Source organism: Perognathus longimembris, chromosome 1 (genome assembly GCF_023159225.1).
Source record: "Perognathus longimembris pacificus isolate PPM17 chromosome 1, ASM2315922v1, whole genome shotgun sequence".
NCBI classification, from domain to species: domain Eukaryota; kingdom Metazoa; phylum Chordata; class Mammalia; order Rodentia; family Heteromyidae; genus Perognathus; species Perognathus longimembris.
Window position 1 is genome coordinate 129454883 of NC_063161.1, and position 217755 is coordinate 129672637.

Consider the following 217755-nt stretch of genomic DNA (forward strand, 5'->3'; position numbering starts at 1 on the left):
CACCTTATAAAGAGCAGTGAAGATCTACAGTTCCAACTGCAAAAATTTAGCATCTGCTTCCCAGGGCACAGCACAGCCACTTTTGGTCATTCTCAGTGGTATATCCATTAAAGTAGGCAGGCCCTCTGATTTGTCAGAGGAACTGGTTGTCTGGCACAAATGCATAGACAGAGCAATGAATGGCATCTTCTCTTTCCATCTTTAGCCAATGGATTTTTTTTTTCTTTCCAAGCACTATACTACTTCCCCTGGACATGTTCATTTTCAACCAGACCCCCCAGAGCAACCAATCTGGAGCCATGAATAGGGAACAGGGGAGCAAGCTGGTCTTATTTGTATTCCTGTTTCTAACCTTGTGCAATCCTTCAACCAGCCATGTGGGGTCTTTTCCTTGAAGCCTCATGACTGACTACACATACTCACTTAAGCCATTCTGCACCGGAATAATATTTATTTATTTTTTTCCTTGGCAAAAAATTGCTACATTTTTAAAAACAGAAAATCTCAAACAATCAAACGCATTACCCATCATAGAAGAGGGTCTGGCAACAGTACAAAACATTCTACTTAAAGACTTTTTTTGTTTTAAATATACAAGTCAGTTTAAAACAATAGAAGTTCTGTGAGAACTAAGAAATCTACAGGCTGTAGTTTAATAATAGAAAAAAATTAAGACAAAAAGATTTATAGCAACCAGCATTTTGCTTAATTCCCTGTTTATAGCACCTATTTTTCTAGGTTAGAAGATGAGAATTCCAGAACCTGTGGTATATGCTGTGTGCCCTCAAGTTGGGTAGGCTGTTTGCACCCCTCCCCCCAGCAGGAACCCTCCTCATACACTCAGAAGAGGTGTAACTGAGAGAGCAACTAAGAATCTGGGGTGCAGGAATATGACTGCGTTTCCCCAGGAGGATATCGACAGAAGCATTGTATGTACCTAGAGGAAGACTGTGGAAATAGCTGTTACCTTCAACATGATGCATAAAAAGCAGGGAACAACTGGACATCACAGTCAGTGTCCTGCGAGTTTAAAAACCTCAGACTAAACAGACAGTTCAAGGGAGGAACAGGAAAATCACTAATCTGTTACATGCACATCAATGCAGGCTCCAGGCTACTCTATCACCATCCCAGGCTGGGCCAACATAGTAGGAGAGGTGGCTGCAACCCTAAGCCCCACTGCATTGAGAAAACAAATACTCCACACATGAAGCACTCACTACACACAGATAAATCCCCTGCTCCCTCCCACCCTCCTGGCCTGAACCCAATTTAGCAAACAACAGCAAAATGCATGGGGAGATCAGGAGAATGGTAAAGGAAAAGTTGTTCCTTCAAGCCAAGGGTTTCACAATGCCAGACCAGGTCTTGCTTGAGGGGAGAGGAATATTAGGAAGAGGATTCTCTTCACCAAATCCTATGAAGCTTCTGTAGCCTGTGCAGCCAAACCCATGTTTTAGACAAGTGGCCACTGGCTAGGCAGATGGGTGCTTGGGAAATGGAAGGGACACACCCACTAAATTCTCACATGGGGAGTACCCTGATATGATGACAGCAGGGCTGGACTGGGGTCCTGGCATGGAAGGCCCTAAGTAGCCTGTGAGCTAACTCAAAGGTGTTACCAGTGATTTGTTTCTTTTTCTGATTTCACTTCCTACAATCATGTTGTTAAAACTTAAAAAAAAAAAAATGAGATACAGGCCAAACCCAAAGCTGGACTCTGTGAATAAGTTGTTTCTTTTATAAATATTTTAATTACAAGTAATCCTCACTCCAGATAATTTCAGTGACACACAGTACCAACAGGTACACAGGTTCACACGCATACACGCGCATACTCACATGGCTCCCAAACTTTCACAGAAAGTCTGACAGATACCACATAATTATAAAGAAGCCCTACCTCTCAAGAATGAAGTAAGGATGAGAATGACTATGTTATTTCAGCCTCAAGAAGCCAGGGGAGTATGTGTCACTTAAAGAAATAATACAAATAGGAATTTGCAACAATGTTTGGTTGAGAAGCCAGAAAGAAAAGAAAAAAGGAAAAAGAAAATTCCGATTATAGGAGAAAAAAGCAATACAACAACAACAAAAACACCCTTTGGATTTCTTTTCAGAGCTTCTTCCTATGAAGTGCCTAGACCACAGGTAAACTGGTGTTCCCACTAAAATAGGAGAGCTTCCACAATTGGAAAAATAAATTGAAAGAACCAAAGAAACAGAAGGTGGAAGTTAGTGTAACTGCATTTTGGGAGAAAGTTAGCTGTCATTAACTCCAGAGTCCAGCATAGTTTCCATGGAGCCCTGAAGGGAGGGGGCCTCCTGCCACAAAGAGTTTCGTTCCAGACGAGTCGTAGCAGTGGGTGTAAACAGCATTGGGGAAGAAATCAATATCTGAGAAGTAATTCCTCCAGGTTTCATCATGATTCTAGGAAGAAGAAGAGAGCGTTAGTACCTGTAGGCTATGGACAGAAAAGAAGGGACAAGTAAGCTTTCTGGTCTTAGTAAGAACCCTATAAAAAGTTGGATGAAGGAAGAGATAATACTGACCAAGAAGCACTGTACTCATAATCTGACTTAATGAAATTGTAACCTCTGTGTATAAATTACAAAAAAAAACTGGTTCTCATGGAATATGAGATTCACCACCCCCGCCCCCCCTCCCCCCCACCCCCGCCAATTTATGCTGGTCCTGGGGCTTGAACTCAGGGCCTAGACATTGTCCCTGAGCTTCATTTTGCTCAAGCCCAGCACTCTACCACTTGAGCCATGGTATCACTTTCAGTTTTGGTAGATGTAGTGGTAAGTCTCACAGATTTTCCTGTTCCAGCTGGCTTCAAACCAATATCTTCAGATCTCAGCCTCTTGAGTAGCTAAGATTACAGGTGTGAGCCTGGCTGGGCCTCTTCCTAAGTAAACATTAAGAAGAACTGAGTAGGCTCAAGATTTATTACAAAAAGCACATGTCTTCACAAGACAGTTGGAAATAAACTCCATAATTACTCACTGGCAGCCATGGCATAAGGTTCCTCCTTATCCTTCCTGTTCTATCACCATTTGGGGGAATTCTAAGTCAACTAGTACGCTTTAACTAGGCCTTGTAATTCTCAGGTGTAATAAGGAACATTCAAGGGAACAAGACTTCTCTGTTCCAGACAGTGCCTCTTACCATTGAAAAAGTGTGGGCAGGTAGGTAGTGTGTCAGCACAAGCACAGGTGAATGGGTAGAGGGAAGACAATTTTTGTCACTGCCCAGCAACCATCTCAGGTGGAGGCTTACTCACCAGCCAACCCTTGCCAGTGGTTAGTTTCAGATTTTCCCCTGCTAGTCTGGGCTTGGATCCATAACATGCTGAGAACCTCTCTTCCAGAAACCTCTGAGCTCGGATGTCATAGAAGAGCAGGGAGCCCTGCCCTGTGCCCACAGTGATGATGTGCTCGTAGAAGCTCACTGACCGGATCCCTGAGAGACAAAAATAAGGGTGAAGAAGACAAAGAATATGGACTTGGTAGCCTGCTAGCTTGCGTTTCTCCATCACTGAGTTTGCACTGCACCTCCAAAAATCACACCAGGAACTGGGTGCCAGTGGCTCATGCCTATAATCCTAGTTACTCAGGAGGCTGAGATCTGAGGATCGTGGTTCCCTGGCAGGAAAGTCCATGAGACTCTTCTTCTTCTTATTTATTTATTTATTTTTCTTGATAGTCCTGGGGCTTGGACTCAGGGCCTGAGCACTTTCCCTGGCTTCTTTTTGCTCAAGGCTAGTACTCTACCCCTTGAGCCACTTCCAGCCTTTTCTGTTTATGTGGTGCAAAAGAATCAAACCCAGGGCTTCCTGCATGCTAGGCAAGCACTCTACCACTAAGCCACATTCCCATCCATAGCCATTCTTCTCAGTTCTAAAAAGTGAGTATCTTAAACATACCAAACCAGCCCCAAACAAAAGCCTCTTTTACAATATCAACATAGGAGTAAATATTAATTGAAAGAAAGAAAAGACTAAATTGTAATCCGTAAGCCTTTTTTTTTTCATAAGAAAAAGACCAAAATGAGATAACCAAGAAAATACTTTGTTAAATTGGAAACTTGGATTCTGGTCCCTGAAAGTTTCCCCATCAAGCTGTGTAATGTCGGGCAAGTTATTTCACCACTCTGTGCCTTAGTCTTGCCTGTACAATAGGATCAACACTATGTTTTCCTCTCTGCTTCCCAAAGGATTCTTGGTAGGATAAAATGAGATATGAAGGGCTGGGAATATGGCCTAGTGGTAAAGTGCTCGCCTCATAAAATGAGAAGTGAAAAGGATATTCTGAAACCTAAGTAAACACTATAAGTACAAGTCTCCTTTTCCCTTCCAATATAGCTCTTAGAATATGGTATAAGAGTGGAGGCTGGGAACTAGAGTCAAGCTTGGTGGTCAAGCACTTGCTAATAAGCATGTGCAAAGGCCTGAGGTCAATCCAAAGTCCACAGCACAGCTAACCTAAAAAAGGAGGCCAGAGTCAGAATGAACTTGAAATCAGTATCTTCCTCAGCTTGAGTGTAATTGCCACATAATACACAGCTTCCTCATGCCCCTTCGTAAATTCCTTATCACTCCATCATGCCAATTCCTTTCGGTATAAACAGAACTTTAATTCAGAAAGATACCCAGAAGGGCTGGGAATATGGCCTTGTGGTAAAGTGTTTGCCTTGCATACATGAAGCCCTGGGTTCGATTCCTCAGCACCATGTATATAGAAAAATCCAGAAGTGGCGCCGTGTCTCAAGTGGCAGAGTGCTAGCCTTGGACAAAAAGAAGCCAGGGACAGTGCTCAGGCCCTGAGTTCAAGCCCAGGATTGGCAAAAAAAAAAAAAAAAAAAAAAAATCTTAGAAGAAAGATACCCAGCAAAAAGTTACCACAGATTAGAACACAAAGAAAGCTCTATGAAAGAACACACACGTTTCTAACAAAGACTTTTATGGCCATGTATTAGTGCTGCCATATTTGGATATCCAAACTTCTTTGTCATCAATGCTCTCATATTTTACATACAGATCGCTGTATTTGCTTGGAAAACAACACAGAAAGTGAGCATCAAAACTCTTTTACAGGGGCTGGGAATATGGCCCAGTGGCAAGAGTGCTCGCCTTGTATATAGCAAGCCCTGCGTTCAATTCCTCAGCACCACATATATAGAAAACGGCCAGAAGTGGCGCTGTGGCTCAAGTGGCAGAGTGCTAGCCTTGAGCAAAAAGAAGCCAGGGACAGTGCTCAGGCCCTGAGTTCAAGGCCCATGACTGGCAAAAAAAACCCCAAAAAACAAAACAAAACAACAAAAAACCTCTTTTACAATGTAACTTTAAATTGGAAGGGCACCTGGGGACTTACCACTGCCTCGCTCCCTGGAACAGACAGACTTGACACTGTATGATGGCTGCCGTGGATCCAAGAAGGAGACATGAGCTTGAGAGCCCACTGCATACACTGACCATTCACTACCATAGGCCAGACACACATTCTCACGGCAATATGGAAGTTTGGTGGATAGGAGCTGAAAACGAGAAGAAATATAGATGTGACATCAAACCAGTAATCCTACACACCAGAGGCTCAGGTGGGAAGATCCTAAGTTTCAGGTCAGCCTTGTCTACAAAGTAAGATCCTGTCCTGAGAATTTACACAAAAAAAGGGAGAGGTGTTGCTCCATACCTTTGTAGGGTTTCCTCACACACAAGCAATATAAAGTCAAAGACCAACTCAGGGAAAAAAACCCCAACTTCCTACTGGTGTTGGTGGCTCTTGCCTGTAATCCTATCAACTCAGGAGGTTGAGACTTAGAGGTGGTGGCTTGAAGCCAGCCCAGGCAGAAATTTCCTCAAAATTCAGTACATTCATTGCCACAGTCACAGTCATTGTCAACCAACAAAAAGTCTAGCTGGAGGCATGGCTCAAGTGGTACAGCACCAACCAAAGGCAAACAATGAAAACAAAAGGTTATAAGTTCAAGTCCCAAGTGTGGTGACAAGAATAAAAATCTCCCCAATTGGAGATAAAGATAAATCTGAAATTAAATACTCAGAATGACAGGAAAGGCTTAGAATTACAGGTTGTTTCCAGGAAAAACCCCACAGCAAAAAAGCCAAAGTCCACAACCTGTTCTGTTTGTAGGAAGGGCCACCACCTTCTTTACTACTCTTTAGATAAAGGAGCTAATTTCTAGCTACCTTCAGTTTTATCTCCCCAGTTGAAAGGGAACTGTATACTACAGAAAGCACACTTAGTACTGGCTTCATGTGGCTTAGTGGTAGAATGCTTGTTTAGCATGAATCAAGTGGTAAGAGTGCCAGCTTTCAGTAGGGCCTAACTTTTAGGCTTTTCTGCTCATACAACACACTAAGTAATCAATAATCTAAGTACAATGCTTAAATACACTGTGGACTGGATGAAATGTCAAGGAGCTTCTCAGTAAGCCCCTGTAATCACTTTCCCCATTTCCATCCTCAGATCTTTTTTCTTTGGCCAGTCCTGGGCCTTGAACTCTGAGCCTGAGCACCATCCCTAAGCTCCTTTTGTACAAGGCCAGCACTCTACTACTTGAGCTGCAGGGCCACTTTTGGCTTTTTCTGTGATTAACTGGAGCCAGGAGTCTCATAGACATTCCCTCCCCAGGCTGGCTTTGAATGGCAATCCTTAATCTCAATCTCAGCCTCCTGAGTAGCTAGGATTATAGGTGTTAGCTACTGGTGTTTTACTCAGATCTTTTTTTTTTTTTTTCATTAAAGAGTTTGCTTTCCCTTCAAGAAAAGCAGGCCAATAAAGGAAATGCAAATCAAAACAACCCTGAGATACCATCTTACCCCAGTTAGATTGGCCAACATTTTGAATTCTAACAACCACAAATGCTGGCAGGGATGTGGGGAAAAAGGAACCCTACTGCACTGCTGATGGGAATGTAAACTAGTACAACAGCTATGGAAAGCAGACTGGAGGTTCCTCAAAAAACTAAACCACACCTTGGCATCTACCCTAAGCATCATGAGCCAAGATATGTGATAAGGACACCTGTACATCCATATTCACTGCTGCACTGTTCACAATAGCCAAGATGTCGAAACTACCCAGATGTCCCACAATAGATGAGTAGATCCAAAAAATGTTGTACTGGTACCTATACACACTGGCATTTTACACAGCCAATAGAAAGAATAAAATAATGTCATTTGCAGGGAAATAGATGGAACTAGAACAAATCATGTTAAGTGAGATAAGCCAAGATTAGAGAGACAAACACCACATGTTCTCCCTGATATGTAGAAATTAGATCTAAAAGGCACTGGGATATGACAAAAAATACATAGAATTCTAGATGCCCACACAACAGTAGGACCAAAAGAGGATAGTCTTAGGAGAGAATCACAAAGGTGCAATACCCAAGCACTTCCTCATATGTATATAAAATAATATATATATACTGAAACAAACTCCAAAGATATGGAAACAAAGGGCTTTTTTCTTGTGTTTTTTTTTTGTTGTTGTTGACTCTGTATTCTTTACCTTATGTATGATGTATTCACATCCACATCTGAGGGAGGGTGGGGGGAGGACACAGAATCAGAGAAAAAAGGGTGAAAAAGTACAGCAGTGGAATCCACTGGCTACACTAGACATTGATGAAAGTGAACTATGCAACTCATGAGTGGAGATGGAAGAGATGGAATGGGAAAGAATGAGGGAACAGATGACACCATGTGAAAGGAAATGTACTTATTTCCAGATGTATGTAAAGGTAACTCTGCTGCATATCACCTCTAAAAGAATAATAAAATAAACTGGAAAAAAAAGAAAAGAAAAGCAGGCCAGATTCAGAATTTCATGTACTGTACAATAACATGCCCAACCCTTTAGAAAACAGGTGTTTTAACTAACAATAACCTATAAACAACTATATGGGGAATTATTAAGTAAAATATAAAATTATATTATCAAACCTTAGACAATGTATTTTCAGCCTTCCAGAGATGAAAGTAGCCATCCAGAGATACTGCTCCTAGTTCCTACAAGAACAATAAAAAACAGGTTATAGTTCAATCTGTACCATAGTAAGCAGGGGAAGACTTTGAAGTATGGGGTCCTCCTGCCTTCTCTTATCCCATGATATTCCCCCATTGAAGGTACTAGTAATAATCAGCCTACCTCCTCCCCCTTTGGACTGCAGCCAGACAGTGTATTACTCTAGCAATAATACAGGGACTCATGGCTCAAAAAGACCCTACTCTGCCACCTTGTTGTACTATTAGAGTAGAGCATACAAGTGAAGCCCAGTTTTCTTTTTTTTTTTTTTTTCTAGGCTATATCCCCAGCCCCTCCCAGTTTTCTTAATCCTCAGTGTGACAGCTGATAAGTAGAAAGAAATGTGGATGGGAGCAGGAGGCTGAGGTAACAATCTCTTTCTCTCTCTCTTTTTTTTCTTGCCAGTCCTGGGGCTTGAACTCAGGGCCTGAGCACTGTCCCTGGCTTCTTCTTGCTCAAGCACTCTGCCACTTGAGCCACAGCGCCACTTCTGACCGTTTTCTGTATATGTGGTGCTGGGGAATCGAACCCAGGGCCTCATGTATACAAGGCAAGCACTCTTGCCACTAGGCCATATCCCCAGCCCCATGCCCCCTAGCTTCTTTTTGCTCAAGGCTAGCACTCTCGAACCATAGCACCACTTCGGCCTTTTCTGTTTATGTGGTGCAGAGGAATCGAACTCAGGGCTTCATGCGTGCAAGGTGAGCACTCTTACCGCTACGCCATATTCCCAGCCCCACAATCTCTCAAACTGTGGCCTCATTCAGTCTTTTCTTTTCCTAGCTCTGGGGTCTACGTTCTTACATTCTACCTAAGACTTTGGGGGCTGGAAATATGGCCCAGAGTGTTCGCCTCATGTACATGAAGCCCTGGGTCTGATTCCTCAGCACCACATAGATAGAAAAAGCTGGAAGTGGTGCTGTGGCTCAAGTGGTAGAGTACTAGCCTTGAGCAAAAAGAAGCCAGGGACAGTGCTCAGGCCCTGAGTTCAAGCCCCAGGACTGACAAAAAACAAAACAAGCAAAAAAAAAAAAAAAAAGACTTTGGCATCAGATCTGATATAATAATTAGGTAAGACCTGGTAGCAATGAAAGGGAAAGGAAGCAGTAAAGAATGAAAAGAAACTTAATATTTAAGAGGGAAAAAAAGCAGGGTTGGGGTGAGAGAGAACTGGGCACTGGTGGATCACACCTATTATCCTAGCTATGCAGGAAGCTGAGACCTGAGGATTTGGTTTGAAGCTAGTCTGAGCAGGAAAGTTTGTACAATTCTCATCTCCAATAATGACAAAAACAAAAAACAAAACAAAAAAATGGAGGTAGAGCAATGTCTCAAGTGGTAAAGTGCTAGTAGCTATGAGCACAAAAAGCTCAGGGACAGTGCCCAGGCCCTAAATTCAAGCCCTAGGACCACCACACACAGGCAAAAGAGTGTTTTCATAGGCAAGTATGAAAATCACACCCCAAATAGAGTGGCTCTGGGGAAACTATGAGGTTACCCCACAAATATGGTTCACTAAAGAGCAATACAAGAGATCAATCCAAGTGAGGTTGGCCTCAGTTACAATTCTTCCCCAGCACTGAGAGCCAGGCACCTGTGGCTCATGCCTAAAATCCTAGCTACTCAGGAGGATGAGATATGAGGATTATAGTTCAAAGCCATCCTGGGCAGGAAAGTCCATGAGACTCTTTGATTCCCAATTAACCACCAGAAAACCTGAAGTGGCTCAAGTGGTAGAGTCCTAGCCTTGAGCTGAATAGTTCAGCAATCGTGCCCAGGTCCAGAGTTCAAGCATTTTTTGCTTGAGGTGCTCAGAAGCCAGGTACCAGTGGTTCATGCCTGTAATCCTAGCTACTCAGGAGGCTGAGATCTGAGGTTTCAAGCCAGCCCGAGCAGGAAAGACTATGGAACTCTTATGTACAATTAACCACCAAAAAAAGCAAGTAGAGCTGTGGCTCAAGTGGTAGAATACTAGCCTTGGGCAAAAAAAGCTCAGTGACACTGACTAGGCCTTGAGCTCAAGCCTCAGAACTGGCAAAAAAGAAAAGAAAAGAAAAGAAAAAAAACGTTCTTTGAACCAAGCAATGCAGCAAGTACTCGATCCATGGGCAAATGAGAAGTGATTGCATTTCCCAAGCCATCATTCAAGAAAACAGAGTCCAGGGATCACTTGGTGAGTTCATACCTTGTTCTTGCTGTTAAAGGCCAAAGCCCGAACTTTGCAGTTGTCAGGGTTTGTGTTCTCTTTAGGGATGTCCTTTAAGACCTTGTGAGTAATATGGGCATACACAGGGACCCGTGACATATTGTGCCTTGCATCACTTTTGGTCAATACATCATCTGTCACTTCCCAGAGTCCCATAGAACCATCACGTGAACCTGCGGGGCAGACAACACAGATGTCAAACCTCCATAGGACAATCTCACAGAAACCAAAGTGTGTTTTTCTTAGTTCTTAGCATCATTTTCATATGCCAGGTAGTCCACCCCTAACACAGAGCAGGAAGCATTTTAATAGCTATGCTGACAATTTGACTAAGGTCTAAGAGTTAAAATATGGTCTTTAAGTTTACACTGTTAAAGAGAATTCTATACAGCTTGATAAAGTCAAATAATTTCCCAAGCTAAATGCTTAAGTCACATGGCATATATTAATATCTGACTTCCAATGGACAGTAGGGTTTTGGAGGCCTGTCATCTAGATCAGAGGAATTTAAATCACTTTTTTTGTATGTGTGCCAGTCCTGGGGCTTGAACTCAGGGTCTGAGCACTGTCCTGCGCTTCTGTGCTCAAGGCTAGCACTCTACCACTTGAAACACAGCACTATTTCCAGCTCTGTGGTAGTTAATCGGAGATCAGTTTCATGGACTTTCCTGCCGGTACTGGCTTCAAACAACAATCCTCAGATCTTAGCCTTCTGAGTAGGTAGGATTACAGGTGTGAGTCACTAGGGCATGGCCTAACTTACTTTTAGGCCTTGACTCTAGGAAATATTATTTCTCTTTCCTTTCTTCTCTTTTCCTTCCTTTCTTCTCTCCCCCTATTCCTTCCTTCTCTCCCCCCCCCCCCTTTTTTTTTGCCAGTCTTGGGGCTTGAACTCAGGGCCTGGGTGCCATCCCTGAGCTGCTTTTGCTCAAAGCTAGTAAGTGCTCTACCACTTGAGCCACAGTGCCACTTCTGGCTTTTTCTGTTTATGTGGTACTGAGGAATCAAACTCAGGGCTTCATGCATGCCAGGCAAGCACTCTACCACTAAGCCATATTCCCAGCCCTTCTCTCTCCCTTTCTTGCTACTCAGTCAAGGCTGGAATGGAACTTACAAATCTCTTGCTTCAGTGTCCCTCATGTTGTGATTATAGATGTTCACTACCAAACCCTGCTTAGACATCTTTCTCTAGGAATATAATATTCAATTCCAGGGAAGCTCAGAGATCTACAGTGGCCACAATCCCCTTAAGAAAGACTTAAGTCAGGAACTGGTGGCTCATGCCTGTAATCCTAACTACTCAGGAGGCTAAATTCTGAGGATCACAGCTGGAATCTAGCCCAGATAGGAAAGTCTGAGGCTCATCTCTAACCACCAAAAAGCCAGAAGTAGAGGTGTGTCTCAAATGGTAGAGTGCCAATATTGAACAAAAGAAATTAATGGAAAGTACCCTGGCCCAGCCAGGGCCCAGCACGCATAGGTGCATGCCCCCCCCACCAAAAAAAAAAAAGGTAAACTGCTGGTAGCAAGCTCTGACTGTGCTTTCTGGCACATAGCTGGCTTATCTTTCCAGGGTACAACTAAGCAATCTACAACAAAATCCTCAATATTTATATTCTGATCTAAGAATGGTCCCATAAACAAAGGTGTTTATTGGAGCAATCTTTATGCCCAACAATAGGGCAAGCTCATAGCCATAAAACAGAGTACAGCTGGACATGATTCTCATCTGTAATCCTAGCATGCAAGAGGCTAAAGCAGAAATGTGATTTTGAGGTTAATGAGATTTTGTCTCAAAAACATAAACAACAAAATCTAAGCCCAAGAACCACTCAAAAATTTCTTTCCCAGTATAATTATTTGTTAAATCTCTTTTGCAACCAGAAAGTAACCTCCTGATAATCTAGGTTACAGGCATAAGCCACAGGTGCCTGTGTGTAGCTTTTTAAGACTTGGTTTCCTCATCTATAACATAGAACGTAGTTGTCTGTACCTAACATAGGGGGTCAATGGGGAGATAACATAACAATGAATAGTACTGTCGCAGTACAGTCACACCATATATCTGTCAACGATGGACCACATATATGATGGTCAACTCATAGGTAGTAGTGCCTAGTGATATTATAGCCATTTTAGTTTGTTCAGAAATATTCTGTGAAGTTTTCACAACAATAAAGTTGACTAACAACCCAGTTGTCTCTTTCGTATGTTTTTTATGGTGCTGAGGATTAGATCCAGCACTTTTCCTGGGCTGGGCAAATGCTGTGTACTGTTGAGCTATATTCCCAGTTGAACCCATTTCTCACAATGTATCCCCACTGTTAAAGTGATGCCTGGTGTACTTGTTAGGCAGTACTGACACTGGTGTCAACACTTGAGTATTCTACCTCAGAATCAGAAGACTCAAATTCATCATCTCCCCTTCAGAATACATGCCTCTTTGTCATTGAGCTTTATTAGTAAATACTTGCTCTACAACTGTCTTTTTCACTCAAGGCTAGTGTTCTACCACTTGAGCCACAGCTCACTTCTGGCTTTTTGGTGATTAACTGGAGATGACAGTATCATGCATGGGCTTTCCTGCTTGGGCTGACTTCAAATCAGTATCCCCAGATCTTAGGCTCCTGAATAGCTAGGATTACAGTGCTCTACTACTTGAGCCATCAGCACCTGGCTTAACACTCCCATCTTCTACTCAGGTGCATAGCCAGGGAACTAAAATTGCTTTTAGGCTTTTCAGTCTCCTAGATTACCAAGCCCTGAGTTCAAGCCACAGAACTGGGGAGAGGGAAGCTATAAAGTCGTTAAAAAAAATTCTAATACTTTGGGGAGTATATTAACCTTTCTTTTTTTTTTTGTTTTTGTTTTTGTTGTCAGTCCTGGGGCGTGGACTCAGGGCCTGAGCACTGTCCCTGGCTTCTTTTTGCTCAAGGCTAGCACTCTACCTCTTGAGCCACAGCTCCACTTCTGGCTTTTTTCTATATATGTGGTGCTGAGTAATCGAACCCAGGGCTTCATATATACGAGGCGAGCACTTTACCACTAGGCCATATTCCCAGCCCTATATTAACCTTTCTAAAATACTTTCTTTTTTTTTTTTTTTGTCGGTCATGGGGCTTGAACTCTGGCCTATGTGCTGTCTCTGAGCTCTTCAGCTCAAGGCTAGCACTCTACCACTTGAGCCACAGCACCACTTCTGGTTTTTCTGGTGGTTATTTGGAGATAAAAGAGTCTCATGGACTTTCCTACCCAAGCTGGTTTTGAATTATGATCCTTAGATCTCAACCTCCTGAGTTGCTAAGCTAGGATTACCAGCATGAGCCACTAGCACCCAGCTCCAAAATATCCACAATCATCTCAATAAAGTTCTAAAAATATGTTGTGACCAACATGCTTTTTAGGCTGAGGAAGAATATAAATAATAACAGATGAATGTACCAAGGGACACATTGTAAATATTCATGTAAATTTAATAATAAAACTCCCGAGTAATATTAGCAACTAGCTTACGAATCTAAGATAATTAACTAACTAAATAAAAAAGAATATGCCTAAAAATGATTTATTGAAAGTTAACTAGTTAAGTTAGAAAGAGAAAGAACCAATACTAGAAACAAGATCTCTTGGCCTCTAGCCAATGCATATTGTTTACTGAATTGCTATTACGTTACTATGGCTTTTCAACCTTTTGACCATGCCAAAACCTCTTAAAAAATATAACTTTACCAGACACTGCCATGGTATCATTGATCCATGCGATAGAAAAGATCCAATCCTTGTGTCCATCCTGGAAGCAGAGCAAAGAAAGTAACACGTAGAGGGAAGAAAACAAAGACAGATCAGCAAAATAAGGACTATACTCAACTCTCCTGAAAAAGCATACAAAAGCTTGATAGACACTGCTCCAACATCATGCTGACATTTGTTGTGAACATCAATGTATCCTGCACCTCTCTACTAAAGAAGCTCCTCTATGAGCTTACTTATTAGCAGTTGACAGGGGCCACAGTTAAGCGGGTCTCTACTATGTCACAGAACAGATGGTCTCCAACCTGCTCATGGCTTTCTTGAGCCCCTACACCCTCTGAAGCCTATCCAGTATGGCCAAGAATCTGTGCATCAGCCAACTACTAAGACATGAACTGAGCCAGTTAGGCAGAGATGGCTCTACATTCACCTGACGGCTGCAGTACCCTGATTGATCTATACAGTCTTTTTTTTTGGTGGGTCGTGGGGCTTGAACTCTGGGCCTGGGCGCTGTTCCTGAACTCTTCAAGCTCAAGGGCAGCAGTTTAAGACTTGAGCCACAGTGCCACTTCCAGTTTTCTGGTGGTTAACTGGAGATAAGAGGTCTTATGAACTTTCTTGCCTGAGTTGTCTTGAACTGTGATCCTCAGATCTCAGCCTTTGATTAGCTAGGATTACAGGCATGAGCCACCAGTGCCCAGCTCATCTGTACAGTTTTGCCTGGGGCCATCCCACATGCAGTGTTATATGCTCCTCCAACCCCAAAGCTCCCCTACCTCCAGGTCAGAAGAAATAAGTGGTTTATAAACAAAACAAATAAAAATAATAATAACTGTGAGCAGGGCACAGTGGCAAATCCTCATCAACCAGGGGTAAAGGCAGGATGATTACAAATCCAAGGCCAGCCTGATATACGTAGTGAGACCCTGTCTCAAAACACAAGCCAGACATTGGTGGTTCATGCCTGTAATCCTAGCTACTCAGGAGGCTGAGGATCATAGTTCAAAGCCACACCAGACAGAAAAATCTGTGAGGCTCTTATATCCAATAAACTATTCAGCCAAAAGTGGTGCTGTAGCTCAAGTGGTAGAGCACTAGCCTTGAGCAAAAGACACTCTAAAGGACAGCACCCCAGGCCCTGAGTTCAAGCCCCACAATCATCACATAAACACACACATACAAAAAGCTGGGTACTTAAAGCTGGGTGCTGGTGGCTCACACCTGTAATCCTAGCTATTCATCAGGTTGAGATCTGAGGACTGTGGTTCAAAGCCAGACCAGGCAGGAAAATGTGTGAGACTCGTATCTCCAAGTAACCACAGAGGAGTAAAGGGGTAGGGGAATGGAGTGGAGCTATGACTCAAAGTGGTAGAGCACTAGCTTTGAGCAAAAAAGCTCAGGAACAGCACCTAGGACCTGAGTTCAAACCCAGTGGCCAACAAACAAGACAAAACAAAACAAAAACCCAACCAACATTTATCTCTGATTATTTAAACCCAGAGGCCAGTTTGGATTATATACCCACACCTTGCCTCAAGAAAACAAAACAAGGCTTTGTTTCTTATTCACAGCTATGTCCTCATAGCTTAAAACAATGGCCATAGAAGACTCAATAAACAGTTGGTGACCAAATGGCTTAATAAGCTTGGTTTCTGACTGGGAAATGGGAAACAGGTGGACTCGGGATTCAAAAGTAACCCCATGTTATTGCGTCCCCCTCTCCCCCAGTGCACAGGAGTGGTTTGCTGCTCACCCAGTTATCAAACATGCCCTGGGCTGGGGGTGTGGCTCAAGTGGTAGAGAAACTGTGAAGCCCTGAGTTCAAACCCCAGTACCACTAATTAATTAAAAAACAAATATACGTTCACACTCCAGTATTCCCAAAAACAAAAAAATAAAAACATGTCTATGGAGCTTAGTCCCTCTTCTGCTACCTATACCCCTTTCACCCTCATATTTAGAGTTAAGAGAAATCTAGAGAACATCAGTCCTTTCCAGAAGGAAAAGGGTTCATACCAGGCAATGTTTAAAAACTACAACCAATGGGAAAACTTACATCACCCACACAAACAGGATCTAGTGTAGGCAGTCGATAGATGGCAAGACTGTTAGGGTTGTCTCCTCCAGTGGCTAGCAATGTCCTTGAAGGATTCAGCTCAATTGCATGGATACCACAGCCCTGCTGGGTCACACCTCCAGGTTCCCGGTCTTTCAGAATGGGGATCTTGGTGATCTGGCTTGTCTGAACATCTACTACAAATAGCTACAAGAAAAGAAGGATGCACAAAATAAATAGTTTCTATTTCATGTGGCTGACTAGATGCAAACATTCACTTGTCAATTAGTCACCAAATGTACATGTCAAATGAAACAAAGATAAATAAAACGTCATGCTAGACAAAAGTATAACATGCTACCATGACATGAACAGATATAGTAAGTAGTAAATTCTGCCCAGATTGGGTGTGTTAGTATATGCTTATAAATTCTAGCTACAGGAAGCTAAGGCAGGAGGAAAACTAGATGCCACTGTAGACTTACAAAGTGAGCCCCTGTCTCAAAAATCCGAAGAAAAACAAAACAAATCTACTCAGGACCATACAAGGCTTCAAAGAGGTCTTCTAATAGTCTATGAACAAAAGAGCCAGATCAAAACAAAGTTTCTTGTCAGCTTGGGCATTGAATTCTCCTTCTACACAAGGAATCTTGTAAATAAAATGTCTCAGACTATCTCATAATCTCTATTAAACATACATATTAATTCTACTAGGACTTCTAAAATGACTCCAGACCTATCAATCACACATACTGTTCTGCCTTTGCTCATCTTGCTGTCTTCACTTGACATGCTTTCTTCAATTTATCATTCTCACCTTTGTTCACTCTCCTAGACACAGCTCATGTTTTATGAGATATTTTATGGAAAAAGATCAGTATTAGAGAAGGAACATCTTCCCTAATGGTCAATTACTAAACTGTGATTTAATGGTTCAATCGTTCATTCATTCACTCAGCCATTTGCAGGTACTGTTGTTCCACAGGCTAAAAATGTGACTATGAAAAGGATATAAAAGTTTCCTCAATGCCAGATTCAATGACTATTGCCAGTAGTCTTGCTACTCAAGAGGCTGAGGCAGCAGAATTATTTAAGCCCAGGAGTTCAAGCCCAGTCTGAGCAACATATCAAGTACTTCTGCTTGCACAGGATGTCTATGAAAGGAGAAACTCAGGTTTCTCTCAGTTGACTCAACTTTAAAATATAAAAGTGCAGGGACTGGGAGGCCTAGTGGTAGAGTGCTTGCCTCGTATACATGAAGCCCTGGGTTCGATTCCTCAGCACCATATATATAGGAAAAGCCAGAAGTGGTGCTGTGGCTCAAGTGGCAGAGTGCTAACCTTGAACAAAAAAGAAGCCAGGGACAGTGCTCAGGCCCTGAGTTCAAGCCCTAGGACTGGTGAAAAAATAAAATATAAAGGTGCACTGATGGCTCAAGCTTATAATCCTACCCAAAAGGCTGCAATCAGAGGATCAAGGTTTGAGGCCAGCCTGGGCAGAAAGCTCATGAGACTCCACCTTTAAAATAACCAGCAAAAAGTGGGAGAGGTAGAAGCATGGTTCATATGTTAGAATACAAGCAAGCAAACAAGCTAGAAACCCTAAGTTCAAACTTTGGTACCGCCAAATAATAATAATTACAAGAAATACTACACATAAATTACATATGCATACATATGTACATACACACAAATACATATACATACATAAAAAGAGGAGTAACCAAAACAAGAGTGTCAGAGACTGAGGGGGAAAAGAAAGAGACAAGGGAGAGAAACCACTCACAAATCCATAATATCAGGTCTGGCAATTACATAATTTATCTGTCTAACTAGATATGCTGCTGATGCAGATATTTTATTTGAACTCAGGGCCTGTGTGCTGGTCCCTTAGCTTTTTCACTCAAGGATGGCACTCTACCACTAGGGTTTTTTTATTTTGCCAGTGCTGGGGCTTGAACTCACCTGAGCCACAGTGCTATCTCTGGCCTTTTCTATTTATGTGGTACTGAGGAATCAAACCCAGGGCTTCATGCATGCTAGGCAAGTACTCTACCACTAAGCCTCATTTCCAGCCCTCACTAGGCTTTTTATTAGCTAATTGGAAGTAAAAGTCTCTTGAGTTAGTCTGCCTAAGCTGGCTTTGAACAGTAATCCTCAGCTCTAATTCTCCTCAGTAGCCAGGATTAACAGTAATGAGTCACTAGCACCCTGCTACATCTCACAGGCTTTTTTTTGGCCAGTCCTGGGGCTTGAACTCGGGGCCTGATCTCTGTTCCTGGCTTCTTTTTGCTCAAAACTAGCACTCTACCACTTGAACCATAGCGCCATTTCTGGCTTTTCTATATGTTGTACTAAGGAATTGAACCAAGGGCTTCATGCATATGAGGCAAGTACTCTACCACTAGGCCATATTCCCAGCCCCCTCACAGGCATTTTAAATTATCTTCCTTCTTAAACTGTCCAGTCACTAATGCTACCACTATCTGCCTAATCACCTAAGCCTTGGTTTTATCCTAGACAATACTATGACTTGAACTCACAGCCCTTTGCTTGCTAGGTAAGCACTCATCACTTAAGCTACATCTCCTGCCCTCCGTTTTCATCATCTAATCAATTAACTAATCCTAATAAATTACCTCCTATACAGAGAGAATCTTTGCTTCCACATCCCTATCCCTTAGATAACTGCTACTGGTCTTGGTATTTTCTGGCATAACCATCACTAAAATTATTCTATTATAAGCACAGTGGAAACTCCATGTCAATCTCTAGTTAGAAATACTCAGTGGAAGCTGGGTACCTGTGGCTCACATCTCTAATCTTAGCTATTCAGGAGGCTGAGATCTGAGGATCCTGGTTTAAAGCCAGCCCAGGCAGATCTATAAAACTCATCTCCAATTAATCACAAAAAGCTAGAAGTACCTTTTTGGTTCAAAGTGGTAGAGCATTAGCCTTGAGCACAAAAGCTCAGAGGCACCCAGACCCTGATTTTAAGCCCCACGACTGGCAGAAAAAAAAATTGGGTAAAATATAAAAGCATGGGCTGAGAATGTGGCTCAGTGGTGGAGTGCTTGCCTAACATGCATGAAATCCTGGGTTTGAGCAAAAGAAGGTTGGGGACAGTGCTCAGGCCCTGAGTTCAAGTCCAAGGACTGGCAGAAATTTTTTTAAAAAAAATATATAAAAGCTTGCCTAAAATAAACGCTTTACCAAATGATTGCTAAATTTTTTATGGTGTGAAAAGCTTCCTACATTTCTTCTTCTTCTTCTTATTTTGCCAGTCTGGGAGCTTGATCTCAGAATATGGGCTCTGTCCCTGAGCCTCTCTGTGCTCAAGGCTAGCTAGCATTCTACCACTTGAACCACAGTGCCACTTCCAGCCTTTTCTGTTTATGTGGTACTGAGGAGTTGAACCCAAGGCTTTGTGCAATATAGGCAAGCACTCTACCACTAAGCCACATTCCCAGCCTAACTGTCTACATTTCTTAAAAAACAAGCCACGTTCTAGTGGCTCACACCTGTGATCCTAGCTACTTAGGAGGCTGAGATCAGAGGATTGTGGTTGGAAGCCGGCGTGAGCAGAAATGTCTGTGAGATTCTTAGCTCCAATTAACAACTCAAAAACCAAAAATGGAGTCTGGGGATTTAGCTCAGTGGAAGAGCATTTGCCTGGCAAGTGCAAGACCCTGAGTTCGGTCATCAGCTCTAGAAAAAAAAAAACCCAAAAACTATAAAAAAACAGAAGTGGTTTTTTGAGCTGTGGCTCAAGTGGTAGAGCACTAGCCTTGAGCACAAAGAGACTCTGAGACAGTGCCCAGGCCCTGAGTTCAAGCCCTACAACTGTCAAAAACAAAAAACAAACACAATTGATACTAGGAGATGGAAAAACAGAAGAATTGGGTCTGTAGAAAGTTAAAAAAAAAAAAACAAAACAAGACTTCATCCTAACCCTCAAATTCTTGCAGAGAAATGACAAGGATGTGCTTCTTCAAGGGAAGTGACAGGGATAAGGATGACCTGCCAAAGAATTACTCTCCATGCTCTCTGACAAGGGGCCAAGGCTTCATGCAGCACATCTCAGAAGCGGCTGTTCCACATTAACCTACTGGGATCCCTGCCAGGAACTGGCAGTAGGGCAAGGTGAGCCTAAGACTCTAGCTTCCTGCATCTCACATTGCAGGGCAGAGGAAGAAAGGCAGGCAAAAACTGGTGCTCAGAAAGGTGTAAGATTAGGGGCTGGGAATGTGGCTTAGTGGTAGAGTGCTTGCCTGGCATGCATGAAGCCCTGGGTTCGATGCCTCAGTACCACATACACAGAAAAAGCTGGAAGTGGTGCTGTGGCTCAATTGGTAGAGTGCTAGCCTTAAGCAAAAAGAAGCCAGGGTCATTGCTCAGGCCCTGAGTCTAAGCGCCAGGACTGGCAAAAAAAAAAAAAAAAAGGTGTAAGATTAGCAGGCACCACGCCACACACTATGAGTATGTACATATGTAAACAGTGTGCTCAAAAGATCGCTGGGTGTGGTCCTAGCACTCAGGAAGCAGAGGCTTGAGGATTTCAAGTTTGAAGCCACCTAGGAATACACAAGACTTGACTTAAACAAACAAACATAGCTTTGTAAAAGGACAGGAAGTCAGGCACTGGTGGCTTAAGTCTGTAATCATAGCTACTCAGGAGGCTGATATCTGAGGATCAAAATTCAAAGCCAGCCCAGCCAGGAAACTGGTGAGACTCTCATCTCTAACTACTCAAAAAAAGCCAGAAATGGCAATGTTGCTCAAGTGGTAGAGCTTTCACCTTGAGGAAAAGAAGCTCAGGGACAACATAGAGGCCCAGAGTTTAAGCCTAGGACCAGCCAAAAAAAAAAAAAAAGGGGACAGAAATCTGGGCACTGGTGGCTCATGAGTATAATTCTCCCTTCTCTGGAGCTTGAGATCTGATGATCTTGGTCTAAAGACAGCTGGAACAGGAAAGCCCATGAGATTCTTAACTCTATTTAACCAACAGAAAACTAGAAGTGGAACTATGGCTCAAAGTGATAGAATGCTAGCCTTACACAATGCAGAGGTAGCACCCAGGCCCCGAATTCAAGCCCTATGACCAACAAATATATTAAAAAAAATTCAATACAAACAGGAAGCCTCACAAATTTTTTAAATTTCAAGATGCTTCAAAAAATGCAGCCTAGTGAAGAAAACAAAGTAAATCCATATAGCTTCCCCACCTCATACCAAGATAAATTATAGTCAGACAGTAAAAGGGCAGGTGGGCAGTTTAAATCTGTTGAAAGGGAAAGAAGCTATTCCAAAGGCTCAAGTAGATAAATCATTTCAAGCGAGTCCAAGCAAAATCAGTTATAATCCTTTCAATTTAAGGGGCTGGGAATATGACCTACTGGTAAAGTGCTTGCCTTGCATACATGAAGCCCTGGGTTTGATTCCTCAGCACTACATATATAGAAAAAGCCAGAAGTGGCACTATGGCTCAAGTGGTAGAGTGCTAGTTATGAGCAAAATGAAGCCAGGGACAGTGCTTGGGCCCTGAGTTCAAGCTCCAGGAATGGCAAAAAAAAAAGGGGGGGGGAGGGGCGGCCTGGGATTGTGGTTTAGTGGTAGAGTGCTTGCCTAGCATGTATGAAGACCTAGGTTCAATTCCCTACCACCACATAAAGCGAAAAAGCCAGAAGTAGTGCTGTGGCTCAAGAAGTAGAGTGCTAGCCTAGAGCAAAAAGAAGCCAGGGACAGTGCTCAGGACCTGAGTCCAAGCCCTAGGACTGGGGGGGAGGAAGGGGGGAAAAGGAGGAAACAAAAGAGGAACTAGGGCAGATAGGGAAGAAAGGAGACAGAAATCAAGAGTTGATATTTTAAATCAATATTTTAAATCAAGAGTAAGAACAAAGAGAGTCAAGACCAAGAAACAAGACAGAATATGGGGCTGGGAATATGGCCTAGTGGCAAGAGTGCTTGCCTTGTATACATGAAGCCCTAGGTTCAATTCCTCAGCACCATATACATAGAAAAATGGCCAGAAGTGGAGCTGTGGCTCAAGTGGCAGAGTGCTAGCCTTGAGCAAAAAGAAGCCAGGGACAGTGCTCAGGCCCTGAGTGCAAGGCCCAGGACTGGAAAAAAAAAAAAAGACAGAAAATGGTCAATCTGTCAAAAATGAAAAACATGGGGTATGGCTCATATGGTAGAGTGCATGCCTAGCAAGTGCAAGGCCCTGAATTCCAACTCTAACACTACCAGACAACAAAAACCAGATTTATCTTGCAATTCTGATTTTAGGATTATTTTAAGCCAAAGAAATGAGTAAACAGATTTTTCTTTTCTTCTTCTTTTTTTTTTTTTTTTTTACTTTTCAGGTTGGTCTCAAACCCATAGCTCAAGACCATGTTGCCTCAGCCTCTCAAGTAGGTGGGACTACAGATGTATGGGATCTATATGGGACTACAGATGTATTTGGATCTATATCCTTTTATATGTAGTGCTCCAAATTAATCATTCTTCTACATAATTTTTTAGGAGGAGTAGTGGGTAGGGATTAACCCAGGGCCTCATAGCATTACCAGGTATTGTGTTTTGTGCCAGTCCTGGGACACGAACTCAGGGCCTGGAAGCTGTCCTTGAGCTTTTTTAGCCTTAAGGCTAGTGGCTCTACCACTTGAGCCACCACTCCACTTCTGGTTTTTGGTGGTTAACTGAAGATAAGAGTTTCACAGACTTTCCTGCCTGGACTGGCTTCAAACCACAAGATCTCAGCCTCCAGAATAGTTAAGATTACAGGTGTGAGTCACTGGTGCCTGACACATTTTTTGTGTGTGTGTGCTTGAATTTTGGGGGTTTGAACTCAGGGCCTGGGCACTGTCCCTGAGCTTTAGTTGCTAAAGGTTGGCACTCTACCACTTGAACCACAGCTCCACTTCTGGCTTTTTTTCTGTAGTTAAGTGGAGTGAAGAATCCCATAGGAGCTGGGTGCCAGTGGCTCATGCAATCCTAGCTACTCAGTAGACTGAGATCAGAGGATTACAGTTCAAAGCCAGGCCAGCAGGAAAGTCCATAAGACTCTTTTATCTCCAATTAACCACCAGAAAACTGGAAGTGGTGCTGTGGCTCAAAGTGGTGGAGCACTAGCCTAGAGCTGGAGAGCTTTGGGGCGGCACCCAGGCCCAGAGTTTAAGCCCCATGTCAGACCAACAAAACAAAAAAATCTCAAAGGGCTGGGAATGTGCCTTAGTGGTAGAGTGCTTGCCTAGCATGCATGAAGCCCTGGGTTCTATTCCTCAGTACCACATAAACAGAAAAAGCAAGAAGTGGCTATGTGGATCAAATGACAGAGTGCTAGCCTTGAACAAAAGATCAGGGACAGTGCCCAGGTCCTGAGTTTAAGCCCCAGCACTGGCAAAAAGAAGAATTTCAGAGATATTCCTGCCCAGTGTACCTTCAAACTGTGGTCTTCAGCTCTCAGCCTCCTGAGTGTCTAGGATTAGGTGTGAGCCAACACCACCCAGATGTAAGTTCTCCTTAAATGGAGTAAGCAGTTATATCAAACTTGTTTGTTTGTTTGTTTGTTTATTTTATTGCCAGTAGTGGGCCTTGGACTCAGGGCCTGAGCACTGTCCCTGGTCTTTTTGCTCAAGGCTAGCACTCTGCCACTTGAGCCACAGCGCCACTTCTGGCTGTTTTCTATATATATGGTGCTGGGAAATCGAACCCAGGGCTTCATGTATACGAGGCAAGCACTCTTGCCACTAGACCATATTCCCAGTCCTAAACTTGTTTTTTTTAAAGGTAGGTCCCTCTAGTCTTTGGCTGGTGGGTATTGCTGATGGAAAATTAATTTACAGATAGTTTAGTATCACAAACTAGGGCTGTGTATGTGTGTCTGTGTACAGAGACTCAAGTGATAGAACACTTAAAAATACAGCACTCCCTTTGAAAATCTAATGAAAATTAAGGACCACCTCTACAATCTTGCCCAGAAAATATATGTGCAGTACACATTCAACAATTTTAGGAAAGGTTCGAAGGACTCAGCCCAGAATGCTTTCTCCTGAATAGTAATATAACAATCTCAATAATCCCTAATGTATGAATGATGCCTAAAACTGAACAAGTCAATCTTTACTTTTCCCCAAATGTCAACTGACAGAAAACAAAACAGAATTCATTTTCTTTCAATCTGCTCCTTAATATTCACTTTACCAACTTTCCAGTCACCTAGGCTCAAGATATCATTATCAATTTTGACAATACTACTCCAACAGATGAAATCTGAGCATGTCATCATCATCTATAGATTCTACCTCTAAGATAAGACGTCTTGTATGTCTCTCCTCCTCACCCTCTCCCTGCCACTGTCCTGGTTCAGTCTTTCATTACCTCTTATGATATACTATGGCACTAGCCTCCTCTAATTGCTTGCCATGGATCATTACTCCAACAATATCTCTCCCTACTGATCCTTGGGTTATTGTTTTCCAACCATCCAGTGTACAAAGCTAGACATTCAGGGGCTTTTACAACCTGATCCATTTCAAGTCTCTAGACACCATAGCTTGTTGTAATCTCAGTATCTCTAGAAATGGTCAGACCTTTCATTAGACACACTATTTTACAGACACCAAAACAAAGGCACAAATAGAGAACTATTTGCCAAATGTCACAAAGCTGGGAGGAAAGCACTGTTCCTGGTACCCTGCTTTGGTGGGAAGCTAGACAAAGACAAACAAATATTATTATAAAGTAAAAACAGAAACACTACCCTGCCTCTAAACACTTCAGGTCAAGAGAGTGTTGAAAGAGAAAGAAGCAGAGAGTAAAAGTTAAATTATTATTTAACATGTTCACCTTCAAAATAGTGCAATTAATTAAAACACAGGATATTGATGAGTAAATTCAGGTTACAATTCACCAATATTTGCTGGACAAAAACTACTGTGCACATATGGAGAGTGGAATGAAAATTTCCAGATGTTTCTCTACTCCAAGTGACAATGATAGTTCTTTCAAATCATGAATGTTCAGGATGAGACTACGAGAAAGGAAATTTTATGAAGTCTTGTTCTTCCTTAGTTGTTTTTTTTTTTTTTGCCAGTCCTGAGGCTTGAACTCAGGGCCTAAACACTGTCCCTGACTTCTTTTTGCTCAAGTCTAGCACTCTACCACTTGAGCCACAGCTACTCTGGATTTTTCTATAAATGTGGTGCTGAGGAATCAAACCCAGGGCTTCATGTGCAAGCATTCTACCACTAAGCCATATCCCCAGCCAGCCCTTCCCCCGCCCCAACTTAGTTTTGAAAAGCTTAGGTATTAAGACAAACAATCTTAGCAGAAGAGGAAGTGAAAACTTGGGCAAAACCACCACTTTATTTCCTACCTCAAAACTGTTTAAATTTTTGCCTGTGTCCTTTATAAATATATTCAAATTTGTTTTCTTATTTGAGACAAGGTCTAAGTAGCCATGCTGGCCTCAGTTTCATAATCCTCTTGCCTCAGTATCTTGAGTGCTAAGATGACAGGTATGTATCATCATCACTCCTGGCTATGATTTTCCTGATACAATCTTTCAATTCATTCCAGATGTGTTTGGGTCCAGGGTCAAATTACCCAGCCATTAGGACATTATCCTTTCATACAAAGTGAAATCTTGCCTTTTTTCACTTGCCACTCCTGTGACATCAGACTATTTGTGTATTTCTGTTCCAATCACATCCACTATTTGACTTATTTTATCCCTGCATATAACTGTGATAGCTATTGGACAAAGTTTTCCCCTCATTACATATATAACTTATTTTCTTTAAAATTATTCCTAACTTGCATGTCATACATATTTCTCCTCTCTTCTGAATCCTTTTCATAAGGAGCTACAAGGAGCAAATAGTAACACCCTGAAATATGTCACCAAATATTTCCTGCCTTCCTCATGCGAAATAACAGTTCATTTCCTATACATTTTTAGATTCCATTAAGGAGAAAAAGAATATTTTCAGCCAAGTGCTAAATACTTTTTCTTTTTTTTTTTGCCAGTCCTAGGCCGTGAACTCAGGGCCTGAGCACTGTCCCTGGCTTCTTCCTGCTCAAGGCTAGCACTCTGCCACCTGAGCCACAGCGCCCCTTCTGGCCGTTTTCCATATATGTGGTGCTGGGGAACTGAGCTTCATGTGTAGGAGGCAAGCACTCTTGCCACTAGGCCATATTCCCAGCCCCCCTAAATACTTTTTCTTTGAAGCCTCTTACTTTAAAAGTAGCATTAAAAAATATACACACACACACTATATACATACATATATACACACATATATATAAGAGGCCAGAGCTGAGGGTGTGGTTCAAGTAATAGAATACCTACCTAGCAAGTGCAAAGCCCTGAGTTCAAACCCCTAGTAAACACACACACACACACACACACACACACACACACACACAGACCAAAAAAAAAAAAAAAAAACCCTCAAGTAGCAGCAGCATATACAAAAAATTAGGGACCTAAAGAAATATACTCCTCAGCAGAAGGGAATGGAAAGAATAAGGCAACTCCTTCACAAAAATAAACTGAAGAGGGAAGAGAAAAAAAAGCAATGAAAGGCATTACAGCATGAAGAGCCATTAGACTCAAGACCCAAGATGTTCTAAAAAATCCCAAACACTTACCGTATTGCATTTTGTGCCACACACCACTTGCCTATGATTCAACCACTGAGAAGCAAACACTTTATTAAGGGTCCCAAGATGAAACTCTCTCTCCTTCAGTAGACTGGGAAGCTGCTGTGCTGCATAACCATGCAACACTCGAGAATAGTTGGTTTCATTCTGTAGCCTGACTTCCCGGTTCTTCAAGTAGTATACTAAGGATCTCTTCACTGGGGGGAGTCTTTTCCTTTTGTGAAGGGAGTGATCCCAGCCAAACTGTGAAAACAAACATTAGAAATCAGGGCTTTGGCTATCTTTCTTCAGAACAAAAGATTCTACTGTACCACACAGAAGTAACCAAGAACTCATCTGGTAGGATTTACAGGCAACAGAAATAGAATACAATCCAGAAAGTCCAGTTTAACTCTTCCTGCATTGAAATAACTTTGCTCATAGTTAAACCTACATACGGAAAGATTTTATTAAAGTGAAGAACACAGACACCCTGTACCTATCCTTGACAGGAAGGGAATCACTTGGGCTGCACTGGAGCCCCCTTCTCCTGTTCAGTCTGTCTTCCCTGAAGAGCACAGAGGGTATAGCTCAAGAAGCCAGACTGTGGTCCTAGGTCTTACAAGGAAGGAAAACATCAATAGGCTGCCTCTCACTCATCATGCAATTAGAATCAGGAAAAACACCCATGGGGCTAGAGCAGCACTGGAAATCAGTGCTATTCCAAGAAGGCCTTCCTCTCCAAAGGGTAAAGCACAGGAATAACATCCTGTAATCGTTTTAATGGTCCAAGTCCACCCCTGCCTTGTCCAAGGCCCAGCTGATGGCTTGGGTGCCCACAAGTAGGTAGACATGCTCCCCGCTGGTTGCTGCTCCTTTCCTCTCCTTAGGAGTCACTTTTGGGAGGTTGCTTTCACTCCAGATTGTCCTTCGATTTCTATTCCCCTTCCTCCACAATAAAGACCCTGGTTTGCTCTCTATTCCACGGGCCTCTCGAGGAAGGGCCCAATTTCTGAGTTCCTCTTTGGCTCCTCCGGCCTATTTGAACTCCAATGAACTCGATGACCAGCCCCACGACGTTGCAGGCAAGGAGCCCTGGTTTTGTCCCACCAAGCACTTCAGAGTCCCAGTTACCCAAGGAGCCTAAACCCTAGGCAAGTTCCACGCCTTATCACCCGGACCTCGGCCTCCAAGCCCTCACCTGCGGACCCTGAGCGTCGCTCCCAGCTCCTGGAGAGGCAGGCGCTTTCCGTTTCCTGCTAACTGCTTTCCGGGCCATAGTGGGCAGCGCCGCCGCGACCCCGCAGCCACATGGGGCGGGAGATGTAAGGGGTAGCCGGACGGCGGGTCATGCACTGGGCCCCGGGGCCGCGCGCTTGAAGGCGCCCGGCCCGGAAAATGATCCGGATCCGGAGGTGTCGGTAAAAGAACGAAAGGCAGATGGAAGGGAAGGAAGGAGGGAGGGAGGATCGGGGTCGGGGGAGGGAAGGGGAAAGGGAAAGGGGAAGGTAGGAAGCAGGAGGTTTCCGACGGAGATGTCGGTCCGGGGAAGACGGCGAGCGGCAAGAACCAAAACACCCCCTCCCCCTCGCCCGCGCTCCGTCACCTCTGCGCAGCCGCATTTCGCAGCGCGTCGCTACGGGAGACCCCGCCTAGACGAGAGGGGCGGGATTGAGGACGGGGAGGCGAAATGGAGTCTGTTTGCCTCGCGGTCCACAGTCGGCTTCGAACCGCCCGTTGGCGGCCGGCCGCTGAGGGCTGCCGGGGGCCGCCGAGCTTCCACCTAAGGAATCTCGCTTTTGACCGCTGACCTTCGACCCCCTTGACCCCAGCTCGTCCATCCGCCGGCACCCGGAAGTGGAAATCAGCTGCGCCGCCGAGCGAGGGCGGCCCTCGCCAGCACCCTTTTCCCCCTTTCTCGGGTTTTCTCTCCTTGAACTCCGCCGGTTGCCATCTCAGTTGGTTGTCCTGGCTCCGAAAACTGGACGCTCTGGGAGGCAGGACCTCCGTCCCCGCCTCAAGGTGAAATCTAGCTCCGAAGCACGGCGGCACGGCCAGATCTTCCCATCGGTCGGGTCACCACCTGCTCAGGCCACCCCAGGGGCCCTGTGGCCGCCCTCCCTTCATCCCTAGGTGTCCCTCAGACTCCACCTCCGCCTCACTCGACCCCAGGACTCCGGACACTTTCCCTTTACCAAGTCACCTCGCTCCCTTTTAATTCCCAGGAAGTGCTATCAAAGCCATTTTTCTGTTTTTTTTTTTTTTTTTTTTAATGTTTTAGGAAGTTAAGCCTCAGGCTGTAAATTGTCAGTGCCCCCTCCACCCCCCCCCAGCCCCCCGTCCTCGTTATGTCTCATTGTGGAAGGATGACATTCCAAACCACAGGAAAGAGAGACCACTTTGGGCTTGTTAGTCCAACTTGGACTGGCATTGGTCACCAAACGAGGTTTGCAGGATCACCCCTGTCTCCATTTTCTGAAGATCCTTAAAGAATAGGAGTGCCAGCCTCCAATTTCCTCTGACAGAATTCTTGGAAAAAGCTTGCTTGAGACCTTCGCCTCAGGCTGAGGTATACCCAGTTACCTGCTGGTCCCTTCAGGCTTCAGGCCTCATACCTCCATGGAGCTGTGTTGGCCCATCTGAAGTTCTGCCCACAAGAAGATTTGGTTTTGTTTTCCAAGCTGAACCAAATACCAGGTTGACACAGGGTCCGCCACCATCCCAAGTCATCACTGCCACTAATCCCTAATACCATCTTGGGAGAGGCATCCCTGCCCTTCTTGGTCAGGCCTATCCCTTCAGAGACATACATACAGTGAATGGGTCAGGAGTGGACCAGTTTCATTTTTCAATTCTATTCTGGTTCTGTCTTGCCTCACAATGCTCTGGATATCCCAGGAGTCCATTGGACAAGAGTCTGGAATTCTTTGAGAATCTTTAGGTTCCCCTCAGCCCCTGCCAGAGGAGCAGGCACACTAGACACTGATGTATACCCTTTCTTAAAAGTTTTTACACTTCATTTTGACACCCCAGGAACCATCCCCAAATCTGCCTCACAGCATAGCTCACTATATCTGTGGAGATAGAGTAAACTTTGGACGTTTAAAAGTTCATAATTGCTTAAAATGCATTGTACACAAAAACTGACATTGGATTAAAATCTTTTTGTACAACTACTTAAAAATAATTTTACAAATTTAAGCTTGCCAGGCATCGGTGACTTATGCCAGTAATCCTAGCTAGTTAGGAGGCTGAGATCTGAGAATTGCAGTTTGAAGTCAGCCCAAAGCCTGTGAGATTCTTTTTTTTTTTTTGCCAGTCCTGGGCCTTGAGCTCAGGACCTGAGCACTGTCCTGGCTTCTCTTTGCTCAAGGCTAGCACTCTACCACTTGAGCCACAGCACAGCGCCCCTTCTGGCTGTTTTCTATATATGTGGTACTGGGGAATCGAACCCAGGGCTTCATGTATACGAGGCAAGCACTCTTGCCACTAGGCCATATTTCCAGCCCGTCTGTGAGATTCTTTATCTCCAGTAAACCACTCAGAAAAAGCTGGAAGTAGCACTGTAATTCAAATGGTAGAGCACCAGCCCTGACCACAAAGAGGCTTGGAGATAGTGCCCAGGCTCTGAATTCAAGCCCCAGGACTAGCAAAAAAAAAAAAAAAAATCAAGTTTATGGTTTGTTTGGGGTTTTTTTGAGGTGAGGTATCAAACTCAGGGCCTTACCCATCACCCCTTAGCTATGCCCCCACCTCCAAAATTGTTTTCATTTTCTTTTTCTTTTTTACTTTTCTAACTGATCTGACTATATGGCCTAGAGTGGCCTTAAACTTTCAATCATCCTGCCTCAGCATCTTGAGTAGCTGGGACTACAGCCACCATGCCCAGCTTAACACAAGTGTGTGTGTGTATATGTGCGTGCGTGCACACACACGCCTTAAACTCAGGGCTTACTTGGCTTTCTTGCTAACAAACTCGGAGCTTGCTTGGCTTTCTTCCTAACAGCTGGCCCTCTAACACTTGAACCTCCAGTCTGGTTTTTAGCTGGTTAATTGGAGTTTTGCAAACTTTACTGACTGTGGTTGGCTTTGAACCATTATCCTCCAAGTGTCAACTTCCTGAGTAGCTAGAATTACAGACATGAGCCACTTTTACCTGTTGTAGGGAGTAGAGCTGACTCCATCTTGATTAGGGAAACATGGCAGCAATTGTTAAAATGAAGTTAAATGTTACATCAACCTGACCACAAAATTCTGCTTCTGAAAATGGCTTGCTTAACTTGTTTGTTGCTTGCTCTATCCCCTGCTCAACCCCCTACTTCTGTACTATGCTTTTACCATAATAAACCCCAGTTTGAGGACTGTTAGGGGTCGCAGTTTCAGCTCCCGAGTCCGTGCTGTGTCCCTGGCTGGTCAGTTTGCTTTTTACTTCCCCAATAAATCCATCTTTGCTTGAGACTGTCTCTGTATGGTGGACTCTGGAGGGACATGGGTTTGAGTCCTACTTGGGGTACCTCCGTACCCCGTGACACACCTAGCCCACAATTAGTTTGTCTTTTGGTGCTGTTACTAGGGCTTGAACTCAGAGCCTCATGTTTTTTGCTTGGCTTTTTCACTCAAGGCTGGTACTGTACCAGTTCAGTCATAGCTCCACTTCTCCATAATTGTTTTTGAAAGACTGATAATGCTAAGTATAAAATACTTGTTTTTTTTTTTTTTTTTTTTTTTGCCAGTCCTGGGGCTTGAATTAAGGGCCTGAGCACTGTCCCTGGCTGCTTTTTGCTCAAGGTTAGCACTCTACCACTTGAGCCATTGTGCCGCTTCCGGCTTTTTTTGTTTATGTGGTGCTGAGGAATCAAACCCAGGGCTTCATGCATGCTAGGCAAGTAAGTACTCTACCACTAAGCCACATTCCCAGTCCCCAAATACTTGTTTATATAAATATGTATATTTGTTTTTCAAAAGACCAGTAATAAGTTCTAGTTGAGACTAGAACTCTTAACTTTGTGAGTGGGTATACAACTGGTATAACTAATTGGAAAAAATCTGTGGTAGTAGGCTGGGAAAATGGCCTAGTGGTAGAGTACTTGCCTTGCACACATGAAGCCCTGGGTTCTATTCCTCAGCACCACATACATAGAAAAAGACAAAAGTGGTGCTGTGGTTCAAGTGGTAGAGTACTAGCCTTGAGCAAAAAAAGCCAAGGACAGTGCTCAGGCCCTGAGTTCAAGGCTCAGGACTGGTAAAAAAAAATGTGGTAGTTACCTACTAAAACAATATATAATGTTTCCCTTTTTTTTCTTTTTTCAGTATTTGGGATTTAATCTAGGGCCACACATATGCTAGGTAAGTGCTCTACCAATGAATGTACCCCATCCCTAAGTGTTTATCCTTTGATCTATCAGTTCTACTTCTGGGTTACAAACCCAACAAAAATACATTGAGTATACCAAAAAGCATGAGAAGAATGGTCATAGCAGCTCTATACATAATAAAATATGGATACTGGATCTAAATAACACCATCTTGTCATCTTAATAGAAGATGGGGGACTTTCTGAGAATTCTAGAGGTAACAGAGGACATTCTCTGGATTGCAGATGTGTCCTGAGTTATTAAATTTCAGGAAAGTCACGCTTCCCTTAGATAATTGGGGTCCTGATGAAGTAAAGAGACTGCACCATCTTGGCCACATGGTGGATGATAGGGAATTGGGTTTAACTGGCACCATCTTGTCTTCATGGAAGTTCCACCCCTAGGTAATAGGCATGCCTGAATTCCTAGAGGTAGGGGTGGGGACTTGGACCAATAGGTTATTGGACCTGCCATTCCTGTGCCTCCAACTCAAAAGAGTCTCCTGTTTCCTTTGACCCTGACCCCTGACCTTGATGCTATTTAGGCCTGGACTAGCTCAGGTGCCATTACGCCATGCCTTGTGTCCTGTGGCTTCTGGCTGTCCTCCTGTCACCATGGTGTCCCATTTTAGCTTTCCTTTGGAGTTGATCTGGTTTGTTGGCATTGATTTTCCACTCTTTTCTTTACTCCTGTCATAGCTCAGTTTTCTAATAGTGTTAAGTGTATTTGAGGGGCTGCTGGTCTTTGAGACAAAAGTCCACCTGCAGCCACCAGCTCTCCAGTAATGACTCCCAATTTGACCTCTCAAAATGTGGCTTCTCTGTTTTCTTATGACCAAGTGCTGGTACATCACTGATTGCCTCTTGTTCCCTGAATAGTTTGTTTTCCTTATGTGTAACACTTTTGTTAGATTTAAGTTCATCTAGTTTGTTCTGCCTATGTATAACACTTTTGTTAGGTTTAATTTCTCATATAGGTTATATGGTTTTTGCCTTTAAAAGCTTTGTACAAGAGACATTGTGGGCTGTAGGTCTTTGAGACAGGATTCCATCTGCAGTCACCAGCTTTCTAATAAAGACTCCCAATTCAGCCTCTCAAAAGGTGGCTTCTCTGTTTTCTCATAACTGAATTCCCATACAACAATAACAGCCCAAAATTTGAATAGTTGATGTTACTTACCCAAGTATTATGTAGCAGTGCTACTTACCAATACTATATGGATGCATTTTACAGTATTGAAAAAAATACAGCAGGTTGGGAATGTGGCTTAATGGTAGAGTGCTTGCCTAGCATGCAGGAAGCACTAGGTTCAATTCCTCAGCACCACACAAACAGAAAAAGCCAAAAGTGGCCCTGTGGCTCAAGGGGTAGAGTCCTAGCCTTGAACAAAAAAGAAGCTCAGGGATAGTGCCCAGGTCCTGAGTTCAAGCCCTAGGACTGGCAAAAAAGAAAAAGAAAAAAAACCAGCAGTAATTCCTAAGTGTCATTAATAAATGTAGGTAGGTGGCTGAAGTAATATAGCTGGGCCATAGAGTGCTTAGATAGCATTTGCAAGATTCCATACCCAGTACTGAAAACAACTATATCTGACATATATTCTCTGGCTCCCATTTTGACTCCAGTCACATCTCATACCATCCTCCCTTCTCAATTTCAGCTGGCTATCTCTCAGTCCTTCCTAACAAAAATTCCCTCATATTCTGTAGGCCCTGAGCACAGATTTACCTCTCTTTTCTTGTCTTTTTCTTTTTTTTTGGTCAGTCCTGGGTCTTTAACTCAGAGCCTGGGCACTGTCCCTGAGCTGCTTTTGATCAAGGCTAGTGCTCTACCACTTGAGACACAGAGCCACTTCCTGCTTTTTCTGTTTATGTGGTACTGAAGAATTGAGCTCCCAGGGCTTCTTGCATGCTAGGCAAGCACTCTAACACTCTACCATGTTCCAAGCCCTTACCTCTATTTTCGATACTGTAACACTATACACACACACACACACACACACACACACACACACACACACACACACACACTTTGCAGGAATCTGAACTCAGTCTCAGCTTTCTAGGTGGGGACTCTTCCACTTGAGCCAGCCTCTAGCCCTTTTTATGTTGGATATTTTAGAGATAGGGTCTCACTTTATGCTTGGAGTAGCTTGGACCTCAGTCTTCCTGTTTGTGTTTCTCTGCATAGCTAATATGACAAACATGTATCACTTTGACCAGACATTGGTTGAGAAGGAGTCTCCAACATTTTTTGCCTGGTTGGCCTCAAATTGTGGTCCTCCAAATCTTCACCTCCCAAGTTGCTAGGATTGCAGGCCTGAGCCACTGGGCCTGGCCTATTTCTACCTTTTGTCCCTCTTTTCTGCGGTGATAAGTAATTATCCTCAGATTTCAGCTAAACTACTACTTATTCACAAAAGTATATCCTGGCCTGGCTGATTTTAATTCCTCTTTATTATTAGGTTTCACAGCACCATATGCTTCTCTTTCACAGAGCTTATCACAATTAGAGTTTTGCATTTATTTGTATGGTCATCTGAACCTTTCTTTTTCCAGCCTAAAACTAGTAATCATCCTAACCAAGCCTCCCAAATGCTGGGGTTACAAGTGTGCTACCAGGGGCTGGGAATATGGCCTAGAGGTAGAGTGCTTGCCTCATGTACATGAAGCCCTAGGTTCAATTCCTCAGCACCACATATATAGAAAAAGATAGAAGTGGCACTGTGGCTTAAGTGATAGAGTGCTAGCCTTGAGCAAAAAAAAAAAAAAAAAAGCCAGGGACAGTGCTCAGACCCTGAATTCAAGCCCCAGGACTGGCAAGAAACAAAATAAGCAAACAAGTGTGCTACCAACATGTCTGATGTTGATGATCTGATTTATTTGTGTGTAATTTAGGAAACACTGATAGAATTTGTAAGTACGACAACTTCTAATCATTCAGGAATTGATTATAGAGTTTGTAGCATTTTTTTTCTTTTGTAATTCTGGGGATCTTTTACAAAGAGTAAGTACTAGAGGTTTGAACCAGGGCTTCTCAGATTTTAGGGTATTCTGTTCTACACCCTCTGCCTGAAATTATATTGAAATTATATTGAAATTATATATATATATATATATATATATATATATAGAGAGAGAGAGAGAGAGAGAGAGGTGGGGGTGGTTATGTGTACAGGTTGGCCTCAATGTTACAGTCCTCCTGTCTCAGCTTCCTAAGTAGCTAGGATTGCAGGTGTAAGCCACTGGTACCCAACCAGGTGACAGTCTTTTTTTTTTTTTTTTTTTGCCAGTCCTGGGCCTTGGACTCAGGGCCTGAGCACTGTCTCTGGCTTCTTTTTGCTCAAGACTAGCACTCTGCCACTTGAGCCACAGTGCCACTTCTGGCTGTTTTCTATATATGTGGTGCTGGGGAATTGAACCCAGGGCTTCATGTATACAAGACAAGCCCTCTTGCCACTAGGTCATATCCCCAGCCCCTCAGGTGACAGTCTTAACTTCCAGTTCAATGTAATCTCTATTGTCTTTAATAAGGGTACTAAGATGTCTAGACAAACAGAGCAGAGACAGAAAGCAACACATTTGCTATCAGATGGTTAATGGATCATACTTGTTTCTACCTTTTGATTCTTGTACCCTTCTATTGAAGAGACAGGATCATATACTTGATGCTGATTTAGAGCAAACAAAGCTTCTTGAAGATATTTTTATGAGTATTTCTGACTTCATGAGATTAATTCTTCTTCCAGAAGAATTCTGAGGCTGAGATTTAGAGAATCAAGATTCAAAGACAGCCAAGGCAGAAAAGCCTATATGACTCCATCTTCAAAAAAGTAGCCAGCAAGCCAGGTGCCGGGGGCTCATGCATGTAGACCTAGCTACTCAGAAAGCTGAGATCTGAGGATCATAGTTCAAGGCAGCACAGGCAGCAAAGTCCATGAGACTCTTAGCCATCCAAAAAAGCTAGACATGGAAGTGTGGCTCAAATGGTCAAGTACCAGCCTTGAGTTAAAACTCTAAGGGACATCAATCACCCAGGCCCTGAGTTTAAGTCTCAGTTTAAGTACCAGCATAAAAAATAAAAATAAAGCTGGGCAATGGTGGCTCATGCCTCTAATCAAGCAAAAGAAGCTCAGGGACAGTGCCCAGGCCCCAAGTTCAAGCCCCAGTGGCTAAATAATAAAATCCCTATACTTCCTTTGTTCAAGGAGGTGTTCATTGCTTTGGAAATAACTTCTGTATTTTTACCTACTGCAAGTAATAAATCTCCAATCTTTTTTTTTCTTAACCTTTGTTAGTTGTACAAGGTAGTTACATTTTGACAGGTTCACATACACTTACAATACATCGTGATCAGACTTAACACTTCCATCACTCTCCCTCATCTCTTCCTTCTTCCTTCCATCCTTCCATCCAATCTCACCACTCTTCTTTTATATCTTAGTCATGCTTATTTGGGACCCTTAACAAGATGTGAACTCACTATTTGGTTACAACAAAACCTGGTTCAGGGCTGGGAATATGGCCTAGTGGCAAGAGTGCTTGCCTCGTATACATGAGGCCCTAGGTTCGATTCCTCAGCACCACATATACAGAAAATGGCCAGAAGTGGCACTATGGCTCAAGTGGCAGAGTGCTAGCCTTGAGCAAAAAAGAAGCCAGGGACAATGCTCAGCCCCTGAGTTCACAGCCTAGGACTGGCAAAAAACAAAAACAAAAACAAAAACCTGGTCCATTTGACTCTCAAAGTTGTACCTCTGGCTTAGGACTCTAGTAACACTACGAAGTCAATGGGCATAAACATTTTAAAAGTTCTTGAGAGAGTGTCCCATTGCTCACCAGAAAGATCATGTTTATGGTCACATCTTTTAGCAGCATATTGCTGAATATTTGAACACACTGTTATCAGTATAACCCTGTGTATTATCATTGTCAGCTACCTTGAATAAACTTTCCTCAGAAAGGTTTCTTTTTTCTTTCTTTCTTTCTTTTTTTTGCCAGCATAGGCCTTGAACTCAGGGCCTGAGCCCTGTCCCTGGCTTTTTGCTCAAGGCTAGCACTCTGCCACTTGAGCCACAGCACCACTTCTGGCCATTTTCTATATATGTGCGTACTGAGGAATCGAACCTAGGGCGTCATGTATACGAGGCAAGCACTCTTGCCACTAGGCCATATTCCAGCCCTTTATTCCTTTTTCTTTTTGGTCAGTTGTGAGGATCGAACTCAGGGCCTGGGCACTGTCCCTGAACTTTTTTGCTCAAGGCTAGTGCTCTATCACTTTGAGCCACAGTGCCACTTCCAGTTTTCATGTGGTTAATTGGAGATGAGTCTCGTGGACTTTCCTGTTCCGGTTGGCTTTGAACCATGATCCTCAGACCTCAGCCTCCTGAGTAGCTAGGATTACAGGTGTTATGATGAGGAAAAATTGAGGATAAAATATAGTATCTGATTTAGATTGTATATTATGCTCCAGCATGCTAAAAATTAAGAGTCCCTGTTTATTATTTTAAAATGTGATTACACCTGTTTATTATAATTATAAAACTGACCTGTAACCCTCACCTGGAACTTCTGCCTTTGCCTCTGAAAAAGACTTGTTTGAGGGGCTGGGAATATGGCCTAGTGGCAAGAGTGCTTGCCTTGTATACATGAGGCCCTGGGTTCGATTCCTCAGCACCACATATACAGACAATGGCCAGAAGTGGCGCTGTGGCTCAAGTGGCAGAGTGCTAGCCTTGAGCAAAAAAGAAGCCAGGGACAGTGCTCAGGCCCTGAGTTCACGGCCTAGGACTGGCCAAAAAAAAAAAAAAAGACTTGTTTGATAACTAACAAGCTGTTTTAGTTTCTGTAACTCTGCTCCTGCTCTTTCCTGATTAACTTAGACAAACATCTAAAACAACCATTGGCTAAAACAAACAAGAGCCTTAGGGCCATTGCCCCCTTCTCCTGGCCCCAGCAGGAATGCTTAAAAGTCAACGCTGATGCTCACCCAAGGCCTTTCCCTGAGATGACAGGAGCAGTCCTGCCAACACCTTCTTGCTCAATAAAATCTTTTTAAAGTTTGTCTAATCTGAATGTCTCATTGCCTGTTGATTTCTGGACCCCATAAGACAGGTATGAGCCTTCAGATCCCAGCTTGAGGATGAATTTTTAAGTCTACCAAACAAGCCATCAGAAAACATGTACAGAGAGAGAGAGAGAGAGAGAGAGAGAGAGAGAGAGAGAGAGAGAGAGAGAGAGAGAGAGAGAGGGAGAGAAGAGAGAGAGAGAAACAGAAAAAGAGAAGGGAGAGCAGCAGCAGCTGTTTTTCTTCTCCTGTGTCACTAGCTGATTTATTACTCAGCAACATAGTTAGATAACACAGTTGGCCAGAGGCCTTTACAAGCTATTACAGCAACAGAAAAGGGCACCTCCCTTTTGCCTAATTTGCCATGTGAATGAACACATGCCCTCAATGAACCTGTGGTTCAGTAATCTGTATCCCTTTAAATTCATTTCTGTCTAGGCTTCATTCTATGTCTTCTGAAACCATTGCATAATCCTGTTCAACTTACTTCTCCTGGGAGTAAGAATCTAGGGTCAGGGCAGAGAATGAATGTGGCTTAGGGGTAGAATGCTTGCCTGGAATGTACAAAGCCCTGGGTTCGATTCCTCAGCACCACATACACAGAAAAAACCAGAAGTGGCACTGTGGCTCAAGAGGTAGAGTGCTAGCCTGAGCAAAAAGAAGCCAGGGATAGTGCCTAGGCCTTGAGTCCAAGCCCCAGGACTGGGGGAAAAAAAAGAATCTAAGGTCAAGGAACTATCCATGCATTTAAAAGGGGCAATGATGAGAAGAGAAAATTGGTAAAAATCACATTAAGTACATTTTGTAATCTTAAAACACTGTCACAGCAATATACTGCTCAAAAATTCTTAACATCATTCACCGTGCTCTAGAATAGTCTTCTAACTGAAGTAGTGGGAGAAAAGCATCTTTTCTATCAAAGTAATTTGCTTCCTTGCTTTAATCTTGTGAGAATTGTTTTCCTAAAAAGTTCCTTCTTGGGCTGGGAATATGGCCTAGTGGCAAGAGTGCTTGCCTCATATACATGAAGCCCTGGGTTCGATTCCCCAACACCACATATACAGAAAATAGCCAGAAGCTCAAGTGGCAGAGTGCTAGCCTTGAGCAAAAAGAAGCCAGGGACAGTGCTCAGGCCCTGAGTCCAAGGCCCGGGACTGGCAAAAAAAAAAAAGTTCCTTCTTGGGTCAGGTGGCTTGACTCTTGTTAATTATTATGTTTTAGTTACATCCCTTTTCTATTGCACTTTAATGAAGATATCCTATTAGAAGATTCTTGAGTTCTTGTTACTTAAGCCACATCCTTTTGAAGATGGTGAACCTGAGCTCAGCCACTGTGAGAAGAGAGGCAGGGCCTGCTATGTTAGGGATAAAAAGGAAGCATCCTGCCTGCTCTATGTGTGTGTTCTCAGATTTTTGGCTGATGATGCACCTTTCTGCAGAAGTAAACTTTGCCCTGCTGGGTTCCTTTTGAGTTGGTGTCCTTATTCCTATGAGACATCCCAATGTCCCAAGTTATTTCTAACAGTAATCAGCAAGCATTCATAAGAGAAAAATTTATAGCCTAGCCAAGATATCTTACTTTAGTAAAGTCTCCTTAATATATGAGCTTACTGAGAGAAAATGAGGAGGGGAGTCATGGGATGATGTGACAGGCAAAAGATGATTCTGGAAATTAAAAGAGGGAAATAGAAGATTGTAATAATTCTGGGAAGGAATGTCAAGCTGTAGCATTTTGCCCAAGAACAAGAGGCCTAGAGAGAGATTCAAAAGATCTTTTATACCATTGTGTATTTTTGTTTCCTTTCCTCTCTTTCCTCCTTCCCTTCCTTCTTTTCATCCTTCCTTCCTGACTTTTTGTCCTTCCTTCCTTCCTTTCTGACTTGGGCTGCATAAGGATTAACATATACCACAGATTTAATTTCTCTAATGACTTGTAAGACCATCTGTGCCCTGTTTTGATGTGCCCTGCTTTGTATAGGCAACCCAGTGCTGATCTGTTTGGCCTCTTTCTTGAGCATTCTCTGTTCCCCCATCCCCTACCATCTGGCTATAGGATCATTTTTGTCAGAGAATAGAAATGAGAGGTTCTCTCTACCCATTGTGTCCCTGATACTTTAGAGACCAACAATCATCAGAGAACCATTTGACACTGGCCAGTAACCAATATCTATTTGTGAATGGAAACTTACTAAGGTTGAAGGAGTAAAAGTGTCTTTTTCCTCATGGAGATGTTTGTAGTTTTATCTCCCCTTAGCAGACTTCACTTAAGTTCAAGGCTGAGTCATTATGGTGAGTATGGGAATATTTTGCTATGCTTAAATATAAGTTAAGATATTATAATAGAGTTCTGGTAAAGATGGCATGTTGATTTAGTTAAAAGTACTTTATATAATGAAAAGTCATGAGCAAAAATGGATTTTTGAGATTCCTATGAGACAGATTTATACGCTGTTTGGGAAGAGGAGCAAGATTTTTGTTTTTTGTTTTTTGTTTTTTGTTTTGCTATTCCTGGGGCTTAAACTCCGGGCCAAGGTTCTATTCTTGAGCCTCTTTGTGTTCAAGGATAGCACTTTACCACTTGAGCTACATGACTATTTCTGGATTTTTCTGAGTAGTTTATTGGAGATAAGAGTCTCACTGACTTTCCTGCCCAACCTGGCTTTGAATTTGATCCTCACATCTCAGCCTCCTAAGTAGCTAGGATTATAGGTGTGAGCCACTGGTGCCAGGCTAATCTGTCCTTTTTGGAAGTACTGGGGTTTGAAGTCAGAACCTTATACTTGCTAAGCAGGCATTCTACCACTTGAGCCATGCTCTTAACCTTTTTGTTTTTTAAACTATAAACAGCAATTTCCCTTCAATATCATCTATTCTTTTTCACTTTCCCAAAAATATGAGAAAGAGGAACTGGTTTTCAGTGCCTCGTGCTTGTAATTCTGTTGTGCCAAGTTTCAAGACCACCCCCAAGAAGACCACCGAGATTCAGACACTCCGAAATGCAAAAGCAAGGCAAGACTTTATTTAACGAGCTGCCAACTCGGGCCTCGTCCTACCCACCGACACAGCGGAGGTTAGGAGGAAGCCCCGAGCTGTGATTACACAGGGCTTATAAAGGCAAAGAACAAGGTTACAACAATCAGCTGTGCAAGCAAGATTAGAACACAGGTACAAATCCGATTGGCTCGGGGTTCGATTCTAAAATGGGGTTCACGTGGTGGGGCCTGACTTCAAAGTCTGGCACCTCATTTCCCCCTTTTTCTTTTTGGTACCTTGGGAGCCAATCATGGCTCCATTCTGTCCATTTCAATGGCTTGCATGTCTAGGGGATGATATAGAGGTAAGGCATGGGCCAGTAGGACCCAATGTAGTAACCAAAGGGCCTGTCACCATTTCTTACAAGAATATTCTCTGTACCTCTGTTCTGCATGTCTCTAGTTTATCCTGCCTCATCTTCCCAAAAACAACTCTGGTCCCTTGATTTTAAAGGGGGGCTGATGGGTGAAGATCATCCATCTTCTGTAATTTCTTCAGGCTGACTCAGGGGCGTTGACCTTACCTAGCCAGGAACCTATAACCTTAGTCTACTTTTCCAAGGGACTGCAGGATTACTGCAAACTGAAAATTAACTTTCAGCTATACAGACTTACCATTAGCTCTATAGTGTTTAGTATCCAAATGTAAGCAACAAAATAATACATAAACTTCTCAACTGTGCTCTAAGGGTCGGGTGGCTATAGCCGTATTCCTGAGCAAGCCCAAAACTACCTAAAATAAGGGGGTCACCTCACTTTGGAGTGAGCTGCCAAAATGACATCAACACTATCCAGGGTAGTAAGGAAAGAAGGCAAAAAGAAAATTATAACAATATTCAGTCTAACTTTCTTTTCTTGAGGCGAAGGCGAAGCGGCTGAGTTGGGTGCTTGGAGACCTCCCATGTTCCATCACGGTAGTTGTCATCCAGGGCAAAGGGGTCAGCTGGCCTGGCGTGGAAGCAATGAACCCAAGTGGCGATGCCGTCTAGGGTCCCTTCCACCGTGGTTCTAAGGAGTTTAGTCTCCTGGGTAGGATTTCTTTCAGGATCTTCTTAGCCACTACATTCGCAGTCTCATGCTTTGTTGGATAGACTTCAACCCATCCTGAAAAGGTGTCTACAAAAACTAGCAAATATTTGTAATTTCTGTGAAATCTACTTCCCAATACACGCCTGGCCTATTCCCACAGAGGCGAGCTCCTTTAGTAATCTGTTGATTGGGGGCATTGGTAAGCTGACAGATCTTGCAATTTTTAACAATATACCTTTGCAGGCCTTTAACAGATCTCAATAAGGACACAATACAATCTCAGGTCTACAAGCTTTCTTTCCTAAACACAGATGTATGAGCTTAAAATTCTCACTGCCAGTCAGGGCTTTGAGTAAATGCGGGGGGTGAGATTTTAATCTATCCTCTCATTTGACAAACTTACCCTTACTAACCACTATCACAGATGACTGGCAAATTCCTGCCCAGTAGACAGACATGGGCATTGGAAAGGCATGCTTATGAACTATTCTTCTAGGACTTCCCGGCTTTAACTTTTGAAAGGCCAACAGTAGTGACTCTAGGATCTGACACCATCTCTGCCATCCAAGCAGTGGCTTACTGCCTCTGGATGCTCCATCACTTTTGTCCCAGGAGGAGTGACTTTCGACTTGGACTCAGGGCCTGAGTGCTGTCCCTCAGCTCTCCAGCTCAAGACTAGCACCGTACCACTTTTGAGCTCCACACTACTCCATTCCCAGCACTCTGCTGGCTGATTAGAGACAAGCCTCTCACAGGGACCTTTCTTTGCCCGGGCTGGCTTCGAACCGCAGATTCAGATCAATGAGTCTTATAAGGGGCCACTTTACTCCAATTATAAGCAACAAGGTGGTCCACACAGAAGTAGTTTTTAAGCATGCTCTCTTACCTAGAACTTATTAAGGGTCAGTATTAGATCTTGACAAACTTGTAGAAATCACCTGTGCTTCTCTGTGGGCCTGCTGGAAACTGTTACAAAAAAACCTACAAAGAAGCTGGAATGGCAATTAAACATTTTGGTAGCCATAATTCTCCTTTTCTCACTTTGCAATAATTATTTAGGACAATTTTACTTCCAAATTTCTTCCAAAAGGCTACAAAAACAAAACAATTAATACAAAAGGAGGAAAACACACAGGCCTAAGAAAAGTTACGAGTTGGAGATCTCCCAAGCTGGCCCACAACCTCCTACAAGGGTGCAGAAGGAATGGACCCGAGTTGGCCCACAACCTCCTGCAAGGGTGCAGAAGGAGTGGACCCGAGTTACGAGTTGGAGATCTCCCAAGTTGGCCCACAACCTCCTGCCAGGGTACGGGAGGAGTGGACCCAAGTTGGCCCACAACCTCCTGCCAGATAAGCAGAAGGAGCAGACCCAAGTACAAGGTGGGCGGGTTGAGTCTCGTTTAGGAGGTCCTCCTGGTCAGTTCCGGCCCAAAACCAAACTGACTCGCGCCCTACAAGCAAAAGCAAAACAGACAAATTACAGGACAAGACAAATGAACAGTGCTGTTTTCTTACCTTCGGAGTCTGGGATCTCGGGGTCTCTGGGGCTATCCCGGACGAAACCCCAAATGTTGTGCCAAGTTGCAAGACCACCCCCAAGAAGACCACCGAGATTCAGACACTCCGAAATGCAAAAGCAAGGCAAGACTTTATTTAACGAGCTGCCAACTCGGGCCTCGTCCTACCCACCGACACAGCGGAGGTTAGGAGGAAGCCCCGAGCTGTGATTACACAGGGCTTATAAAGGCAAAGAACAAGGTTACAACAATCAGCTGTGCAAGCAAGATTAGAACACAGGTACAAATCCGATTGGCTCGGGGTTCGATTCTAAAATGGGGTTCACGTGGTGGGGCCTGACTTCAAAGTCTGGCACCTCAATTCTAGCTACTCAAGAGACTGAGATGTGGGGATCTTGGTTCAAAGCCAGTGCGGACAGGAAAGTCTTTTAGACTTATCTCCAATTAACCACTCAAAAGCTAGAAATAGAAAGGTGGGTCAAGTGGTTGAGCACTAGCTTTGAGCAAAGAAGTTCAGGGACAGTGCCCAGGCACTGAGTTTAAACCCCAGGACAGGCACGAAAAAAGACAGACAGAAAGAGAGAGAGAGAGAGAGAGAGAGAGAGAGAGAGAGAGAGAGAGAGAGAGAGAGAGAGAGAGAGAGAGAGAGAGAGCTAAAGTATAGCAAGAAGAGAATGAAGATTACTTGAAAGGATGGCCTATTTTTCATGTCAGTTTTTCTTTCATGTAAAATGCTGTTCATTCCAACCAGCCATTCTACCTCCCCACCTCCAGATACTCAGACCTCTTCTTCCTTGATTAAGTCACACATAGTTTGGAAACCTGGCTGATTGGAGAAGCAGAAACTCTAATAGGAGAGATATCATTCCTTTCTTTGACCCATATCTCTTCACCTTGACAGCAGAAGGAGAAAGCACAGTTCAAAGGGCTTGAAAAATAGGCCCTTTTGATTCATTATATAAGTGGGGAGGCTGATGAGGCTACCTTTTATCCCAAGAGGGGAAGGCAAGGTGATTGCCCTGTAGCCTCAGTGGCAAACAAGGAAAGCTTCGGATGAGCATTCTGGAGGCATAGTTAATAGGATACTTGCTTTTAGACTTAGCTCAGCTCGGATTTGAAAGTCAGTAATGCTGAGTGAAATGACACTGCACTGTTGAAACCTGTTTCCTTCACTGAAAATTGAGAATAATAATTTGCTTACTTTGTGGTACTATTAAAACAACCAAATGCAAAGATGAATATAAAAGACAATGCTTAAAAGAACAACAAAAACAACAACAAAAAAAGACAATGCTTGCTGGGCACAGGGGGCTCACATCTGTAATCCTAGTTACAGGAGGCTAAGATCTGAGGATCACTATTCAAAGTCATCCTGGGCAAGAAAGTCTGTGAGACTCTTATCTCCAATTAACCACAAGAAAATTGGAGGGCTGGGGATATGGCCTAGTGGCAAGAGTGCCTGCTTCATATACATGAAGCCCTGGGTTCGATTTCCCAGCACCACATATACAGAAAATGGCCAGAAGTGGCGCTGTGACTCAAGTGGCAGAGTGCTAGCCTTGAGCAAAAAGAAGCCAGGGACAGTGCTCAGGCCCTGAGTCCAAGCCCCAGGACTGGCCAAAAAAAAAAAAAAAAAAAAAAAAGAAAAAAGAAAACTGGAAGTGGTGCTGTGGCTCAAGTGGTAGACAGCTAGCCTTGAGCTGAAGGTCCCAGACACTCAGGAAGCTGAGGCAGGAGGATTCCCTTGGGCATAGTAATTCCAGATTAGTATGGCCCACATAGTGAGACTGCTTCTAAAAAGAATAAGAAAGGAAAGAAAAAGTTTGGAGCACAGTTAATTTTAAAAATTATCATTTTGGTGCTTGCTGTGCATGCTTGCTTGGCTAGCATCTTACCATTTGAGTACCCTTAGCCCAGCTTTTTGCTGGTTATTTTTATTTTGTTTTATTTATTTATCTTTTGCCAGTCCTGGGGTTTGAACTCAGGGTCTAAGCACTGCCCCTGGCTTCCTTTAGCTCAAGGCTAGCACTCTGCCACTTGAGCCAGAGCGCCATTTCCTTCTTTTTCTGTTTATGTGATGCTGAGGGATCGAACCCAGAGCTTCATCCATGCTAGGCAAGCACTGTACCCCTACGCCCATCCCATCCACATTTGCTGGTAATTTTTAGAGACACAATATCAAACACTTTTCTGCCCAGGCTTGCTTTGAACCTCGATCCTGTATAGCTCAGCTTCCTGAGTATTTAGGATTACAGGCATAAGCCACCAGCCACAGTTCCTTTTTGTTTTGTTTTTGAAACAGGGTATTGATATGTAGCTCATGCTGACATTGCTTCTTCTGCCTCTCCACCAGGACTGGGAATATGGTCTAGTGGCAAGAGTGCTTGCCTCGTATACATGAATCCCTGGGTTCGATTCCCCAGCACCACATATATAGAAAACAGCCAGAAGTGGCGCTATGGCTCAAGTGGCAGAGTGCTAGCCTTGAGCAAAAAGAAGCTAGGGACAGTGCTCAGGCCCTGAGTCCAAGGCCCAGGACTGGCCAAAAAAAAAAAAGAAACATTGTGCCTCTCTACCACAAGTGCTGGGATTATAGACATATTAATATATGCCACACCCAGTTATTTCTCCCCCTCTTGCTCCCACCCTCCCTTCCTCCTGTCTTCCTCCCACTCTGTCTTTTTGTCTCTGTTGCCCAAGTTAGCCTCATACTCTTAGGCTTAAACATTCTCCCCACCTTGGCCTCCAAATAATTGGGATTACAGATATGCTACTTCACTGGGAAAAAAACTATTAACATTATGTGTTTCATTGTACCATTTTTTCTTCATCTAATCAATGACAGAAGTAAAGGAAATAGGAAGTTACTCGCTAGCAGCTCTGCAAATTTGAATCATTTGGGTAAAATATCTGAACTATTTAGGAGACCCAGAGCAAATCAGTATTTTTCCTATTGCTGGGGAAATGGAGGAATAGTAGAAATTTAATCTTCTTCCCTGTGTAATAGCATGTTATAAATTAAGAAATACAAAGCCAAGCACTGGTGGCTCATGCGTATAATCCTAGCTATTCAGAAGGCTGAGATGTAAGGATCTTGTTTTGAAGCCAGCCTGGGCAGGAAAGTCCATAAGACTTTTATCTTCAATTCATCACCAAAAAAACAGAAACAAAAAACCCAAACAGACAAGTGGTAGAACACTAGCCCTGAGCAAAAACATATATAGATGCTTCTTGATTTATGACAGAGTTGTACCCAGTTAATGTATCATAAATTGAAAGTATAGTTGAATCAAAGATGCATTTAGGCCAAGCAAGTATGAGACTGAGTCATATCCCTGTACCACCAACACAGCAAAAAATGTATTCAAGGGCTGGGAATATGGCCTAGTGGCAAGAGTGCTTGGCTTGTATACATGAAGCCCTGGGTTCTATTCCTCGGCATCACATATATACAAAAGGCCAGAAGTGGCACTGTGGCTCAAGTGGCAGAGTGCTAGCCTTGAGCAAAAAGAAGCCAGGGACAGTGCTCAGGCCCTGAGTTCAAAGCCCAAGACTGGCAAAAAAAAAAAAAAAAATCCCAACACCCTGAAGAACAAGACTGGAGAATTATAAGTTCTAGGCCAAATTGGGCTACATAGTGAAATCCTATCTTAAAAATAAAACCAACATACATTTAATACACATAACTTCCAAAATAGCATAGGTTTAGGCCAGGTGCCAGTGGCTTACGCTTGTAATTCTAGCTACTCAGGCAACTGAGATCAGAGACTCTAGTTTTAAAGCCAGCCTGAGCAGGAATGTTCGTGGGCCTCCTAGCTCCAATTAACCATCAGAAAACTGGAAGTGGTGCTGTAGCTTAAGTGGTAGAGTGCTAGCCTTGAGCTGAAGAACTCAGGAACAGCGCTCAGGCCTAGAGTTCAAGCCCCATGATTGACAAAAATAAAATCAAAGTTTAGCAACATAGTAATCTATGGAATATCAGTTGTTTACCCTTTTGTGGCTGATTGAGAGATGCAGCTTGCTACTACTCCCCATCTCAAGGCTAGCGCTCTACCACTTTAAGCCATAGCACCACTTCCAGTTTGAGCCTCACAGCTCAGCCTCCTGAGTAACTATGATTATAGTTGTGATCCACCAACGCTGGCTCTTTTTTAAAAAAAAAAATTTCACAGTTTACTATAATAAATCTTATGGTTTGTGAACCACTAGTGATTGTGATCTGCCTTATTTTTCCATTTGGCTTTAAAACACTTTACATTATTTAAAAATAAATTGAAATTGCTATGATTGCACATATCACACATAATGTTTTTCCTGACCCTTAGCATATTAGTTTCAAATAACCTGAAAAAAAAGTTGCAGACTAAATGTACCTGTGGAACATATTTAATTACCACAGTCATTAAATAGTCTTGATCTTGACTTCTTCAGATTAAACGTTATGAGCAGAAATGGTGCAGGAGTCTCTGCGATGATTTCTCTGTTGTCCACCAAAAGGGTCTGGACAATGCCCTCTCTCTGTTTCCAGCTGCTCACCACCTCTATGTAACAGTTCAAGGCTGAAGTATGTCTGTCCCATCATCCACAAACTCGCCTGCTGTTTCCATTTGCTTTCCATTGCATCAAACGTCCACAGTGTCTTTTTTCCAGAACAACTCTGAAGTCTTGACCATACAAGTGCATAGGCTGGTGGTCTTTGATTTGGTCTCCATGTACTTCTTGAGGCTCTTCCCACTAAATTCTAGAGTATAGTCATAAGCAAAGCCAGTGACAGCATCAATGTTTATGGTGGCTTTGGTCTTTGCAGCTCTGACACTCAATGTTTCTTTGCCCTCCAACTTAAACATCCATTCTTTTCTTACCTTTTTCTTCCCGTCTAAGTACACTACTCATTTTCCTGACATGATTTCATGTTTGAATTCCATCTTGTGGATTCTATTGCTTAAAGCCACATTCCAGTCAGCTACAAGATCTGTCATTTTTTTCATGCTATATGGAGAGCATTTCCTGATAATGCTTAGCCTATGGCTTCTTGAGTGTCTTATCTAGAACTACATGTGGCATCTGCAGCATTTTTGCAATCTTATAAATGGGCCTAATATTTTGTAGATGAAGGACTTACTTCTTCCCTCCTGGCCCAATCTTCTTATTTATCTAGAGATGGAATATAAAGGATTTACCCTTGCCTTATTCCCCCAGGCCAAGCAAAGCAGCAAGTCCGTGCTTATGTGCTTGACTATAGGCAAGCCATTGGCTTAGCTGAACGTTCTCTCTCCCCAGGTGGAGCATTCCATTCTGGGCCTGGCCAAGGACATCAACCCTTAGCCCCCAAGAGACCATAGCTTGTTTTTAATTTTTCTGCTTCCTTGGTAAGATCCATATAAGCCCGACCTCAAATCTAGCCCCTTGCACACCCTCCATTCCCATGGGAAGGTTGCTGTGCTTTGCTGCTGTACCTCAGTAAGCAGTCCTTGCCTGTCCAGATGGAAAGTCTGGCCTATTTCTTTCTCCTACATCTTCCTAACAGTGGACATTTGAAAAAAGCTGGCTGGGAGGGGCTGGGGATATAGCCTAGTGGCAAGAGTGCCTGCCTCGGATACACGAGGCCCTAGGTTCGATTCCCCAGCACCACATATACAGAAAACGGCCAGAAGCGGCGCTGTGGCTCAAGTGGCAGAGTGCTAGCCTTGAGCGGGAAGAAGCCAGGGACAGTGCTCAGGCCCTGAGTCCAAGGCCCAGGACTGGCCAAAAAAAAAAAAAAAAAAAAAAAAGCTGGCTGGGAGAATGAAAGGTTATCCACACACATTTATATATTACAGTTCCTGCAAATGCCAGCTGATCCAGTGCATAGCCCATGTCTGGGAAGTCAAGGACATGCTGGCCGGTTCCCTACATAAAGGACTTCACAGTCCTGCCACTAAAGGAGAAGCAGAGAGACACACAAGCAGCTCAGCTCTCACTTTCGCCTGCAGCCATAAAAACCCACTTACAGTGCCGCCTCAGCAATTTTTTTTTTTTTTTTTTTTTTTTTTTTTTTTTTTTTTTTGTGGGTCGTGGGGCTTGAACTCTGGGCCTGGGTACTGTCTCTGAATTCTTCAGCTCAAGGCTAGTGCTCTGTTACTATGAGCCACAGTGCCACTTCCGGTTTTCTGGTAGTTAATTAGAGATAAGAGTCCTGGACTTGGGCCAGGCCCAGCTCTTTTTTTTTTTTTTTTTTTTTAAACAAGGTCTTACTTTGGAGCCTATGCTTGCTTTGAATTTATAATCATCCTGTCTCCTCTTCTCAAAGGCTGGGATTTTAGGCCTATACTACCACACCCAGCTCAAAGTTCAGTTTAAATTGAATGCATTGCTTCCACACAGTCATAAAGTTGAAAAATTGTAAGCCAAACAATCAATAGATAGAGAGCATCTGTATTGGTCCTTGATCTTGCTTCCTAACACAGGAATCTCAGCACTCAGGAGACAGAGGTAAGAAAATCTCAAGTTCAATGCCCTAGAATACATATCAAGGGGCTGGGAATGTGGCTTAGTAGTAAGAGTGCTTGCCTAGCATGCATGAAGCCCTGGGTTTAATTGGTCAGTACCACATACACAAAAAAAGCCAGAAGTGATGTTGTGGCTCAAGTGGTAGAGTGCTAGCCTTGAATAAAAAGAAGTTCAGAAATAGTGCTTAGGCCCTGAGTTCAAGCCCCAGGACTGGCAAAACAAACCAAAAGAATACATATCAAGATCCTGTCTCAAAAAAAAGAAAAAAAGAAAAACCACCATGAATTGAACCAATCATATCTATCTATCTATCTATCTATCTATCTATCTATCTATCTATCTATCTATCATTTACTTCTTCATTTTTTCCAGTCCTGGGCTTGAATTCAGGGCCTGAGCACTGTTCCTGGCTGGCTTCTTTTTGCTCAAGGCTAGTTGTGGCCCTACTTCCGACTTTTTCTGTATATGTGGTGCTAAGGAATCGAACCCTGGGCTTCATGCATGCTAGGCACGCACACTATCACTAGGCCACATTCCCAGCCCCTGTCCCCCCTAATTTTGTTTGGTTTTGTTTTTCTGCCAGTCCTGGGGCTTGAACTCAGAGCCTGAGCACTGTCCCTGGCTTCTTTTTGCTCAAGGCTAGCACTCTACCACTTGAGCCACACCGCCACTTCGGGCTTTTTCTATATACATGGTGCTGAGGAATAGAACCCAGGGCTTCATGTATACAAGACAAGCACTTTACCACTAGGCCCTATTCCCAGCCCCCCCCCCCTGTTCCATACTTTTGAGACAGGTTTACATTATGCAGCCCAGGCTGACCTTTAAACTCAAGATCCTCTTGCTTCCTCAGTGCTGGCATCACTATATTGGACTTTCTGAGTATTTTGATTTATACATTCACCATTTTTCATAACAGTTCTGACATTTCTCCTTTATTTATTGAGGCCCATCATGTTCTCTAAGTTCTGAAAACCAATCTTAGGAATGTGTTAGCATCACTTCCCAGGGTTCTTGTCTAAGTGTTAAATCCTATGTTCCAGGAAAGGTTTTATATTGGTCATTTCTCCCTACTTTGATGGAAACATATTCTACCATCCCTTTAGTTTATCATCCTATTTTCCTGACATTTTTGTCAGTTCTGGCTATTCATATTGTTATTTGATCTTAGATATTGATCTAATGGCCATGTTGGGACTTAGAGGCAGATCCTGGGGGTTGGGGGGTAGGCACATATCCAGTAAGCCAGATATTTCTGCATCATCTTAAAGCATATAGGTAAGCTGATCAGTAACAGGAGAAATGAGTAACATATAAGGGCCCAGAGGTACAAAGTATATTTGGGGTTCACATATCAGAAAGCAAACAATGCTGACCTGGCCAAGGATTCACTAGCCCATGTGTGCACATTTAACTGTGTATTGACAGTTTGCTATTTGGGTAAAGGAGTCTTTTAGATCTTAGAAAGCAGAAGGAAACATCTGGCACTCACTGTGATAGGAGACTCAAAGCAAAGCTGTAAACACCATCTGTCAAGTTTAACTTCCAAAAAGGCCTTTCTAAATTACTGGGGGGTTTCTTTGCCAACTCCTTATTACAGTGTCACCAGAAGCAAATGAAACAATTGAAGTCTCTTGTGCTGTTGTGGGGTAAGGAGGTGGGCTCCCAGAGGTTCCTGATGTTCAAGTGCACATCTTCATAGGATGTGTCTGTCTACTTTCCTTTATTTGCCAGACTTTTTCTCCATAATCAAGCAGCCATGACCACCTAGTCAGTTGAAGGTTCAGAGAAAACAAGTAAAGAAGGTGAAAAATTGTATCTCTGTTCTCTTTGCCAACATCTTTTGCATTGGCTGTCATCTCTTGCATTTGATGTCAAAACTCAAGGTGTGTTGGCTGTGTTAGTTTTTCATCATGGTGACAAATATCTTAGGGAACTAGTTTAAAGTTTGGGAGGGTTTATTTTGGTTCATGGTTTCTGAAGTTAGAGTCCCAGAGACAATGGAGCCATTTACCTACAGACTGTAACTTTTTTTTGCCAGTCCTGGGGCTTGAACTCAGGCCCTGATCACTGTCCCTGGCTTCTTTTTACTCAAGGCTAGCACTCTACCACTTGAGCCACAGTGCCACTTCCAACTTTTTTCCTGTATATGTGGTGCTGAGGAATTGAACCCAGGGCTTCATGGATGCTAGGCAAGCACTCTACCACTAGGCCACATTCCCAGCCCCTAGACTAACTTTTGAAATAATGAACCAAAGTCCTGTGGATAGTGCTGTCCACATTCAGGACAGATTTTCTCCCCTTAGTTAATTATCTATGGAAACAACCTCACAGATATATCCAGAGAAGTGCTACTAATCTTCTAGACATCTCTCAATCCAGTCAAATTGACCATTATGATTGACCATCACACTCTTAGGAGAGGAATAAAAAGGCACAATACCTATGTGCAGCTGATCATATAAAATAATATTTACAGAAATCAACTCCAGGAAATGAAAACGAGTTTTTTGGGTTTTTTTTTTTTTTTTTGCTGTTTTTGTTTTCTTTCTTTTTTGTTCTGTATGTTTGTTTATATGTCTTTGGGAGTGTAAGGAGAGGCAAAGAAATGGAGGGACAAAGGCTAAAGAATGGAGCAACTCACTAGACACTATGTTAAAAATCAACTATACAGTTTGTGGATGGTGATACATGGGAAAAACTAGGAGAGGAAAGAGTGTGGGAAGAGGTGGCATCGCCCAAAAAATGTAGTCACTCTATAACTTTTGTTACTGTAACCCTCTGTACATCACCTTTATAGTAACAATTAAAAAATTAAAGATTGACCATCACCATAGCCTTTGGACCCCAGGACCACCTTCTTTGGATATTTAGGCTTTCAGCCTCAGCTTCCTGGGATCCGAGGTCTTCAGACTTGGACTAAGCCACACTACTGGTACTCCAAGGTCTGTAGCCTGCAAATGGCTTATGGTGGGACTTCTCAGCTACTATAACTGTGTGAACTGATTTCTCTAGTAAATCCATTTTCATGTCTGTCTGTCTGTCTTTTTCTCTCTCTTCTGTTCTGTCTTTGTAGTTCTGTCTCCCTAGAGAACAATAATAAACTCCATGACTTAAGACAATCCTACATATTCTCTTTCAGTTGTTATCAAGAACTGGATTTACTATTACTTGAGCTATGCCCCAGCCTTATATTCTTTTTGTCGTTGTTATTAGTCCTGGGGTTTGAACTCTGGACCTAGGTGCTGTCTCTGAGCTCTTCAGCTCAAGGCTAGTGCTCTACCACTTTTGAGCCACAGTGCCACTTCTGGTTTTCTGGTGGCTAGTTGGAGATAAGAGTCTCATGGACTTTCCTGCCCTGGCTGGCTTTGAACCACAATCCTCAGATCTCAGCCTCCTGAGTAGCTAGGATTATAGACATGAGCCACCGGCACCTGGCATAATATTCTTTTAATATTTTAGAGCTACTTTTTTGTGTTGATATCTTCATTCTTTTGGAATGTGAAATCATCTTTAGTCAGGATAATTGCATCTTTACATGCTAATTATTATATAGGTATTAAAACTAGAAGGAACTTCAGAGGTCACAAGAGATCTGAGTCCTTCAGTGTAACTGAACTTCAGGGGAATAGTTCAAGGTTTGAGCCTGACTTTCAATGACTCATTTAGCTTTTCTCTTAATTTTCCCATAAACAACAACAACAACAAAAATGATGCTCTTGTCAGGGATGCTAGTTGCTTTATTTACAGCCTTGGAACTGTTAAAACTAAGCCAAATCCTGCTTTCATTTTTGTCCTGGTTATTCCAGCTGTATCTTCCTCTGCTCTTCTACAGTTATCCTTTCATCTACTTATGGATTCTGAATTTTCCTTTTCTGTATCTATGCCTTTGTTTAGACTACTTTGGTGACTCTTCATTATACCTGTCCTTTGTGATTATTTTGGTGCCAGTCCTGGGATTTGAACTCAAGGCTATCAATCTACCCTTTGAGCCACAGCCACACTTTGGCTTTTTAGTAGTTTATTGGAGATAAGTATCTCACAGACTTTCCTGCCTAGGCTCCCTTCATACCACAATCCTCAGATCTTAGCCTCTGGAGTAGCTAGTATTACAGTCATGAGCCAACAGTGCCCAGTTTTTTGTTTTTGCTTTTTTTTTTCCCCCCTCAAGGCTAGTGCTCTGCCACTTGACCTATAGCACCATTTCTGGCTTTTTCTGTTTATGTGGTACTGAGGAATCAAACCTAGGGCTTTATGCATGCTAGGTAAGCACTCTACCACTAAGCCATATTCCCAGCCCTCCTTTACATTCTTAAGGATGGGTAACCTAGTTGGAGGATGAGAGACATGGAATGTTTGATTAGAAATAGGTGCTCAAAAATCAGGTCCTCACTTAATGCAAGAAGGCAGAGAATTTTGGTAAAGGGGGAAGAAGGAAGAGTTTAGGAGCGAGATTAACTGGAATGTATTATAAATATGTAACAAAGAATCTCCTTCCTCTGTATAATTAAAATAAGATAATAAAATAAAAAAGAAGAGATGGAAAATCTAGGAGATTGAGGCAGATAACAAATCTCAGGAAGTCTTTGTATAATTGGGGAGGCTTGTCCTTGTTTCTCTCTTTTGGTAGTGCGAATATTTGAACTCTTGCTTTGTCTCTCTTTAATTTATATGCAGTACAGTGACTAGAATGAAACTTACAAGGTTAGATCAGAAGTAGGGCAAGATGGTAAATTAGAAACATTTACAATTTTTACTCTGTGAATGAGAAGACTCTGATGACACAAAAGAGACTAGATTTTGAAGAAAGAGAGTAAGATAACCAGAAACCATGAAAGAGATGATGAGGAAGCAGAACATTACATAGAAACAAACCCAACAGAAGTAAAACAGCAAGGAGTTCTGAGCTGGCCCCCATCTCCTCCAGTTGGGGAAGGAGACAGTGGAGACTCCAGTATAGGGTAAAACAGAGAGTCCTGCCCATGCTGCCAATTCTAGCTCTGGGTAAAGGCCACATAACTAACAAGATTTAATCCTAATATAGAGATTTGTGAGGCTGGGACTAAGTCTGGTGTGGAAGACTAGTCTTGGTGAAGAAAGGCATTTTGCCACTCCCCTTACCTTACAGCATGATAGTGAGTCACCATCTCGAGTGAGTGCCTATTGTCTGAATTAAGTTACTCTGGGAGCCTGAGGATAAGAAGCAATCACAGCTCAATGACTCACAGGATACTTTGCCATGGAATTTGGGTGTATAAGTCAGTCATAAGAAATGAATGAGAAGAGGGAAGTGCCCAACAGGACCTCCCAGGGAAGCTTATACAGTGAGAAGGTACGCTGTTAACTCTGATGCCAGAGATGGGGGAGTAAGAAGCCTGGCAGTGCTGGGTGTACATTTGAGTCACATGGTAGCCCTGGTGTAATGGATATTACATTCACCCATTCCACTGTGAAGGAGTGCTGCTGCAATTTTAAATCCCGAGAGTGGTTTCTTTAAAGGAAGCTGAGCTGCCAAAGGCATCTGGGTCCAGATACTTGTAGTGAAAGAGCCTTGAGACTTGCTGTTAAGCAATGTGGTGCAGGCACCCTTCGAGATAACTGGGACTCTGAAGGTGTGGTGTGGTGGTTGGCCATGGTTCTACTCTTTCCTGCCAGGAGAGATTCTCATTACTTTGAGGCCAGGGAAGCAGTGAACCTTGGAGCCTGAAGCTATCAAAGAACTCAGAGCCAAGGGTCTACCCCTGGGCTCCATGTGTTGCTTGCTGAGTGGGATCCTCCCACCAACTGAGCCATAAAGCAGAAGAAAAAAATAAAAGGGACTGAAAGAGGAAAGGAAAATTATCCCTGTTTTCTGATTATATTATCCTAGGCTTAACAGACCCTACAGATAGCCTCATAGAAACTTCTAGGTCTAATAAACAACTTTGGAAATATAGCATGATATAAAGTCAACACTCAAGCTGGGTGCTAGTGGGTTCCACTTCTAATCCTAGCTACTCAGGAGGTCCAGATTTTAGGATTGAGGCTCAAATTCAGACTGGGAAGGTAAGTCCATAAGTTTCTCTTTCTTTCTTTCTTTCTTTCTTTCTTTCTTTCTTTCTTTCTTTCTTTCTTTCTTTCTTTCTTTCCTTTCTTTCTCTCTCTCTCTCTCTCTCTCTCTCTCTCTCTCTCTCTCTCTCTCTCTCTTTCTTTCTTTTTTTTGCCAGTCCTAGGGCTTGAACTCAGGGCCTGGACACTGTCCCTGAGCTTCTTTTGCTCAAGGCTAGCGCTCTACCACTTGAACCACAGTACCACTTCTGGCCTTTTCTGTTTATGTGGTACTGATTGAATTGAACCCAGGGCTTCACGCATACTAGGGAAGCACTCCACTAAGTCACACTTCCAGCCCATCCATGAGATTTTTATCTCCAGTTAACCAGCAAAAGGTGTAGAATAGAAGCACATATGGGTTAATATACACAAGAAGAATGTGGTTTTTTTTTCCAAATTTTTATTATCAAACTGATGTACAGAGAGGTTACAGTTTCATACGTTAGGCAATGGATACATTTCTTGTACTGTTTGTTACCCTGTCCCTCATACCCTCCTCCCTCCTCCCCCTTTCCCTTCCGCCCCCCCCCCCAGGTGTTCAGTTCACTTACACCAAACAGTTTTGCAAGTATTGCTTTTGTAGTTGTTTGTCTTTTTTTTTACCCTGTGTCTCTCAAATTTGGTATTGCCTTTCAATTTCCTAGTTCCAGTACCAGTATACACGGTTTCCAATATACTCAGATAACATTACAGCGATAGTGTAGGTACAACCACAGGAAGGTGATACAAGAACATCATCAATAATAGAAGCTACAGATACACATAGGACATTGAAAGTAGTTACAACTGTGATATAACAATCATTTCCATAACATGGAGTTCATTTCACTTAGCATCATCTTATGTGTTCATAAGGGTATAGCTATTGGGCCTTGTGAAGAAGAATGTTTAACATCCTTAGCCATAAAGGAAAGGCAAATCAAATTTACATCAAGATTCCATCTCACCTAAGTCAAAATGGCAATCATCATGAGAACAAGCAACCACAAATTCTGGCAAAGATTCAAGGAGAAAGGAACTTTCACACACACAGTTATAGGAATGTAAGTTAGTACAACCACTATGGAAATCAGTATGTGTGCTCTTAACATTAAAAATAGACATCCCTTATGACCTTTCTATTGTTTTTTGGGTTTTTTTTTTTGGCCAGTCCTGGGCCTTGGACTCAGGGCCTGAGCACTGTCCCTGGCTTCTTCCCGCTCAAGGCTAGCACTCCGCCACTTGAGCCACAGCGCTGCTTCTGGCCGTTTTCTGTATATGTGGTGCTGGGGAATCGAACCTAGGGCCTCGTGTATCCGAGGCAGGCACTATTGCCACTAGGCTATATCCCCAGCCCCCTGACCTTTCTATTGAACATATATTGGAAGGCGAGAGGACCAATGTACAAGAAGGATATCTGCTAGCCTATCATTGGTGGCTCATGCCTGTAAACCTAGCTACTCAGGAGGCTGAGATTTGAGGATTGTGGTTCAAAGCCAGCCCAGGCAGGAAAGTCCATAAGATTTTTATCTCCAATCAGCCACCAAAAAAGCCAGAAGTGGAGCTGAGTCTCACATAGTAGAGCGCATTCCTTGAGTGAAAAGCTTAGGGACAGTACCCAGGCCCTGAATTCAAGCCCCAGTATGGGCACCAAGAAAAAAAACCCAACAACCAAACCACGGGGGGCTGCTGGCTCAAACCTATAATCCTAGCTAAACAGGAGGCTAAGTTGTGAGAATTTCAACTGGAAACTTGTTCAGGAAGACACATTCTCTCTCCCTCTCCTTCTCCGTCTCCCTCTCCTCCCTCTCTCTCTCCCTCTCCTTCTCTCTCTTTGTCTTTCTTCTTTTTCTTTGCTGTTTGTTTTTCGGTACCAGTCCTGGTACCAGCTTGAATTCAGGGTCCAGACACTGTTCCTGAGATTTTGTGATCAAGGTTGGTGGTCTATCTCAGCACCATTTCTGAATCTTTTGGTGGTTAACTGGAACTAAGAGTCTCACACACTTCCTGTTCAGGCTGGCTTTGAACCATGATCCTCAGATCTCAAAGTCATGAGTAGTTAGAATTACAGGGGTAAGCCAGGAGGTCCAGCTGAACCTCTTTCTGATTTCCAGTTAACTATCAAAAGCCTAGAAGTGAATGTGCGGCCTAATGGGTAGAATGCCAGACTTGAGAGCTGAAGAGCCAAGCAGGACACAAGGCTCTGAGTTTGAGCCCTAGTACCAGTATAAAGAAAATATAAACTAAACTCTTAGAGCTGGAGATATAAGATCAGTGGTATATGGCTTGCTTACTTAGCCTGAAAGAATCAGATCTCTGGGCTTAGTCTGTTGTGCCAAGTTGCAAGACCACCCCCAAGAAGACCACCGAGATTCAGACACTCCGAAATGCAAAAGCAAGGCAAGGCTTTATTTAACGAGCTGCCAACTCGGGCCTCGTCCTACCCACCGACACAGCGGAGGTTAGGAGGAAGCCCCGAGCTGTGATTACACAGGGCTTATAAAGGCAAAGAACAAGGTTACAACAATCAGCTGTGCAAGCAAGATTAGAACACAGGTACAAATCTAATTGGCTCAGGGTTCGATTCTAAAATGGGGTTCACGTGGTGGGGCCTGACTTCAAAGTCTGGCACCTCATTTCCCCCTTTTTCTTTTTGGTACCTTGGGAGCCAATCATGGCTCCATTCTGTCCATTTCAATGGCTTGCATGTCTAGGGGATGATATAGAGGTAAGGCATGGGCCAGTAGGGCCAAAAGTAGTATCCGAAAATAACTCTGGTCCCTCGGTTTTAAAGGGGGGCTGATGGGTGAAGATCATCAATCTTCTGTAATTTCTTCAGGCTGACTCAGGGACGTTGACCTTACCTAGCCAGGAACCTATAACCTTAGTCTACTTTTCCAAGGGACTGCAGGATTACTGCAAACTGAAAATTAACTTTCAGCTATACAGACTTACCATTAGCTGTATAGTGTTTAGTATCCAAATGTAAGCAACAAAATAATACATAAACTTCTCAACTGTGCTCTAAGGGTCGGGTGGCTATACCCGTATTCCTGAGCAAGCTCAAAACTACCTAAAATAAGGGGGTCACCTCACTTTGGAGTGAGCTGCCAAAATAACATTAACACTAGCCAGGGTAGTAAGGAAAGAAGGCAAAAAGAAAATTATAACAATATTCAGTCTAACTTTCTTTTCTTGAGGCGAAGGCGAAGCGGCTGAGTTGGGTGCTTGGAGACCTCCCATGTTCCATCACGGTAGTTGTCATCCAGGGCAAAGGGGTCAGCTGGCCTGGCGTGGGAGCAATGGACCCAAGTGGTGACGCCATCTACTTTAAGGGCCGTGGGAGTAGTCAGTAGCACCACGTAGGGTCCCTTCCATCGTGGTTCTAAGGATTTGGAGTTATGCCTCCGGACGAACACCCAATCTCCTGGCCTGAATAAATGGGGGGTAGGGACAGAAGCAGAATCATATAATGCCTTGAGTTGGGGCCACATTTTCTTGTGCACGAGCTGCAAATAATCAAGTTTACACAAAAATTCAGTATCATCCAAATCAGCAAGCAATTCAGTCTGAAGGCTAGGGATAATGGGCGGGGGGTACCCGTACATTATTTCAAAAGGAGTAAAGCCAAGCTGATAGGGAGAATTTCTTACTCTAAGCAGAGCAAAAGGAAGGAGTGACACCCAGTCTGCGCCAGTCTCTAAGGCCAATTTAGTTAAGGTCTCTTTTAGAGTCCGATTCATTCTCTCTACCTGTCCTGAACTCTGGGGTCTACAAGCACAATGCAATTTCCAATCTGTCCCCAGTGCAGCGGCTATTCCCTGACTTACTTTTGAAACGAAAGCCGGTCCGTTGTCCGACCCAATCGTGGATGGGAAGCCATACCTGGGTAGGATTTCTTCCAGGATCTTCTTAGCCACTATATTCGCAGTTTCATGCTTTGTTGGATAGGCTTCCACCCATCCTGAAAAGGTGTCTACAAAAACTAGCAAATATTTGTATCCAAATTTTCCAGGTTTGATTTTTGTGAAATCTACTTCCCAATACACGCCTGGCCTATCCCCACGGAAGCGAGCTCCTTTAGTAACTTGTTGATTGGGGGCATTGGTAAGCTGACAGGCCTTGCAATTTTTAACAATATTTTCAATAAGTTGATCTCCTTGTCTAATTTTTACTTTGGAATGTCGGAGCAAGTCCTGCATTCTTCGGGTTCCCATGTGAGAAGCTCGGTGGATTCTTTTAAGGATCCCCTTACCTAGCCTTTGTGGCAAGATAAGTTTCCCTTCACCAGTTTTCCACCAGTCATCGTTTCCTTCTCTGTCCAGGGTTTTGTGGGTCATGGGAATTTTTTTTATCCACTCCAAGTCTTCCTGGGAATACTGGGGTACAGGAGGCAAAGCTCGTGGTCCTGGGTCTACTACAGTCAATACTTCTGCTCTGGGATGGAGGGCTGCTTCCTTAGCTGCCTGGTCAGCCAGATTATTCCCTCTAGTCACCGAATCAACTCCCTTTTGATGACTCGGGCAATGCATAATGGCAATCTTTGCTGGTTCCCATAGGGCCCGGATGAGGCTTAAAATCTCCTGTCTGTTTTTAATGGCCTTTCCTTCAGCTGTCAGTAGCCCCCTTTCTTGGTAAATGGCTCCATGGATGTGTACAGTGGCAAAAGCGTACCGGCTGTCCGTATAGATATTTAGTCTCATTCCTTTTCCCATCTGTAAAGCTTTTGTTAGTGCCACTAGTTCTGCTCTTTGTGCAGAAGTCCCCTGAGGGAGTGCCTCTGCCCACAATATCTCAGTGTCCGTAGTAACCGCCGCACCCGCATACCTTTTTCCATCTCGAATGAAGCTGCTGCCATCGGTGAACCAGGTGTGCTCGGCATGTGATAGCGGCAAATCCAGCAAGTCTGGCCGGAGGCTATGTGTTTGGGCCAGGATCTGGTCACAATCATGCAGGGGCGCTTCCAGATCCGGATCCGGCAGCAGAGTTGCTGGGTTTAATGCTGTTGGTACACAGAAGCTGATACGTGCCGGGTTAAGTAACAACGTTTGGTAATGGACCATGCGGGCATTGCTCATCCATCGGTCAGGTGGTTGTTTTAGCACCCCCTCTAGAGCATGTGGAGTGGCTACAGTCAGATTCTGTCCCAGAGTCAACTTATCTGCATCTTTTACCAAGAGGGCTACTGCAGCTATTATTCTTAAGCACGGAGGCCACCCAGCGGCGACAGGATCCAATTTCTTTGACAAATAGGCGACCGGTCGTCTCCAGGGCCCAATTGGCTGGGTGAGCACCCCTTTTGCTATTCCTTTCTTTTCGGCCACAAACAATGTGAATGGTTTATTCACGTCAGGTAGGCCTAAGGCTGGGGCTTCTAGAAGGCTTTTCTTGATTGCCTCAAAGGCTTTTTGCATCTGCTCAGTCCAATGAAATTCTGGGAGGTTTTTGGTGGCTTCATATAAAGGCTTGGCCATCTCAGCGAACCCAGGTATCCACAGCCGGCAAAAACCCGCTGTTCCCAGGAATTCTCTGACTTGTCTCGCTGACTTAGGCACAGGAATTTTTAGCACAGTCTCTTTACGTGCATCTGACAGCCAACGCTTGCCCTCTTTTAATATGAAGCCCAGATAGGTGACTTCAGGTTTACAAATTTGTGCCTTTTTAGTGGAGGCCCTATAGCCCAAATTGCCAAGAGTCTTTAAGAGCCTAGCTGTTCCCTTTAAACAACTATCCTTGTCTGGAGCAGCTATTAACAAATCATCTACATATTGCAATAGACTTATTTCAGTATTTTGGGAGCGGTACTCACTTAGGTCTTCATGTAACGCCTCATCAAAGATTGTAGGCGAATTCTTAAATCCTTGAGGCAGCCTGGTCCAGGTCAATTGACCGCTTATCCCGATTTCAGGATCGTGCCAAGTAAATGCAAAGTAGCTTTGGCTCTGTGAGGCTAAGGGCAGGCTAAAGAAAGCATCCTTTAGATCCAACACAGTATACCACACATGGCTCGGTGACAGGGAGCTCAGCAGGGTATATGGGTTTGGGACTGTTGGATGAATGTCCATTACTCTCTTGTTAACTTCTCTCAAGTCTTGCACTGGTCTATAATCATTGGAATTAGACTTTTTTATAGGCAATAATGGAGTATTCCAGGCTGACTGGGTGGGCTTCAGAACTCCTAAATCTAATAATTTTCTGATGTGAGGAGTGATCCCTTTCTTTGCTTCTAGTGACATAGGGTACTGGCAAACTCTTACTGGGTCAGCTCCGGCTTTAAGTTCCACAAAAATTGGAGGACGATGTTTTGCCAGTCCCATTCCCCCAGTTTCTGCCCATGCTTGGGGAAACGCCCGTAGCCACTCATTTTCTGGAGACTCGGGCTTGAGATGCTGGTATAGCCTATACTCTTCTTCTAACTTGCTAGTTATTAGTATACTAACAGGCTTTTCTCTTGAGTTCGTCACAGAAATCCCACTGTCTGTGAACTGTATCTGAGCTTTCATTTTCGTTAAGAGATCACGTCCAAGCAATGGATAGGGGCAGTCAGGGATGACTAAAAACGAGTGGGTTACCTGGCCCGCTCCCAAGTCCACTGTTCTTTGAGTAGTCCATTTATAGGGTTTAGTGCCCGTTGCACCTTGGACCCATGTTGTTTTAGTGGACATCGGCCCTCTCGGGGCTAGTAATACTGAATTTTCTGCTCCCGTATCTACCATGAACATGACTGGATTCCCCTCCACTTTTAATGTTATCCTGGGCTCAGGGAGGGGATCTGAACCCCGACTCCCTCAGTCACTGTCCTCAGCCATCTCTAAGGTTGACAACACTCTTGATCCTACTTTATGTTTTTCCTCCTTTTTCTGGGCTAGCTCTGGGCAGTTTCTGATCCAATGCCCCTCCTTCTTGCAATAAGCACATTGATTCTTCCCCATCCTTGGTTGGGGTTTGGGCTTTTGCTCCTTACTTGGAGAGGAGGACTGTCTAAAGTTTCCTGCCTGCATAGAGGTCAGGATTTCCCTGAGTTCCTTCTGTTGTTGTTCCAAAATCCTAGCCAGACTCCTTTCCTGTCTTCGTTCTCCTGTTTCTCTCTTATTATAAACCTTTTCCGCCACTGCTACTAGATCCCTAATAGATTTTTCCCCAAGCCTGTCTAGAGCCTGCAATTTCCGCTTTATATCCGGTGCGGCTTGATTTACGTAGGCAAACATAATCATCTGAGCAGATTCCTGGGTCTCAAGATCATATGGGGTGTATTGACTAAAGGCTTCCATAAGACGCTCAAGGTATGCTGCCGGACTTTCACTTTCTCCCTGTCTGATATCATAAACTTTGGCCATATTTGTAGGTCGGCGAGCCGCCGCCTTGAGACCTGCCAGCAGAGCCTGGCGATAGACAAGGAGTCGCTCCCTACCTTCAGCCGTATTGTAGTCCCATGCTGGTCGGGTCTGGGGAAAATAGGTATCAATCAAGGCAGGATCCGTGATGGGTGCTCCGTTGGGGCCAGGGATAAGTCTCTGGGCCGCTTCTTGAATACGACCTCTCTCCTCATTGGTGAAAAGTACCTGTAAAAGCTGGCTACAATCATCCCAAGTGGGCTGGTGAGTGAAAAGTATAGTTTCAAACAAGCGAATTAAGTCCCGAGGTTTCTCAGAAAAGGGGGCATTTTGGGCACGCCAATTGTAAAGATCACTAGTAGCAAATGGCCAGTATTGGAATTGTTGTCGACCGTCCGCATCCACAGGACTTATAGGGCGTAGGGGAAGGGTAGTAGATTTGTGAAGAGATGTAATTCTTTGGCGCCGGCGAGTTGATTGAGCGGGGCCCTCCGGGGCGGAGGGCACAGCTGAAACATCTTCCTCAGAGTCCTCCTCTTGGAGAGTTAACTGGGGTGGGGCGTATGGAGGGGGAAGCATTTCCTCCTCTGTGCTTCCTCCCTGGAGGACAGGTGGATATAATTTCTTTTCTCCCCTCTTAGGTTCTCTCTTGGCACCCCGTGTTTTTTGAGTGAATATTGGGGTAGGGGAAGGAGTGGAGGAGGGAGTTGGTAAGAAAGGCCGAACCCAAGCTGGAGTGTCCCTGTCAACTAGTTCTTTCCAGGTGTCTATATAAGGAATCTGGTCTATATAGCCTGAACGAGGGGCTTCGATTAGGCTTTGTAAGGTACTGATCTTAATGATGTCAAAGCTTCCCTCAGGTGGCCAATTAACTCTCTCAAGGGTGGGCCATTCTGACTTGCACAGGGTAATCCACTTTTCCTTCTTAAGGGCCACACCTCGGTTCTGAGCTATCTCCTTGATCTCCTTCCAGTGAACTAGAGTCAAATCTAGGGGGCTAGATGGAGGACCCCAAGATAGAACGTTACCCATAGCTCTGATCAGATGTTTAGTCCAAAAGGCTACAAAAGAAAAGAAACCAAAACAATTAATACAGAAGGAAAAAAACATAGGCAAGATCAAGAACAAGAAAAACTGGAGATTTCCCAAGTTGGCCCACACATCCCCCTGCAAGGATGCAGAAAGAGTGAATTCAAGTTGAAAGCGGGGCTCCAGAGATCCCCCTTTAAGGGTGAAGAGTCTGGGACATCCCCCGGTCTCACCAGGATTGTCAAGTAAGTACATCTGCTTCGACAACCCCTTCAAGAAATAAGCAAAAGCAAGACAAACAAACAGGCACATTACAGGACAAGACAAATGAACAGGGCTGTTTTCTTACCTTCGGAGTCTGGGATCTCGGGGTCTCTGGGGCTATCCCGGACGAAACCCCAAATGTTGTGCCAAGTTGCAAGACCACCCCCAAGAAGACCACCGAGATTCAGACACTCCGAAATGCAAAAGCAAGGCAAGGCTTTATTTAACGAGCTGCCAACTCGGGCCTCGTCCTACCCACCGACACAGCGGAGGTTAGGAGGAAGCCCCGAGCTGTGATTACACAGGGCTTATAAAGGCAAAGAACAAGGTTACAACAATCAGCTGTGCAAGCAAGATTAGAACACAGGTACAAATCTAATTGGCTCAGGGTTCGATTCTAAAATGGGGTTCACGTGGTGGGGCCTGACTTCAAAGTCTGGCACCTCAGTCTCTAGTACAAAAAAAAAAGTATTTTTTATAATATCAGGATCTGAAGTCAATGGATCAATGGGTATAATGGTTCACATTAGGAAAAAAAATAGCTTTAGACTTAGGGTAGGATTTAGGGCAAACTGCAACTTTTTTCAATAACTTTTACTCACCTTGCAGTTCCAAAATTTATTTTCATTTGCCCCTATGGGTTAGATTTTCCCAAGCCTTATCAGGGCCAGAAAATTAAACCTAACCCTGATCCTAATGATGGGCCAACCCTAATATTAACAGCAACAAAAAAATCCTTGCGTTTTGATTCATATTAATATTCTACTTGTATTTCTGGAAATATGTTGTGGCTTGCCTTTAATCCTATGGATTTCCTTGTCCTAATTCTAAAGCTACCTTTCCCCTAAATTAAATTAATTTCCCATTAAATCCACTGACCTTCAATCTTGATGAAAAACAATATAGTTTCAATTGATGCTAAATTTACCTGAATGCCTAGAACTTAAAATGTTTCAGATTTACTTAACATGTAATCCTTTTCCTAACCATAACACTATTCCTAACTGGAAACCTAATTTTAAACTTAATCCTAATTAAACCTGAATATTAAATGTAAGGAAAATACTATACTTTCTATTAAATTTCACATGTATTTTACTCCTAATTGTTAGTAGAAAACTTGTTTTTACCCTAAAGCTTACGCTTTCATAATCCTAACCTTAACCTGAACTAGAAAACTAAACCTAAGCCTCAAATGCTTAATGTAACACAAATACTCCAATTTTCTTTCATATCAACTGATACTTGTTAAAATATGTTGCTATTTTACCCAATGTTTACTCTTCCTAAATCTAATCCTAACCCCCAGCTGGAGCACTCAGGTTAACCCTAACCCTAATTGTACCCCAATCCTAATCTTAACAGCAATACTGTATCACAGATCTCTTTTTACTCAACTTGTAGTTCCAAAATTTATTTTCCATTTGACCTTAAGGGTTCCATTTCCCTAACCCTAACTAACCCCAGCTGGCAACCTAATCCTAACCCTGATCCTAATGGTGGCCCAATTAAAATTAACAAAAGATACATGAGTTCTTATTAATCCTGATAGTCACTCATACTTCTTTTTTTTTTTTTTTGGCCAATCCTGGGCCTTGGACTCCGGGCCTGAGCACTGTCCCTGGCTTCTTCCCGCTCAAGGCTAGCACTCCGCCACTTGAGCCACAGCGCCGCTTCTGGCCGTTTTCTGTATATGTGGTGCTGGGGAATCGAACCTAGGGCCTCGTGTATCCGAGGCAGGCACTCTTGCCACTAGGCTATATCCCCAGCCCACTCATACTTCTTAAATTGCAGTTCGCCCTAATCCTACAGATTTATGTCCCAAAATCTAAAGCTATCTTTCCCCCTAATATGAACTATTATGTCCATTGACCTCCAATCCAGATGTTCTGAAAAACGCTGTAATGTCTATTGATGTTAACTTTCCCTTAAGTCCTAGAATGTAAAGTAATTTTCAGATTTGCTTAGCATTTAATCTACTTCCTAACTGTAATATTATTTCTAAAACTAAGGGGAAATTATTCTAAATTTAAGAGCAATTAATCTTGAATAGTAAATGTAAGAAAAGCACTGCATTTTTGGATTAAATTTCACATTTATTTTACTTCTAATTGTCAGTAGAAAACTTGGTTTCCACCAAAGCATCTCCTTTTATAACCCTAACACTAACCTCAACTAGAAATCTACACCTAACACTCACACTAATTACTCTCTAATGCTAAAGGAACAAAAATATCCAGATATTTTTCATTTGGACAAGGTTGGGGTTAGGAATAGGTTTCTGGAAGGGGTTAGAGTTAGGATTGGGGAAATGGAACCCTTAGGTAGAGTCAAAATGAAAATAAAATTTGGAACTACAAGCCTACTAAAAGGTAGCATGAATGTGAAATAGACTATTGATGCTAATATCTGATTTGGGGGATAAGCAGGGTTAGGGTTAGCCTGAGTGCTCCAGTTGGGGATAGGGTTAGAACTAGGGAAATAATAAATACTGGGCAAAACTGCAACCTATTTTAACAAGTACCAGTTGATTCCAGGTCAGGATGAGAGAAAACTACTATATTAGTTTTTTGCATATGAGGGTCATTAGGTTTAGGGGTAGGGTTAGTTTCCTAGTAGAGGCTAGGCTAGGTTAGGGAAAGGTAATTTTTAGGGTAAAACTGAGGGTTTATACAAACAATTAGAAGTAAAGCACATGTGAAATTTAAAGGAAATGTCATTATTTTCTTTACTTTTACTCATCATTAAGATTAGGTTTCCAATTAGGTTTAAGGGTAGGGGCAGGGTTAGAAAAAGAGAAAGATATTAAGTAAAACTGCAACCTATGTAACAAGTAGCAGCTGATTCCACAGTCAACATGAAAGAAAATGAGTGTATTCCTGTTTCTTTTAGCCTTTGAGGATCATCAGGGTTAGGGTTAATTTTCTGGTTGGTGCTGGGGTTAGGGTTAGGGAAGTGTAAGCTGTACGGTAAAACTACGGTTTTCTTTGAATAACTAGAAGTAAAATACATGTGAAATTTAAAAGTAATTAAATTATTATCCTTACTTTAACTCTTCAGGATCATTAGGGTAAAGTTTCTGACTAGGTTTAAGGGTAGAGTTATTCATAGAAAAGGGTAAGATATTGTGCTAAACTGCAACCATTTTATCAAGTAACAGTTGGTTCCAGATCAGGATGAAAGAAAATTAGTGTATTTTTGTTCCTTTTAGCCTTCTAGGGCCATTAGGGTTTCTAGTTCAGGGTAGGGTTAGTGTTAGGGATGCTTAAGCTTTCAGGTAATACTGAGTTTTCTACTAACAAATAGAAGTAAAATATATGTGAAATTTCAAAGAAATGACAATATTTTCCTTACTTTTACCCTTCAGGACAATTAGGGTTAGGTTTTTTATTAGGTTCAGGGCTAAGCTTAGGGTAAGATAATGGGTAAAACTGCAACCTATTTTAACAAGTACCACAATTCCAGGTCAGAATGAAAGAAAACTAATGTATTTCTGTTCCTTTTAGCATTTGAGGCTCATTAGGGTTAGTTTTTTTTTTTTTTTCTAGTTCAGACTAGGGCTAGGGTTAAGGAAGGATATGCTTTTGGGTAACACTGGGTTTTCTATGAACAACTAGAAATAAAATACATAGAGTTAGGATGCCAGTCAGGTATAGGGATACGGTAAGGGTGAATTACCTATTAACAATTAAAATTAAAGTAAATGTGTATTTTTCTTACATTTACTATTAGGGGTTTATTAAGGTTAATTTTAGAGTTATGATTCTGGGTAGTTGTAGGGATAGGGTAATGTTTGTTAAAGGTGATAGAAGTTAAAGAAACTTGAGTCATTAGTATGAATAGAAACTACAGCATTTTTTATGACATCAGGATTTGATGTCAATGGATGTACTGGTTCACATTAGTTAAAAGGATGCTTAAGGCATACAGTCAGGAGACGTAGGCTTTAGGGCATACTGCAACTTCTTTCAAGAAGTAGTAGTGGAGTAGCAGGATGAATCAGAACTTGAGTACTTTTTCTTAAGTTGAGGATTGTGCACCCCCATTTGGACCAACATTTAGGTTAGGTTTCGGCCAGGGTTAGGGTTAGGCTTAGGGAAATGGAACCCTTAGGGTCAAACTGAAAAAAAATTGTTTGGGACACTGTTGAGCAAAATGTAGTATGAATGTGAAATACAGTATTGCTGTTAATATTTAGATTCAGGGACAATTAGAGTTAGGTTTAGCCTTAATGCTCCAGTTGGATTTGGGGTTAAAATTAGGAAAAGGGTAAGTATTGGGTAATACGGCAACCTATTTCATCAAGTATCAGTTAACTCTAAGGTATGGTGAATGAAAACTGGTGTATTTGTCTTCCTTTTAGCATTGGAGGGTGATTAGGGTTAGAGTTAGGTTTAGTTTTCCAGTTCAGGTTAGGCTTAGGATTATTGAAGTGTAAGCTTTAGGGATGGTTTAATTTAGAGTTAGGATTTTAGTTAGGAATAGGGATAGGGTTATGGTTCAGAACTTAGGTAAATTTCTAACTAGGTTCTAGGAATTCAGTTAAAGTTGGAATGATTAGAAAGTTCAGTATTTTTCATAATATCAGGATTGGGGGTGTTGGATGTAATGGTTCACATTAAGTGTATGGTTCAGAAATCTGTAGGATTTAGGGAAAACAAGCTTATTTTAAAAATTATGAGTGAAGTATCAGGGTGAATCAAAACTCGAAAAAATTTTGTTAATTTTATGGTTGAGTCACCATTTGGATCAGGGTTAGGGTTAGGGTTAGGTTTCTGTCTAGAGTTAGGGTTAGGGAAATGGAACCCTTAGGGTCAAACTGAAAATAAATTTTGAAACTAAAAGGTGAGTAAAAGTTAGGATGAATGTGAAATTCAGTATTGCTATTAATATGAGGGTTCAGTATAATTAGGGTTAGGGTTAGCATGAGTACTCTTGTTGGGGATAGGGTTAGAATTAGGAAAAGGGTAAATATTAGTTAAAAGGACAACTATTTTATCAAGTATCTGTTGATTCAAAGATAGGATGAAAGATAATTGGCGTATTTGTGTTTCTCTTAACATGGGAGGCTAATTAATTTTAATGAACTGGCTCACACAAAAGAGATGTCTGCATACTTATGTTTATTAAAGCATTGCTCCTAAGAGCCAAATTGTAGAACCATCTGAGCTGCTCAATAACACCTGAATAAAGAAAATGTGGTACCATGGGAAATGTGTACCAACAGAAACATGGAGGGCTAATGAAGAAGGATGAAGAGGGTGAATATGATCTGGTGGAAGTAGTTTGTCTGCATGTTTGGAAATAGGAAAATAAACCCTGTTGAAATTATTTTAGTTAGGACTGCCGTAAGAGAGTGTGATATCATGTTATACTGTATACATGTCACAAAGAAACTCTCCTTCTACAACTAATATATCCTAATTTTGAAAAAAGATCATGTTCCTTCTCTTGTGACAACTCTTGCATGGCTTTCGGCTTATTCAAAGTAAAAATCAAAATCCTTAAAACAATTGAGTTCTGAAAATAATTCCAGAGAAAAGATAAGTCTTGAGAATAGATATGGCAGTGTATACATCCTTTATCTAGATATGTAATTCTTTCCTAATTCCTCTAGTAAATTTAGGATTACTTACTTTTTTCTTTCTTTTTTGCCAGTCCTGGGCCTTGGACTCAGGGCCTGAGCCTGTCTCTGGCTTCTTTTTGTGCCATAGGGTCACTTCTGGCCATTTTCTACATATATGGTGCTGGGGAATCGAACCCAGGGCTTCATATATACAAGGCAAGCACTCTTGCCACTAGGCCACATCCCCAGACCCAGGGTTACTTACTTATTTTTGCTAGTACTAGGCTTGATCTTCAGATCTCAGCCTGTTGAGTACCTAAGATTACAGGCCTAAACTGCCAGAGCTTGGTTTAGGACGTTTACCAAACACTAGATGTGAGGTGAATATGAGCCGTTCAGTGGTAAAAGAGCTTTGTCTAGCAAGCCTGAGTTACTGAATTTGATCTCCAGCGCCTGTTACACCACGATCACCATTTGGCTTTTTCTACAGTTGAAGATTCATGCTTCGAATTCCCCCACTGAGTACGAACTTTTGAGAACAAATATTCATCTAATTCAGTTACAAATCTTCCATGTACCTAATTCCAGCAGAAATCTCAAATAACACGGAGGGTTTGGGTTTGGATTACCTGGTTTCAACATGTTGAATGTCGAAACTGAAGAGACATTTTAGAGATCCTCTTTCAATATCCTCATCTATATAGGACAAAATGAGTCCTAGAGAGGGTGTGATTTTTATCACTTTGCTGACCTGGGAACAGAAGTCAGGCATCCTAATTTCCAAACATGACACGCTGCTCAGTCTCTGTGTGTCCCTTTGCAGTTCAAAGCTTTGGGTGTCGCTCCTATACCTGAATCCTTAACGTCGAGTGCCACCCTCTTCGGAACCCTCGCAGAGATCCTAGGTTTAGCGAGGTTCCCATTTTAATGGCAAGGCTGCAGGTGGTAGGAGTTGTTCAGCTGTGGGAGAGGAATTAGTTACGTCACCGTCAGCTCCTCCCATTGGTCCCGGCGGGTGGGGCGCAGCGTCTTGACGTCAGACGCCCAAAGGGGCGGGGCGGCGAGGAGAGGAGGAGGGAAGTAGGGCCTCAACATGGCGGCTGTGGTACTGGCGGTGGCTGCGGTGACGGCCTGGCCCGGGGCTGGTAGAATTGGAAGAGTGGGCGTTCGCTCTCCCTAGGGTCTTCTGGAACTCAGCGGGAACAGGACCTCGGAGGCTTTCCCGCGCCAGTACCTTTCAGCTTTTGGGACGGCAACGGCGTTTAGGTGAGGGGGGCCTCTCGGGGGCTGGAGGGGGAAGAGGGGCGGAGTTGGGAAAGGGGACGGTACCGGGTCGCCGTGAGAGAGGCCTTGGGGTAGGAATGAGGCTCAAGGCCCCGCGGGATGGCTGGAGCCGGGAGGTGGGAGGGAGAAAGGGGGCCTGACTGACTTGGGGAGGATTCTGGGAAAAGGGTCAGCGTGACGGGACGGAGTTCAAGGGGCGGAGGGCAGAAGGGAGGAGGGAAGATGAGTTCGGCTTAAGAGAAGTAAGAGCGCTGTCAGACGACCGACCGGCGCCGGGGACACCTATCTCGTGGGAGCGAGCGAGACGTCGGTGGGAACTAGCGGCTTTCGGGGTCCGCCGCCCAGGGCTCTGTCATGAAGCCGAGTGCTGGGAGTTGAGGGTGAGCTTGGTTGTGCTGGGTAGATTGAGTTCTCCCTGAGGCAGTGAGATACGGCAGAGAGGTCGGAGAATGGACCAGGGTGGGGTGAGTTCTCTTTGGGCTCTTCGGCTTTGTGAGACTTTCTCTGGGTAAATCGTTCCTTTTGTTGTTGTTGTTGTTGTTGTTTGTTTGCTTCCTGGGTGGAGACTTGCCTGGACTGTCCACCTGAGCCTCAGATACAGCCCCCAAGTCTTTCTTGAGAAAGCACTTGCAGATCATTTATTTGATTTTTTTATATCAGTGATTTCTGACCTTTCTGTTGTTGGCTCATTGTTTCCAGACTACACAAAAACAGATTTTATCTGAAACTAGAATAAAAATGTAAGACATTTGAGACATTTTTAGTTCTCCAAGGAGGGGGTGTTGCAAAACCAGATTTGGTAATTTTCTGATTAAATATATCGTTCTGATCTCACAGACTAGAGTTTTATCTTTTTTACTCACTTCTTAGTGTTTGAGAATTTTGGATTCATATGATGGGTGCTTCCTGTTGAATATTGTCAGATTTGGTGGTGGGAAGGCATTTAGTTTTTAATGATAGTACTTTCTGGTTAACGTCCCAAGTATTAAACTGAAAGTTTTTGTATATCATTATAGCATATAGTATTTTTGTATACTGTTACAGCAAAGAACATGAAGCGTACAGAGTTTAAAAGATACATGCTGTATATAGTAACTTAAGTGGATGTTTTTGTTCACTGCTCATCTGCTCATTTTGTTATTCATTTTGTTATTTATTAAATACCTACTGTGTGTTCCACTGAATCATTTTAATTATGGAAATGGAGAAATTAATGTTTCTCTGGTGAGTGTATCTATCATTACACAGCAGATAACTCATTAACTTTCCTTAGGAAAAAAAGTTAGAAATGAAGGCAGAGGAAGAAAATTAAAGTATGTGATATATAAAAACTTCAGTGGTGCTGTGGCTGAAAGTGGTACCGAGCTAGGCTTGAGCAAAAAGAGCTCAGGGACAGCTCCCATGCCCTGAGTTCAAGCCCCAGGACTGGCAAAAAAAAAAAAAAAGATGATGATGAAGGAGGAGGAGGAGGGGGAGGGGGAGGGGGGAAGAAGAGGAAGAGGAGGAGGAGGAGGAGGAGGAGGGGGAGGAGGAGGAAGAGGAGAAGAAGAAGAAGAAGAAAAAGGAGAAGGAGAAGAATGGAATGTGTCTTAGTGGTAGAGTGCTTATGTAGCATTTACCACATAAACAGAAAAAGCCAGAAGTGGTGCTGTGGCTGAAGTGGTAAAGGGCTGGCCTTGAGCAAAAAGCAGCTCAGGGACCGTACCCAGGTTCTGAGTTCAAGCCCAAGAACTAGAATAAAACCAAAACAAAACCTTATCTTCCTCCCTCCCTCCCTCCCTCCCTCCCTCCCTCCCTCCCTCCCTCCCTCCCCCCCCCCTTCCCCCCTCCCCCCCTCCCCCCCTCCCTCTCTCTATGTAGGTCATGGAGCATGAACTCAGGACCAGGGTGCTGTTCCTGAGCTTTTTTTGCTCAAGGCTAGGGCTCTAGGAGCCACAGTTTCACCTCTGGTTTTCTAGTAGTTAATTGGAGATAATTCTCATGGATATTACTGCCTGGACTGGCTTCAAACCTTGATCTTCAGTTCTCAGCCTCTTGAGTAGTTAGGATTACAGGCTTGAGAGACCTTTATTCTTATTTTTTTTTTTTGGCCAGTCCTGGGCCTTGGACTCCGGGCCTGAGCACTGTCCCTGGCTTCTTCCCGCTCAAGGCTAGCACTCCGCCACTTGAGCCACAGCGCCGCTTCTGGCCGTTTTTCTGTATATGTGGTGCTGGGGAATCGAACCTAGGGCCTCGTGTATCCGAGGCAGGCACTCTTGCCACTAGGCTATATCCCCAGCCCCGACCTTTATTCTTTTAATATTTAAGACTCCCTACCTCATCTTGGTGTATTTTATCTATGTGTCTGATATCTGATTTTTTTCCCATTTTATTTTGAAGAAAACTAACAACCTGATAAGATAAAGTAAGTCTGTAGACAGATGTCATCATTGGCTGTCAGTGCACAGATCTTTGGTTGGCAAATGTCTATTCTATGATTCTTTTATCCTTTTTTTTTTTTTTTTTTCAATTGTGGGGCTTGAACTCAGGGCCTGGGCTCTATTCCTGAGGTCTTTTGCTCAAGGCTAGTGTTCTACCACTTTGAGCCACAGTGCCACTTCTGGTTTTCTGGTGGTTAATTGGAGATAAGGGTCTGGTTTCAATCCTCTTGCTTATGTTATTTAAAATGAGGAACAGGGCTGGGGATATGGCCTAGTGGCAAGAGTGCTTGCCTTGTATACTTGGGTTCAATTCCCCAGCACCACATATACAGAAAATGGCCAGAAGTGGCGCTGTGGCTCAAGTGGCAGAGTGCTATCCTTGAGCAAAAAATAAGCCAGGGACAGTGCTCAGGCCCTGAGTCCAAGGCCCAGGACTGGCCCCCCCCAAAAAAAATAAAATAAAAAAAATAAGATAAAATAAAATGAGGAACAGTGGTGTTTAATTTGGTGACTGAATTTTAAAAATATTTTCATAGCATTTTAATCAATCAGAACTTTTTCTGTTATATTGTTGAATGTATCAAGATTATTCAAGTGTAGATTTTTATTTTTTATTTTTTTTGTCGGTTTTGGGGCTTAAACTCTGGGGCTCAGCACTGTTCCTGGGCTCTTCTGCTCAAGGCTAGTGCTCTACCACTTGAGCCACAATGCCACTTCTGATCTTCTGGTGGTTAATTGGAGAGAAGAGTCCATGGACTTTCCTGCCTGGGCTGGCTTTGAACTGTGATCCTCAGATCTCCACTTCCTTAGTAGCCAGGATTACAGGTGATGCCTGGCAACTGTAGATCCTTTTAAGCATAAACTTTTTCCCTCCAATAGTGAAAGCATCAGGAACCAAGTTCTAGTTAAGTCTCTGACCTGAATAAAGAAGCTTAGAAAACATCTGGGTTTTATTTCTCATATAGTATATAAATTCCTACTCTACTGTAAAAACAAACAAAGATACTTGACTGTGAGAATCTTTTTTTTTTTGCCAGTCCTGGGCCTTGGACTCAGGGCCTGAGCACTGTCCCTGGCTTCTCTTTGCTAAAGTCTAGCACTCTGCCACTTGAGTCACAGCGCCACTTTTGGCCATTTTCTGTATATATGGTGCTGGGGAATCGAACCCAGGGCTTCAAGTATAAGAGGCAAGCGCTCTTGCCACTAGGCCATATCCCTAGCCCCAACTTTGAGAATTTCTTATAGGAAAAGTTTTGTGTTATAGAAAGCAAATTGTGCATTTTTTCGAACCACTACTGTGCAGTTTTCGTGCTATTGGGAAACAATTTGAATGTAAGTAATATTTTGTGATTCAGGAGTTAAATTTTGGGCTGTAGAATCTTTTGTTGTTGTTGTTGGTCGTGGGTCTTGAACTCAGAGCCTGGGTGCTGTCTTGAGCTCTGTCACTCAAGGCTAGCATTTTACCACTTGGAGCCACAGCACCACTTCCAGTTTTTGAGTAGTTATTTGGAAATAAGAGTCTCAGGAGATTTTTCTGCTCAGGCTGGCTTCGAACTACAATCCTCAGATCTCAGCCTCCTTGCTAGGATTACAGGCGTGAGCCACCAGGGCCCAGCTAGGTTTTAGAAATTTTAAGTGAAAATTTCAGCTCATAGTAGAGTGCTTGCTAGCATGCAGTAGATCCTGTTTAGAATTGCTAGCTCCTGAAAAAGGTGAATGGAACAAGATTTATTAAAAGTACTAACACTGGGTGTGTACTAGTGAGCCAGGAATATTACATGCTATTTTATCTTACTCCTTACAATTTGCTACAAAGCTTGTGTGTTGGGGGTAAGGTTGGGAGGTAGGTCTGGGGGTTTGAACTTTTTTGCTCAAGCTTAACTCTTTGCCACTTGAGTCACACTGTCGTTACTGACTTTTCGGTGGTTAGTTGGAGATAAGATAGTTTCATGCACTTACCTGGGCTGGCTTCAAACCCTGATCTTCAGTTTTCAGCCTTCTGAATAGTTAGGATTACAGGCCACAGTATGCCTCAATAGATATGCATGCTTTTTTTTTGGCCAGTCCTGGCGCTTGGACTCAGGGCCTGAGCACTGTCCCTGGCTTCTTTTTGCTCAAGGCTAGCACTCTACCACTTGAGCCACAGCACCACTTCTGACTTTTTTTTTTCTTCTATATACGTGGTGCTGGGGAATCGAACCCAGGGCTTCATGTATGTGAGGCAAGCACTCTACCACTAGGCCATATCCCCAGCCCATGAATACTTTTTTATATATTGAGGAACAGGATTAGAGAGGTGAAGTAATTAAGATTATACCTTTCAAATGGCAGACTTTGAATTCAGATATGTCAGATGTAAATGTTCATGTCCCTTTTAGATTTTGTCCCTTTTAGATAGGTAGTCACAGGGCTGTTCCAATTTCTTTTTTTCTTTTCTTTTTTTTTTTTTTTTCCAGTCCTGGGGCTTGGACTCAGGGCCAGAGCACAGTCCCTGGCTTTTTTTTTTTTGTTCTCAAGGCTAGCACTTTGCCACTTGAGCCACAGTGCCACTTCTGGCCATTTTCTATATATGTGGTGCTCAGGAATCGAACCTAGGGCTTCATGTATACCAGGCAACCACTCTTGCCACTAGGCCATATTCCCAGCCCGGCTGTTCCAATTTCTATGAAGTATAAATTACTACTTTCAAAATAATGACATTTAAAACTACTTGTTTTTGCAGGGCACTGGTGGCTCACGCCTGTAATCCTAGCTACTCAGGAGGCTGAGATATGAGGACTGAGGTTCAGGTTCAACGCCACTCCAAGCAGGAGCAGGAAAGTCCATGAGACTCTTATCCCCAATTAACCACCAGAAAACCAAAAGTGGCTCTGTGGCTTAAGTGGTAGAGCATTAGCCTTGAGTTGAGCTGTCAGGGACAGCACCCAGGCCCAGAGTTCAAGCCCTATGACCGATGAAAACAAAAACAAAACTACTTGTTTTCAATGAAGTAGGAGTATAACTGGGATGAAAATTACTTATTTGAGGGCTGGGAATATGGCCTAGTGGCAAGAGTGCTTGCCTGGTATACATGAGGCCCTGGGTTCGATTCCCCAGCACCACATATATGGAAAACAGAAGGGGCGCTGTGGCTCAGGTGGCAGAGTGCTAGCCTTGAGCGGGAAGAAGCCAGGGATGGTGCTCAGGCCCTGAGTCCAAGGCCCAGGACTGGCCAAAAAAAAGAAAATTACTTATTGAAATTTATTTATTTTAATAAAAAGTTTAGTTAAATATGGTATTATCTATTTTAGGAGGAAATAAATATCTAAATTTTTTTTTTTTTTGGGCCAGTCCTGGGGCTTGGACTCAGGGCCTGAGCACCGTACCGTCCCTGGCTTCTTTTTGCTCAAGGCTAGCACTCTGCCACCTGAGCCACAGCGCCACCTCTGGCCGTTTTCTGTATATGTGGTGCTGGGGAATTGAACCCAGGGCCTCATGTATACCAGGCAAGCACTCTTGCCACTAGGCCATATTCCCAGCCCCAAATATCTAAATATTTTGTACTTCACAAAATGAACAAGATATTTGTGTAAAAACAGGATAAACTTGATAGACTAAGGTTTTTTTTTGTTTTGTTTTGTATTGCTGAGTCAAATTGGACTTGCTCTCTAAGGACCAAAATTTGTTTTTGGCAGTAATTTACTGTGTACTCAGAACTGGCTTGGTCATTGTCAGTTTTTTATTCTTACCAAACGCTTCAATGCTTGAGTCATTGGCTCTTGGTAAATATAAATCATGTGGTTACTGAGTCAAGAGCCAGCAGTGTCTGTTTTGCCTGCTATACTTCCTCCCCAACACTTGATATTATGAGCCTTCCCCCCTTAATTTGGTGAATTTAAAATGGTATCTGCTATGTTTTTCTTAGTATTTCTTGAAGTTGAGTGAATTTTCCTCTGTTTATTGACATTGTGTACTTCGGTGAATTGTGTGCTCATTTTTTGCCTACCTTTATTTGAATTGCCTGTCCTCATTAAAAATTCCATGCATATATATATATACACACACACACATATACACTTTATTTTAAAATTAGAATAGCATGAGGGAGGCTTCAGGTGATATTTTCACATAGCACTTTGAAAAAATTCACCTAAGAATTTATATATATATATATATTTTTTTTTTTTTGGTCAGTCCTGGGGCTTGAACTCAGGGCCTGAGCACTGTCCCTGTCTTCTTTTTGCTCAAGGCTAGCACTCTCTACCACTTGAGCTACAGCACCACTTCTGTCTTTTTCTATATATGTGGTGCTGAGGAATTGAACCCAGGGCTTCATGTATGCAAGAAGAACTCTACCACCAGGCCTTATTCCTGGCCCTGTTTATAAAATTTTAATATCAATTTTTATTTTATGGGTCACAAATAGCCTCTTTCAACTTATGATTTTTTAAAAATTTATGCCTTTTGGTTAGATAAGTTCCTAATTATAATTAGTTTTTTCAGTCTTTTGTAGCTTATCTTTTTATGTATCATATTTTAGAAGTTCTTTGCTTCTAGGCATAATATTTCATGTTCTCCCTTCCTCCTTTCTGTGTGTTAGGGATTGAACCCAGGGCTTTGAGCATACTTGGTAAGCACTCTTCCATTGAGCTCATCATCCATCTATATGCTGTTCTAACAAACTCAGTGTATTTTTTTATAATGTGGTATTCCCAAATCTGCTATTTTTGTAGTTATAAAACTAGAGTGTTGGGGCTGGGAATATGGCCTAGTGGCAAGAGCGCTTGCCTCGTATACATGTAGCTCTGGGTTTGATTCCCCAGCACCACATATATAGAAAATGGCCAGAAGTGGCGCTGTGGCTCAAGTGGTAGAGTGCTAGCCTTGAGCAAAAGGAAGCCAGGGACAGTACTCAGGCCCTGAGTTCAAGGCCCAGGACTGGCCACAAAAAAAAAAAAAGAAAGAAATGTACTCATTGCCTTACATGTGAAACTGTAACCCCTCTGTACATCACTTTGACAGTAAAGAAAATAAAAGAATTAAAAAAAAAAACTAGAGTGTTGTTGCTTTTTATATAGTCCTGGGGCTTGAATTGAGGGTCTCCTGCTCTTGCTTGGCATTTTTTTGCTCAAGGTTGGCATTCTTCCACTGAGCCACACAACTTTTGGCTTTTTCCTGGACAGAATAAGAATCTCTCAGATTTGTCTACCTTGGTTGGCTGTGAACATTGGTCCTTGAATTGCATATGGCCTCCTAAGGATCTAGGTTTACAGGCATGAGCCACTAGTACTTGGTTTAACATCTTAAATTTTTGATAATCTAGTTTGAACTGTTACTGATTTAACTGTTACTGTCAAAATCAGTTTTTATATAATCCTTCCCCATTTTAGCAGTTATAAATTAGATCTTTACATACTGTGTACACATTAAAATAGATATATAATTATTTTTATGCATTTATTTTTTTGCCAGTACTGTGGCTTGAATTCAGGGCCTAGGCATTGTCCTTGAGTATCTTTTTGCTCAAGGCTAGCTAGCACACTACCATTTGAGCCACAGCACCACTTCCAACTTTTTCTATATATGTGGTGTTGAGGAATTGAACCCAGGGCTTCATGTGTACTGAGGCAAGCACTCTACCACTAGGCCATATTCCCAGCCCCCCCCTTCTAACTTTTTTGATGGTTAATTGGAGATAAGTATCTCATAGGCTTTTCTGCCCAGACTAGCATTAAACCTCAATCCTCAGTCTCAGCCTCCTGAACAGCTAGGATTATAGGGATGAGCCATTTGCAGCTTAATTCCTTTTTTGTTGTTGTGCCAGCCCTGGGCCTTGAACTGGGCCTGCGCACTGCCCCTGGCTTCTTTTTTCTCAAGGCTAGTACTCTGCCACTTGAGCCACAGCACTACTTCTGGCCGTTTTTTATATATGTGGTGCTGAGGAATTGAACCCAGGGCTTCATGTATACAAAGCAAGCACTCTTGCCACTAGGCCATATTCCCAGCCCTAATTACAATTTTTAACTGTTGATAATTATTCCCTTCCCCTTTCCCTCCCTTCGGATGCTGGGATTTGAACTCAATGCCTCATGCTTGCTCGGCAGGTATTCTACCATTTGAGTTGCTCTTATCTCACCATCATTTATTACTGCTTTATGGTGAAACATTCAAAATCATTTCTAGTTTTTTGAAATAATACATTTGTGTTTCTTTTTTCTTTTGATGATGATGATTACTGGTACTGGGGCTTGAACTCAGGGACTGGGCGCTGACTTAGCTTTTTTGGCTCTGGTTAGCACTCTCCCATGTGAGCCATGGGGGACTGGGGATATGGCATAGTGGCAAGAGAGTTTGCCTTGTATACATGAAGCCCTGGGTTCGATTCTCCAGCACCACATTATATAGAAAACGGCCAGAAGTGGCGCCATGGCTCAAGTGGCAGAGTGCTAGCCGCTAGCCTTGAGCAAAAGGCAGCCAGGGACAGTGCTCAGGCCCTGAGTTCAAGGCCCAGGACTGGCAAAAAAAAAAAAAATTCCATTTGAGCCATGGTTCCATTTTGATTTCTCTTCTGTGTAAAGAAAGTTTGGAGCTTCACTAGTTTCTTTCTTTCTTTCTTTCTTTCTTTTTTTTTTTTTTTTTTTTTGCCCATACTGGGGCTTGAACTTAGGGTCTGGGCACTCTCTGTGAGCTGCTTTTGCTCAAGGCTAGCTAGCACTCTGCCACTTGAGCCAGTGCCACTTCTGGCTTTTTCTGTTTATGTGGTACCGATGAATAGAACCTAGGGCTTCATGCATGCTAGGCAAGTACTCTGCCATTAAGCCACAGCTTACTAGTTTCCTTTGATGGTGCATGCTTCCCTGCTTTATGATTATTTCTCCTGGCATTGGTTTCTGTGCATTTGTGGAAATGAAATTGATAATTCTTTTTTTTTTTTTTTTTTGCCAGTTCTGGGGCTTGGACTCAGGGCCTGAGCACTGTCCCTGGCTTCTTTTTGCTCAAGGCTAGCACTCTGCCACTTGAGCCACAGCGCCTCTTCTGGTCATTTTCTATATATGTGGTGCTGGGGAATTGAACCCAGGGCTTCATGTATAGGAGGCGAGCACTCTTGCCACTAGGCCACATTCCCAGCCTGAAATTGATAATTCTGTTTGTCTTTCTTCTTCTTCTTCTTCTTTTTTGTAGGTACTGGGGTTTGAACTCAGGGCTTTGTTCTTTCTAGACAGGCACTCTACTGCTAAGCCATGCTTTTAGCTGTGCCTCTTTAGTCTTTACAGATTCATTTTGCTAGGGAAATAACTTTCACAGTTATCTTAGCTTGGGTTCTAGACAGCTTAACTATTAGTGTCTGTGGGCTGGTAGTGTTAGCTGTTGGAATCTGGTTGAAACCAGCTCTGATCTGTACTTCGAGGTTGGGTGGAGTGCTTAGCTGGATTCTAAAGTGAGGTAGGTCTACTTGACTGGGCTTCACACTCAGGCAGGACTACTGGCTGCATTCTGTAATTGGGGAGGGTGAAAGCTGGGCTCTCCAATCATGTGAGGTACATATTGTGCCCTATACTTGGGTGGAGTCAGTAGCTGCAGTTTCTGCCTGGGTGGGACTGCTGGCAGTCTTCAGATTGGGTGGGGTTGCTTGCTGGCTACCTGTTCTGGTGGGCCTGAACTTGGGCAGAGTGATTGGTTGGGGTTACAGATTATACTCTGTGATCTCACATGACTACACGATGCTCAAAAGTTGTGAATTTTGGAGGATTTTGGATCTTTCAATTAGGAATGTTCAGCTGGTAAAGTTTGTCCAAATAACCCCAAATCCAAAAAGTTCAGAAATCTGAAACACTTATGATCCCAAGAATTTCAGGAAGGAATATTCAACCTGTACTGTGATCCACTTGTTAAAGCTAAGCAATATTGGTGTACTAGTATTGACTAAACTCTAGACTTGGATTTCTTGGAGGCAAGCATTCTTGCCACTAGGCCATATTCCCAGCCCTAGACTTGGATTTCTTCTTGTTTCTATACTAATGCTCTTTCTTTTCTGTTTCAGAAGTGAATTTTGGAAAATTGTGTTTCCCTCTAACATTGCTTTACTGTCTACTGGTTTCTCAGGCTTAGTTTTCAAAATTTGAAGCTTTTGTGGAAGACTGTTCAGCCATTTTGTTGAATGGGCTTCAATTTTTAAAAAAAATTCCTACTTAGACTGAAGTTTTGAATTGTGGGGAAAAATACCCAGAGGCCATCATATCATGTTAATTATTTCATATTATTAATATGTGTTTATGTATGTTTATTTTTATTTCTGCCAGTTCTGGGGCTTAAACTCAGGGCCTTGGCACTGTCCCTGAGCCTCATTTGCTCAAGGCTAGCACTCTACCACTTGAGCCACTGTGCCACTTCTGGCTTTTTCTGTTCCTGTGGTACTGAGGAATTGAACCCAGGGCTTCATGCATGCTAGGCAGGCACTCTGCCACCGAGCCACATTCCCAGCCTTTGTTTGTGAGGTAGAGTTTTGACAACTTTTCCTGGGCTGGTCTTCAACTCTTGATCCTCCTGCCTTCTGAGTGCTTTTGAGCTACCTGGTTAGGGAGATTAAAAAAATTTTTTTTTCTTTATTGTCAAAGTGAAGTACAGAGGGGTTGCAGTTTCATATGTAAGGCAGTGAGTACATTTGTTGTTCAACTTGTTACCTCCTCTGTCATTCCCCCCCCTTCCCCCCCAGATTTTTTTTTTTTAACCTGTCCTTTTCAGGGCTTGAACTCAGGGAGTCTCTCTCGCCCTCTTCCCCCCACTCCTTTCAAATAGTTGTATAAAGGGGTTTCAATTCAACAAGAACCTCTTGAGCTCTTGATTGGCTTTATTGTTCATGGGTGGTATTATACCTCCAATCTGGTATTTTGTCGATTAATTGAAGTAATTGGATTTAGAGTCTCTTGTACTTTCCCTGTTTTAGCTAGCTTATAACTACGATCTTCAGATGTCAGCCTCCTGAGTAGCTAGGGTTCTAGATCTGAGCTATATAACTTTCTGGCTAATTCCTGTTACATATAGTTGTAGTTCATTCATCTCTACTTGATAATTCATTGTATGAAAAAAATCATGATTTGCTTCTTCTTTGGTTTATGGACAGTAAGATTGTATCAAATTTTTTAAACTAAGGGAGAGTGCATAGTCTCATACATATATACACACATGCACATGATCTATATATGTGTGTATACCTATTATTGGAGATTGTGTTTATATATGTTTGATACCTATTATGTGTGTATATGTATATGTATGTATTATTTGGGATTGGTAAATAAACACTCTACTACTTGAACCTTGTCTCCAGTTTTTTTGTTTTTAGTTTTAGGTAGAATCTTGGAGAACTTTCGCCTGGATTGGCTTCAAACTTCAATCTTCCTAATTCCTTCTATCTTTTTGTCACCAGATCCAGCCACAGTTTTATATTTATTTATTTATTTATTTATTTTTTGCCAGTCCTAGGCTTTGGACTAAGGGCCAGAGCACTGTCCCTGGCTTCTTTTTGCTCAAGGCTAGCACTCTGCCACTTGAGCTACAGCGCCATTTCTGGCCGTTTTCTATATATGTGGTGCTGGAGAATCGAACCCAGGGCTTCATGTATTCAAGGCACGCATTCTTGCCACTAGGCCATATTCCCAGCCCACAGTTTTATATTTATTCTGGGTTCAACATGAGATTGAGTTAAGATTATTAAAAATGTAGAGTCTATCAGGCAAGATGGATAGGTAAGAATATCAAAACTTGTGAAACAGGGGCTGGGAATATGGCTTAGTGGTAAAGTGCTTGCCTTGCATGCATGAAGCCCTGGATTTGACCCGGAAGTGGCACTGTGGCTCAAGTGGTAGAGTATTAGCCTGGAGCAAAAAGAAGCCAGGGACAGTGCTCAGGACCTGAGTCCAAGCCCCAGGACTGGCAAAAAACAAAAACAAAAAACAAACCCCAAAACCAAAAAACGTGTGAGTCACACCCAAAGAAACATGGACTCTATGGTTTCTCTCATAGGGAATAACTAGCACAGGTTTAAGCTAGTCACAGGAGGATCACAAGAGCCCAATAGCTATGCCCTTATGAACATATAAGATGATGTTAAGTGAAATGAACTCCATGATATGGAAACGACTGTTATATCACTGTTGTAATTACTCTCAACATACCATCTGAAACCGTAGCTTTTTTTGTTGATGATCCTCTTGTATCCCCTTCCTGTGGTTGTCTCCGCGCTATTACTGAATCTCATCTGAGTACCATGGATACTGTATATACTGGTATTAGAACTAGGGAAGGGATGGGCTGGGGATATGGCCTAGTGGCAAGAGTGCTTGCCCCGTATACATGAGGCCCTGGGTTCAATTCCCCAGCACCACATATATAGAAAATGTCCAGAAGTGGCGCTGTGACTCAAGTGGCAGAGTGCTAGACTTTAGCAAAAAGAAGCCAGGGACAGTGCTCAGGCCCTGAGTCCAAGTCCCAGGACTGGCCCCCCCCCCCCCCCAAAAAAAAAAAAAAGAACTAGGGAAGGGAAAGGGAATATCAAAATTGAGAGACAAAGGATAAAAAGAAAACGACTCCAAAAGCAATACTTACAAAACCATCAGTTGTAAACCAACTGAACAACTCATGGGGGGGAGAGGTAAAGGGGGAGGGGGGAAGGGGAAATGAGGGAGGAGGTAACAAATTGTACAAGAAATGTACCCACTGCATTATGTATGAAACTGTAACCCCTCTGTACATCGCTTTGACAATAAATAAGAATTAAAAAAAAAAAAACCAACTTTTTTTTTTAATTTGGGGCTTGAACTCAGGGCCTGAATGTAGTCCCTTAGTTTTTTTCTCTTAAAGCTGAGATCTGAGGATTGTAGCATGAAGCCAGCCCAAGCAGAAGAGTTCATGGTTAATCTCTGATTAACCAACAAAAATCCAGCAATGGAGGTGTGGCTCAAGTGATAGAGCACCAACCTTGAATGGAAAAAGCCTAGTAAAAGTGTGAGTTTCTGAATTTGAGCCCCACTATCCATAGATACTTTTCTCTCTCTGCCTCTGTCTCTGTCTGTCTGTCTTGCTCTGTCTCTCTTCCCCTTCTTCCCTCTCTCCCTCTCCCTTCTCCTTCCCACCCTCCCTCCCTCTCCCTTCTCCTTCCCACCCTCCCTCCTTATTTGGTGAACAAGGCTCTTGTGGTAAAAATAAATCATGCAGGTTTCACATGACTGGAATAGTCAGAATGATTTAATCCACTAAGTTTGAAGAGTTCTGGAGAAATACAAAATATGTTGAGAATTATATTTTTCAGGCCATTTTAGCCTCTAGGTCTGAGAGTTAACTTCTTTGTATTTTTATAGTTAATCAGTTACAGAATCTCAGCTGGCTATATTGTATATCCATTATGTTTTTCTTTCTTTTTTTTTTAACCAACATACAAAGGGGGGGGGTGTTCATTGTTATATTTCCACACGTGTACAATGTATCTTATCAACCTCATCTCCCTATTACTCTGTCCCTTTTCCTTCTGCTCTCTTTTCTTTTTAATTTATTATTTATTGTTATTATTTCATTGTTTTATTGTTATTATTAGGGTTATATTACAGTTACATAAGTCAGGGAAAGAGTACATTTCTTGCTGGGTGTTGGTGGTTCACACCTGTAATCTTAGCTACTCAGGAGACTGAGATCTGAGGATTGGGGTTTAGAGTCATCCCAGGCAGGAAAGTCTGTGAGACTCTTGTCTCTAATTAACCACCAGAAAACTGGAAGTGGTACCGTGGCTTAAAGTGGTAGCATACTAGCCTTGAGCAAAAGAGTTCAAAAATTGTTCCCAGGCCCTGTGACCAACCAAAAAACTTAAAAAAAAATTTTTTTTTTGGACAGTGGCACCCTTCTCTCTTTAATCTCCCATTTTTTCCCCTCACATTTCCACCCACAAATTGTATAATTCATTTTCAACATAGTTCCCAGTGAGTACTGTCACATTTGTTTACCCTTTGTTCTGTGCCCCCTTACTCTCACAAAGAGGGATAAACAAGCAAGACAAAAAGAAAAGGAAAAGGGGCTGGGAAATATGGCCTAGTAGTAAAGTGCATTGCCTGGCTCTGTGTGTGTGTGTGTGTGTGTGTGTGTGTGTGTGTGTGTGTGTGTGTGTGTGTGTGTGTGTGTGTGTGTGTGTGTGTGTCTATGTCTGTCTATCTGGTAGGACTTGAACTTAGGTCCTTGTGCTTTCTCTTGGCTTTCTCACTCAAGGCTGATGCTCTATTATTTGAGCCATATTTCAACCCCAGCTTTTTGCTGGCTAATTTGGAGATAATCACATAGACTTTTCTGCCCACGCTGGCTTTGAACCATGATCCTCAGATGTCAGCTTCCTGAGTAGCTAGGATTACTGGAGTGCCCGTGTTTAGCATATAGTCTTTACCATTCATCTGTTGTTGAGTATCTTGGTTGATTCCAGTTTGGCTGTTATGAACAGACAGTTCACAAAAACACTAAACATGGACATGTAGTTGTCTTTCTTGTGTATTGACTTAGACTCCTTTAGATATGTGCCCAATAGTGGTATAGTGAAGTTATAAAGTAGATCTGTTTTTATTTAGCTTTTTGAGGAACCCCTGTACTGATTTCCATAGTGGGTACATATAGATGCTAGGTGACTTCTGTTTTACAGCCCAGGTAAGTTCTGCAAGAAGAATATTCCTGGTAGAAGCTTCCATAAGGACCATGTGTGCCCTTTGCTGATGGCCTGCTAGGGCAGGAGATGTAGGCTTCATTATAGGCAAAGTATTTTGGGAACTAGAACACAGATTTTTTTATTTTGGTAGTTTGTGGAGGGCTGTTAATGTCTTCTCTTCATTATCAGAGCATTGTGTAGAGCTTGTAGACATTCTCTACAAAGGATTCAAAATATGTACTATAGATGAAGAAGTTCAGCAGACTGTGTCTTCTGTTCTCAGCACTCACTTTTTCTCTTTGTGCCTTCAGTCTAGAGCTCCTCCTGGGTGCTGAAGGCAGCCTGGCTCTTCAAAGCTCTACTTTACCCCACCTTACCGTCTTAGAGTACTTTTGACATAATACAAATTAGAGCTGTCTTATTCATTTGTATTTCTTCCTAATTCTTCTGTTTTTGTTCTGTTTTTTGCCAGTCCTGGGGCTTGAACTCAGGGCCTGAGCACTATCCCTGGCTTCTTTTCACTCAAGGCTAGCTAGCACTCTACCACTTGAGCCGAAGTGCCATTTCAGGCTTTTTCTGTGTATGTGGTGCTGAGGAATTGAACCCAGAGCTTCATGTTTATGGAGGCGAGCACTTTTCCACTAGGCCATATTCTCAGCCCCTTCCTAATTCTTCTGTTCCTATACTTTTTACTTTTTGGGGGGGCAGTATTGCTGGGGATCAAACCTTGGAAATGCTAGTCAGGTGGTCTACCACTGAACTATATCCTCAGCCTTAGCTTTATTTATTCTGATGCTGTGTACTTGGGACCAATTCATAACTTTTTTTTTGTTATCAGGGATTATAAGTAAAATGTATAGTATACTTCCATGATCAGTAACTTAGAACCATCTATGTGTTTGTATTCTTTTTTTTTTTTGGCCAGTCCTGGGCCTTGGACTCAGGGCCTGAGTACTGTCCCTGGCTTCTTCCCGCTCAAGGCTAGCACTCTGCCACTTGAGCCACAGCGCCGCTTCTGGCCGTTTTCTGTATATGTGGTGCTGGGGAATCGAACCTAGGGCCTCGTGTATCCGAGGCAGGCACTCTTGCCACTAGACTATATCCCCAGCCCCGTATTCTTAATAGTCTAGAAACTACTGATTTAATTTTTTTCTTCTTTTTGCTGTCTGTGAACCTACAAGACTTTGTTATACTTTTTGTTTGGTGCTAGTCCTAGGGCTTGAACTCAAGGCCTGGGTGCTGCCCCTGAACTTTTCTGCTAAGCGCTAGTGCTCTACCACTTGAGCCACAGCTCCACTTCTGGCTTTTTGGTGGTGGCTAATTAGAGAGGTAAGAGTCTCACAGACTATCTTGCTCAGGATAACTTTGATCCACAGTCCTCAGATTTCAACATCCTTAGTAGCTCGGATTACATGTGTAAGCCAGTGGTATTTGGGAGTTGGCAGTACTTTTTGGATTTTTAAAAAAGAAATCCCTTATAGGGATCTATTTTGCTGTCATTTCGCTCCTGGCTTTCCCCCTCACAAATGTTTTTGTACACTAAAAATTGATAGATGTAGAGATGTTTTCTTTTTTTATTTTTTGCCAGTCCTGAGGCTTGAACTCAGGGCCTGAGCACTGTCCCTGGCTTCTTTTTGCTCAAGGCTAGCACTCTACTACTTGAGCTACAGTGCCACTTCTGGCTTTTTCTATATGTGATGCTGAGGAATTGAACCCAGGGCTTCATGCAAGGCAAGCACTCTACCACTAGGCCATAATCCCATCCCTCTAGAGATATTTTATTTTGTTCTTTGCCAATCCTGGGGCTTGGGACTCAGGGCTTGAGCACTGTCCTTGGCTTCTTATTGCTCAAGGCTAGCACACTACCACTTGAGCCACAGCACCACATCGGCCTTTTCTTTTCTTTTTTTTTTTGCCAGTCCTGGGCCTTGGACTCAGGGCCTGAGCACTGTCCCTGGCTTCTTCCCGCTCAAGGCTAGCACTCTGCCGCTTGAGCCACAGCGCCGCTTCCGGCCGTTTTCTGTATATGTGGTGCTGGGGAATCGAACCTAGGGCCTCGTGTATCCGAGGCAGGCACTCTTGCCACTAAGCCATATCCCCAGCCCCCGGCCTTTTCTCTTTATGTAGAATTGAGCCCAGGGCTTCATGCATGCTAGGCAAGTACTCTACTGCTAGACCACATTCCCAGCCCCTAGAGATCTTTTCAATATAGAAAATTTAGAAAACATAGCACAAGAGGGAAAAATCAGAATATCAATTTATAATGTCATAACTCCAATATTGTAAGAATTTGTCTTAATCCTAACTGTGTGGGAGATGGAGATGGGGAGATTTCAGTTTGATGTCAGCTGGAGCACAAGTTAGTCAGACCCTTCTTAACAATTGAGTTGGAGCCAGGCACTGGTGGCTCATGCCTGTAGTCCTAGCTACTCATGAAGCTGAGATCTGAGGATCATAGTTCAAAGCCAGCCCAGGGAGCACAGTCTGTGAGACTCTTTATCTTCAATTACTACCAAAAAAGCCAGAGGTGGAGCCATGGCTCAAGTAGCAGAGCCTTGACCACAAAAGCTCAGGGACAGCACCTAGGCCCTGAGTTCAAGCTTCAAGACAAGCACACATGTGCACATACACACATAACATCCATACACAAAAATTGCATTGGGTATGCTGGTGTGTGTTTGTGGTCCCAGCTAACAAAAGATAGAGAGAGGTTGGCCAGTGCCAAAAGGACAAATCTTAAAATATTTTATTTTGTTGTCATAACCATTGGTGCAGTGTAACATTTTATTCATTTATTTAGCTTATATATTAGTTATACAGGGGCAGATTTTTTTATTGTTACATTTCCACGCATACTTACAGTATTTTCCCAACAGTCTTACCCCTCTAACACACTTTTCTTCCGTTCTCAAAACAATTTTGGCCACGCATTGGTACATCATACCTATAATCCTAACTACTAGGAGGCTGGGATCTAAGGATGGTGATTTAAAACCAGCTTGGGCAGGGAAGTCCCAGACTCTTTATTTCCAATTAACCAGCAAACTTATCTCTGGAAGTGGTTCCAGTAGTAGAATGAAACCTTGTGTAAGAAGCCAGGGGACAGTACCCAGGCCCTGAGTTCTAAGCCCTAGTCGTGGCACCAAAACAAAAACAATTTAAACAAGCTTCTGTTTTCATAGTTGCAAACAATCTTTTTTGATCATATTGATCTTCTTTCATCTTGCTTGTTAGCCTGACTCCCTCCTGCTAGTTCCCCTCTATATAGAGTTTATTTTTCTTTGTCTGTTCCTCCATTCTTTTATTTATCAACCAACAGTTTTCATTTTAGCTCTCCAGAACACAATAGTGTCAGGAAAGATCTGAACAAGCAGTATTTTGGATGATTGCAAGCAGAAATTAATACATAAAGTAAAGCTTACTGTAGCCATTAAAATGCTCCTCAGCATGTCAGGACATTGTTGACCTCTTTTATTGGCCTGCCATCTTTAGCAAATATGCTGATGTACAATAGCCTATAATAAAAGCATTTTGGTTTGTAAATAGAGTTTGTAGCCAGTGAAAGATTACAAAAATAGTGTTCAGCTAATGATGAAACTTGAGTAGATTGAAATTAAGATCTCATAAACTCAATTTAGTCTTCACAGCCATGTTCTAAGACTGTCAAGCTAAAATAAAAATTTACATTGTGAGCCAGGTACTGGTGATTCATGCATATAATCCTAGCTAATGAGGAGGTTGAGATCTGAAGATTGAGGTTCTTAGCCAGCCTGGGCAGACATATTAGTAGATACTTGGACATTCTGATTTATTATTATCATTAGCCAATCCTGGGGCTTGCATGCAGGGCCCTGTCCCTAAGCTTCTTTTGCTCAAGGCTAGTGCTCTTCCACTTGAGCCACAGCACCACTTCCAGCTTTTTCTGAGTAGTGTATTGGAGATAAAAGTCTCATGGGGACTTTTCTCTCCTGGCTGGCTTCAAACCACCACTATGTCAGTATTGAAACTTTGGTCTTCATTTTTATTTTGTATTGTCTCTATTTTCTTATTTGTTTTTAGTCCTTCAGACTATGTGCTTAAGAAATATTTTCTTGTTTTTCAGGTTCTAAATGGCTTCTAAGAAGTTGGGTGCAGATTTCCATGGTAAGTGGACTATTGAATATCACAATTTAAGTTACGATTTGATCAGAGAATTTGAAATCACTTGGCATAGTTTTCAGTGTCCTTGTCTTTTTATATGAAAAAGTTAAGCTGTACAATATGTAGCCTATACATCAGGAACTTTTGATAACTTTAAAGTATTTCTTTAAATGGACAGTTAAAATTTCTGGTTATTGTACTTGAAGCTACGTAAGGGATAGATATGGGTCAGCCAGTTTTGCTGTTATTCAGTACTGTTTTCAGGAAATTATCATCCTCATTCTTGTTTTTTTGGTCATAGGGCTTCTCCATTTGTATGTTTAAAACATTCTAATCCTTTAAAGCTTTATGTTTTACTTGTCTTTCCTTAGCCCTCAAAATGAAGTAATTTACTAAGAATCAATGTATTAGAGATATGAGTGATAGTAATTACAGTTTTGAACTTGAAACCAAATAGTTTATTATCTTAAGATATGATATTACAAATGGAACATAACATTGTTTATTGGCTCTGTTGCCAATGGCTCATGCCTGTAATCCTAGCTACTCAGGAGGCTGAGTTCTAAGGATTGTGGTTTGAAACTAGCTCAGGTAGGAAAAGCCTGTGATACTCTTGTCTCCAATTACCACCAAAAAGCCAGACGTAGAGCTGTGGCTCAAGTGGTGGAGCTTTAGTCTTGAGCATAAAAGCTCTGGGACAGCACCCAGGCTCTGAGTTTAAGCCCCCAGGAGGGCAATAATAATAATAATAATAATAATAATAATAATAATAATAATAATAATGTTTATTATCTGTTCTGGGCATGGCAATGTATACATGTAATCTTTTACTTGAGTAGTTGAGGCAAGAGGATCTTCAGTTCAAGACCAGGCCAGGCTAATAGCAAGAACCTGCCTGACCAAAACAAACACTTTTTCTTCTTCCCACTAATGACTCCACAAAAAACCCAAGAAAATTAATTCTTACCTGCACTTAGGGGAAATTAAGCTGCTTAAGAAGTTAAAATTAGGCCATATTTTCCTGCAGTAAAAGGTAAGAGTTATGTACCATAAATATCCAAACAATAAAAGCTCCTTTAGAGATGATCTTCTGTTTTAAAAGTTGAATCACATCATTGTAAGAATGAGTTACTAGACTATCCAGCAACTTATGTGAGTGCTTTTCTAAACTACAAACGGTACTTTATGGTATTATTCCGCTGAGTTATAGAGTGGTACAATAGTCTTAATGGTTTTAGCTTGCTTATATATTTTTTGTTTTGAAAATTTGAATTTCTCTTATACATATACCTACGTGTACATAACTTACATAAACTTTGTTAAATCTTTTTGGAGTCAAGTCCCTCCAACTCTGGAATTGGTATTCTACAGGTCAGACAATCCATCTCCTGTTGTTTGAGGATCATTATAGAATTGTTTCACAATATCAAGTGATGGTCGAAATGAGAGGTACATCTGAAGTTGTCTCTGGTCACTCCTTTCCTTTTTCTTTTTCTTTACTTGTAGTGCTGGTAAGGAAATGCTTTACCATTTAGCTTCATCTCCCAGAGTGCTCTGGACCTCTTTTTCAAGGGAAAAAGACTGAACCAAGACAGAGGAAAGGCCTAGGGAGAAAATAGCAGAAATAAAATCATAAGCTTATCCTATTTTAAAGACACACTTTCTAGTTTTGGAAACTTTCATTTATTTCCCTTTCAACTGCCCTTTTTCCCTGGAAACTTTCTTTTTTGTTACTATTGGAGTTTGAACTCAGGGTCTGGGCACTTTTTGTTAATTACAGTGATGCGTCACCTATCAGAGTTTTGTTCCAGAATGACAACCCCCCCGCCCCCCCCCCACAATAGGTTGAAAATCCTCAAAGTAGCAGCATTATTAGCCATCCCTCACTATATGGCCATTCACTTATTGCTACTTTGTGGATTTTCAACTATCACCAAGTCTTAATAAGTCAACTGTGATATAGGAAGGGACGACTATAATTGGAGATAAGGACTTTCCTAAGTGATTTTGAGCCTTGATCCTCAGATCTCAGCCTTCTTAGTAGCTAGGATTACAGGCATGAGCCACTGGCACCTGACTTTAATTTTTTTCAATTGTCATCAGTTCAAGGGAATTTCATTTTAATATGTCCATTTATGCATGCAACCAATGAATGTTGATCAGTTACTCACTCTGTCCCTCTCCCTCTTCTTCCTCTTCTCCATTTCTCAGCTAATCTCAGCAAGTTTCATTGTTTTATTTTCTCACATGTACATAAAATAATTTGTCCATATTTATCCTCCTTAACCCTCACTGTTTGCTTCCCTCCCAGTAGTACCTATACTCCAGATAGTATGCTTCAGTTTCCTGATCACTTTTTATTAAAGCACATGTTAATTATTCAGAGATGTCACCATTCTCACTGTCTCTGTCTCTCTCTTGCACACACACACTAATCTTGTGTTTACATAAATATTTATCTTTTAAATCTAGCATCCACATTTGAGAGAAAATATGATCTTTGTCCTGAACTCAGCTTACTTCATTTGATATTTTTGTCTCCAGATCCATACATTACTCTGTAAACAACATAATTTAATTTTTCTTTATGGATGAATAGTAATTCATTGTGTATATATACATATAACAATTATCTATTTAAAAAAGTTTTAGCAAGTATTTATTTTAGTATAGCAGTAAAGTAGGGAGAAATAGAAGAAAAAAATAAATATACCGTGTTCCTCATTCAGGAAATGAGAGTTAAGAGTCAAAAGAACAGTTCTTACCTATAGCTTTTGTACTTTCTTTGTAGGTGTTTGTGTGTATGAATATGCACATGTGCGCATGTATGTGTGCTGGTAGTGGGGTTTGAACTCAGAGCCTTGGGCTTTCTCTTGGCTTTTTTGCTCAAGGCAGTACTCAATCATTTGAGCCACTTCCAGCTTTTTGGGGGTCAGTTGGAGATTAACCACCTTGGTAGGCTTGAAACTGCTGTTGTCAATTTTCAGTCTTCTAAGTAGCTAGGATTACAGGTGTGAGCCACCAATTCCCAGTCAGCTTTTATGCTTTCTGATAGGGTCATATCATCTAGCAACTCCTAATCCTTAGACAATTATACAACACCTTTTCTTAGCCCATTCATCAGTTGTTTCCGTAGCTCAACTATTGTGAATGGTGCTGCAATGAATATGGGTGTACTAGTGCCTCTATTATGTCCTGACTTACATTTGTTTTGAATGCCTTTAAGAGTGCTATTGCCGGTTTATAGGGTATTCTATTTTTAGTTTTTGATTTCTATAATGGGTACACTAGTTTATATAATCTACAACAGTGTATAAGGCTCCTTTCCCCCCACATCTTTACCGTCATTTGTTATCAGACTCTTATTTCTTTTTTCTTTTTTTTTTTGCCAGTCCTGGGCCTTGGACTCAGGGCCTGAGCACTGTCCCTGGCTTCTTCCCGCTCAAGGCTAGCACTCTGCCACTTGAGCCACAGCGCCGCTTCTGGCCGTTTTCTGTATATGTGGTGCTGGGGAATCGAACCTAGGGCCTCGTGTATCCGAGGCAGGCACTCTTGCCACTAGGCTATATCCCCAGCCCAGACTCTTATTTCTAATTAACTACCAAAAAAAGCTGTAAGTGGAGCTATGGCTCAAATGGTAGAATGCTAGCTTTGAGAGAGAAAAAAAGCTCAGGAATAGCACCCTGACCTTGAGTTCAAGCCCCAGGACAGCTATGGACAGGCAGGCCCCTCCCCCCCCAACCAAGGAGATAGAAGACCTCTGCAATGACAACTATAAAACATTGGGGGTGGGAAAAACACCAAAGGATGGAAAGACTTTTCATGCTCATAGATTGACAGAACTAATACTGTGAAAATGACCATACTGCCAAAAGTAAAGATTCAATAATACTCATCAAAATCCCAATGTCATTCTTCAGAGATAGAAAAATCAATCCTAAAATTCATATGTTAGAACAAAAGATCTCAAATATCCGAAGCGATCTTTTTTTTTTTTTTTTTTTTTTTGGCCAGTCCTGGGGCTTGAACTCAGGGCCTGAGCACTGTCCCTGGCTTCTTGTTGCTCAAGGCTAGCACTCTGCCACTTGAGCCACAGCGCCCCTTCTGGCTTTTTCTATGTATGTGGTGCTGAGGAATCGAACCCAGGGCTTCATGTATATGAGGCAAGCACTCTACCACTAGGCCATATTCCCAGCCCCAAAGCAATCTTGGGGGGGTGGGGGGAGTCTGAAAAAAAAAGCTGCTGGAAATTTCACAATTCCAGACTTCAAATTATACAGAGGCATAGTAACAAAACCAGTATAACTAGCACAAAATAAACATAAAGACCAGTGGAACGGTTCAAAAGACCCCAGAACACAATCCACATACCTCCAGCCATCTGATTTTTGACAAGGGAGTCCAAAACCTAAGTTGGAGAAATGTGATGAGAAAACTAGTATATCTACATGTGAGAAGCCTAAAACTAGACTTGTATCCTTCACCCTATACACATATCAGTTCAAAGTAGATCAAGGATGTGAATGCAATACCTGAAACACTGAAGCTACTACAGGAAAGTGAAGTGAAAGCAATAGAACTTACTGAAGAGACATAGTAACTCAGCAAATAGGAGCAAAGACTGACAAATAGGATTGTTTCAAGCTAAAAAGGTTGTGCATAGCAAAATTGGTCACTAGGCTGAAAAGATCAACTACGGAATGGGAGAAAATACTTTGTCATCTGTACATTTGACAAAGGTCCAATAACCATAATATATAGGAAGCTTTAAAATCTAAACTCTCTTAGAATCAACTCCCTCTTAGAAGCCTACCCTCCCTTTCTTCTCTTTCTACTTCCTTCCTTCTTTCTTCTTTTCCCTCCCATCCCATTACTTTCCTTCCCATCTCCCCCCCCCCCCTTTTTGGTCTTTTTTTGGTACTAGGGATTGAACCCAGGACATTGCACTTGCTAGTCAAGACCCCATCTTCCTTCTTTCCTTCCTTTTTTCCTTCCTTTCTTTTGAGGCTATTGTGAATGGAATTCTCCTACAGTCCCTTTTAGCCTATTCATTGTTGATTTACAGAGCCACAGCATCACTACCAGCCTTTTCTGTTTATGGGAAGCCCAGGGCTTCATACATGCTAGGCAAGCACTCTACCACTAAGCCACATTCCCAGCCCCAAGCTACTGGTGTTTATGTGTTGATTTCCTATCCTGCTACATTGCTAAAGGCATTTACCAGATCTAAGAATTTGGGAGTGGAATCTTTAGGGTCTTTTAGGTATATCATCTGCAAATAGGGATGATTTGGCTTTTTCCTTCTCTGTATCCCTCCTTCCCTCCCTCCCTTCTTCCCTTTCTCCCTCCCTCCTTCCCTCCTTCCCTCCCTCCCTTTCTTCCTCCTTCCTTTCCTTGCCTTCCTTTAACTCAGGAGTTAGATGCTGTCCCTGAGCTGTTTTTGCTCAAGGCTAGTGCTGTACCACTTGAGCTATAGTGCCACTGCTGGCTTTTTGCTGGTTAATTGGAAATATGAGTCTCATTGGACTTTTCTGCCATGGCTGGCTTTGAACGATGAGATCCTAAGATCTCATCCTCTTGAGTAGCTAGGATTACAGGCATGGACTACTGGTGTCTGACCTTTTCTTGTCTTATTACTCTGGCACGGAATTTTAGGAATATATTGAATAGGGAGAATGAACACTGTCATGTTCCTGACTTTAGGTAAAGGATATGATTTCAGCTTTTCCCCATTTAGTGTGATGTTGACTATAGATTTGTTTTATATAATCTTTATTGTGTTGAGATAAATCCCTTCTGTTCCTATTTTCTTCAGAGCTTTTATCATAAAAAGACAATGAATTTTATCAAAGCATCAAGTGAGATGGATCATACGATTCTTGTTCTTGATCCTGTTTATGTGCTATGTTACATTTATGTGTGCTAATTTGTATTTGTTGAACCAGCTTTGCATGCCTGGAATGAAACCAACTTAATCATGGTTTTGGATCTTTTTGATGTGTTGTTGAATTCAGTTAGCAAGCTTTTTTTTTTTGGCCAGTCCTGGAGTTTGAGCTTAAGGCCTGAGCACTGTCCCTGGCTTCTTTTTGCTCAAGGCTAGCACTCTGCCAACTTGAGCCACAGCGTGACTTCTGGCCTTTTCTATATATGTGGTGCTGAGGAATTTAACCTAGGGCTTCATGTATACGAGGCAAGCACTCTTGCCAGTAGGCCATATTCCCAGCCCCTTAGCAAGCTTTTTAATTGAGAATATTTGTGTTAAGAAATTGATCTGTTGTGTATGTGTATGTGTATGTGTGTCCCTGTCTAGTTTTGAAATGAATTTAATATTAGATTTATAGGATGAGGTTGGTTTCTATTTCCTGGGAAAGTTTGATGAGTATTGGTATTAGTTCCTCTTTAAAAGTCTAGTAGAACTTAGCTAAGGATTCTTGGATACTGAACTTTTCCTTTTTGGAGATTAAAAAAAAATTACTACTTCAGTCTAATTTCTTATTTTAGATTTAAGTGACATATTTTTTTTTTTTTTGGCCAGTCCTGGGCCTTGGACTCAGGGCCTGAGCACTGTCCCTGGCTTCTTGTTGCTCAAGGCTAGCACTCTGCCACTTGAGCCACAGCGCCGCTTCTGGCCGTTTTCTGTATATGTGGTGCTGGGGAATCGAACCTAGGGCCTCGTGTATCCGAGGCAGGCACTCTTGCCACTAGGCTATATCCCCAGCCCCTAAGTGACATATTTTTGGTTCAATTTTGGATAGGTCAAGTTGATCTAGAAATTCATTTCTTCTAGAATTTTCTAGTTTATTTGAGTGTAAGTGTTCAAAATATTTGTTTATGATCTTCTGGATTTCACTTGTATTTGTTGTGATATACCCTTTTTCATCTCTAATTTTATTTATTTGGACCATTTTTTCTTTCTTTCTTTCTTTTTTTTAATCTGTGGTGAGGTTTGAACTATGGATCTGGGAGCAGTCTCAGAGCTCTTCAGCTTAAGGCTAGCGATCTGCCACTTGAGTCACAGCACCACTTCTGGTTTTCTGGTGGTTAATTGGAATACTTTTATCTTTATTTTTTTGCCAGTCCTGGGCCGTGAACTCAGGGCCTGAGCACTGTCCCTGGTTTCTCTCTGCTCAAGGCTAGCACTCTGCCACTTGAGCCACAGCGCCACTTCTGGCCTTTTCTATATATCTGGTGCTGAGGAATCGAACCCAGGGCTTCATGTATATGAGGCAAGCACTCTACCACTAGGCCATATACCTAGCCTCTGGTGGTTAATTGGAAATAAGAGTCTTGCAGACTTTCCTGCCTGGGCTGGCTTTTAACTATGATCCTCCGATCTTAGCCTCCTGAGTAGCTAGAATTACAGGTGTGAGCCACTGGCTCCTGGCTCATTTCCCTTCTTTTTAGTCAGATTGGTTAAGGGTTTATAAATGTTTTCAAAGAAACAATTTTTAAATTTTTACTTATTTATTTCTTTTGTCAGTCATGAGGCTTGAACTTAAGACCTGGGCACTGTCTCTGAGATTTTTTTGGGTAATGCTTTACCACTTTGAGCCACAGGTCTACTTTATATTTTGGGTGATTAATTGGAGATAAGAATCTCATGGACTTTTCCTGCCCTTGCTGGCTTCAAACTGAGATCCTCAGATCTCTACCTCCTGAGTAGATAAGATTATAGGCAGGACAGTAGTACTCAAGCAGTTTTTTGATTCTTTGTATAGTCTGTCTCTGTATAGCCTTGTCTCTTTGTCTCTGTTTTTCTTTCTGTCCCTCTCCCCTTCCTTTCCCTTCTCTTCCATCTTCCCCGCTTTATTAGAATTTGAACTCAGAGCTTTGTACTTGTGATTGCCTGGCACTATCACTTGAGCCATGCCTTCAATCCTGCTTTTTTCCTGGTTATTTTGAAGATGGAGTCTAGTAAACTTTTCTGCTTGGGCTTACTTCAAATCTCAGTCTCCTTAGTAGGTAGTAGGTAGGATTACAAGTGTGTGACTGACACCTGACCTTTTTAAAAAATATTTATTTATTTATTTATTTTTGGCCAGTCCTGGGCCTTGAACTCAGGGCCTGAGCACTGTCTCTGGCGGCTTCTGCTTCTTCTTCTTCTTCTTCTTCTTCTTCTTCTTCTTCTTCTTCTTCTTCTTTTTTCTCTCAAAGCTAGCACTCTGCCACTTGAGCCACAGTGCCACTTCTGGCCGTTTTCTATATATGTGGTGCTGAGGAATCGAACCCAGGGCTTCATGTATACAAGGCAAGCACTCTTGACACTAGGCCATATTCCTAGCCCTTTTTAGTTTTTTTTAATAGGTGTTTCATAGTTCTAAACCTTCTTAGAACGACCTTTACTATATCCCAAAGGTTCTGGTACAGAGATTGTGTTTTCATTTTTATTAGATTCTAGGAGTTTGCTTAAAAAATAAACTTTATGTGATGTGATCTTTAAGTAGATAGTGTGATATTGTGAATAAAAATGGACAGTTCTTAGTATTTTCTATAATCCTCATAGCATCATCATTAATATTTATGGTATTCTCTATTATTCAAAATGTTTCTATGTCTTTCAATACATTTTTGCCATTTATTCCTACTTCTGCCTTCTACTAGTAACACGACTGCTTCTCACTCCATGTTAACATAAGTGGAAGGACGAAGACCCTGAAAGATTAGGGGATTATTCCTCTTGATGGAGATACAGATAAAATCTTTGGAAGGTGAAGTTATTGACTTCGTTGGTGGAAGGAATCTGGTTTTTAAAGCAGTCACCTATAATTAGTGCTTATGAAGGAAAGCAGATGTTTAGAGGGGTTTTACCTTATTTTATCTGTTTCTGGACCTGAACTGGGTTCCATTTATAGAATATGAATCTGTTTCAGTTTCCTAATTGAAAGGCAGATAAAAAAAACCAAACATCTTTCCAATTCTTTTTTTTTTCTTCTTGCCAGTCCTGGGGCTTGAATTCAGGGCCTGGGCACTCTTCCTGAGCTTCTTTTGCTCAAGGTAGTGCTCTACCACTTGAGCCACAGCACCACTTCTAGCCTTTCCTGTTTATGTGATACTAAGGAATTGAACCCAGGGCTTCATGCATGTTAGGCAAGCACTCTACCACTAGCCACATTCCCAGCCCACCTTTCCAATTCTTACTGGCTCAGATATCTTTAGCATAGCATCCCCTCCCTTTTTCTTTTTATAAGGTTTTTGTTATTTTGAGACAGGTTTTTGTTGTGTATCCCTATCTGACTTTGTATTGGAGATCCTTTGGCCTCAGCCTTCTTACCACTAAGATTTTAGGTGTTGTCACCAGACTTGGTCAGCGTTGTGCCTTTCTGATAGTAGCCCACTCCAGTGCCACCAATAGTCATTGTTCATGCAAGAAATTTAGTTAATATAATGCAGATACATTTCCTAGGGCTTATATATCATTTCACTTACTAGTGTTTTTTTTGTTTTTTGTTTTTTGTTTTTTTTTTTGCTAGTCCTGGTGCTTGGATTCAGGGCCTGAGCACTGTCCCTGGCTTCTTTTTGCTCAAGGCTAGTACTCTACCCCTTGAACCACAGCACCACTTCCAGCCTTTTCTGTTATTGTGGTGCTGAGGAATTGAACCCAAGGCTTCATGCATGCTAGCTAGGCAAGCATTCTACCACTAAGCCACATTCCCAGTTAAATACATGTATTTTAAGTAGAATAATCACAGCTTTTGCTCTCCTCAATTCTCCAACTTCGTTGTTCCACAGCTTTGTTATACAGTCTCATACTTAGACATGGTGTATTTTTATATTCTTCTTCAGTCATTCTCTTTTCTTTGTCCCCAGCCTCTCCTTTCTCCAGATAGTCTCAAGTTACAATCTAGTTCTGTATGTGTGTATGCACATGTATGTATGTTCTATACATACATAAATACATTTAAAGTCTAAATTCAACAAATGAGTAAAGTATGCAGCATTTGCCCTATCTTCTTCAACATGATCTCCAGTTCTATCTACTCTCTCGCAAATGATAAATTTTCATTCTTTTTTACACCTGAGTAATTAGTATTCAGTAGTACACATGTACCACATCTTTACCCATTCATCTATGTTGGGCACCTTTGCCAATTACATAGTTTGGCTGTTGTGAACTAAGTTGGAGAAAAATGGGTATGTAGATGTCTTTCTTGTATGTTGATTTAGACATCTTCCGACACATACTTTGTGGGATCATAGAGCAGGTTTATTTTTAGTTTTTTGAGGAGCTTCCATATTGATTTCCATAGTGGTTGCACTAATTCACATTCTCACCAGCTGTATATAAGGGTTCCTTTTCCCCCGAATTCTCAGTAGTGTTTGTTGTAAGTAGGACAAGATTTGGAAAATTTCTATGTGTATTCATAATTAGGAACATGCCCAAGAAAAATGATTCAATTGGCCACAGTAGATGTAACTTGTTAGCTGTGTAGGAGTTAGATGTTATTTTCAGTGCTGGGGTTTGGCCCGTTTAACCTGCCTTTATGAACAGAGTTCACTATAACTTGGTGTGGTGGTTCAAAAGATGACTACTAGGAGATGAGGGCAGGGAGGTCATGGGTCATGGGGGGAAAAGGCTGTTGTAAGAACTCAGGCTTTTACACTTAAGTATGATTGAAAACCAACTCTTAATAAGATTAAGTAGATTGAAGTAAGATTTTATTCTTTAGTGATCTAGGGTTAGGAAAAGGTAAGCAGTAAAGTCTTAGAATATAACAAAATATGTATCCACTAAACATAATATTAAAAAAATAACAAAGTTCTTTGCTGATATTTTCTACTTTATTTTTGATTATAGGGACTTTCAGTTACCTTGATGATGTCCCATTTAAGATAGGAGACAAATTCAAAACACCAGCTAAAGTTGGTCTACCTATTGGCTTCTCCTTGCCTGATTGTTTGCAGGTTGTCAGAGAAGTGCAGGTAAGTGGTGATTTTTAGTTAAAGTTTAGTGCATTTAAAATTTAAAGAATAAGGATTTGATGTACAGTACAATAGAAAAAGCTATTCTTACATCTCTAATTTGTATTTTTTCTTTTCTTTTTTGCCAGTCCTGGGGCTTGAACTCAGGGCCTAGGCACTGTCCTTGAGCTGCTTTTGCACAAGGTTAGCACTCTACCACTTGAGTCACAGTGCCACTTCCGGCTTTTTTCTGTTGTGGTACTGAAGAATCAAACCCAGGGCTTCCTGCATGCTTAGGAAAGCACTCTACCACTAAGTCACATTCCCAGACCCTAGTTTACACTTTTCATGGCTCCTGTTATGGCTTCATGGCTCACACTGTTACATATTCCCACATTCCTATTTATATTTTCATATAAAGTATGTATTTATGCAGATTGTGTTTAGGAGTCTATTGGATTAATACATTTTTTGCCACTCTATGTGTAGTATAAAATAAATCCCCATTGCCCAGCTAACTTATTCACCCTATTTCTTTCTCTGCTCATGTCTTCATTGTCTTCTTAGTCACTAAGTTAGATAATGTATTTCTTTTGCTGTTTCTACTTCAGTACAACCTTATTTTTTACCTGGTCTATTTCAGTAGCCTCCTTAATTGGCCCTTTGTTTGTGATATTTTTTTCCCTTTCCCACATTGTTTCTAGAATAATATTTTTTAAGTTTTTTTAAAAAATTGTTGTTATAGGGGGGCTGGGGATATGGCCTAGTGGCAAGAGTGCTTGCCTAGTATACATGAGGCCCTGGGTTCGATTCCCCAGCACCACATATATAGAAAACGGCCAAAAGTGGCACTGTGGCTCAAGTGGTAGAGTGCTAGCCTTGAGCAAAAAGAAGCCAGGGACAGTGCTCAGGCCCTGAGTCCAAGCCCCAGGACTGGCAAAAAACAAATAAACAGATGTAAAATTGTTGTTATAAAGGCAATATACAGAAGGGCTACGTTACATAAATCAGGTAATAGTACATTTCTTTCTGGACAATGTCACCCCTTCCCTTGTTCTCTCCTAATTTTTCCCTCCCATCTCCACCCATATAGAATAATATTCTTAAAGTTTTAAATTGTTACCTCACTATCCAGAACTATTAAAAAATATTTAGTGACCCATTGATCACTATTGAATGAAGTGTAGAGACAATGTTATGGCAGTGAATGTTAGCTTGTTGCCTCCATGTTTCCCCAAAATAGGTTACTAGTGATTTATGGAACAGACCTTATATATTACTTGCCTGCACCCTGCTTTTCTCATATGCTGGTATATTTACCTGGAATATTCTTCTTTTTTTCACTGTAAAAAGCTGCTTGTCTGCTAAAACATATTTAGTCTTTTAGATTATGCTCGGATGCCATCTCCTCAAGGGCTTCTTAACTCTCTCATCTTTAAAGCTCAGTACAGTCCTTGAAAGCAGCAAATAGCCACTCATTTTATTATTGTTTTGGACACATTTATTGAATGCCTTATTTGGAGAGGTACTCTGGGGGTACTGAGGAGAGATACATGCCTTAATAACTGGTTTTACAGTTTAGAGGAGTTACATAGAAAATGTGTAGTACTGAAGCATTTCTTCCTGTCACATCAGAAGATATATTTTTTAAAAATACAATTTTCTGGAAAAGTTTTATTTCTGGTTTATGTTAGTTTGATCTCTTTCTGTTTACAGTGAGTAATCGCAGTTTGAATTTCTTTTTTTTTTTTTGGCCAGTCCTGGGGCTTGGACTCAGGGCCTGAGCACTGTCCCTGGCTTCTTCCCGCTCAAGGCTAGCACTCTGCCACTTGAGCCACAGCGCTGCTTCTGGCCGTTTTCTGTATATGTGGTGCTGGGGAATCGAACTTAGGGCCTCGTGTATCCGAGGCAGGCACTCTTGCCACTAGGCTATATCCCCAGCCTGAATTTCTTTTATATTAATTAATTAATTAATTAATTATTGCTAGTCCTGGGGCTTGGACTCAGGGCCTGAGCACCCTCCCTGGCTTCTCTTTGCTCAAGGCTAGCACTCTGCCACTTGAGCCACAGCGCCACTTCTGGCCATTTTCTATATATCTGGTGCTGGGGAATCGAACCCAGGGCTTCATGTATATGAGGCAAGCGCTCTTGCCACTAGGCCATATTCCCAGCTCCGAGAGTTTTGATGATGATGATGATGATGATGATGATGATGATGATGATGATGATGATTGCCAGTTCTGGGCCTTCAACTCTGGGCCAGTGGGTGCTGTTTCTGAGACTCTTTATGCTTAAGGCTTGTGCTCGACCATTTGAACCACAGCGCCACTCCTGTCCTTTTCTTTTTTAAAAAAATTTATTTATTAATTAAAATTTTTTGACAAGGTGTTGTACAAAAGGGGTACAGTTACGTAATAGGGCAGTGTGTACATTTCCTGTGATATCTTCCACCCTGTTTTTCTTTTCCTTCCCTAGATCAGGTAGACATATATACAATTCACAGGGTACCAAAAACATATGTTTTATGTTAGTTTGATCTCATTCTGTTTATAGTGAGTAATCGCAGTTTGAATTTTTAAAAATTGTTTTTTATGTATATGTGCACTAGTCCTGGTGTTTGAACTTAGGTCCTGGGCACTAACCCTGAGGTTTTTTTTTGCGTGCTTTAAGATCTTTTTTTTTTTTTTTTTTTGGCCAGTCCTGGGGCTTGGACTCAGGGCCTGAGCACTGTCCCTGGCTTCTTTTTGCTCAAGGCTAGCACTCTACCACTTGAGCCACAGCGCCACTTCAGGCCATTTTCTGTATATATGGTGCTAGGGAATTGAACCCAGGGCCTCATGGCCATATCCCCAGCCCCCCTGAGGTGTTTTTTTTTTTTTACTCAAGGCTAACACGCTACCACCTGAACCACTTCTGGCTTTTTTGTGGTTAATTGGACTTACGGTCTCATGGACTTTTCCTGCCCAGGCTGCCTTTGAACCTTGATTCTTAGACCTCACCTTCTCTGAGTAGCTAGGATTCAAGTGTGAGTCACCTGAAAATTTTAATTAAAAATTTTTTATTGAGATATAATTCACATACCATGAAGCTTACCTTTTAAAACTATACAGCAGTTATATTCAAAGTGTTGTGTAAACCTTGCAGAACATTTTTATTTCCTTAAAACAAACCCAATACCTGTTAGCATCCATCCCTCCTCTACCACTCACCTCCCCCTGCCCCCAGCCTTTGATAAACACTAGTCCACTTTTACTTATCTTCTGGATGTACCATATAAATGAAATCCAAAAATATGTAATATAGCCTTTGTGACTTAGCTTATTTCACTTAGCATAATGTTTTTGTTACCAAACTAGGCTCTAAGGTCTGACTTGTGCCACTGAGCCAAATCTAAGCACTTGTCCCACAAGGCAAGTTGAAGGTAAGAATGGTGATAAAGACAGGAAAACACTTTGCTTTCTGTATGGACAGGACACACCCAAAGGAAGAAAGCAGTTAGTGACTGAAAGTCTGCCTAGGGGAGCTAACCACACTCTTGGAGCTAGGCATTTGCATAGCTGGAGAGCTTGCTTAATGAGTCTTGGACTGCTGGTCATTAACTCAGAATTGGGCCTTATCAGTGATGAGAAAGTTGCTGCTGCCTGGGGGAATAGTTTCAGTTCTTATCGTGGAGGAAGGTGTTAGGTTTAAATGGTAGGTTAGAGTTCAAACCTCAGTATTGAAAAACAAAAACCAATCAAAACAAAACGAAAAGCAAAAATCATTTCAAGTCTTGTCATAGATGTTTATTCATCAAACATCTTGTTCCTTAGTTCAAAATGAATGCAAGAAAATGACATAGAAAAGGACAAAACCAGGCCTTTATCCTGGTTACCCCATTGGACATCTTCAGGCCCAAGTACTTTTTATCAAAATCAGCCTCTTAAGTCCCTATTACATTTTTAATGTAATATTTATTTGCATGAATGATTAGTATCTTGTTAATTTTTATGGTCTGAATAATATTGCATTGTATGGATATACCACATTTTGTTAGAACCATCAGTTGATATTTTGATAATTTCTATTTTTTCACTTATGAATAATGCTATTATAAATACTTGTATGTGAGTTTCTTTATGTGTGTGTTTCTTAAGTATGTTTTCAGTTCTTTTTGGAATTGTTGGGTCCTAAGATAACTATACTTAACAATATGAGAAACTTACAGACTATATTCCAAAGTGGCTAGCTGTATCATTTTGCATTCCCATCAGCACTGCAAGAGTAATTTTTCCACATCCTTGCCAACTCTTTAAATTATTATTTTCAATTTTCTTGCCAACTCTCTTTTTCATTTTTTTGGTTGTGAAGTTGTCCATTGTGTTTTATTTCTATTTTCCTCATGATGATGAGCATCTTATGTGTTTTTTAATATTGAATTGGTACTCCTGGAGACGTCATTGGACTAGAAAAGGCAGATTTACCTTAGAAACTTCTTGTTTTGTTTGCTTGATGCTTTTTAAAAAAAATGATATCTACATATAATCATTAAAATGTTTATCTGTGCATATAGTACTATTAGCAGTATGATTGAAAACATTCATAGGGCTGGGGAATGTAGCTCAGTGCTTTGCATGCATAAGGTTCTGAGTTTAATATCTAGTACCACACACACACACACACACACACACACAAAATTAAAATAGTAAGAACACACATAGGCACACACAGAAAGTTAAAATAAAACAAAAACTAAGATGATAACTTCTGTGGGTAGGTTTGTAGATGTAGCTGCTTGGTAGGCTGATCACTTGAATTGAGGCGAACTTGGCAACAAAGAGATCCCATCGCAAAACAAAAACCTGTCTCTTCTCATATTATTCATTGCTTCATTTATATATTCAGAAAACTTACTTTGAATTCCAGATTGTTGCCACTTCAGGTTTTGTGGGTGTTTCTTATTGAGTTATATGTGTAGCACTGATAAAGGTGTATTATAGATGCCTAAAGCATCCACTCAGGACAAAAGAGTTGAAGGCTCTCAAACCTCCATTCCTGTGTGGGCCAGGTAGAGGTAATTGTACAAAGCAACTTTAAACTTTGTTTGCCTGGAGAATTTGGCTGTGGAATTGATGTTGATCCCTTCCTTAGCCAACATTTGTCCTTGCATGATAATATTGACTCTGGTTTATTTTAGCTAAAATTCCTTCGTGGTTCACTAGTAAGATAATGTAGCCCTTGCATCTGAAGTCCAGAAAATTTCTATTGGATATAGTGGTGATGGCATGTAGTGTCATAACAGTGTTTATAACAGATTCTACTATCACTCTTATACAGATTAGAATTGTAATATAATAGCTTTGTAATCCTATAAGTTTCTTAAACTCTTTAAAGCACCATTTTCTCTTCTGCGAAATGGGAATAGTTTTTAAGTATATAACAAGGATTAAATAAAATACTTAGCCCCCTGTTTTTGTTTTTGGCCAGTCCTAGGGCTTGAACTCAGGGCCTGAGCACTGTCCCTGGCTTCTTTTTGCTCAAGGCTAGCACTCTACCACTCAAGCCATAGTGCCACTTCTGGCTTTTTCTGTGTATGTGGTACTGAGGAATCGAATCCAGGGCTTCATGCATGCTAGGTGAGCACTGGACTGTGAAGCCACATTCTCAGCCCATCCCAGCCCCGTTTTAATCTATTTTGTGTTTGTATAACAAAGGAGGCTGGGTTCTTTGTATAGAAAATGTTTATTTGCTTACAGTGTTGTAGGCTGAAAGTTCAAGATGGGGTGGCTCCATCTCTTCAGCCCCTGTTGGTCTTCTGGCTTAGATCACACCATACTTGCAAAGTGGAAAGGGAACAGGTGCATGCAGAAGGATCACATTGCAAGAAAGGGGAGATCACAGGATTCACCAGGAAATGAGTGATTCAGAATAGGTGCCAGAGTCCCTCCCTCCCTCCCTTCCCTCCCTCCCTCCCTCCCTCCCTCCCTCCCTCCCTTCCCTCTCCCCTCCCCCTTACTTCCCCTCTCATTCCCTCCCCTTTCCCTCTCTTCCCTTCCCCTATGTGGTGCTGAGGAATCCAACCCAGGGCTTCATGCATGGGAAGCAAGCACTCTACCACTAAGCCACATTCCTAGCGCACCCCACCCCCCTCACCTGCGTTTTTTAAAATGTCGCTTGTGGGGCTTGAACTTAGGGCCTGGGCATTGCCCCTGAGCCTTTTCTGCTCAAGTCTAGCACTCTGTGGCTTTGAGTTACAGGGCCACTTCCAGTTTTCTGGTGGTTATCTGGAGATAAGTCTCACAGACCTTTTCTGACTAGGAAGGCTCTGAACTGTAATCCTCAGATCTCAGCTTCCAGATTCACTAGGGTTACAGGCATGCACAGCTTCTTCCCCTGTTTTAGTTTAACATTTTGTTTGAATAAAAAATGATCATAACCAAGCATTACATATAACTAAAATACTACTGGAAAGTCAGTGCTGCTAATTAACCCTCATCCTTGAATTGGGCAGTAGAATTCATGTAAGATGCAAGAGTATAAAGTTGGTAGAAAGTTTATTAGGAAAGAAATAAACTTTCAATAGATTGAAAGTGGGTTATTGGGCTGGGAATATAGCCTAGTGGCAAGAGTGCTTGCCTTGTATACATGAGGCCCTGGGTTTGATTCCTCAGCACCACATATATAGAAAAGACCAGAAGTGGCATTGTGGCTCAAGTGGCAGAGTGCTAGCTAGCCTTGAGCAAAAAGCAGCCAAGGACGATGCTCAGGCCCTGAGTCCAAGCCCCAGGACTAGCCAAAAAAAAAAAAAAAAGAAAGTGGGTTATCATCTTGAGCAAGAGTGGTCAGGCCTAAGCTCTTTTTTTTTTTTTTTTTTTTTGGCCAGTCCTGGGGCTTGGACTCAGGGCCTGAGTACTGTCCCTGGCTTCTTTTTGCTCAAGGCTAGCACTCTGCCACTGAGCCACAGCGTCACTTCTGGCCATTTTCTGTATATGTGGTGCTGGGGAATTGAACCCAGGGCCTCATGTATATGAGGCAAACACTCTTGCCACTAGGCCATATCCCCAGCCCCAGGCCTAAGCTCTTAATGATTGTACTACTTTGACATCGCAGCCATGGAGATCAAGCCTCTAACACATGGGTCCCTAGAGCCTAACTACATCCAAACTATAGCATCCTTTTTTATCCTTTGTGTTCCAGACCTCCTTGTGGATGCCTAAAACCTTACATAGTGTCCAACTATAAATACAAGCATTGTAATACCACAACAGTAGAGCTGATTACCAAGATAATGACTAAGTGATTTAAATGGTGTATATCTATATAGCACAGATGTGATGGATAAATGAGATGATTCATGTCTTTGGCAGAACTGAAAGTATTAAACCATATAACATTAATCAAAAACTTAGATTTTCTCCATTATTTCCATTTATTTATCTCTGTATTTATATGAACTTAGGGCTTGAGTCCTATCCTTGAACTTTTTTTCTCAAGGTGTGTTCTGGGGCTGGGAATATGGCCTACTGGCAAGAGCGCTTGCCGCATATACATAAAGCCCTGGGTTCGATTCCTCAGCACCACATATATAGAAAAGATCAGAAGAGGCGCTTTGGCTCAAGTGGCAGAGTGCTAGCCTGGAGCAAAAAGAAGCCAGGGACAATGTTCAGGCCCTGAGTCCAAGTACCAGGACTGGCAAAACAAAAAACAAAAACTCAAGGTGTGTTCTGTGTTCTGTTTGAGCCACTGTTCCATTTTCAGCTTTTTGGAAGTTAATTGGAGCTAAGTCTCATGGACTTTCCTTCCTGTGCTGGCTTCGAACCTTGATCCTCAGATTGCAGTCTTTCAGATTTGAGCCACCAGCACTTGGTCCATTTAATATTTTTGAACTGTGGTTGACTGTAGACAACTGAAACTGGAAAAGGAAACTATAATACATTAATGCTGATGTAGGCTCATGGTATTCTAGAAATGCTAGATGCTATTACTATTTATTTTACTAGTAAAGCTCATTCTTTTTTAAACTTTAATATTTCTTTTTTCTCCCTAGTATGTTTTTCCCTATGGTCCATGTATTTTATAATTACTTTGGTAATTTAAAAAATCTTGGAAATCTCTTGCTAGAAAAGGAAAGATATTTCCAGTTGTTTTTGAGTAAACACTTTATAGAGTCCTTAGGTCTTAAGTAATAGAAACTGACTAGTGCTTCTGTTTTCATTTGAGAAAACTGGTTCTAAAGTTGGGTTGCCTCCAGTTAGAAGCTCTAGAGTTATACCTAGTTCTTCCTCCTTTTCCTCCTCCCTCCTCCTTTTTTGTGCTGTTTCTGAGTCTTGAACTCAGGACCTAAGTGCTGTCCCTGTTTTTTTGTGCTCAAGGTTAGTACTGTACCACTTGAGCTACAGCTCCAATTCTGACTTTTTGCTGGCTAATTGAAGATAAGACTCTCATGACTTTGCTAGCTGGGCTGTCTTCAAACTTACCCTCTGATCTCAACCTCCTGAGTAGCTAGGATTAGAGTCTTGAGCCACTGGTACCAGGCTTAGTACTCTATTCTTAATATTCTGTTAAGAGTAGACAGGAAGCACAGTGGTCCTGTGTCTTTCTGGGGCACAACAACAGTATTGCTTATTTGTTTGAAACTGAAAGGCTTGTCTATGATCAGAGTTTTTACTAGGTATCTCCACTCTGAAATACTTGTCTTAGCATATTAGACTTATTTCCTCTGTTCTTCCTCTTCTCTGCTTTTAAAGTATTTCCATTTCAACAGGCCCTCTCTCCCTCCCTTCTTAATTTCCCCTCTTTACCTTCCTTCCTTTTTTTTCCTTTTTGCCAGTCCTGGGCTTGGACTCAGGGCCTGAGCACTGTCCCTGGCTTCTTTTTTGCTCAAGGCTAGCACTCTGCCACTTGAGCCACAGTGCCTCTTCTGGCCGTTTTCTATATATGTGGTGCTGGGGAATCTAACCCAGGGCTTCATGTATAGGAACTAGGACATGTTCCCAGCCTCCTTCCTTCCTTTTCTAATGTTAGTAATGAAGCTTGACTTCACATCCTCACTTGGCTTTTTGGCTCATGGTTAGTATTGTACTGCTTGAGCCACACTTGCAGTTCCAGCCTTTTTTTTTTTTTTCTTTCTGCCAGTCCTGGGGCTTGAACTCAGGGCCTGAGCACTGTCTGTGGCTTCTTTTTGCTAAAGGCTAGCTTGCACTGTACCACCTGAGCCACAGCGGCACTTTCAGCCTTTTCTGTTTATATGGTGCTGAGGAATGGAACCCAGGGCTTCATGTATGCTAGTCAAGCACTCTACCACTAAGCCACATTCCCAGCCCCTAGTTCCAGATTTTTGATGGTTAGTTGACAATAAGTCTTACAGACTTGTCTGTCAGGCTGTCTTCAAACCATACTCTTCAGATCTCAGCCTCCTGAGGATTATAGGCATGAGTCACTTGTGCCCAGCCTACCAATGCATTTTTATTTCTGGTGCTTAGAATGAACACCAAAGATTTCCTTTTCAGTCCTATGTGAATTTTGCTTTATATAAAAGGTATATATATATTTTTTTTTAATGTGAAAATGTAATTTTTCTAAGTTGAGCTGTGCTTTAATATATTTGTTGCCCTTTAATATATGTTTGCTCTGTAAAGACTTTATTTTTAATTTTGGTGCTAGGGATCAAACCCAGGTCATTGCACTTGCTAGGCAAGCACTTTGCCACTGAGCTACATCCCAGCCCTGTACTTTTTTTTTGCCAGTCCTGGGCCTTGAACTCAGGGCCTGGGCACTGTCCCTGCTTTTTTGCTTAAGGCTAGCACTCTACCACTTGAGCAACAGCACCACTTCCGGCTTTTTCTGTGGATGTGGTACTGAGGAATCAAATCCAGGGCTTCATGCATTCTAGGCAAGCACTCTGCCACTAAGCCACATCCCCAACCCTGCTTTGTAAAGTCTTAATCTGTGTTTAGATTTTTATTAACAGTGTTGGCCATGGAATCTATGGCCTTGTATATGCTCTGCCATTGAGCTGCATCCCCAGTCCCATTCCTATTTTTTTCCCCCAATCAACTCTCTTCTAGTCTTTTCCCCTTCCCTTCTCTTTTCCTTTTCTCCCCCTCCCTCTCTTCTCTTCTAATTTGGATTTTAACTTAGGCAGACTGGCCTTGAACTTGCTGTGTTCCTGCCTCAGCCTACTAGACTACACACTATGCTTGGCTTCTAGACTTTTTTTCCCCTGTTGTGGGGCTTGGGACTCAGGGTCTGAACACTGTTCTTTTTGCTTAATGCTAGCGCTCTACCTCTTAAGCCACAGAGTCATTTCCGGCTTTTTCTGTGTATGTGGTGCTGAGGAATCGAACCCACGGCTTTGTGCATGGTAGGCAAACACTCTACCATTAAGTCACATCCCCAGCCCTTGGCTTCTAGATTTCTTAGTAAGGAGTTTCCCTGCATTTTGAGTACAACCTACTCATTATAACCTAATCATATGTGTATAGAATCTAGTGAGACTGCCTACATTCAAATCCAGGCTCTAGTACTTTACACACACACACACACACACACACACACACACACACACACACACGCAAACTATGCTAACAGTCATGTATGGCACCTAGTGTTTCTTTTAAATGTTAGAGGCTGTTATTGCTGAGTATAGGATCTATTTAGGACATTACATTAGATAATAAAAACCTAAAGAGGATCTAGCTGGATTGTTATTTAAAGTGGCTTGTGATGTTGGGAAAATGCTAGAGAGTACAGGTTAAAGCTACATGTGAATACATGTGTCCTCTCTCAGATGACTGGCAGAGAGAAGATTTTGGAAAGACTTCATAGAATAATAGGTGACTAAGGCCCTCTGTTTGAGTCAGGAGTAATTCTGAGGAGGAATATGGCCCAAGGGAAGAGAAGAAAAGGAAGTTGCAAGGTTCCTTTGGCCTACTCTGTAGGATTAGAATTGGTGGGACCTGTTTCTAGTAGATTTCTACAAGTAATCTGAGAGCATAGTTTGGTTAATCTGTAGAGTCCGTTGGAGGCCTCGTTCTTCTGGAGGATCATCCCATGTGCCTTAAGTGCTGCCTGGCCTGCCTCTCGTGTAGGAGTGAGGAAGGAGTGAATTAGGTGGGCAAAGGGCAGCCACCCCAGTTCACACCTTTCTCTGCTATATCTTTGCAGTATGACTTCTCCTTGGAAAAGAAAACCATTGAATGGGCTGAAGATATTAAGAAAATCCAAGAAGCCCAGCAAGAAGCAGAGCGTAAGGCCGAGGAAGCAGAAGCTAAAGTGAATTCTAAGAGTGGCCCAGAGGGCGACAGCAAAATGAGCTTCCCCAAGACTCACAGTGTAGCCACAAAGCCACCACCTATTAACCCCATCCTTGCCAGCTTGCAGCACAACAGCATCCTCACTCCTACTCGAGTCAGCAGTAGTGCCACAAAACAGAAAGTTCTCAGCCCACCCCACACCAAGGCAGATTTCAATCCTGCTGACTTCGAGTGTGAAGAGGACCCATTTGAAAATCTGGAGTTAAAAACTATTGATGAGAAGGAAGAGCTGAGAAACATTCTGGTAGGAACCACTGGACCTATAATGGCCCAGTTATTGGACAATAACTTGCCTAGAGGAGGCTCTGGGTCTGTGTTACAGGATGAGGAGGTTTTGGCATCCTTGGAGCGGGCAACCTTAGATTTCAAGCCTCTTCATAAACCCAATGGCTTTATAACCTTACCACAGTTGGGCAACTGTGAAAAGATATCGCTGTCTTCCAAAGTGTCCCTACCCCCCATCCCTGCAGTAAGCAATATCAAATCTCTGTCCTTCCCCAAACTTGACTCTGATGACAGCAGTCAGACAACAGTCAAACTGGCCAGCACTTTCCATAGCACATCCTGCCTCCGCAGTGGCACATCCCGGAATTCCCTAAAGCCTTCTACCCAAAGCAGTGCCAGTGAGCTCAATGGGGACCATACTCTTGGGCTTTCAGCTTTGAACTTGGACAGTGGCACAGAAGTGCCAACCATGACATCCTCCCAGATGCCTTCCCTGTCTGTCTTATCTATGTACACAGAAGAATCATCACCTCCAAATACTGGTTCCACAGTAAGTTTTTGAAATTACTCCTCTGAGTTACAGTACTGAAGATTTCTTTCCTTGAGGATCAGGATTAATAGTTTTAAACAGAGCCTAGTTAGAATGAATGTACTTACTTATTGTGTGCTAGGGATTGAACGCCTTTAGTATGTTAGGCAAGTCCTCTTAACACCAAACTACACATACCTCTAGCCTAGGTTTGGTCATCCCTGAATGTTTTGGGGGAATAATGGGAATTCTTTGAATGGCATTTGTAGTCCTTATTATTTTTTTATGTGCTGCCATGTCCTAGGGCTTTTTTTCTTTTTAATTTTGTGTGTATGTATATGCATGCCTGTCGCAAGGCTTGAGCTCCTCAGGGGTTGGGCACTGTCCTTGAGCTTTTTTCTTTTTTGTTGGTTATAGGACTTAAACTCAGGGCCTGGGCACTGTCTCTGAGCTCTTTTGCTCAAGGCTACCACTATACCACTTGAGCCACAGCTCCACTTCTGGCTTTTTGATCATTGGAGATAAGAGTATCATGGACTTTTCCTGCTCAGGCTGGTTTTGAACTCTGATCCTTAGATCTCTACCTCCAGAGTAGCTAGGATTACAAGTGTGAGTCACTAGTGCCTGGCTTTTAGAATTTTGTCTGATAACAAGGTCTACGTAGATAACCTGGTCTCCTGACTACCTCCCAAGTGCTGGGATTATAGGTTTAAGCCACTATGCATGGCTGTATTTAAATATTTTTTTCCTATTATCCTTTTCTTTCTTTTTTTTTTTTTTGAACCTGCATGGTGCTCCTCATTATAAATTCTTCCAGCTTTCTTATCTTCATGTTGTTGAGCATTGAGTATAGTTTTTAACTTGGGGTTACATTTCTTCAGACTGGGTGGTTCCTTAGTGACTGGTAGATAATTTGTGTTTGAAGTTGAAGGGTGAAATAGAAACCTGTCATTTAAAAATCTGCACGTTAGCCAGGCATATTGGCTCAAGTCTGTAATCCTAGATACTTGTGAGGTAGAGATTAGGGGATCACACAATTCAGTGTACCCCCAGGCTCAAAAACTGATGACTCCATTTCAACCAATGGCTGGGCGGCACTGGTCATATCTGTTATCCCAGCTATGGGGGAAGCACAGTGGCTGAGTACAGTGTCTTGTGCCTGTCATCCCCAGTGACACTGAGAATCACAAGTAGGAAGGGATCACAGCCCAGACTAATCCAGGCATAAATTGAGACTCTCTATTAAAAATAACCAATGCAAAAAGGGCCTGGACATGTGGTGGTGGAGGGTCTATTAGCAAGTACAGCCCTGCTTTCAATTCCCAGCACCACAAAAACATTAATATTTTTTACATTTTAGTCATACAATTATTTTTTTAATCCTGTCACCATGAACATTTGTTAAGATTTGTAAAATCTTCTTCCAAGGAAAAGAAGTAGGATGGTTGTCCTTGAAGATTTAGATTTAATGTAGAAAGATGGGTTGATAGAAAACTTGCAGCTTTCTTGAAGAAAATCTGATTTTAGCACACCAAAACCTTGAGATTCCTCTTTTTGTCAGAGTAGGCTTGGCTATTGATGTGGTTATTTCTTTTGCTTTCTTTTTTGCCAGTCCTGGGGCTTGAACTCAGAGCTTGAGCACTATCCCTGGCTTCTTTTTTGCTCAAGGCTTGCACTCTACCACTTGAGCCACAGCACCACTTCCGGCTTTTTCTGTTTATGTGGTACTGAGGAATCGAACCCAGGGCTTCGTGTATACGAGGCACGCGCTCTTGCCACTAGGCCATATTCCCAGCCCCCTGATGTGGTTATTTCTGAAGAACAAAACATTAATGCTAGAATAGTAAACATAGAAGCCCAAGAACCTTTTAACATACCAGCTCATAGATTTGGGTGGGTTTTTATTTGTTTTTTTTTTTTTTTTTTTTTTGCCAGTCCTGGGGCTTGGGACTAAGGGCCTGAGCACTGTCCCTGGCTTCTTTTTGCTCAAGGCTAGCACTCTACCACTTGAGCCACAGCACCACTTCTGGTCATTTTCTATATATGTGGTGCTGAGGAATTGAACCCAGGGCTTCATGTATAGGAGGCAAGCACTCTACCACTAGGCCATATTCCAGCCCACTGTTTTTTTTTTTTTTTTTAAACTAAACACATCAAGAGACTGTTTAGAGCCAGAGAGGAGCTTAATTATATTGGTACTATGTCTATCAGAAATCATAACAAGGCTGATATTAGCCAGCTGAAAGATGAAACTTTGGTCTGCTTTACAAGTGCAAGGTCCCTGAAGTAGCCTCTTGGTAAATGATTGTGTGAGTGCTTACATTGTTGGAGAGCTCCTTGCTTCTTGTAAATGTCCTGGACCTCTTTCCAGATAAACTTGATGGAGTGCAGAATATCATTACTATCTCCTTAGTGTAGGTTTCATCCTAATTTCTTTTGGTCAGTTGTTAAGGTCAGTACTATACTCCTGGTTTAGATTAAAGCATCCTAGAAAGATAGGGATCTTCAACCAATACTTCTCATCCCCATTTAAATTTAGATTAACCAGTTAGAGACCAAAGCCAATGAATAACTCTTTCCAAATTAAGACATTTGTGATTAAAAAATATATATATATTGGGGATTGAGCCCAAGGTCTCACATATACTAGGCTAATGCGATACAGCTGCAGCTGTGCTTCTAAAGACCTCTTTTGTTTGCTTTTTTTTGGGGGGGGGCTAGGCCTGGGGCTTGGGACTCAGAGCCTGAGCTTGGGGGGGCTTCCCCCCCCAAGGCTAGCACTCTACCTCTTGAGCCACAGCACCACTTCCGGCTTTTTTTTCTGTTTATGTGGTGCTGCTGAGGAATCCAGGGCTTCACGCATGCTAGGCAAGCACTCTTACCACTAAGCCACATTCCCAGCCCTGTTTTGTTTTTTTAACACAGGGGACACACTGTTGGACAGCCTGCTAACTCATGATCCTTCTTTTCTGCTTTAGCCTACACTTGGCTTCTCTATTTCTGAATAAAATGTTTATACCATCTTTTACCAAAGATACCATATTTAGACCGTTTATTCTTCCTGTTAATATATATCCAGCTCTTCTTATGGCCTCTCGTCTTCCTTCTTTTATCTTCTACCACATTGATAAACATGATTTGTATACATTTACATAATAATGTAAATGATTATTTACAGTATTCATTACAGGATTTATTTATTGCAGAATTCAGAAAGCATATGTCAACTTCTTTCTTTCTTCTTTTCCTTTCCAGGCAGAGTATTGCTATGTAGCTCAGGCTGGCCTTTAACTCACTAGTTCATCCAGGTTGGCCTCCACGTAATGATCCTCTTGCCTTTACCTCCAGAGTGCTAAGATTATAGTTGTGTGCCAGTCATACCTGCCACTTTTCCTTCTTTTTTCATTTGTTGATTTGAAGCACATTAAAAAAAAAAAACAAACCTAAACTTTCTGCCTTCTATAGTATGTGAGGGTATGGTGGGGGGGTATCTTGTCTGATGCTTTTCTTTTATCCCAGTAATACCTGGTGCTTCCAATGTCTGGCTCCAGCTTAGGCATCTGAGTGCTTTAAGACTCTTTCCTCTTGATTTTGACAGTTAACATTCCTCTATGCACTTTCCACATTTTAAGATTTCAAAATTCACCGCCTTTGCTTTTCCTTTTTGTTCTTAGACACTAAAGGTAAATATAATTTTAGTTCTCAACTGTTACTTTAGTGGCTTTTGGGAGAGACACTAAACATCTCTCAATTTGCTGTACTAAATGAAATCCCACTAATAGGCTTCCACTTACATGATTGCTCTGTTGATCAGGTCAAGTGCTAAGCCCAAAGCCAAGCTCTAGGGAATCAGAACTGTACAGGACATGGTAAGTATCTCCTAGGCACTTACATTAATACTATGCTAGCAATGTGACCAGAATGCTTCAGTAAGGTAGTAATGCAGGTGGGAATATGTCTGTGGTATTCACGTATACACGGAGATCAGTGCGGTAGGGTAGAGCAAAGGCATCTGGGAAGAGTTGGCAAAGAGCTGTCTTGATTCAAGGAGGGCTTGAAGACTGCATAGGTATACCAAGACTGTGACCTCTGAAGCTTAGTAGTGCCCAAGCTCTTTAGAAGCTTTGAAAGTTTGGTATATCCTCCTAAAAACTTTGCTATCCCTCAAACACTAATATTGGGGGATTCCGTAATAGTCATCTTCTACTCTGTTTTGTTCTTTTTTTTTTTTTTTTTTTTGCCAGTCCTGGGGCTTGAACTCAGGGCCTGAGCACTGTCCCTGGCTTCTTTTTGCTTAAGGCTGGCACTCTACCACTTGAGCCACAGTGCCCCTTCTGGCTTTTTCTATATATGTGGTGCTGGGGAATCGAACCCAGGGCCTCATGTATACGAGGCAAGCACTCTTGCCACTAGGCCATATCCCCAGCCCCAAAAAATCCATTTTATACTGGAGTTAATTCTTGCCCATCCAAGAATTGTTTTACCTTTCTATTAAAAATTAAATAGGCTAGGAATGTGGCTTAGCAGTAGAGTGCTTGCCTAACATGCTTGAAGAGCCCTGGGTTCAATTCCTCAGTACCACATAAACAGAAAAATCCAAAAGGGGTTCTGTAGCTCAAGAGGTAAGAGTGCTAGCCCTGAGCAAAAAGAAGCCAGGGACAGTGCTCAGGCCCTGTGTCCAAGCCCCAGGACTGGCAAGCAATAAACAAACAAACAAACAAATAAATGCAAAGAGCTTTACTGAATGCAGTAGTGGTACTGAAAAAGTTGTATCTGGGACTTGCGCTCAATGGTATTGTGTGTTTAGCATGCATATGGTCCTGGAATGGATTCCTAGCACCAGACACAAATAATTGCATCTGTATTAACTATAAGTGCATTATATATTTGAAAATAGTGCCCTCAACCTTCATTAATGTCATGTATTTACCTTTTTTTTTTTTTGGCGAGTCCTGGGCCTTGGACTCAGGGCCTGAGCACTGTCCCTGGCTTCTTTTTGCTCAAGGCTAGCGCTCTGCTACTTGAGCCACAGCGCTGCTTCTGGCTGTTTTCTATATATGTGGTGCTGGGGAATCGAAACCAGGACTTCATGTATACTATGCAAATACTCTTGCCACTAGGCCATATTCCCAGCCCATATATTTACTTTTTGAGACATGGTTTTACTAGAAAGCCTCGGCTAGCCTTGAACTTGGCATCTTCCTGCCTTAACCCCCAGAGTGCTGGGATTACAAGTGTAAACCCTCGTGTAATTTTAAATGACTATCCAGTAGTTGTACCTAATGTTGAATATTTAGGTTATCTCTAATTTTACTGACAGTGATACTGGGATCTGTCAATCTATATGCCATCTATGAACACACACATCTGTATATTCATAATTTGTAATGATTCATTCTGAGATGAATATACAGATGTGTGTGTCAGAAATCTCTGGTGGTACGATACGTGTTTTGAATGCAGGGCCCCAGGCAAGTGTACTACCACTTCAGTAATATTCCTAGACCATTTTGCTTTAGTTATTTTGGGAGTAGAGCCTTATTTACACTGTACCACATAGCTAGGATGACAGGTGAACACCACTGTGCCTAGCTATTCATTGAGATGAGGTTTGCACTAACTTTGTGCCTACCCTTACCTTGAACAACAATCTTCCTGATTTCTATTTCCCATGTAGTTGGGATTACAGGAATAAGCCACCAGTACCTAAGGTGGTGTGTGTGTGTGTGTGTGTTCATGCATATAGCTACTATTAGATGTGAAACGTTAGTCACACTTGTTTTTGCCAGTCCTGGGGCTTGAATTCAGGGCCTGAGCACTGTCCCTGGCTTCTTTTTGCTCAAGGCTAGCATTCTACCACTTGGGCCACAGCACCACTTTTGGCTCTTTTTCTGTTTATGTGATGCTGAGGAATTGAACCCAGAGCTTCATGCATGCAAGGCAAGCACTGTACTGCTAAGCCATATTCCCAGCACTTGGCAGTTATTTTTGAGATGGACACTTGGACTTTTCAGCCTAGGCCAACCTCAAATCATGATCTTAGCCTCCTGAGCAGCTATGATTATGGGCATGAGCCGCTGACACCCAGCCTGAGATAAATACTTAGTAGCATACATTAGTTGTCAAAGGAGGTTGAATCAACATTCCTTTATGTATAAACAATTGATTTACTATCTTCCTCCCCTGTATCACTCTTTCCTAATCTGTTCCCCCTTCTTAAAATAATTTCAGTAGGTTTAATTATTCAATTTCCATACATGAAAATAAACCTGTTCATCCCTTCACCTTCCCATTGCCCCACTCCCTGTCAGACAGAGCCTATTTTACTTGACTTTTATTCTTTTTTTTTTTTTGATGTACCAAAAAACCAAGGAGTTTTTCGCTTCTGTATTTTTAGAATAACCTCTAAATTGCCTTCTTTTCTGTTGTAACAGGAATCCACTTTTAACCAACAGTTTTTGAGGTTCCTTATGCAACTTTGTACATAGTTGTAACATAGTTTGAAATTTCTTACCTTTCATCTTCCCTTTTCCCTTCTCTCCTTCCCCTCACCCTCTAGTCTCATAGTTAGAATCATGTTCTCTATGTGTATAAATTTAGAGATGAATATTCTTTACATAAATTCTGATTTTCATTTTATCATTTCCTAGGAGTGGGACCCTAGAAGTATACAATTATATATTTTTAAAAGGAACATTTTCAGGTTCTATATATGGCTAAGTTTACATAGAGAGTACCAGATAGCATTTCTAACAGTGAGGTACATACATATTTTAAAAACGTAGTAATAACTATTACATTTTTGTCACTTGTGGGGCTTGAATTCAGGGCCTAGACACTCACTGTCTTTGAGCTTGTTTGCTCAAGGCTAACACTGTACTACTTTGAGCCACAGGGCCACATCTTGTTTCATCTAGTGGTTCATTGGGGATAACAGTTTCCTGGACTTTCCTGCCTGGGCTGGCTTTGAACCATGATCCTCAGATCTCAGCCTCCTGAGTAGCTAGGATTACAGGTGTGAGCCATTGGCGCATAGTTTAAAGTCTGTTTTTCAACATGGAATTTTTTTAGAAGTGCTCACATTCCAATTACATTCCACCAGACATTCAAGTATTCAAGCAGTTTATGAGAAAAGCAGCTTCAGTCATAACTTCTGTCTGGCTGGCTGGGCTTGTCATATGAGAGCTGGCATTCTCTTTTGCTATTGAGGTGTTAAGCTCAGGTTGAGCCAGTCTCTGAAGATGGAGACATAGTTTTAGAGCTTGCAGAGTGGCTAGATTGGTTTGATAGTATTCATGCTCTGTCACAACCTGTAACTTATTAGCAGCCCCATAATTGGACTACCCAGTGTCTTGTAGGTAAGATGATTAAACAGAAGCTGAATGGGTCTGAAGTCCTGCAGTCTTCTTGGCTTTCCTTGCAGAGTTTGAGGAGAGCAGCAGGTTATAGAAATATAATTTTTTTTTTTTTTTTTTTTTGGCCAGTCCTGGGCCTTGGACTCAGGGCCTGAGCACTGTCCCTGGCTTCTTTTTTGCTCAAGGCTAGCACTCTGCCACTTGAGCCACAGTGCCGCTTCTGGCCGTTTTCTGTATATGTGGTGCTGGGGAATCGAACCTAGGGCCTCGTGTATCCGAGGCAGGTACTCTTGCCACTAGGCTATATCCCCAGCCCTAGAAATATAATTTTGAAGCCAGGCACTGGTGGCTCATGCCTGTAATCTTAGCTATGCAGGAAGCTGAGATTGGATCACAACTCAAAGCCAGCCCAGGCAGGGCTGAGTCCCTGAGACTCTTATCACCAATACACTACTCAGAAAAAGCTGGAAATTGTGCTGTGGGTCAAGTGGCAGAATGTTAGCCTTGAGCACAGAGAGGCTCAGGGACAGAGCCCAGGTCCTGAGTTCAAGCCCCAGGACTGTCCCCCCTCCCCCCCCCAAAAAAATTCTGAATGTGCTTTAGGACAGAATGCTCCCTATTGCTTCATTCCCTCCCTGCCCCCAATAAAGAAAATTTTGAAATTTTTTTTTCTTCCCCTTGAGAATTGAGCCAAGCTGTAGAACAGCCTGTGACCTTGTTCACATAGTAGATGGGACCTTTATTCTCAAACTGAGCTGCCTTTGTGCCTTGGGCTTGATTCATTATCCATGGTGTTAGGAGGAGCTAAACATAGGAATCTGTATACCAGTCAGATGAGGTTAAGGTCCAGTGGCATGGAGCAAGTTGCTTGTAGCCAGTGCAGTAGACTGTGGCAGGGTCCTGGAGTCCACATTCCAGTTCAGCACAGTGTGGGTGCACGAGGGAGGGGGTGGTACACAAAAACCCTGAGGCCCTGAGCTGGCCATGTAGGAAACTGCACTCATAGCCTCTGCCTGAGCTAGTGGGAGACAGGAGACTTCCTGGGGATAAAGTCAGCTCCAGGGGGAGTATTAAGTGAATGACCTCTGGACTCAGATACAGCAGCCTAGGAAAGGGATAATGGAACCTGGAGAGAAACTGACAAAAGGTTTATGTGGCTGCTGTGTGCTTCCTTCTGCAAGAGGGGGTTGGGGTGGGGGGAGGGGAGGAGTTGAGGTAGCTACAATTGCAGGTGTCTCTCCAGCTTTCCTCTCCATTGACTGGTACCCCATGTCCTTCATGTCTGTTAGGGATGTTTGGCCATCCATCCAGCACAGGTGTCAGAAATGGGAAACTCTGGAATTAGGCTTCCTCTGTGACATGTTTTCTGGGGCCTAGGTCTTCTTGCCTTGATTCTTTCGTTTCTCTACAACTAGGTCACCCCTCCAAATTTCTCAGTGTCACAAGTGCCCAACATGCCCAGCTGTCCCCAGGCCTATTCTGAATTGCAGACACTGTCCCCCAGTGAGCGGCAGTGTGTGGAGACAGTGGTCAACATGGGCTACTCATATGAGTGTGTTCTGAGAGCCATGAAGAAGAAAGGAGAAAACATCGAACAGGTGAGCAGTTGGTGTACAGGGGAAGAGCAATGAGCTAGATGAGCATTCTGACCTCAGGCTGGGATAGTTACCTGCCCTCAACATAAAGCCCTTTGGGGGCTGCTCTGGGAGTGAAGCTGAGGGGCAAGCCTTAGGACTAGAGGTGGTGTTGGAATGTTTTCCAGCTACCCCTTGTCTGCCAGTCTAGAGAGGGCAAAATTATGCAGTCAGACGTTTATCTTGTCATGGCTGCCCAGGGAATGCTGAATAGGGTACTGTAGTCCAATGCTTTATTTTCTGACTTGGGCTGTTTTAGAGGACTGTTCTGCCCCGCCTGTGGAATTGACATTCTGGCAGATGTGAGTCAGCTGGAGCAGCACCTCCTTTGGGGAGTGGTCACTCATGTTTAGAAGGGTGTGTCTGTATGTTCAGCAAGTAGTTACTGAGCTCATGCTGTGCTGGACACAGTTCAAGGCACAAAGTCAAGGCCTGTCCAGGATCTGATGACTAGGGTGGGGTAGAGAACAAATATCAGTTTTGTTTGTTTGACACTCTCAGGAAGCACACAGGAGTTGGTATTTAAATCACTCAATTTGTTTCTTAGATTCTCGACTATCTCTTCGCACATGGACAGCTTTGTGAAAAGGGCTTTGACCCTCTTTTAGTGGAAGAGGCTCTGGAAATGCACCAGTGTTCAGAAGAAAAGGTAGGAACCTTTGTGCTTCTACAGGCAGAAGTAGTTGAAGGGCAGTCACCTTGTCCAGACAGGATATGTTGAAGCCTGTGAGCTTGGATGAAACATTGAATTAAAGGCTACTGAAATTCCAATGAAAGAAAGGGAAAACGGACTTGTCTGGAAGCCAAAAGGACTTGGATGACCATTGCTAGGTCTTTGTTAACCCTATTCTGTAGAGAGCAACCTTTTTGGGTTCAGTATTTTGCTTTGGTGGGGTCGTAGATGTGAGTAATGGGACTGGATGAGTGAAGTGGGACTGGGGCATGGCTCCGGAAGGATAGTGGGTAGTGGCATTAAACCTGTTTGCCACTATGGCATCCTCCACAGTCCCCCTCAGCTATGTTAGGGAACCTACCCCTAGGACACATCTACACCTTTTCCATGTGGCTGGACCATTTAATTAATTAGTTAATTTTTGGTTGCTTGTTCTGGGGCTTACAATCAGGGCCTGGGTGTTGTCCTGAGCTTTTTTGCTCAAGGCTCACATCCTACCACATAAGCTACAGCTCCACACTTTTTTCTTCTTCTTTTTTTCTTGGTGCTTTGGTGATAAGAGTCTCATACTTTCCTGCCCAAGCTAGGTATACAAATGTGAGCCATTGGTGCCTGGTGTGAACCCTTTTCTTTAATCTGCATTTTCTTCTGTCTCTTAGATGATGGAGTTTCTTCAATTAATGAGCAAATTTAAGGAAATGGGCTTTGAACTAAAAGACATTAAGGAAGTTTTGCTATTACACAACAATGACCAGGACAATGCTTTGGAAGACCTCATGGCCCGTGCTGGAGCCAGCTGAGACCAAGCCCTGCCTAGGCCCTGCCACGGAATCACCATCCCTCAGGAGGCCCTGCAGAGCCCGTCTGTGGGAAGGAAAGGGGGCTCGCTTCCAGATTTTCTTTTGGGGGTTAGGTCAAATGTAGAGACTGTGCTTGCCAGTCTCTGAGCCTAGACCTTGATCTGGGGAGAAATTGGGAGAGATTTGGGCCTGTGAGCCCCAGACCTGTCCACATTAAATGCGTTTGTATTTTGAAAGTGTCCTTCCCACCTTGGCCTTGCAGAAAGAATACTTGGGTCTTTCTGGGGTCTCTGTGTCCTCAGCCAAAACCTGGCCTGGTTGCTGGGAGGAGTGGGGAGAGGGGGGAGGACCAGATTTAGTGCTGCTCTGGGGCTAGATGCTTCCCGCTCTTACCTTCACCGGTAGGTTGAACTCTTAATTCAAGTTGAATGCAAGTGAAAGGTTCTTCCAGGGTTTTATCTTTTCCCCCTTCTAACAGTCACTTAGTGTTACACTGGTTCTGCAATGTCTCTGAGGTGCAAAGAATGCACTTGGGGCCAATTTGCCTCTTCTGTTAGGCAGTCCCCATGCTTCCTAAGCCAATCTGTTTCCTTCATCTTGATTTGGACGACAGTTCTTTGCTGCCCAGGGCTCTAGGGCCCCAGTTCTACCTGTCTGTCTAAATCATCACTGGCCCTTTCCCAGGACATTGAACGGGTGAGAAAATAGGCCACAACATAGTTGCCCAGCACTAACCCCACTGTTCTCTTTGAACAGCCTCCTTCAGCCCTGCTTTAGGATGACACAATGAGTAACACCTAGGCATAGAAATCTGTCTCTTCGGTTTGTTTTGTATTATGTTGTACATCATTAAAGATCTAAATACAAAGGATATAAAGTCTTGATGAATCTAAAATAATTTGCTAACTATTTTGATTCTTCAGAGAGAACTACTAATAAAAACTTAAAAGGTATGTCCTGTTGTGATAACTTCTTTATTGCAAAGAACTCTTGGGAGGGTGGGCAGGAAGGAGGCAAAGTGATTTTCTAGGCTAGAACAGAATCTACCCTTTTTTTTTTTTTTTTTGGCCAGTCCTGGGACTTGGACTCAGGGCCTGAGCACTGTCCCTGGCTTCTTTTTGCTCAAGGCTAGCACTCTGCCACTTGAGCCACAGTGCCACTTCTGGCCATTTTCTGCATATGTGGTGCTGGGGAATTGAACCCAGGGCCTCATGTATACAAGGCAAGCCCTCTTGCCACTAGCCATATCCCCAGCCCTGAACCTACCCTTTTTGTCATGTCAATACTTTCTTCCTACTGAAGAATCTGTGGGACCTAAGAGCTGGCCCCCCCCCCCTTTTTTTTTGGTTTACAAAGGTAGGCACAAAAAAGGATCTGTCTAAACCAGTCAATCTCTGGGCCAGAGACCTAAGCTTTCCTGACAATTGTGTGGGAGTCCTTTAGGAGGTGAGCAAGTTCCCTTTCTTGTAAGGTTAAAACTAAAGTGCTTTCCTAGTATGAGTGGTACCACTGTGACAATTCATCCCTAAGGTTTCTTGCTTTTACCCTTAATGCTGTTCTGCTATTATCCCTTTGTGGATTTTGGCTGGGAGTGGATATTTTTTTCATTGATTCTGACAAAGGGTGTGAGAGCCTTAAACTGGATGCAGGATGCCCTCTGGTGGTTATAATTCACATTACCCAAGACTGACAGACCTTCCTTGGCTTGCTTTATTATCTTATTTTATCCTATATCCTGTCCATTTATTATCTATCTATGGCTGTATTCTCACTTGACTTTTTTTTTTTTGCTGGCACTTAAACTACTTTCAATTCTGGCTTTTTGCTGGTTAACTGGAGATACAAATCTCTCAGATTTGTTTGACTAGGCTGGATTTGAACCTTAATCCTCAGATCTCAGCCTACTGGGGAGTTAGGACTAAAAACCTAAACCACTGGCTCCAGGTTGTTTATTTATTTTTGAGACAAGGGATTACTCCGTTGCACAAGCTGGCTTCAAACTCATGACCCTCTTATCAGCTGGAATTACAGGCAAGTGCCACCACACCTAACTTCTGTTGGCCTTTTAATTAGGCACCCCCCTTAAAACCTTAAAAAGTTATGTTTTACTTGAAAAAAAAATAGTTAACATGACTGAGTTTTTTGGGACAAGTCTGTGACACAAGAATATCAGTTTGACTTAAGGCAACTTCCATAAGTGAGCTTGAGCTTATTTCTGCCCAAAAGATAATGAAGCAAGCAGAGCTTGGATGAGAACACACATGCATGAAGAATGTTGTGTCAATCCTTAGATTAGCATTTGATACCAAGATACTGTACATGACACCCAGAGTGGCTGGGCAGGATTTCCTGGAGGACACACGCCTAAGGTATGTACTTGCCTGCAGTTCTCCAGTTCTTAAATCGTTCAGTTAGCGGTGGGGAGAGTGAGGAATCAGGAGCCAGGAACTGACTGTCACAGAAGCACAAGGTACTGGTGGGCATTGCTGATAGGCCTGTCACCTCAGCAAAGATGGGAGAAGAAAAATGCACCCTCTTCTGTCTCAAAACTGGATTGCGGGAAGGGTCAGTATTGTAAGCATAAAACCTGCTTCAATCTTGTTAAAGACACATTAAAGTTTATTCATTTTACACTTCCTAAAATGTAATCTATCCCCATGGGCTTGGTGATGCATCTGCGCATCCTACCATACCACTGTACTACTAGCATCCAGTTTAGTTTGGTGCTGATGTTTTAGTCTTTGAAGACAGAAAGGCACAGAATTCAGCTGATAAAGCCCCTGGGCTCAGCATATTGTCTTCCCTGGTTTGTGACCTCTGACCTCCAGGTTACCAACTTGCTCTCTCTGATCCTCAAGCTTGGGCTTAGAGACATGTCTTCCCATAGACATAGGGTGAGTGAATGCAAATGTTGTGAGCCCCCAAGTAAAGGAATGGGCATTAAAGGACTAACCGGCCCTTCCTTCCTTACAGATGCTCTGAGCTTGAAACTGAGGGAGGAGCTAGTCCCATACAAGACCATGCATGTGTGGGTAAGGCTAGTCCAGGTAGAACCTAGGAGTGGGTATGTGCAGGGAGGAACTGGCAGGGGTCTTGCCCCTGAACACGCCTACAGTGCCCCACCATCTGCTGGAAGGTCTTGTTCTACGATACCGCTGTTCTCTCAGGGGCTGCTGCAGCAGGCTTGTGGCAGGTGAGGTACAGCTGCAGCTGGCTTCTCAAACTCTGAATACACTTGGATTTCAGAGCCATGATTTCATCCAGCTGGGTCACAAAATCTTCAAAATCCTGAGAAAGGAAACAGGACAAGGGGAGCTTTTGCTCTTATTGGTTTTCTGCCACCTCATCTTTTTCTAGCCCTGCTCTTGTAAGAAATTTTTAGAAACCAGCTTCTTCCAGGTGGAGTCACCTGAAGGAGTTCCTCTGGCATTAGATGAGACCCACTTCTCTGCACTTTGTAGGCAGAGGGAGATGAGTGGAAATGCCCCTCTGACTGCATGTCGTAGGCAGCAAGCTGGTCACTGCTACAGTCACAGTGGAGAGTGGCTAAGAGAAAGACTGGGCAATATTCAGCCCCTCTAAAGCTGTCTCGAGTGGTAAGAGAAGAGCCTCAACAGTGTTAGTGTGACAGCAGAACCCACAGGAACCTCTGTAAACGTGGACTGCCATCCAACTAGCCACACCCCTGAGTATCCAGCCAATACTACTTACGTTAGAAGCTAGCTGGTTCATCAGGGTCTCCTCCTTGAATCCCAGCTCAGCCATTTCATCCATTTGCTCCTGGTGTGCACGGATGACCACCTGCCTGGGAATACCAGAGAAGAAGATGTGGTCCTCCTTGCTGCCCACCCTCTTGGGCAGCTTTCTAAAATTGAGCCTCAATTGCAGGCTAGGAACTGACCACCCAAGGCTTGGACCAGGGCTGTTTCACTAGCTCCCTCCCCCTTTCTTTTCTCAGGACCAGTTGAGAGTTTGGAGAGCACCAAGAAGATAGAACAAAGCAGACGGGGCTTTTCAAGCCGCCCTTTCCTCTCCAGATACTGAGGAATAGGGTGGGTGCTGCTTCTGTTCCCCGTGGCTTTCCTGAGAAGAGAAAGGCTGTCAAGGCTGTGGTCACTGAAGCTGATATACTGAGCTAGAAGGGGAAACTCTCCTGTCAGATTCTAGGGACACACAGTGGAGTGGCAGGACTGCCCACCCAGACCGGCAAGTTGTTTTCTATGCATCCCTGCATGGCTGCCTTTGTGACAAAACTTTAAGCAGGAGAGGGAGTGGGTGTCAAAGGGGAGAAAGTCCAACTTACTGTGCTTGCTTCAGGGTGGGCTGACCAAGTAACCCTGCTGTCTTGGCAGAGCAGCGGAGTACCAGAGGAGAGTCTAGAGTTGCTAAGCACCTTGATTCTGGCCTGCTTTTGAGCCATGCGCTGTCCTCATTGTAGCAAGACAACCTGATGGGGTCTGTGGACAAGCCCAGCTCCTGCCAACTATGCTCTGAACGATGCTTTATCTTCTGTACCCATGGCTGACGAGTGATACCACTACTTCCTGTATGTGGGGTGAGTACAGGTCCAGGGTGGGATACCCCAGTATGGATATTAGAGAAGGGTTTTCCTAGGAAACCCCAGGGGCCACCCAACTCTGTTTCCTCAGCATCAGCATCATACTGCTCATTACCCACATGTTCTTGGGTGTAGAGTGCAGGCTCTGTGCCCTGGCAGACCTCTCCCAGCTCAGCATCCCTGTTGGGCAACTTGTCCTGTGGGTATTGGTGGATGGGTGATGGGGACAGAGCTGGGAGATCACCCCCAGGCTTGTTGTCAGGTGGAGATGAGGACAGCCACAGGCGCCCCGTGGCTGAAGATAATGATAAGGCCGTCTCTCGATCACCAGAGGATACCACGTGGCCCATAGCCGGCCCCCCTGTGAGCTCTGCCCCATCCTGGATCAGCTGCTCCAAGGGAGAAGGGCCCTTATCAGCTGGGGTCTCCAGGAGGGACACTGTGAGAGGAGTCATTAGTCCAGAAGCATGTTCAGAACAGGTGCCTAATGGCTGTTTGGAGTCTTCCTGGAAAGGCTGAGATGGGCTGCCTTCACCCACTTCTCGTTGCACTGTGAGGACTGTGTCTCTTTCGTCTGGGGATCCGGGAACTGCAATATGAGATAGCGAAGAAAACCCATCTTCTAGGGATGGTGAACTGCCCTCAGCCGGCCCAGGAGCCCCACTTGTGAAGGTGTCTTGTCCTATGTCAAAGATGGGGGCTCCACCTTGTTTCTGGTGGTATATAAAGTCTACCTGTGAGCAGGAAGGCTTTTCTGCCAAGTTGTCTCTGGGAGAAGGCCCTGAGGAGGAAGAGTCCTCCTCTCCACTCCAGTCTAAGCACACCTTCCTTGCACTGTGGCTAGGATTGAATGCTGCTCTTTTGTGACTTCTTATGAGGTCCCTAGAATACACCCATCTCTCAGTTAGATCCTTTTCATCACCATCCATCTTGGAGCTAAAAAGCAGACACTGCCGCCTTTCTGCCGCCTGCTTCTCAGGATCCTGCTCCCCACTCTGATGCAGGAAAAATGAGTTTTCACTCTGGGGTATGTTCTTTTGCTTTGTGGTCCTCTGACTTGAAATGTGTGAAAAAGAATCTTCACTGAAGTCACTGTCATCGAGGTCCTCGGCTGGGGCTCCATCGTGGCTGTCCGGGTGGGAAACAGAGGAAGCCTCACTCTGGAGCTCACCTTCCGAGGGCCTCTTTGGGCATAAAAACCTTTCCAGTGGCTGGTATTTTAACTTCTGCTGGAGGAGAGGTGGTTGCTGGAACTGTTGGTGATAGAAGCGCAAATGTTCCTCCCTTTCCTTCTGATGTGGAGGGATATTTGTCCAAGCTTCAGAATTAAGCCTGGCAGGCATGCCTGTCTTGCCATCTTGACTTTGCTCTGCTAAATGGTGGTTGTTGCTAGAGCAGAAATCCACTCGTGGTACAAGCTGTTTCTGTACTGGCCGCACAGTTTGTACTTTCTTGCACCTGGTAGGTAGCTTGCCATGCGCCAGGCCTTCTCCAGGGCCTGGGCCCCTGCCTGCCCACCCAGGGGCCGTCTTATGGCCAGTTACGTTTTTCTCAGAGAATAATGGTGCTGACTCTTCTGCTCCTTTTTTGGCACAATGTCCAGACAGTGTGGTTCCTTTGGCAAGGCTGGTCTTCACGACCCACTCTTGGGGAGGACTCCCTCTGGAGCCACCCCTTTTACCAGGGCCTTTAGGTACAGAGACAAAAGGGACATTTGGAGGGTGGCTCACCAGGGGATAGGCTTTCCCTCTCGTGGAGCCTGCTGCCCCTGGGAGTGACAGCTGAAGCCCCAGCTTGACTTTTTTTGGAGAACACTTGTCCCCTGGCAGGACTACAGGGGAACTCTGAATTCGTTTTGGAGAGGAGTTTTCAGATGACCGGTTTCGACTGGTACCTGAAGCACAACACTTAATGCCTTTCTTTAGTTCTTTGACCCTGCAAATGACGATTTAATGTTAAACATGCATTCCTATATGTCTGTGATTTATTTTCTATAACCTTCAAGAAAAACTAAGAAAAATACAACAAGTATTGGCACTTACTAATCTGGAAAGAATAAGAAGGAAAAGGACCCATTCTATTTTGGCATGAGATAGTCTTAGAACGATACTGTGTCCATGCAGAGTCCATGCCCTGCTTCCTGAAGCATGCTTCCTGAAGGTGGTCCAGCCCAGGTGTCCATGTCTCCCACGTACCCACCATACTACAAAGAGTCTTCTTTTCTTACAAAAAATGCAGGCTTTTCTGGGAAAATGAGTTACCCCAAACACACTGGGCATTTTGGGAATCAAAATCTCCAGAAATAGGATTGTGCTACTTCTATTAAGAGAAAAGTGACTGATCTAGTCCTGAGACTCCTCAAACTTAGCACCATTAGCATTTTATGTTGTTTTTGTTTTTCCAGTCCTGGGGCTTGAACTCAGGGCCTGAGCACTGTCCCTGGCTTCTTCTTGCTCAAGGCTAGCACTCTACCACTTGAGCCACAGCGCCACTTCCGGCTTTTTCTATATATGTGGTGCTGAGAATTGAACCCAGGGCTTCACGTATATGAGGCGAGCACTTTACCACTAGGTCATATTCCCAGCCCCAAGCACCATTAACATTTTGTACCAGATAGAATTTTTTATTGTAAGGAGATGTTCTGTATATATAGTAGTGGCCTCTACCCTCAGATTCCAATAGCACTTTCTCCAAGTCATGACTATAAAAAATATCCTTGGGGGCTGGGGTATGACCTAGTGGTAGAGTACTTGCTTTGCATACATAAAGCCTGGGTTCGATTCCTCAGCAGAAAGCCAGAAGTAGCACTGTGGTTCAAGTGGTAGAGTGCTACCCTTGAGCAAAAAAAAAAATAGAAGCCAGGGACAGTGCTCAGGCCCTGAGTTCAAGCCCTAGGACTGGCAAAAAAATCCTTGGGCTGTAGGTGTGGTTCAAGTGGTAGAGTGCTTGCTTAGCAAGTATAAGGTGCTGAGTTCAAAGCCCAGTATTGAAAAAAAAATTCCCACTGTAAGAGACACATGTGGCCCCAAGGGTAGAGATGGTAGAAATGCCAGCAGATATCAAAGACACTTCACACAGAGGCTGGACTAGACACCAAATGCTGATGAATTTTTGGAAAGTTCCCCCTTCTCTGGCCACAGTTTATCCTACTAACATATGTCTAGGTTGATCCCTCTGTACCTACATAACTCCAAGTATAATATATATTCTCTCTGTGTGTGTTTGTGTGCACGTGTGTGTGCATGCACTAGTCTTGGCGCTTGAACTCAGGGCCTAGGTGCTGACCCTGAGCTTTTTTGTTCATGGCTAGCACTCTACCAATTGAGCCACAACTCTACTTCCAGGTTCTTGATAGTTAATTGGAGACAAAGAGTCTCATAGACTTTCCTGCCTGGGCTGGCTTTGAACCACAATCCTCAGATCTCAGCCTTCTGAGCAGCTAGGATCAGGGGTGTGAACCACTAGCATCTGGCTAATATATATTCTATTCTGTCCTTACAATTCAGGGAGAAAAGCTTATTGAGCCTACCATGCTAGATTAATATTTCACTTTCTAATGGCCACTAAAATGACTCTTGAGAATGTGCCATCTTCCTCCTGTCCCATTTACAAAAGCAGAACCTATTAGGTCACATTCTTCCAATTACCAGTTGCCCCAGGAAGAGTTGTGGAGCTCAATGTCATATCCCTATGTGTGTGTGAGACATGCACAAATACATGTCACACACACACCCCTGCCTTTTGGGATCGAACTTACCGGTCAGCATAGCGCAAAGTATTCAGAGTGTGTTCAGTAGCCACATGGCTTGGTGAGATGTTGGCAATCATACAAGTTTTGGCATTGCCAATGAAAGAGTCTTTCAGGACCTGTTGAAATCAAAAGGCAGGTCAATGAGTGGCAGAGATATACTATTATGTGCAGGATGTTAGGTCATAGCACCCCTCTGTTCACAAAAAAGGCACCTCACAAAACAGGAAATATAAATGAATAGACAAAGAAAAAGGTACTCACATCACTATTAATCAAAGAAATACAAACCACAAAAAAATGTGTTTGTCTGTTTTTTTAAATCCATAAGTTAAAAAGACTGGTGACCTGATGACACGCTGCCCTGGTGAGGTTGAGAAGGTGCACTTCCCTACACTAGTACATACACCTCCCTTCTCTTCCCCCGCGGGGCCTCACACCATGCTTTTTGGCATGGATATTCCCTGAATGAACAAAGGGATATAGGAACAATGAAAGACCCAGAATAAACTCAAGGCTCATGTTTCACGTTACCTGGGTTAATTTGCTCTGCCTGAATGGAGTGTGGGTGTGCTCCTGGTCCAGTGCTCGGATACATTCCTTCAGCTGCAAGGTGGGGGATACCACATGAAAAGTGGGTAACAGATCAGATACTATATCCATAGGAACTCAGCCAGTTCTCACAAAAGTAAAAATGCCCTGGTGTTTTTGGTTCAACAAGTAACACCATATAAGACTTCCCTAAGGCTCTCCCAACTTTAGAGTGAGACTAATCCTGTGATCATAGCATTGGCCTTGGGTAGGGGACTTATTACCTTCAGGTCCTGGAGTCCAAGTTCATGTGGAGGTGTCCTAGCTTACCGGCTCCCCTTCACTCATCACAATCTTCCTAACTACTGATGTACAGAGATATGAGAATAACTATAGGCACTTCCTTCCTTACTTCTACACACACCTACAGGTGCTGATTTCAATATACATTGAAGTCAGAGGAGGAATGGCACCGAGAAACCAGCTCACTACCCACCCTCAGAGCTAAAAAGCAGACAATGACAGCATTTGCTCCTGGCCATGGCCCCTCGGTGAGAAGGGCTCACTGGACATCACTAGAAGGGCAGGGGTAGGGAAGTCAAGGTGATCAGTATTTCAGAATCATGCATCTAGGCTAAAAGATAGTAAATGGAAAGGAACGGGGAGAAGATGAAGGAAGCAATCCCGTGGGAGCAGCAATGTAGCTAGGTGTACCAAGAATAGAAAAATGAGTCCTGAGAGTTTGCTGGGGCTAAGTTTAGCTGCAGTCACAGAGGCCTATCACTGTCTCACCTCTAGCCAAAAAAGAAAGAGGGTCAGGGTATTGCTATGTAGCCCAGGCTGTCCTTAAACTCCACCATGCATGGCAATATCTTCCGTTAGTAAAAATCAATCTGATATCCCCCAAAGAGAGGAATAAAGAGACTCAGCTGCCCTTGAATTACACCTGCTTCTCACATAATCAAATACCTGTTAATCTCTTGGGTCCATTTTATCTCTGCTATATTAAAATGGAATGGCCAACAGACTTCACTAATGGATGGATGTGCTTAGTGTTTTTCCTTTTCTTTTTCTCATAGTACTAGGGATTGAAATCTGGGCCTTGAGCATGCTAGGAAATTGCTCTGCCAATTGAGTATCCCTTTTGTTTTGTATTTTGCTTTTGAGATAGTCTCACTGAATTTTTCTTGGGCTGGCCTTGAATTTGAGATCCTCTACCTCCACTTCCTGAGTAGCTGGGATCACAGGTGTATGTCCTTATGCCAGGCTAGGCTTTTCAACAGTAGATAAGTACTGGAGCTAGCTGACAGGTATATGAGAGATCACTACGTTCTATGTGCTGCTTTAATATGCTTGAGAAATGAATACAGTTTTTAAAAGATCTTTCTTAAGACATTAGCATGTATTAGTTGTACAAAGGAGGTTTCATTGTGATACTTCCATACATGCACACAATATGTGCTGATCCCAATCTCTCTCCCCCATCTCCCCTCCCCTCCTTTTTTGATTTTTTTGGGACAGGGTCTCACTGCTGGCCTGTAATTCACTATGTAACCCAGGCTGGTCTTCTCAATCTTCTTTCCTCAATTAAAACAATTTTGAAATAAGGGGAAAAGCTTACTAAGTGAACCAGTTAGCAGTTGCAGAAATATATGTTCCTGGCAGGGATTGACCAGAGAAAGAGAAGGCAGAGAGAGAAAGGAAGAGCAGCTTAGCATTGCCAAGAATCTAACAGGGCAGCCTCTCTTCAGCCCTGGAATCCCGCTGTCAGCTGACAGCATGCTAGCTGTTCTGCTGATTCCACTCTTACCCACCATGCTCAAGAAGGATTTTTAAATCTGGAGCAACTTACAGCCAGGAGACTCTGGTTTATTTCTGCGCCCTCCATCTTGGTCTGTTTATCTGAGTCCCTGGCATCTGCGGCTCTTTCACTGCCCGCCAAGTCAATAAAGGAGATCCTAGAGAAAAGACACAGCAGGAACGACTTCTGTGGGTCTTTGGTTTATTTTTACATTTTGTGACCACAGAGGAAAAAAAAAATCAACACTGGCTCTACCTCAGGAAAGAAAAGATATTACTGTCAGCTTTCCAGAAAACATCACACATTTTCTGACCTGTCAGCTGCTGCTGGCAGAGATGACTTGGAGACTTTGGGTGGTTCTAACCATTGTGAGGAATAACTGAAATTAGTAAAGCATTCTTCCCATAATGCCAAATGACCATAATGAAAATCACTTAGATGACCACTTAGATAATTAAGTAGAAACTTTTGTGGGCTACTTTCCAGAAGAAAAAGAAAAGAAAGACTCATTACTCAGAGGTGAGATAGGCTCATCCATCAGCATGGCAGGGTTTGCTAAGATAGCACCACAGAAGCAATGAATGTATCCAATTGTCTTATGGCTTCTTTCAAGAAGAATGGATTAATCTCTCCTTCCCATTTATGGACTGCAAACTCTCTGAGATGCATTCTCTGCTGTTTCTCTGCTGATACCGTGTTTCGCGTTAGAAGCAATCAATGTCCCTTTTAATAACTTAGGGTTGACCAACAATGGGTCATTACTTCATGGTTAATCAACTGATGGCACTTTAGTACAATGATTTATTTCAGGCCTAACAACTCTACTCTTATGTCCCTGAAATGAAGGCTCCATGGAAGCAGAGTGTCCTGTTGTTGGTAACACATATTTCAAAGTCACATTAAGGAAGGCAGACAATGCAATTCTTTGCCTATTTCCAGCTTACCTGCCAAATGTCCTCTTGGCTGAATCTTTGATCTGAATTTGGATGATAGCATGGGAGCGGGAGGAGTCTGCATTAACCCCAGTGGCCCCGGTGCTGCGCTCCTTGCTGCCTTTTAAGATCACCTAAAAATAAAATCCATAGGATGACTTCCCCTAGGAGTAAGCAAAGCCCTCTAGCTCCAAAGAGTTGGCTAAGTAAGAAGTAGAGACCAGACAGAATTTTTGTCAGTACACTGCAGCTTTTTTCTGTCCAAGTGGAAAGCTGCCCAGACACTAAATCATACCTAGTAAGTACCCAATGGCAAGGAAAACAACGAGAATACTAATCTTGTGGGAGAACATTCAATAGTTCAAGAGCTAATTTACTTCTTGATCTCATATACTTTTTTTAATATCCTTGATGGATTTAGTCTTACTACTCCCCAGGGCAAAACTTGGCTCCAAAGCAAGGTCTCAGAGTACTCATCCATCTTAGTAACTGAAGCGCAGGAGGCATGTGCATCATGGAACGACTGATCACATCCACCTGTTCCACCAGGATGCAGGCACGAAGGCGGCCAGGCCTCCCATGTAGGAACAAGGAAGCAGCGAGTCATTCTGACTGTTGACTGTCGTTGAGTCCTTTAGTTCCCTTGAGATCCACCTTCCCTCAACCCTGCCTGGGAGTAAGGACTAGTTGGGATCTCTGTGACCACAACAGAATGGAGCAAGGGAGATAAGGCATCAGGGCTGGCATCTTGCTACTGAACACACAGCCATGCATCAACATTTTTGCCTTGAGTTGTTTTTTTAAATAGTCTTGCTTCTATGAAGCTCAGGTTGGCCTTGATTTCAGCCCTTCCAGGGGAGAGATTACAGGCATGCACCACCCATGCCAGAATTGTGTTATTTTAGAAGGGGGGTGAGGGTGGGTGGGGGGTGACTAATGAGAAGAAAAAAAAAAACTTTAAATGTTATTTGACAGAGCTCTTCCATTAGCCTAATGTGTGTTAAGTATGATTATTATACATTAAAAACCCCTCAATATATCACTGAAGAACAAACCCAAAGATTGATTTGCTCATAGTCAAATAGCTACTGTGTGACAGAAACCAAATTCTACATTGGGTTTGTCTGTCTCCAAAGTCCTATGTTTGTTTCTGCCATACTAAGGGGGTGGGGGGCTTTTATAAATCCATTTACTTTGCAATTAATTAAGAGCAAGGAACTTTTGTTTTGTTTTGTTTTGTTTTGGCCAGTCCTGGGCCTTGGACTCAGGGCCTGAGCACTGTCCCTGGCTTCTTCTTTTTTTTTCTCACTCAAGGCTAGCACTCTGCCAATTGAGCCACTGTACCACTTCTGGCTTTTTCTGTTTATGTGGTGCTGAGGACCTGAAGCCAGGGCTTCATGCATGCTAGGCAAGTACTCTACCACTAAGGCACACTCCCAGACCCAAGAGTAAGGAACTTTTATCTCACTTTTTCTCAATCTCTCAGAATTTTAATTTACATCATATTCAGCCGAGTTTCCAAATTAAGAGCCCAAAAGTTGGACTGGGGCTCAAGAGGTAAAGTAGTTGCCTAACAAGGGCAAGACTGGAAGTGAGAGAGAAAGCGCACGCTAAAAGTTGACAGAGACAAATTGCAATAATAGGCCTCAAAATATCTCAGGGGAAGGTACTTTAAATTTTGTGTGTGTGTGTGTGTATGTGTGTGTGTGTTACTGGGGATGAGCTTGGGGCACTTGGCCATTAGAGGGTTTGTGTGTGTGTGTGTGTGTGTGTGTGTGTGTGTTACTGGGGATGAGCTCGGGGCACTTGGCCATTAGAGGGTGTGTGTGTGTGTGTGAGTGTGTGTGTGTTACTGGGGATCTTAAGTCAGGACCTTATACTTGGCCATTAGAGGGTGTGTGTGTGTGTGTGTGTGTGTGTGTGTGTGTGTGTGTGTGTGTGCAAGTACTGGGGATCTTAAGTCAGGACTTTATACTTGCTTGGCAAGTGTTCTATTTGAGCAACACCCCCAGTCCAAAGTAGCTCTTATTATATGGGCCTTTGGTATCAATTAGACAAAACTTTTTTTTTGGGGGGGGGGGTTGTCTGGCTTGAACTCTGGGCCTGGGTGCTGTCCCTGAGCTCTTCAGTTCAAGGTTAGTGCTCTACCACTTGAGTCACAGTACCACTTCTGGCTTTCTGGTGGTTAACTGGAGTCTCACAGGGCCTTTTCTACATGGGCTGGCTTTGAACTGCTATCTTCAGATCTGACTTTTTTTTTTTTAAAGCAAGTTAAAAAAAACCCAAAGTCTTAGAATGTATACCTATGATTATGTAAAGTGGCTATAGGAATAACTTAAAAGCCTTTAAATCTTTAAGACTAAAAAAAAAAGCTTATTAGTTGCCTGACAGGAAAACAACAACAGCGAAAACCTCTTCCTTCTAAATTTGGGGAAAGTGATGAGGCAGTGACTCTGGTAAAGGCAGAGAATTCCTGGCTGGTAATACCTACATTGTTAGGATCAGGCAAAAGGAGAAATTTCCTGGAGGACAAGTGGAAAATGAAGCTGCCAGGTGTACAGGCAGGCAACAAGCAGCCATGCCTGGGTGAGCCGTGAGAGTAACACCTGAAGATGACACCTGGTGATACCTTTGTGGGTTAAACAGTGACACCTGAGAGTGACAGTGTGCCATCTGAGTTAGCAAGTGTTCTTAAATGTTTATGAGAGTAACTGTGTCAGATATCTATAATTTATATCAATTTTCCATAGGTATCTCAGCTGTCTTTCTGCCTGTACAATACCACAAGGATTGCAGACCCAGAGAGTATCAAAGGCAATAAAAAAAAAAACCCTTCCAATGATGAATAAATTTCTCTGTTCATTTCTTAGGAATAGCAAACTTTTCCAGGAGGAAGCAGCTGCTCAATGCAGACTGCCCATTAAGCAGAGTTGTGGAGCTAGGGATGTGGCTCAGTTGCAGAACTTTTATCTAGCATGTGCAAGGACCTGTGTTTGACACCCAGTACTGAAAGGGAAACAAAACAAAAAAGGCACAGTGTGGTCCTGTGGTCCTGAGCCAAGGGAAAGGGATTTTCTCACAGTGTTTGCACTTTTCTCACTGAATAGGTCTAGAGACAATGGAAAGAGGAAGACTAGACACACCTGACACTCACGGCCACATGAAGAAAGGTTGCTATAGCTTAATAACGCTCCCAGCCTCAGGGGAGACCAGCATATCCCACACACCCTTCCATGACTTTGTCATCACTAGAAAAGGGCCCTGAGCTGACCTAAAATGGCTACATTCAGATACTGTCCTCTGAGTTTAGATCTCAAATATGAAGTTTCAGTCTTCAGCAATAAGTAAACCTTACCTATTTGTCCCAGGAAAAGAAATTATTTAAAAAGCTGCATACCAGTACCTTGCCATTTCATAACCCAAGACTTAACTCTTCTTTCTCTTTTTTTAGACATAGGCTCACTATGTGGCCCAAGCTAGCTTTGATCTTCTGATCTTTCTGCCTTAGCTTTTCTTGGGCTAGGATTATAGGATTGCATCACCACACAAGTCTTAACTATCAGTTTTGAAAAGATAATGACAACATTTTGCACAAAGACTATTTGAGGTTAAACAACAGCCCTCCAAATACCCAATTTTAGATAAATACTAATAGAAGATATTGCCAGAAACATAATAACTCAGTGAATGTCTTAATTTCTTGAGAAGAAAAATCCATCTAATGATATAGCATAGGGAATGTAATACAGTGAAAAGGGTATAAATCTCAGCTGGAATCTGTCAGCCATTAGCCATCTGAGTCTCAGATATCAGTTTTAATCTGTTTTCCATCTGGAAGATGAAGTTTACAATCTTTGCCTTATTTAATGATGATTCAATGACATGGTATTTACAAAAATCTCTAGCTAAGTGTTTGGTTAGTGTCAGTGAACATTTACAATTATTATTAGAGTAAATGAGAAGGCGGGCAAGAAAGACAGAGTAGAATCAGCTAGAGAAGCTTAAACTTTGCTGTTCTTTGCAGGCATTTCTACTTTGCCCAACACTACTGTCATTCCTGGTCCTTTGAGCTTGGTCAGAGGCTCAGACACTTCTCTCTTGAAGGCTGTGCTTGAAACCTGTACTATGAGAAAGGTTTGTCAAGTTTTTGGCCAGTCCTCATCTTTTCTCTATTACTTGAGTTTCAAGATGGACTATGATGGCTACATATAAGAATCACCTGGGGAGTTTCTAAAAGAATGTTCACCCTCATATGTGGGATGTAAAATGACACAGATGCTTTGGGAAACAGTATGGCAGTTCTTCCAAATATATGACCCAACAATTCCACTTCTAGGCATACACCCAAGAAAACGGAAAATATATCGCCACATAAACTTTTATACTCGATGTTCACAGCACCATTATTCATAGTGACCAAGAATAGAAACAACTCAAATGTCTACCAGATAAATGTGGTACATCCATACAATGAGACATAAATCAGCCATAAAACGGAACTTCCATAAAAGGAAATGCTAATGCCTGGTACTGCATAGAGGAACCTTGAAAACTGCTAAGCAAAAGAACTCAAGAGACAAAAAAGTTATATACTTTGTTCTGCTTATGATATACCAAAATAGGAAAATTCATTTAGAAAGATATCAGTGGTTGCCAGATATTTTGCAAGTGAAATAGAGTGACTACTAACGAGTATAGGGTTTCCTATAGGGATGATAAAAACTGAGATTAATGGCAGTGGTTATACAATTTTATGAATATATTTTTAAAATTATTGAACTTTAGACTTTAAGAGGCTGGATATTGTAGTGCATGTGTATAATCTTAGCACTTGGGAGGTTGAAGCAGTATGGTTGTAAGTTTGAGGCCAGCCTAAGCTGTAATGCCTTGTCTCAAAATTAAAAAAAAAAAATTAAAAAGGTGACTGTTATGATATGTGAAGCATATCTTTTCTTTTCTTTTTTTTTTTTTGCCATTCCTGGGGCTTGAACTCAGGGCCTGGGCACTGTCCCTGGCTTTTTTTTTGCTCAAGGCTAGCACTCTACCACTTGAGCCACAGCACCCCTTTTGGCTTTTGTCTATATATGTGGTACTAAGGAATCAAACCCAGGGCTTCATGTATATGAGGCGAGCACTCTACCACTAGGTCATATTCCCAGCCCTTGTGAAGTGTATCTTAACAAGAAAATTATATTTCAATACCCACTTATATACTTTAAAAGGTGACGTTTATGGTATATGAACTATATTTCAATTTTAAAATAATTATAATACCCATACCTAGGGCTTCCATTGAGATTTTTTTTTTAATTTTTTTTTATGCCAGTACTGGGACTTGAACTCAAGGCCTGACTGTCCCTTAGCTTTTTCTACTCAAGACATATGCTCTTCTGCTTGAGCCACACCTCCACTTCCTGCAATGTTCTATTTTTTCTTTTCTTTTCTCATCTGTGAGGCTTGAACTTAGGGCCTGGGTGCTGTCCCTGAGCCTCTCTGTACTCAAGGCAATTGAGCCATACATAGAATTACTTGGGGTTTTTGAGTGGTGGAGATAAAAGTCTCAAAGAGACTTTTCTGCCTGGGCTGGCTTCAAACCAGTATCCTCAGATCAGTCTCCTGAGTAGTTAGGATTACAGGCGTGAGCCATTAGTGCCCAACTAATGTTTTATTTCTTGATCTGGGTATTTGATTTCAAGGTTACTGTTTCTTTATACTATACATATTTAGGTTACATGCATTTTTCTGAATACTGCTATTTTTTACAATAAAAAGAATTAGATAAGTTCTGGAGAAGAAAAAATGCTTATAGTTTAATGTAAAGCCAGGGTTATGAGGGATGTAGCTCAATGGTAGAGCACTTGCCTAGCATGTGCAAGACACTGGGTATGATCTACAATAACCCCCCCCCCCACACACAAGTGCACACATACAATTCAGGGTTGAAGAGTGTTCAAGGAAGGTTCACCAATATGTATTTTTACAAAAGTTAATAAATGCCCAGATTACCACCTACACACAAAAAAATAAAATAAAATGAAACTGAACTATGAACAATAGGTATTTCAGGAGGAGAATATGTGTGCAGTATTGAGGATAGTATGTTAGAAAGCACTGTATTTTCTACCTTTTTATATATTCCAGTAGTGTTAAGATTTCATAATGAGCAAATATTACTTTTATTGTCATAAAATAAGTTCTAATAACAGATGGTTTTTAAATTCCTTTGGAAACATACACAAAATTACTAATAAAACCAGTTTCCTCAGACAAGGGGCATGGAGGGAATTTCTATTACACCCTTTGAATTTTGAGCCCATGTGAAAATGTTACTTATTTAAATCTTTTAATTAAGAACATTTATACCCTAGAGCCCAGTGCCACAGAAAAAAATAGTAGCAGCCTTTAAAACTTGGGCTAAGTTTTAGCTGCCCTCTCATGCCCTACTTGCACTCTATCTACCCTGTGGAGAAATAAGCTCTGTTCTCAAGAGCAGAGACTGGTGTTTCCCAAATGGAAAGTGGTCTGCTTGTCACACGCTTTGTCTACATCTGAGGCCATCATACTTCCTAGGTAACAAAATGAGTTCCTTCCCTGAACTTAGACTCCATCAGGGTGTCATGAAGAGGGAAGAAACAATTACCTCTAAGAGGAACTCCACACTGTCCACCTGGAGCTCCTGAAGTCCCACTATCTGTACCACATGCTTGCTATCTTCTCTGGCGAAGAGCCTGCAGATGCAAAAATATGGTGTAACAGTACTGCAGTAACAAACCTAGTCCTTGCCTCCTGAAACCATTCCACAAACCATTCCACTGGTTTGCCATCTGGATAGGATGAATAGCCTTCCCCTCTCTAATCCTATCTCCCTGGATTCATTGTTAGACTTCAGGTGATGGTCTTTGATTTTTGTAAACAAAATTAGAACAGCCCATGCCAATTAGTGGATAGCATACTCCTGCCTACTGTGATTGGCTCAGAAAGATCTCTGCTATCCAACCAAAAAAGGTTCTGGTTTCTGCTTGTTTTTCTCTGTAAAGAGAAAGCATGTGGTCTGTGGTCCTGGGAGCGGTGGCAGCCATTTTGTATCTACAAAGAGAACTAGCTTCAGGAAGCTAACACCTTACCAGTAGAGAGATATAAAGAAATTGGGTGTCTATAACATCTCTGAGCCACTGGAGTAAACTAACCCTGAAGCTTGACTGCCCTCTAGGCTTTCCGGTTACTTGAGTCAATGATTTTCTTAATTGTAAGTGCCAGTGTTACTGGGGCTATCTTATTTGCAACTGAAGGAGTCTCATCTCTTTTCTTTTCTTTTCTTTTTCTGAGACAACATCTTGCTCTAAAGCCCAGGCTAGCCTCAAACTTGTGATTCTCCTACCTCAGACTCCCAAGTGCTAGGATTACAGGTGTGAACCACCATGCCCAGCTCTGGTACATCTTTTCTTTTTTTTTTTTTTGCCAGTCCTGGGCCTTGGACTCAGGGCCTGAGCACTGTCCCTGGCTTCTTTTTGCTCAAGGCTAGCACTCTGCCACTTGAGTCACAGCGCCACTTCTGGCCATTTTCTGTATATGTGGTGCTGGGGAATCGAACCCAGGGCTTCAAATACGAGGCAAGCGCTCTTGCCACTAGGCCATATCCCCAGCCCCGCTCTGGTACATCTTCTAGAGGTGCAAGGAAAAACTTGTGCTAAGCAAGAACATGAAGCCCTGAGTTCAAGCCCCAGTTCTGATATCCTCAAAAATAATCAGACTTAGCAAATGCATTTTGTTAAAGTCCCATTATTATTATTATTATTTTTTTTTGGCCAGTCCTGGGCCTTGGACTCAGGGCCTGAGCACTGTCCCTGGCTTCTTCCCGCTCAAGGCTAGCACTCTGCCACTTGAGCCACAGCGCCGCTTCTGGCCGTTTTCTGTATATGTGGTGCTGGGGAATCGAACCTAGGGCCTCGTGTATCCGAGGCAGGCACTCTTGCCACTAGGCTATATCCCCAGCCCAAAGTCCCATTATTATAGAAGATATCTTATTAAAATTGTAAGAGCAAACATAGGAAAGGGCATGCACCATCAGTAAGCCAGAATATGTAGAAGTCTAGGAAAGGTCAGAAACAAACAACAAAAAATTGCATCAGGTAATTGATCAGAGATATTTTTTGAAAAAACAACAAAGTCACCCCCACAGCCTAAGACACTTGCAGAGTGTCAATCTTCATTGTGATTCTGAGAAAAGCTTGGAACTCAGGAGTTAGTGATTATTCATCCCTCTGGCTACAACTAAAAAATGCAAACATATAGCTTGATCATTTAGGTAGTCCACTAATGAACTTCATCTACAAACACAGAGAGAGAACCAGAGCGAGAGAAACAATAGTGGCTCTTACAATTTCATGCCAATGGTTCCTTAAAGGAAATGGGCATTAAGACCAGAAAGAGCTTTTTTTAAAAAATTGTTTTCGTTTTGTTTTGAGATAGGATCTTGAAATGTAGCCTAGGCTAGATTGAAAGCCTGTGTAGTCCAGGGTGGCATTGAACTCAAGATCATTCTGCCTCAGATTTCTGAGTGCTGGGGTTAGAAGCATGTACTACTGTGCAAGGATTTTTAACATTATAAAATCTTCCTTTCAATGGACTAGTCCACAGGATGCCATAAGCCCACTTGCTAGCTTCTTCAATTATGCTGTACAATATCTTAGTGCCCCTCTATGACGATGCCTGCCATATCATGGTGTCCCTACTGAATTGGAACTGTTCGCCTACCCCATTCCACTGCTTGCCTGGAACATACAGAACTTGAACATCAGTGCTATGGAGGTCTAAACACCTTGAGGGGGTGAGTAAGGGCATTTTCCTAGCCTTTGGTCATGCTCACTACTTCCCCACATGCCTCAGGTCTGGGTCAAAGTGTCAGGACAATCTTTTCCATCTCTTTTTCAACCTCCCCTGCTCCCTCCCCCAACTCCTATTCTTCAGTTAATTGATCCCTTGACAACTTTGTGATGTTTACTGTTTCAAACTCATAAAACTTTATACCAAAAACATACATAATAGGGCTGGACACTGGTGGCTCACACTTGTAATCCTAGCTACTCAGGAGGCTGAGATCTGAGGATTGCAAAGCCAGCCCAGGCAGGAAAGTCTGTGAGACTCTTAACCATCAAAAAGCCAGAAATGGAGCCTTAAGCAAAAAGTCACAGGGACAGTGTCCAACCAAGCCTTGAGTTCAAGCCCCAGGACCAGTGCGCGCTCGCACATACACACACACATTTAAAAGAAGAGTTACTGCATACATTTCTAAATGACTGTATTATGTTCTATGTGCAATAGTTTATGCCTAATAACAATTACAAGTCTAATATGAAGAAAAATGACTTTTTTTTTTTTTACCAATTTAAGGAAACGATCATTATGTTTATGCTAATATTATTAAAAGGGAAAAGAAGAAAAGTAGGAAACTTTATGGTTCTTCCAGTATACTTAATCAAAAGAATAAGAAATTTAAATACATGTGACTTCCTTAAATTATGATTCTTCATAGAAAAAAGGGTAAGTTCTCTGATAGACATTAGGATATTTTCCATTTAAAGTATTAATAGGAGGCTAATTTACTTTTTTTCTCTAGTTGAAATGGCTACAAGCATTCGATGCAGGAGACTCTCATTTCACAAAAGGGCCCTAATGCACCAAAGCCCATGTGACTGAAGTGATTCTGTGGAGTTCTGGAACAACAGTGAGCAGATTTACAGTTTCCCATTCATATCCACTACCTTTTTCTTCTATTTAGGAGGTCATAAAGCTGTCCACAGTAAATTTCATAGAAGCTGATCCATACGAAGAGGGGTCTTGGCTGAGATACTTCCAGTTGTGTGAATATATCTTTGGCAGCCAGAGCATACAGTCCAGGGTTCTGCTGAGTTCCTATCATGGTATAGGTCTTTCCAGCACCTGTTTGTCCATATGCAAAGCAAGTAGCATTGCCTCTGAGAAAAGAATAACATGAATCACATATGCATATTTAAAGTACTAATTTACATACTGATGGGGGGGGACTGGGGAGTCGTACTACAATTTGAACTTAATCTTGCACTTACCAGGGAAGTGCTCTACCACAGAATCAAAGCCTTCAGGCTTTTTTTTGGTCCTCATTATTTTTGAGATCAGGTCTCATTTTCTGTCTGAGCTCAAACCTGGGCCTTGATTCTCCTATTTTTCACTTTCCATTGTACCTGGGATGATAGGTGCCCAACTTCTTCCACTGAGATGGAGTCTCATGAACTTTTCTTCCTGGACTGGCCTGGAGCCAGCATAAAACAAGGAGTCTTTGTCTAGCAAATGCAAGGCCCTAAGTTCAAACATCAGCATTCTCCCATCCCCCTCAAAAGACAACTGGTTCAACAAGAATTTACCAAGTTCCCACCCCATACTAGTTGCTTTAACAAATCCTAGAGAAGATTTAACCTCAATCTGGAGAGATAAATTTGGTAAAAGAAGTAATAAAGAATTTAAACAAATACAGTAATCAAATATCATATGATAAATAGGATGATAGTGACTACTCACAGGAAAAGCAAGTTTATATGAAAGTAAAATCAATGTAAGCAAAGCATTGGAAGAAAGACTTATAAGAATAAGGTACTGGGTCAGGCCTTGAAGGGAGAAGCTAAGCAGGCACAGAGCCTCAAGCAGCGGCAATACCAGCATAGTAAATTTGGTGCAGCAGGCATGCCAAGTCCTGAGTGAAAAAAACTTACATTTTAGCCAGGTGCCTGTAATTCTAGCTACTAATGAGGCTGAGATATGAGGATTCAGGTTTGAGGCCAGCTGGGGCAGGAAAGTCTGTAAGTCCAATCTCCAAATAACCACAAAAAAAGCTGCAAGTGGAGCTGTGGCTCAAGTGGTAGAGCACTAGTGTTGAGCAAAAGAAGCTGAGGGACAGAGCCCAGGCCCGGAGTTCAAGCCTCAGGACCAGCATGTCTCTGTCTCTCTCTGTCTCTGTCTCTCTCTCACACACGGAATAAATAAACAAAATAAAACAGTTCTTTTCTCTCCTTTGCTATTACCTAACTACATGCATGGCCTAAGGAAAGAAGTCATTCTACTTCTGTCTGGGCCTAGATTTTTTTGTTGTTGTTTTTTGAGAGGAGGATGGTGGGCTGGGGTGGGAAAGACAGAAGACTCTCTATATAGCCCAGGCTGGCCTCAAACTCATGACCCTCCACCTCCTGACTGCTGAGATTTATTAAGTGTTTGTTACCACACCTGGTCTGGATTTTCACTTCTGTCAGTAAAGTAAGAAGTTACTTTCTTTCCTGATGTCCTATGATTCTAAGTGACAGTAACTATTCTTTTTGTTTTAATTAAATTTTATTGACAAGGTGATGTACAGAGGGAGTACAGTTACATAATAAGCTAGTGAGTACATTTCTTGTCTTATTTGTTACACCCTCCTTCATTTTTCTTTCCCTTCCCTAGTTCAGATAAGCATATATATACAATATCCAGTGCATGTCAGTATGTGTGCACACACCCTATATGTGTGATGAACTTTATACAGACGTGGTACAGAAGGAGCAGGAGACTAAAGTGTCAATCACAGTTTAAGAGGAGAGCATAAATGTTGTGAGTTTAAGCACCACTACCATAACAGAAAAAGGGAAAATATTCATACAAATTTATTCACAATATACCCAAACTGGAAACCATCCAAATGTCTGTCAAATAGAATAAACAAATTGTAGTAGGAGGTAATTTTTTTCTTCAGCAATAAAAATTATATATACAAAAATATGTACTAATATAAAAATTATGTTAAAAGAAACCAGGCGTAAATGAATGTGTTATAACAACTCTATTTCTACAACATTTTAGAATAGGCAAAACTTATTGACTATAACAAGTCAGTGGGTTGCATTAAAACCATGAGGTAGAATAGAGACTTAACTAAAAGGGAACACAAGACATTTTCTGGATTTATTCTATGTCTTATTCAATATAAGTCACTTGTATACACATGACTCTCAAAGTTCATCAAACCTAAATACTATATTTGTGTCTTACTGTATGTAAATAATCCCTCTACTTTTAAGAAAATTACAAAAAAGAAAAAGGGTTAAGGCTGGAATGTAGCTCAATGGTAGGAGAACTTGACTTAGTATGTGTAGTAGTAGTTTAGGCCCTAGGTTCAATATCCAGCAACACTAAGTAATGGAAGGAAGGGAGGAAGGGAGGGAGGGAGGGAGGGAGGGAGGGAGGGAAGGGAGGGAGGGAGGGAAGGGAAGGGAGGAAGGAAGGAAGGAAGGAAGGAAAGGAAGGAAGGAAGGAAGGAAAGAAGGAAGGAAAGAAAGAAAGAGAAAAGTCAAAAATTCTTTGGAATCAGCAACTCTAGCAGGTTGTTTCTCATTTTCTTTTCTTTTCTTTTTTTGTTTTTTGCCAGTCCTGGGGCTTGAACTCAGGTCCTGGGCACTGTCCCTGAGCTTCTTTTGCTCAAAGACAACATTTGACCACTTGAGCCACAGTGCCACTTAGGGCTGGTTTTTGGTACTGAGGAATTGAACCCAGGGCTTCATGCACCACTAAGCCATATTCCTAGCTCTCATTTTCTTCTGGTACATGCTACATTTTATCAATTAATTAATTAATTATTATTATTGCCAGTCCTGGGGTTTGGAGTCAAGGCCTGAGCACTGTCCCTGGCTTCTTTTTGCTCAAGGCTAGTACTCTACCACTTGAGCCACAGTACCACTTCTGGCTTTTTCTGTTTATGTGGTGCTAAGGAATCGAACCCAGGACTTAATGCATGATACATTTTAAATGTACTAGTTTTTCTGTCCCGTTTAATATTTATTAAGCATGGATAATTATTTCCAAGAATATATCTATGAAAAATGAATAAGTGCCGGGTGCTAGTGGCTCACACCTGTAATCCTAGCTACTCAAAAGGCTGATATCTGAGGATTGAGGTTTGAAGCTAGCCCAGGCAGGAAAGTCTATGAGACTCTTACATCCAATAAACTCAGTAAAAGCCGGAAATGGAGCTGTGGCTCAAGTGGAAGAGTGCTAGTCTTGAGCACTGAGAGGCTGGACAGAGTCCAGGAGGCCCTGAGTTCAAGCCCCAGGACCAGAAAAAAAAAAAAGTGACATTCACTTATGTATCCTAATGAAAATATTGTAGCCAGAATACATAATTCCTATCATCAGACTTCAGGCTACTACAGCCATTTAACCTTGGGATTTTGAAGACTTTGATAAATTTTGACAGCTTATACTTTGCAAATAAAGAAAGTGTCGGGGCTGGGGATGTGGCCTAGTGGCAAGAGCGCTTGCCTCGTATACTTGAAGCCCTGGGTTCGATTCCCCAGCACCACATATACAGAAAATGGCCAGAAGTGGCGCTGTGACTCAAGTGGCAGAGTGCTAGCCTTGAGCAAGAAGAAGCCAGGGACAGTGCTCAGGCCCTGAGTCCAAGGCCCAGGACTGGCAAAAAAAAAAAAAAAAAAAAAGAAAGTGTCATCAGTGTCAAAGGAAATTTTGATATAATTTGTGTGTGTGTGTGTGTGTGTGTGTGTGTGTGTGCTGGTAATAGGGCTTGTACTCAGGGCCTGGGCTACTCAAAGCTAGTGATCTACCACTTGAACCACAGCTCAACTTCTGGCTTTTTCGCTAGTTAATTGGAGATGAAGAGTCATGGATTTTTCTGCCCATGCTGACTTTGAACCATGATTCTAAGATCTCAGCCACCTGAGTAGCAAGGATTACAGGTGTGAGTCACTGGCGCCTAGCTGCTATAAATATTTGAATGTTTGCCAACACCTATAAATTGAGACTGCATCTTTTCAGAGTGTAATTTAAATTTGTTAGATCAAAACACAAATGTTTAACTCAGAATAGGGAAAAAAGGATAATAAAAGAATATGATTCATAGAAAATAAAAAGGCAAGAGAAGCAAATAATTTTTCTCACCCACTGAAAATATGCTGAATGAGTGGATATGTAGTCTTCATGTACACATCCTGATTGGTGCAAGCCTCACCAAAGACTTCATCAAAATAAAAAACATGCTGAAAAATAAATATGATTTTTATAGAGATTCCTTTCAGATTTTCTTCACCACTGTTCTAGTTAACACAAGATAAAATCTTAAACACATTTCTAAATAACAGTAACTATAATTCAGAAAAGTAACCAGTAACTATTAAACGATAGGGTTTTTGTTTACTTGAGATCTTTAGAGCCATGTTATTAAAATGTATACCATTTTTGCTCATTGGGTGCATGTATATGCTGGTCCTAGGGCTTGGGTGCTGTCCCTAGGCTTTTTTGCTCATGGCTAGCCCTCTACCACTTGAGCCACAGCAAGCTATCACCTATGGAATGGAATTCCTTCTTTAGATTTCCCCCAGATTTTCAAGCATATTAGCCTTACCGGGTCTACAAGTGTAGGCCTTACAGAATTCAGTTCCTCTTGCAGACCTGGGGAGGATTCGCTCACCGTGTGTGTGTGTGTGTGTGTGTGTGTGTGTACACGTACGTACAAATATGGGAGTTTGAACTCAAGAACTAATGCTTATCAGGCAACACTTTACTACCTAAACCATGCCTCCAACTCTCTTTGATTTTATTTGTTTTTTAGATTCAGACTTAAATTTTTGCCTGGGCAGCCTTGAACAGGACAGTGATCCTACTGCCTTCACCTCCTCAGTATATAGGATTACAGGCATGCACACCATACCTGGCATTCTGTTAAGATAAGACATTGTTAACTTTCTGCCTGAGATGGTCTCAGACCAAGTCCTCCTCCTCTTTTTTTCAATTAGCTGGGATTACAAGTATGAGCCGTGATCACGCTTAGCTAGATGTGACTAACAATTGTACTCATCAATTTACTTCCCTTAAGAAAGAGCAAAAATCACCAGGCACTGGTGGCTCTCGCCTGTAATAATGTATTCAGGAGGTTAGATCTTAAGGATCAAGGTTTGAAGCCAGCCAGAAGTCTATGAAACTCTTATCTCTAATTACCATGAAAAAGCCAGTTTCATAAACATTTATTGTCCAGCTGGTAAAATGTATATTGCACTAGGTACTTGAGGGGCCCAATCACCAGTATATAAATGACTGTAAGATAAAATTTAATTCAATGGGAAAAACATACTCCTTATGATTGGGAGAAAGAGTTTACTGAGCCTCACCATGAGGGAAGAAGAGGAATTTAAGAGGTGGGGAAGGGAGGGAGAGGTGGAAGGAGGGAGGGAGGAAGAAGGCACAGGTAATGTATGAATGAAGAGTCAAAGCAGGAGGAATTAACTGTTTAATATTTGAGGAAGAGCAGGAATTAATGTGGTTCAAATACAGGATTTGGTTAGTTGACAGTGAGACACAGGTTATAATAACGAGTTAGGACTATGTCACAGAAGTCTTGGGACATCAGCCTTTAGAGAGTTGATAGAAATCTCACATCTAATTCATAAAGAGTGGAGACAGTAAAGAACTTTGCTAAGGAGAATAATAATCTGAGCCACTTCACTAGAAGATTAATCTGACCTCACAATGTGAATGGATGGGCAACAGGGACACTAGTAATTCAATGTTAAGGTAAAAGAAGAGTCTCAATTAGGTAAAGACAATTGAAATATGGAGGTGAAAAATTTGGCAACTGACTAGATGTGAGAGAAGAAAGGTTCCAAGGTGACTTTCAAATAAGAAATCATGACTATCTGAAAAAAGATAGAAGGTCCATTACATCTGGGTCTAGAAAGCATTAATTCAACAGCTATAATTATTTACATAAGTTAGAGGCTTATCATATTGGTAACCCAACTATATTCTAATAATTTCAAGCCTGATAGGGCTGGAGGCATGACTGTAGCATAATTAACAGTCCATAATACAAGGAGTAAGTGATAAGGTCCTATCTTCTGTCATACTTGGGACCTGCTCTAAATATCTAGTTAATGGACAGATCTACAAAATGAGACTTCAGCCAATTTATTATGGGTTTATCTACTCCAGGCTCATCTGTGTTTTGTGTACCATTACACTACATTAGGATGGAAATTTGTTAGGTCATCTGAGAAGAAACTGGGACCACAAAGCTAAGATGATCAGGTAGAGATAGTCTCTGAAAGTTAGGAGGTGAGAGAATAATAAATCTGTGCAGAATGATAAAAAGATGTAAACTGTTAGTGCTATAAAAATTTGATTATGGGGCTGGGAATATGGCCTAGTGGCAAGAGTGCTTGCTTCATATACATGAAGCCCTGGGTTCAATTCCCCAGCACCACATATATAGGAAACGGCCAGAAGTGGCGCTGTGGCTCAAGTGGCAGAGGGCTAGCCTTGAGCAAAAGAAGCCAGGGGCAGTGCTCAGGCCCTGAGTCCAAGGCCCAGGACTGGCCAAAAAGAAATGTGATTACGTTACTTAAAATGTAATGACTATTGAAGCTGAAATACAGATACATGAAGATTCATTATATGATTAGGCTTTAAAAGGTCAATAAGGATTTAAATGTATTGGAAAATCTAGCTTTAATGGTTATTATTTATATGTAAATAATGTAGTCTCTCATAATGGTCTTTAAGCAATGAGAAAAATTTTGTTTCTTAAATATGTTGATTATTTTTACGATAAATATGTGATCATATTGAGTAACATATTTTTATTGTTAAATATGAAATCAAAAGGAGGCAAAGAGAAGAGGAAGGGAGGGAGCAAAGAGAAAAGAAAGGAGGGATAGAGAGAGGGAGAGACAGGTAGATAGGAGGGTAGAACGCAAGTGTGCACTGACTGGTCTAGCATGCCTGCCCTACTTAAAAAAATAAAAGTTAGGGCTGGGAATGTGGCTTAGTGGTAGAGTGTTTGTCTAGCATGCATGAAACCCTGGGTTCGATTCCTCAGTACCACATAAATAGAAAAAGCCAGTGGCAAGTGGTAGAGTGCTAGCCTTGAGCAAAAGAAGCTTAGGGACAGCACCCAGGCCCCGAGTTAAAGTCTCAGGACTGGCAAAAACCAAACCAAAACAAAATAAAAGTTATACATATATTTGCCACTTCTCAAGAAAATTTAAAAAACAGAAATGAATGCAGAAATATGCATTTTTTGTTTCATTTCACTGAGAATAAGGCAACTTTTTCCTATAAGTGTTCATAAATAAGTTTAGCTCTTGATTAAGCACCCAGTTAAGCACTTATTAGCAGAATTAATATTTTTCTTTTCAATAGGATTTAGATGCTGGCTTTTTTTAGATACATCATATACACTTGACCATATTTTATCATTGAGGTTGCAGTTAACACCTAGTTTAGCCTTGATATGATCAGTTTCATAGTTTCTTATTTTTCAAGTAAAAGTTTTACTGTAAAGATTCATGTTATGATAAGTGCTAATTATAAAATTTCTTTCTTACTGAATTTTATTTTTATATAAGTTTTATCAGATTACAGGAGTACTGACATATGCTTATATATTACCTGTGATACGATACACTTAGAATGAATTGCCTTCAAGAATGAAATGGGATTAAAGGAACACTTTTTTTTCTTTATTGTCTAAGTGAAGTACAGAGGGGTTATAGTTTCATATGTAAGGCAGTGAGTACATTTCACTTTTTTTGTGTGCCAGCCCCAGGGCTTGGACTCTGGGGCTGAGCACTGTCCCTGGCTTCTTTTACTCAAGGCTAGAAGTCTACCACTTGAGCCACAGCGCCACTTCTGGGTTTTTCTGTTTATGTGGTGCTGAGGAATCGAACCCAGGGCTTCATCATGCTAGGCAAGCACTCTACCACTAAGCCACATTCCCAGCCTAAGGAACACTTTTACTTCACATCCTTTTGTACCATTTGACTGCGAATATGGCCTAGTGGTAAAGTGCTCGCCTCGTGTACATGAAGCCCTGGGTTTGATTCCTCAGCACTGCATATATAGAAAAAGCCAGAAGTGGTGCTGTAGCTCAAGTGGCAGAGTGCTAGACTTGAGCACAAGGAAGCTAGGGACAGTGCTCAGGCCCTGAGTTCAAGCCCCAGGACTGGCAAAAAACAAAACAAGCAAATAAAATAAAATAGATGAATATACATTTTATATAAAATTGCTGAAAATATTAAAAATATGAAAAGAAAAAAACAAAGTCAAATTGTTAATTTTGCTACCCAGTGATAACCTTATTAACTTCTCAGAGTACTGCAGTATAATCTTTTTTTAAAAATTTGTTAGTAAGTTGGAAAGTGAGCTGGGTTTAATGGTTATTATCTATATCCCCAGCTGCTTGCAAGGCAGAGTTCAGAAGGCTTGAGTACAGAGGCCAGCCCTAGCAAAATAGTTGGTGAGGCCTCTATCTTTACCAATAGCTGGGCATGGAAGTTTGTACCTGTTATCCTAGCTATAATGAGAAACACAAAATAGGGCCCAGGAATGTTTCCAGGCAGGAAGCAAGACTCTAAGTCAAAAGTAATAGAGATACAGTGATAAGAGTTACACTTGCCTAACAAAAGTGCAGGCCTAGAAATCAACCTCTAGTATTACTAAAGCAAGCAAGCAAGCAACAACAAACAAATATACTTCTCAGGCAATGAACATGAATTCATTTTCCACTGAACTTAAAATCCACAGGCCTTTTGTTAAAGCAGAAGGAGGAGGAAGAAGAGGAAGAAGGGAAGGAGGAAGGAAGGAAAGAAAGAAGGAGAGATAAGAAAGGATAGAGGAAGAGAGGAAGGGAGGGAGAAACTGAACTGACTCAGGGTGCTGTTCAGTGATAAAGTACTTTCTTAGCTTGTGAGGCTCTGGATTCTAAGTATTGTGGGGGAGAGATTGGACAAAAATAAAGCTTTAGTTTCTTTGTCTTTCACTTATTAATAAAAGTTAACAATTGGGCTGGGGATATAGCCTAGTGGCAAGAGTGCCTGCCTCGGATACACGAGGCCCTAGGTTCGATTCCCCAGCACCACATATACAGAAAACGGCCAGAAGTGGCGCTGTGGCTCAATTGGCAGAGTGCTAGCCTTGAGCGGGAAGAAGCCAGGGACAGTGCTCAGGCCCTGAGTCCAAGGCCCAGGACTGGCCCCCCCCCAAAAAAAAAAAAAAAAAGTTAACAATTACCATATTTACAAAGTAACAAGGTGTTAGAAAAGGCTCCTACCTTTTCAAAAAAAGTCTATGAGATGTAGCTCACTGGCAAAGCATTTGCCTAGTAAATGCAATGTCCTGGGTTTGATTCCCAGTAGCAAAAAAAAAAAAAAAAGACAAGACAAAACACAGTTAAAAAAAACAACTATTGTTTAATCCATGAATAAGTTTAAAAATAAAACCCAAAGAGTCTATAATCAATATTTAGCAGCAAGTTTGCTCTGAAACTGTTTTCTTCTTTTTCTCTAGGGAAGGAAAAAAGAGGAAAAAAAATCCTAACATTTTTATATTATAGCATTGACAGGTAAGGACTTTGACCTATGAAAGCAAAGGTCCAAAGTTCAAATAGCAGAGAAAATGCTGTGGAAACTATGGGTATTCAATAAGTATTGATCGATGTAATGACAAAGAAGTAAGGTTATTGTGTTTGGGGATAATGGAAAAATACAAAGGATAAGATGACGCCTCCTTGAGGGAATTACTGTGACTGAAGCATCATTAAGAAAGTCTTGGGTAGATGGTGATTGGATAGAGCTATTACTATAGCTATAAGTAGCCATGGAACTAGATAGCACTACAACTAATTGGTCATTTAGACCATCTTCAAAATAAATACTTTCCGCTGAAACCTAATAGACTGTGCATTGATCAACAATCAATGAGGCTGTTAAAGTGATTCGGTTGGTTGTACTGTGGTCTAGTAATTTATTGCCTGTACAAAGACATGGTGGATTACTCTGAATGTTTCTGTGAAATCCAATTTTGGTAAACCAAAGGGAAAAAAAGAACAATACAAGTTTGACAGAGGAGAAAAGTTTTAACACTTGGACTGCAGTGTTAGGAATTTATTCCAATAAAGAGTCAGTTGACTAAAGTGAATTGCTAGCTTGCTAGCTACTCGTCACTTTCTTTACCCACCACTGGGTTTTGAGACAAAAGAATGAGAGCATGGTGGAAAGAAGAAATGAGGGGGAGAATGTCTTGGGGAAAGATAAAGAGGGTGAGGAGAAAGAACATATAAATGAATGAAAGAATGGGAATATATAATATAAACATTTTAAGGAGGCAGATTCAGAGTAGCAGAAACTAAATTCCAAAAACTTAACATCTGGTGGATTATCTATCCTCTGTTTTAGGTGATTCATAACTGTTTTTTACAACTTAAGAAGTCTCTATAGCATCATCTCTCCCATTGTGGAGGTTGCTGCTTCCCATGAGATTAAGGTGTTGTTGCAAGAGCACCTACCAGCTTGGAATAAGTTCCTTTCAATACCAGACTCTTCATAATCATTTTAGCAGGAGTGAACATTTTTTAAGTCTGAGCCAGTAGTTTTTTTCCTTAAATCTTTATATGTTAGATGTCAAGATGTATCTCTATATTTACTCATTGTAATCTTACCCTGTACAAAGCAGCCTAATCAGAGCTCAATTTCCATCCATTACATTTAAGGTCAATTACAGGTGAGAATCAACACAAGCAGTTGGAAGGCAATCTGGTGCTTTGGTGCTCAAAAAGTTATTGCTAAACATTAAACTCAAACTCATATTCAAGAGCTAGGCATAGTAATTACGCCTATAATCCCAGCACTCAAGAGGCTAAGGCAGAAAAATGAGTTTAAGGCCAGCCCAGGCTACACAGCCACACCCTGAAAGAACTGAAGAGGACTCAAAGTCAGCAGAGTGAGTTCACAAGTTGAGATGTAGGCAAAAAGGAAGGGCAACTATGTGTCATCACTCTGGGGCACAGGTTCGGCAACTGATTCTGTCTACAACCACTTCTTTGAATTCTTTTTATCCTCCCACCCTCCCCTTTTGCTAAATATGTATAATTATATCGATATAAAGCATGTAAAGTGAATATATGTTATGGAGAAGAATTATGATTTTGTATACCCTCTGCACATTTTTTTACAAAGGCACAACATTTTTAATACAAAGGTATAAATGATTTGATAATGCCACATCAGGAATTAATATAAACACTCAAAACATAGTGGATTTTAGAATATGTATACTACCACTCAAACAAAAAACAGAAAATAGACATACTTGAGAATATTAGGTCCAAACAAAAAGGAAGACATCATACCTGAAGAATATATTGTGTGAGGTCGACTGCTTCTTTCTTCTCATGTACAAGTAGTGTTTCTTTGTCTTCTACAGTAATAATATTAATTTCTCCACGACGAATTTCCCTTATACCCAGAGGGCGTTTTCGAACACAAACTCTGATTTTTTCCATCTCGGTCCAAGAATTCTCTGAGGTGTTCTGTCTGATACATGTTTGTAAGTAGATTTTAAGTTTTAATAATAGAATAAGGTTTTTTAAGCACTCAAGTATCATAACATTGTAGTCTATGCAGAATATAGTTTTTAAATTGCATATCAAAATGTCAGCAATGGGAAAGTTGTTTTATTAGCAATCCAAATTACTTACATCTCCATCCATATATAAGCCCAGCCCTTGCCCTGAAAAATAAAACAAAAAAAAACAGAAACAAACAAAACCTTAAGAGTTACTTTAGATCTACGAGTGGTTTTCTTTCTTTCTTTTTTTGCCAGTCTTGTGGCTTGGACCCAGGGTCCGGGTCACTGTCCCTGAGCTTCATTTTGCTCAAGGCTAGCACTCTACCTCTTGAGCCATAGTGCCACTTCTGGCCTTTTCTGTTTATGTGGTGCTGAGGAATCAAACCCAGGGTTTCGTGCATGCTAGGCAAGCACTCTACCACTAAGCCACATTCCCAGCCCCTAAGACTGATTTTCTAATGATGTGTACTCTTACTATCCCCCACAATTCAGTATGGTTCTCAAAGTCTAATGCAATATGCTCTGAGGCCTTTACAAAATCCGAACTTGCATCTCTTGCTCTCTTTCAATCCAATTACTCTTGGATGTTTATCACTTTTGACCACTAATTGAAGTTCTTTTTTATCCTGCTGTAGCTTTTTTTTTTTTTTTGCCAGTCCTGGGCCTTGGACTTAGGACCTGAGCACTGTCCCTGGCTTCTTTTTGCTCAAGGCTAGCACTCTGCCACTTGAGCCACAGCGCCACTTCTGGCCATTTTCTCTATATATGTGGTGCTGGGGAATTGAACCCAGGGCTTCATGTATATAAGGCAAGCACTTTTGCCACTAGGCCATATTCCCAGCCCCTTACTGTAGATTTCTAATAAACACCTTGAATTAGGTAGTAGGTTTCAAATAAATAAATAAATATTCTACTCCTCCCTTTGTCTTGTTCCATTACTTCCTCTTTTTGCCCCACTGTGGTATACATTTATTCATTTGTTGGAATACAATCACATATTTTTTCCCCCATCTTTTACGGCAGTGCTGGAGTTTGATATCAGAGGTTTGTGCTTGCTAGGCAGGCACTCAACTTGTGCCATGCCTCCAGCCCTTTTTATTTTTCAGACAGGATCTCCGTTTTGCCCAAAGCCAGCCTTGGGCCATGATTCTCCTACCTATTCCTCTCACATAGCTAGAATCAGAGGTTTGTACCACCATGACTGGTTTGGGTTTTTAAAATCTTCTTCTTCTTTTCAAAGTAGGTTGATCCTTGAACCAGGACCTTTGACTCCCAATTAGATGGGATTACAGGCACAAGCCGCTGTGCTAGGACAATTTTATGACTGTAGCTAGTTGCAGTGGCTCAAGCCTGTAATCCTAGCTATTTGGGAGGTAGAGATCAAGGGACTGAAGTTTGAGGCCAGCCAAGGCACAAAGTAGTTTTGAGAGATTTTACCTCAACCATAGGGTATACACTTGTCATCCATTGTACCAGGAAAAGCACAAATAGGAATGATGTAGCCCAGGCCTGCCCAACAAACTGAGACTCTATCTTGAAAACAAGGAATGCAAAAAGGAGCTACAGATGTGACTACTGTGGCAGAACAAACATGAGGCCATGAGTTCAATCCCCAGTAGCATTAAAAAAAAAAAAAAAGAAGACAATTTTATTACTGATCTTGTCCCCTACTTAACCCTTTTTCCTTTTCTAAAACCAATGTGCAATGGGGCTGGGAATGGGGCTTTGTGGTAGTGTTTGCCTAGCATGTATGAAGCCTTCGGTTCGATTCCTGAGTACCAGATAAACGGAAAAAGCTGGAAGTGGTGCTGTGGCTCAAATGGCAGAGTGCTAGCCTTGAACAAAAAGAAGCCAGGGATAGTGCCCAGGCCCTGAGTTCAAGCCCCAGGACTGGGAAATAAATAAAATAAATGTACATTAATTGTTCAAAGGATTTTTTTCAGATACATTCCTTCACTGGCTTTATTAAATTATTAAACCTTATTACAACATTAAAAAAAAACCTTCCTAGGGTAGGGATATAAAATGAATCAGGTTTACTTGCTGAGTCTAATGGTATTTACATATATACATATATAGTAACTGGCCACTTAAACTAGACTAACAAGAAAACTGGGTTCTTGAAAGTGAGTGTTTTTATCAGAATACTTTTGTTCCATGCACCTTAGCCAAGGCCAATTATTCCCTCCTTTACACATTAGAATTTGCTTGACAGCCTCTAAAAAGCTTGTTATAGAAGATTTTACATAAGATACTACACAACTGTTTCATATCAATTCTGATTTACTGAGGCCCCCCCCCCCCACAGCTGACTAGGAAATTATTTTTTGATGGGATCTTAATTAATGAAAAGCAAATAAAATGTCTTTTTCTTTTTTTTTTTTTTTTTGCCAGTCCTGGGGCTTGAACTCAGGGCCTGAGCACTGTCCCTGGCGTCTTTTTGCTCAAGGCTAGCACTCAGCCACTTGAGCCACAGCGCCACTTCTGGCCATTTTCTATATGTGGTGCTGGAGAATTGAACCCAGGGCTTCATGTATACGAGGCAAGCACTCTTGCCACTGGGCCATATCCCCAGCCCTAAAAGTTCTAATATAATACACAAAGCACTATTTTTAAGGCTACTTGTAAATCATGTTTTGCTTAACCAAAATATTGGGCACATTTTAAAATGTGTCATTTTGAAGTATGGGAAAATACTGATAATTATTAAAACTGGCTGGCATGTGGGGGGTCAGTATCCTACTCTCTCGTATATTTTTAATTTTTCATAAGGGAAAAATAATGTTTTAGCTCATTATCTCAACAAAGGTTTTGGGTGAAAAGGTCTACTTATTATTAGTAACCTACTCACATGAAGCTAATCAAAGAGGCCAGAAAATGTTTAGTTCTCCACTGAGGAATGGCTCAACTTAAGTTGTAGAGTGTCTACCTGGCAAGTACAAGCCCCTTTAGTTCAAAGTTCAAACCCCAGCAACCCTCCTGCCCCCCCACCCCCATTTAGCCCTTTAAAAATTTTTTGGTTGTTTTGTAGTAGGGTCTTCCTGTGGCCCCAAAGTTGCAACCCTCCTTTAAAGTACTGATATTATAGGTATGTCCCACCACTCAACTGGTCCTTTCAAAAATTATATAGGAACCCTAGGATGAGTCATATGGACAAAAGGCCTATATGGTTTTTAAGTTTAAAGGATAAAAAAGGAAATTGATATTCTTCTCCTAAAAACCATGAGTTTCAAAAACATTTTGCTTTTTAAGTCAGTGTCTCACTTTGTAGCCCAGGCTAGCCTGGAAACCATGATCCTACTGCCTCAGCCTCTTGAGTACTGGGATTTGTAGGTGTGCAAAACTATACCAGGAAACATACTAGTTTAGATCTGTCATTCCATTCAGCTTGCTCCTAATATCTAGGAGCCTTCAGGTATCCTAATTATCTTTATATCTACAGCCAAACCCACTTAATATTTGTCAAATAAATGTAATTGCAATATTTAACCTAAAATATGCATTCTATCCATGAAGGTATTAAATAATATAAAATGGTATTTTTGTTTAGTCATAACTCTAATTTAGATTTTTTAAGTGTTGTTAAAAAAAAACTATAGTACTTTTTATAAAGTGCCCTTTCATGGAGGTAACTGCCAGGATAATACTATCCTGGCTTTCATGGTCATAGAATAATTGGTCTGTTTTTTGGAGTTTCAAAAAAAAAAAAAAGACTCAAACCCCAGATATGTTCCAAAGACCTACTTAATTTAACTACCTTTACTACCTGCTCTTTGTTTCTAAGTAAGTTGTAAGTCTTCTGGTGAGTTTACATGAGTCTGATATCCTTAAGAAAATCCTGTGCTTAGCTGGGCACTGGAGGTTCATGCCTGTAATCCTAGCTACTCAGGAGGCTGAGATCTGAGGATCACAATTCAAAACCAGCCTGGACTGGAAAGTCTGTGAGACTCTTATCTCCAATTAACTACTAGAGAACAGGAAGTGGAGCAGTGGTTCAAAGTGGTAGGGTGCTAGCCTTGAGCAAAAGAGCTCAGGTACAGTGTCAGGTTTTGAGTTCAAGCTGACAAGGATAGAAAAAAGATCTTGTGCTTTATTTATGTATTTAGTCTATTGTAGAAGATCATGTATGACTTTCAGGAATACTCTAGCTATAGTATTTTATGCTATAATAAATAAGTAGAAATAGGTATGCTATAGGAGTGACAACAGATTCTGCCCAGTAAGGGCTGTGTGATGTACATGAAAAATATAATCTTTCTCCCACATGGAAAATTCTAATTCTTCATTAATTTATCCCCATCTAGATATTTCTGTTATTGATACAAACAGCTGTTAAAGCTGTTACTATCACTTCTAGATTATGATCATTTACTGTAAATAAGTAGCTGCTTTTCTCAAGTAATGAAAAATAGGCCTGCCCCTGTCTTGAGGCTACTTTCCCTCAAAAAAAAAAAAAAGGTATTAAAAAATTACCTGATACAAGAATGAGGAATTCCATAGTTATACCCTGAAACATGAGAGACTCTTTGAATAACGGGAAAATCACAATTTCCTAGTATTGGAGAGAAGTGATTTGATGAAAAGACTGCAGTGTTAGTTTCTATCTGCACATAGGAATCAGAAGCCATGTCATGGAGAGCTCTTATTTCTGAATGATACTGGGAATCATGTGGTAGCATGTGTTCTGGCACTTCCAGGTAAGTGGACTTCTGCTCATCTGCAGAGAAATCCAATAAACTGTTCATTGCATTGCTAGCAGTTCTGTCTTTGTTGTCATCAGGAGAATCAAAATGCAACTGTCTTCGAGGGCCAGGTCTCAATTCCTGAGGCTTGATACACAGGTTGCTTGTCTGAAGAGGAGGCTCTGGACTACTGTCAGCTTTATCTTCCTCCTGCATAATCTTAATGATTTTGATGAGTTGGAAGAGACGTTTGCGGTCGTTCATGTTATGGACCCCCAATTTAGAGTAGTCTTTCATTGTAACTTTGGCTAATTCATCTATTTTCTGAAGTCCAAGGGCAGTAAAATGAGGATAATACTGTCCAAGTTCAGCTTCACAAAGACATTCATACAACCAGGATGCCATTTTTGTGAATAATTTTTTTATAAAAGCTGAAGAGAGAGAGAAAAAAGCCATTCACTTAAAATAGAGCATTGTTCCTTTAAATAACTAAAATATGAAACAAACCTGCAGAAAACATAAAGAAAACTTTTCAATGTATTTTTTTCTTCTTAAATGCTTTATTAAACAGCATAGTATATGAGCAAAGATGTTTTATATAGCATATGAAGAACCTGTAATAGCATGTTATTTGTTCATCTACTTATTAAGAAGCAATTCCTTAATTACATAAAAAGGTACATGGACATACACATAACATAAAGCACTTACTTATTTCTTGGGAGTTCCTTCTAACCTTGCAATGTCTACTAACAAATGGTATAAACTACTGAAGCCTTGTTCTCAACCAGTGATTGTAGCAGGACTAATTTTAGATGTTCAACTTAATATCAAGGCATGTTGCACAACTGCTTCCCATGATTAATGAGCAAAGGTTAAGAACTGTTTCAGAATAGAAAGCAGAATAAAACAGCAGACCACAAAGGATTAGAAACTAATACCACTTGGAGGAAATCACATTTGTAGCTGCTAAATACTGGCAAAAGTTAATTAAACCTTTTTTAAAACATCAATTCAAAATGAACTAAGTCAGTATTCCATTTCATTCTAAAAGGTAGTCATCCATATCTACTATACAGAATCTGAGTCAAATAGTTTACCTAGAAAATTAATACTATAGTCAAAGTTTCAAATGGTTGTACATTGAAGTGCTTAACAACTTAACTCAAGATATTTAATTAGATGGGCACCTGTTGCTCATGCCTGTACTCAAAAGGCTGAGATCTGAGGATCATAGTTCAAAGCCAGCCGGGGCAGAAAAGTCTGTGAGACTTTTTTTTTTTAATTTTTATTTTTATTTGCCAGTCCTGGGGCTTGAACTGGAGGCCTGAGCACTGTCCCTGGCTTCTTTTTGCTGAAGGCTAGCAGCACTCTACCACTTGAGCCACAGCACCACTTTGGTGCTGAGGAATCGAACCCAGGACTTCATGCATGCTAAGCAAGTACTCTACCATGATGCCACATTCCCAGCCCCTATGAGACTCTTATCTCCAATTAACTACCAGAAAACCAGAAGTAGCACTATGGCTCAAGTGGTAGAGCACTAACTAGCCTTGAGCTGAAGAGCTCAGAGACAGCACCCAGGCCCAAAGTTCAAGCTCCACATCTGACAAACAACAACAACAAAGATATTTAATTAAATACCAACAGATGAAGTGGTAATAACACATGATATTAGTCTATTATTAAAGGCAGGGTGCTGGGTAATTCTCTATTATCACTGAGTCAAGTTCAAGTTCATAAGAATGTTTTTAAAATTCTACTTTAAAAAATGGTTTTATATACTGGGCTGGGGATATAGCCTAGTGGCAAGAGTGCCTGCCTCGGATACACGAGGCCATAGGTTCAATTCCCCAGCACCACATATACAGAAAACGGCCAGAAGCGGCGCTGTGGCTCAAGTGGCAGAGTGCTAGCCTTGAGCGGGAAGAAGCCAGGGACAGTGCTCAGGCCCTGAGTCCAAGGCCCAGGACTGACCAAAAAAAAAAAATGGTTTTATAGTTCAAAATTCTCAAAATTTATTTACCTACTGATAAAACTTGTTTTCATTTTCTAAGAGAAACAGAGTTGAAGGCAGGAAAATAAAGATAACCAAGGAGCTATGAATAAGTAACTTTGGAGGAAATACAGTATACCTAAGCTATACACTAGGTTTGAACACAGGTCCTTGTGTTTGCTAGGTAGGTAATCTAACATTTGAGCCACATTCCCAGACCTTTTTGCTTTTATTTTCTGAGTAGTGTTTGGTGTTTATGCCAGGGCTAGCCTGGGTCATGATCCTACTACTTCAGCTTCTCACATAGCTGTGATGAAAGGCTCACACCAGGATGTCTAACTTCTACTGATTGAAACGGGTTTTCAGTTTATGCCTGAGCTGGCCTTCATTTGAGATCCTCCTGGTCTCTGCCTCTCCCGTAGCTAGGATTAAAGGCATGAACAGCTACACCCAGCCACCAGTGCCTTTTAAATGTTGACCACTTAAAAAATAAATAATAGTCATCAAACACTGGAAACTTACACCTATAATCCTAGCTACTCAGGAGGCTAAGATCAGAGGATTGCAGTTTCAAGCCAATCTGGGCAGAAAAGTCCACATGATTCTTATCTCCAGTTAAATACCAAAAAAGCCAGAAGTGGAGCTGTGGCTCAGGTGGTAGATTGCCAGCCTTAAGCAAAAAAGCTAAGGGACAGGGCCCATGCCTTGATTTCAAGCCCCAGTACTGGTACACATACAAACACTCACACATAAATAATAATAGTAATAAATAATAAAATTAAATAGTAGTACCTTTGCTTCAAAGGTCTCCTGCTCCCTCTACCTAGTCCATCTTTTCAAAATAGCTTAATAGCTTTCCCCCAAATATGAAGTTTTCTTTGATCTCTCAAATTCTTTTTTTTTTTTTTTAATTTTTGCTTTTTGGTTGGTCATGGGCTTGAACTTGGAGCCTGGGCCCTGTTCCTGAGCTCTTTGCTCAGGCTAGCACTTTACCACTGTGAGCCACAGCACTATGTCTGATTTTCTGGTGGTTAATTGGAAATAAGAGTCTCACAGACTTTCCTGCCGGGGCTGACTTTCAATCATGATCCTCAGATCTCAGCCTCCTGAGTAGCTAGGATTACAGGTTTGGAGCTACCAGTACCCAGCTCTCAAATTCTTATTTTACCTCGTGGTACCTTAGGTAGTAACTAAACCAGACCACCAAATTCTTTTCCTACTGTTTCTTCTACCTAGAATACATGTTTCCCAGAATAGACACTATTTATATTTTTCTACTGTGAAAGAAATGGGCTTAGCAGAGAATAGTGGTATTTTTCTGTGCTTCAATAATATTATAGCTGAGAATGTGGGGCTGAGAATATGGCTTAGCGGTAGAGTGCTTGGCCTAGCGTGCATGAAGCCCTGGGTTCAATTCCTCAGCACCACATAAACAGAAAAAGCTGTAAGTGGTGCTGTGGCTCAAGAGGTAGAGTGATAGCTTTGAGCAAAAAGAAGCCAGGGAATGTATGCAGGTGCCGAGTTCAAGCCCCAGGACTGGGGAAAAAATGTTATAGCAACTGGTATTTATTGAGCAAAATAATACATACTAGGTACAGTATTGGTTAACTCCTATACAATCCTAAGGAGGAAGTAAATGTGTGGCATTTGGCAAGTTACTTAACATTGCTAAAGCTGATTTTTCTCATCTGCAAAGTAAGAATGTAACAGGGTCCCTATAGTTCTTAGGGCTAGTATTCAATGAGAAAATACTTGCTAAAGCCCTTAAAAATAGTTATAAAACCAGCATAATGTCTGGTACATACCTAGGGCTCTATAAATATTGGTGGTTATTACTACTGCTATTGCAATTTCTGTATTTCTGCTATCTTTTACAACCTCGCACAGAATCTAGAAGAGAACAAGCCTTCAATGTTTTGGGTTGTTTTAAGCTATTTCTAAGCAGCTGCATTCTCTATTTGGCTCAGCCTAACCCACAGGAGCAAGCCACAAGTGCTATTTATGCAGTCTTCTCATTTTCCATAGGCTTACAAAGTCCTGGGTTTCACACACACATTCTCTTGGTGACATACCAACCATTGCTAAATCAGCTCTAACAATTATGGCCCCAACTTAAGCCCTTAATCAGAAGCTACAAGACTTAATGATCATTTTGAAATGCTTAGATATCACACAATACCATAGGTAGCAGAAATTTTGTAATAGTCAGGTTAAAGCAGACCCTAACATGCTCCTAACATAATCTGGAAGACACACCACATTTCTAGGTTCTACAATTCACCTATGTTGTTCTACTTTAAATTTTTATTTATTTATTTTTGCCAGTCCTAGGGTATGAACTCAGCACCTGGGTGCTGTCTCTGAGCTTTTTTTTTTTTTTTAATTTTATTTTTGGCCAGTCCTGGGGCTTGGACTCAGGGCCTGAGCACTGTCCCTGGCTTCTTTTTGCTCAAGGCTAGCACTCTGCCACTTGAGCCACAGCGCCACTTCTGGCCATTTTCTGTATATGTGGTGCTGGGGAATTGAACCTAGGGCCTCATGTATACGAGGCAAGCACTCTTGCCACTAGGCCATATCCCCAGCCCCTCTGAGCTTCTTTTGCTCAAGGCTAGCACTCTACCATTGAGCCACAGCACCACTTCTGTTTTTTTCTGTTTATGTGGTACCCAGAAATCGAACCCAGGACTTCATGCATGCTAGGCAAGCACTCTACCACTAGGCCACATTCCCAGCCCTACTTCAACATTTAATGTTTCTTTGTACCATTTTCCTTTTCACAAAAGTCTAGCCCCTCCTCCTGAATATTAGAATCAGTCTAGGAACTTAAAAAAAAAACACCAAAAAACTTGAACCACATCCCAAAGCCATGAAAAACAATAAAACAAAGCAAATACTAGCTTTTGGGGGAAATAGACCTAAGAACTTAGAAAACTTTCCCCAGTTGTTCATAGTTTTGTTTGTTTTTTTTTTGTTTTTTTTTTTTGCCAGTCCTGGGGCTTGGACTCAGGGCCTGGACTCAAGGCAAGCACTCAGGGCTGGGGATATGGCCTAGTGGAAAGAGTGCTTGCCTCGTATACATGAGACCCTGGGTTCAATTCCCCAGCACCACATATACAGAAAACAGCCAGAAGTGGCGCTGTGGCTCAAGTGGCAGAGTGCTAGCCTTGAGCAAAAAGAAGCCAGGGACAGTGCTCAGGCCCTGAGTCCAAGCCCCAGGACTGCCCCCCACCAAAAAAAAAAAAAAAAAAAAAAAAAAAAAACAAGGCAAGCACTCTTGCCACTAGGCCATATTCCCAGTCCTTTGTTCATAGTTTTACTTCACTGATTTATGTGAAAATTACAAATGCCTGGGCAGAGTGTATCAGCAACAGACTACATGCTTAGCAAGTGAAATGTTCTAGATTTATGGCTGGGAATATGGCCTAGTGGCAAGAGTGAAATATTCTAGATTTGATCCCCAATAGCATTAAAAAAAAGGACCAGAAGCACTGTTAAGGGCATGGCTCAAGCACAAGGCCCTGAGCTCAAACCCAATACAGAAGCTTGAAAATTTGAAAGATGAATTGAGTAATTTCCATTTTATTTCTTGTGCCTTACTCATTGGAGCTAAGAATTTACTACTGACACTTTTGTCACATTTTAAGTCTAAGGTTATAAATGGGGCTCCTCCACACAAAGGTAGAATGATACAATAAGAAGCAAAAGAAGGGGCTGGGGACATGGCCTAGTGGCAAGAGTGCTTGCCTCGTATTCATGAAGCCCTGGGTTTGATTCCCCAGCACCACATATATAGAAAACGGCCAGAAGTGGTGCTGTGGCTCAAGTGGCAGAGTGCTAGCCTTGAGCAAAAAGAAGCCAGGGACAGTGCTCAGGCCCTGAGTCCAAGGCCCAGGACTGGCAAAAAAAAAAAAAAAAAAGCAAAATAAGTGCTGGGAATGTGACTTAGTGGTAGAGTGCTCGCCTAGCATGTGTGAAGCCCTGGGTCAATTCTTTAGCACCACATACACAGAAAAAGACAGAAATAGATGCTGTGGCTCAAGTGGTAGAGTGCTAGCCTTGAACAAAAGCAGCCAGGGACAGTGCTCAGGCCCTGAGTCCAAGCCCTAAGAATGGCAAAAAAAAAAAAAAAAAAAAAAAAAAAAAAAAAAAAAAAAGCAGCATCAGCAAAATAATTGGTTAAGTAGAACATGCAACAATATAATTACAATCAAAACACAAATGACTTTCTTTACAGAACTAGAAAAAAATCCCACAATATTCATGTGGAGTCACAAAAATCCACAAATAGCTAAAAACATTTTGATCAAAAAGAACAAACAGCATTATATTAACTGACTTAAAATATACTACAAAGCTACTGAAACCAAATAGCAAAGAATTAGCATAAAAGAGTCATGCGGGCTGACAGAAGAGAACAGAATAGAATGGAACAGAGAGCTTAGAAGTAAACCTATGCATTTACAGTCAAATGATCTTCCATAAAGGTGCTAAGAATGTGCATTGAGAATGTGCCTTTTCAATAAATGGTGATGGAAAATGGGGTTTTCATATGCAGAAGAATAAAACTACACTGGAATCTTTCATTATACACAAAGCAAATCAAAATGAACTTAAGAAGCTGGCACCAGTGGCTCACACCTGTAATCCTAGATATTCAGGAGATTGAGATCTAACAAACATGGTTTGAAGCCGTCCCAGACAGGAAAGCCCATGAGACTCTTAGCTTCAATTAACTACCAAAAAACCAGAAGAGGCCCTGTTGCTCAAGTTAATAGAGACTGAGCCTTGAGCAAACAGCTCAGGGGCAGTCCCTTTGCCCTGAGTTCGAGCCCCAGGACAGGCACACACACAAAGCTGGACACAGTGACACCCCTTTAGTCCTAGCTACTCAGGAGCAGAAGCAAGGAATTGTTTGAGCCAAGGCCAGCTTAGGCAACATGGTCAAATCCTGTGTCTGAAGAACAAACAACAGGCATATGAAAAAAATGTTCAACATCACTAATCCTCAGAGAACTATAAACCAAAATCTTGCTGAAATAGCATCTCATCTCAGTGACTAGTATAAAAACGATAAGCACTGGTAACAATAGGGAAAAAACTGAACTCTGATACATTATTGGTGGGAATGTAAATTAATACAACCATTATAGAAAACAGCATGAATTAAAAATATGCCAGATGCTGGTGGTGTAAAACACTCATAGTCTTTTTTTTTTTTTTTTGCCAGTCCTGGGTCTTGAACTCAGGGCCTGAGCACTGTCCCTGGCTTCTTTTTGCTCAAGGCTAGCACTCTACCACTTGAGCCACAGCATCACCTCTGGCTTTTCGTATATATGTGGTGCTGAGGAATCGAACCCAGGGCTTCCTGTATACAGGGTAAGCACTTTACCACTAGGCCATATTCCCAGCCCCGACACTCATACTCTTAGTCACCCAGGAAGCTGAGATCTGAGAATCATAGTCTGAAGTGACTCTAGTCAGACAAATCCAAGACTTCAATCTTTAATTAATTAGAAACAGCTGGATCTGGAGAAGTGACTCAAGTGGTAGAGTGCTAGAATTAGTGAAAAAGCCAAGTGATAATGTGAAGCCTTGAGTTCAAGCCCCTGTAATTAACACAAAAAACATTAAAAATTAAATCACATGATTCAGCAAACCCACTACTGGATATATACCCAACAAATGTAAAAATCAATATTCTGAAGAGATGTATACACTCCCATGTTCACTGGTGAATGGATAAAGAAAATATACATATCACAAAATTCCTTCAATCTTAAAATCTTAATTCCTTCAATCTTAAAAAAATAAGAAGGAAATCTGTGATAAGGTACATCTATTTGTTTCTAATAAGTTAGGTAATAACACTTCCTACATGCCAGGCGCAGTAACAGAGTACTGAATAAGGCAATATGAAATTAGTATGGAATAATTTACACTTTTCTAAGTTTTACATAAATATCTTATTCCATCAACATAGCATCTTCTAAGAGAAGAAAAACAGAAACTAAAATGACTTTGCTTATGGTTATACAACTAAAAGAGTTGTGATCTGTGTTATGATTCTAAGTCAGGTAAGGTAGTTCATACAGCTTAGGCAGATAGATGGAGAGTCTGAAGTTAGAAGATAGAAAAAGGGGAATCATGAGTTGGAGGTCAGCAGAAGCAAAGTTGACAAAATATTATCTTCAAAACAAAAAGCACTCAAGTAGTAGATCACTTTTCCAGTACACTCAGAAAGAATAAACCTCTAAATACAAGATCTATGAATTTTTTGACAATCACAAAAATCAGAGAAAATAGCTCAAGTTCTAAGGCATTCAAATTTTTTAGTTTAATTCATACAACATCCCAAATGCTTAAATTATCATAAAGAAAATAGAGTAAAAGGCCCAATCATGGTTTCTAAAATATCATTAATTTTATGAACTTTATTGAGATATAACTCATATACTATAAAATATCCAACTAAAGCATACAATTCTATAACTTTTAGTTCATTCAGAGTTGAGAAACCATCAATCACCACAATCTAATCTTAGAATATTTTTATCACTTTAGAAAAAGTTCTACCATTAAATTTTAGATGCATCTAAAAGTGAAAAATCTCTTCCCCTAAAATATTCAACTCTATAGTTATCAAAAACAAAATGAAGGGGGCTGGGGATATGGCCTAGTGGCAAGAGTGCTTGCCTCGTATACATGAGGCCCTGGGTTCGATTCCCCAGCACCACATATACAGAAAACGGCCAGAAGTGGCGCTGTGGCTCAAGTGGCAGAGTGCTAGCCTTGAGCAAAAGGAAGCCAGGGACAGTGCTCAGGCCCTGAGTCCAAGGCCCAGGACTGGCCAAAAAAAACAAAAACAAAAACAAAAACAAAAAACTAAAATGAAGCCAAGTGCCCATGGCTTACGCCTATAATCCTAGCTATTCAGGAGGCTGGATCTGAGGACTGTAGTTCAAAACCAGCCTGGAACTGAGTTCAAATCCCAGCATTAATGTATATAGAGAATACATTTTTAGATTCCTCAAGCAGAAAATAAAAAGTATAAGAGGGCTGGGAATATGGCCTAGTGGCAAGAGTGTTTTCCTCATATACATGAAGCCCTGGGTTCGATTCCCCAGCACCACATATATAGAAAACAGCCAGAAGTGGTGCTATGGCTCAAGTGGCAGAGTGCTTGGCCTTGAGCAAAAAGAAGCCAGGGACAGTGCTCAGGCCCTGAGTCCAAGGCCCAGGACTGGCCAAAAAAAAAGGATAAAAGTAGTAGATAAATTAGAAGGGAACAGTGACTATGGTTTTAAGTTTTTTTAATTTAAAATTAAAATATAAAGTTAAACCTGTTTCTTTTCTTTCCTCTCTTCCTCCCTTCCATCCTTCCTCCCTCCCCCCCAGTCCTGGGGCTCGAACTCAGGGCCTGGGTACTGTCCCTGAGCTTCTTTTGCTCAAAGCTAGCACTCTACCACTTGAGCCACACAGTACCACTTCTGGCTTTTTCTATGTATGTGGTACTGAGGAATCAAACCGTTGACTTTATGCATGCTAGACAAGTACTCTACCACTAAGCCTTATATTCCAGCCCTTAAACCTGTTTGTTTTCCAAATGCCTGTCATAATAGCATAAATGACTCTTAAGGGATTACCCTCAAAGTCACTGGGTACACTAAAATAATCAGAAACAGTGTTACATAATAAGCTGGGTTGGGGTAGTATAATCCTGCAATCCCAGTACTCTGGGAGACTGAGACAGGAGCATGGTGAGTTTGAAGCCAGCCTTTGTTACATGATGAAACCCTGACAACTGCCCACCCCCCCCAAACCAAACAACAACAAAAACCCAGATACAACATAAATCCAACATTCTTGATCATTTTTATTAAAATGTTTCTGTACCCCACATTAGGCACAAGAAATCAGTAATTATCAGAGGCAGATTAAAAGTTGAAAATTCAATACAGTTTCTCTTTACATGGTTTTAGTTATTTCAAACTTCAGGGATTATTCTATCTATAGACTACTGATCTCCACTGAAGACAGATGACTAGAGACAACTGTTTAAAACAACAGCTGCAAAGGAATTAGAATATATGATACATAGTGGAATTCTTAAGGTTTAGATTGGGGGATATCAACAATCTGTGTTATTCTCATTTTTTAAAGTAGTTTGAAAGACTGTTTCTGTTTGGAACTGAAAACAATAATTTCAAATTCATTTATGGTTAAGTAGCTAATACTTAGCTAATGCAATTACTGCAATTCCCTTCAAGAGGCTCATAATAGGTTTATTCTGAAATGCTTAGGCACAATCACCTAAAAATAAACAAAATTGTTGAACCCAGATCTTAAAACAGTGTAAATATTACTACTCTCTAAATGTATAAGTTTTATTTTGAAAGAATCCCTAGGAACAGGTGGTAACTGAATGTTAGGTTTAAGTTCAGTAGTTTATTTTTAAAATCTTGATCTAATCAAGCCTCAGGAAGTTATCCCTTGCAGATTTTTGCCACTATGCAGTCATAAAATATTTTCAACATTATTTCTCATGTGTCTAACTGGAAAAGTAACTATTATAAAAATTTTATAAATTACCAAGATGATGTAAATTCTTTCAGTCAGTCAGGGTTGTGCCCCTCTGGAAACAAGTTGCCACCAAGAATTATTTCCAAAAGAAAAAACAGTGAATAATTTTAAAAATTAATTTTGTTTTTTCTAGTACTGAGGGTGGAACTCAAGAGACTTAGCTTCCTTGGCTTGCTTGCTCGGCCTATACTCTACCACTTGAACTATACTTCCAGCCCTGCTTTTTGCTGGTTATTCTGGAGATGGAATCTTGAACACTTTTCTGTCTGGGCTAGCTTCAAACCTTAGTTGTCTGGCTCTCAGCCCCTTGAGTAGCTAGGATTATAAGTGTTAGTCACCAGTGCCTGACCTACATAATTAGGAATGGTGCTACCTGAATCTTCCAATCTGTTTATGATAGATAGTAATTATAATCTTCTTTTAACAAATAAACTGAGCAATAACTACCTGATTTAGAAAGTGAATCAATATCCTTACATTGACTACATAAGTCTATGCCACTAATTCTAGCTAACAAATTGCAACATAAATAGGTGGATAACTTCAAAGACACAGGATTAGTCCTTATTGCTGGTGAAATGTCAACTAGTCTTTGTAGCCGGATATTGTACTTCTGGAATCCAAGTGTAAAAAGTGCACCTCACAGTAAAATAGGCAATCTCACAGATATGTCTTGCAGCAAAAACATACAAAGGTTACAATTAGAATGTCATCATGGGGGCTGGGAATATGACCTAGTGGCAAAAAGAAGCCAGGGACAGTGCTCAGGCCCTGAGTCCAGGGCCCAAAACTGGCCAAAAAAAATGTCATCATGAAGCTGGGAACTGGTGGCTCATGCCTAAATCCTAGCTACTCAGGAGACTGATACTGTAGGCTTGAGGTTCAAAGCCAGTGTGGGCAGAAAAGCCAATGAAACAATTACCTCCAATTAATCGCCAAAAAGCTAGAAGTAGAGTTGTGGCCCAAGTGATACAACACTAGCCTTGAGCCCTAAAGCTCAGGGACAGGGCCCCAGGCACTGAGTTCAAGCCCCAGGACACACACACACACACACACACACACACACACACACACACACACGTCACCATGATTTAACATCTTAACTATTTGTCAATAGCAGAACTCATTATCTCTTTTTGGGAGTGTATAGGTGATGGTACTATCTAGGCTCAAGAGCTAAACTGGGAAGTATCTGAGAATCTTTACTCTCCTTTAAGCCTAAATCGAATAATCATCAGGGATTTTAATCTCTTAAATATTTGTCAAATTTCCCTTTTAACATTATTCCTAGCACCACTGCCTAAGTTGATTCAACACCAATAGCTCTCATCTAGAACATTACATTGTCTCTTAACTGCTCTCCTTGCCTGGAGTACTGACTCCCTCTTGACTATCCTTCAGACTACTGAGCCTAGTAATTTTTTTGAGAGCACAGGTATAACAGTGCTGCTCCTTTATTTAAAACCTGTCACTCACTGGTTTTAATACACATGCGCACACACACACACACACACACACACACACACACAGAAAAGTCCATGATCCTCGGCGCGTCCCACAAAGCCTTTTATAATGTCTTTTCTGAACTCCTTACATGTGATTAGATAACCCTCTATATTTACACATACACTTTGACTATTTCTGTCATTAATTACAATATAAAATAATTATCTAAGAATGTCTATCCCTCAGTAGAATGTGGTCTCCTTGTTGTCAAGTAATGCTTATCCCCAATGATTTAGAATCATAGGTAGCAGAAACTTTAGTATCAGACTCACCACTCCTGGCAACGAAATGAAACAAGGTTGCTTCATTATACAAATAAATTGCTATGGTCACAGCTATGGTCACAGCTGCAACAAGAAACATTTTTGAGAGGTTGTTTTTTTTGTGTGCAAACTTAGGCCCTGTTCTGACCATTGGGTATAACTGTGTCCTGGCACTTTTTGTTATCCTAGCAAGAGGAAATAATAATCAAACAAATGAGATAATTTCTAATGGTAATAAGTACAATGGAAAAAATAAACACTGTGAGAGGTCTGCTTTACCTTGGATAATCAGAGAATGCCTCATTAAGAAGGGGGATATTGAGATGAAACTTGAAATAAGTTAGGAGAAAAACATTTAGAGGGAGTGCATCAGCCCTGGTTTGGGTATCTAGTTTGGGTCAAAGGTTGATTAATATAACATAAAGACAGAAAGGCTGGAAGCCAGATTAGGTAGGGTTTACTGGGCCATGTAAAAGTGACTGAATTTTATTTTTAGGTGAAAAGTAGGAAATCATTGGAAGATTTTTAATTTTATTTTTTTTGGCCAGTCCTGGGGCTTGGACTTAAGGCCTGAGCACTGTCCCTGGCTTCTTTCTGCTCAAGGCTAACTCTATACCTCTTAAGCCACAGCACCATTTCCAGCTTTTTCTTTTTATGTGGTGCTGAGGAATGGAACTCAGGGCTTTGTGCATGCTAGGCAAGCACTCTAAGCCACATTCCCAACCCACTGGAAGATTTTTTAGCAAGGAAATCCACATCTCTATAAAGATCACTCTGTTGTTTCTGTGGCAGATGGGATGGACTGCAGGGAGTAGGTAAAAAATGGGAAGGGAGATCATTTAGGAAGCACTGAACAGACAAGAAAATGGTGACTAGCAAAAGATTATTGCTTTCGGGGCTGGGAATATAGCCTAGTGGCAAGAGTGCTTGACTCGTATACATGAAGCGCCAGAAGTGGCGCTGTGGCTCAAGTGGTAGAGTGCTAGCCTTGAGCAAAAAGAAGCCAGGGACAGTGCTCAGGCCCTGAGTCCAAGGCCCAGGACTGGCAAAAAAAAAAAAAAAAAAAAAAAAAAAATTATTGCTTTCATGAAGTTCAAGTGAGGTTATGTAAATCAAGTGTTAAATTAAGTGTATGATACATAATCAATTACATTGTATTCATATGTATGGAAAAATCTTTAACAGGATATAAATATCAAATCTATTTAGACAGTGACTCAGAAAGCATACAATGGCCACAACAAAATATAAGAAGTAAAACTGTTACTGGGCTGATGCAGCAGCTTTGTGGTAAAGCATTGCATATTATGAGCAAGGCCCTGGGCTGATCCCCAATATCACAAAACCAGATAGATGATAGAGATAGATAATTAAAAAAAAAAACCCTCTTATTCATTTTTTTTAAGAAATGAGGTATCCCTATGTTCCTCAGGCTAGGATGGATTCCTGGGATCAAGTGATCTTCCTGCCTCAGCCTCCTTAATAGCTGGAACTATAACTGTTAACTACTGCACCTGACTCTTATTAATAAAAACTAGTTCCTATGCGTGGTGGCACATACCTGTAATCTCAGGTACATGGTGGTTGGATGAAGGATCTGGGAAACTGAGGCCACCTCAGGCAAAGTTTTAAAAAACCTATATAATAACAGAATAAAAGGGCTGGAGGTGTGGCTCAAGTGGTAGAGCACTAGCAAAGCAAGCAAGCTGAGTAAGTTTGAGGCCCTGAGTTCAAATCCCATACCAACCAACAAGATAAAACAACAAAAAAAGGAAAGTGGATGACACCATCTAAAAAGAAATGCATTTGTTACCTGACTTATGTAACTGTAACCCCTCTGTACATCACCTTTATAGTAACATTAAAAATTGAATTTGAAAAAGGGAAGTGGCACTATCAGCTGCAAAAAAGAAATCTGCATGGCATTTGGAAGGTTAAGGATAATCTCTATCTGATATCAACTAACAACTAAATTGATACTAGGGCCACAGGAATTATATTTGGACCCTTTTTCCAGATGGAAAACCTGAGGTCTAAGAAGTAAATAACTTGTAAGATGATTAGGGATCGGCTTTCAATGCATGAGCATTTGAGGGACATTTCTCATCCAAACCACATCTGCTCTATCTGCCTTTTTCAATCTTTGAAAATAGAGTCACCAATGAGCTGTCAATTGACACAAGAATGAATCAACAGTATTGGGACTGTGAGTACACTGCCATGAGTTAATAATGAGCCCATCTTGGTAAACCAATTCTATTCTGCACACCAGATGAATGGGTAGGAGACTGACTGCTAAATGCATTAATCACAAAATTTCACTATAGAATAAAAAATATTTTAAGCTATTAAAATGTGACAACAGCCGTGGATGGCCAAGAGAAACAAAAAGGAGATGAACTCTTTTAGCATATAGCAACAAAATACTTTTAGGAATTGACTAAAATACTTGTCTTTAAGAAAGCTAAGTGGGGGGCTGGGGATATGGCCTAGTGGCAAGAGTGCCTGCCTCGGATACACGAGGCCCTGGGTTCGATTCCCCAGCACCACATATACAGAAAACGTCCAGAAGCGGCGCTGTGGCTCAAGTGGCAGAGTGCTAGCCTTGAGCGGGAAGAAGCCAGGGACAGTGCTCAGGCCCTGAGTCCAAGGCCCAGGACTGGCCAAAAAAAAAAAAAAAAAAAAAAAGTTTAAAAAAAAAAAAAAAAGAAAGCTAAGTGGCACTGTGGCTCAAGTGGTAGATCACTAGCCTTGAGCTGAAGAGCTTAGAGATAGTGCCCAGGCCCTGAGTTCAAACCACAGTATTGGTACAAAACCAAATAAAAAAGAAAAACAAACTTTTTAAAGAGTCTACTGAAAAGAATTAGCATACCGAGATTAAAAGTCACAATGCATGGAATTGTAGCAACCAATTGAAGTTTCACTTTTCATGAAGAATGGAAATGCCAACCTTAAATTTTCTGATCCTTGTGCATGTAAGATTAAGGTGTCCTCTCCCTCAAATTAAGAAAGAGGAAAAAAACCAACCCTATCTGATTGGGAGATATAATGGTGCAGAGCCTAAGGGGGAAATCTAATCTATTTTTGAGGAATTAAATTAAGATGAACAAAATATCTAAAAAATACATGTGAAGAAGCAAAGCTTGTCTTACCTCAAAGACTTCAAAGTTATACGGGACGATGGGGTTTACGAGATAAACAACTACCAAAGGCGAATGGAACCTCTGGGTCCGAGTACGTTTCAACGGCAAGAGGACTTTGGGACTCAGCCTTCTCGAGAGAGGTGGTGTTCAAGATAGTTCCTGAAAGCTGGACACCAGCGGCTCACGCCTGTAATCTTAGCTACTCAGGAAGCTGAGATCTGAGGATCGAGGTTCAAGGCCAGCCAGGGCAGAAAACTCCGTGAGACTCTTATCTCTAACTACTCAGAAAAGCTGCAGGTGGCAGACAGACAAGATTGTTGGTGAAGAGAACGCGGAGATGTGGGGATGGAAAGTGAGGTGTGTGGGCGTTTGAATAAGGAAGAGGCCCTCACAAACGCCACCCGCCCCACGCGCTCCGCGGGCCAGCGGGCACCCGCTCCCACGGAGCAGACGTTCGATTCCCGCCCTCCGCCACTTCTCACCGTGGGGGCTTCCGACCGGTCCCCTTCAGTCAGCTCTCTCTGAGAACCGGAGAAAAGGACGCCGCCTGGAGACTGCCCCAAGGCTGGCGAGTGGAGTGTCCAGTCCCACCCGCCAGTCTCCGAAGACGGCCAGGCCACATCCCCATGGCAACGCCACCAAGCGCCAATTCGAACACCCGCGCTGTCGCCCGCGCGGCCCGCAGTCCCGCACGGCCCACCAATAGGCATTCAGGAAACCTGTTGTCATTCACCGCCTTCTCCTCTAGAAGACCAATCAGAGACCCAAAAAATACGGCGGGCCTAACTACCAATTTCCGCCTTTCAACCAATAGTTCCGCCTGAGCGGAGATCTCGCGACGTTCTCAGAGACCTCACGCTATCTCGGAGGCGGATCCAAGTTCCTTCTGTCTAATTTTATTGGTCGTTCGGAGTGCACAGGCGCTCCCCTGACTGGCCGGCGTTCTATCTGTCTCCATTCAAGGTCCACCTCCTGCCTCCCTCCGTTTTGGGTGAGTAGAGTAGCCCTTGGGCAGACCTGGGTTTGGTTTTCTGTGGAGAAACTGGTGCTTGGAACGTCTGGTATCTCTTGCTAATCTCCCCTCGCTGCATGGTCACAGGTGGGAACGCCGTCCCCTGTATAGGCAGGCCAGCCCCCAGACCTCAATTTTACTGTCTGCGTCTATAGAAGTGAAGGTTCAGTGGTCTTAGTAGCCTCGCTTGCCGTAGCCTGGATGCCATACTGTCTTCTTTCTAGGCCTCTGACCTCGTTGGAACCCATTAAACCCCGCCCGCTTTCCAAAAGATATTTTCTAGTTGCTTCATTTATTGAGTGAATAATAAATATTGTAGCTTTTAGCAGCAGAATTAAAGTCACATCAGAGTCCCTCCACCCTAAGGAAAAAAGTAAGGTACACCAACGGCTTAAGATAACATAGCATAGGATCAGTGCCAAAATGGGAAAAGATCTGAGGCTCGAGGTTCCAAGCCAGACTGTGCAGAAAAGGCCATGAGACAAAAAAGCCGGAAGTGGAGCTGTGGCTCAAGTGGTGGAGTGCTAGCTTTGAGAAAAAAAAAATCTCAGGGGCAGCATTTAGGCCCCATATCAAGCCTCAGGACTGGCAAGCGCACACGCGCGCGCACACACACACACACACACACACACATAATCAACACATTAATATACAGTGTAGGGGTTAAGATCAATGATGTTTGGGATCCACCAGACATTAACATCATAATACTGAAAAATGATTAAAAGTTTTTCACTTGTGATCAAGAACAAAACAAAGCCAGACACCAGTGGCTCACTACCATAATCCTAGCTATTCAGGAAGCTGAGATCTGAGAATAGTGGTTCCAAGCCAGCTGGGCAGGAAAGCCTGTGAGACTCTTATCTCCAGTTAACCACCAAAAAACCAGAAGTGGAGCTGTGGCTCAAGTGGTAGAGTGCTACCCTTGAGGGAAAAAGCTAATAGTTCCCAGGCTCTGGGTTCAAACCCTAGTACTAACACACACACACACACACACACACGGGGAAAAAAGAATTATTTTCTAGTATCTATTATGATGAATTTTTTTTTTATACATGGGGAATATACTTAGTGTGAGGAGTGTTTACCATTTGTTTTACAGAAAGTATGAAAAATTCTTGATTCAGTTATCAGTAAAAATTTAGGAATATGCCATTAAAACATAAACTTTCAGGTCAAAATAGCTTGTTTGCACTATGGGAATGAAATAATAAACCAGAAGCTTTCAGATGACCTTCTATGGTACAAGAATAAAAGTGATTTGAATATGTTCAGTACCTCTGATAGGCTATACCCCATATGTACAAATTTTATTTTAAACTCTACAACCATAAAAGTAGGTGTTATCTGCATTTTAAAATAAGTATGTTCATCCAAGCAACTAATTAAATTCAGTGACTTGGTCTTTCTCACTGCAAAGCCAGCTATACTTTTTACCATGCTATTTCTGATTAAAATGTTGGGATTACCAGATTTCAAGGGCATGTTGAACAGGTAGACTTACCCAAATTGGAGGGAGGTGAGTTACAGAAGTAAGTACCTATGGTAGGCAGAAATCTCCCTTCCTCCCTTCTTTTCTTTATCTGGATATAGAGTCTCCATATGCAGCCTAGTGTGACCTTGAACCTGCCTCAGCCTCCTGAATGCTGACTTTTGCTCGAAATACCCCGCAAATTCACCTTTTCTTTCTTGTAGGATCTGTCTTCCTATCATTTGTCAAGCACAACATTGAAATAGGCTTCTAACTGGTCTCACTGTTTCTAGTCTTTCCTTCTAATTTGTTCTCCACCTTGCTTGATGCCAAAATGTCTTTATAAAATGTTAGTGTGAACAAATTATAGCCCCGACTGAAACCAGTCAAAGGCCCTATTGCCTACACAATATAAATTAAGCTTTGTACCAAATGGAATATCATCTTTGCTTGAAGGATCTTTGTACAAAGTCCTCCCTCTGCCTAGAGGGCCCCTTTCCACCACCTCTGTTTTGCCTGGTTAAAACTTCTCACCATCCTTCAAAACATTTATGGGGTACATCTTTGACTTAAAGATCCTTCTTTGCTATCTTTCCTTCTTATAGATACCCCTGTGATGCACAAAGCTCACTAACTTGTCTGTTTGAATGCCTTCCACTTTCACTAGGTATGAATCTCTAGGAAATCAGAGCTTTATAGTATGATTCATCTTCATATCTACCCTTCAATTGTGCCATACTGCATGTCACACAGGACATACTGAACAGAGGAATAAAGGAATCCCTTCAGGCTTTAATGTTAGAATTCCCCAAATTTGCTTCCTAGATTTGAACAGCAGATGGCACTAATAGTCCACTTAACAAATCTTTCCTTTAAAAAACAAAAAATTGTTCCAACCTTGCCTGACTTTGGCTTCATTCTCGAAGCCATTATACCATTATAGGTGAAATCTCCGGTTTCCTCCCTCAACCAAACAGCAAAGATTACAAAATGACTCAGCAAGCTTGTTCTCTGTGAGGATAAGGCAATGGCAGCTGTCCAAGGAAAGATACATGTGAGAGAATAGTGTCTTTGCCTCCCTTTATATAGTTAGGGGCTTTTTTTTTTTCTTTTTTCTTTTCCCTGTTTTAATTGTTACAAGATTATTTATGGGTGGATGCCTCATTCCTGTCTATACTATAGGGAAAGACAAAAACTGGAAAATTGGAAAGAAGGCACTTAGGATTGTGAAGTTGGGAAAAGCTGAGGTAATCATGTGGAGGTGCTTGTGGACAGGCCAAGCTATCCTTCCTCCTCATAGTGGAATGGCCTGGACAAATTTTCTGGACACCAGGGCCCTAAGTTTGATGCTTATATGCTTACCCAAGACTAGCATCAAGGATGTTCCCAATACTTGGTGTTCCATCCTCCCACCTAAAACCTGGTGCAAAGGATTCCAGCGAGACATCTTAAACAACCTCCAGATGAATACAGATTAAAGACCAGGAAGTTTTAAACTGGAAGTGGTTGTGTAAATCATTTGGATGTCTTCCCTCAGGGTTATTTGTCTCTTAAATCCTGTTCTTTAAGATGAGTGGAATTTTGAAAGGGAAATGAAAAAAGATGCAAACTTAGGGGTTAGATTTATTTGGATTCAGATCCATGTACAGTTCAGCTCTGCCCTTAGGCGAGTATTTTAACCTTCCTAACCTCTCAGTTTCCTCATAAACTGAATATAATAATGATTGTCTTAAGGGATTGTCTTTTTTTCATGTTTATGTGTTTTGAGATATAGTCCAGGCTGTCCTGGAACTCAAGATCTGCCTCAGGTTCCTAAGTGCTGTGATTATGAAAATGTGCTGCTAAGTCTGACCCCAAAGGGTTCTCTAGACAATAGTCCTGCTAGGCATTAGTGCCTCATGCTTGTAATCCTAGCTAATCAGGAGGCTGAGAGCTGAGGATTGTGGTTCAAAGCCAGCCCAGGCAGGAAACTATCTCCAATTAACTACCAAAAAGCAGCAAGTAGAGCTGTGGCTCAGATGGTAGAGCACTAGCCTTGAGCAAAAATATTCAAGGAGAGCGCCTGGGCCCTGAGTTTAAGCCCCACGAGGGACAAGAGAAACAAAACAATAATCCTTGTCCTGGAGCTAGTGACACAGTCCTGTGATCCTACCTACTCAGGAGGCTGAGATCTGAGGATCTCAATTCAGTCAGCCCAGGCAGAAAAATACGTGAGACTCTTATCTCTAATTAACCAGAAAAAAAAAAAATGGAAGTGGAGGTATAGTGGTAGAGCACCAGGTTTGAGCAAAATAAGCCCTAGAACTGGCACAAACAAACCAAAAACAGTAGTACAAAACCTTGCACAGTGTAGCTGACAATTTGATACTTAATTGATAACATGATGGCATGAAGCATTACCTAAAGGGATTTTTAGACTATGAGTATAAGGATTTGATAAATTCTTTCTGTATGTAAAAATGTATTTGTGGGATGGGGTGTGGCTCATTGGTAGAACATATTCCTATTATGTGTAAGGTCCTGGGTTCAGTCCTTAGCACAGTAAATAAATAAATGATCAATAAATATGTGTGAGGGCTGTGGAGTTGAACTGTGCTTTCAGTAGAACTCTGATTAATTTGATAAACACTGAATCACATCAGCATAACCTCCTAGGCTGTTAGAGAATTCTGTCTATAGAGAAAAAGCCAAGAGTGCTTTTCTTTAGCTTCTGGAACCTTCTGATGACATTGAAGGTTGTTTTGTTCAGGTTTTTTCTAACCACCTCAGGCACTCTGCCACTTTTCTGAAGTGTGAATTGCCTGCTGTCAGCCTGGAGTTCTCACCTCAGCAATCCTGGCTGCAGGCATATTTGCATATTGGATGCTGTGTTCTTTAACCCCCTGAGGTTTGAATCCACTTTGGAGCCTGTGTGTGAAAGCTGGCTACATGCAAATCCCTGGACAGTTTCAGCTCCCTGATCTCCTGAAAAACCAAAAACCCCCAACAAGGCTTCATTGACTTTTATGCAAATAGCACTCTTCAGGAAAACACTGGGCTGTTTCCCAGGGCCCCAGAACATACTCAAACATTTGTTTGAGTAGGAGGTGGGGAGAGTGTTCTGTTGAGTCAATGAACATCTGTTGAGAGCTGCTGTCCTGGGTCCCAAAGAAACAGAACTCATAGTCTGGCTTTTTTTCCTGCCAGCGGTACCAACAGATTTACCTCACTATGCTATGCATCCTAATGGTGGCTTTGTACTGTGTCACTTTAGCTAAGTTGGAACTATGCTTCCCAATATTATATGGTTCCAGATTAGTAATGACCACAGGAAATTGTTGGAAGATTTGCAACATGAAGGGCAGAGCTGGGCACATGGCACAGTGCCAGGTCATATACTTTGAGACTAGTCTGCTGGTTCTCCTTGCCAGTAAAAGATAGCATCTAGGTCTATAGCTCTTCTGGAATCTTCCCCTTTGGCTCTTCTGAATCCTAGATCAGGTGTGCATTTAGCTCTGGCAGAGCGCTCAAGCTTCTCCTGTCTGTCACCTGGAGACCAAATGGAAGTCTCTGGTTTTCCTCCTCCTTCACGAATTCGAGTTGTTCTTATAGCTCCCAGTTTGCTGAGAGGTTCCCATTCTCTTCTACTCCATGTCCAGCTTTTTCTCTCAGCTGCTAGTTTTACATACACATAGAGACTTCAGGCCCAGCAGCAGATGTAGAGGTGACAGATGTGAGTTGCATGGATTTCTCTACATTTTTGTTATCCATAGCCTTCTGCTTCTCTGATTGAATCCTAATTAACAGAAGAAGTTTATGGAATGATTAGAAGCTAGAAGGCTTCATAGATTGAGCTACTTTAAAGGGATAAGTACTAAGTTGCATGTACAAAAGTGGGGGTGGGAGGAATTTTAGCAAACTCCCAAGCAATTGAAAGGGCAGTGAAGAGTTCTGCCTTCCAGAAGTATTGAACTCACCATGGGTTCAAGCATAGGTGGAAATCCTAGTTCTTCTCATCCCATTGATATAAACTTGATTGGTCTGTTTCTTAAATGGGTCACCTTTACTAGCATCCACCAAAATATATTCTTGCAAGGCTATTCCCTTGTTGTAAGTGGAGTTAGGCCACAGGCCCAACTCTAGGGATTCTACATGTCTGTTCTGGCCACTTGCCTCAATACATTTACCATTGCAAAGAAACATATATTCATGTAGCATGGGTATGCTGGGGAAGAAGCAAAGTAAGCATTTTAGCCCTCCTTCCAGCTATAAATATAAGCTTTACGTTTAAATAGGGGAAGAATTGGGGCAGGAGGAAAGAGGTATGCATATTATTAAACAGTCCCAAGCAAGGTGTGGCCTGGTAGACTATTATCTCAGTTCTAGTTCTGTGGGAGTAGTTACCTTTGTAGTGGCTTCACAGGAGCAGTCTGGTTCTCATGAGAGAATCACTCCTGTTCCAGGTATATCTCATCATCATAGGTAATTGTCCTCATTTGGGGTGTTGAGGGTGTGTAGGTTTGTACTGGGAGGCTCAGCTGACCCTTTTCCTTAGAGGTTGTTTCATTCCCTTGTCATAAAGATGTTATTGATCAATGCTGCCCTTCCTGGAAGCCAAGGTGATTGCAAGAGAGACTCAGTAAAATATACAGATACAAAATGGAGCCAGAAAGGTCAAGCTTTTCTCCTGTTTTTAGTTTAATATTTGGGCCCCAATAAGGAGTCAGTTTCATTTTTAATGGAAAAAAATCTTTATTATATGGATGATTATAAAATTAATGTTCTTTGTAAAATTCCAAATAATACAGAACCATATAGGATAGAAAATGAAAATCTTCCCATAATCTCATCTTCTAGAAACCACTATTAATGAGGTTTATCCTTTAAAAGTTTTTTTTCTACATATCTAGAAGTCTAGTAAATGCTTACCATGTGCCTGGCACTGTTCTAGAGCATTTTAAGAAAAGTATATCAGATAGTACTGTTATCATCTTATCTCACAGATAAGAAAATGGAGGAACCAGAGTTCACAGCTAATATATGCCAAAGCAGAACCTGACATAGGCTTTTAACAGCCATGCAGGTTTTCCTCTGTGTGGATAAGAGACTCCTAATTCTTGTGCCTTTTTGTACTTTAAATCTGGACCGTGTAAATGTATAACATTCAAAGGCATGAATTAAAAAAAAGAACCAAAAGTGTTTCAAAAGTGTTTTGGTACACCAACTGTTGCAGATTTTTTTGTTTGTTTGTTTGTCTTGGGGCTTGAACTCTCCCTGAGCTCTTCAGCTAAAGGCTAGTGCTCTACCACTTGAGCTATAGCACCACTGCTGGTTTTCTGGTGGTTGATTAGAGATAAACGTCTTATGGACTTTCCTGTCCTGTTTTGCTTTGAATTATGGTCCTCTGATCTCAGCCTACTGGGTAGCTAGGGTTATAGGTGTGAGTCACCAGCACCTGAATCAGGTAATTCTTCTGAATCTTCAGAAACCACCATTGTTGGGGTCTTTGTTTCAGGGGGCTTAGGGTACAGACTAAGGGAAACAGGACTTTAGGTTTGATGGTAATACATATAGTGGCTATCTCTCGTTTCTAGCATCAATCCTGTTTCAGTGGGTTGACTTCTAAGGCTCTCCAGTCTTTTAGCAAGTACACACAAGTCCTGAGTTTTACAGGGAGACCTGGAGGCTTGGGGTAGAGGCCACACTGACTGACTGTAGTTGCCAGGGTCCTGTAGTTATACACAAAGGTCTGTCTCTAGTTTCTGGAGTCTGTCCATTGGCTCTTGCACGATGCATTTTTCTGTGGATTATGAGATTATTGTTAGCAAGTCTATACTACTCTCCAACATCTGAGTGCTACCCTACTGTTTTGTGTAAATTCCCAGTGTCCCACAACTTCTTTGCTACATTCTTAGATAGACCATGGCCTTGAGAGCTTGTGGCTTGATCATCTTCCGAAGACGCCTTATTCCCAAAGTGGATAACAGTACAATTGAATTTCTACTGCTGCAGGCATCAGATGGCATTCATCACTGGACTCCTCCCAAAGGTGAGAGACCAAAGGGGTTGTTGGCTCTTGAAGAAATGCCAACTGTTGCTTAGAAATCTACCCTGCCAGGCCCCCCTACAAGGCTTGTTTCCCAGTGACTGTGCAACAGGAAGGGGTGGGGTAGGCAGGAGTCCTTGAGTCTTCCTACATACAAGGTCTCCAGACCTGAACAGAGCTGGAAATATAATTCTGTGCCTGAATCCCAGGACAGAAGCAGCACCTGGTGTTTTGTGAGTATCATTCACCAGAGTTCTAGCCCCTGTGGTGAATGACTGGATAGGAGAGAAAAGCCACTGGGCTGGGAATTGTGGATGTTGAAGGTGAGTCATGACTGGGCTATGTGCCCACCTCTCTGGATTTTAAATTTCTCCTGTGTTAGAAAAGAGAGTGATTTTTTTTTTAATCCTGAGTTTTCTTTCAATCTTTCTTGTGATTTAATTTGATCAGGTTCCCTTGAATCCTAATTCAGTGTTCCCTTCATTATGTTTTTCTTTGGAACCACACACTTTTGGAGTGCACCTAAACACAGTTGTGTTTTGTGGTAGAAGAATGGAGAAGGTGGGTTCCCTGCATCTATGGACATACGCTGGCAGGAGTGGAGGAGCAGAAGATCAAAGAGACCTTGGGTTTTCAGCTTGAGCAGCCACCCATGTCCTCAGTCCATCACTCAAAACCAAGAGTAGAGTCATCTTCAGAAAGTAAAACAATGAAGACTAATGAGGAAGTGGTGCTGTGGCTCAAGTGGTAGAGCGCTAGCCTTGAGCTGAAGAGCTCAGGGACAGCGCCCAGGCCCGAGTTCAAGTACACAACTGACAAAAAAAAAAAAAAGAATGAGCTAGCTGTGGTGGCACACGCTGGTAATCAACAAGGAGGATGAGGCCAGAGGAGTTCATAGACCAGCCTGGGCTACACCTTTAAAAAAAAAAAAAAAAAGACTAATGACATAGGGCCTTAGCCCAGGCCAAGATCTGTTTGTAAGCACCTTCCTTCTTGAGTAAGAGTAAGAATTATTCCCTCAAATGATCTTGAAAAAGAAGCCAGGCTGTGTGGGGAGAAATAGGGGAAAAGATGCCATTGTTGGCTGAAGTAATTGGGATGGTCTCAGTGATCAGGAACACTCTGTGGCTCTGGCACAGAGTCCAAGAAATGTGGAGCCCAAAGCAAACAGCCCCCAGACAAAAGGGAATTTGATAGGGAGGAGTGGGAAAAGATCTAAGGTTGGAAGAAAACAAGGAAATGGTAACAGAAAATAAATTTTTACACATTTAAATTGCACTGAGGAGAAACAAGGTGAAAAAGAGGTAGAAGTGTCAGAAATGCTATGAATAGAAATATTCACACTTATCTCCTGAACAACCAAGTCACACTGCATGTCAAAGGACCTCTCTTAATCATTTCTTGCTTGGGTTTGGGGAGAAGTTGACATGTTATCATGATGGGCAGAAAACTGAATTTGTGCTCCTGGGAAAGGAGTGTCCAGAGATTCCCACACACCTAAGAGTAGAACATTCTATTTCTCTTTTTTTTTCTTTTCTTTTTTTTTGGCCCATCCTGGGGCTTGAACTCAGGGCCTGGGCACTGTCCCTGGCTTCTTTTTGCTCAAGGCTAGCACTCTACCACTTGAGCCACAGCACCACTTCCAGCTTTTTTCTATATATATTGTGCTGAGAAATTGAACCCAGGGCTTCACGCATGCTAGGCAAGCATTCTACCACTGAGCCATATTCCCAGTCCCAGAACATTCTAAATCAGTGTCACCTGTCAGCACCAGCTTTCCCCAGCCACATTCCTCAGTGCATTACCTATTTGTCTTTGTGTATAGTATAAGAGATGCTATGTAGCGAAAAGTCCCCAGAAGCCATAAGCTAGGATGAGTCAAGTGCTAAATTTCTGGATATTTTCTGTTCAACATTAACTAACTTCAGGCACTGCTTTGCAGTCCCCTGGAAAGGAGAAGTGCTAGGGCTGAATCTGCATCTCCAAATCCACAGGGGAACAACTAAAGAGTTCCTGCTTCCCAAGAGCTCCTGAGCCAGGAGATACCCGCAACTTGCCAGACAGAGGTTACCAGACCTTCCCCAGTGGTTCTAGGCCCTTTTGGGCAGGCAAGGAATTTGTGGGAAAGGCCTAGGGGCCACTCCAGTCTGCAGAGCTTCAAGTTCTCCTACAGCAGTTTTTTGGCAGCTTAGATTTGGATCTCGCCAATAAATTTTCTTAGAACTGGCTCTCAGCTTGTCCTTAGTCTAAGTTCCCACCAGGACTTTGCCTATGAAACTGAAATCTGGCCTTCCTCAGTTAGAAAGATGAAAACAATTTGAAAAAAGCCTTGATGGCTACTTGGAAACAGCTGCTGGCATAGCAGTCTGTCTATCAGCCTTGAGGCTTCAGGGTCCAACTATAGTCAGTGTTAAGTCCTCACTGGATTGTATGAAGTACTCCCAGTTCAACTAGTCCCCCCTCCTCCTTCTGCCAAGATGTGTCCACCCATCCTTGGAAAAATTGCCTTAAGGTCTCCAGGGAGAAAATGGTCCTTGAGAACATGAGAGGAAGAAAGCTCCATAGAATAAGGAAGCAGAGTTCTGAGAAAGGCTGTCTCACCATCAAAAAAGCAGTATTCTAAGCATAACTTACACATGGAGTGGGAAAGGGGGATTACTCAGATCTCAAAAAGCGAGATCCTACTTGTCTTGCACCCTTACCCTGGCACATTGGATGCTTATCCATCTCCAGACTTCCTTTACCCAGGAACTCTTTGAAAAAAAAAAATCACTGAAGACTTTATCTTTAAGTCATTTGACTTGGAAAAATCTGATGCTGTTGAAGAGTTCATATTTTCTTCTTTCCTCCTAACCAGGCCATGTGGACCCGGGAGAGAATGACTTGGAAACAGCCCTAAGGGAGACTCAAGAAGAAGCAGGTATAGAAGCAGGCCAGCTGACCATCATTGAAGGGTTCAGAAGGGAACTCAATTATGTGGCTAGGGAGAAACCTAAAACAGTCATTTACTGGCTGGCAGAAGTGAAAGACTACAACGTGGAGATCCGCCTCTCCCATGAGCACCAAGCCTACCGCTGGCTGGGGCTGGATGAGGCCTGCCAGTTGGCTCAGTTCAAGGAGATGAAGGCAGCACTCCAAGAAGGACACCAGTTTCTCTGCTCCACAGCAGCCTAAACTGACTGGAGCAGTCATTTGCTTCCATGGCGTCCTGCAAGGCCTGCTGAAGAGAACCCATCCTCTAGCCTGAGGAAAGATATTCTGGTCTTGGGTTTATTATATCCAAGAGCAGATAGGTTAGTAAACTTGCTTCAATACTCAGATGAGAAGAAGCAAAAAGTTCAGCTGAGTGAAAAAGCAAAGGAGGAGTAAAATGGAAAAAGGTACCCCCTCTGTACCTCTTTATAATAACAATAAAAATTAAAATTAAAACAATTTTTGAAAAAGGTCAGGCCCAGTAAGTTCATCCTTGTTCTTTCTAAATAAATCTCAAGTGGCCTTCCTATCCTTATAACCTGTTTGTTTATTCCTTGGGCTCTTGCCATTGATGAGAAGAAAGCTAAAAGGAGTCAGAACTCCAAATGTAACCAGAGAAAATCCTGCATCCAGAAAAGCTCAGGTGTAGGGAGTCAGGCTAAGACAGATCCAGTATTACTATAGTGGCCCTCTTGCCTCTGGAACCCAAGCCCTCCCATCCCCCCAGCTAGTATCCCTAAGACTGTGACCTGTAGTCAGGAATTTCAGGCAAGTTTGTTCTACTCCTGGATGTATCTCTTCCCCAGCCCCATACACATTTGTTACATGCTTGGCAAATATTTCCTTAAATAGAGACCCAAGGAAACTTGGGTTCCCTGAATCACAACAGGAGGGTGGGGCAGGCAATCCTGTAGGTCATGAACTCTGATCATTTTATCAGGCCTGTCAAGAGTGATGAGTCTTGGACTGGGAATATGGCTTAGTGGTAGAGTGCTTGCCTAGCAAGCATGAAGTCCTGGGTTCGATTCCTCAGTACCACATAAGCAGAAAAGGCTGGAAGTGGTACTGTGGCTCAAGTGGTAGAGTGCTAGCCTTGAGCAAAAGAAGCTCAGGGACAGGGCCCAGGCCCTGAGTTCAAGCCCCAGGACTGGAAAAAAAAAAAGTGGTGAGTCTTGTCAGCATGATTTAAGTCACTTGAAATAGGGCAAGCCCAAACTCATGTCACTTGTCCTTGCCTGCAGCTGCCTTCCCTACCTTCAGTTGACTTTCATCATCACTATTTCTTCCTATCCCTTCTTTAACCCCTGTCTATTCCCTTTCTCTACAACTCCATTATAAGGCCTGAGGCCCTCTTTTCCCTTGCTACTAGGGTTCAAGGAATGCAGAGGCAGGTGTTAGATCTTATAGCCCTTCCAGAAGCTGCTAGCAGCTGGATTCATGTGCATTTTATTAGAGGGTTGTTGCCCAATGAAGTACAGAAGATTGGAAAGGAAGGGGCATTGGCAAAGGTCAACTTGGATTACCAGAGTCAAGAACAGTCACCCCCCCAAAGGGAGGTGAGAGAAGTTCCCCAGGTCTTAAACAGGCTTGCAGATGTTTCCAGTCTCTGGTTCTCCGTGCAGACAGGGCAGAAGTACTAGTGAACAGGATCTTGGAGCACAGCCAAGGATCTGAATGGTTTTGTTCCTCACCCCTCTGAGCAGCACTCTCTAAAGGAGGCCTGCTGCAGGAAGTTTTTGGAGCTTAATGTTCTCTTCCAGGCCAGCAGGGACCACATCCCACTGATTTAATAAATGCCTGCTGGGCAGTGGTGCCAAACCACAGACAGGCTGCCTTCTAACGAGGGCTGGCTGGCCCTGTGCTCTCAGAACAGGAGCCTGTGGAATCTCAAAACTCTTAAAACCTCATACATCAAAGTTGGAAGGGTCCTGAAAAAAAATGACCTGGTTCTGCTGCTCCTTTTTTTATTGCTGGGGAAATTGAGGCTTTAAAAGGTAGATGATCCTGGCAGTTGTCTATATGTGGGGAGCTTTAAAGATGAGGTGCCAGAGGGAAGACTGCTTTGAAATATCTTCCATAGCCTTGGAGTCATTCCTCTGGGCCTTCCATAGTGTCCCATTAAAACAATATAGGTACTTCAGTGAGAGGGGGGTTTCCCTATAAATTGGAGGAATAATTGATAGCAGGTGGGTGGAACCAGGGCATATTATGAGAGGCAGAGGAGAGGGGGAGAGAGGGGTATTGAGATTGGGATGTGGCAGGTGAGAAGGCTCTGCCATTATCACCATTTGGCTTTGGGTCAGCAAAGTTTGTTCAACCTGAATTCCGAGACCTCAGAGGATTACAAAGCCCACCTCTTTTACCCCTAGAAGACCAATTATCAGAGCACTCTACTGATGCTGTGCTTAGAAATGAGCCAGTCACTAAAGAGACCTCAGCAGTTCCCAGCCCAGGAAGCACTTCCATGTTGAAAGTTTTCTTCCAGTGAATGGGGCTTGTCAGGACTCAACTGAACTAGGAGATCCCTGCCCCAACCCCTCTGAAGGAGAGCTTCTCTGGGATTCCATTGGTTTGCACCTTTCCCCTCTCAGAGTCCTCAAGTTCTAGAGTCCAGTTTTTTCTATGGGCAGGATTTCAATGAGTTTCATGACCAAGATAAGCAGAGATAGCTGTTGTGGTCATCCTTCTACTCCCCAAGAATCTTCTCAATGAACAGGCTTAGTAAATTGGGGTGCTGGGAGAGAGCCCTGCTCTGTCCGGAGGTTTATTCTGTTGGGAAGACAATGGGTCTCTCATTTCTTTCTAGGGATCAGAAGAGATGACTGGTGCTCTGTAAGGCCTCAGTAGAGGTTGGTTTGGTGAAAGAGCTTAGACAGGGCCATAGTTCACAGAGGAGCAGTTTCTGGTCCGAGATATCCCCCCCTCCACTCCCTAGGGCTTGAACTCAGGCCTTGTACTCACTTGACTAATTTGCTTGGCTGGTGTTCTGCCACTTGGGCCATGCTTTCAGCCCAGATTTTTGCTAGCTATTTTGGAGATTTATTTTGGAGCTGGGCTGGGCTGGCTTCAAACTGGTCCTTTGTATCTCAGCCTCCTGAGTAGCTAATGAGCCACTAGTGCCTGGCTCTAGACACTTTTTTTTTTCTTTTCTTTTTGCCAGTCCTGGGCCTTCAACTCAGGGCCTGAGCACTGTCCCTGGCTTCTTTTTGCTCAAGGCTAGCACTCTGCCACTTGAGCCACAGCCCCACTTCTGGCTGTTTTCTACATATGTGGTGCTAGGGAATTGAACCCAGGGCTTCGTGTATACGAGGCAAGCACTCTTGCCACTAGGCCATATTCCCAGCCTCTAGACATACTTTTGAAAGCTATCATTCTCAGACATGTGTGCTGAGGCAAAAACATAGGATGAGAGCAGGAATGTGGTTAAGAGGTCCAGAGCCATGCTTCGTTTTATGGTCTTGAGTAGGCTCTGGACCTCTTTAGGTCTCACTTTCCTCCTCCTCAGACCAGATAATCTCTGTGGTTTCTTTCTAGGTCTGACAGTCTATAGGATGGGATTTTAATCCTCCCTTCTCAGATTACTGTATAAAGATCAAACAAATAGCAATCTGATCTCTCTACCTAATTGAACTTCCGGTACAGCCAGTGTACCTAGTTGTTTCATGGTGTGGAGACAGGGATAATGTCGTCTCTCTACTTGTATGAATGTCCCAAATTTTCTATAATGTTAACGTGTCACCTTTGTACAAACAATGCCTTTTAAAATGTTTTATTTCTATTTAGTGTATCTGTGATTTAAAGATTTTTTTTGAAAGACTTTTTTTGGGGGGTCTGGTTCCTCTAAGGGGAAAAAACTGGCTTACCCATGAGCAGAAATATTCAACCAGCAAAGTTCTTTATGAACAGATATAATTGGGGGAGAGAGCTGGAACTCAGAGCCTTCTGCTTATTAGGCAAGTGCTTTACTACTTGAGCTATGCTTCCAGCCCTTCTTGCCTTAGTTATTTTTCAGGTAAGAGTCTCATGCTTTTTGTCTGTGTACTTTGGACCAAGATACTCTTACCTCTACCTCTTGCAGAGCTGGGATTAGAGGTATGCAACATCGTGCAGGAATGTTCTTTTGAGATAGAAAGTTATTATCTGTCCTCAAATTGATATCCTCCTGTCTATACCTCCCAGGTAGCTAGGATTATAAATGAGTCTCAGCATCTCACCTGTATTTGTAGTTATTTTTTTGAACAGGACTAGCTTCAAAAGACAGAAATAGGAAAGGAGGAACCAGAGAGAATGTCAGATCTATTTCAAATGGTAATAGATATTCAAGCCACTATTATTCCTTCCCCCCAATTAGATCAAGTCCTGTGTAGAAATAAAGGATGAGATATGTCCATAAGGGTAACAAAGGTCATCCAATAAGCACTACAGCTAGAACCAGAATTCCACATTTCTGTTTATTCTGGAAGGCTTTTTAAAATTAAACACACACACACACACACACACACACACACACAAACACACACACACATACAATAAAACTCAACTCTTTAATTTTTTTTCAAATTTTTAATATCAAACTGATATACAGAGAGGTTACAGTTTCATATGTTAGGCATTGGATACATTTCTTGTACTGTTTGTTACCCTGTCCCTCATACCCCCCCCTCCCTCCTCCCCCTTTCCCTTCCCCTCCTAAGGTGTTCAGTTCACTTTTACCAAACAGTTTTGCAAGTATTGCTTTTGTAGTTGTTTGTCTTTTTTTTACCCTGTGTCTCTCAATTTTTTTTCTTTTTGGTTATGGGGCTTGAACTCAGAGCCTAGGTGCTGTCCCTGAGCTCTTTTGCTCTACCACTTTGAGCCACGGAGATCAGAGTCTCATGGACTTTCCTGCCTGGGCTGACTTTGAAATGTGATCCTCAGATCTCAGTCTCCTGAGTAACTAGGATTACAGGCATAAGCCACCAATGCATTGCTGAAGACTTGTCTTTTTAAAGAATATAATTTCTAAGGCTGCACAATAACCATCATCATTATCTAACTCTAAAAGGTTCGTAAAGTTCCCCAGAGAAATCCCATACTCCTTAGCAATCACTCGCATTTTCCCTTGGGTACCACTAACCTGCTTTCTATAGATTTGCCAATTTTTAACAATTCATATGAATGGAATCACATAATATATGCTTTTAGTATCTTGCCTCTTCACCTTAGTATAATGTTTTCAGGACTTCTCCATGTTGTAATATATGTCATTACTTCATTCTTCTTATTCTTTTTTCATGCCAGTATCAGGGCTAGAATTTGGGGCCTCCCACTCTTGCTCAGCTCTCTTGCTACCAACTGGCATTCTACCACTTGAGCCACACCCCTAATCTGACATTTTGCTGATTAATTAGAGATAGAGTCTCATAGACTTTAATGCCCATGCTGGCTTCAAACCTTGATCTTTCTTCAGCTCCTAAATAGCTAGGAATATAGAATTTGTCAGAACTAATTCATATTCTATACAAGGCACCTATTTTAAATGGAAATATACAACTCAAGGGTTTTAATACATTCACAGTAGTGCAATCACAATCTTAAAATATTTTAATCATCCCTCAAAAGTAAAACATACTCCCTAGCAATCACTCTTTCTTCCAAACATTCCCAGTTCTATACAACCATTGATCCATTTCCTATTTCTATAAATTTGTCTGTTCTGGACATTTCATATAATGGGATCATATATGTGTGGTTTTGGGCCTGGGGATATGGCCTAGTGGTAGAGTGCTTGCCTCATAGACATGAAGCCCTGGATTCAATTCCTCGGCACCACATATATAGAAAACGGCCAGAAGTGGTGCTGTGGCTCAAATGGTAGAGTGCTAGCCTTGAGCAAAAAGAAGCTAGGGACAGTGCTCAGGCCCTGAGTTCAAGCCCCAGGACTGGCCCACCCCAACCCCCCAAAAAATGTGGTCTTTTGTGACTGGCCTCTTTCACGTAGAGTAATATTTCCAATGTTTGTTCATATTGGAGTATGTATCCGTACTTTGTATCCTATTATAGGAACATACCATATTTGTTTACACAGTTTGAAGCTTTCCACTATTTAGTTATTCTGAATAATGCTGCTATGAGCATTGTGTACAAGTTTTCATTTCCTTGGTTATATACCTAAGAGTAGGATTACAGTGTCACATAGTGACTATATGTCTAGCCTTCTGAGGCTGCCAGATTGTTTATAATGAGGCTGCACATTTACATTCTCAGCAGAGATATATGAAGGCTCAAATATGTCCACATCCTCATCAACTTCCTGTTTTTATTATTATAACCAACCTATGAGTATGAAGTGGTATCTCATTGATTTTGATTTGCATTATCCTGATGACTAATGATTTTAAACATCCTTTGATATTTTTACTTGCCAACTTGTTTAATTTCTTTGGAGAAAGTTTGTTCAGATCCTTTTCTTTTTTTTTTTTTTGCCTGTAGTAGGGCTTGAGCTCAGGAGCTGGGCGCTGTCCCTGACGTTTTCATTCAAGTCTAGTAGTGTTCTGTCACTGAGCTAACAGCACTATTTGTGGTTTCATGGTGGTTAATTATCCTCAATTGGAGATAGGATCTGCACTTATCCCACCGGTTTCCTGCTTGGGCTGGCTTCAAACAGAGATCCTAAGATTTCAGCTTCTTGAGTAGTTAGGATTACAGGCATGAGCCACCGGCACCTGGCCCTTTGAATATATTTTTTTTACTAAGTTATGTATACTTTTATCATTATCTAAGAGTTCTTTATGTATCCCAGGCACAATCCTCTTACCAGATATATAATTGTCATTTTTTTCCATTCTGTGGACTCCTTTTACTTTTTTGATTGAAGTACTAAACTTTTTCATTTTAATGGTTAATGGGCCTGTTGTTTGTGTTCTTAATGTCCTAAGATATCTTAGATCATTACCTGATCTAAGATATAAATGTGATCTAAGATATAAATATTTATATGTATGTTGTCTTTTTTTTTTTTTTTTTTTTGCCAGTCCTGGGGACTGGACTCAGGGCCTGAGCACTGTCCCTGGCTTCTTTTTTTGCTCAAGGCTAGCACTCTACCACTTGAGCCACAGCGCCACTTCTGGCCATTTTCTGTATATGTGGTACTGGGGGATTGAACCCAGGGCTTCATGTATTCAAGGCAAGCACTCTTGCCACTTGGCCATATCCCTAGCTGTATGTTGTCTTAAGATTTGTAAAGTTTTACCTCCCTCAGTGAGGACTGTGATTCACTTTGAATTCATTTTGTATGTGATAGGAAGTAGGGGATCTAATGTAGTAGGTTTGCAACTATCTTGGCACTAATTGTTGAAACGTACATAGAAATACTTTCTATTTCTATATTGGTCCTTTTCCCTGTAACATTGTTTATTAGTTCTGATAGGTTTGTAGTGCATTCTTTAAGATTTTCTAAGTATAAGATTATGTCATTTCCAAATAAAGACAGTTATACTTCTTCCTTTCCAATCAAGATGCCTTTTATTTCTTTCCCTGCCTATTTGTGCTGGCTAATATCTCCAGTACAATCTTGAATAGAAATAGTAAGAATGGCTTTCCATATCTTATTTGTGATCTTAAGGGAAAAAGGTTTTCATTTTTAACCAATACATTTTTTAAATTTATTTGTTTATTAATTGAACACAAATTTTTTGACAAGGTGTTGTGCAAAAAGGGTACAGTTACATAGTAGGGCAGTGTGTACATTTCTTGTGCTATCTTACGTCCTGTTTTTGTATCTCTTCTCTAGGTCAGGTAGACATATATACAATATACAATGTATCAAGAACATATACAGTAGCCAGGTGGCCACGCCCAAGAAAGTTCGCCTAGGGCTTTAAATGTAATGTCGATATTAGACCATATGTCGACGGTAGTCTTATATGAACGTACATACCTAGCTTTTGAGCTATTGTATTCCCCTGAGAGGTCAATTTTTGACCTTTATATGTTGAGTAATTGTTTGGTTTTAGTTACATACTGTTGGGTCGCTGCCCCAATCCTGTGGGAAATACTATTTGACAAGCCGCAGTTTTTGGTTTCACAGACTTGGTTTCTACTGTCTCTCCGTCTCCCTTTCTTAACAGTCATATATCAGGGAGATCATGCCCCTTTGTTTTCTGTGTTCTAGGCTTGTCTCACTCAACATTATTTGTTCGAGTTCTGACCATTTCCCTGTGAATAACAATATTTCACCATTCCTAATCGCTATGTAGTATTCCATTGGGTATAGGTACCATATTTTTTGCATCCATTCATCTGTGGAGGGGCATCTTGGTTGTTTCCATATTTTGGCTATTGTGAATTGTGCCGTGACAAACATGGAAGTACAAATGTCTTTTTGATATCTTGGGACTTGCTGTTTAGGATAGATGCCTAGGAGTGGTATGGCTGGGTCATAGGGTAGGTCTATATTGAGCTTTTTGAGAAACTTCCATTCTGTTCTCCAAAGTGGTTGTACTAATGTGCACTCCCACCAACAATGGAGAAGGGTTCCTCTTTCCACACACCCCCGCCAGCATTTGTTGTTGCCTGAGTTCAGAGTATAGGCCATTCTAACTGGGGTGAGGTGGTATCTCAGGGTTGTTTTTATTTGCATTTCCTTTACTACCAGGGATGTTGAGCATTTCCTCATGTGTTTCTTTGCCATTTTTATATCTTCTCTGTGAAGTCTCTCTTTAGCTCCTTTGCCCATTTCCTAATAGGTTTATTGGGCTTGGAGGGGCTTAGTTTTTTGAGTTCTCTGTAGATGACAGATATCAGGCCTTTGTCTGTTGATGTGCTGGTAAATATCCTTTCCCATATCATTGGCTGTCTTTCTATTTTGGTGGCTATGTCCTTAGCTGTGCAGAAACTTTTAAATTTGTAGTAGTCCCATTTGTCGAGTCTTTCCCCTATTTGTTGTGCCCCTGGGACTCTATTCAGGAAGTTCCTTCCTGTGCCTATAAGTTCTAGCGTCTTTCCTACTCTGTCCTTCAGTAGTTTCAAGGATTCAGGTCAGATATTGAGGTCCTTGATCCATTTTGAGTTGATCTTGGTGCATGGTGATAGGCTTGGGTCTACTTTGAGTTTTCTGCATATGGCTGCCCAGTCCTCCCAGCACCAGTAGTTGAAGAGGCTATGTTTATTCCATTGTATGTCTTTAGCTCCTTTGTCGAATATCAGTTGGCTGTAAGAGTGTGGTTTTATTTCTGGGTCTTCAATTCTAATCCATTGGTCTTCCGATCTGTTTTTATACCAATACCATGCTGTTTTTGTTATGATGGCCTTGTAGTAGAGCTTGAAGTCTGGTATTGTGATACCTCCTGCACTGCTTTTTTTTTTGCCTAGATTTGCTTTGGCTATTCTAGGTTTTTTGCTGTTCCATATGAATTTATGGATTGGTTTCTCTATTTCAGTGAAGAATGTGGCTGGGATTTTGATAGGTATTGCATTGAATTTGTATAACAATTTGGGCAATATGGCCATTTTCACTATATTGATTCTGCCTACCCATGAGCATGGGAGGTATTTCCATCTCCTTGTGTCTTCTTTGATTTCCCTTATTACATTTTTATAATTTTCATTAAATAGGTCCGTCACATCCTTGGTTAAGTTGATCCCTAGGTACTTTATTCTTTCTTTGGCTACTGTAAATGGAATTGTTTCCATAATTTCCTTTTCTGTTTGTATATTGCTGGTATACAGAAAAGCTGCTGACTTTTGTGGATTGATTTTGTATCCTGCTACTTTGCCAAATTGGTTTATTAGGTGTAGGAGTTTGCATACTGAGTTTTTTGGGTCCTTCAGATATAAGATCATGTCGTCTGCGAATAGGGATAACTTGATTTCTTCCTCGCCGATGTGGATCCCTTTGATGTCCTCCTCTTGCCTTATTGCTATGGCTAGGGATTCCAGAACTATGTTGAAAAGAAGTTAACCAATACATTTTATTTATTTATTTATTTTTTTGGCCAGTCCTGGGCCTTGGACTCAGGGCCTGAGCACTGTCCCTGGCTTCTTCCCGCTCAAGGCTAGCACTCCGCCACTTGAGCCACAGCGCCGCTTCTGGCCGTTTTCTGTATATGTGGTGCTGGGGAATCGAACCTAGGGCCTCGTGTATCCGAGGCAGGCACTCTTGCCACTAGGCTATATCCCCAGCCCAACCAATACATTTTAATATTAGCTGCAGTGGGATTTTTTTTTTTTTGTAAATGCTACTTTCCAAGTTAAATATCTTTATAATCCTAGTTTGTTGACTGCTTATCATGAAAGAGTATAAGGTTTTCTCAACGTTTATTTTTTGAGAGTTGGACTTGCTGTGTAGCCCAGGTTTGATACAACCTGTGATCAGCCTCCTAAAAGCAGGAATTACAGGAATGTGTCACCATATCGAGCATTTATCTATCTATCTGTCTGTCTGTCTGTCTGTCTATCTATCTGTCTATCTATTTATTTAGTATGGGAGTCTTCCTATGTTTCCCAGAAAGATTCTGAATTTGGGGCTCAAATTATCCTCCCATTGCAGCTTCCCTTTAGCTGGGACTACATAATGAACCATTGTGTGTGGATTGGCAAATGGGTTTCATCCTTGCATCTAAAATAATCAGATAGTTTTCCTTCCATCCTTTCTTTCTTCTTTTCTCCCTTTTTACTCACTTCTTTTCTCTTTATTTCTCTCTTCCTCTTTCTTTCTCTATTTTTCTCTTTCCATCTCTCTCCTTCCTTCTTCCTTCATTCCTTCCTTCCTTTCTCTTTCTCTCTCTTTCTTCTCTTTCTTTTTCTTTCTCTTTTCCTCCCTCCCTCTCTTCCTCCCTCCCCCTCTCTCTTCCCTCCTTCCTTCCTTCTTTCTTTCATCCTAGGGAGCAAATCCAGAGCCTTACAAATGGTAGGCAAGTACTACTATGTGTGAGGTACATTGAATCATAATCCCTGTCATTCCTCCTTTTGTGTGTATCTGTGCTGGTTCTGGGGCTTGAACTCAGGGCCTGGGCACTGTCCCTGAGCCTTTTTCCCTCAAGGCTCGTGCTCTACTGCTTGAGCCACATCTCTACTTCTGGCTTTTTTGGTAGTTACTTGGAGATAAGAGTCTCACAGACTTTCCTTCCTGGGAGCTTTTAACCATGATCCTTAGATCTCAGATACCTGAGTAGAGCTAGGATTATAGGCATGAACCTCTGGCACTTGGCTCATTTGAATTTTTTTAACTTTTTGGGACAAAATCTTTCTATTTATCCTAGGTTGACCTCAAACTCATGATCCTCCTGTCTCCCCAGTGCTGGGGCTACAGACATGTACCACCATGCCAGGTAGGATATGCTTCTTCCCTTCCCCCTCCCTCCCTCCCTTTCTCCCTCCCTCCCACCCTTTCTCCCTTCCTCCCTCCCTTCCTTCCTTCTCTACCTCCCTCCCTCCCTTCCTTCCTTTCTTCCTTCCTTCCTTGTTTAGTAAGAATGAGGACCAGTATTATTTTTTTTTTGCCAGTCCTGGGGCTTGAACTCAGGGCCTGAGCACTGTTCCTGGCTTCTTTTTGCTCAAGGCTAGCACTCTACCACTTGAGCCACAGTGCCACTTGCAGTTTTTTTTCTGAGTAGTTTATTAGAGATAAGCGTCTCATGGACTTTTCTGCCCAGGCTGGCTTTGAACTGTGATCCTCAGATCTCAGCCTCCTAAATAGCTAGGATTACAGGTATGAGCCACTGGCATCTGGCTCTTATTCCCTTCTTTTAAAAGGGTAACAGTGCTGAAGATACGGTTCTGTGGTAGAGTATTTGCCTACAAGGCCCTGGCACCAAACATACTCCCTGTCCCCCAAAGGCTAATAGTATGTCTTTGTGTGTATGTAGGTATATATTTTTTTATCCATGTATCTGTCAATGCACACATACGTAGCTTTGATATCTTAGCTATTATGAATAATGCTCCAATGAATACAGTAGTATAATTATTTCTTTGCCATACTGATTTCATTTTCTTTTAATATATACATATAAGTAAAGTTGCTGGATCACTTAGTAGCTCTAGTTCTAATTTTTTAATGTGATTTTATTTTTATTATTAAAGTGTTATACAGAGGGCTTATCACTTCACAATTGAGGATATTTTTAATTTTTTGAGAAACCTCTATACTGTTTTGCATAATAACTCTTTTATAAGTGTGTATATATATAAATATATCTCCTCTACATACTGCTGTAATGTTTTTCATACATTTCCATGTATTTTAATTCACCTCAAAATATTTTCTAATTTCTCTTGTGATTTCTTCTTTGACATTCATTATGCAGGAGCATGTTGTTTAAATTCCACACATTTGTTAATTTATTCAACTTCCTTTTGCTATCTATTTCTAATTTCATTGTCTTGTGACCAGGGAATATATTCAAATCCTTTTGAATATATTGAGAATGAGAATGAGAATATTTATGGAATAACGAATTGTCTATCCTGAAGAATACCAATGTGCTCATGGGAAGAATATGAATTTTGTTGCTGTTTATGGAATATACTATAGATCTCTGCTAGCTTTAGTTGATTTGTCTAAGTGTTCTGGTTCCTTGTTGATCTTCTGTCTCATTGTCCTATGTATTATTAAAAGTAAATATTATAAACTAGTCACTGGTGGCTCACACTTGTAACCCTAGCTGCTATTTAGGCAGCTGAGATCTGGAGGATCATGGTTCAAAGAAAGCCTGAACAGAAAAAAAAAATCTATGAGACTTCATCTCTAACAAGCAAAAAGCTTGGCTCAATAATTGGTAGAGCACCTGTCATGAGCACGCAAGCCTATTCAACACCAGCCCCTGAGTTCAAACACTGGGATTGGCAAACAAAACAAGTCAAACCCCAAAAAGGTGGATATTGTTAAATGGGGTGGTACATGCCTGCAATCCTAGCTACTCTAGAGATGGATAGTGGGAGGATTCTAGTTCAAGACCAGCATCAGCCAAGATCTCAACAAATAAGCTGAGCATAATGGAGCACAGCTGTAATCCCAGCTATGTGAGAGGTTGCATGTGGGAGAATTGCAATGTGAAGCTTGCTTGCCACAGGCAAGAACTTGAGAATTTACCTAAAAAATAAAGCAAAAAGAAGGGCTAGAGATGTGCCTCAAGTAGTATAGTACCTAGACTTTACTTTAATGTAGACCTAAAATCTTCCTATGCCACAACAGAAGGCGTGGAGTCCTAGTCTGGCTTCAGTGCTATGCCTGGAAGATGTGGGGCCCAAACAAAAATAATCAAAGGTCAGGCAAGATTAGGGCTCCACTTGTGGTCCAGGGTGGCTATGCCCGGGAATCTCAGTGGGGGTAGTGTGCATAGCACAGCTAAGAGTCAAATTATGGGGGCTGGGGATATAGCCTAGTGGCAAGAGTGCCTGCCTCGGATACATGAGGCCCTAGGTTCGATTCCCCAGCACCACATATACAGAAAACGGCCAGAAGCGGCGCTGTGGCTCAAGTGGCAGAGTACTAGCCTTGAGCGGGAAGAAGCCAGGGACAGTGCTCAGGCCCTGAGTCCAAGGCCCAGGACTGGCCAAAAAAAAAAAAAAGAGTCAAATTATGGGCACTGGAGCAGAAAGAGAAGCAAGTAGCAAGTGTCCTGCGTGACACAGACTAAGACTGTGGGCCTAAACAAACTGCACCTAACTAGGGGTTGGCCCACAGGACTCAGAGGTTTAGAAAGTGACTGACTGATACCTTGTAATATCTCAGGCATCAAGAAGGATGGTCAGAGTGGGCCTGAACACCTGCAGGGTGGGCTCCTGCCAGGTGATAGCAAAGGCAACTGGGCAGTACTGTTGGAAACAGTGGTGATAAATGGTTCACCTCCTTATTTCTGGATTGTTGTTCACCTCTAAAGAGACAGTAATGCGAGCTGAAAACCATAAATTTTCTTTGTATTTGGAGTCCTCTAGGATCTGGAGCATCGGCTTCTAAAAGCTTTCCCTAATAATCATCCTTTAACCTATTGTGTTCCCCACCCACACCTTCTTGAGTGTCACCTGTTTGTGTGCTACAGCCTCCTCCACTCAAGGCAAAGAAGCCATGATGTGTAATGACTTGGGAGCAAGAAAATCCACAGTGGCACGGTTAAAGGTGACAAAGGACTTTTATTAGTCGATTTGCAACTGCCTTACCCTGAGCTACTACAGAACTAGGAGCAGCTACAGCCTCCAAGGGGGCCAGTTTTTTCCCCCCTTCTTCCTCTCCACAGGCTTCTCCTTTCCACAGGCCTCTTGTTCTCTGCAGGCCTCTTGGCTCTCCAAAGGCTTCTCTTCTCCACAGGCCACAGGCCTCTGGGTAGGTCTCAGGCTCCTCTGCAGGCCTATCCGCTCCACAGACCTGGACTAGGGCCTCTCCTATCTGTTGTACACTGTCCCAGTTTGGGAGGTTGATGGAAAACTTCTGACTTCGGGAAAAACAAACCAGGACCTGAGGCCTTACAGGGATGTGAGGTGGTAGGCAAGAATTCTGAGAAAAGCCAATGTTCCCCTGTAGTTTTTTTGTTTCTGTTTTTGACATTTCTTTTTGCCAACTTAGCTTGTAAAACCAAACCAGCACCCTGCAAGGCTGACTGCACATGTCCCGCTTCTGTAAGCGCTTGCTAGTTCAAGGCTCAATCTGTGTTATGAAAATTATGCACTTGCTTATGTGGTTTGTGCCTTTACCCAGCCTCCCCTGATTTCAGGGCTGCACTCTGCTTCCCAAATGGTGGAGTGTAATTACTGCAGCAGTTAATAACCGCATGTCTTGGAGTTTCATTTGGTTTCAGGATATGACATTGTCTGCAAGGGCAGACCTCCCCCTGCTGGGGGAGTGGCAGGGACAGCATGGGGCGGGACTTCCCTCCCCTCAGGTTCTCAGATGGGCTTTTCCTACCAGCATGGGCTTAAGTTTCCCATTCCTACGGCATAAACAGAGGCTCTAGAAAATCAAAATGGTCCTTTGGCTTTTAAAAACAATGACTTATACTAGGTATGGTGGTATACACTTGTGATCCCAGCACTTAGGAGGCTGTGGTAAGATGATCTGAAGTTTTGAGACCAGCATGAGCTTCATAGAAAGGCCTTGTCTCCACAAGCAAACAAACAAAACAATGACTAGGGCTTCCACAGAAGGTACTTGTTTGGTGAACTGAAGACCAAAGGATGAAGTTATAGCAAAAGAATTTTAACTGAAATTCCTGTGCAGATATGATAGTTCCCCCCACCCCACCCTCATCACCATGTTTCTGGAGTACAGGCTCTCCAGTCACTTCTTTGGGCCCAGCCAGTTCCTTCTTTTCCAGAAGAGGCTGAAGAGCGATGCCAGTTTCATGCTGCTGCCCCCTTGAGGCTGAGCTGTAGATACACAGGCAGACCGGCTCTACCTCCTGGCCTCTGCTTCCCACCCCTCCAGTCCCTCATTCTGCTGGGGATTGTGTAATAGATTTCTCAATTGCACTGCCTGGGCAAAGAGGCCCAGGAGGGAAGAACACTCCTCCGATACACAGCACAAGGTCATAACCTCTTGCTTTTCTGTAGACTGAGAGCTCCCACTAACAGGGCCCCCACGATCTTTTCCAGTGTCTCTTCGAACTCCATGGAGCCACACTCAGAGCTGGCCACCTATGGCCAAATATCTCCCCTCTCCTCAAGCTTCTGGAAAGATCATTGAACATGAAAAAGTAAATGATTAGTAAGATTAGAAAGCCAGGTTGTTCTTTGGAATCTGGGGTGTGTACTGCAGGGGGCCAGCCTCTCTGCAGAAACTCACTGAGCCAAACAATGGCAGGAAAGAAACCACTCAATTACCACTACATTTTGTTTTCAAGGCTAAGTCCAAGCAGACCACTTTTGGCAGGGATGGTTATACCAGAACAGAAGGCCGTGTTTCTTCCAATGCTTTTCAAAACATGCTTCTGTGTATTTTTGCATGCATGAAACAGAGGCAGAGGCATTAGAAAGATCAGATCTTAGAAGCCTTGAACACAAGAGAGTGGATTCTTCCCACCCGGCCCCCCATCCCCCCAAGGGACATGATTGAATTTCAGAAAGATTTCCTTGGCTGCTGTGTCGATTCGATTAAAGGTTTCAGACTAGAAAGGGGTCACTGGAGTAGTTCAGGCTAGAATTGATAAGATCGGATGTAGGGTTAGTACTGCCAGAGGCCTAACTCTGGAGGTTCCTAACTAATCAAATCTAGCAACTCACTCCAAAACACAAACAGCAAAATGCTATAAAGTGGGAAAGGAACTTTAATCTATATGACTACATCAGGATGTCAAGGCCACCAGCATCCCCAGCCCTTTTTCAGAGATCTTGAAATGAGTTCCCAGATTATGTAAGCAAGGGGAAACAGTGAGGGACAGAGTTAATCAGTCTTGGGCAAATTGGGGTCTGGTATGTGGTCAGGCAGGGCCTTGTCCACCACAAGAAAATTGCCGTTGGCTTTTTCGGAAGAGGCAATGTCTACTCTTATCACAAGATGTTTATCCAGTGGCTCCGTTGTTCCTGGAGTTCAAAGTGAACACAGGAGACAGATGCCAAATGGAGGCAGAGATGCTAAATTTTTATCCTGCTTTTAGTTATTCATTGGACATTCACAGGCCCAAGGGAAGAGTCAGTGCTTTTTTGTAAAACAAGCCTCTAAGTCCTTGTTGTGGTAGTAGCCAGAGGATGGAAAGGCCAGCACTAGCTTTGGACTCAGGGAGCTAAGGCAGTCCCAATGTTCATGGTGAGAACTAGCAGAAAGAGGCTTGGTCTGGAGCCTGAGCAAGAAATCTCTGCTCAGGCCTGGGGAACTAAGGTAAAAATTCACCCTGAGCTCAGAGAAAAGGTTTGGCTAGAGATCAACTCATTCCTATGGAGCTGGAAAGGAAATTGAGGCAGACTCTCAGAAATAGAATGACAGCCAGGTGGTTCAGACTTGTATTCCTAGCTATTCAGGCTGTGATAGGAGGATTGTGATTTGAAGCCAGCCCTGGAAGAAAAGTCTGTGAGACTCTATCTTCAATTAACCACCACCAACAACAAAGGTTAGAGGCATGGCTCAAATGGTAACATTCCATCTGTCAGTGAAAAAGCTTATTGAGGGGGCTGGGGATATGGCCTAGTGGCAAGAGAGCTTGCCTCGTATGCATGAGGCCCTGGGTTCAATTCCCCAGCACCACATATACAGAAAACGGCCAGAAGTGGGCGCTGTGGCTCAAGTGGCAGAGTGCTAGCCTTGAGCAAAAAGAAGCCAGGGACAGTGCTCAGGCCCTGAGTTCAAGGCCCAGGACTGGCCAAAAAAAAAGAAAAAAGAAAAAAGAAAAAGCTTATTGAGGAGTTGGGAATGTGGCTTAGAGGTAGAGAGCTTGCCTAGCATGCATAAAGCCCTGGGTTCAATTCCTCAGTACCACATAAACAGAAAAGGCTGGAAGTGGTGCTGTGGCTCAAGTGGTCCAGAGACAGTGCTCAGGCTCTGAGTTCAAGCCCCCAGACTGGGGAAAAAAAAGAAAAGAAAAGCTGACTGAGATCAGAAGGCCCTGAATTTGAGTCCCAATACCAACACAAAAAGAAGAGGGACAGGGACAGGGAGGGAGAGAAGGAGGGAGAGACAGAAAGAGACAGAGACAGGGAGACAGACAGACAGAGAGGAGAGAGAGAGGAGAGAGAGAGAGGAGAAGAGAAGAGAAGAGGAAGAGAAGAGAAGAGAAGAGAAGAGAAGAGAAGAGAAGAGAAGAGGAATCACAGACTAAGAGCCTGGTCCCAAGTGTACTACTGTGGCCACTCAGTCTCTCCCCATTATCTCTACAGAATGGAGTTCCCTACTGCTATATATTACCTTCCCACCAGCTCATGTGCAGGAGAAGCCAATGGGGAATTATGGCTATGACAAGACTGCTGGAAACTCTGTGGAGGAAGGTCAGGCTCCTCAGCTCCAGATGTTCACAGAGAGACAAATTTTGAATGTGTAAGATGTGCTGGCAGGACACAAGACAGAGCTAGAAGGGGCTGGGCGAATCCCCATTTTAAAGCAAGAAAACAAGCTAGGCTGGGGAATAGGTCAAATGGTAGCATTGGCCTAAGAAAGCCCTGAGTTCAATCCCAGTACTACCCTACCAAAAACCCAAACAAAAAGTCCCACAAAAAAGCAAACAAACAAGAATTAGTATTATAATAGCTACCTTTTATTGAGCACCTACTTTGTGCCAGGCACTTTGCATACATGTGTGCTTAGAATTCTCACAATGACCTTGGAGGTAGGCATAATTATCATTTTTACTTATGAAGAAATTGAGGCTCATCAAGATTAAGCAGCTTATTCAAGGTCACACAGTTGGTTGAACAATGATAGAATTGACAATGGAGGGCTGGGGATGTAGCTCAGTGCAGAGCGTTTGCCTAGTATGCTTATAGCTCTTATTCAAGCAGCTTATTCAAGGTCACGCAGCTGGATGAACAAGGATATAATTGCCAATGGAGGGCTGGGGATGTAGCTCAGTGGCAGTGTGCTTGCCTAGTATGCTTGTAGCTCTGGGTTCAATTCCTAACACTGGGGAGAAAAAAAGAATTGGCAGTGGAGATGTGAATGTGAGCCACCCTCCCTCCACCAGTGCTTCCATCAGGAATTTTCCACATCAAAAAATAAAGAGGATAGAGAAGTGAACAAAGATTCCCTCACTCTGAGAGTGAGAGTTGGAGTTGATCTTCTTAGGAAAGGAAAACGGTGGAGGTGAAAGATTTCCCATTGTATGTATTGGCAGGTGTTTCTGTGCGCATGCAGCTCCTTTGCCAAAGCACACACACCACTGGCAGAATAGGAACACTGCTCACTTTTAGGCCACACCCAGCATGTGTGCTGAGTGAAGCAGATAAGAAACCTTGAAAGAGCTGTTTATTTCCTACCAGAGACCTAGGAAACCACCCAGGAAGGGGCCAGCTCAACAAAGCCTCAAAGCCCCCTGCCCCTGGCTCCAGGTTTATCTAGCCTCAAGGATGTGTGTTCATTCCACAGACTCAGGGACCTTTGCGTGCTCTCTCTCTCTCTCTCTCTCTCTCTCTCTCTCTCTCTCTCTCTCTCTCTCTGACATGGGTGCATGTATATTCACACACACACACACACACACACACACACACACACACACACACACACACACAAGTTCTTGAGTTAAGGCACCAGGTCTGGCCTGCATGGCCCTACAAAGCTGCCTTCCGGCACATCTGGTCCAGGCTTGAACCCAGGTTCGACCACAGATAGGTTAGTGCAGTGTTAGGAGTCACTTCCCAAACAGAGGGCAACAGTGATGACTCCAGGCAGAGAGCCCAGTCCAGCGCTCTGAGAAAGGGGCACCGGCCTCCTTGTCACTTTTACCCCTTCTCCCCTGCTGGAGTGGCCCAGGTCAACTATGGCTCAGGCATGTGCTGAGAACCCAGGGCCTGGCTTCTGACACCAGGATGTATTCTTTCAAACTGTGTCAGGGACTATTTTAATCCTTTTAAAAAGGATCATGTTCCCACCTCAGAAGGACAGAGATGGCTGCAAAGAGCAGGAAAGGTGGGAGGATGGGGGGAGGTGTCTATGTGCTTTTAAAACCGGACTGTGAGACAGAATTAAACAAACCAACAAACCAGACCTGTTTCCTCTGAAAAAGGCTGTCTGGCTTCCATTCATCCCAGGGAAGAAGTTTCCACAGATTGGAGTGAGTGTGGAGGGAAAGGAGCCGGTTAGGATTGTGCATTGAAGCAGGGGGTGGCTTCGAGTCCCCTCTGCAAGCCCCACCCACCCTTAGCTGTTGCCTGCCTACTATGTACCACTTAGTGGGTAGCACAGAGGTGGGACTACCTGGTTCAGGTGTAATGGAGGCTTAAAAAAATAAAAATAAAAGTCTGCATGGAGGACGTGGCCAGGGCTGTGGGGTTCCCAGGTTCTACTCGGGGTCAGGAGGCCCACGTGAAGTAGGCGACTTCATCCAGGTCTACGGGGTAATCGGTGAGCAGCACCGGCGTCTTGTCGAAGAGCTCGCCCTTGTAGCTGCGCCACTTGCCCGCGGGCAGGTAGACGTCGCGCTCCTGCTTGCCGGGCTCCAGCACGGGCGCCACCAGCAGCGTGTCCCCGATGAGGAACTGGGAGTCGATGCGGTGCGCCGTCTCGTCGCCCGGCGCGATCCACCAAAGGGGGCGCACGATGGGGTCGCCGGTATCGGTGACCTCGCCGGCCAGCTCGAGCAGGAGCGGGGCCACCAGCGAGGCCCTCAGGGCGGCGAACTTGTGCGCGATGGCCACGACCTCGGCGTCGTATTGCCAGGGCGGGATGGAGAACTGCATGGCGGGCATGAAGGCGGCCACCTCGAGCCAGCGCACGTAGAGCTCGCGGTCGGGCCGCTCGCGGTTGCCCACCGTGCGGTCGGGCACCGCGTTGCCGCCCACCATGTCGGGCAGGATGAACGGGTAGCCCAGCATGCTGACGGTGAGCACGGCGGGGATGAGCGAGCGCAGCCCCAGGTCGTAGCCCCACAGGGAATCGCGGTCCACCAGGCGGAAGAAGCAGGAGATGTTCTGCGACTGGTAACCCACGCGGACCTCGGCCAGCGAGAAGAAGGGCAGCGCCATCTCGGTGTATCGCCGGCTCCACACGCTGGGATCCGGCAGCGGCTTGTAGGTGCTGAAGTCCCGGGGCAGGTAGCTGACTTCCCCGGCGTCGAATTTAAAGGATGCCACGGTGTAGCGGGAGCGCAGCCTCCGCAGGTGGCCCTGGAACCAATCCCGGGCTTCGGGGCGCGTGAAGTCGAGCACGGCGCCGATGCCGTTCCACCAGCGCACGAGCGCGGGCAGCCGGCCCGTGGGCTCGCGCACGAACAGCTCGCGCTCCACGCCCTCGCCGAAGCGGGACGAGTTGTAGTTGACGAAGGGATGCACCCAGAGCGTGACGCGGAAGCCCGCCTCGCGCAGGCGGCCGAACATGTCGCTGGCGTTGGGGAACTTGGCCTGGTCGAAGTCGAAGTCGCCGTAGGCGGGCGTGTACATGTCGTCGATCTCCAGGTGGCTGCTGTTGAAGCGGTGTTGGCGGATCTGCTGGGCGAAGCGCAGCACCTTGGCCTGATCCACGTCGCGCCCGTACAGCGCCCACGTGGACCAGATGGGATCGCGGAAGGCCTCGGGCGCGGGCACCCGGGACGGCTTGTTGAAGTAACGTCGCACCATGTACTTGTGGATGGAGGTGACGTCGGAGCCCACGCACACGCGGTAGCTGAGCTCGGGGGCGGCGGGGCGGCCGGCCGCCGGCTTATAAGGCGTGTCGTGGTATCTGGCCTGCAGCCGCATGGATCGCTCGGTGCCGTTCCAACCCAAGTGGAAGGGCACCGAGTCGTTGACTTTGATGGCCGCCGCGCGCGACGACAGCCAGTAGCGCTCCAGGATGCCCCCGAAGGCCGCATCCGAAGAATAGACGTCGCTCGTGACGAATGGCTGAGGCTCCTGCTGCCCCTCCAGGCGGATGGGCCAGTACTGGGTCCTCATCTCCGCGCCGCCGTACCAATGGGCCGTCGTGTCGCCAAGAAACATGGCGTGCTCCACGGCCCGGCCCGGAGCCGCTTCTTCCCAGCGCACGCGGTAGCACATGACCGTGTCCTTGGGCCGCACCGTCTGGATGAAAAAGTGCAGTGGGCGTCCATCGGCCGTGCGGGTGCACCCGAGGACGGCGCCGTCGCGGCTGCAGGAGTCGAGGTCCAGGGCACCGGATCGGAAGGCCAGGCGGAAGACCTGCTCGCCCTTCTGGTTGCGGATGGAGAAGCCGCCGCGGTTGAGGTCCAGCAGCTCGGCCCGCAGCCGCTCGGCTTTGCGTAAGGAGGCGCTGTAGTAGCACCAGGCCACCACGGCAGCCAGCACCAGCAGCAGCCCCAGGACCGCAGAGCCCAGCATAGGCCGCAGCTCTTTGGCTGGCTTGGGTTTGGCAGGAGAGAAGTTGTCAGGCAGGAAGGTGTACATGGCTGCTGCGGCAGCTGCAGCGGCTTTGGGGCCTTTACGGTCGCCGTGGCCACTGGAGCGGTGGCGGGGGAAGGTGTGGCGGTTCTCTTGAAGGTTCTGGGGCATCCGTCCCCAGCTAAGGAAGGCGCAGGCAGTGGTACCACCGGACCAAGCCCATTTGACCTGCTGGAGTCTAAAACGGGAGAGAGAGTGAGAGAGAAAGAACTGAGTTTCCTGGTTCCATAGTGTTTCCGTTTTTGCAGCACGATTCTGGTGCACACTGGAAGTTAAGGGCTAGATGGGTGGCAAAGGCGTGGCCCTTCCAAGGATAATCTGTGGCGTGCCAGCTAGATATTTCACGGGCCCTAATACTTGCCCAAATTAGTCAGGACTCCAACTGTTGGCGTTATCTTTAAAGTTCTAGATGAATTTCCTGTGGCGTACCCTACGTGGTTACTATATATGATTTCGGTACACTGGATATTGTATATATGCCTATCTGATCTAGGGAAGGGAAAGAAAAATGAGGGTGTAAGATATCACAAGAAATGTATTCACTGCCTTATTATGTAACTGTACCCCCTTTGCACAACACCTTGTCAATAAAATTTAATTAAAAAATTAGGACTCAGTGGGGAGAATTATGGAATCTAAAGATGATTTATTTCTACCTTTCCCTAGTGGAGAGAAGTAAACCTAGAGAAGGTCAGGAAGCCATCAAGGATCATAGGATAACTCAGGCCTCCTTGAAGCAGCAGCAGGGGAAGAGCTGGCTCACAGGGACAGTTGGGCTGAAGAAGGAGTGAACTAACTAAGGATTGCTGAAAGGAGACTGCCACATGGTTCAGGCAGAAGAGAGTTTATTTGGGGGAACCAAACCAATGTAGATGTGTGCAGAAAATTTATGGTGGAGAGATTATATAAGGGAAGGAGAGGAGGTGTGACCTCAGCATATGAGGAAGTGACCTAAGAGGAGGAGGAAGTGACCTCAGAGCTGGGGGACCACCCACTGCCCCCCCCCATGCACTAGTTACCTGGGTTACAGTTGTTGGGAGGGAACTTGTAGTTTCAGGGAGAGAGAACAAAGGGGAAGGGCTCTCTACGTGGTTTTGCCTGGAGAGAAAACAAAGAAAAATGGCCATCTTTCCCAGGTGGACCTAACACTAAGACAGGGTGAGTAGTAAGTATAGTCTGCTCCTTAAACCTGTGTACTATACTGGATAAACCTAAGGTGTTGGGTCCTACCACTAAGCTACATCCCCAACCTACCTCTATACCCCCTTTTTTGAGATTGGGTCTCTCTATGTAGCTCCTGGTGGCCTTGGATTTAATGTATAGCCCAAGCTAACTTGAACTCCCTGCCCTCTTGCCTCCATCTTCTGAGTGTTGGGACTGTACATGTTCATTACCATATCCAGCTTCCTTGAGACTTTTAACAAAGCAGTAGGCTGGCTTTCTTGCCCCAAAGGGCAGTTGGAAGCTGTCATAGAATTTCATTCTTTTTTTTTTTTTTGGCCAGTCCTGGGCCTTGAACTCAGGGCCTGAGCACTGTCCCTGGCTTCTTTTTGCTCAAGGCTAGCACTCTGCCACTTGAGCCACAGCGCCACTTCTGGCCGTTTTCTGTATATGTGGTGCTGGGGAATCGAACCCAGGGCCTCATGTATACAAGGCAAGCACTCTTGCCACTAGGCCATATCCCCAGCCCTGGAATTTCATTCTTAAGTCAGAAGCCAGTGGACACCTGGGAATTAAAGACACCCTAAGCCAGACTCAATCATAGGGACTAATTTGAAGAGAGGCAGGGCTAGGCTCAGACATCAGACGTTAGAGCTGGGACCAGGAACCTGGCACTGAAGCCTGCCTTCTCAGATCTGCCTCTTTGTCCTCAAACTCTCAAGGTTTTCAACCATTAGACACCAAGTCATTTTCCCTGCCCACACTCCTTCTCTACCCCCAACACATCTGTGGGTAACCTGCAGGTGTAGGTCCTGGCTCTATATCACTCACCTACTGTCCTAATGCCCCTATCCTACTTTGAGGACTAGTGTTTCTCCCTTGTACAAGTGCAACATTCCCTCCACAGGCCTGGCTGCCCTCACTTCTTTCCCTCTACTGCCTTTTGCTCACAGAAATCAGTTGATCTTTTTCAAGCACTATCAAACCCATCTATGTCGAACTTTGAGAGCTACTCAGGAGACCCATAATGAAATCCAGATGTATAAGCTTGGGAGACAAGGCCCTGACATGGTATAGTCTCAGCTACACCCCCGCCTTATTTTTGCCAGTTCTGGAGCTTGAACTCAAGGCTTGGGCACTGTCCCTGAGCCTTTTTTTGCTGAAGGCTAGCATTCTACTACTTGAGCCACAGCATCACTTCCAGATTTTTCTGTTTATGTGGTACTGAGGAATCAAACCCAGGGCTTCATGCATGCTAGGCAAGTACTCCACCATGAAGCCACATTCCCAGCCCCCGGCTACCTTTTTGAGAGGGAAGGAAGAGTAGCATTGGGGGTGTGTGAACTCAGGGCCTGTGTTTGCTTGGCAGTTACTCTACCACTTGAGCTAAACCTTGAATCCTATTTTGCTTTAGTTATTTTTCAGATAGGGTCTCAAGTTTTTGTCCAGGATTATCTCAGACCTCAATCCACCTATCTATGCTTTCTAAATAGCTAGTATCATAAATGTGTACCACCAGTCCTGGCTTATTTGTTGAGATGGAGGGCCTTGATAACATTTCCTAGCTGGTCTCAAACCTGTCCTACTGATCTGTGATTACAGAAATGAGCCACTGCATCCAGCCCTCAGCTACTTTTCCTTTTTGTTTGTTTTGTTTTATGCCAGTCCTGGGGCTTCAACTCAGAGCTTGAGCACTGTCCTTGAGCTTAATTTTGCTCAAGGCTAGCACAGCACCACTTCTGGCCTTTTCTGTTTATGTGGTGCTGAGAAATCGAACCCAGGGCTTCATGCATGCTAGGCAAGCACTCTACTGCTAAACCACATTCCCAGCCTGAGCTTTTGAGGTTTTTCACTCAAGGCTAGCTCACTACCACTTAAGCCATAACTCCACTTCTAGCTTTTCTGGTGGTTAATTGGAGGTGAGTCTCTCAGAATTTCCTGCCAGGCTGGCTTCAAGCCATAAACCTCATATCTCAGCCTCCTGAGTAGCTAGGATTACAGGTGTGAGCCAGTGGCACATGGCCTCAGCTACTTTTCTGATTCTATTTTCAACCAGGCCTATCCTGTGACTACCAAGCTCATTTCCTTTCCAATCCAAAATCCTTCACGCTACTTGCTTCAGCCTGGTAGCTTCTCCTCCACCTACCAGTTCTCCAGAGATGAGATGCCTGCCACCCCACATAAATTCTCACACACTGTATGCTAAAGATCCAGATATGCCTGCAGAGAAACTCAAACTTTGGAGCAGGTGTATGTCTCAATCGGCTGCTGGAGGCCAATGACTCTTCCAGTCTCAGCCCTCAGGGCAGAGTCCAACAACAAGAAACAGCACCTGCCGGGTGCACACACAGGCAGACATATAGCTAGCCAACCTGCTGCTGCATTGCTACAGCTGGGAGGAAAGAGAAAGGAACTGGCAATCAGTAATTAGCCTCTTCCCAGATACCAAAGTCTGTCTCTATCTCCAGTAATTTCCAAGGCAATGCTGGAGAATGATTTAGATTCTTTGACTTCCTCCAACACCCCCATGCAGAATCTATCCAGAATGACAGGTGCAGATCAGAATTGTGATCCTATGAGACAACACACAGCACCTCCTGTATCCCCTTCCTAAAGTTGCTCTCCCACTTCTCCCTCAACTCCACAAGCTTTCAGCCCTTTTCCTTTTCTCAGTCCCTCAGTCTGGAAGAACTACTATAGGTAGAAAATTCCTCCTAGAAAATATAGGCAGTGGCCTACAGCTGCTACTCTCAAAGCCAAGTGGAACCCAAAGACCACCATAGGAGCCCAGGCGGGATTCACTTTCCATTACATTCATTCAAGACAACTAAGACTCCATTCAGGGCAATAAGGAAATAAGGGAAGTTCAAATCTAAATAGGACAGACTCCCTTATCCTTAACACTTTTATATAAGTCAGTCTTATCTCATGACCCCTGTAGTAGGCATGGAGAGGCCATCTTGCAGACCTCAAAAGCCCCTTTAGCAAATGTGTTCTATTTATCAACTTTTAGGACTCTAACATTCTTTAATAAAAGACAGAAGCCCACAGACCTGGGCACTCACTCTGTTGGGGTATGGCCCTACTTTTCCAAATGCTACCACAACATTCAATACGAAATGGCAGAGGTTGTTATGTAGTGTCCATTTTACAAATGGGGAAACACCTGACCCTAACAGAAAAAAAGAGACGCCCCGAGCAATACTTGTCTGAAGTCGTCCAGGTAACAAGTTTGTAGGCCTCTTTCTACTCTCTACAGGATGTTTTGGGAGATGGGAGACAATGTTGTAACCTGGCTGCCTGCATGCCTTGGTGGAAGGGTGGGACAGGCTTCTATCAGATGGGCGTGGGCTAGTGAGACTTGTCTTTTCCTGGCTGCTAGATCCCAGCACACCAAGATCTTACAGTGCCAACTGAAAGGGGCAATTTTAATGGCATCTGGTACCAGAGCTTTATGGGAGGAACTTTGTGGTTTAGGCGTTAGCAGTTAGGGACCCCTGTAATCTGCAGCCTCTGCCATCTGGGCAACCACAGGCTAATGCTAGCAGGTGGGGTCTGTGTAGCAGGCAGGCCTTCTTAGGCTCTGCCCCTGCTGCAGCCTTTTCCCGCTTGACATTCAACCTCAGCCTTGGCTACCAGCCCCTAGTCTCCTTTGAGAGTACAGCCCGGCTGTACTGAGAGAGAGGAGGCCATTCCAAGCAGAGTGAAGCAGATTCGTTTGTGGAACACAGGAGGGGGTGGAAATGTCAACAGCAATTCGATCCGGCCCATCTCCTTCGCCTGTCCAGGGGACAAGGATCCGCAAGGATCGAGTGACTTGAGCCCTGAGCCCACACCCTGGAATGCTTCTCTACCCACCCTCGGAGCCGTGCCAGACAGCTACACAGCCCAAAGGGACAGGCGAAGGTCAAGCGACCTGTGCCCCTCTGGGGAATATCGGGCTCCAAGAAGGGCTTCGAGGTGTCCAGGGTGGCGCCACTCACTATGTAGGAGCGAAAGTTCAGGGAATCTTATGCCTTCGGCAGTTCACTCCTCCGCCCCCCAGTCCTCCCCCTAAGCTCACTCACCGAAGTGATGGCGGGGCAAAAGTGGGAGTAAAGAGATCTCCGGGCAGCACCCCTCCAGGAGAGCCGGAGTTGAGCTGCCACCGAAAGGCGCCGGGCGCTGGCTGGCTCAATATTGACGAGCCCCTCCTCAGGCTCCGCCTCCGTCACTTGGCCACGCCCTGACGCTCCAATCACCTCCGCCGTGGGGCACAAGCTCCGCCCCCGGTCCCGCCCCGCCCCGAAGCATCACGTGGAAACGAAGCCCCACCCCTTTGTACTCTTTCTCCTCCCTGCTCCTTTGCTCGGTCTCTGGCCCAGTGACTCGTGGCTCCTCCCTCAGAGGAGGGAGGAGCCCACTGCCTACCCGTGAGAGGGCGGGGCTTGTCTCTAGGCCTGATGGGAAATGTAGTTCTGGAGGAAGTAGCAGCTGTAGAACTATTGGGGGTTTCGCACCTCGAGGCTGGGTCTGGGATGTGTGTGAAGAGAGAGCTGCAAGTTAGAAGAGGGCAGGGCTGATCTTTGGATTTCCCTCCAGGTCTGGGCAAGTGGAGGCTATGTTGGCATAACGTCATGAGTGTCATATTCCGAATCCAAAGGAGACTTCCAAGACACTTCCAAGACACTCAATGACTTGAGGAACATTTATTGACCACTGCGGCACCATTCGGGAAGCAGAGTGTAGCCCCGAGCTCAGGGGAGGCAAAAACCACAAAAGCAGATGCATAATTTTCTTAACACAATTTGAGCTTTAAGCTAGCAAGCGCTTACAGAAGTGGAAGGTTTGCAGTCAGCTTTGCAGGGTGTTGGGTTTGGTTTTACAGGGAGGGAGGGAGGGAAGGAAGGGAGGGAGGGAGGGAGGGAGGGAGGGAGGGAGGGAGGGAGGGAGGGAGGGAGGGAGGGAGGAAGGAAACAGGGGGAACTTTGGTCTTTCATAGAATTGTTACTTTACATCTCCAACCCATTCCTCACTCCTCACATCTCTGCCTGACCTCTGGTCTTTGGGTTTTTCTCCAGAAGTTAGCACTTTTCACCAACCTCCCAAACTGGGACAGGATGCCACAAGAGATCTGTCTTCTCATGTAGAAAAGTAGCTGCACAATTCTGGGAAGGTCTCTGGTCCCACTGCAGGGTGGTTTTGGTTAAGATCACCACAGAGGAAACTTGTCTATTTAAATGGTCAGTGATCTAAGCTGTTAGTTCCTACTGGACTAGAGCAGTGTCTGAGGTCAAGAATTGAGAAGGCAGGGCTGGGAATGTGGCTTAGTGGTAGAGTGCTTGCCTAGCATGCATGAAGCAATAGGTTGGATTCCTCAGCACCACATAAACAGAAAAGCCAGAAGTGGCGCTGTGGCTCATGTGTTAAAGTGCTAGTCTTAAGCAAAAAGAAGCCAGGGACAGTGCTCAGGCTCTGAGTTCAAGCCCCAGGACTGGCAAAAAATATCAAAACAGAACAAAGAATTGAGAAGGCCAATTTGTGTTCAGCAGTTTACAATACCTGCCCCTTTGTTGTTGATTTAGGGTCCAGCCCCTCCTCCTAGTGACACTGGGCATGTAAGATTACATGCCTATAATCTTAGCACTCAGGCAACTGAGTTTGAGGCCAGC

General features: G+C 42.6%; 6 protein-coding genes, 1 long non-coding RNA gene and 1 pseudogene across 15 annotated transcripts; 3 read left to right on the plus strand and 5 right to left on the minus strand.

Annotated features, from left to right (window-relative positions):
• Positions 1–440: 440 nt before the first annotated feature.
• Positions 441–28544, minus strand: Dcaf12 (DDB1 and CUL4 associated factor 12). Its single transcript, XM_048364433.1, has 9 exons — positions 27915–28544; positions 26723–26977; positions 16071–16277; positions 13994–14054; positions 10244–10437; positions 7977–8042; positions 5377–5539; positions 3288–3466; positions 441–2431 (listed from the first exon to the last, which is right to left on the minus strand). Exons 1-9 carry the CDS (start codon positions 27990–27992, stop codon positions 2273–2275), a joined length of 1362 nt encoding a protein of 453 aa, XP_048220390.1. The 5' UTR covers positions 27993–28544; the 3' UTR covers positions 441–2272.
• Positions 28545–48093: 19549 nt separating this feature from the next.
• Positions 48094–48698, minus strand: LOC125352793 (annotated as a pseudogene).
• A 127-nt stretch (positions 48699–48825) lies between these two features.
• On the minus strand, positions 48826–63878 carry LOC125352802 (the record flags this gene model as incomplete). The annotated part of the gene is given in 3 exon segments (XM_048348179.1): positions 48826–48861; positions 60151–60173; positions 60176–63878. Coding segments are annotated over 3 exon segments (3762 nt in total), but the record flags the coding sequence as incomplete, so codon positions are not given.
• A 7611-nt stretch (positions 63879–71489) lies between these two features.
• Ubap1 (ubiquitin associated protein 1) lies at positions 71490–125319 on the plus strand. Of its 5 annotated transcripts, none has more exons than XM_048364548.1 (7): positions 71490–71724; positions 90920–90960; positions 101753–101877; positions 113002–113925; positions 122675–122857; positions 123441–123542; positions 124226–125319. In XM_048364548.1, the coding sequence occupies exons 2-7, from the start codon at positions 90927–90929 to the stop codon at positions 124364–124366; spliced, it is 1509 nt and encodes a 502-aa protein (XP_048220505.1). In that variant the 5' UTR covers positions 71490–71724; positions 90920–90926; the 3' UTR covers positions 124367–125319. The 5 variants fall into 5 exon arrangements, with proteins under 5 accessions (XP_048220505.1, XP_048220748.1, XP_048220822.1 ...); XM_048364791.1 differs by having other exon boundaries at positions 71516–71724; positions 113002–113394; XM_048364630.1 differs by lacking the exon at positions 71490–71724 and adding an exon at positions 71926–72122.
• A 1648-nt stretch (positions 125320–126967) lies between these two features.
• Positions 126968–178207, minus strand: Kif24 (kinesin family member 24). Of its 2 annotated transcripts, XM_048365037.1 has the most exons (13): positions 178000–178207; positions 161821–162460; positions 157130–157313; positions 149890–149987; positions 145698–145910; positions 142577–142664; positions 135949–136070; positions 135056–135161; positions 133207–133278; positions 132682–132791; positions 128670–130859; positions 128078–128171; positions 126968–127654 (listed from the first exon to the last, which is right to left on the minus strand). In XM_048365037.1, the coding sequence occupies exons 2-13, from the start codon at positions 162432–162434 to the stop codon at positions 127511–127513; spliced, it is 4035 nt and encodes a 1344-aa protein (XP_048220994.1). In that variant the 5' UTR covers positions 162435–162460; positions 178000–178207; the 3' UTR covers positions 126968–127510. The 2 variants fall into 2 exon arrangements, with proteins under 2 accessions (XP_048220994.1, XP_048220906.1); XM_048364949.1 differs by having other exon boundaries at positions 127521–128171.
• LOC125365199 lies at positions 128839–135006 on the plus strand. The gene is made up of 3 exons (XR_007213672.1): positions 128839–128921; positions 133634–133754; positions 134869–135006. It is a non-coding gene; the product is annotated as an uncharacterized LOC125365199 (long non-coding RNA).
• Positions 178208–178411: 204 nt separating the features above from the next.
• Nudt2 (nudix hydrolase 2) lies at positions 178412–189471 on the plus strand. Of its 4 annotated transcripts, none has more exons than XM_048365240.1 (3): positions 178412–178508; positions 185895–186028; positions 188883–189471. In XM_048365240.1, the coding sequence occupies exons 2-3, from the start codon at positions 185902–185904 to the stop codon at positions 189197–189199; spliced, it is 444 nt and encodes a 147-aa protein (XP_048221197.1). In that variant the 5' UTR covers positions 178412–178508; positions 185895–185901; the 3' UTR covers positions 189200–189471. The 4 variants fall into 4 exon arrangements, with proteins under 4 accessions (XP_048221197.1, XP_048221280.1, XP_048221360.1 ...); XM_048365323.1 differs by having other exon boundaries at positions 178463–178508; positions 185899–186028; XM_048365403.1 differs by lacking the exon at positions 178412–178508 and adding an exon at positions 178559–178616.
• Positions 189472–207094: 17623 nt separating this feature from the next.
• Myorg (myogenesis regulating glycosidase (putative)) lies at positions 207095–216276 on the minus strand. The gene is made up of 2 exons (XM_048365607.1): positions 216172–216276; positions 207095–211121 (listed from the first exon to the last, which is right to left on the minus strand). Exon 2 carries the CDS (start codon positions 211052–211054, stop codon positions 208904–208906), a length of 2151 nt encoding a protein of 716 aa, XP_048221564.1. The 5' UTR covers positions 211055–211121; positions 216172–216276; the 3' UTR covers positions 207095–208903.
• Positions 216277–217755: the final 1479 nt, after the last annotated feature.

Bases quoted from the DNA above. Each gene is read 5' to 3' on its own strand.
- Dcaf12 (XM_048364433.1), bottom strand. From the start codon at position 27,992: ATGGCCCGGAAAGCAGTTAGCAGGAAACGGAAAGCGCCTGCCTCTCCA. The intron at 16,278-26,722 runs GTAAGTGTTTGG...CTTTTCTTGTAG, and splicing joins GTGGCACAAAATGCAATACG to CTATTTGTAGTAGATGTTCA. The intron at 10,438-13,993 runs GTAAAGTTATAT...TCTGCCCCGCAG, and splicing joins TGATACCATGGCAGTGTCTG to GTTCACGTGATGGTTCTATG.
- Ubap1 (XM_048364548.1), top strand. From the start codon at position 90,927: ATGGCTTCTAAGAAGTTGGGTGCAGATTTCCATG. The intron at 101,878-113,001 runs GTAAGTGGTGAT...ATATCTTTGCAG, and splicing joins AGGTTGTCAGAGAAGTGCAG to TATGACTTCTCCTTGGAAAA. The intron at 113,926-122,674 runs GTAAGTTTTTGA...CTCTACAACTAG, and splicing joins CTCCAAATACTGGTTCCACA to GTCACCCCTCCAAATTTCTC.
- Kif24 (XM_048364949.1), bottom strand. From the start codon at position 162,434: ATGGCATCCTGGTTGTATGAATGTCTTTGTGAAGCTGAACTTGGACAG. The intron at 132,792-133,206 runs GTAACGTGAAAC...TGATTTCAACAG, and splicing joins GGCAGAGCAAATTAACCCAG to GTCCTGAAAGACTCTTTCAT. The intron at 130,860-132,681 runs GTAAGTTCGATC...CGTCATTTGCAG, and splicing joins ACTTTGCGCTATGCTGACCG to GGTCAAAGAACTAAAGAAAG.
- Nudt2 (XM_048365240.1), top strand. From the start codon at position 185,902: ATGGCCTTGAGAGCTTGTGGCTTGATCATCTTCCGAAGACGCCTTATT. The intron at 186,029-188,882 runs GTGAGAGACCAA...CCTCCTAACCAG, and splicing joins TCACTGGACTCCTCCCAAAG to GCCATGTGGACCCGGGAGAG.
- Myorg (XM_048365607.1), bottom strand. From the start codon at position 211,054: ATGCCCCAGAACCTTCAAGAGAACCGCCACACCTTCCCCCGCCACCGC.